We start from the raw sequence: 231,688 nt of genomic DNA on the forward strand, positions 1-231,688 counted from the left end.
AAGGGGCCCTCGTGTAACCATTCCCTGATTTGATGCCAGCCCTGGTTAGTGTTCTAAAGTCATTAAGACTTGAGTCACAGCAGTGTCTGAGGGACACGGGCCAAGGCTGGGGTGCCGCTCACAGATGATGTCTGTGTTCTGGCTCACCACTGCATGTTTCTTGCCTCCCGTGTACAGCCTTTTGCTACTGTGCCCAGTGCTGAGGACCCAAGAGAACAGCATCACTTGTTTGCAGGACTCAGAGGCAGCTCAGCCATGCTCCATGTGGAGTGACCTGGCACAGCTTGAAAAACTGGAGGCCGGCCCCGTGTGGCAGGGTCTCAGAGTGTGTCCAGCCATGCCTGGTGGTCTTCTCCAGACAGGAGTGAGAAGTGGGGGGCTGAGGGCTGGGGAGATGGCACAGAGGTTAAAGGCACTTGCTTGTAAAACCTGAGCACGCTGAGGCCAGTTGACCTCTGGCGTCCACATTTAAACATGTGTGCCCAAACATACAAACATGCATACGTACATGCATGCTGGCCACATAACACCCTACCACCTGGGCCAGGAGTGGAGACTGACCTCTGGTGGCAGCCAGGACCTGAATGTCCTGCATCATGAACCGGGCCAGGATGCTGGGAACCACCGGGACCAACCTGGGTCTTTGAGGCAGCCTGCTTTCGGCCTCCTGCCCGCAGGTACCAGTAGCAGTGCCAGCATGCAGGTCCAGCTGGGGCATGGGGGTGGGTAGGAGAACTCCCCTGCAGGCAGGACAGCCATGACCCAGGTCGGCCACTCCACAAGGGGGTCCTTCAGGGGGGTGTGGTGGTGCTGTAACCCAGCAGAGAAGCAGCCACTGGTGACGACACTCTAGTCAGGGCCAGCTTGAGCGCTAAGCCTGGTGATGTCTCCAGAAAACGCAGAGAAGCAGGTTGGCATTGATTGAAATCCACCCAGTAGAGAGGGTCAGGGTTGGTGGATCAAGAGGCATAGCTCTGGGTTTCGTGGCAACAAGGATGAAAAGGGCAGTGTGGTAGGGACCTGGGAGAGACATTCCCTTGACACTGGCTGAGAGAGGCTCTGTGCTTACAAGGGGTCCCAGTCCAGGAGACATGGTTACGAGCCTCCAAAGCAGGATGCAACAGAGATGTCGTCTAGAACCAAGCTCAGGGAGCCAGGCAGCTCCCTGGTGCCACGGGTGGCCAATATAGAGCCACTGGAGCCTCATTTGGGCTGTGAGTCAACTTAGGCTTGGGTCTGGGAACCTCACAAGAACCACTGTCCCCCAAATGGAAGCCACCCAGATGTCCATCAGCAGATGACCAGCAAAGCGATGCCTGCGGCAGTGTGGACACATCTGTGCACGGAAGCCAGACACAGATGAGGGTGTGCAACGTCCTTTGTGAGATCCCGAAGCTGGGTGCCGGCCTTCCATACAAGGCGCCTACACAAGTGGGTGCCTGCGTTAGAATCCACATGCCGTGCACATGAACGGCGGGATTAGTGATTTCCCGTCAAGCTGAGCAGAGTGGTGTGCTCTTGTAATATCACCTCACAAGGTGAAGGCCAGCTGCAGCTACATAGCAAGATTGTGCCTCAGAGACAAAGTCAGGGATGGTGGTTCACATCTAGAATACCAAGACCTTGGAGGCTGAGACAGGCTGCATGAGTTCCTTGCCAGCCTGAGCCACAAGTGAGACTCTGTCTCAAAAAACAAAAGCCAATCAGCTGGGCATGGTGGCGCATGCCTTTAATCCCAGCACTTGGGAGGCAGAGGTAGGTGGATTGCCATGAGTTTGAGGCCAGCTTGCGACTGCATAATGAATTCCAGATCAGCATGGACTAGAGTGAAACCCTAACTCAAAAAAAGAAAAAAAAGAAAGAAAGAAAGAAAAGAAAAGCATCTATCTCAGAGCTCACTTTAAAATTTTGGGGTTTTTTATTTTTTTACTTCATAAGAAGTGAATATGAGTATACTAACAGCATACAGTGTAACTTTAATAATATTTAAATATACTTTTCTTTGGGCCTAGGCCTTCTGAAATCTATATAAACTTGTTTTGAAATATAGTCTGTACTTAACTAATGTAATAACAAAATACCTTTTGCATGGTAAAAATTACTTTGATTAGAAAAAGCATATATACTTTTGTGATATCAGCAATAAGGAAATGTAATGATTATTTTAATACTTCTATTAAACAAGTTTAACTGTAAAAAAAAAAAAAAAACAGCCAGGTGTGGTGGCGCACGCCTTTAATCCCAGCACTTGGGAGGCAGAGGTAGGAGGATCACCATGAGTTCGAGGCCACCCTGAGACTACATAGTGAATTCCAGGTCAGCCTGGGCTAGAGTGAGACTCTCCCCAAAAAACAAACCACAACAACAAAAAAAAGATGAGAGCCAGGTATGGCGGTTCACTCCTATAATCTTGAGCACCTGAGCTGGAGGCAAGTAGGATCAGGAGTTCAAGACCAGCCTGGACTTTATACATTGGGTTTGGGTTTGAGACCATCCTGGAGAACTAGATACCTCAGTTTTGGGTTTGAGACCAGCCTGGGCTACATGAGACCTTGCCTGTCTTAGGCCAGGTGTGCCAGCCCACGCCTTTAATCCCAGCACTCAGGAGGCAGAGGCCAGCCTAAGATTGCAGTGAATTCCAGGTTAGCCTGAGCTAGAGTGAGACCCTACCTCAGAAAACAAAACTAAAAGATAGTATTTACTTGGACAAATAACTTCCTGGAGTATGGACCCCTTTGCTCTCAGAAGAGAGAACCTTTGCACCCATCAAAGCACCCAGGATAGGCCTCACCCAGCTCTGCAAAGCCACTTCTGACTGCTTCTCAGAGGATCTGTGTCCCCAAAGTCGCTCCTCCTCTTGCACTGCTCCCTCCCTCCACTTGCTGGCCTTGTCCACTCCGGATGCCCCACGTGGAGACAGCGTCCATGCTTTCACATTTCTTTTCCTTGGAGCTGCCCTGTTCCTAATGTCAGGCCAGCGGCTGCTCTCATGGGGTCCCATTCTGGGGCTCACTCACCATGGTCCTGTCCCCCATGCACTTCTGGCAGAACACATCCTCTGGTGGTCACCAGAGCCACACCTGCCAACTGCCCCTGGCCTCTGAGCTGTGGGCAGGTTGGCCTCAGTGTCCTCATCTGCCCCTGGAGCCCTCCTAACCTTTGGCGCGCTCCTTATTTTCTGGGGCTCCCTGAGGACAACACAGAGGGAAGCCACAGAGCAAAGAGTAACGAAAGTGCCTGTTGCAGTCAGGGTTGCGTTGCTGGCAGACAACACCCAACCAAGAGCAGCTTGTGGGGGAAAAAAGAAGTTTACTTTGGCAAACACACGCAAGAGGAAGCTCCGTGATGGCAGGGGAAAATGACGGCATGAGCAGAGGAGGTACGTCACCTGGCCAACATCAGCAGGAGAGTGTGCCAAACACTTACCAACTTCCATGATTGTAAACAATATCTCATGGTAATGCCCTCTCCCACCCCCCACTTTCCCCTTTGAAACACTCCATTCTCCATCATATCCCCTCCCTCTCTCAATCAGTCTGTCTCTTATTTTGATGTCATGATCTTCTCCTCCTCTTATGATGGTCTTGTGTAGGTAGTGTCAAGACACTATAAAGGACCTCATGATTTTTATAATCCTAACAATATTCAAACATTCCCATAGTTCAATATCTTTTAACTAAACCATAATATCAAAAAAAGAAACACAATGGCACAGAATAAACATACTGCAAAAGTTGGCATTGGGCATAGCAAAGAAATACTCAACCAATACAAGATTTAAACAGGGCAATCATCAAACTCTGTCACTCCAAGTCCAACAACACTAGTCAAAGACAAATCTCCAAGTCCAGTAACTCTAACCAGCAACAAGTCTCTGGAGTTCCAATTCCACTCCTCCAGCTAGGCTATGCACAGTCCTGGAAAACTTCACTGGGGCCAGCAGCTCTCCTTGGCAGCCATCCCGCAGTCCCCGCATCTCCACTGCGTCTCCAGTGTAATCCATGGTTTATCCTCGGGGCTCCATCGGGTTTCCATGCAGGCATTCAACAAACCTGCTTCACACTGCCCATGGCTGTTTCCAAAACACAAGACTTCATTGCAAACTCAATGACCCTCTCTTTCCTGTATTTCTTATGCTCCATAATACCAGGTGGAATGCCAATTTGTTAATCTGGGAGGCAGGGAGGGGGATAAAGCAGATTTTAAAGAACAGGACACTCCTTGAGCATTCAGGCCCCTTCAAAAGAGTCTACATTTGCCGGCCGTGGTGGCGCACGCCTTTAATCCCAGCACTCGGGAGGCAGAGGTAAGAGGATCGCCATGAGTTTGAGGCGAGCCTGAAACTACATAGTGAATTCCAGGTCAGCCTGGGCTACAGCAAGGCCCCATCTCAAAAAAAAAAAAAAAAAATCTACATTCTTCCTATTGCCCCAGTGCAGGTTAGCCTGCCTAATCTCAAAGATAATCATATAATTGCAGCCGAATGGACAGAAGTTTCAGCCCAAAGATTTCATTTCTGTGCCATATCCCTCTGCTCACAGCAGTCCATTTCTATGCAATGCAACCCTCCACAAGTTCTCAGGACACGGGCATAACAGCAAGCCTCTCACACAGACTACTCTAGCCCAGTCCAGGCAAAACTCTCTCTTTCCCCCTCACAAGCCAAACCTCACAGTCCATAGTTCTTACTGCATTCAGGTCTTTCAACTGTGACTGGAATAGTCCATCAAGCTGTACTTACAGCACTGCAAGGCGTCTCCTAAGCCAAGATTTCAAATTCGTCCACATTCCTCTTGCAAAGCAATTCCAAAAGCCACACAGTCAGGTGTCTAGCAGCAATAATGCCACTCTCAGTACCAACTTTACTGTTGTAGTCAGGTTCGCATTGCTGGCAGAAAACACCTGACCAAGAGCAGCTTATGGGGAAAAGGTTTATTTTGGCTTACAGACTCAAGGATAAGCTCTGTGATGGCAGGGGAAAATGATGGCATGAGCAGAGAGGGTGGACATCACCTCCTGGCCAACATCAGCCAGAGAGTGTGCCAAACACTGGCCAGAGGAAGCTGTAACACCCATAAGCCTGCCCCCAACAATACACTGCCTCCAGGAGGGATTTACCAAATTTCCATCATCTGGGAACCTAGCATTCAGAACACCCAAGTTTATGGGGGACACCTGAATCAACCACCACAGTATCTTTTTATTTTAATTTTTCGAGGTAGGATCTCACTCTAGCCCAGGCTGACCTGGAATTCACTATGTAGTCTCAGGGTGGCCTCGAACTCTCAGCGATCCTCCTACCTCTGCCTCCCCAGTGCTGGGATTAAAGATGTGCGCCGCCACGCCCGGCTTGAAGGCATCTTCTTGATTCATGCACAGCTCACCCTCCTCCCGTGTCGGTGCAGCAGACCAAAGAACGATCTACCAGTTTTCAAAGTCCTCACAGCGCTGACCCAGGACAGCTGTCCAGAATCCAATGTGGCTGGACTCAAGGCCTTTAGAATTCAGAAAAGCAAAACCATCTATTCTGCCCCACTCCCATGCCTCACCTTCCCAGAGAGAGGGGGGACTGAACCCATGATCACTGAGGGGATGGTTTCAGGTATCAAGCAACTTTTGCCAACGTTGAGGTCTTCTGGATTGGTGCAACCCCCATAGAGAGGGAAGAACGGACCACAGCTTCCACGGATAGGATGTCAGCACACTTAAGGTGGGCCAAGAGAATCAGAGTGGGGGGCCACCAGTGCCCTGTGCAGGCAGGGGAAGGGTGGGGCCCATCTAGAAGAGGTGTGTCCATACCCTTCTGATGCTGGGAAAGGTGGGTGCCCCACTCACAGTTGCTCTCTGCCTTCATGCCAGCTGTTGCAGCCCTCCACAGCCACCACTGCCCAGTTCTTTCCAGGAAATCAGGGCCCGGGCAAGGCCAAGCTTCCTCCCTTCCAAATCTCCCTCCTTCCCAAACTCTCGGTGAGGCCAGCAGCTCCACCCTGTGAGCCTCCTTCTCTGAGCTCCTCCTACCTGTTGGGGCACTTGCTACCTACCCCAGGCGTTAGAGCCTGTCCTACTGCTGTGTGTGTGGTGCCCACACTGACCAGGATGTCACCCCACTGCCCAAAGGCCACAGGCCATCTTCCCTTCTCCGCCTTGTTATGCTAGAGTCCCTGGAACCCATCTGTAAGCACCAGTGTCCCCTACTGGGACTGGCCTGTAATAGTCCCCAGCACTCACGGGACTGACTGTTTCCAATGTTGCTCCTCTGAGGCCTTCCGAGGGTCCGTGGCCCAGTTGTCATCCTCCTCCAGGAAGCCCTGAGCTATCCCTGCAAGCCCAGCTAAGGATGGACACACACCTTGATCACCAATGGATCTAGTCTTGCCACGGAAGGCACCCCTTGCATCTCTCAAACTCCAGCCAGCACCCTGGCTCACCCTCCCGCACTAGCAGCTGGCTCCTCTGTTCTGCCCAGAGGCCAAGATGGACAGAGGTTAGAAGATAAGCAGGGAAGCCGGGCGTGGTGGCGCACAGCTCTAATACTAATACTTGGGAGGCAGAGCTAGGAGGATAGAGTTTGAGACTACATAGTGAATTCCAGGCCAGCCTGGGCTAGAGCGAGACCCTGCCTTGAAAAGAAAAGAAAAAAAAAAAAAAAGAGAGAGAGAGAGAAACAAGCAGGGGTGGGGACCTGAGAAAGGCTTTTGGGGTGGCAGTGACTTACCAACAGACTGCCTTCTTTTTAAAAAAATCGTTTTAGGGGCTGGAGAGATGGCTTAGCGGTTAAGCACTTGCCTGTGAAGCCTAAGGACCCCGGTTCAAGGCTCAATTCCCCAGGACCCACGTTAGCCAGATGCACAAGGGGATGCACACATCTGGAGTTCGTTTACAGTGGCTGGAGGCCATTCTCTCTCTTTCTCTCTCTGTTTGTTGCTCTCAAATAAATAAATAAAATTGTTTTATAGGGCTGGAGAGATGGCTTAGCTGTTAAGGCATTTTCCTGCAAAGCCAAAGGACCCAGGTTCAACTCCCCAGGGCCTACATAAGCCAGGTGTACAAGGGGGCGCACGCATCTGGAGTTCATTTGCAGTGGCTGGAGGCCCTGAGTGCCCATCCTCTATCTGCCTCTTTCTCTTTCTTTCTCCCTCCCCCCCCCACACACAAATAAATACAAATATTTTAAAATTTTATTTTATTTTATGAAAGACAGAGAAAAAATGGGCACACCAGGGCCTCTAGCCACTACAGATGAACTCCAGACACATGCGCCATCTTGCGCATCTGTCTTTACAAGGGTACTGGGGAACCAAGCCTAGGTCCTCATGCTTTGCAGGCAAGCAACTTAACCGCTAAGCCAGTTCTCCAGCCTGAGGCTGCTTTCTCCTGACAGCCCAGCACTGCCATTATTAGAGTCAAAAATGCTAGCAGGACCCCCCTTCCTTCCACTTACCACAACCACTAGAGTGTCCCAAACTAGCAGGGCTCCCAGGACAATAGCCTGGACAGAGAGGGCTGTTAGGAGGACTTTCCAGGTGTAACATAAGGCCTAGTTAGGTCTGAATTCAGATACCTCAGCCATGTATAGGTGCAGGTATGTCCCATGGATTCCCTGCTGGAGATGCCCCCCTTCCAGGAAATCTCAGGGGAGTCATGGAGGCCAGGTGGGACCACCCCAGCTGTGCACCCCGGCCAGGCCTCCACGGAGAAGGAGGAGGGACCACAGCTTTGAGTCAGGGGAGCCTGACGTGGCCGGGCCCCACAGGGCACAGGTGTGGTCAGATCAGTAGGGGGACCTTGCTGGAGTACGGGGTTCCCTTTCCCAGAAGCTTCTGCACTTCTGTGGAACCCCTGGTCTCATACTGGCCCCAAACACCCCAAGTGTTCCACCCAGGGTGTCTCCTAGCAAAGCTTGCCGGCACATTGGCACAAACCAGGTGGCACTGGGCTTCAGCCTTAGCTGGCTGAGTTCAAGCATCCCAAGAGGAGCATACCTAGCTGGGATACGAGGGGCAGCACCCCATGATGGAGCAGAACACCTGCTGGGCACAGCCCCCAGAGGCTGTGAAGTGGGGTGACATTTTTAGGGGGCCCCTGGCCTGAGTCCAATCATCTCAAACTGTGGGTGCTGGGTTGGGAAGGGCCTGGCGAACGCTGCCCCGTGGAAGGATGAGAAGGTCAGATGCCACGTGAAGAAGTAATGCGGCTGTGGGAAGGGGTGCAGCCTGGGCATCAGGGCATGGGGGGCTTACACGGCCTGACAGGGAAGCTGGGTGAAGCCAGAGGGAGGCTCTGGGATGGGGAACAAGAGCTGAAAGGTCAGTCTGCACTCTGGGGATAAGAGTGGAAGAGAGGTCCACAGTATCTGGGGTGGGGGGGCTTCCAAGGCAGACTGGGGCTGTTGGGCTGGACAGGAGCAACCCTGCTCCCACAGTGCCCAGATGAGGGCCTGACTTCCAGCCCTCACTGCACAGGAGGGTGGACAGCCTGGCCCCACGGTGCCCGCTGTCTTGTGTAGAGATGATTGTGATGGTCCGGAGCTGGGCAATGGTGCCCTCCACTCGTCACTCATCCACAGAGACGCTGTGCTCGCCCCACTGCCTGTAGGGCAGCCTGAGGGAGGGCTGGGCTCTGGGCGTTTGCCCAAGTGTAAGTGTCCTAGGGCCTAGGCATGGCACACAGGGTCTGGGCCCGTGGCCGCATGGTAAAGGCCAGCGCGGGCCGGGTGTCCAGGCCGGCGGGGCTGACCTCAGGGGGAGGCAGCAGGCGGTAGCGCCGGAAGAGGCCAGCGAACAGCAGGAGCAGCTCTGTCCTGGCCAGGCTCTCCCCGACACAGACTCGGCGTCCTGTGGAGGAAACCGAGGCAGCAGGGGAGGCTCCGGGCCTGCGCCCCGACAGCGGGAGCTGGGTGAGGCGTGCCCCACCCCCGAGGGCGGAGGCGGGCAGGCCGGCCAGGTTACCTGCAGAGAAAGGCAGGAAGGCTGCCCGCTTCACGAACCGCCCCTCTGCATCCAGGAAGTGGCCGGGGTTGAACTGGTCGGGGGTCTCCCACTGCGTCTTGTCCAGGAGCACGGAGGTGAGCAGGGGAATCACGGGCGTGCCCTGTGCAGGAGGAGGTCCCGTGCTGAGCGAGGCTCCTCCAGAGGCGGGGGCAGGGCGGGGGGGGGCACCTCATGCATGTGATGTTTGCCTGTCTCCCAAGAGAACACTGGGGCACAGGGAGCCGCTGGATACAAGGAGAGACCCCAGGGCAAAGGGAGGGACCCCAGTACACAAGCATGGGTCTGGGGCACAGGGTACCCGACAACAGGGCAAGAGGGGTCTGACCCCTCCTCTTAGCTTCCAAGGAGGAGACACAGGCCATGAGGCGCCAGCTCTGGAACTCCTCCATGCCAGGGTCACAAGACCTCCGCCCACCGTCAGTGACAGGGCAGGAGTGAGCAGGGCCCCACCTTGGGAAGAAGGTAGCCGCCCAAGCGGGTGTCCACCGCCGTGCAGCGGGCCACGTGGGGCAGTAGGGTGATGTAGCGCTGGGTCTCGTGCAGCACAGCGCTGGTGTAGGGCAGAGCCCTTTGGTCCTCTGGCCGGGGTGGGCGCCCAGGGCCCAGCACGCGGTCCAGCTCCTCTTGCATGCGATCTGTACCCGAGAGTGACGCGGTGTTGGCGTGGGTGGGGGGGGTCCCCCCTTGCTTTCCCGCGGGTCCGTTTCCCTGCCCTCGCGACCCTCACCCTGAATTGCTGGGTGCTTGGCCATCAGGAGCACAGCCCACTGCAGTGTGGCTGCTGTGGTCTCGGTGCCGGCCATGAGAATGTCCAGCGTGCAGGCTACGACGTTGGCCTCGGCAAACAGGCCCTCGTGGGCGTCGGCCTGCCGGGGAGGCAGTCAAGACTGGGTGGGTCAGTCAGGCTGGGTGGGAAGGGAGCCCACTTACGCTGAGTGTCCACCCAGCCCCGGTACCCTGTCTTCCCAAGAAGTAGAGGGAGGGTCCCGGAGGCCCTCCTCGGAGGGCACCGGTGCTCAGGGCTTGTGTGGAGCCTTCCCCAAGCCTCTTCCCCCACCCCCAGCTGGAGCCTTCAAACCCCCAAAGGCCTCCGACGGCGCAGTGGCTCTGCCCACACCTGGCCCTGCTGGAGCAGAGCCTCCACGTAGCTCTGCACTGGGCCATCCCGGGGAGAAGGCGTCTGCCAGGCCTCCAGCAGGGTCCTCAGGATGGCTCGCACCTCCTCGATCTTGCGCAAGACCGGCCGGTGCAGCTGCAGCAGGGCCCCCATCCGGGGGAAAGCGTTGAACAGCTGGAGGGGCAGACGGTAGGGTGGGGCGAGGCGAAGGGAGCCAGTCCCTCCACCCCTCCGCAGGAGCTCTGGACAGACACGCCCCGCAGTGCTGCCCGTGGCCACAAGAGGGCGCGAGGTGCCCTCACTGGCCAGCGGGCTTGTTCTGTGGGTCCAGGGACTGGACGCTAACCTCAGTGTGTACAGAAAAGGGCCTGCTGACACGACACTTGGGTGGCTTTGTGCAAAACCTGTAACCGACCCCTGCTGCTTAGAGGTGAAGTGAAAGGTTGGAAGCGAAGGGCTTCCGTGGGCGAGCCGGGAATCACACTCCTGGACACACTCGCTCACTGGCCACAGGGCTCACAGGCCTGAGAGGTGATCTTTCAAGGAATTTTCCCTGCCCCCACACTCCCGCTGGCCCATGTGGCTGGAGCCCCACAGCCTCCCTGACTAGCTGTTAGGAGGGTGCCGCGCCTGAGGGCATACTTACTGCAGCTGCTGCCCCTGCCTCACCTCCTGGGACCTCCTCCCTAAATGTCAGGGCAGCCAAGGACACTTGAGCGAGTCCCACACTGTAAGCTCTGGGCACCGGGCACCAGCTTCCAAGCTTCTGTCAGTGAAGTTAGGAATGTAGTGGCCCAAAGCACTGACTCTTTAGGGCACTGGGCATCAAAAAGAATCATTTTTTCAGCCAGGCGTGGTGACGCACACCTTTAATCTCAGCCCTCAGGAGGCCCAGGTAAGAGGATTGCTGTAAGTGTGAGGCCAGGGGCTACATAGTGAATTCCAGGTCAGCCTGGGCTAGAACGAGACCCTACCTCAAAAAAACAAAAACATGGGCTGCAGAGGTGGCTTAGCAGTTAAGGAACTTGCCTGCAAAGCCAAAGGACCCAGGTTCAATTCCCCGGGACCTCTGTAAACCAGATGCAGAAGGTGGTGCATGCGTCTGTTAGAAAAGAAAAAAGAAAGAAAAGAAAAGAAATGCCGGGAATGGTGGCACACGCCTTTAATCCCAGCTTTGGGGCTGGGGGTGGGGGTGGGGGGAGGCAGAGGTAGGAGAATCTCTGTGAGTTTGAAGCCAACCTGGGAGCACAGTGTAGGATTCGGGTCAGCCTGGGCTAGAGGGAGACCCTACCTTGAAAAAGAGAAAAGAAAAGGTGACATGAATAACAGCTGCGCAGGGGACAGTGTTGCCCCCCCCCATCCTTGCCTATATGGTCCTAGCCCAGGACCTCGCCCCCTCAGCTCTGCTTAGCGGGGTCTCAGTTCCCAGCAGGGTGACAGCCTCTCACCTGGACACCCAGAGACCCCAAAAGGACCATGACCTCATCGATGAGACTCAGCAGGGACAGAAACACAGGGTCCTTGTAGTCGAACCGCCGACCAAAGAGGAGCGTGAAGGTTATGTTGCAGGGAGCCCAGCCCAGCAGGGCCAGGGGGAAGGGCCGGCCTGAGAGGTGAGGAGACGGGCACTCAGGCGGGCAGGAGCCGCCGGGGAGGGACTCCCCAGCCGCTGCTCACCTCCATAGCTGTCCAGCTGCCCTGTGAGACAGGCCAGCTCCTGCAGCACCTTGTCAGCCACGGACGGCTGTCCCACGGCCAGGCTGTGCAGCACACGCACCGTGAACTGGCGCGCCGCTCTCCAGCGTGCTCCAGAAGAGAAGAAGATGCCTGCGGGTGGACATGGCCCATGGCGCACTCCATGTGCCACCCCCCTACCCGAGTGACACAGGCAGGGAGCAGGCGCTCACCCGAGCCCAGCTCTGGGGCCATCCTGTTCTGGGTTTAGCCTCGGTCCCGCTATTCTTGGTTTATGACTGACAGACAGTTGCTGGTCCCTAGGTCCTGCTGTGCGTGGAAGCCTTGCCTTTCCCCAGAAACAGCCCAGGAGCCCAGACCCCCTCCCGCCTGGCAGAGAACCCCAATGCCCACCTACCCTCGCCTTGCTGGATGATCTGGAAGATGGGGATGGGGGGCCGGTCGGCTAGCTCTTGGCCGGTCCCCACCAGGGCCTCTCTCACCGCCTCGTAGCCGCACAGCACCACGGTCTTCTGTAACCCCAGGTGCACGGTGAACACTGGCCCGTAGCGTTCTGAGAGCTGGTGGGGACAGGGAGACGAGGGTGAGCCAGGCAGCCTTCATTCCCCCAGGGGCTCTGGGAGATGGTTCCAGATAGATATGGAAAACTGAGAGCCAGGGCCAGTGGTGAGGCAGCACTGCAGCACCTGGAAAGTACAAGGCAGGAGGCTGCAAGGGCCATTGGGGAGTCCCAAGAAGCCCCCTCGGGAGCCTCCTGGGGGGGTGCTGTGCGGGCTATCATTTCCCTATTCCGAGGATAAAAAACAGGAAGTGAATTGATACGGGCCACTGCCATGCTGAGGGCCACAACTGTCCTGCCATCCTGCCCAGTGTCCACTCCCCAGGCTCATCTCTGGGCAAGGGTCTGCAAAACTTAGCCTGGTAGCTACAGCCACTTGGGGCCCGGTGTGCCCCCCTCCCCCGGGAAAAGTGAGGCGGCTCCCTCTCCCTCAGCCCAGGGCTACAGCCTCTGAGAGTCTCTGCAGACAGGAGACCCTGAGTGGAGTTCTGGGAGCTGCATTCCCTGAACCGGCTGCAGCATGGGTGCGGGCCACAACCCACGGGGCTTCCCAGGCCGCCACTGTGCGTGGGTCAGTCCCATTTCAGCCACTTCCACCCAGTGCAGTCTGTCTGCCACCACTTGCCTTCTCCTGAACCTGCAGACTTTTCCCCCAGATGTTTCCCCCCCGAGGGAGTCCACCCAGCCTGCCACTCCTGAACCCCACGTGACCCCAACTCACTATTTTTTAATGTGGAGTTTGGTGACCTGAACTCAGGTACTCACACTTGCACAGCAAGCACTTTGTCCACGGAGCCATCTCTCCAGCCCTATGTTCGTTTTTTATTCGCAGTGCTGGGGACAGAACCCACGGCCTCAAACAGGCTAGGCAAGCATTCTACCTGTGCTATGTTCCCAGCCAAGACTAGCCCGTACTACACGTGCTTCCCTGGGGACACGAGTCTGGCCTCCTGTGTCCCCGGCTAGCTTCCCCAGTCACGGCTGGGATGTGGCCACCATCCAGGCCATGAGCGGCAACGGGGCTGTCCCCCTACCTCCATCAGGGCCCGGTCCTGTTGTGCCACACCCAACAGATGCAGGTTCCCTAGGAGCGGCAGCGGGCGAGGCCCAGGAGGCCACTGCGGAGCAGAGGAGAGGTCCTGGTTAGAGCCCCGGAGCAGCCCCCAGAGGCCCAGAAGCAGCACGAGCCCCCAGAGGCCCAGAAGCAGCAGCAGGGCCATGTGGACAGTAGGAGGTGAAGAGGCCCCAGCTCGCCAGGGGCCCTGCGCACCCTGTGCCTTATAGCCGCCCTCCCAAGGGCGTGCCAACACCCCACCCGCCCCACCACCCCGAGAATGTGGAATGAGCAGTTTATAGGGGACAGCCCAGCAGGCAGCTTAAAGCTACAGCCTGTGTGGAATGTGGGGTCGAGCCTGTGGCGGGGGGGGGGGGCCCTTTGGGAACTTGGGGAAGCCTATGTTGGGGCCGTGGCCTCAGAGCTACAAGGCCGGTGCTTGGGAATCACAGGATGTCCAAGCCTGGGCTGTCTGAGGTCAGGCCTCTAGGACATATACTGCCTGTTGATGTCCCCAAGGGTCCAATGACAAGGACTCAGCTCATTGACTGTTGCCGCCAACTCTGGGGGCTCCAGCAGAGAGCTCTGGTTCTGAGAAGAGCTTACGCCTTCACAGCTCAGAGCGTCCCTCAGCGGGACCCTTGGGGACAGCAGGTGCAGGACCTCTGTTAAACATTGAACACCGATTCTCTTATCAGTGCCCAGTGGGCAGTCCTTGGGGCACTCACAAGGGCCTCTGAGTGGCCACCATGCCTCCTTACATACTGTGTCATGTGAGCTCCCCTCGGAGGCGGCTTGCTCCTGCGTGGCCTTTCAAAGGCCGACACCTGGAGCAAAGGGCCACCTAGGGTGTGGACAAGGCAGGGAGGGGCCACCGCAAGGGTTCCCGTCGGCGGCAGGTGGCTGGGTTTATAATCCCGGCTGTCCCTGCCCCAGTCCTGTCTATGAACCCCTGGTGGCCTCGCTGAAGAAAAGGTGCTGCTCTGGGAAACAGGCTGGCTGTAAGGGCCGGGTGGCTGTTGGCACCAGAAGTGGCTGGGCCTGCTTCACACCACCTGCCCCGACATGAGGGAGCCAGAGCCCTGTCATCCTAGCGGGGCCCCTCACCATCAGGCCTGTCCCCCAGGGTATTGTCCACACCCCGCTCAAACGCTGAGCTGAGGCGCAGTTGCAGACGCCCTCCCTCCCTCCAGGTCCTGCTCCCCGCGACTTTCTGAGAGAGGAAAACGCAGCCTGGGCTGCAGAGCCCCTGCGATGGGGTGCTCACTACTTCTATTCCCTTGTGTAGCAAAGGGCAAGGCTCTTTGTCACCGCTGAGGATCTCTGCGGCATGCGGAGGTGCCCGGGTTCCGAGGCCGCTGCTAGGCGTGATAGCCCAGTGTGTTCCCGCCCACCCAGGAGAGTTCACTGAATTCCTTCAGGAAGCACTTACTGTTCATCTGCTGTATACCAGGTTTAGCAAGGAAGGAGGACTATGGAAATCAGCCTCAGAGGGACCTGCCTTCACAGCTCCACGACAGTGTGGCTCAGTTTGCCGGCAAACACATCTGAGTCGGATGGGGGCCAGGGCGATGCTTTATGCAGGATGCTGCGGCGTCTGCACTGTGGCTGCTGCGTTAGGATGGTGCGGGGCGGAGGTGAGGTGGGTGCAGAGATAGCCAGATGGCTCTGGGGTGGGGAAGAGGCAGGATGACTCCTCCAAGAGCAGACGCCAGCCCCCACCCCAGAGCGAGAGTTTCTATGGCTGCAGCAAGCTACAGTTGCCAAGGCCAGTCAGTGGCCTGCAGTTCAGGTGACCACAAGCCGCTCTACAAAAGGCTGCTTTCTCCGGACTTGCCCTGCCCCTGGCCAAAATCCTCATCCGGCCACCTCTAACTCTAAGGGCTGGGACCACAGGCATACACCACCACACAGAGGTTCCTGGAGGTCGTGTGTGTGTGTGTGTGTGTGTGTGTGTGTGTGTGTGTGTGTGTGTTTCAAGGTAGGCTCTCGCTCTAGCCCAGACTGACCTGGAATTTACTATATATCTGCAGGGTGGACTTGAATTCAGTGATCCTCCTAAGTGCTCCTGTCTCCTAAGTGCTGGGATTAAAGGCGTGTGCCACCATACCCAGCTTCTTTCTCTCTTTCTTTCATCTTTCCTTCCTATCTTCCTTTATTTATTTATTTTTAGTATGGAGCCAGAGCTAGGAGCATGGTGGCACATGCCCAGGTCAGCCTGGGCTGGAGTAAAACCCTACCTCGAAAAACCAAAATCAAACAAACAAAAACAAAAACAACAACAACAAAAAAAACACCCTGGCTTTCCATGTCCTTTCCCCCCCCCCCCCCGAGATAGGGTCTCACTATAGCCTAGGCTGACCTGGAATTCACTATGTAGTCTCAGGATGGCCTTGAACTCATGGTGATCCTCCTACCTCTGCCTCCCGAGTGCTGGGATTAAAGGCATGCACCTCCATGCCTGACCCATGTTACTTTTTTTTTTTTTTCAAGGCGGGGGGAATTGGTGTGCCAGAATCTCAGCCACTGCACTCAAACTCCAGATGCCTTTACCACCTCATGGGCATTTGCGATATGGTGGTTTGATTCAGGTGTCTTCCATAAACTTAGGTGTTCTGAATGCTAGGTTCCCAGCTGATGGAGATTTGGGAATTAATGCCTGCTGGAGGCAGTGTATTGTTGGGGGTGGGCTTATGGGTGTTATACTATATATTGGCTTATGAGGGTGAGAAAGAGCTTGGCCTGGACTGGGCTTGAACCAGTTTGTGTGAAAGGCTTGCTGTTATGCCCATGTCCTGAGAACTTGTGCAGGGTTGCATTGAGTAGAAGTGGACTGGTGTGAGCAGAGGGACATGGCACATAATAAAATCTTTGGGTTGAAGCTTCGACCCATTCAGCTGCAATCATATGAGACATTACAACCTCTGAGATTGGCAAGCTGACCTGCTGGGGCAACAGGAAGAATGTAGACTCTTTTGAATGGGCCTGAGTGCTCAAGGAGTGTCCTGTTCTTCAAAGTCTGCTTTATCACATCCAGATTAATAAATTGGCACCCCACCTGGTATTGTGGAGTATAAGAAATGCAGAAAAGAGAGGGTCATTAAATTTGCAACACAGTCTTGTGTTTTGGAAATGGCCATGGGCAGTGTGACGCAGGTTTGCTGGATGCCTGCATGGAGACCCCATGGAGTCATGAGGATGGACCGTGGGTTGCAGTGGAGACCCAGTGGAGAAGCCGGGCCATGAAATGGCTGCCAAGGAGAGCTGCCAGTTCCAGATGAAGTTCTCCAGGACTGTGAGTAGCCTAGCTGGAGGGGAAGAATTGGAATACCAGAGACTTGTTGGTTAGAATTATCAGACATGGAGATTTGTCACGGGTTGAGTTGTTGGACTTGAAGCTACAGAGTTTGATGTTTGCCCTGGTTGTTTTAAATCATGTATTGCTTGAGTATTTCTTTTCTATGCCCAATGCCATCTTTTGCAGTGTGCATATTTATTCTGTGCCATTGTGGGGTTTTTAAAGGCATTTTTTGGTATTACGACTCAGTTAAAAGACCTTGGATTGTGGGGATGTTTGAACATCATTAGGAGTGAAAAAAATACGGGGACTTTTAAAGTTGGATGAATGCATTGCATTTTATATCATATATGGCTATCAGTTTATAGGGGCCAGGGGTGGAATGTGTTGGTTTGATTCAGGTGTCTCCTATAAACATACATGTTCTGAATGCTAGGTTCCCAGCTGATGGAGATTTGGGAATTAATGTCTCCTGGAGGCAGTGTATTGTTGGGGGCAGGCTTATGGGTATTATAGCCAGTTTCCCCATGCAAGTGTTTGGCACACTATCCTGTCCACCTTATGTTGGCCAGGGAATGATATCCACCCTCTGCTCATGTCATCATTTTCCCTGCCATCATGGAGTGTCCCCTCAAGTCTGTAAACCAAAATAACCTTCCTCCCCCCAAAAGCTGCTCTTGGTCGGGTGATTTCTGCCAGCAATTCGAACCTGATTGCAACAACGACCTTGCACGTGCCTCAGACTTTTGTGTGTTTGGCTAACATGGGATCTGGAGAGTGAAACATGGGTCCTTATGCTTCGCAGGCAAGCATCTTAACTGCTAAACCATCTCTCCAGCCCCATGTTACTATTTATTTACTTATTTATTTTTGGTTTTTTGAAGTAGGGTCTCACTTAACCCAGGCTGACCTGGAATTCACTCTGTAGTCTCAGGATGGCCTTGAATTCAAAGTGATCCTCAAAGTGATCCTCCTACCTCTGCCTCCCAAGTGCTGGGATTAAAGGCGTGCACCACCATGCCTGGCTCTACTATTTTTATTTTATTTATTTTTACTTGCTTATTTGAGAGCACAAGAGAGGAAGAGGCAGACACAGAGTGAGAGCAAGAGTGAGAGACAATAGGCGCACCAGGGCCTCCAGCCACTGCAAACAAACTCCAGATGCATGCGCCCCCTTGTGCACCTGGCTTACGTGGGTCCAGGGGAATCAAACCCAGGTCCTTTGGTTTTGCAGGCAAAGGCCTTAACCGCTAAGCCATCTCTCCAGCCCCCATGTTACTATTTTTAACACAATATGCACCCCCAGAATTACAAACAGGCCTCCTCTGGCTGCTGCCTAGTGGGGAACAGCTTGGTATGAGCATTTATTTGCACTGTCTCTAATCTTAGTTTGTCACAAAACATCCTGCTAAAAATATGTGAGCAGAGCAAGGCTTGGTAGTTCACGCCTATAATCCTAGTTACTCAGGAGCCTGAGGCAAGAGTTCATGAGCTCCAACCCAGCCTGAGTTACACAGCGAGACTGTCTTTGTAAACATACTGGAAGAGCTTGCTACCTCCATGTGCACAGCTGCAGGGGTAGATTCCCAACAAGGAGGACAGCTGGGCCAAGGGGCTGGTGGTTCCTGCGGTGCCAAGGCTCAAAGTCCAGCCCTTTTACGTGCTAGGCCGAAGCTCTACCACTGAGCCACACTTCAGCCTCTCCCTGGGGGATTCTAGAAGACACTCTGTAGCTGAGCCACATCCTTCCAGCCTTAGTTTTGTTTTGCTTTTTTTTTTTTTCAAGGTAGGGTCTCACTCTGGCCCAGGCTGACCTAGAATTCACTAAAGGAGTCTCAGGGTGGCCTTGAACTTACAGCGATCCTCCTACCTCTGCCTCCCGAGTGCTAGGATTAAAGGCCTGAGCCGCCATGCCTGGCGCAGACCTTAGTGTTTTGAAGATATAGCCCGAGGTGTGCTCCAATTCCTAATTTTTCTGCTTCCACCTCCAGAATCTGGGATTACAAGGGGTGAATGCACCCCAGCTGGTAGGGATTGCTCCTTTTTAGCTTTTATTTTCATTTTTTAAGGCAGACTGGCTTTTCTTTTTCTTCTTTTGATGAGAGAGCAAGAGAAAGAGAGAGAGAGCTGGTACACAAGGGCCTCCAGCCACCACAATCTAACTCCAGATGTGTGCACCTTGTGCACATGTGCAACCTTATGCATGCGTCACCTTGTGGGCCTGGCTTACATGGGATCTGGGGAGTCAAACATGAGTCTTTAGGTTTTGCAGGCAAGTGCCTTAACTGCTAAGCCATCTTGCCAGTTAACATTTTATTATTATTTTAATATTAAATATTTTATTTTTTTCTGAGGTAGGGTCTCACTGTAGCCCAGGCTGACCTGGAATTCACTATACAGTCTCAGGGGGCCTTGAACTCATGACAGTCCTCCTACTTCTGCCTTCCAAGTGCTGAGATTAAAGGTGTGCACCATCACACCTGGCTAAATTTTTTTTTAATTTTTTCTGTTCATTTTTATTTATTTATTTGAGTGTGACAGAGAGAGAAAGAGACAGAGAGAGAGAGAGAATGGGCGCACCAGGGCTTCCAGCCACGGCTAACGAACTCCAGATGCGTGTGCCCCCTTGTGCATCTGGCTAACGTGGGTCCTGGGGAATTGAGCCTCGAACCGGGGTCCTTAGGCTTCACAGGCAAGCGCTTAACCGCTAAATCATCTCTCCAGCCCCCCCTTTTTTTTTTCTTTGCAGTGCTGAGACTCAATCTGAACCTTTACTAAGCTCTATGCCCAGCCCCTGGGGCTGTTCCTTTTAAATTTCAGTGGAATTTCCCCATACCCTGCAAAGGTGGGGCATCGACTGTCTCCAGCTTGGTTGCTTAATCAGCCTGGGGTCTGTTCTGATCAGACTTGCTTGGTGGAATCACGTGATCAGATGTCCTCAGCAATCCCTGTGCCCACAATGTAGTATTCCGATTGGCTGGTTCTGGTCACATCTAATCCTGAAACCTGAGGTGGGGATGATGTGTGTGGGTGTGTGTAGGTGGGTGAGTGGCCAAAGAGGGTCACATCACGTGTCCTTTGTGTAATGGCCCAAGTTTCAGTCCCTACATTTGAATCTGGAGCCGCTATAGAAGGGATAGTCTAGAACCCCTGAGGCTTGGTCACAAAAAGATAAGTACTATCTAACTGGCAGTCAGGCCCTGGCTCCATGCTGGACAGTGGCTTGGAGAGACCCAGGTGGAAGAGGAGGGAGGCCCACAGACATGGCACACTGACAGGCAAGTCAAGTTCCTTCCCCACTTTTTTTTTTTTAAGATTTTATTTTTTTCATTTTATTTATCTATTTGAGAGTGACAGACACACAGAGAAAGGCAGAGAGAGAGAGAGAGGGAGTGGGCGCACAGCAGGGCCTCCAGCCACTGCAAACAAACTCCAGACACATGAGCCCCCTTGTGCATCTGGCTAGTGTGGGTTCTGGGGAGTTAAACCTTGAACCGGGGTCCTTAGGCTTCACAGGCAAGGGCTTAACCGCTAAGCCATCTCTCCAGCCCCCTCCCCCACTTTTCATGTCTTTGAACCACCAGTAAACATGTCCCCAGCTAAAGAGCTTGTGCTAAGCCAAAACCAACCCCCAGGGGCAGTCTGTTAAAAGCTGCTGTCACCTCCCAGTCACTAGCCTCTGCTGCTTCTAGACCTGGCCACCTCAGGGACCTGGCTGTCTTTTCAGCGTTAAGTGGTGTGAGCTAGTCAAGTGGAAAGAGCTGTGTGCTACCTCATAAAAGCTTCTCTTGTTCACAGCCCAGAGGACACATGAATGAATAACCCAGCTTGTGGCCCCCCCCCCACCCCTGGTTTCAACCATGGAAATCCAGTTGTTTATATGACAAGAACAAGGTACGATTTTCCTTCTGGAAATGTAAGTGGGCCCAGAGCTGAATGGGCTTTTTGACAACTGAGCTCCCCTCCCTCCTTTGTGCCTGGGCAGAGAAGCCCCCTGATTCGGGAATCCAGTCGTAAGCACAGCCCCCCGGGCAGGACTGCATGGATCTAATGAGGACAGCTCACATGCCTTTGGAGGAGGTGTCCAGTGAGAAGGAAGACGCGTGGGCCCTGAGCTGCAGGCTGAGCAGCAGCTCACTGGGAATAACTTCTTCCACCCAACACTGGAAGCACCGGCGTTATCGAGGCCCCTCACCAGGAGGGGCAGGAGATATAGTCTCCAAGGGCCACCGTAAGTTTTGCATAGTGCACAGAAATCGTTTGTGGATGACATGGAAGGACAGATGGAGCCCTGTCTCCACCACAGCCCAGAACACTGGACAATGCTATGGAGGTACAATGATTTCTTCTGTTTTTCACCAAGCTCCCCTAAAACAGGGGTGCTAGTGGCAGATGATGTTACCACAGCAACAATAACACACTAATACCAGCAGCCTCTCTTCCATTTCAACAGAATACTCCCCAGTCCACATGGTGGTGTACCCGCTCCCAGGACCTATGAGTTCTTTTGAAATAGTGAAGGAGGGTGGGAGGAAGCTAGCTCCTTTTGGGCAGTTTCAGTTGGAGACTGGGGCCCAGAGAGAACCAGGAGATGCCACCCCACATGCCACCTACCCCAGACACAGGCGTAGAACTCTCAGCAGAGACGGAACTTCAGGACTGATCTACAGGGACCCCTGCTGTCCACAGCCTGGCACTCTTCCTAGACAGTCCAGCCCGGCTGGCTCGGTGGGCGGGCTCTGGGACCCGCCCTCCAAGTCAACAAGCCAATCAGGTCTTCCCCTTGCCTATAAAAGCTGCTGCTTTCTTCCCCGTGGCTAGCTTTGCTCCACTCCAGCTGCTCTCTCCTGCCGTTCTTCCCTAGTAGGCCACAGGGACGCAAGAGAGTCTAGCTAGCTTCCCCCTCGCCCATCCTGGCTGGGTGGTGGTGGGGAAGAGCATAAAACTGTCTCTTGGTCTGGAGGAACTCTTGTGCTCATCTCTGCTTTATGGTTGGAGTAACTTCCCACTTTGATTGCAAGCATAATTTTCTTATGAGCTCCTAGTCTGCCCCTTAGGTATTTCCCTTACACCCCAGTCTAGCATGGGGGTGCTCTCACTAATTCTAGGTCTGCTCCCTGTGGAATTTTTTTTTTTTTTAAACTTGTGATTAACCATGTGTATAACTTTCTTCATGACTCATTTCTCCTCTGGATTTCTTGGTCTCTGCTTTGATATTTTCCCTCAAGCCTAACCATCTGCCCCTTGTATCTCTTCCCTCCACAGGAAAGCACATGGCAGATGTCACGCATGTTCCTTCTAAGTCTCCCTACGTAGTCACCTAAGTTCTGTCTTCCACATGCTTGTGGTCCTGCCTCAGTTTTTCCTTGAAAGGCTCAGCTTCACTCCCCTCCCCCTGCTTGCAACTCTGCTGCAGCATTTCTTTGAAAACCTCAATTTCTCTTACATGACAGGTGAACTCACACCACTAAAAGTGTGTGCCACCCCACCTGGATTTTTTTTTCATTTTTTTTTTCTTTTAGAGAGAGGGAGACAGAGAGAGAGAGAGAGGGAGGGAGGGAGGGAGGGAAAATTGGCATGTCAGAGCCTCAACCACTGAAATCAAACTCCAGACGCTTATGCCATTTTGTGGGCATGTGCAACTTTGCACTTGCCTTACCTTTGTGCATCTGGCTTATGTGGGATCTGAAGAGTAGAACATGGGTCCTTAGGCTTCCTAGGCAAACACCTTAATTGCTAAGCCATCTCTCCAGACCTTTTCTGGTTTTTTGAGGTAGGGTCTGCTCTAGCCAGGCTGATCTGGAGTTCACTATGTAGTCTCAGAAACCCTTTTATATCTGCCTTCCAAGTATTGGGATTAAAGGCATGTGCCACCACATCCTATCTCATTTCTCATTTCTCCTCCTCCTCCCCTCCCCCTCTTCCTCCTCCTTTTTTGAGAAAGAGAGGGAGAGAGAATGGGCATGCCAGGACGTCTAGCCAATACAAATTAACTCCAGACACACGAGCCACCTTGTGCATCTTACATGTGTACTGGGGAATCGAACCTGGGTCCTTGGGCTTCATAGGCAAGTGCATTAACTGCTAAGCCATCTTCCCTCCTTTTTTGAGGTAGGGTCTCACTCTAGCTCAGGCTGTCCTGGAATTCACTATGTAGTTTCAGGGTGTCCTTGAACTCACAGAGATCCTCCTACCTCTACTTCCTGAGGGCTGGGAACTCCAGATGTATGCCATACCTGGTGCATCTGGTTTATGTGGGTCCTGGGGAATTGAACCTGCATCCTTTGGATTCACAGGCAAGCATGCTAACTACTAAGCCATATCTCCAGCCCTTATTTCTGTTTTTTGTTTGTTTCAGTTTTCTTTCTTTTTTCTTCTTTCTTTTATTTTATTTTAATTTTTTTTTTTTTGAGGTAGGTAGGGTTTCACTCTAGCCCAGGCTGACCTAGAATTCACTATGTAGTCTGAAAGTTGCCTCGAACTCACGGCAATCTTCCTACCTCTGCTTCCCAAGTGCTGGGATTTATTTTATTTTATATATTTAAGAGAGAGAGGGAGAGAGGCAGATAGAGAGAATGGGCAAGCCAGAGCCTCCAGCCACTGAAAACAAACTCCATAAGCATGCGCCCCTTTGTGCATCTGGCTTACCTGGGTCCTGGGGAATCAAACTTGGGTTCTTTGGCTTTGCAGGCAAGTGCTTTAACCGCTAAGCCATCTCTCCAGTCCTTGTTTCTGTTTCCTAAGCCCGTTTGTGGCACTCTGCCCTGGCTAATACAGAAACCTAACACGCACTCCTTTCTTTAATATACTATTTGTCTTATTAGTCCCTCTGAGCAGGTAGGAAATAGCCCCCAGCAGCGGTTTGGGATAGGGCCTGGGCGGGGCTTGGCCGTCGGGGCGGGGCTTGGCCTTCGGGGGCGGGGCTTGGCCGACGGGGGCGGGGCTTGGAGAGACAGGCCTGCAGATCGACGAACTCGGCGCTCCCCGGCCTGTTCGGCGCTCGGCTGCCCGCCCTGCGGCGTCTCACGTCGTGCGCGCTGCTCCCGGTCCCGCCGTCATGTCGACTGCTATGAATTTTGGGACAAAGAGCTTCCAACCGCGGCCCCCGGACAAAGGCAGCTTCCCGCTGGACCACTTCGGTGAGACGGGGCGGGGCGTCAGCGAGCAGAGCAGGCGCCTGGGCGGGGACCGGGCCGCCGGGCCGGGGTCCTAGCCGGGGGCGGGGCCTGGGGCGCCGGGGGCGGGGTCCTAGCCGGGGCGGGGCCTGTGCCGGCGGGCCGGGGATGGGATCTGGGCTTTGAGCCGGAGTGGGCGGTTCCTGGAGCCTTGGGTCTGAGGGAAAGTGCTGGATCTGGGATCCAAGGGGCTGGATTTGGGGCGGTGGATCCGGAGGACGGTGCTGAGTCGGAGATTTGGGGCAGAATCTGGTCATATAGAGATGGTGGGTGGGGTGTGAGGTGCTGGATGTGGGCTTCTGAGCAGGTCCAGTCCAGCCTGCAACGGTCCTGGAGCACTACCTGTTCAGAACCCCCTGGGGATGCACGCAGGTAAATTGAGGCCCGGGCATCCCAGACACAGACGTTCACCCTCCATGGCAGAGACCGCCGAGTGAGAGCCGACTAGGACTTGGGCCTAAAGTGGCCAGGGCGAGGACAGGGCTGCTCAAGTTGGATTTAATTCCGGGCTTCCCTCTAGTTCTTGCAATGAATCCGGTCTAGTGCCCACACGGGAGCAGCGCACCTTACCCGGCTATAGATGCTCTGTGTCTGTAGTGAATATTAGGCAAAGAAATACTGTTTTGAAATTTTTCATTGGTGCGTGACCTGGCACATGCTGGGCACCACTGAGCTACACTGCTGTTAGCAAATGCGAAGTATATGGTTTTCACACGTGGGACTTAAACGATTTGTTATTGATATCTTTTGCAAAAGTAGAAAATGAAAAATAAACTGACAAGTATAAATGCTTGGGATTTTGGTTTGGAATAAGCCATTAATGTGAGATTCTGTACAAATTAAAGTTCCAAAAACATTTGTAGGTAATTTTTTTTTTCTGAACATTTCATTAGGGAATTATCAAACATACAACTTCTCCTTATCTCTGGCCTAAAGGATTTCTCTAGATCTATTTTTCCACCTACAACATGAGTCCCTCCCTAGGCAGGAGTTCCCCTTTCTGGAACTGAGATTCTGGAAGGGTTAAACCTGAACCTGGCATTGTGGTTGGCTAGCTCAACCCTCACTCAGGACTTGTAGATGACCTCAATTTGGGTCTTTAGTTGGGCTTTACCCACTCTTGTCTTCTCATGGGTAGGCGTTCTTCATGATCGGTCCTTCTTTTAACCTAACAAAGTCTCTCTAAACTTAAAAAAAAAAAGCAGCACATGGCAAAGGTGGACAATTTCATCAATTCCTGTGTGCCTCAGTACAACTGTTCACCTTCTTACAAATAATTTATTTTGTTTAATTTTTGTTTTTTTTTTAATGAAATACCATTTTTATATTATTTATTTATTTGAGAGAGAAAAAAGAGGGGGGGAGAGAGAACAGGAATGCTAGGGTCTCCAGCCACTGCAAATGGGCTCCAGATGCATGCGCCCCCTTGTAGATCTGGCTTACGTGGCTCCTGAAGGTTCGAACCAGGATCCTTTGGCTTTTCAGGCAAATGCCTTAGCTGCTAAGCCATCTCTCCAGTCCCAACTCTTCACCTTTTAGTGCAACTCCATAATATAAACTTTTTTTTTGTCATCTGAAATTTTCAGTATATCTATTTTTTGTTTAAAGGTTGTTTTTTTTTTTTTAAATTATTTGAAAAAGAGAGAGAGAGAGAAAGAATGAGCACATCAGGGCCTCCAGCCACTGCAAACTCCACATGCATCCACCACCTTGTACATCTGGCTTACATAGGTCCTGGGGAATTGAACCTGGGTCCTTTGGCTTTGCAGGAAGCACCCAACCAGTATGCCATCTCTCCAGCCCCCATCTTTGTTTTTTTTCTTTTTGGAGGTAGGGTCTTGCTTCGTCCCAGGCTGACGTGGAATTCACTATGTAGTCTCAGGCTGGCCTCAAACTCACAACGATCCTCCTGCCTCTGCCTCCCAGAGTGCTGGGATTAAAGGTGTGCACCACTGCACTTGGCTCTTTTGGTTTGGTTTTGTTTTGTTGATATGCAATACTGGAAGTTGAACTTAGGAGGGTGACTGTTCTATCACTGAGCCCATTCTTGGCCCCAGGGGGAAATGGATGTTAATAGAATGTGCTATTTCTGAGGCCGTTGTGTGAGCAGGCCATATTTTCACTTTCTAAACATGGCACTATTTTTCCTTTTCATTGTAGGCGAATGTAAAAACTTCAAAGAGAAATTCATGAAGTGTCTCCGGGACAATCGTTTTGAAAATGCTTTGTGTAGAAATGAATCCAAAGAGTACTTAGAGTGCAGGATGGAAAGGTAAGTACAAGCAGTTCTGCCTTTTCACCCGACTTTGCCGACAGAGCCTTTCCCCCTAAAGGCCGTGGCACTGTGTCTTGCCCAGGCCTGGGGTTCAGCTTGGATTTTTCGGAGCAGTCATTGTGTGTTGGGGACAGTGGCGCCTAGCTGATGGGGTGGCGCAGGCAGTGGCGCAGTCCTGGGAGCTCGCGCCAGTGCCTGTCACGGCATCTGTCACTCATGGTGCTCCTGGGCTGTTATTAATGTTTCATGCCTCACAGACGTGCTGACTGAGTGAAGAGATCTGAAGATTGTGGGTGCAGTGCATGCATTTCTTTCACATTCTCAGACTGTGAAAACAGGCGCTGTTGTTTGGTTCCACGTGAAGCGCTGTTCAGAACGTGACAGGGACCACAATGGCTACTTAAGAATGGTAGATAACCCTGCCCGTCTGACCCAGAGCTGACTTTTCCAGAATCAAAAAGTGATCCACGGAGCTTTTAAAACAGGAGCTAATCTTCAACATGAGAAAGCATGTAAGGTGTAATTACATGGTGGTGAGGCCGTCACAGGAATTCAGACTACCGTAGACAGTGACATCAGTGGTTCACTTAAGTCTCCTTTCCATTTTGTGTGACAAACCCCGGCACGTCCCCCAGGGGAAGGGGTATTCGAGGGTTACCATTGTGGACATTTGGTCTCTTACAATTGGGACCTGCTACGAGGCCTTGTCCTGCCTTCCCAGGTAATGTCTGAGTCCAGATAGCACGCTGGTTGGAACCATGACTTAAGTGACTACTGGAAACCAATATGGCTTCAGAAAACATGGGCTAAGAATTCTTCCTGTCTCTGCTGAGCTTTAGAGAAGGGCCTGGGTGATGCCTGAAGGAGGTGTGAGCAGGCCTCCCTTGCTCCTAAGCTCCGCCTCCAGCCTTAACACCTGCACAGGGAGAGATCCCAGAGGAAATGTTAGCAAAAAGATGAACGCCCATGCCTGTCACCCCTGCTACTTGGGAGGTTGAGACAGGATGAAGAGTTCAGGGCCTGCCTGAGCTGTGGACTTCAAGCTAGCCTGGGCAACTAAATAGACCCAAAATGCATGAGGGCTTTGGTGCAGTTCAGTCGCAGAGCTCCTGCCTATTAGAATCCCCAGTGAGAGGCTGGGGTGTGGCTCAGTGGTAGAGCTCCTGCCTAGAATCCCCCAGTGAGGGGCTGGGGTGTGGCTCAGTGGTAGAGCTCCTGCCTAGAATCCCCCAGTGAGGGGCTAGGGTGTGGCTCAGTGGTAGAGCTCCTGCCTGGAATCCCCCAGTGAGGGGCTGGGGGCGTGGCTCAGTATTAGAGCTCCTGCCTGGAATCCCCCAGTGAGGGGCTGGGGTGTGGCTCAGTGGTAGAGCTCCTGCCTAGAATCCCCCAGTGAGGGGCTGGGGGCATGGCTCAGTGGTAGAGCTCCTGCCTAGAATCCCCCAGTGAGGGGCTGGGGTGTGGCTCAGTGGTAGAGCTCCTGCCTAGAATCCCCCAGTGAGGGGCTGGGGGCATGGCTCAGTGGTAAAGCTCCTGCCTAGAATCCCCCAGTGAGGGCCTGGGGGCGTGGCTCAGTGGTAGAGCTCCTGCCTAGAACCTCCCAGTGAGGGGAGGGGTGTGGCTCAGTGGAATGCTTGCTTAACATGCAAGAAGCCCTGGGTTTAAGCCCCAGTACCATGACAATAAGATGATCCAACTGGCACAGATCCACAATAGCTACTGACTGGGGTTGGCTCTGAGGGTTTGGTGAGTTTGGGGTCCCCAGAGAAGCTCCTGGTCTGTTTGGTAAGGCTTCTGACTAGGCAAGCCTGGAGGGACATCTTCTAGTTTGTCCCTGGGGGGTGGCTGGCATGATTGTGATGCCTCATTTCCTTAGTAGTGGGATGGCAGGGTGTGTCTGCATGCTTGGCTTGTTTGTTATTTTGTAACTTTTTTTCCCAAGGTAGTGTCTCACCTTAGCCCAAGCTGACCTGAAACTCACTCTGTAGTTCCAGGCTTGCCTCTAACTCACAGCGAGCCTCCTACCTTTGCCTCCTGGGTACTGAGATTAAAGGAGCGTGCCGCCAAGGCTGGGCCCTATTAGTTAGTTTTGGCGTGTGGGTTGTTAATGGAATTGTCAAGACAGTTAAGATTGGTCCAACACACACCTGAGCACACACATCTTGTCCACAGTTTTTCTTCCTTCCTTTTGTGTTGAAACCCCAAGTACACTTTTACCCTTTCTTACTTTCATCTGTATCTTTTTGTTGTTGTTGTTAAATAGTTTTTATTTATTTATTTGAGCAAATGGAGTAAGAGAGAGAGGGAGAGAATGAGAGACAGTGGACATGCCCAGGGCCTCTTGCTACTGCAAAAGGAACTCCGGGACACATGTGGCACCTTGTGCAGTTAGCTTTCTATGGGGACTGAACCTAGGCTGTCAGGCTTTGTAAACAAGTGCTTGTAACCACTAAACTTTGTCTGCAGTCCTCTATATCTTTTTGTTTTGTTTTTTTGAGGTAGGGTCTCACTCTAGCCCAGGCTGACCTAGAATTCACTATGTAATCTCAGGGTGGCCTTGAACTCACGGCAATCCTCCTTCCTCTGCCTCCCAAGTGCTAGAATCAAAGGCGTGTGCCACCATGCCTGGCAAATAAAATATAAATATTTTATTTATATTTATTTTTATTTGAGAGAGGGAGAGAATGGACATGCCAGGGCCTCTAACCACTGCACACAAACTCCAGAGCATACACCACCTTGTGCATCTGGCTTATATGAGTACTAGGGAATCAAACCAAGGTACTTTGCCTTTGCAGGCACGCGCCCTAACCGCTAAGCCTCCAGCCCAAATAAATTTTTTTTAAATATTTTTATCCAGGTGTGGTGGTGCACACCTTTAATCCCAACACTTGGGAGGTAGGGGTTGGAGGATCATCATGAGTTCGAGGCCACCCTGATCTGCACAGTGAATTCTAGGTCAGCCTGGACCCTACCTTGAAAAAAAAAATTATGTATTTGAGAGAGAAAGAGCAAGAGAAAGGCAGATAGAGAATGGGTGCATCAGGAACTCTAGACACTGCAAATGTACTCCAGATGCATACGCCACCTTGTGAATCTGGCTTTATGTGGGTACTGGGGAATTGAACCTGGGTCCTTTGGCTTTGCAGGCAAGCACCTTAACTACTAACCCTTCTCTCTAGCCCTATGGTGACTTTTTTTTTTTTCTATGGTGACTTTTGAGTCAACCCTGTACTCACCACCATCTGAAAAAAGAAGCTTCTCTAACCAAAAGTGAGAGTAGTGGAATTAATATATGGGTATAAACTTATAAACTTTTTTTTTTTTTAGTTTTTTGAGGTAGGGTCTCACTCTAGCTCAAGCTGACCTGGAGTTCACTATATAGGCTCAGGGTGGCCTCGAACTCATGGTGATCCTCCTGCCTTTGCCTCCCAAGTGCTGGTATTAAAGGTGTGTGCCACCATGCCCAGCTGGGTACAAACATTTTATTTTATTTTGGTTTTCAATATAGGGTCTCATTCTAGCTCAGGCTGACCTGGAATTGACTGTGTAGTCTCAGGGTGGCCTCAAACTCACAGCAATCCTCCTACCTCTGCCTCCCGAGTGCTAGGTTAAGGCGTGCGCCACCATGCCCGGCTGGCCATGGAAAATTTGCAGGGGCTGAAGGGGATCTCGTGAGCCCTGCCTTCATTGGCTACTATTTTCCTCCTGTTCCTTTTCCCAGCCTGAATACCCATGACAGTGCAGGCTGGCCCTGCTAGGCATGGTTCCTGTGGCCGCCGTCAGCCCCTGCGGGCGGTCAGCGTGGCCTTGCACACAGCTGTGGTCTTCGGGCTAGAGGCTAGGCCTTAGCCCCCAGGACTGGAGTCAAGGTGTGTTTCCAACACAGCCCCCGAGGAAGGCCTGTCCCTGCCTTTGCATCTGTCTTCCCATAGCGCCTGCGCCCAGGGCTCTGCGCCACTGCTCCTGTGGATCGGCTTTCTCACCGCTGTCAGATGGGCTGTCAGGTCGGCGGGTCCCTGTGGCTCACACGCGTCCTCCTGGGGTGGACCAGGAGTGTGGGAGGGGCAAGATTGGTAGAGAGGACCGGAGGAAGTGAGGAACGGGTGGGCAGGGCTGCAGGTGTGGGAAAGGCAGGGAGTGGGTCCAGGAGCGCGCTTAGAGGGAAGGTGGGGACAAAGGGCAGGAGTGGGACAGGAGAAGCTCCGGAGGAACGCCGCAAGAGTGCATGAGGGGGACAAGAGCGTGGACGGAAGCACTGGGGGACAGAGGCGGCGAGGAGTGAGTACAGGCACCGGGGAGGCCAGCAAGGGCATACGGTTTTGGTGCTGGACTTCTCTCCATCTTCATGGGGGACCTGGCCTCCCATGTGGCTGTAGAGTTGCTGGCCCTGGGGTCTGGCAGGTGGAGAGTTAAGTCAGGGCTGCTGCGGCATGTGCCCCTGCGACCCCACCACTGGATATGAGGTTCGCCCATTTAGTGCTCTGTCTGACCTTCTGCCTCATCAGAGCCATCCTCACCATAACCTGGTGGCGAGATTTGAGACATAGGCTCTCGCATGTCTGCTTGGAATATGAGGATGATGGGCTTGGCCCAGTGAACATCCTCTAGTTCCCACAGGCAGGCGGCTCAGTGGAGCAGTCCCTGCCCTTCCCAGCCCGCCTCCCCCACATCTTCTGCCTGTGCCCGTGCAGATGTAGGTGTGATCACCGTGGCTGGAGAGGCCGTAGGCTTGGGTGACATGTCCTGGAGGGCCCCTGGGGAAGGCACAGCCAGAGGGGGCTCGTCGGCACCGCTCTCTGGGTCTAGATTGGGTGCCAGGGTGACAGCCTTGCTGCCCCTGCCACCTCTGCATCTCCTGTAACCTCCTTGCCATTCTCTTACAGGCAACTGATGGCACCAGAGCCGCTGGAGAAGCTGGGGTTTGCAGATCTAATGGATGGAAAGTCAGAGGCAAAGAACAAGTTTTGATGAGAAGTCCACCACAGGTCATGTCCATGGCTGCTGGAAGCAAAGCTCACCCCACTGACTGTCGTCCACGGGCTCCCCAGCCCCCCGACTGTAGAGTGGAAGGGCTCAGCTCGCGTGGGGTCACTGTAGCGAGCGGGGCTAGCCTGTGGGGACCATGCCACTCCCAGAAATGCTTCCTCTGTGCTGCTTGTTTTTCCCTCAGAGTAGTTTTATTTATATCCGGGTGTCTCACAGGGTCCCCAGGGGTCTGGTGGCTAGCTTGATGCCTTACCTAATGTGACCAGTCAGTAGACCTGTCTCCATACAGACACCTTTTAGTCTAACACCACACTGTGCCAGGAAAATGCCTTCTGTTCTCAGACATGTTTAAGCTTGGTCCCCATTTCTTTTCTTTTCTTTTTTGGAATTTACTATGTAGTCTCAGGGAGGCCTCAAACTCATGGCGATCCTCCTACCTCTGCCTGCCAAGTCTGGTGGTGCACACCTTTAATTTCAGCACCTGGGAGGCTACAGTAGAAGGGTCGCCATGAGTTCAAGGCCAGCCTGGAGCTATAGAGTGAGTTCCAGGCCAGCATGGGCTGGCGTAAAGCCCTGCCTCAGGAGAAAAGGAATAAAAAAAAGCCAGGAGTGGTTGCGCAGCCTTTAATCCCAGCAAGAGGTAGGTGGAACGTTGTGAGTCTGAGGCCACTCTGAGATTACATATTGAATTCAGGTCAGCCTGGGACTAGAGTGAACCCCTACCTCGAAACACCAAAAAAGGGCTGGAGAGATGGCTTAGTGGTTAAGGCACTTGTTGCAAAGCCAAAGGACTCAGGTTCAATTCCTCAGGACCCACATAAGTCAGATGCACAAGGGGGCGCATGCATCTGGGGTTCATTTACAGTGGCTAGGGCCCTGGAGCGCCCATTGTCTCTCTGTCTCTCTCTCTCTAGCTCTCTCTCTGATTGCAAATAAATAGAATTAAATTAAAAAAAGTTAGGGAGCCAGGCATGGGGGTGCACACCTTTAATCCCAGCACTTGGGAGGCAAAGGTAGGAGGATTGCCATGAGTTCAAGGCCACCCTGAGATGACAGAGTTAATTCCAAGTCAGCCTGGACCAGAGTGAGACCCTACCTCGAAAAACCAAAACAAAACAAAAAAAAAAAAGTTAGGGGCTGGAAAGATGGCTTGGCGGTTAAGCCTAAGGACCCTTGTTCGAGGCTCGATTCCCCAGGACCCACATAAACCAGATGCACAAGGTGGTGCATGCATCTGGAGTTTGTTTGCAGTGGCTGGAGGCCCTGGCATGCCCATTCTCTCTCTGTGTGTGTCACTCTCAAATAAATAAATACAAATTTTTTTTTTAAATTAGAATAAGAGGTAGGGGGATCTCTGTGAGTTTGAGGCCACACTGAGACTACATAGTGAATTCCAGGTCAGCCTGGACTAGAATGAGACCTTACCTCAAAAAAAAAAAAAAAAAAAAAAAAACAAAAACAGAAGACCCCTCTGCACACCATGCCTTCTGCTGAACCATGCTCAAAAAATGAATGAGCTGGGATGTGGGGACCAGCAGTAAACTGAGCATGGCCAGAGATGCTGCTGTGACCTGCTGAGAGGTGACCCGCTGGCGATGCCGGTGCCCTGACCTGACGATGCTGTGGCTGAGTCCAAGGCCAAGGCAGGGGAAGATGAGGTGAGCCCAAAGATGAAGAGCTGCTTGGAAATCCGGGAGGCAGTGGTGGCACTTGCAGTGGCCAAAGCTGAGAGAACTTGAACAGAAAGTGACGCTTGTGGTGGAGCTGGATCACAGCCCGAGGTAACGTCCACGCTCTTACTGGTGGGGTCACTGAGTGCTGTGCCCGCTCTTGTTAACCCTCAGTTCTGAAGACGTGCGAGGACAGAGCGCTCTGTCTGACAAGCACTGGTTACAGACAAGAAGCCTCAGTGGTCACCAGAGTGAATTGGTGAGGTGTGATACGCAAGAAGTCTGTAGGGCTGGGGAGATGGCTCCGTGAGTAAAGTGCTTGTTGTACAGGTGTGAGGACCTGAGTTCAGATCCCCGGCACCCACAGAGGAGCCAGGGGCGTGGTGGCGCGTGCCTGTAACCCCAGCACTGGGGAGGGCGAGTCAGACTCCTGGCCTCACTAGCTAGTCTAGTCAAATCACTGAGCTGCCGCTTCAGTGAGATACTCTGTCTCCAAGAATAAGGTGGGCAGCAATTGGAAAGACACCTTGTGTCAGCCCCTGACCTCCACTGCACTCAGACACACGCAGGCACACACACCTTCAGAAACCTCTGTGCAGATGCTTGGTGACCACAGAGGGAACCACAGTGACACGACGGGTCATCACATGGCCGTTCTCAAGAACGAGACTTCTGCAGCCAGGGAAATTGAACTGTCCCCTTCCAGTGCAGAGCTTGTGCATACACACACGTCTTGTCCCTGCAGACATGGAGATTTCCAGAAAACTGCAGCAAATGTCAGGCTGGGAATGGCGTTGTCGACGATGTCTGGCTCTTCCTCGTGTTTTCATGACTACTTTATAGCCAGTATGCATCATATTTACAGAAGCAATAAAATCCTTAGTTGAAGGAAACTCATTGTGTCAAGTTGTAATTTTATATCCTCTGTAAATTATACACCTGTTATAATTTTGCATCGTCTGTGGGTCTGCCCACAGTTTATTCTCATGGTAAACATTGTACTTGCTTCAGTGTTGAGATGTAATGTTCCTGCTGGCATGCCACAAGGCACACAGAGTGGCCGAGACCAGGCTGACTGTCACTAAGGGGCCATTTTGTGTCTCCCGAGTAGGAAAGGACTAGCTTGTTCCCCTGATGACATCATGGGTGCTCTGGGGCAGGACAACACACCTGTCAACTCTGATCTCCCCTAGAGGAAGACTTTAAAGATATGGAATGGGGCTGGAGAGACGGCTTAGCAGTTCAGCGCTTGCCTGTGAAGCCTAAGGACCCTGGTTCGAGGCTTGATTCCCCAGGATCCATGTTAGCCAGATACACAAGGGGACACACGTGTCTGGAGTTTGTTTGCAGTGGCTAGAAGCCCTGGCACACCCATTCTCTAGCTGCCTTTCTCACTCTGTCATTCTCAAATAAAAAATGAACAAACATTTTCAAAAAGATATGGAAGGGAACTGGAGAGATGGCTTAGCAGTTAAGCACTTGCCTATGAAGCCTAAGGATCCCAGTTCGAGGCTTGATTCCCCAGGACCCACATTAGCCAGATGCACAAGGGGGCGCACACGTCTGGAGTTCGTTTGCAGTGGCTGGAGGCCCTGGCGTGCCCATTCTTTCCCTCTCTCTCTCTCCCTCTTTCTCTGTTGCTCTCAAATGAATAATTAAATAAAATTTTAAAAAAAGATATGGAAGGGGGTTAGGTGTGGTGGTGCACACGTTCAATTCTAGCACTTGGGAGGCTGAGGCAGGAGGATCACTATGAGTTAGGGGCCTGGAGCTATATATAGAGTGAGTTTCAGGTCAGCCTGGGTTGGAGTGAGACCCTGCCTTGAAAAAGACAAAAAATAGATATATAAAAAAAATAGAAGAGAAAAAGAAAACTATGCAACGGGTTGAGGAAATGGCTCAGAGACTAAAGACTGGCCATCCAAATGTGAGGTCCTGAGTTTGGATCCCCAGCACCCACGTCAGTGTTGGGCAGGCATGAAAGCGCCCGTCTGCCATCCCCGTGCCGTGGACACAGACAAGCTGCCAAGCAGGCTGGCTGGAGGAGTAGACTCTAGGTTATTTGTTTTTTTCGAGATAGGGTCTCACTCTGGTCCAGGCTGACCTGGAATTAACTATGTAGTCTCAGGGTGGCCTCGAACTCTCGGTGATCCTCCTACCTCTGCCTCCTAAATGCTGGGATTAAAGGTGTGTGCCACCATGCCCAGCTAAACTCTAGGTTTAAGTAAAAGCCCTGTCTCCACAAAAAGGCTGGAGAGTGATTGAGGAAGACACTGGTCTCTGGCCTGCACATACACATGTGCTTGCACGTGCATCCCCACACAAACATGCATGAATGCATATCACACGTGTGTACATGCAGATATGGAACATTTCACAGGTTTGTGTGCCCTTGCTCGAGACCATGCTAATCTCTGTCATCCCACTGCCAGTGAATGCGCTCAAGCAAAGTTTCTTTTCTTTTTGAGGTAGGGTCTCACTCAAGTCCAGGCTGACCTGGAACTCACTCTGTAGTCTCAGGGTGGCCTTGAACTCACAGCAATTCTCCTATCCCTGCCTCCTGAGTGCTGGGATTAAAGGCATGTGCCACCACATCTGGGTAAGGCAAACTTTTAAATTTTTTAAAATTTTTTAAAATTTTTTTAAAAATTTATTTGAAGGGCTTGGAGGGCTGGCTTAGCGGTTAAGGCTTTTGCCTGCAAAGCCAAAGGACCCAGGTTCAATTCCCCAGGACCCACATTAGCCAGAAACACAAGGGGGCACTTGTGTCTGGAGTTCATTTGCAGTGGTTGGAGGCCCTGGCATGCCCATTCTCTCCCTCTCTCTCCCCCTCTTTCTCTGTCAAGCAAATAAATAAAAATAAATTTTAAAAGACTTTATTTGAGAGAGAGATCCAGCTTACATGGGTACTGAGGAATTGAATCTGGGCCCTTTGACTTTTCATGCAAGTGCCTTAACCACTAAATCATCTCTCCAGCCCAAGCAAACCTTTTTGTTGTTCTTGTCTTTTGTTTTTCGAGGTAGGGTCCTGCTCTAGCCCAGGCTGACCTGGAATTCACTATATAGTCTCAGGGTGCCCTCCAACTCACGGCAAGGTGATCCCCCTACCTCTGCCTCCCAAATGCTGGGATTAAAGGCGTGCGTCATCACACCAGCCCAAGGAAACTTTTTATTTATTTATTTATTTGAGAGCAACAGACACAGAGAGAAAGACAGATAGAGGGGGAGAGAGAGAATGGGCGCACCAGGGCTTCCAGCCTCTGCAAACGAACTCCAGACGCATGCGCCCCCTTGTGCATCTGACTAACGTGGGACCTGGGGAACTGAGCCTCGAACCGGGGTCCTTAGGCTTCACAGGCAAGCGTTTAACCACTAAGCCATCTCTCCAGCCCAACTTTCTTTTTAAAATTTTTTTTGTTCATTTTTTATTTATTTGAGAGCGACAGACATAGAGAGAAAGACAGATAGAGGGGGAGAGAAAGAATGGGCGCGCCAGGGCTTCCAGCCACTGCAAACGAACTCCAGACGCGTGCGCCCCCTTGTGCATCTGGCTAACATGGGACCTGGGGAACCGAGCCTCGAACCGGGGTCCTTAGGCTTCACAGACAAGCGCTTAACCGCTAAGCCATCTCTCCAGCCCCCAACTTTCTTTAAAATACATTTTTGCCAGGCGTGGTGGCGCACACCTTTAATCCCAGCACTTGGGAGGCAGAGATAGAAGGATTGCCATGAGTTCAAGGCCACCCTGAGACTCCACAGTGAATTCCAGGTCAGCCTGGGCTAGAGTGAGACCCTACCTCAAAAAACCAAAGAAAATGTGTGTGTGTGTGTGTGTGTGTGTGTGTGTGTGTGTGTGTGTGTATACTTAATATATATATATATATATATTTAATTTACTTATTTGAGAGAAACAAGGGCAGAGAGGGAGAGAGAATGAACGTGCCAAGGCATCTAGTCACTGCAAACGAACTCTAGAAGCATGTGCCATCTTGTGCAGCTGGCTTATGTGGGTCCTGGGGAATCGAAGCTAGGTCCTTTGGCTTTGCAGGCAAGTGCCTTAACCACTAAGCCATCTCTCTAGCCCCCGAGGAAGCTTTTTATTTGAGACAACGTCTCACTGAATAGCTCAGCCTAGAATTTATCATCCTTCTGGTTCATCCTCCAGATGCCAGGATTATAGCCTTGCACCACCGCAGCTAGCCAGAGGAAGACTTGAAGTCACTGAGGCTTCCTGGACCAAAAAGAGAAAGTGCCCCCCATTGGGTGTCAGAGGTTAGATCTGGACCAGCCCACAGGCCCTTCTTTGTCCCTGCCGCCCACTTCTGTCTGCTCTGCAAGGCAGCTCCCTGCTGTGGTGGGCGTCCTCCATGTGCTCCAGTGACATCCTTTTGTGAGATTAATGACCTCATGGGTGAGAAGACCAGGATTTTATTATTGCAAGAGACATTAAAGTACTTTCTATTAAACCACCGAATAAGTGGCTTTGTCATAATACTGTGAATAAAATTGCAATCCTCCGGTTTGTTCTAGAGGAATGAAATCAAATGTCACAGTTCTGCTCTCACCCAGTGCCTGGGGCAGAGGTGTCTCCAGAGCAGAAGGTGCCAAACACTCACCTCGACTATGTCAGCCTGCTCTGCCTAATTTCATTAGGAAAGAGAAGTGTCAGAGATCTGCACCCAGGGAGCCCTGTGGGCCAGCCAAGGCACCAGGAAACCAACCCTATGGCCACCTTGTTGTGGAGGGCTGAGGAAGGATGGACGTTGGACACCCAGGAAGCTTGCTGAGCTGAGGGAAGGTGTGGGCGGCTCCTGGGTTCCGACCCTGATTTCCACTGCTCTTCACCCGACCTACTGTGTTCAGAGTCCAGCCACTGTTTATGCGCAAGGCAGCCGCAGCAGGCTGCCCAAGGCTTCACCATCTCCTGTGTCCTCTGATGGCGCGAATCTGCGGTGGGAGATAACAGTGTGAGCATCTCCCCGCCCCCCCGCACCCCGCGGCTCACACACACCACGGGCAGGTCCTGCATGTGCCTGGCCATCAGGACGTCAGGATCCTTGCGCCAGAGCAGCAGGGATCCTGGGCTGGCTTGAGGCAGGCTGTTGGTTCAAACTGTATGTACCAGCAGCCACCATCAAACTTGGCCACACACAGCCGTCGCATGCAAATCTGTGAACTCAGCCAGAGAAGCGAGGGGGGAGGGATGCAGAAAGGAAAGCATCTTGTGTTGGCTGCAGACGTCCCGGGACCATGGCCAACACGTACACCTGCTCACGTTTACTGTGAGGCCAGCCGTGCGCTGGGGGCATGTGGCCTCCTAGCCAGATGGCAGTGCCCCTGCGCACACTGAAGAATGGAGGGTGAGGTTCCCACCCAGGTCTGAGCCCCTTTGTGTCCTTCCTACACGGGACCAGGTCTCCCTTGTCCCCTCTGCTGTCTCAGTCTGCAAAGTCAGATAGCAGTAACCTCACGGGAGAGCCCTCCAGGGTTCTCTTTCTAGAATAGGCCCCTGGCCAGTGAGCTGCCCTACTTTCTCTCAGGGCTCAGCACCACCCTCTCTTCTGGGCCAGAGGGGAGCCTGTCACCACCCTAGGACAAAGGACGAAGCGGAAGTTGCAGGGACCCAGCCAGGCCGTGAGGAGGAGGCAGCTGAGATAAGAGTGGAAAGGAGACCAGCCAAGTCCAGGAACCCGGCAGAGGCCAGGATGTGTGGCCTCCAAGATAGGAAGGAAAGCTCGTACCCTGCCCTGGGCCTGTGCAGAGCAGTGTTTGAGGCTGAGGGAGGCACGTGGCGCCTGGGGGCCATCAGTCCTGCCAGGAACGATGGCGGCACCAGCCAGGCGGGAGGCGGGCGTCGGCCGCATGTAGTTGCAGCGATGCTAGCCCATCTGCGCCTTGCTGCACAGGGTCCGCAGTGGCCAGCCTCTCGCGGCTCAGTTCAATCAAAGGGACATCTGGGGGTCAGGAAGGGCGTGGGGACAGGGACAGTGTGCCAGGTTTGCTATTGGCACTGGCAGTGACCACCGGTGAGGCTCAGTGCAGACCCCAGGGCAGCAAGGCGTTCTTCCAATCATCGGGTCTGACAGCCCTCTGGGGACGCAGCAATAAAGCCGAGCTTTGCTTCAGCCCTGACTCCGGTTTACATCATCTAGGAGTCGCCGGGTTCAGTGGGCGATGGAAACTGTCTCTGCAGAGCTCTCCTGTACAGGACATGGAGGAAGACCCAGGAGCTGAAACTTAAGAGTCCCCTTGTTCCAGCAGTTCCCCGGGTGTGGAGCAGGGTGCTGGGGAGGGGACACCACCTTGGAAGACGGAGAACAGACCAGGTTGGGGGTACCTGGGGAATAAATCCTCCTGGAGCTGGGCGTGGTGGCGCTCACCTTTAATCCCAGCTCTCGGGAAGTAGGAGGATCACTGTGAGTTCAAGGCCACCCTGAGACTACATAATGAATTCCAGGTCAGCCTGGGCTAGAATGAGACCTTACCTTGGAAAAACGAAAAGAAAAAAAAATCCTCCTGGAGATGCTGAGGCAGTTGATGATGTCTTTGGGACTCCGTTGGTCTGTGAGTTCTGCTTTACAGACATAATGGGGGGGGGGGAACGATCCTCAGGAAAAGCTTCCCAGGAAAGTGCACTGCCCTCACCTGGGGAAGCTGAAACGCTGTGATCAGTCGCCCTCTGCTGGACAGTGGCAGCGTTTTAGGAGGATGCTTTGTGGGGGGAGCAGAGCCTATTATTCTGGCTTGTTTTAAGAGTTCTTGAACTTTCTTGTGAGGTTGGGCCATTTGTTTGTTTGTTTTTGAAAGGTTTCGTGCATCGCATGTGCGGTGTGGTGCGTGTGCATAGATGCATGCTCCCTTGCACATGTGTGGAGGTCAGAGGAGAAGGTCAGTGGTCCACTCTTGCTCTTCCACCTTGTTTCCTTGACAGGAAGTCTCTTACCGAACCCAAAGCTGCCATTTTTGGGGTAGACTGGCTGACCCCTGGGCCCCAGCGATTTTCCTGCCTCCACCCCACCCTAGGCATGCACAGCCATGCTCCCTTTTTTTCGAAGTAGGGTCTCACAGGCTGACCTGGAATTCACAGAGGTCCTCCGACCTCGGCCTCCACCAAGCCTGGCACATGCTCCTTTCTTCTTTCTTCAAGGTAGCGTCTAGTCTTGCCCAGGCTTGCCTGGAATTCACTATGTAGTCTCAGAGTGGCCTCGAACTCACAGCCACCTTCCTACTTCAGTCTCCTGAGTGCTGGGATTAAGGGTGTGCGCCACCCTGTGGGCCCATGCTCCTTTGCATGTGTGGATGCTGGCGACCAAACTCAAGCCCTCTCAGGCCCTCAAGCTTGTTTTCCCACTGGGCCACCTCCCAGTCCCCAAAGGTTGTCTTTTATTTTTTATTTTTTATGTTTTTGAGACAGGGTCTCAGGTAGTCCAGACTGGTCTTAGACTCACTGTATAATCAATGATGAGGCTGAGCCCCTGATTCTCCTGCATCTACCTCCAGAGTGCCAGGGTTACAGTGCCCCCCCCCCGGGGTCATTTCTGCGCCCAGAGTCCTCCCACCTTGTGAGAGGGCCCCAGGGTCCAATCCATGCTCCCTGCTCTTGCCTGGCATTGTGGGTGCCATGCTCGGACCTCTGGGCAGTAGGAGGGGTGGAGCCCCGTCCGGCTTCACCAGTCCCTGGTTCTCCACAGCCTGTTTGCCTGTCTCCTTTAAGCTTGGAGCAGAGCTCCTTGGAAATGCTCTCAGGCCACAGATGATCTTTCCATTTGATTTTTCTGTTTCTCTGGATGAGAAACAAGAGCTAATGGTGGGGACGGGGTGGAGGACATAGCAGTGGTTCTAAGGAGCTGCTTTGGGGAGTAGTGGCTTCAAGCACAAACTGTCCCCCAACACACATCCCTGCCTTGTACCCTCAGGACCTCCTTTGCCCACATTTGACCTTCCAGGGGAGATGCCTGTGAACCACCTTCAGACCACAGCCCAGCCCTGCCCCTTGGGAGAGGGGCCGAGGTGAGTACTTACTTATTTAGTGAATTGAGAGCAGAGGGAGGGGGCAAAAGGAAGGGTGACAGGCTGAAGTAAGCAAGGCGCAATAATGTACATGGATGGAAATGACATGATGATACCTCTTACTCTGTACGCTAACTAAAGATTATTCTTCTCTTTTTTCAATATACCCCAAATGTGCTTATTGGACTCACTTCCCACTCATCTTAATGGGGTGCTGCCAGGGCTGCTTCCTTCCGAAGGAGTGTCCTTCTGTGGGCCGGGCTTTTCCTCCCGTATGTAGGCTGGCAGAGGAGCGGGGAGCAGCCAACCACACTATAGTGTCCTGGGCACGTCATGTCCAGCGCCAGACGCTTCTTCTTGTGTTTCCTCTTCTCCTCTTCTCTTCTGGAGACAGATGACAGAGATCCTTAGCAAGAGGTGTCATAGGTAGGCCATCACTGCCCAAAGGAGGAATATCTATATCTTTTAAAAATTATTTATTTAGCCAGGCGTGGTGGCACACGTCTTTAATCCCAGCACTCGGGAGGCAGAGGTGGGTGGGTCGCAGTGAGTTCGAGGCCAGCCTGAGACTCCATAGTGAGTTCCAGGCCAGCCTGAGCTAGAGTGAGATCCTACCTCGAAAAACCAATAATAATGATGATGATAGTGAATAAAAAGAAAAAAGAAAGAAAGACCAACCTCAGGAAAGGCCAGAGCGAACTCTCCCTTGAGAGGCGGTCTGCTGCCTCAAGCCTGCCCCATCTCAGGCACCAAGAACACCAGCATCCGACCACAGGCGCTTGTTGTCTTGAGGCTTCAGGTCCTGAGGCTCTGCACGGACACAGGGTGCAGACCCGCCCCCTGGCCAGGGTGCCACAGGCTGCCCCCCTGCCCCGAGGGTGGGGACAGCAGCCGGGGCTGGGCCAGTGTCTGGAATGAACAGGTGTATTATGAGCCTACCAAGCTAGAAGGAGGGAAGGGAAGGTCTGAGGTGAGCAATGGGGTCTTCAGGGTGGGGGTGGCCAGCAGGGTGGGGGCTAGCTCCTCCAGGGCTTCTGGGCTCAGTCCACAGCTGCTGGGCTGGAAGAGCCCAGATCCTGAGCAAAGCTGCCTGCAAACCTGCTGTGTGCAGCCTTTGCTCCTCCCTGGGTAACTTGCCCCAGGAGTAAGCCATGTCTGGGTGCCCAATGTGACCGAGTGGTCCCAGGGAGACAGATATTTGATTTGGTCAGGCCCCCTGCCCAGACCTGGGACATGCTAAGGATCTGAGGCCAGGGACTTCTTTGCAGTCTTGCAGGCCTGAACATGTCAGAAGGCTCTGAGGAAGCCGGGCGTGGTGGCGCACCCCTTTAATCCCAGCACTTGGGCGGCAGAGGTGAGAGGATCACCATGAGTTCAAGGCCACCCTGAGACTACATAGTGAATTCCAGGTCTGCCTTGGCTAGAGCGAAACCCTACCTCGAAAAACAAAACAAAACAAATAGATGGATCTGAGAGCAGAGGCCATAGGCAGACCCATAGTCCTTCAATTCTTTTTAAAAAAAATTTTCAAATTAATTTTTTTATTAACAACTTTCATGATTGTAAACAATATCCCATAGTAATGCCTTCCCTCCCCCACTTTCCCCTTTAAAACTCCACTCTCCACCATATCCCCTCCCCCTCTCAATCAATCTCTCTTTTATTTTGATGTCATCATCTTTTCTTCCTATTATGAAGGTCTTGTGTAGGCAGTGTCAGGCACTGTGAGGTCATGGATAGTCAGGACATTTTGTGTCTGGAGGATCACATTGTAAGGAGTCCTACCCTTCCTTTGGCTCTTACATTCTTTCTGCCACCTCTTCTGCAATAGACCCTGAGCCTTGGAAGTTGTGATAGAGATATTGCAGTGCTGAGCACTCCTCTGTCACTTCTTCCTAGCACCATGGTGCCTCCTGAGTCATCCCAAGGTCACTGCCATCTTAAAAGAGAAGGTTCTCTACCAAAAGTGAGAGTAGCATTAATATATAGGTATGAACATTAAGAGAAGTGCTTACTGGGCAGTTTGATAAGCATAATATATACATTTAGCCAGACAGCAGCAGACATTACACCCCTAGGGCTCATGACTACCTGTTTTAAGTTTTCAGTATCAGGGGTATATTCCCTCCCATGGAGCGGGCCTCCAGTCCAATTAGAGGGCAGTTGGTTTCCACCCTGATAGATGTGCCACTATTGCACCCGTTGGCTCATTTGGCTTAGCTGGACAAATTTAAGGCTTGCAGTGTCTCCTGTTGAGTATCTCCACTGGTGATTTCTCTCTTTGCCATTGAACTGCATGCAGAATTTCTTCTTCCAGTTTTCTGTCAGCTAGTCTACATGGAGGAGGTGATCAGCTCAGTTCCAGCAGGATTTCTCAGTGGCCTTGCAGCCCAAGTATGTGGAGTCTTCAGTAATAGGGTCTTACCATCTATTCCTGGTGGGAAACCAAGGGCCTTGGCAATGGCCTGTAATATTTTGGGGGCACCAGGGACCTCCCTGGCCAACAACTCGCTGGAAGGTATCCCATCCTTGGCACTGAAAATTTTCTAGTAACGATCTATGGCTCCTGAGTGTTCCATTGTCCAAAAAAGTAGGTTTCCATATGATTTATTTATATCCTCTTAGATTTCAATTAGCCCTCCCTCCACCTTTCTTTACTCAGTCTCTTCCCCTGACTTTGCTTAGGCCTTTTCACCCTCATTAATCTATTCTTCTACTTACATATATACAATACCATCCTATTAAGTACCCCCCTCCATTCCTTTCTCTTCCCTTTATATCTCCTTTCTAGCTCACTGGCCTTTGCTACTGAGTTTTCTTCCTACTTGCACAGAAGTCCAATCATCTGTAGCTAGGATCCACATATGAGAGAGAACATGTGATGTTTGGCTTTCTGGGCCAGTGTTACTTCATTTAGTATAATCCTTTCCAGATCCATCCATTTTCCTGCAAATTTCATAACTTCATTTTTTAAAAAAAATTTTATTTATTTATTTGAGAGCGACAGACACAGAGAGAAAGACAGATAGAGGGAGAGAGAGAGAATGGGTGCGCCAGGGCTTCCAGCCTCTGCAAACGAACTCCAGACACGTGCGCCTCCTTGTGCATCTGGCTAACATGGGACCTGGGGAACCAAGCCTCAAACTGGGATCCTTAGGCTTCACAGGCAAGTGCTTAACTGCTAAGCCATCTCTCCAGCCCCATAACTTCATTTTTATTTGCTGCTGAGTAGAACTCCATTGTGTTAATGTGCCATATCTTCATTATCCACTCATCAGTCGAGGGACATCTAGGCTGGTTCCATTTCCTAGCTATTATGAGTAGAATGGCAATACACATGGTTGAGCAAGTATCTCTAAGGTAGTGAGATGAGTCCTTAGGATATATACCTAGCAGTGGTATAGCTGGGTCATATGGTAGATCAATTTTTAGCTATCTCAGGAACCTCCACATTGATTTCCACAATGGCTGGACCAGATTGCATTCCCACCAACAGTGTAGAAGGATTCCTCTTTTTCTGCATCCTTGCCAGCATTTATGATCATTTGTTTTCATGATGGTAGCCAATCTGACAGGAGTGAGATGGAATCTAATGTAGTTTTAATCTGCATTTCCTGGATGACTAGGGATGTAGAACATTTTTTTAGATGCTTATATGCCATTTCTTCCTTTGAGAACTCTCTATTTAGTTCCATAGCCCATTTTTAATTGGGTTGTTTGATTTCTTATTATTTAATTTTTTGAGTTCTTTGTATATCCTGGATATAATCCTCTATCAGATGTATAGCTGGCAAAGATTTTTTTTCCATTCTGTAGGCTGCCTCTTTGCTTTATTCACAGTGTCCTTTGCCATACAAAATCTTTGTAATTTCATGAGGTCCCAGTGGTTAATCTCTGGTTTTATTGCCTGAGCAATTGGGGTTATATTCAAAAAGTCTTTGCCAAGACAAATATGTTGAAGGGTTTCCCCTACTTTTTCTTCTAGCAGTTTCAGAGTTTCAGGTCTGATATGAAGGTCTTTAATCCATTTGGACTTAATTCTTGTGCTTGGAGAAAGAGAAGGATCTATTTTTATCCTTCTACAGATACATATCCAATTTTCCAAGCACCATTTGCTGAAGAGGCTGTCTTTTAGCCAATGAGTATTTCTGGCATTTTGTGGAATATCAGGTGGCTATAGTTACCCGGACTTATATCTGGGTCCTCTATTTCTTTCTATTGATCTACATGTCTGCTTTTGTGCCAGTACCATGCTGTTTTTGTTGCTATGGCTCTGTAGTAGAGGTTAAAATCAGTGTTGCAGTCAGGTTCGCATTGCTGGTAGAAATCACCTGACCAAGAACAGCTTGTGGGAAAAAGGCTTACAGGCTTGAGGGGAGGCTCCACGATGGCAAGGGAAAATGATGGCATGAGCAGAGGGTGGGCATCACCCCCTGACCAACATAAGGTGGACAATAGCAACAAGAGAGTGTGCCAAACACTGGCAAGGGGAGACTGGTTATAACACCTGTAAGCCCGCACCCAACAATACACTGCCTCCAGGAGGTGTTAATTCCCAAATCTCCATCAGCTGGGAACCTAACATTCCGAGCACCTAAGTTTATGGGGGACACCTGAATCAAACTACCACATTCCACTCCTGACCCCCATAAACTGATCATCATACATGATGTAAAATGCAATGCATTCAGTCCAACTTTAAAAGTTTCCGTAGTTTTTATCAATTCCAATGATGTTCAAAACATCCCCATAGTACAAGATCTTTTAACTGAGCCATAATACCAAAAAGTCCTCAAGAAAATAACCCATAATGGCACAGAATAAGCATTCATACTGCAAAAAAAATGGCACTGGGCATAGCAAAGAAATATTCAACCAATACAAGATTTAAAATAACCAGGGCAAACATGAAACTCTGTAGCTTCAAGTCCAACAACTGTAGTTAGTGACAAATCTCCAAGTCTGATAATTCTGACCAGCAACAAGTCTCTGGCATTCCAATTCCACCCCTCCAGCTAGGCTACTCACAGTCCTGGAAAACTTCATTGGGGCTGGAAGATCTCCTCAGCAGCCATCTCATGGTCCTGGCATCTCCACTGGGTCTCCAGTGTAATCCATGGTTCATTCTCATAGTCCCATTGGGTCTCCATGCAGGCATCCAGCAAACCTGCTTCACACTGCCCATGGCCATTTCCAAAACAAAAGACCATGTTATAAACTCAATGACCCTTTCTTTCCTGCATTTCTTATACTCCACAATGCCAGGTAGGATGCCAATTTGTTAATCCAGGGGGGAATAAATCAGATTTTGAAGAACAGGACATTCCTTGAGCACTCAGGCCCCTTCAAAAGAGTCTACATTCTTCCTGTTGCCCCAATGCAGGTCAGCTGACCCAATCTCAAAGGTGGTAATCTCTCTAACAGTTTGCAGGTGGATGGGCAGCAGTTTAGGCCCAAAGATTTAATCTTTTTCTGTGCTATATCCCTCTGCTCACACCAGCTCATATCTACACAAAGCAACCCTGCACAACTTCTCAGGACACAGACATAACAGCAAGCTTCTCACACAAACTACTAGCCCAGTCCAGGCACAGCTCTTTCTCACCCTCATAAGCCACACCTCACAGTCCATAGTTCTTACTGCATTCAGGTCTTTCAACTCTGACCAGAATAGTCCATCAAGCTGTACTTACAGCACTGCAGGGGGTACTTAGGCCAAGGTTTCAAATCCTCCCACATTCCTCTTGAAAATCAGCTCCAAATGGTCAAAGCCACACAGTCAGGCGTCTAGCAGCAACCCCACTCCTGGTACCACTTTACTGTTGCAGTCAGGTTTGCATTGCTGGTAGAAATCACCTGATCAAGAGCAGCTTGTGGGAAAAGAGGTTTATTTTGGCTTACAGGCTTGAGGGGAAGCTCCACGATGGCAGGGGAAAACGATGGCATGAGCAGAGGGTGGGCATCACCCTCTGACCAACATAAGGTAGACATAGCAACAGGAGAGTGTGCCAAACACTGGCAAGAGGAGAATCTCCATCAGCTGGGAACCTAGCATTCAGAGCACCTAAGTTTATGGGGGACACCTGAATCAATCCACCACAATCAGGTATGGTGATAGCACCAGCCTTATTTTTGTTGCTCAATATTGTTTTAGATATTCAAGATTTTTTTGTGCTTCCAAATGAATGTTTGGATTGTTTTTTCTATTTCTGTGAGGAATGCCATTGGAATTTTGATGGGGATTGCATTAAATGTGTAGATTGATTTTGGTAAGATTGCCATTTGCACAATATTGATTCTTCCAATCCAAGAACAAGGGGTGTTTTTCCAGTTCCTAGTGCCTTCTTCAATTTCTTGCTTGAGTGTTTTAAAGTTTTCATTGTAGAGATCCTTCACTTCCTTATTTAGGTTTATTCCAAGGTACCTTACTATTATTATTATTATTTTGATGCAATTGTGAATGGGAGTGCTTCTCTGATTTCATCCTCTGTGTGTTGTAAGCATGTAGGAAGGCTACTGATTTCTGTGTATTTATTTTATATCCTGCTACATGGCTGTAGGTTTTTATGAGCTCTAACAGTTTGCTGGTAGAGTATTTAGGGTCCTTTATGTATAGAGTCATGTCATCTGCAAATAATGATAACTTGATCTCTTCCTTTCCAATTTGCATTCCTTTTATGTGTATCTCTTGCCTTATTGCTATGGCTAAGACTACCAGTACTATGTTAAATAAAAGTGGGGACAGTGGACACCCTTGTCTTGTTCCTGATTTCAGTGGAAAAGCTTCCAGTTTTTCCACATTTAGTAATATGTTGGCTGTAGGCTTATCATAAATAGCCTTTATTATGTTGAGATATGTTTCTTTTATTCCCAGTCTCTGTAGGATTTTTATCATGAAAGCATGTTGAATTTTGTCAAATGCTTTCTTTCTCCACATCTAATGAGATGATCATGTGATTTTTGTCCTTCATTCCATTTGTACAATGTATTACACTTATCAATTTGTGCATGTTGAGCCATCCCTGCATCTCTGGGATAAAGCCTACTTGGTTGGGATGAATGATCTTTTTGACATATTCTTGTATTCCATTTGCCAATGTTTTGGTGAGAATTTTTTCATCTAAATTCATGAAGGAGATTGGTCTGTACTTTTCTTTCCTTCTTTTTTTTTGTTCTATCTTTGCCTGGTTTTGGTATCAGGGTGATGCTGGCTTCATAGAAGGAGTTCTGTAGGATTCTTTCTTTTTATTTTTTTGTGGTTTTTTGAGGTAGGGTCTCATTCTGGCTCAAGCTGACCTGGAATTAACTATGTACTCTCAGGGTGGCCTCGAACTCACGGCAATCCTCCTAACTCTGCCTCCCAAGTGCTGGGATTAAAGGTGTGTGCCACCATGCCCGGCAGTTCCTTCTTTTTCTATTTTATGGAAAATTGTAAGAAGCATTGATGTTAGTTCTTTCCTGAAGGTCTGGTAAAATTCACCAGAGAATCCATCTGGGCCTAGACTTTTTTTAGTTGGGAGATTTTTGATAACTGCTTAGATCTCCATACTTGTTATACCTCTATTTAAGTAATTAATCTCATCTTGATTTAATTTAGGTAGGTCATATAAATCATGGAAATCATCCATTTATTTCAGATTTTCAAACTTAGTGAAGTATATGTTCTTATAGTATGTTCCCATGGTTTTTTAAATTTCTCTGGTGTCTGTTGTGATGCTGACTTTTTCATCTTGAATTTTATTAATTTGTGTCTCTTCTCTTTCTTTTGGTCAGATTTGCTAAGGGTTTATCAATCTTCTTTATCCTTTCAAAGAACCAACTCTTTGTTTCATTGATTCATGGGATTGCTTTTTTGGTTTCTATTTCCTTAATTTCTGCCCTAATTTTTATTATTTCTTCCTGTCTACTGATTTTTGGTTTGCCTTGTTCTTCTTTTTCCAAGGCTTTAAGGTGAAGCATTAAGTTGTTTACTTGGGACCTTTATAATTTCTTTTTTTTTCTTTTCTTTTCTTTTTTAAATTTTTATTAGCATTTTCCATGATTATAAAAAAATATCCCATGGTAATTCCCTCCCTCCTCCCTCCATACTTTCCCCTTTGAAATTCCATTCTCCTTCATCTAATTTCTTAATACAGGCACTTAAAGCTATAAATTTCCCTCTTAGGACTGCCTTCATTGTGTCCCAAAGGTTTAGGTATGTTGTATTCTCATTATCATTTGACTCATTTGATTTCCTTCCTGATTTCTTCATTGACCCATTCATATTTAGCAGTGTATTGTTTAGTTTCCATGATTTTGTGTATGCTCTATAGCTTTTCTTGCTATTGATTTGTAGTTTGATTCCATTGTGGTCAGATAGAATGCAAGCAATTATTTCAATTTTCCTGTATTTGTGAAGATTTGCTTTGTGTCCTAATATATAGTCTATTTTAGAGAATGTTCCATGTGCTGCTGAAAAGAATGTATATTCTGCAGCATTTGGATGAAATGTCCTGAATATCTCTGTTAGGTCCATTTGTTCTATGATCTCATTTAGTCCAGATGCCTCTCTGTTTATCTTTTTTGTCCAAATGACCTGTCAATTGATGAGAGTGGGGTGTTGAAGTCACCCACTACCACTATGTTTGGTGTTATCTGTGACCTTAGTTCTAATAGCATTTGTTTGATGAATTTGGGAGCCCCCATGTTAGGTGCATATACGTTTGGGATTGTAATGTCCTCCTGTTGGAGGGTGCCTTTAATCAATATGAAGTGACCTTCCTTGTCTTTCCTAACTAATGTTGGACTGAAGTCTCCCTTGTCAGATATTAGGATAGCAACCCCTGCTTGTTTTCTAGGCCCATTTGCTTGAAACACCATTTTCCAACCTTTCATCATAAGATAGTGTTCATCCCTTGTAGAAAGGTGAGTTTCTTGGAGATAACAAATTGAAGGATCCTGCTGTTTAACCCAGTCTGCAAACCTATGTCTTTTTGTTTGTTTGTTTGTTTTTCGAGGGTCTCACTCTGGCTCAGGCTGACCTGGAATTCACTCTGTAGTCTCAGGGTGGCCTCGAACTCTCGGCGATCCTCCTAGAGTGAAATTCTTCTCCTTCTTCTATGCCCTGAATTCTTATGTTTGATCTTTTAATAGTGTCCTGAATATCTTGAAATTCCTATTCATACTTTCCTATTAGTTTGTCTTTCTTTTTGTTGGACTGTATTAGATCTGCCACCTGGTCTTCTAGTTTAGATATTCTGTCCTCTCCTTCATCCATTCTACTGGTGAGATTTTCTACAGAGTTTTTTTTTTTTTAAATGTTATGAAGAATTTGTTGCTTTTTTTAAAAAATTTTTTATTTATTTATTTGAGAGCGACAGACACAGAGAGAAAGACAGATAGAGGGAGAGAGAGAGAATGGGCGCGCCAGGGCTTCCAGCCTCTGCAAACGAACTCCAGACGCGTGCGCCCCCTTGTGCATCTGGCTAATGTGGGACCTGGGGAACTGAGCCTCGAACCGGGGTTCTTAGGCTTCACAGGCAAGCACTTAACCGCTAAGCCATCTCTCCAGCCCTACAGTGTTTTTTATTCCATTGACTCTGTTCTTCATTTCTAGTAATTCTGACTGGGTTTTCTTTATTATTTCTATTTCCTTATTTATGTCTTGTATTGACCTCCTTATTTCATTAAATTGGCTTCTTGTGTCTTCTTTCATTTCTTTGATTTCCTCTTTGATTTCTTTGAACATATTTATAATCATTCTTTTGAAATTTTTCTCAGGCATTTCCTCCAAATCAGTCTCCCTGGAGGTCATTTCTGATGCATTAATACCTTTTGGTGGATTTATATTGCCTTGATGTTGTGTGCTTCTTGTGTTATAATGTACATATTTTATTAGATTAATTTAATGCTGGATTTTCTAATTATCTGCAAGTATTATTAGATGTATCAATCGATCTGATGCTATATATCTTCAGGGTAGGAGCTTAAGGCGCTAGGTGTGGCCCTTAAGACTCTCAGAGTATCTACAAAAGTGACCCTAGATGTTGGGTTTGCCTGCTATGAGAGTGTTCAAGTAGGTTGAGTGGAACCAAATACAGGCATATTCTAAATTTTTTTAATTAATTAATTAATTAATTTGAGAGCGACAGACACAGAGAGAAAGACAGATAGAGGGAGAGAGAGAATGGGCGCGCCAGGGCTTCCAGCCTCTGCAAACGAACTCCAGACGCGTGCGCCCCCTTGTGCATCTGGCTAACGTGGGACCTGGGGAACCGAGCCTCGAACCAGGGTCCTTAGGCTTCACAGGCAAGTGCTTAACCGCTAAGCCATCTCTCCAGCCCATATTCTAAAATTTAACTAAACAATGTACACTTTCAATGAAAAACAGCTCAGAGTATTTATGCAAGAGTAGGTGTTGTGACAACCAGATCCTCTGACAAAGTCACAGTCCCTTAGGATATGTGTTGCCCCACACCCTTCATCCTGTCAACTTGGAGGCTAAGATTTCTGGTCTGTTGAGGGCTCCAAGTCAGCTTGTGACCAAGTGAGACCCTTCCCTAATGAACAATGGAAGAGGAAACAAAGGCACTATAAGTCAGGAAGCAACAAATGACAAGCCCAAAATATAGCTTATTTAAGAATGGCAAATCTGAGCACCCATCAAATTTTTCATATAAATTATCCTGACATGGAAGGTGCAATTAGCCTATATACCAGGCTTATTTAATGGTTACTCAGCTGGTGGGATGGTTTTGGTCTCAGTTTTATGCTGTGCTCCTGCTTGGGCCGCTCTTTGCTGCGCTGTGGGTTCAGGTAGGCTGGCTGGGTCACTGGATCACTGCTCTGGTCACCAGTGCCGGGTGCTGTGAGCTCCCTTCCCCAGGTCTCTGGTGCTTGCTGGCGCTTGAGCTGGCAGTGGGGGAGGGGAGGCTGTGGATCATGGCTCTGGTTCTCCTGCTGGTCCACGTGATCCTCTGCCTCTACCTCAGGAGCTGCTCCTCTGTTGGTCGCTGCGGTTCTCCCTTCATGTTTCTTGAGTTTGCGAGGAGCTCCGATGTGAGTGGAGAGTCTCCTCACCTGGCTTTTCCTGCGGCTCAAGCGAGCCTTAGGGCTGGAGGCGAGCCGCTGCCGGAGCCACTTCTGCTGGCCTGTGCGGGCTCTGGATGCTCTGGATCTCTCCTACTTCTCTGCTGCCGTTGGTAATTTCTTATACACCTCACTTTTTAGTAGAAGACTGTATTTTGCTGTTTTTCTTTTCTTTTTTCTTTTTGGCTTTTTCCCCTTTAGGCTGCTTTGGCGTGGTTCCTATGCAACCATCATACCGTCAGGCCTTCAGTTCTTCAAAGGACCCAGGTTTGATTCCCCAGGACTCATGTAAAGCTAGATGCACAAGGTGGTGCATGCATCTACAGTTTGTTTGCAGTGGCTGAAGGCCCTTGCATGCTCATTCTCTCTCTCTCTCTCAAATCAATAAATAAATGAGGCCAGATGTAGTGGCACACACCTTTAATCCCAGCATTTGGGAGGAAGAGTGCCATGATTTTGAGGCCAGCCTGAGACTGCATAATGAATTTCAGGTCAGCCTGGACTAGAACAAGATCCTGCCTCGAAAAACCAAAAATAAATAAATAAATGATTTTTTTTTTAAAGGACGGTTAAGTAAGCAAAGATGAGACACACACCAGTAATTCAAGCACTTTGGCAGCAAAGACAGAAAGGTGGATGCAAGTTTGAGGATAGCCTAGGCTACTTAGAAAGACTATATCAAAAACAAAGGCTGGTGGGCTGGAGAGATGGCTTAGCGGTTAAGCGCTTGCCTTTGAAGCCTAAGGACCCCAGTTCGAGGTTCGGTTCCCCAGGTCCCACGTTAGCCAGATGCACAAGGGGGCGCACGCATCTGGAGTTTGTTTGCAGAGGCTGGAAGCCCTGGTGTGCCCATTTTTTCTCTCTCCCTCTATCTGTCTTTCTCTCTGTGTCTGTCGCTCTCAAATAAATAAATAATTAATTAAAAAAAAAAAAGGCTGGGGCTGTAGGGATGGCTTAGTAGTTAAGGCTTTTGCCTGCAAAGCCAAAGGATCCAGGTTTGATTCCCCAGGACCCATGTTAGCCATATGCACAAGGTGACGCATGCTTCTGGAGTTTGTTTGCAGTGGCTGGAGGCCCTGGTGCACCCATTCTCTCTCTCTCTCTCTCTCTCTCTCTCTCTCTCTCTCTCTCTTTCTCTCCTCCCCTTTCTCTCTGTCAAATAAATAAATAAATAGCCGGGCATGGTGGCGCACGCCTTTAATCCCAGCACTCGGGAGGCAGAGGTAGGAGGATTGCTGTGAGTTCAAGGCCACCTGAGACTCCATAGTGAATTCCAGGTCAGCCTGGGCTAGAGTGAGACCCTACCTCGAAAAACCAAAAATAAATAAATAAATAAATAACAAAGGCTGGCTGGGTGTGGTGGCGCATGCCTTTAACCCCAGCATTTGGTAGGCAGAGGTAAGAGGATCACCACGAGTTCAAGGCCACCCTGAGACTATATAGTGAATTCCAGGTCAGCCTTGGCTAGATTGAAACCCTACCTTGAGGAAAAAAGAAAAAAAGAAAGAAAAAGAAAGAAAAAGAAAAGAAACAGTGGGGGAAAAAAAGAGGCTGGGGTTGGAGAGAAGGTTTAGTGGTGAAAGTGCTTGCTTGCAAAGCCAAAGGACCCAGGTTTGATTCCCCTGGACCCATGTAATCCAGATGCACAAGGTGGTGCAAGCATCTGGAGTTCATTTGCAGAGGCTAGAAGCCCTGGTGCACCCGTTATCTCCTTCTCTCTGTGTCTTTCTCACAAATAGATAAATAAATAAATTTTTTTTTAAAGGCTGGGGAAATGGCTTCCTGGTTAGAGGGACTTGCTTTGCAAGCCCACCAACCAGCATTCAGATCCCCAGCACCCATGTAAAACCAGACACAAAGCTGTATGTGTGTCTACAATTCCAACACTCCCACAAGAGTGGAAAGCAGAGCCAGGAGGTGGGCTGGCCTTCCCAATGGCAAAACAAACAACAATCAAAAAAAAAAAAAATGGTGGGGATGTGAGGGCGATCTGGCTGTGATATCAGTCACCCCATTGGTCACCAGGGTTGACTGGTTGATCTGGCTGGCTAGTGGGTGTTCCCTTCTCTCACTGCTCCATGTGCGTCCCTCCTGAAGCCAGGTTCTTAGTTGGCCAAAGAGGACAATCTTCCCCAAATAGAGGAGGACAGGTCTTCAGCCAAAGGTATAAGACTAGCTGCTTTTCTATGCTTGAACCTCCAAATAAACCCTCAAAAAAAAAAAAAAATGGAAGGAGAGGATCAGCATGTTTACGTTACCCTGTGGCCTACAAATGCAGGCAGTGACACACACACACACACACACACACACACACACACACACACACTGGCTGGGGAGATGTCTCACTGGGTAAAGTGACCTGAATTTGGATCTTCAGCACCCATGTAAATGCCAGCCATGGAAGCACACGCCTGTAATCCCAGCCCTGGGAGGTGGAGACATGAGACTCCCCCAGGGCTTATTGGCACTCGAGAGGCAGAGGTAGGATTACTATGAGTTCGAGGCCACCTTGAGACTAAAGAGTAACTTTCAGGTGAGTCTGAACTAGAGTGAGACCCTACCTCAAAAAAAAAAAAAACAACAAAAAAAAAACACTAAGGTGATCAACACTCGGGAGACAAAGGTAGGAGTGCCATGAGTTTGAGGCCACCCTGAACTTACATAGTGAATTCCAGGTCAGCCTGAGCTACAGTGAGACCCTACCTTGAAAAAAAAAAATAAGGTGAGCAGCCAGGTGTGGGTTTGCACACTTTTCATTCCAGCACTCAGGAGGCAGAGGTAGGAGGATTTGCTTTGAGTTCCAGCCACCCTGAGACTACATAGTGAATTCTAGGTCAGCCTGGAGACTCTACCTCGGGGGAAAAAGAAATAAAAATAAAAAAGTAAGCTGGGTGTGGTGGCACATGTCTCTAATCTCAGCACAAGGGAAGCAGAGGTAGGAGGATTGCTGTGAGTTCCAGGCCATCCTGAGACTACATAGTGAATTCCAGGTCAGCCTGGACAAGAGAGAGACCTTACCTTGAAAAAAAAAAACACAATAAAATAAAATATGGTAGAGAATGACTGAAGAAGACACCTGATATCAACCTTTGGTCACTGCACACACACATGTGAACCCGTATACACACACACAGAAAGAAACAACACAATCTCTCTTTTGTTTTTCTGAGGTAGGGTCTTACTCTAGCCCAGGTTTACCTGGAATTCATTATGTAGTTTCAGGCTGGCCTCCAACTCACAGCAATCCTCCTACCTCTGCCTCCCGAGTGCATACACCATCACGCCCATCTTAACACAAACTTACTTTCTATTCCTTTCTTTTCTTTTCTTTCTTTGGTTTTTCAAGGCAGAATCTTGCTCTAGCCCAGGCTGACCTGGAATTCACTATGTAGTCTCCGGGTGGCCTGGAACTCATGAGATCCTCCTACCTCTGCCTCCCGAGTGCTGGGATTAAAGACATGCACCACCACGCCGGGCTTGCAAACTTTCTTAATATCTGGTGAGAGGCATTAACATCAGTCTGCCTTCCTAAATGACACTGTCAAGCTAGTTATGTGCCATGCCTGGCAGAAGGCCCAGAGGTGGAAATCGCACTTGTCTCTACCGGAAAAGGCTCCTTTGTGATGCAGGAGAAAGATGTGTGACCAAGTAAAGGTGCCTTAGGCCTCCTGACCTCAGAAATATGTAATGGAGCAGGTCCTGCGTTCTACCTGCGGGTGGCAAGGCAAATTCCTCAAGAGGACGGGGAGTGTGAGGAGGCTGATGATGCTGGTGGACAATGGGTCACAGTCTCAGTGCAGGGATGTCTGGCGATATCTGTCAGCATGACAAATGTCCATGCCATTGAACTCACCAGTTCCAGATGTGAGTTCCCCCAAAACCCTCACAGAGATGACATACAAAGACAGGCACCACAGCATGGAACACGTGCAGCAAAATTGATCCCCTCAGGGCTGGAAAGATGCTCAGTGGCTAAGGAGCTTGCCTGCAATGCCTAAGGACCCAGGCTTGATGCCCCAGGACCCACTTAAAGCTAGATGCACAAGGTGGTGCATGCATCTCCAGTTCGTTCACAGTGAATGAAGGCCCTGGTGTGCCCGTTCTGTCCTTTCCCCCACCCTCTCTTCTTGCAAATAAATAAATAAAATACTACTACTACTACTACTACTACAGCAACAAAAGGTCTCCTCAGCACTAGGAAGCAAGAGAAAAGATGATGAGGAAGGAGCTGGGGTCGCATTCGTCTAACTTCCTCCCACCAGGTCCTGCCTCTTGAAGGTTCCAGCACTTCACTTCCCTATAGCACCACCCCGCCTTTAACCCCACGGCCTTAGGACATGCTTCAGACCCAAATCATAGCACACCCAATGCCCGCCCCTCCCTCAATAGTAGGCCTGCAGGAATAAGGGACTCTGGATGTTTACAAAGGGGTTAACTGTGCTGGATTTGGTAGTGCGCGCCTTGGATCCCAGCATTTGGGATGCAGAAGTAAAGGATCGCTGTGAGCTGGAGGCCAGCCCGAGACTACATAGCAACTATTCCAGGTCCGCTTGGGCTAAAGCGAGACCCCACCTCGCAAATTAAAACTAATAATGGGCTGGAGAGATGGCTTAGCAGTTAAGGCGCTTGCCTGCGAAGCCAAAGGACCCAGGCTCGATTCCCCAGTGCCCACGGAAGCTAGATGCACAAGGGGTGCTTGCATCTGGAGTTCGTTTGCAGTGGCTAGAGGCCCTGGCGTGCCCATTCTCTCTCTCTCTCTCTCTCTCTCTCTGTTTGCAAATAAGTGAATATAAAATTAGAAAAACAATAATAAAAGGGAAGGGCTAACTGATTGTCTAAAATTCCCAGGGAAAGGGTTTCGGTTTTCAGCCACTGTTTCCATTTATTTATGAGACCAGTATTGCATTCATAATTGAAGGAGAAATGGAATTTGAAAAGCTGCAGGGCTGAGCAGAGGAGAGGACGCCCAGCTCTGACACGGAGGCCCACGTCACCTTCTTGCCTGGGAACTCAAGAGTGCCAGGTGAGGAGGGATGTGGGGACTGCACACGGTGTTGGGGTGGAGCCCCCTCCAATCCTTTCGGTCACTGGAGTTAGTCTTCCCTCAGGCAAGGATGGCACGAGCCACCCATGCCCCAGCTCCTACAAGCACGGGCACAGCCCGAGCGTAGCTGGTGCAGCTAGAGCCCTCGGGGGCCGTGTTCCCTGCGGCCCCTCCCAGGAGGCCGTGACTCACTGAGGTCCCACCTACAGGTCCCCGGGGCAGGTGGACTCGGGGAGGACCGGGCGGACTTGGGTGGGAACCGGGGGAGCGGGCGCAGGAGTCCGCTCCCGGCCCGCGCCACTGGGGGCCGCCCGCGGGCTGCGCTGGCCCGAGCGCGCCGTGCGTTGCGCCCGGGCCCCGCGCGCGCAGCTCCGCGCAGGGCGGCCGCGCGGCGACACTTGCAGCGGCGGCGGGTCCAGAGCGGCAGGAATGCGGAACCGGCGCGCGGGCTGAGCCTCCTGGGATGGCGCCGCGGCGGCGGGTGGCCTGCGCGGGGCCCTAGCGAGCCAGCGCGCTCGGGACGGCGCGTCGGGCGGCACCGCAGCGATGGCCGGGGAGCGGCGCCGGGCGCTGCTGGAGCTGCTGCGGCGGCCGGGGAATGCGCGCTGCGCCGACTGCGGCGCTCCGGGTAGGTACCGGACCCGGACGGATGCTCTGGGCGCGGCCGGGCTCGCCGGCGGCCGGGCGGGCGGGCGCGGTTCGGGAGGATGCGGGCCGGATCCGGGACGGGCGGCGAGGGGCTCCAGGGGCCGGAACGAGCCGCTCGGTCCTGGGCTCGGCCCCGGGCGTGGCCCCCGTGCACCTGCCAGCCGGCCGCGGCGGGCGCATCGGCCCGAGGGCGCCTCCCCGGCTCCCGCCGCCTCCTCCCCTCCCCCGCCGGCTGCGTGTCTCACTGTCACCCGCGGCCGGCCTCTTGCCTTGCGAAACCTCGGGCTTCTCAAAGAAAAGAGGAAATCGTTAGGGCGACTGGCCACAGCCAAAGCCGCCAGCAGGCCCGGGGGTTCTGCCGGGTGTGGAGTTCACCTGGATCTGGCTACCTGGGGTGACGTCATGGCATCCCTAGAGGAGGGGCACCCGCCTGCACTGACTGGAGGATGGTGGCGGCCCCCGTGTGGGGACCGGATGGCTGTGTGCCTTCAGCTTCCTTCACATAGCTTTTCTGGGTAGGTGGCCAGGACTGTGGGGACAGTTGGCTCAGCAGAGACAGACCTCCGTGTATCTGCTGGGCATCCCTTGGACTTTTGCACTCGGTGGCCCCTGGGCTGGGGGACTTCCAGAGTCCAGAGTCCAGTGGGTTAGGACTGACTGTGAAAGGAAGGGCTGAGCTCTCAGACGATCCAGCAGGCTTCTGAGCTGACAGCCCCAGCCAGTCTGGTCTTCATCCCAGCAGAGCAAATTGGGAGGGGCCTGCAGAACGCACCAGGATCCAGAGGTGCCCACTGTGAGCCCCTCCGAACAAGCCTAACTCGCTCTGGATGGCAGAGTGTCCTGGGCACTCCGCTGGCTCCTTGAGATGCAGGATGGAGGCTTGCATCTGACACCCTGAAAATAGGACCGTACCGCCAGCTCTCCCTACATCCCCACCTCCGGTCTGGCTGAGAGCTGTCTCTGACAACCTCCGCCTGAGAATCCGGTAGTCAACAACAGTGTGGCCTGGACAGGCCAGCCCAGCACCCTGGTACCCCTTGAGAGGAGGCCGAGTTATTCCTGCCATTGGCCTCCCGAGGTGGGATCAGGGCCCTGCCAGTGGCGCAGTGGGGTGGTGGCACCCTGGCGCTGCGCGGTTCCCTTGGCAGCTGGGCCAGCTCAGCGGAGGCTCCCCACCTCCTTCTCCCAGGCCTGCACTGGCACTTGCTTAGGAAAGCTCGTTGTGCAGAGGATCCGGGTAGGGTAGGGTGATGGGATGGTTGGCCCCCCGGGCTCAGCTTAGGGCCTGAGCCCCGGTGGAGGGGAGCTGGCTTGTCCCCATCCCCTTTGGCTACCCTGCCCAGGATCAACTTCTCTGTACACAAAGCCACTCTCTAGCTATTCTTGGTAGAAAAGGGGGGTGCTCCCTCCACCCTCCCCACTAGTGAAAGTTCCTGCTGGCCCCTCAGTCCCAAGCCAGTGGCTCTGGGCCAAGCCACTGGGCTTCAGAATTGCTCTATAACATACACAGTGAAGCAAGGAAAATATGGGGTATGCTTCCATTTTACAGCCAGGGAAACTGAGGCCTGACACCTTGGGCTGTCTTAGATGTCTCCACAGCAGACCAGGTTTCTTTCTTTAAAAAAAAAATTGTTTTTAATTTATTTTAGAGAGAGAGAGAGAGAGATAGAATGGGCACACCAAGTCCTCCAGCCTCTGCAAAGAAACTCCAGATACATGCACTACCTTGTGCATCTGGCTTACATGGATCCTAAGGAATCAAACCTGGGTCCTCTGGCTTTGGAGGCGAGCTCCTTAACCGCTGAGCCGTCACTCCAGCCCCAAACCAGGTTTCTTTGTGCTTAGCGTCAGCCACCCATACTGTCTGTGCCAACCTGCCATGTTGGCCTCATGCCAGCTCTGATCACACACGTGCCACCTGTCTCATGATCCTTGCAGCATACCCATGCGGGCACGGCGTTGGCCTGACCAAGTTCCGTCTGCTGTGGGATGCTGCTGATTGGGTCTCCTTTTCCGTGGTGGCCTGGGGGCAATGGGGAGCCCCTCTGGCCTCGATGGGTTGATGATGGACAGTATATCCACGTACCATGTGGTTGGGCTCGTGGCTGCTCTTCCTGACCACGCCAAGTGGAGTCAGGGAGCCTGAGAGGGAGTGTCTCGTGACATCCATTATGGCAGGCCCGGGCCACCTCTGACCGCCAGACCCGGGGCCTTTGGGGTAGCCTCTGGCAGCGCCCCCCTGGTTGTGTGAGGTCTGGGAAGGACACAGATTAAGGGTCTCTGCAACACTCCCCCCCCCCATGGAACCTCCTCCCAAGCCCTCATCCCTGTCCACACCTTGAACCTCAAGCCCATCCACCAGAGACACTTTCGAGTTGGGTCGGTCGTGGACGTGGCCCCTGTCCTGTGAGACCCCCGTTAGGGTTCTGTCCTGTGGGATGGAAGGCATGCCCTGTGCATCCCTGAGCTGTTCATGAACGTGTAGTGGTGATGGGTTCTCCCCGTAAGTCTTCTGCCATCAGATTCCCCCTGGCAGGCCTTGAGTTTGGAGCATGGCACATACTTTCCTGGTCCTTTGATGCCTGTCAAACCTGCAACCCCAGGAGTCCCAGCCTTTGGCTCTGGTTGGGAGGGGAAGTTGCAGCTGAGAAATGAGGTGGGTCAGGAACTGTGGGCCATGTCTCAGATCCAGCATGCACGTGGTACTGGGACACAGACTGAGAGAGAACCACCCTGGGCCGAGCCCTGATAGGGGCTGGAGCTTTGGCTGCTAGGCCAGGGGTGGACTCAGCACAGGCTCTTCACTTCACCAGGCAGGTGCTCCACCACCAAACCACACCCCCAGCCCCTCACTGGGGGACTCTAGACAGGAGCTCTACCACTGAGCCACGCCCCCAGCCCTTGTTTTACTCCCCCCACCCCAAGTAGGGGCTTGGTCCAGCCAAGGCAGACCTGGAATTCACTATATAGTCTCAGGGTGGCCTAGGACTCACAGGCAATCCTCCAATTTCTGTCTCCTGAATGCTGGATTTAAAGGCATACCACCACACCTGGCTTCTTTTTTCTTTGTTTTAATTTTTATTTATTTATTTGAGAGCGACAGACACAGAGAGAAAGACAGATAGAGGGAGAGAGAGAGAATGGGCGCGCCAGGGCTTCCAGCCTCTGCAAACGAACTCCAGACGCATGCGCCCCCTTGTGCATCTGGCTAACGTGGGACCTGGGGAACTGAGCCTCGAACCGGGGTCCTTAGGCTTCACAGGCAAGTGCTTAACCGCTAAGCCATCTCTCCAGCCCACCTGGCTTCTTTTTTAAAAAACTTTATTTTATTTTATTTGTTTGAGAGAGAAGAGAAAGACAGATAGAGAAAATGGGCACATCAGGGCCTCCAGCCACTGCACATGAACTCCAGACACATGCACCACCTTGTGCATCTGGCTTACATGGGTCCTGGGGAATTGACCCTGAGTCCTTTGGCTTTGCAGGGAAGCACCTTAACCACTAAGCCATGTCTCCAGCCCCCCTTTTTTTTCCTTTAATTTTTTATTAACATTTTTCATGATTATAAAAAAAAATCCCATGGTAATACCCTCCCTCCCCCTCCACACTTTCCCCTTTGACACTAAGCCATGTCTCCAGCCCCCCCTGTTTTTTTCCTTTTTAAAAATATCTTTTATTTATTTATTTGAGAGAGAGGGACAGAATGGGCACACCAGGGCCTCCAGTCACTGCAAACGAACTCCAGATGCATGTGCCACCTTGTGCATTTGATTATGTGAGTACTGAGGAATTGAACCTGGGTCCCTTGGCTTTGTAGGCAAACACCTTAACCACTAAGCCATCACTCCAGCCCTTTTTTTTCTTTTTGTTATCATTGCAATTAGCTTCCCCCCCAACCCCTAAGGTAGGATCTTACTGTAGCTCAGGCTGACCTGGAATTCACTATATAGTCTCAGGGTGGCCTTGAACTCATGGTGATCCTCCTACCTATGCTTCCTGAGTTCTGGGATTAAAGACATGTGCCACCATGCCCAGCTTCAATTAACTTTATTTAAAAAATATTTATTTATTTGAGAGAGAGAGGCATATGTAGATAGAGAATGGGCACACCAGGGCCTTTAGCCACTGCAAATGAACTCCAGACACATGTGCCACTTTGTGTATCCCGCTTCATGGGTATTGGGGAATTGAACCTGGGTCCTTAGGCTTCACAGGCAAATGCCTTAACTGCCAAGCCATCTCTCCAGCCCCTGCAATTTTTTTTTCTCAATTTTTATTAACATTTTCCATGATTATAAAAAATATCCCATGGTAATACCCTTCCTCCCCCCACTTTCCCCTTTGAAATTCCATTCTCCATCATATCTCCTCCCCATCACAATCAGTCTCTCTTTTATTTTGATGTCATGATCTTTTCCTCCTCTTATGATGGTCTTGTGTAGGTAGTGTCAGGCGCTGTGAAGTCATGGATATCCAGGCCATTTTATGTCTGGAGGGAGCACATTGTAAGGAGTCCTGCCCTTCCTTTGGCTCTTACATTCTTTCCGCCACCTCTTCTGCATTAGATCCTGAGCCTTGTAAGGTGTGATCAAGATGTTACTCATTACTCCACTCACTTCTTTCCAGCACTATGATACCTTCTGAGTCATCCCAAAGTCACTGCCATCTGAAAAGAGAAGATTTTCTACCCAAAGTGAGAGTAGCATTAATATAAGGGTATAAATATTAAGAGAAGTGCTTACTGGGCAGTTTGATAAGCATAGTATTTACATTTTTCCAGACATCAGCAGATGTTACACCCCCAGGGCTCATGACTACCCCTGTTTTAAGTTTTCAGTATCAGGGATGTGTTTCCCCCCATGGAGCGGGCCTCCAGTCCAATTGGAGGGCAGTTGGTTTCCACCATGACGGACATGCCACAATTGCACCCATTGGCTCATTTGGCCTGGCTGGCCAATTATAAGGCTTGCAGTGTCCACTGTTGAGTATCTTCACTGGTGGTATCTCTTTCTCACATTGAACTACATGTAGAATGGCTTCTTCCAGCTTTCTGTCAGCTGGTCTACATGGAGGAGGTTATCAGCTCAGTTCCAGCAGGATTTCTCAGTGGCCTTGCAGCCCAAGTATGTGGAGTCTTCAGCAATAGGGTCTTACCATCAATTCCTGGTGGGAAACCAAGGGCCTCAGCAATGGCCTATAATGTTTTGGGGGCAGCAGGGACCTCCCTGGCCAACAACTCACTGGAGGTATCCCATCCCTGGCACTGAAAATTTTCTAACAATGATCTATGGCTCCTGAGTGTTCCATTGTCCCAAACCGGAGGATTCCATATGATTTATTTGCATGCTCTTAGATTTTGATTAGCCCTCCCTCCACCTTTCCTTTACTCAATCTCTTCCCCTGACCTCATTGTGCTTTTTTTTTTTTTTTTTTTTTGAGGCAGGGTCTCATTCTAGGCCAGGCTGACCTGGAACTCACTATGTAGTCTCAGGGTGGCCTTGAACTCACAGTGATCCTTCTAAAGGCATGTACCACCACACCTGGCCCCCTGGTTGTCTGAGGTAGGGTCTCACTCTAGCTGAGGCTGACTTGGAATTCACTCTGTAGTTTCAGAGTGGCCTCGAACTCATGGTGATCCTCCTACCTCTGCCTCTCGAGTGCTGGGATTAAAGGTGTGTGCCACCATGCCTGGCTATTTGTTAATATTTGTATTTATTTACAAGCAGAGAGGGGGGAAGAAATGGGTGTTCTCGGGCCTCTAACCACAACAAATGAACTCCATACGCATGCACCACTTTGTGCATCTGGCTTGACATGGGTGCTGGGGAATTGGACCCAGGCTGTCAGGCTTTGCAAATAAATGCCTTTAACTGCTAGACCATCTCTCCAGTCCTATCTATGTCTCTTTTTAATATTTATTTACTTTTTTGCAAGCAGAGAGATGCAGACACACAGAGAGAAACAGCGGTGGAGGGGGCAGTGTTTATGGGCGTGCCAGGGCCTCTACCACTGCAGGTGAACTCCAGACGCATGTGCCCCTTGCTCATGTGGCTTAATGAGTACTGGAGAACAGAACCCAGGTCATTATGCTTTAAGGGCTTCACCACTCACCGAGCCATCTCTCCAGCGTCTTGTTTCTTTATTTTTATTTCAATTAATGATTTATTTTTAAAAACATTTATTTGAGAGAAAGAAAGAGGCTGAGAGAGAATGGGCACGCCAGGGCCTCCAACCACTGCAAATGAACTCCAGACGCATGCCCCACCAAGTACATCTGGCTTACATGGGACCTGGAGAATCGAACCTGGGTCTTTAGGCTTCACAGGCAAGCACCTTAACAGCTAAGTCATCTCTCCAGCCTCCCTCCCCCCGCCAATTTCTTGTGTGTATGTGTGTGCGTGCGCATATGCCACATAAGGAGATCAGAGGACAATCTTTGGGTGTAGATCCTCTCCTTCCACCTGGTTTGGGGCAGAGTTTTTGTTGTTGTTGTCATTGGGAAGACCAGACTTGCTGGCCTGCCTCTGCCACCCATTGTCATGGGCCCCTGGGGTTACAGATGCTTGTGCCACTTTTGCATTTGGCCTTTCATGAGTGCTGGGGATTCGGACTGCAGGCAGAAATTCCAGTCAGCACGCTTGGAGAGCAAGCGCTGTTAACTACTGAGCCATCTTCCCTGTCCCACTTTTTTTTAATTAAAAAAAATTATTTATGAGAGGGAGAAGATGGGAGGGGAGGGAGAGGAAGAAGGAGAAGCAGGGAGAGGCAGAGAGAGAGAATGGGTGCACCAGGGCCTCCAGCCACTGCAAATGAACTCCAAGTACACCTGCACGTGCCACCTTGTGCAGCTGGCTTACATGGGTCCTGGGGAATCGAACCTGGGTCCTTAGACTATAACACAGTTTTGTTGTTGTTGTTATTTCTTGTTTTTCAGGGTAGGGTCTCACTTTAGCTCAGACTGACCTGGAATTCACTATGTAGTCTCAGTGTGGCCACAAACTCACAGTGATCCTTCTACCTCTGCCTCCTAAATACTGGGATTAAAGGATTTTGCCAGGCTGGAGAGATGGCTTAGCGGTTAAGCGCTTGCCTGTGAAGCCTAAGGACCCCGGTTCGAGGCTCGGTTCCCCAGGTCCCACGTTAGCCAGATGCACAAGGGGGCGCACGCGTCTGGAGTTCGTTTGCAGAGGCTGGAAGCCCTGGCGCGCCCATTCTCTCTCTCTCCCTCTATCTGTCTTTCTCTCTGTGTCTGTCGCTCTCAAAGAAATAAATAAATTAATTAATTAAAAAAAAATAAAGGATTTTGCCACCACACCTGGCTCACTGGGCTCTTTTTAGATTTTTTATCTTTTTGCTTTTGGGAGGTAGGGCCTCACTCTAGTCCAGGCTGACCTGGAATTCACAATGTAGTCTCAGGGTGGCCTCGAACTCACAGCGATCCTCCTGCCTCTGCCTCCCAAGTGCTGGAATTAAAGGCATGTGCCGCCACACCCAGCTATTTATTGTTATTTTAACAAAAGTATTTTTGTTTACTTATTTGCAAGCAGAGAGAAATAGAAAGAAGAGAGAGACAGACCACATGGGTGTGCCAGGGCCTCTAGTCACTGCGAACGAACTCCAGATGCATCTGCATCTCTTTGTGCATCTGGCTGTACATGGGTACTGGGGAATCAAGCCCATGTCCTTAGCTTTTGCTGACAGACACCTTAACTGCTGAGCCATCCCTCCAGCTCTCCCCCTTTAAAAACATCTTTATTCATTTATATTTTTATTTGTGGGGTGGGGCACACCAGGGCTTTTTGCTGCTGCAGATGAACATCAGACACTGGCACCACTTTTGGTCTCTGTCTTACATAGGTAGGTTGGGAATTGAACCTGGGGTAGCAGGATTTACAAGCAAATGCCTCTAATTGGTGAGCCATCCCCTGGGCTCTTTTTTGGAGGGGTAGAGGAAGTTTCCAGTGAGTGCTGATATATGGTTCTGAGGTCTCCACCTGCAGGGAAGACATTTGAGGGCTCCCTGGGGGTCACGGTGGGCACCGTTCTGAGCAATTACACATACCACAGGTTCCATGGGGACCAGAACCTGGCCAGGGAAGTTGTGCTCTGAGTGAGGAGAAATACACCTTGTGGGAGTGCAAAGACCTTTACTCCAGGTACGGGGCCATGGCAGCTGGTAGCACCTGAACATGCACCCCAAGTTCTGCAGGCAGTCAAGGCTCTGTGGGCTGAAGAAGCCAGGGAGCTGGTGCGTGCAGAGCCGGATGGGCAGGCGAGGCTGGAGGCCCATGCAGAGCCTCGCAACTGCTGCAGGGCCTGACTTTACCCTGGGCTGGTGGGAGCAGGCCCAGCTGTTGGATGTGTCACAGAGCGTCTGGCTGATACCGCAGACAGGGCACTACAGCACTGGTATTTTTGTGTGTTTTTTAATTTTTGTGTGTATTTTAATTAAAAAAAATTATTTATGAGAGAGAGAAGATGGGAGGGGAGGGAGAGGAAGAAGGAGAAGCAGGGAGAGGCAGAGAGAGAGAATGGGTGCACCAGGGACTCCAGCTACTACAAATGAACTCCAGGTACACATGCACATGCCACCTTGTACATCTGGCTTACATGGGTCCTGGGGAATCAAACCTGGGTCCTTAGACTATAACACAGTTTAGAAGAAGACGGGCGTGATGGTGCTCACTGAGGAAGAGAAGGGTGCTGGGGAGGCTGAGGCAGAGGGACTGCCATGAGTATGAGGTAAGTCTGGGCTATAGAATAAGCCTTTGTCTTTAACACACACACACGCACGCGCGTGCGCACGTGGCTGGAGAAAAGACATGGCAGTTTAGGTGCTTGCCTAAGAAGCCTAGGGACCCAGGTTTGACTCTCTAGGTCCCTCGTTAAGCCAGACCCATGTGCACGAGATGACGCTCATGTCTGGAGTTCGAATGCAGTGGCTATAGGTCCTGACATACCAGTTCTCTCTCTGTTTCTCATAAAAAGCAAAAAGCAAAAACCATACACACAAATAAATAACCCAAGCGTGACCAGGCCAGGCTGAGGGCATGGAGCCACGTGGTGGGAGAGGAGAGCAGCCAGGAGGGGCTGGGGGGGTGCAGCACTCCCGGAGACTTGAGCAGAGACAGAACTGGAGCACATCAGCATCAAAATCAATCAGGGTGGCCTCGAACTCACTGCAGTCCTGCCTCTGCCTCCCAAGTGCTGGGATTAAAGGCATGTACCACCACACCCAGATCCCTTTCTCCATTTTTAAAAAAACTGGAGCCAAAACCGGGTGTGGTGGTGCTCACCTTTAATCCCAGCACTTGTGAGGCAGAGGTAGGAGGATCACTGTGAGTACAAGGCTGCCCTGAGACTCCATAGTGAATTCCAGGTCAGCCTGGACTAGAATGAAACCTTACCTCAAAAAAAAAAAAAAAAAAAAAAAAAAAGGTTTTTGCCTGCAAAGCCAAAGGACCCAGGTTCGATTCCCCAGGACCCACATTAGCCAGATGCACAAGGGGGCGCATGCGTCTGGAGTTTGTTTGCAGTGGCCGGAGGCCTTGGCATGCCCATTCTCTCTCTTTCCCTCTATCTCTGTCAAGTAAGTAAATATATTAAAATAAAATCAAAACCCCAAATAAATAAATAAGCTGGAGCCAGGTGTGGTGGCACATGACTTTAATCCCAGCACTTGGGAGGCAGAAGAGTTTAAGGCCACCCTGACACTGAATTCCAGATCAGCCTGGGCTAGAGTAAGACCCTGCCTTGAAAAACCTAAAACAAAACAAGCAAAACCCTTCTGGCAAAATCTACACATGATAAAATTAACCGTTTAAATAAAAATTCAGTGGCCTTTAGACTCTACTTAGCACTGCACCTCTCGCTTGGTCCCAAAATAGCATTCACAGCTGGGAGACCAGCTGAGGGGCCGAGAAGGGAGCCCAGAGTTCACCTGCTGTGGTGGGCCCTGTGGGTGGGGGTGGCCAAGCAAGGAGTGCTGTTGTCAGAGGATGGGTGAAGGGTGGGGGCATCTGCTGGGAAAGGGGCAGAAAGGAGGCCCCTGTGCCAGGTGGGAGGCGAGATCTGGGTGCTCACCTGGCTGGGAGGCTCCGAGGCAGGTGGGCCCTTTATTTATTCGTGGGGAGGTGGGTTGGGCCGAGAGGAAAGTGAGAGATCCTCGCTTCTCCAGGGCCTTGCGGGTCACAGACCATCATGTGCAAAGTACCACTCTGCTGTGGAAATCTACCAGCTTCCAGAGCAACCATGAGGAGCTGGGAGCTTGGTGCAGGGTGTGGGGTGTGTGACCCACCTCCAGAGAACCCTGGAGATCATGCTGTGGCCCCTTTTCCATTGATTCCATCTTGTTTGGGGTCTCTACTCTCCCATTAAGCCTCCCACCTGCCCCTGACTGACCAGCGCTGCCACACCAGGGTTTCAGCTACGGATCTGTGCTTGGCAAGGGCAGAGATCCCTGGAACACGGCCTCAGGGCCGTTCAGGAGCCACATTCCATTGACAGGGTCCACTGCTCTCCTCTCCATGCCTGGGCCTTGGCTGAAGGGGACACACCTCCTCTGCCTGGCTTAGTCTCAGAGTATCGCTGACCTGCTCAGGGGCCTCACACTTCTGGAAGCAGTGAGCCTGGGCTGTCCTGAGAACAGCTGGGAGAGGAGGGGCAGAGGAAAGGCCACATGGGGAGGAGGGGAGAGGAGGTGACCACCTCAGGCAGTCAGATCAGGTGGCTGAGGTTGTGGTGAATGCTGGGGATGGAGCACCCATCTGGGGTTCTCCATCTCCTTCAGCCATTCTGTATCCCTGACCATCTGTGTCCCAGAGTACCTCAGGACCTGTCCTGGGAGGCCAGTGACATGGGCTCTGGAGCTGACTCCAAGCCTTTGGGCAGGAAGTTCCGGAACCCTAGGTGTCCAAAAGTGGCCCAGAAAGGATCAGGAAGGCTCTGTATGCATATAGCTGTCACCCTAAGGGGAGGTGGCAGCCAGGTGGAGTCTGGGCCTAGGGAGGGACCTTCTGTAGGGCCTGAAGAGTTCTGGCACTGAGGTGTCCTGGCCAGGTCTCCCAGCGGAGGGGGGGTGGTCAAGGAGGTGACCGCTTCTGCATACATGAGAGCATCTGTTTCTTTGAGTCTCTTTGCTCTGAAGGGTAGGAGGTCCTGACGTGGGCATGCCTGGCAGGCTTGGCTGTGCCCAGGAGACCAGAAGGAAGCCAACCAGCCTAGCCACGAACCCTTGGAAAACCAGAGGACCTGTCTCCCTTCTGTGTGTGGCTGACCTAGGTCTGTGGGGGTTTTAGCGCAACCTTCCTGCACCCATGGCCCCTCTTTAGGACCATGTGAGGATCTACAGTGGCAGGCCACGGTGGTCCTGGATGGCCAGGATTCTGCTGAGCACTTTTTTTCCCCCCCTCAGATGGACGTGGAGTGGGTGGGCGGCCAGGGAGTTACTTGCTAGCCGAGATGCAGGCAGTATGAGATGGTTAGTCAGTTGGGAATCGACTTGGTCACACATGTGGGGCCATCCTGGACTCCGCCTCTGTGATGGTGGCTTGAGCGCTCATACTCCTGAAATACTGCCCAGGTTTACCCACCGTCAGTCAAGGCCCTTTCAAATAGAGCTTCAAAGCATGGTGGCACACACTTGAAATCCCAGCACTCTGGAGGCTAAGGCAGATGGCCCTGGTTCCATTCCCCAGTACCAAGGGGTGCATGCATCTAGAGTTTGTTTGCAGCATCACGAACGCCTGTGTAAATCCCATTCAATAGTAGCAGCGCCAGAGCCCAGGTCTCCATTCTCGGTGGCTGAAGGAGGCATGGGTTCCCAGATTCCTGTAATTTCTGGCTGAGCACTGAGAGTGAATGTTGCTAATGGCTACAGAACTTTCTAAAATATTGCTTGGCTTTGCTTCGTGTGAGCACCTTTCTCTTAAGGCCCTCTTACATAAAGGAAAGGTTGTGATTGTATTTCATAGGCAGCCATTGGCAGGAAATGGCTTTATTGGTCAGAAGCCTAGCGATTTACCTCTAAGGCAATAACTGTGTCTCATAGGCAGCCCAGAGATGAGATTTCCTGTGCTACCCCCTGCCACCAAATGCAATTACATTTTTCTCACAATGTCTCCTGTCACATGACATCAGTGATATCAACTGGAAGAGGGGAAAATACTGGAATTCCTTTATCTCAACAAAGTGTCTGTCTCCAGAGAGGCACAACTGCATTAGCAATCCCTCGTGAATAGCAGATGCTTTAAGAATTTCTGCGTTGCTTTGTAGCAAAGTTATTATGCCAAAGACTTAAGGTAATGTTAAATTCAAACTTGTTTTGATATCAGAGGGTTGTGGTACATAAATTTCAAGTCTTTATTTATTTATTTATTTATTTATTTGAGAGCGACAGACACAGAGAGAAAGACAGATAGAGGGAGAGAGAGAGAATGGGCACGCCAGGGCTTCCAGCCTCTGCAAACGAACTCCAGACGCGTGCGCCCCCTTGTGCATCTGGCTAACGTGGGACCTGGGGAACCGAGCCTCGAACCGGGGTTCTTAGGCTTCACAGGCAAGCGCTTAACCGCTAAGCCATCTCTCAAGTCTTGTATAGCTCTCTGATCAGAGCCTGGCCTTTTCTTCCCTGGCCGCAGGAGGCTTGTGTCCACCTCTGAGCTCCGCAGTTAAGCGCGGTGCTCCCAGCGAGGGGCACTGAAGGCGAGCGCAGGCCCTGCTCCCCTGGCTGCCTGCCTGGCCGGGCAGGAAGAAGCTGAGCTCACTGGAGGGACAGAGGCCTATGGAAGAGCTGGGCCAGGCCCGCCCTCCAGCTATACGGGGAAAGCAAAAGAAAAAAAAAAAAAATATATATATATATATATATATAATGTTTTATTTTTTGTTTATTTTTATTTATTTATTTGAAGACAACCTAGATAGAGAAAGAGAATGGGCGCGCCAGGGCCACTGCAAACGAACTCCAGACACGTGCGCCCCCTTGTGCATCTGGCTTACATGGGTCCTGGGAATTGAGCCTTGAACCGGGGGTCCTTAGGCTTCACAGGCAAACGCTTAACTGCTAAGCCATCTCTCCAGTCCCACAAAATATGTTTTTAAAAAAATATTTTATTTATTTATTTCAGAGAAAGAGACAGAAAGAGAAAGAATGGGTGCACCAGGGCCTCCAGACACTGCAAATCAACTCCAGATGCATGCGCCACCTTGTACATCTGGTGTACGTGGGTCCTGGGGAATCAAACTTGGGTTTTTTGGCTTTGCAGGCAAGCACATTAACTGCTAAGTTATCTTTCTGGCCCTAAAAATATTTTTTCAACTATTATTTATTTATTTGAGAGAGAGAGGCATATATACAGAGAATGGACTTGCCAGGGCCTCCAGCCACTGCAACTGAACTCCAGACATATGTGTTACCTTGAGCATCTGGCTTACATGGGTCCTGGGGAACTGAACCTGGGTCTTTTGGCTTTCCAGGCAAGCACCTTAACTTCGAAGCCATCTCTCCAACCCCTAAAAAGTATTTTTAAAAATAATTAATACAGCCAGGCATGGTGGCGCACTCCCTTTAATCCCAGCACGCAGGAGGCAGAGGTAGGAGGATTGACATGAGTTCAAGGCCACCTTGAGAATACATAGTGAATTCCAGGCCAGCCTGGACCGGAGTGAGACCCTACCTCAAAAAACCAATAATAATAATAATAAAACTAAAACAAAAAAATTCAGAGCCTCAGTTAAGAAGCTTCCAAGGCTAGGGCAAAAGACCCTGGTGTGGGTTTGAGGGCTGAGGGGCTTGGGTGGGGCCTTCAGGGAATGCCAGCCTGGAAGCTGTGGGGCTGGGGTCCCCAGCTTCTGTTATTTACAACAGTTTTCAGGGGAAGCATGGCTGGTTCGCCTCCTGTGTGCGCAGGGGAGAAGCCACCCAGTCTAGATTGCTGTAGGCAGACCTACTTGCCCACAAAATTTTCCTTGGGCTGAGTCTTTTTTAGATATTTTATTTAATGGGGCAGGAAGTGCGTATGTGGAGGAATGGCATAGGTGCCGCACTGATGGATGGAGCACTTTACGTCTGGTTTTATGTGGTGGCCAAGGAACTGAACCCAGGTGGGCAGGCTTTACAAGTAGGCACCTTTAACCGCTGAGCCAGGAAGAGGTTTTGCAAGGACAAGAGCTGGGACAGAGGCCTGCAGTTTGGGGTGAAGCAGGAGGTTACACTTTCTTCCTGGAGCTTAGCCCAGCTCTGGCCACTGCTGGGCTCCACATGTGTGCTGTCCCGTGCCGTCCATGTTCCTCCTTAGCTGTCGCTGCTCATCTTTGGTCCCCAGGGGCTTCAAGCTCTCCTGCTGCAGGCTCCTAGCCACACCATGTCCGCTCTTCTTGTAGTCTTTCCTTTGGAGCAAATAAGAGCTGTTTTCCGGGAGAGGCTGGTGGGTTGGCCCCTGTCCTGGCTGTGGCTCTCTCAGCAAGGACATTTTTTAAACTTTTATTTATTTACTTACTTATTTACTTATTTGAGAGGGAGAGAGAGAATGGGTGTGCCAGGGCATCTAGCCAGTGCGAATGAACTCCAGACACATGTACCCTCTTGTGCATAGGACCTTGGTTCAATTCCCCAGGACCCACATAAGCCAGATGCTCAAGGTTAACACATATGTCTAGAGTTCAGTTGCAGTGGCTGGAGGCCCTGGCGAGTCCATTCTTTCTATATACGCCTCTCTCTCTCTCTCTCTCTCTCTCTCTCTCAAATAAATAAATAATAGTTGAAAATGACTTATGTGGGTCCTGGGGAATTGAACCTGGGTCCTTTGGCTTTGCAGGCAGATGTCTTAACCACCAAGCCATCTCTCCAGCCCCAGTATATTTTTATTTATGGTGGTGATCCCAACCCCTGGCATCAGGTGTCTGGATACGAAGGAGGTCAGGGCTGGGCTTGTGGTCAGTGGTCAGTATACTTCCTCCTTAGAGCTGTCTCTCCCACTAGCTCCAGGGAAGCCTGTGTATGGGACATGGCCCTTGTGCCTCCAGGGACTAGGCCGAGGCCAGGCTTCTTGCGCTCCAAAGCTGAGCCATGCTTGCCAGAGCCCTGGAGCTTGCCTGGAAAAAAGATGGGCCATACATACCGCTGGGCAGGAATCCCAGCTGTATCTGGGCTGTGGCTGGTCATGGGCTCTGTCACCTTCCCAATAAGCTTGCAGTTCAGTACCCACCCGGTGAGGCTCCTCCTTGAGGTGAGAATTCAGAGACCAGGGCTTGCTTTTCTCCTTCCCCTTCCACTCCTGGTGGGACATTTGCTTCCTGATGGGCCTTTGCAGGTGCTGGGGGCCTTGCCACCCCTGGGAGGTCACAGGTATCTGGGGTCCTGCCTGATGACCAAACGAGAGGGCCCAGGCAGAGAACTGCTTCCACCCTAGTCATATATATATGTGTGTGATTTTTTATTGACAACTTCCATTTCCCATGGTAATTCCCTCTACCCTAGTCTTTGCCCTCCTTCCCTTTCCCCATCGAGGGCCAGCCACAGGCCCATCCCTCCTTAAACCATGAAGGTGGTCCATGGCAGGGGTAGGTCCTGGGGGCCACCTGCTGGTGGTCAAGTTCCAGTTTTGCAGCTGTGGGACTCCACATGAGTGTCCGACCCTTGCTTAGCACTCATTCACCCTGTTCCTCAGGACTGAACCAATGATGGACTCTCACTTTAAAAGGTCATATGGGGGGCTGGAGAGATGACTTAGCGGTTAAGCGCTTGCCTGTGAAGCCTAAGGACCCCGGTTCGAGGCTCGGTTCCCCAGGTCCCACGTTAGCCAGATGCACAAGGGGGCGCACGCGTCTGGAGTTCGTTTGCAGAGGCTGGAAGCCCTGGCGCGCCCATTCTCTCTCTCTCCCTCTATCTGTCTTTCTCTCTGTGTCTGTCGCTCTCAAATAAATAAATAAATAAATAAATAAAATTTTAAAAGGTCATATGGGGATGGAGTGAGATAGTGTGGCCCATTGCTGAGCACTCAACATGGGGGGCGGGGGACTGAGGGACAGGTTAAGCAGGAGGGTGCTGGTTTTACCCCAAAGACTAGAGAATGTCGTGTGTTGGAGAAGCCTTGGGGCTCCAGGAAAGCAGCATGGGTCCCAAAGCAACCCCCCCCCCCAGCCCCAGTGCTTTCATCCTTGGCCTCAGGGCTAACACCTGGACAAACGACCTGGCCATCCTGCGCCTAGGGACAGAAAGGTCCTGTTTTCCTGTTTCCTACTCAACAGCATCCTTTCAAATGCCTCTGCTGAGACCCACACGCGCCTTGTGTCCACCTGCAGGAAGTGACCACGAGGAACAGTCTCATGATCCCCAAAACATCCTCAGGCCCCTTTGTAGCTAGCACCCATCCCCATGACTAAAGACACCCGTCTCTCCTTGGCTGGCTGCCATCCATCTGTAGGATTTCTTTCGTTACGTGTCTATTCCAGGCTTTTGCCTATTTTTGTAACGTGTTCTTTGTTGCTATTGCCAGGATCCGGTCACACTTGTATCGGATCAGTGATTGCAGTGTTTCCCCCCAGTGTGGCTGGTAGTTGGCCTTTTTTGCCCTGCACATCAGCTTTCAAAGGACAAACAGATCTTTATGACAATAAAGAAAGTTTACCTCCCTCCTGCCCCAATTCTGCATGTGTGTGAGAGGCACACATGTGGGTGCAGAGGCACATGTATGTGGAAGCCAGAGGACAACTTTGGGTGTCATTCCTTGGGAATGCCATCTACTGACATTGAAACAGGGTCTCTCACTGGCCTAATGCTCATCGACTTTCTAGACTAGCCAGAAGTTCCAGGACACTCAGTTTGTGTGACTCTGCCTCCTCCGGGCTGGGATTATAGGTATGTGCCACAACACCCAGTCTTTAAAGACGGGGGGAGGTTGGAGAGATGGCTTAGCAGTTAAGGCACTTGCCTGCAAAGCCAAAGGACTGAGGTTCAATTCCCTAGGATCCACGTAAGCCAGATGCACAAGGGGGCGCACATATCGAGTTTGTTTGCAGTGGCTGAAGGCCCTGGCATGCCCTCCCTCTCTCTCTCTCTCTCCCTCTCTTCCCCCTGCCTATTTCGGTATCTCTCTCTTTCAAATAAATAAATAAATAAAATATTTTTAAAAACAAACAAAAAGAAAAGTGGATTCTGGGGATTGAACTCAGATTTTCATACTTGCAAGACAAGCACTTTACCAACTGAACTGTCTCCCCAGTCCCCAGTTCTTACTTTCTTTATTTTATATTTTTATTTTGTTTTACTTTTTTGGATTTTCAGGGTAGGGTCTCACTCTAGCTCAGGCTGACCTGGAATTCACTATATAGTCTCAGGATGACCTCGAATTCATGGTGATCCTCCTACTTCTGGCTCCCAAGTGCTGGGATTAAAGGCATGCACCACCATGCCCGGCTCAGCCCCAGATCTTTAATTCCTATGAACAATATTTTGTAGTTTTCTACCTTTTACATCTATTGTCATTTATTATTGTCCTTCATGTATGTATTTTATGCTATTATAAGTGGTATTTATAATTTTTCTGTTTCTATTAGCTTATAGAAATACAGTTGGTTTTTTTTTTGTTGTTGTTTTGTTGAGGTAGAGTCTCGATCTAGCACAGGCTGAAATGGAATTCACTATGTAGTCCAGGGTGACCTCAAACTCTTGGAGATCCTCCTACCTCTGCCTCCCAAGTGCTAGGATTAAAGGTGTGCGCCACCGTGCCCAGCTACAGTTGTTTTTTGTATATTTATCTTGTGTCTCACATTTTACTAAACATTCTTATTAGTTCTAGTAGTTCTTTTTGCTTTTATTTATTTTCAAAGGGATAGAGAGGGGGAGGAGCAAAATAGGCGCACCAGGGTCTCTATCCACTGCAAATGAATTCCAGATGCATATGCTGGCTTTACGTGGGTCCTGGGGGATAAAACCCAGGTCATTAGGCTTTGTAGGCAAGTACCTTAACTGCTTCTTTCTGGCACCCTTGTTTTTGGTTTTGAGGAAAGATCCCATTCTAGCCCAGGCTGACCTGGAACTCACTCTGTAGCCCAGGATGGCCTTAGGCTCATATGGCTCCTCCTACCCGAGTTTTCCAAATACTGTGTTGGCACTTGTGGTCCTCTTGCCTCAGCCTCTGTAAAGTTCTGGGATTATATGTATATCCCACTATGCATGGCTTGGGTTTTCTGCATATGTAGATGATCATGTTATCTGTGAATAAAAGGTTTCATCACCTGCCCAGTCTAAATACTCTTACTCCTCCCCCACCCCAGGCAGGATAGCCCCAGGCTGTCCTTGAGCTCTCTGTGATCCTCCTACTTCAGCCTCCTCAGTGCTGGGACCAAAGATATGTACCACCATGCCTAGCTTAAAGGCTCTTTAACTTCTCTTTATTTCTTTTTGTTGCCCATTACACTGGATAAACTCTCCAGTTTAGTGTTGAGTGGAAGTCATCTTGTCTTGTTTCTGATCTTAGGGTCAACTCAGTCAGTCTTTTCCAATTCATTATGATGCCCACTGTAGACATTCATAATGCTTTGTAGGGAAGTATTGTCTATTCTTAGTTTTGTGAGAGTTTTTAATCAGAATGTTCCATCTTATCAAATGCCATTTCTGCATCTATTGTAATGATTCTATGATCTTCTCTTTAATTTGTAAATATAGTAATACTTGATTAGCAAGTCCTTTTATTATTTTATTTATTTATTGAGAGAGAGAGAGTGAGACAAATAGATAGGGAAGAAGAGAATGGGCTCACCAGGGCCTCTAGCCACTGCAAACAAACTCCAGACGCACATATCACCTTGTGCATCTGCCTTGTGTGGGTACTGGGGAATTGAACCTGGGTCCTTAGGCTTCACAGGTAAGCACCTTAACTGTTAAGCCATCTCTCCAGCCCAGTTAGCAAGTCTTAAACCAACCTTGCATTCCTGTTAGAATTCCTCATTGGTTGTGGTATCATATTTTTTGTATATATTGTATATATTAGTCAGGCTTTTGTACTGCTGATCATATACTCAAGAAAGGTATTATAGGAGCTGGAGAGATGGTCAGCAGTTAAAGACACTTGTTTGCAAAAAGTGGTGGTGCAGGTTCAATCCCCAGGACCCACATAAAGCCAGATGCACAAAGTGGTTTTTGCATCTGGGGTTTGTTTGTAGTGGCAAGAGACCCTGCTGTGCCCATTCTCCCTCTCTCTCTGTCTCTCTGTCTTTGCTTCTTTCTATCTCTCTCTCTCTCAAATAAATAAACAAATAATTTTAATAAGAATAGCATTGTAAAGTAGAAAACATTTATTTTAGCTCATGGTTTTAGTAGTGTCAGTCCACGACGTTGGGAGGGTGTGGAAGAACAGAACAATTTATGCCATGGCAGACAGGAAGCAGAGAAAAGTTTATAGGAAAGGGCCAGGACAAAGCATGACCCCAGTGACCTATTTCCTCCAAGAAAGCCCTACTTCATACCTCTCACCACCTCTCAATAATGTTGTTATGTTGTCCATCAAAGGTTACTTGGGTGATTCAGTCAGAGCCCTCAGGGTCTGTTTGTTTCTGGAAATGCCATCATACACATACCCAAAAGTCTGCTTTCCAATAATAAAATCAAGTTAAAAATAAAAACACCACAGACAGTTTTTCAAATATTTTTTATTTTTATCTATTTGAGAAAGAGACAGAGAGGGAGAATGGCCAAACCAGGGCTTCTAGTCACTACAAATGAACTCCATACACATGTGCCACCATGTGCATCTGGCTTATGTGGTTCCTGGAGAATCCAACCTGGGTCCTTAGACTTCCCAGGCACCTTAACCACTAAGCACTGGGGAGGTAGAGGTAAGAGAATCGCTGTGAGTTCAAGGCCACCCTGAGACTCTGTAGTGAATTCCAGGCAGCCTGGGCTAGAGTGAAACCCTACCTTGAAAGACTTTAGATAGATCAATCGATAGATAGATAGATGATAGATAAATTTGCAAGCAGAGAGAGAGAGAAAGAATGGGCTCACCAGGGCCTCCAGCTGCTGCAACTGAACTCCACATGCATGCATCACTTTGTGCATCTGGCTTTATGTGGGTACAGGGGAATCGAACCTGGGTCCTTAAGCTTTGCAGGCAAGTGCCTTAACTGCTAAGCCATCTCTCCGGCCCTTATCGTTTTTGAGGCAAGGCATCACTCTCGCGCAGGCTGATCTGGAACTCATGCTACAACCTAAGGCTGGCCTTGAGTTCATGGCCACCCTCCCATCTCAGCCTCCCTAGTGCTTAGACTATACACGTGTCACCATAACTGGCACATGCACCTTTCTGTGGGTGATTTTCATTATCTTGAGTAATATTCAGGAGCAGAATGGCTGGTTTCTATGTGAGATACAAATTCAAATATACAAGAAATTGCTGCTGAATCTGGGTGCACATGCCTGTAGTCCTTGTTACCAGGGAGAATATGAGTTCGAGGACAGCATCAGCTGGCATTCTCATTGGGGGGATGCCAGAGACCCAGGCTTAGCTCGGGGACCCCGGTCTAGGCGCACCTCATGAAACACTCCTGCGCCTCATTTGCACAGATCATGTGACTTCCTCTTATGGAGAATGAGGACTCTTGTGGTCCCAGGTGGATGCTTCTGAGCTTCTGTCACATGTAGCCCTGGGATCCCAGCCAAGCCTCTCTGACTTCTGCCTTTCCATTCTAGATCCTGATTGGGCTTCCTATACTCTGGGTGTGTTCATCTGTTTGAGCTGCTCTGGGATCCACCGGAATATCCCCCAGGTCAGCAAGGTGAAGTCGGTCCGCCTGGATGCCTGGGATGATGCTCAAGTGGAGGTATGGGCTGGGAGAGGGGGGGTTCTGGTGGACTTTGGGGAGCACGGGCAGTCCTTCTGTATGTGTGGGTCCCCAGGTCCCTCATCTTTGTGCTATGGACACCCTGTGGGTCTTAGCTTGGGTTCAGGGCAGGCTGGCTGTGGCCTTTAAGGGACGCTTAATGCTCTAAGAGGGCTCAAGCTGGCTTGGGGCTGATAGCTTTATTGCTGATCCTTAAGTCAAGCCACTTACTCATCTGTCCACTCACCTACCCATCCACCCACCCAGCCATCCCTTCATCAACTCACCCACTCATTGGTCCATGCATCCATTCACCCACTTATCTATTAATCAATCCATCTATCTACCCACCCAGCCACCCACTTAGCCATCTACCTTTTGGTCAATATATCCATCCACCTCTATCCATATACCCAATCATTTATTCATCCATGTACTTACAGACCCATCCATCCATCCATCCATCCATCCACCCACCCACCCACCCATTGATCCATTTACCCATCCATCTATCCATTCCCTCATTTTCCATCCATCCACCCGCACACCTTCCTATCCACCCTTTCCATTCTATCCCTCCACTCCATCCTTCTCTCCACTCACCCCCTGTCCGTCCATCATATACACCCAGCTATGGTGCAGCGGTCCATACGAGAGCAAGTGCTTCATCCTGTGACGATGGGTCAGGCCTCAAGCTGCTGCCTCCTGTGCCCTTACCCTCTTGGATGCTTTTTTGGGCCAACTTTGTTGTTGTTTTGAGGTAGGGTCTCACTCTGGCCCAGGCTGACCTGGAATTCACTTTGTAGTCTCAGGGTGGCCTCAAACTCATGGCAATCCTCCTACTTCTGCCTCTGAGTGCTGGGATTAAAGGCGTGCGCCACCAAGCCTGGCTTCAGCTTTTTTTTTTTTCCGAGGTAGGGTCTTGCTCTAGCTGTGGCTGACCTGGAATTCACTATGCAATCTCAGGATGGCCTCAAACTCACAGCGGTCCACCTACCTCTGCCTCTCAAGTGCTGGGACTAAAGGTGTGTGCCACTACGCCCGGGCTTCAGCTTTTTGACTACTTTTTATCTCCAGATTCTGCTAGAAGTACAGCCTGGGCCACCCAGCTGAACTGCTGAATCAGACTTGCAGATGCCAAGGTGTCTTGTGCCCAGTGCACCTGCCCTGTGAATGTTCACAGACCACTGCCTAGTGAGGCCCTGGCCCTGGTTGGAGTCATTGCCTTGGACCTTGAGTGGGGCTTCTGGTTTGCAGAACACTTTCTACCAGGCAGCCTGTTTCCCTCTGTCTTTCGCCTCCAGCTCTGGTACTGGGACAGAACCCAGAGACATTCACATGCTAGGCAGACACTCTACCACTGAAATATACCCCTAGCCCCTCAGTGAGGGATTCTTGGCAAATGTTTACTGCTGAGCCACACTCTTAGCTCTTTCTTATTTATTTATTTAGACTGGGTCTTACTCAGTTGCCCAGGCTGACCTTAAACTCACTCGGTAGCCCAACCTGTCTTTGAGTGGGAATCTCCTGACTCAGCCTTCCAAGTTCCTGCGATGCCAGGCTTGCGCCACCATATGAGCTCTTAGCTTCCCCATGTGGAAAAGGAGCAGAATCACCCTAGATTGTTCTGCCTGTGGGAGAGCATCAAAGGCCAGGGTCAAAACAGGGTCAGGGCTAGCACCCCACTTCCAAGTCAAAGCAGCCAGAGTGGGTTCATAGAGGCCAGTGCTGGTCCAGAGGCTGGACCTGCCCTGGGTCTTGTGATTCCTCAGGGCGGGACCGGCTGAGGCACAAGGGCAACATTCCAGCTGCTGCTAAAAATGGCTGAGGTAATTGGGAAGGGAACACAGTGGCCCAGGCCAGGAAGCAGTTCGCGGGCTCATGAGGATACACCAGAGAGCTGGGCCAGACCACGAGGCTGACACACGAGGGCTGAGCTCCCTCTTCTCTCACACCTCACCACCCCCTCCTGTTCTTCCCCACTCTTTCAGTCCTCCAAGGGCTGTGGGATTTTCCTAATATTCTCATATGTCTTAGTATTTGTGTATTTTTTTTATGTAGTCTCAGGATGGCCTCAAACTCATGGTGATCCTTCTACCTCTGCCTTCCAAGTTCTGAGATTAAAGGTGTGTGCCACCATGCCCAGCTTGTGTATTTTTTAAAATATTTTATTTTTTATTTTTTATTTTTATTTATTTATTTACTTGACAGAGAAAGAGGGAGAGGGAAAATATGGGTGCGCCAGCACCTCCAGACACTGCAAACAAACTCCAGACACATGCGCCCCCTTGTGCATGGGTCCTGGGGAATCAAACCTGGATCCTTTGGCTTTGCAGGCAAACGCCTTAACTGCTAAACCATCCTTCCAGCCCTGTTTTGTGTTGTTGTTGTTGTTTTTGGTTTTGGTTTTTTGAGGTAGGGTGTTTCACTCTAGCTCAGGTTGACCTGGAATTCACTATGGAGTCTCAGGGTGGCCTCGAACTCATGCCAATCCTCCTACCTCTGCCTCCAGAGTGCTGGGATTAAAGGTGTGAGCCACCACACCCGGCTGTTTTATGTTTTTTTGTTTTGTTTTGTTTTTTGACAAGTTATGCAGTCCAAGCTAGCTTTGAACTTTAGTACTTTGCAGAAGATGACAATGAATGACTGCTCTGTCTGCCTCCACCTCCCAAGCTGGGATATAGGTATGTGCCACAACATTTAGCTTGCTTTTCTCAATATTCTTGTATAAGAGCTTTATTATTATTTTTAAATCCCATGAGATATCCGCAGCCCATGATGGCCTAGAACTCACAGTCCTTCTGCCTGAGCCTCCTGAGGAGCTGGGGTGACGGGCACATGCCACCAGGCCCGGCTATCTAGCGCGTCTTTGTGTTTTAGTGGCTTGGCGCATTTGTGCCCAGTGCACACTTGCTGGGTCCAGTGGAGCATCCATGGAACCAGGCTTTCTTCTTCCCTTGGCTTTGGCGTCCTTCCCACCCTCAGCCTCAGGCCATGGGGCCAGTGTTTTGTGCAGCTCCTTAAGAGGTGTCTGTCCATCGCTCACTCTCTTCCCCACACACAAAGGACTGTCTTGTCCTTCCCATGGCTGCGCCTTCATACCTACAGCCAGTGCAGCCCAGTGTCTCTGCCCTCTCCTCCCCGGGCGAGCACTCAGGTTGCCTCTTTTCTTTTCTCTTCTTCCTCTTCTCCTCCTCCTCCTCTTCCACCTTTTTCCTCTTCCTTTCTCCTCCTCCTCCTTCTTTCTTTTTCTTTTTCTTAAGCTCCTTAAGAACAACTTCTTTTTTAAAAAATTTTGTTTACTTTTATTTATTTATTTGAGAGCGACAGACACAGAGAGAAAGACAGATAAAGAGAGAGGAGAGAATGGGTGCGCCAGGGTCTCCAGCCGCTGCGAACGAGCTCCAGACGCATGCGCCCCCTTGTGCATCTGGCTAATGTGGGTCCTGGGGAATCGAGCCTTGAACTGGGGTCCTTAGGCTTCATAGGCAAATGCTTAACCGCTAAGCCATCTCTCCAGCCCACCCTTCTTTCTTTTATTCCTGTTTGGTATTGTGAGATAGATTCTCATCTAATCCACTGGCTTCTGACTCCCCATGTAGCTGAGGATGACTTTGAACTCCTGACACTCCTGCCTTCGTCTGCCCAGTCCTGTGATCACAGACATGTGCCAGCAGCTTTGATTGCTTCTGGCCCTCTTTTCTTTTCTGCTGCTAGCAGGGCCGCAAGCTGCGTCATAGTATATCATATGTGTTTATGGGTACCTACTGATCACCCAGATTTCTAGAGGTAGACGTGCAAGTTTTGAGAGACTCAACAAACCCTCCTGTGGCTGAAAACAGGACCCAGCCAAGCGCTGGGAGGCTGCTTGCAGCCCAGCCAACATGCCACCCAGTGCGCTTCCTTTGCTGATCTGAAGTAAGAAGTTGTTTTAGTGTTTTCTCTCATTTACTTATTGTTTTTAAAATATTTTATTTATTTATTGAAGAGAAAAAGAGAGGCAGATGGAGAAAATGGGCATACCAGAGCCTCCAGCCATTGCAAACAATCTCCTGATACATGTGCCACCTTATGCAACTGGTTTACATGGGTCCTGGGGAATTGAACCTGGGTCATTAGGTGTCACAGGCAAGTGCCTTAACCACTAAACCATTCCTCCAGCACAGAAAGGTTGCTTTTTATTTATTTGCAGAACTGAGGATGGAAATCAGGGTCTTGTGCATGTGGACAAGTGCTCTAAAGCTGAGCCACGCCCCCAGCCCCTCACTGGGGGATTCTAGGCAGGAGCTCTACCACTGAGCCACGCCCCCAGCCCCTCACTGGGGGATTCTAGGCAGGAGCTCTACCACTGAGCCACGCCCCCAGCCCCTCACTGGGGGGTTCTAGGCAGGAGCTCTACCTCTGAGCCACGCCCCCAGCTCCTCATTGGTATATTCTCTGCAGGTATTACTTGCTGGGCCTCATCCCTAGGGCTCCAAGGTTTATTTGTTTTGTTTTGTTTTGTTTCCCTGCGCTACAGTCTTGATCTAGCCCAGGTTGCCCTGGAATTAGTCTCAATCTGGTCTTGAACTCACAGCAAATCCTCTTACCTCAGCCTCCTGAGTTCTGGGATTAAAGGCATGCGCCACCAGGGTTTGTTTTTTTAGTGCCATACAATACCATGGAACTCACACATTTTTTAGAACCAGGTCTTATTGTATGTTCCAGGTTGGCCTTAAACTCATAGTCCTGATGCCTTGACCTCCCTAGAGCTAGGATCACAGGCATGTACCATTGTGCCTGGCCTGTGTGTATGTGTGTGTGCATGTGTGTGTGTACATGCACAGACCCGTGCCTGTGAAGGTTAGAGGACAACTTCAACTTTATTTAAAAAATTATATATATTGGGGCTGGAGTGATGGCTTAGCAGTTAAGTGCTTGCCTTTGAAGCCCAAGGACCCTGGTTCGAGGCTTGATTCCCCAGGACCTACGTAAGCCAGATGTATAAGGTGGCACATGTGTCTGGAGTTTGTTTGCAGTGGCTGGAGACCCTGGTGTGGCCATTTTTTTTTTCTCTCTCTCTTTCTTTCCCTGTCTGTCACTCTCAAATAAATAAAAATAAACAAAGAAAAAATTATATATATATTGTTTGTTTGTTTTGAAGCAGGATCTTACTCTAGCCCAGGCTGACCTGGCACTCATTCTGTAGTCCCACACTGACTTCGAACTTACAGTGATCTGCCTACCTCTGTCTCCTGAATGCTTAAAATGTTTCTTTTATTTAGTTAAGAGAGAGGGAAAGAGGAAGACAGAGAAGGAGTGAGAGATTTTGAGAGAGAGAGAGGATATGGACATACCAAGGCCTCTTGCCACTTCAAACAAACTCCAGATGCATGTGCCACTTTGTCCATTGGCTTTAGATGGGTAGTGGGGCGTCAAACCCAGACCAGCAGGCTTTAATTACTGAACCATCTCTCCAGCCCCCTAGCTTCAGCTTTTTGCTTTATTGTTGTTTTCGAGGTAGGGTCTCTCGCTGTAGCCCAGGCTGACCTGCAATTCACTATGGAGTCTCAGGGTGGCCTCGAGCTCACGGCGATCCTCCCACCTCTGCCTCCCGAGTGCTGGGATCAAAGGCTGCGCCGCCTTGCCCGGCTCACTTCAGCTTTCAGTCCTGGTCTTCCAGCTTGTCTGAGGCTGGGTTTCTTCTTGCTCATCATTGCAAATGCAGGCAGTTGGCCCCTGAACTTCTGAGTGATTCTCCTCTCACTGCCCCCAGTATGACCTTCTCCCTTTAGTCACACTGGGATTTATAGAGGCTTGCGCTAACTGTGTCCAGCTCTACATGGGTTCTGGGGTTCCAAAGTCAGGTTCCTGTGCAAGCACTTTATTCACTGAACCATCTCTAGAGCCCCTGCTTATTTTTTTTTTCATCTCCAAATATTTTTATTTGTTTATTTGCAAGGAGAGAGAGACAAAAAATGGGTACTCCAGGACCTCGCGCAACTGCAAATGAACTCCAGATGCACATGCCACTTTGTGCATCTAGCTTTATGTGGTTACTGGGGAATTGAACCCAGATCATTAGGCTTTGCTGGCAAGTGTCTTAACCACTGAGCCATTTCTCCAGCCTCCTGCTTCATTTTGTAAAGCAAACTTTACAATTTTTGCTAACTTTAAATTTTTTGCCATTTTTTTCTTCCTAAACTTTTTTTATTTATTTGAGAGAGGGAGAAACAGGCAGATAGAGAAAGGATGGGCACACCAGGGCCTCAGCCATTGCAAATGAACTCCAGATGCATGTGCCACCTTGTGCGTTGGGCTTACCTGAGTACTGGGGAGTCGAACCTGGATCCTTAGGCTTCTTGGGCAAGCATCTTAACTGTTATGTCATCTCTCCAGCCCAATTTTCACTATTTTTTTGGTGAATTATAAATATACATATAGGGCTGGAGAGATGGCTTAGTGGTTAGGCACTTGCCTGTGAAGCCTAAGGACCCTGGTTCAAGGCTCGATTCCCCAGGACCCACGTTAGCCAGATGCACAAGGGGGCGCACCTATCTGGAGTTCGTCTGCAGTGGCTGGAGGCCCTGGCACACCCGTTCTCTCATTCTCTATCTGCCTTTCTCTCTGTCGCTCTCAAATAAACAAATAATAATAAAAATTTAAAAATATATATACATATAGACTTGGTAGCACACGTCTTCAACCTAGTACTCAGAAGGCTAAGGTTGGAGGAGTGCCATGAGTTTAGGACCAGCCTAGGCTACAGAGTGAGTTTCTGGTCAGTTGGGGTAGAGTGAGATCCTCCCTCAGAAAAGTAAATAAAAATATATATACACTATCCGGGAGGTTGTATTTTCTATCTCCCCATGTCTCTGTCCAAGCTTTTGTCTGGATCCTTTAAGAGCATTTGACAACCCAGAGGTGGTGGCACATGCTTGTAATCCCAGCATTTGGGAGGTAGGATCAGGAGGATCAGGGGTTCAGGGTCATTCTCAACTATAAATTGAGGATGTGAGGGCGATCTGGCTGCGACATCTGTCACCCCATTGATCCTAGGGTTGACTCAGCTGATCTGGCTGGCTAGGCAGGTGTCCCCTTCCTCTCTCACCTCTCCATGCGCGCCCCTCCTGAAGCTGGGTGCTCAGTCGAAGGGGACAACCTTCCCCGAATAGAGGAGGAGCGGTCTTCAGTCAAGGGTATACAAGTAGCTGCGCTCCCTGCTAGAACCTCCAAACAAGCTCTCAAATATAAATTGAGTCTGAGCCCAGACTGGGATACATGCGACAGATCTCAAAACAGCCAAACACACACACACACAGACACACACACACACACACACACACACACCCATGACAAGCCAGGCATGGTGGTGCATAGCAGTCATCCCACTTCTCAGGAGTTGAGGGCAGGATGATAGAAAGTTTAAGTTCTGGGCTACAGAGTGAGTAGAGGCCAACTTGGGCAACTTAGTGAGACCTTGTCTCAAATAAACAAAATCAAAAAAGAGCACCTGACGCTTTTTCTCCATCAAGAGCTGCCACATCTTGCTGTGCCTTCGGCATTGTATCCTCTTGCTGTCATTCATAGCTGTCACTCTGACCTACACAAGCTCACAGAAGGCGATGCTTCACATGGGAACTCAGCATCTTAGGCTCTGGATCTGTAGCAGCCTGTCACCTGTGGCTTCATTGTTTGCATTTCTTTTTCTTTTCTTTTTTTTTTCTTTGAGGTAGGGTCTCACTGTAGCCCAGGCTGACCTGGGATTCACTATGTAGTCTCAGGGTGGCCTTGAACTCACGGCGACCCTCCTACCTCTGCCTCCTGAGTGCTAGGATTAAAGGCGTGCACCATCACGCCCGGCTTTGTTTGCATTCCTTTTGCTAGATAGTGGTATGGTCCCCATGTTCATGACCACAAAGTCTTTAGAGTGTGAGGACCCTGGAGGGCAACATTTCTGGCAGGGGCCTCCTCAGAGGGGCTTCATCAACCTAACATTTAAAAAAAAAATTATGGGCTGGAGAGATGGCTTAGCGGTTAAGCGCTTGCCTGTGAAGCCTAAGGACCCTGGTTCGAGGCTCGGTTCCCCAGGTCCTACGTTAACCAGATGCACAAGGGAGCGCACGTGACTGGAGTTTGTTTGCAGTGGCTGGAAGCCCTGGCGTGCCCATTCTCTCTCTCCCTCTATCTGTCTTTCTCTCTGTGTCTGTCGCTCTCAAAGAAATAAATAAATAATTTAAAAAAAATTATAAGGAGAACAAGAGAGAGAGATCCCCTGGACGTGCAGGGCCTCTAGCCACTGCAATTGTGCTCTAGATGCATGGGCCACTGTGTGCATCTGGCTTTACATGGATACTGGGGAATCAAACCTGGGTCTTTAGGCTTTGCAGACAAGTACCTTAACTGCTAAGTTATCTTTCCAGTCCCGACCTAACTATTTTTCCCTAAATATTGTATTTATTTACTTGTGAAAGAAAGAAGGGGAAAAAGAGGCAGATAGAGAGAGAGAGAATGGGCACGCCAAGGCCTCTAGCCACTGCAATGAACTCCAGACGCATGTGCCACCTTGTGCATCTGGCTTACATGGGTACTGGAGAATCAAACCTGGGTACTTAGGCTTCAAAGGCAAGTGTCTTAACCAGTAAGCCATCTCTCCAGCCCACAACCTAACTTTTTTTTTTATTAACAACTTCTATGATTATAAAAAATACCCCATGGTGATACCCTCCCTCCCCCCACTTACCCCTTTGAAACTCCATTCTCCATCATACCCCCTCCCCATCTCAATCAGACTCTCTTTTACTTTTGATGTCATGATCTTTTCCTCCTCTTATGATGGTCTTATGTAGGTAGTGTCAGGCACTGTGAGGCCATGGATATCCAGGCTATTTTGTGTCTGGAGGGAGCATGTTGTATTGAGTTCTACCCTTCTTTTGGCTCTTACATTCTTTCTGCCACCTCTTCTGCATTAGACCCTGAGCCTTGGAAGGTGTGATGGAGATATTGCAGTACTGAGCACTGCGGTCATTTCTTTCCATCACCATGATACCTTCTGAGTGGTCCCAAGGTCACTGCCATCTGAAAAGAGAAGATTCTCTACCAAAAGTGAGAGTAGCATTAATATAAGGGTGTGAACATTAAGAGAAGTGCTTACTGGGCAGTTTGATGAGCATAGTATATACATTTATCCAGACAGCACAGAGGTTACACCCCTTGGGCTCATGACTACCCCTGTTTTAAGTTTTCAGTATCAGGGATGTATTCCCTCCCATGGAGCAGGCCTCCAGACCAATTAGAGGGCAGTTGGTTTCCTCCATAACAGACGTGCCACTATTGCACCCATTGGCTCATTTGGCCTGGCTGGCCAAATATAAGGCTTGCAGTGTCCACTGTTGAGTATCTTCACTGGTGACTTCTCTCTCTCCCATTGAACTGCATGCAGAATGGCTTCTTCCAGCTTTCTGTCAGCTGGAGGAGGTTATCAGCTCAGATCCACTAACTTTTAATGCCATAGTCAGCAACTGTCGCAAGCTGCCTCCTGTCCCACTTCCCCCCCACCACCACCCTGTTGAGCTGGGACCATGTCCTCTGTGGTCCTCCCTGAGGATGCTGCAGTCCCGAGGGTTTCCCTGCTGTACTCCCTGACAGGAACCCCTGGGATGGCCGGCCTCCTTGCCAGCCTCCCCCGTGGCCTCCACACCCTCATCCCTCAATTTGCTTCCCTCTCAGCATTCACTACAGTTTGTACGTGTGTTCTGAGTCCTGTCTCCAGGCCGTCCCTTGTCAGCCTGTGTTAGGGTCCACTGGCAGGGCTGCATGCAGGAAGTGGTCCAGCCTCCACAAGGCGGAGATGGGCTAACCCAGGACACAGCAGGCTCTCCTGAACGGGCCCCGGGGGATTGAAACTGGAACTATAACATCAGAGCTCCGCATTGAACTAGCTGGAGTTCTCTCCTACTCACCACACTGCCAGGGCCCCCCTTCCCGTCTTTTTTCCTTCCTTGACATAGGTTTTATTGTGCACCCCAGACTGACCTTGAATTCACAATGCTCCTGCCTCAGCCTCCCAAGTGCTGAGATTATAGACATGTCCCACAACATCTGACTCAGGGCCCTTTATTTTTATGCACAAGCACATGTATATATGTATGTATGTATTTATGCACGCACGCACGCGCATGCACACACACACGCACATGTATAGACCAGAGATTGACATCAGATGAATTCCTCAGTTATCCCCCATCTTTTTTTGAGGCAGAGTCTCACTCTAACCCAGGCTTACCTGGTTCTCACTCTGTACTTCAGGCTGGCCTCGAACTCACAGTGATCCTCCTACCTCAGTTTCCCAGATGCTGAGACTGTGGGTGTGAGCCGCATGTTTGGCTCCAGTCTTATTCATTGATAGAGGGCCTTTCACTGAACCTGTAACTCACTGATCTGGCTAGACCAGCTCGCCAGAGAGCCTCCTGTCTCCACCTTCCCAGCTATGGGATTATGGGCATGAGCCACCATGCCTGGCAGCTTATGCGGGCTCTGGGGATGTGAACTCAGGTCTTCATGCTTGCATGGCGAGCGCTTTACCCACCGAGCCATCACCCCAGGCCCCCTTTTAAGGGCACTCTTTTCTTTTACTTTGCTGCCTGTTCACTGAGGGTTGGTGTCCTTGGAACAGGAAGGTGTGTCAAATTTAGCCCCAGGTCTAGCTAACCCCTCAGCACCTTGCCCTGTGGAGGCCTAGAGGAGACTGGTTGCCCGGCGACTATCACTGTTCCTGGACCCAGGGTTCTTGGCTTTGACCCTGCCCCCCTCTCTTGCAGTTCATGGCGTCCCACGGGAATGAGGCAGCCAGAGCCACATTCGAGTCCAAAGTGCCGCCCTTCTACTATCGGCCCACGTTTTCCGATTGCCAGTAAGTACAAAGGGCTCTGTCAGGGCTCTGGTAAACAGCTGGGCCTGGCTCTGGATGGCACCGGGCAGGCCCGTAGAGCAGGGTGGGGGCCGCAACCCCAAGATTTGGGGAAAGGTCAGAGGCACGGGTCCTGCAGAGCTCGGTGCGAGGGGCCTAGTCTCCTCTGCTGCTGCTTCTCTCTCACACTTTTGTTGGATGTTTTAATTAATTTGCAGAGAGAGAGAAAGAATGGGAGAGGGAGAGAGAGTGGGTGCGGATGCCAGAGCCTCTTGCGAAGCACTGTCTAGCTTTTGGCCTGAAGCTTCCAAGTAGATTAGACTGCTGGCCAGCAAGCCCAGGGGTCCTCCTGTGTCCACCTCCCCAATGCTGGGGTTAAAAGCATGCGCCACCATGCCCAGAGCCTGTGTGTGTGTTCTGTGGGTTGGACCTCAGGTCCCACGCTTGAACAACAGTCACTTTACTAAGTGATCTTTGTCTGGGTTACTTCTGCCCCTTCCGCCTCTGCTCTCAGCCGGGGCTACAGCTCCCCCCCCCCCCCGCCCCTGCTCCCGGAGGTCACCCTTCTGGCCTGGCCCTGCCTTCTTAGGCTTTCCCACAGTAAGACACCTTGGGCTGCTCCTGCTATCTTCCCAAGGCAGGATGGGCCCTACGGTCAGTCAGAGCGCCCTCTGCTGGCTGTGGCCACTGCTGCTACTTAGCACTGGCTTGGTAATACAGTGTTTTCACGCCCCCCCCCAGGCCAGCTCAAGGCCCAAAGGGGTTGTGGAAGTGGCTAGGGTGCCCAGGACGACATCTCCAGCCACAACTCTCTGCTATATACCCAAGTCAGGGGCCACCCGGGCTAGGGTCACGGGGAGGCTGGGCTCAGGCCAGCTGCATGGCCAGGCAAGCGGCTTGCCCTTGCAGAACTTTCTCTGTCTTGGAAGCAGGGTGAGGCCCTGTGTGCAGTGAACTCCCTCTCCAGGCCCCACCCAGCCACTGGTTCCCAGACCTTCCTCAGTTCCCTCCTCAGTTTGGTTTTGGACCCACCTGGCCACTTGTTTGCTTAGCATTTTTTTTTTAAATCATTTATTTATTTGAGAGAGAGGAAAAATTAGATGAGAGAAAGAATGGGTGCCCAGGGCCTCCAGCCACTGCAAACAAACTCCAGATGCATGTGCCACCCTGTGCATCTAGCTTATGTGGGTCCTGGGGAATTGAAACCCAGTCCTTAGGCTTCGCAGGCAAGTGCTTTAACTGCTAAGCCATCTCTCCAGCTCCTGCTCAGCATTTATTTTGTGTGTGTGTGTGTGGGGGGTGTTGACTTATCTTGTGAACCCAAGGTTTCTGGTGGACTCTCCCCAGCACCCACCAAGGCCCGAGGCCTCAGGAGGGAGGGAGGGAGGGAGGCTGCTCCTGGCTGTTTACTCTGCGGCCTGAGCCCCACCTGGCCCGTGGTGCTCTGGAAGCTGCTGGAGGTGACTGTGGCTGCCTTCGGTGCTGTCGGCTCCGCGTTAAGGTCTACAGCATCTAAAACTATGAGTCTGCGAGAGGGGAGACGACCTGGCTGGATTTGATGGGATATGGAGGGTGGCTGAGGGAGGGTGGAGGAGGGAGAGGAGAACGAGGAAAGACAGTAGGGAAGGGAGGAAGGAGGAGAAGAGGGGTGGGTTGCTTGGCTGGACACCCTGGGTCCCAGTCAGACCTGCTTGGGAACTGTCATGAGAAGGAGCAGCTGGGGTGTGTCAGGGTAACAGATGGCTTAAGAAGTGGGGGCGGGGGGAAGGAAGGAGAGGAGGGGCTAGGCAGATGGCTCAGTGGTTAAAGGCACCTGCTTACAAAGCTTGACAGCCTAGGTTTAATTTCCTAGTACCCACATAATACCCAGATACAGGAGGTCCGGGCACACCCATACTCTTTCTTTCTCCCTCTCTCTCAAATAAATAACAATATTTTAATTCACTTATTTTGTTTATTTGAGGGAGAGAGAAAGAAACAGAGAGACTGGGCATGCCAGGGCCTTCAGCCACTGCAAACGATCCCCCGCTGCATGGGCCACCTTGTCCATCTGGCTTACATGGGTCCTGGAGAATCGAACCTGAGTCCTTGACCATCTCTCCAGCCCTAAAAATATTTTTAAAAAGAAGAGAGAGCCGGGCGTGATGGCACACACCTTTAATCCCAGCAATCAGGAGGCAGAGGGAGGAAGATCACCGTGAGTTTGAGGCCACCCTGAGACTACATAGTAAATTCCAGGTCAGCCTGGGCCTGGGAGAGACTCTACCTCGGAATAAACAACAACAACAACAACAAAGTAAATAAATAAAAATAAATATAAAAGCATAAAAAAGAAGAGGGAAAGGAGGGGTGAGAAAGGAGGAGGGGAGAAAAGGAGAGGAGGAGCCAGGGAGGGAGCAGAGGAAGGGCAGGGAGGGAGGAGAGTCACTTGTCTGCATGCCCTGGGTTCTAGGCCTGCTTGAAAGGGTTACAAGGTGAAAGAGCTCTGGGTTTCCAGGAAACAGGTTACTTAGGGAGAAGGGAGGGAAGGAGGAAGAAGGAAGGAGGAGGAGGGTGTTGAGAACCGTGAGGCTGGAGGGGAGGGCAGCGAAGTGGGGGAGGGGAGAGAGGAAGAGGAAGATGAGGACAGGGAAGGGGAGGGGGAAGAATAAAAGGAGGGAGGGCCACTTGGCTCCGTGCCCTGAGTCCGGTCAGGCCTGTTTGGGCCTGCTTGGGGAGGGGCTGGGTGTGCCAAGGGTGACAGCCTAGGTACTTATCCACTACTGATAACCTCTGACTTCAGCCCCAAGCTGCCAGCATGCATGGCGGGAGTCTGTGAGCTGTGGCGTTTGGAGTGGGAGCAGGACCGTGCCTGAGTGTAAACTGTGGGACCGCACAGCGGCTGGAGGGGGGCCGTTTGACCACGGAGCACTATCAGGGGTGGTGAGACGCAGCCCTGCAAAGTGAGAGGTGGGCAGGGCTGTGTTGGAACAGGGTGGGGACAGGGTGGTGTGCTGGCATGACCTGGTGAGAGGATCAGGCCCTGCTCAGGTCAGGACAGCACTTGGTGGTGGCTGTGGCTTGTGGACCCTGTGGTTCTGTGGGCAGAGCTGCGTCTCTCATTGCCTGGGAGGGGCGTGTTCTGAGCTAGGTGGGCCTCCAGCTGCAGCAAGGTTCCTAGGAAGGGCCCCCTTCCTGGAGTCCCTGGGAGTGGAGCCTCCGGCTCTGTGCCTGGAGCTCTTGTTCCCCTAGTAGGATGGGCCAGCGGTGCAGGGGATGGTAGTTACTCAGAGCAGGGGCCTTGGGACCCAGCGCATCCTGCGTCAGTCATGGTCCTACAGTTGTGATGTGGCCTCAGGAAGAGTAGTCCTGAGGTTGCTCTGCTCAGGGGTGAACCAGCCCAGCTTCCTGTGTGGACTGGCTGGGGGCGGGCCCCGCACTGGGAGAAGCTGTGTGGCTTGGGCCACCTGCTAGTTGGCTAGCTCCAGTGAGGTCCCCAGGGCCCCAGAGCTTCCCAGACACCCGCAGGTGGGCAGGGCGCCTGTGCAGCCAGACGCGCTCTGCACCAGCTTCTCCAAACGCCAGCAGTCGACCGCGGAAGCTAGAATGACAGAGAACGGGAGGTGTTGCTCAGTGGTAAAGGGCTTGCATGGGTGAGAAGATGGGTTCATTACCTAGCACTGTGAAAAATAAAAGAAAAAGTTATAGGGCTGGGGAGATGGCGCGTTGGATAAAGTGCTTGCTGCAAAAACATGAGGGTCTGAGTTCAGATCCCCAGCGCCCATGTCAGTGCTGAGTGGACGTGATGACAACCTGTCATCAATCCCAGCGCTCTAGAGGTCAGGACAGAGGACCTCTGGGGGAAGTTGGTTAACTAGGCTAGCTGAGTTGGTGAGGTTGGTCGGTATTCATGGAAGCAACTCTGTTCCAATAAATATAGTGGGGGAGGAGACCTGGGGATATGGCTCAGTGGTTAAAGATGCTTGCTTGGAAAACCAGATGGCCCAGATTCAGTTCCCCAGTGCCCACGTAAAGCCAGATGCAGAAAGTAGCAAGTGTCTGGAGCTCATTTGCAGTGAGTGGCAAGAGGTCCTGGTGCACCCCCCTCTGTCCTTGCAGATAAATAAAATATTAAAAAAAAAATAGTGAGGGCTAGAGAGATGGCTTAATGGTTAAGGTGTTTACCTGCAAAGCCAAAGGACTCTGGTTCGACTCCCCAGGACCCACATAAGCCAGATGCACAAGGTGGCGCATGCATCTGGAGTTCATTTGCAGTGGCTGGAGGCCCTAACATGCCCATTCTCTCTCTCTCTCTCAAATAAATAAATAAAATATGTTTATTCTATTTTTTTTTATTTGTTTTAGTTTTTTGAGGTCTGGTCTCACTCTGGTCCAGGCTGACCCAGAATTCACTACGTAGTCTCAGGGTGGCCTCAAACTCAGAAGATCCTCCTACCTCTGCCTCCCGAGTGCTGGGATTAAAGGCGTGCACCACCACGCCTGGCTAATAACATATATTTTACAAAAGAAAAAATATAGTGGGAAGTGTTTGAGTAAAAAGACACTTGAGTCAAACGTCTGGCCTGCACACACTCATGCACACACACACATGTCTACATGTGTATGGACACATACCTATATAACACACACATACGCGTGACTAAAATAAGTGGTTTTTGTTTAACTGTCCCAGTTCTGGAAGCTGCAAGCCTGAGGTCAAGGCTGCCGTGTCTGGATACTACTCAGCAGCCCTGTGTGATCGTCCCTGAGTGCCTGCATCCAAATCCCCTTCATGCCACACCGGTTTGCACTGAAGAGGGGCCAGTCCTATAGAATGGTCTCCCTTGGCCTTGGTGAAATCTGTGCCCACCTGCTTCCAAGTGAGGCTGATTCAGGGGATCATCGGGACTGCAGCCTAGGGCCTGGGAAGGGGAGACAGTTCAGCTCACAGAAGCCTTAGAAATCACTGGCTGACAGAACAAGAGGCGTGGGGTTTGCCGGCCTGTATGGTGCACCATGGGCCTAGTGTGCGCTCCCTGTTTCCCCAGGATTAAAAGGCTAACGGAGCCAACCGGGTAGGTTGCGAAGGGCAGACAGGTGGTGAGCCAACCTCCTGACCTTTAAAAAATATGTACTTATTTATTTGCGAGAGAGAGAAAAAGAGGCAGATAAAAAGAGAGAGAGACACTGGGTGCACCAGGGCCTCCAGCCACTGCAAACAAACTCCAAATGCCACCTTGTGCATCTGGCTTATGTGGGCCCTAGGGAATCAAACTTGGGTCCTTTGGCTTTACAGGCAAACGCCTTAACCACTAAGCCATCTCTCCAGCCCAATTTTTTATTTATTTATTTATATATTTATGAGAAAAAGAAAGAAGCACAGAGAATGGGCACACCACGGCCTCTGGCCACTGCAAACAAACTCAAGACACATGTGCCACCTTGTGCATCTGGCCTATGTGGGTACTGGGGAATCGAACCTGAGTCCTTAGGCTTTCATGCAAGCACCTTAACCACTGAGCAACCTCTCCAGTCCCCACCACTTTTTTTGTTTGTTTGTTTTCTCAAGGTAGGGTCTCACTGTAGCCCAGGCTGACCTAGAATTCACTATGTCGTCTCAGGGTGGCCGCAAACTCACAGTGATCCTCCTACCTCTACCTCCTGTGTGCTGGGATTAATCAGGTGTGCGCCACCACACTGAGGTCCCACCACCTTTTCTTAGTGTTACCAGGGATGGAACCCAGGGCCTCATACATACAAAGCAAAGCATTCTGCTGCTGTGCCACACCCCAGCCCCTCACTGGGGGAGTCTAGGCAGGAGCTCTACCACTGAGCCACGCCCCCAGCCCCTCACTGGGGGATTCTAGGCAGGAGCTCTACCACTGAGCCACACCCCAGCCCCTCACTGGGGGATTCTAGGCAGGAGCTCTACCACTGAGCCACGCCTCCAGCCCCTCACTGGGGGATTCAAGGCAGGAGCTCTAATACTGAGCCACGCCCCCAGCCCCTCACTGGGGGATTCAAGGCAGGAGCTCTACCACTGAACCACGCCCCCAGCCCCTCACTGGGGGATTCTAGGCAGGAGCTCTACCACTGAGCCACGCCCCCAGCCCCTCACTGGGGGATTCAAGGCAGGAGCTCTAATACTGAGCCACGCCCCCAGCCCCTCACTGGGGGATTCTAGGCAGGAGCTCTACCACTGAGCCACGCCCCCAGCCCCTCACTGGGGGATTCTAGGCAGGAGCTCTACCACTGAGCCACGCCCCTAACCCCTCACTGGGGGAGTCTAGGCAGGAGCTCTACCACTGAGCCACGCCCCCAGCCCCTCACTGGGGGATTCTAGACAGTGCTGTACTGTTGAACTGTATCCCTACCCCTTATAATTCTTTTTCTTCATTATAATAATTTTGTTGTTTTTTGGCTTGTAGGTATGGGTATATCAGGGTCTTGCTGCTGCAGTGAGTGTCTCACCCTCCTAAGTATGTGATATGACATAATAGGTGTGGTGATGTTGCAGTCAGGTTCGCATTTTTGGTAGAAATCACCTGACCAAGTGCAGCTTTTGAAAAAAAAGGTTTATTTTGGCTTACAGGCTTGAGAGGGAAGCTCCATGATGGCAGGGGAAACCGGAATCATATGTCCCCCATAAACTTGGGTGTTTTGAATGCTAGGTTCCCAACTGTTGGAGATTTGGGAATTAACACCTCCTGGAGGTGGTGTCTTGTTGGGGGCGGGCTTATTGGTGTTACTGCCAGTTTCCCTTGCCAGTGCTTGGCATATTCTTTTACTGTTGTCCATCTGATGTTGGCCAGGAGGTGATATCCACCCTCTGCTCATGCCGTCATTTTTCCCTATCATCATGGAGCTTCCCCTCAAGTCTGTAAGCCAAAATAAACCCTGTGTTTTTTTCCCCAAAGCTGCTCTTGGTCGGGTGTTTTCTGGCAGCAATGTGAACCTGACTTCAACAGTAAAGTTGGTACCGAGAGTGGGGTCATTGCTGTTTGAAACCTAACTGTGTGGCTTTGGCCTTTTGGAGCTGATTTTCAAGAGGAAGGTGGATGAATTTGAAACCTTGTCTTAAGAGATGCCTTGTGTGTAAGTACAGCGTGATGGACTATTCTGGTCAGAGTTGAAAGACCTGAATGCAGTAAGAACTATGGACTATGAGGTTTGGCTTGTGAGGGTAAAAAGGAGCTTTGTCTGGACTGGGCTAGAAGCAGTTTGTGTGAAAGTCTTGCTGTTATGTCCATGTCCTAAGAACTTGTGCAGGGTTGCATTGCATAGAAGTGGACTGGTGTGAATAGAGGGATATGGCACAGAAAAAATGAAATCTTTGGGCGGAAACTGCTGTCCATTCAGCTGCAATTGTATGAGAGATTAGGACCATTGAGATTGGGCCAGCTGACTTGCGTTGGGGCAACAGGAAGAATGCAGTCTTTTGAAGGGGCCTGAATGCTGAGGAGTGTCCTGTTCTTCAAAGTCTGCTTTATTCCCCACCCCCAGATTAACAAATTGGCACCTTACCTGGTACCAAGGATTATCAGAAATGCAGAAAAGAGAGGATCATTGGATTTGCAACATGGTCTTGTGTTTTGGAAATGGCCATGGGCAGTGTGACACAGTTTTGATGGTTTGTCTGCATGGAGACCCAATGGAGCTGTGAGGATGGACCGTGGGTTGCAGTGGAGACCCAGTGGAGATGCTGGGACCACAAGGTGGCTGCTAAGGAGAGCTACCTGCCCAAGATGAGGTTTCCCAGGATTGTGAGTAGCCAAGCTGGAGGGGTGGAATTGGAACTCTAGAGACTTGTTGTTAGTTAGAATTATCAGACTTGGAGATTTGTCACTGACTAAAGTTGTTGGACTTGGAGTTACAGTGTTTGATGTTTAACCTGTTTAAATCGTGTATTGGTTGAATATTTATTTGCTAGGCCCAATGCCATCTTTTGCCATGTGAATGTTTAGTCTATGCCATTATGGGTTTTTTTTTTTTTTTTTTTGTATTATAACTGAGTCAAAAGATCATGGACTATGGAAATGTTTGAACATCATTAGGATTAATAAAAACTATTGGTCTTCTAAAGATGGACTGACTGCATTGCATTTTACATTATGGATGGTTATCAGTTTATGGGGGCCAGGGGTGGAATGTGTTGGTTTGATTCAGGTGTCCCCCATAAACTTAGTTGTTCAGAATGCTAGGTTCCCAGCTGATGGAGATTTGGGAATTACCCTTCCTGGAGGCAGTGTATTGTGGGGGGTGGGAATATGGGTGTTTATAACCAGCTTCCTCTTGCCAGTGTTTGGCACACTGTCCTGTTGCTGTTGTCCTTCTGATGTTGGCCAAGAGGTGACGTCCACTCTCTGCTCATGCCGTCATTTTTCTCTGCCATCATGGAGCTTTCCCTTGAGTCTGTAAGCCAAAATAACCCCCTTTTCCCCCAAAGCTGCTCTTGGCTAGGTGATTTCTGCCAGCAATGTGAACCTGACTGCAACAACAAGCGTAGGCCACCACGTCTAGCTGGGAACTCCTCCTACCTCCTGGCAGGATGTTTATGATGCCTTAAACCCTACATCCATGTGGCAGAATCAGGGCTGCAGACAGTAATGAAAACTGGGAACATTAACCCCTTCAAGAAGAGACAGAACAGACCGGGGACTAAGAGCCAAGAAGCAGAGGCCTGAGGGTGTTCCAAGCTACTTTGCCTCCACCCCCACTGAGCAGATACGAGGCCCAAGCCAGGTCATCCCTGGTGATGCAAGGAAAGGTGTGGGGATTTCCGGGGGCTCAGAGCCCCCTGGCAGGGTGGGTTACTGAGGAAGGGTGGTGAGTGCTGTGCAGCCTGGCCATGGGCCTCCATGTGGGCTCCTGAGGCCCAATTCTTATGGTCATGTGGAGTGTTGTTCTTGGGGGTGCAGGTTGAGGGATACCTATCATTTGGACTCTGCTGATACAGAAGACCTTGGGGTCAAGGACTGGGCCTCGTGGCTTAGGCAGGCTAGTGGGTACCTGCCCACCTCATGACAGGCCATGGTAGTCATGGGCAGTAGGACCTCCCACGGTGGCTATTGGCTGCCAAATGCCCAAGGCTTTTTTTTGTTGTTGTTATCTGGACCCTCCCATGGTACGGGGTCCTCTAGGATGCCAAGTGACATGCCGTATTCCATAAGGTGACAAAAAACAGGGATAGGGACCAGAGAGGTGGCTCAGTGGTTAAGGTGCTTGCCTGGAAAGCCCAATGACCTGGATTCAATTCCCCAGCGCTCACATAAAGCCAGATGCACAAAGTGGCACATGTGTGTGGAGTTTATTTTCAGTGGCTAGAGGCCCCGGCATGCCCATTCTCTCTCTCCCTCCCTGTTTTTCTCTGTTTGCAAATTAAATTAAATAAATTATAAATAAATAAATATTTAAATATTTTTATTTATTTGCAAGCAGAGAGAGGTAGAGAGAAGAGGGACAGACAGACAGAATGGGCACACCAGGGTCTCTAGCTGCTAACAAATTCCAGATGCATGTGCTACTTTGTGCATCTGGCTTTACGTGGGTACTGGGGGATCAAACTCAGGTTGTTAGGCTTTGCAGGCAAGTGCCTTAAGTGCTAAGCCATGTCTCCATACCCCCTCCCTTTTTAAAAAAAATTTTATTTATTTATTTATTTATTTGAGAGCGACAGACACAGAGAGAAAGACAGATAGAGGGAGAGAGAGAGAATGGGCGCGCCAGGGCTTCCAGCCTCTGCAAACGAACTCCAGACGCGTGCGCCCCCTTGTGCATCTGGCTAACGTGGGACCTGGGGAACCGAGCCTCGAACCGGGGTCCTTAGGCTTCACAGGCAAGCGCTTAACCACTAAGCCATCTCTCCAGCCCCCCTCCCTTTTTTAATAAAGTTTTTTTGTTTACTTTTATTTATTTGAGACTGACAGAGAGAGAAAGAGGCAGAGAGAAAGAGAGAGAGAGAGAGAGAATGTGCGTGCCAGGGCCTCCAGCTAGTACGAATGAACTCCAGATGTGTGTATCCCTTGTGCAGCTGGCTAACGTGGGTCCTGGGGAATCAAGCCTCGAACAGGGTTCCTTAGGCTTCACAGGCAAGCGCTTAACCACTAAGCCATCTCTCCCAGCCCCCCCCCCCTTTTTTTTTTTTAACAGCCGGGTGTGGTGGCGCACACTTTTAATCCCAGCACTTGGGAGACAGAGGAAGGAGGATCACCATGAGTTTGAGGCTAGCCTGGGACTACAGAGTGAGTTCCAGTTCAGCTTCGGTTAGAGTGAGACCCTAGCTCAGGAAAAAAAAAAAAAAAAAAAGCAGAGCAAAACAAAACAAAAGACAACAGGGATAGGAGAGAGATGATTCCTCCAAAATTGCACCAGCTACGACCCCACAGGGCCCGAATGGTCCCTAGAGCTTTATCATGATGACATGGTCATCTGTGGCACTCCTCAGGGCAGGCTTATCTAGAACAGGATCTGTAGCAATCTGACCAGGTCTTCAGGGTGACACCCTGGAATAGGGTAGTCCTTGAGCCCCATGCCTGTGTCCTTGTAAGAGAAAAAAGTTGGGACTCAGAGTCACAGGGGATGGGGCCATGTCTCTCGTGTCTCTCTCCCTCCCTCCCTCTCTCAATATCAGAGAAAGAGAAAGAGAGAGAGAGATGACATTTAAAATTTTTTTTGTTTATTTTATTTATTTATTTGAGAGCAAGGGAGAAAGAGGCAGAGGAGAGAGACACAGAGAGAGAATGGGCGCGCCAGGGCCTCCAGCCACTGCAAACGAACTCCAGATGCATGCGCCTCCTTGTGCATCTGGCTAACTTGGGTCCTGGGGAACAGAGCCTCAGGTCCTTAGGCTTTACAGGCAAGCGCTTAACCACTAAGCCATCTCTCTAGCCTGAGAGATGATTTTTTTTAAGCTAAGATGCCTAGGAGTCCTGGCCACCCTGACACTGGACAATGGCTGAGTCATTGTCCTTCTAGCCAGAACCAGCTGTGCTCATACCTTGACCTTGGACTTCTGAAGTCCAGGTGGAGAGAGAGGATGTTTCTAGGGCTTGAGGTCCCATTTGGGGTCATTTGTTGTAATGGACCCAAGACCTTTGTCCACACCCACAGACCCAGCCTGAGGCTGGGCTACACCTGGAAGATCCAAGGTGTCTGCAGGCTGGGCTTGGAGCCCTCCACCTGCTTTGAGATTGACCACGTATTCCTGTGTGAAGCTGGAAGTTCCCTCCTTGTGCTGTGAGTGACCAGTCCAAATTGGAAAATGCCAATGCCTGAGCAGTGAGGAGAAGCCCCAGCCACAAGCCAGCATCAAACTGGAGCCTCACCAGCTTGTGTGGCTGCCACAGATGGCCTTCTGAAAGGGTAGCTCTGCTTTCTATGACAAAAACTATTTGACTTCATGTGTTCAGGAGCAGCCAGGAGCACTGGTGGTCCTGGGGACAGGACAGGATAGATAGAGCCTGGGACTCTGTCCTGTCCCCAGGGCCACCAGGGCTCCATCTATCCCTCTATGCTTTCCCCTGAGATCCCAAAGACACCCGCTGTTATGGGAGAGATCTGACCTCTGGGGACCTGGTTGCCCTGGTTTCTGAGAGCTATATGTCAGGGAGGCCATTCTCCAGGTCTGAAGGCTGTGAAGGGGCAGGAGGGCAGGCAGGAGATGGGAACAAGGCGGCGACTGTCCACCCAGGGAGGCTGAGACAGTACCATGAGCACAGAGACTCATAGATGTGTCATGAGACGCCCTGATGAGGCTGTGGGGTGGTCACAAGGCTGGTAGGGGCTGTGTGACAGTCTAGAAACCAGGTCTCTGTGGGTAGGATGTTTAGCTTGATGGTGGGAAGCCCCAGGTGGGTGCTGAGGCTGGGGAGGCCGAGACAAGGCCAGAACCACAGGGGTCAGCTTACAGTGTGGAACCCAGTGAAGGTCTGTGGGGTTCCTAGTGGATGGGGCTAAGGGGTACATATGCTAATCTGCTGCTTGGGTGACTGTGGGGCAGGACTTGGGGGAGCAGAGGGAGCCAGGAAGGGACAGCAGGGACCAGGAAGAGCCAGGGCCCATCTCCATCCAAGCAGTCAGAGCCAGGGTCTCACCTGAGAGCTGGGGCGACACCCTGTGCTACCGGTCAGTTCCTGACAGCAGGTGATTTCTGGGGCCGGGTGGCCCAGTCTGTGGTGGCTTTTTTTTTTTTTTGGCCATGTGTATGTGTTTGTGTGGTGTGTGTGTATATTTATATGCATGCAGGCATGCGTGTCTGTGTGCATGCATGTGGAGGCCAGAGCTTGGCATCAAGTGTGGGTTCCAGTGCTCACCACCGTGCCTGGCTTTTACATGGGTGCTGGGGAGCCGTACTTAGGTCCTCGGGCTTGCATAGCAAGCACTTCCCCCACCAAGCCACCTCCCCAGCCCTGAGGTGGCCTTCGGCTCACACTTGGGGTCCAGGCATCCTGTTGAGTCCTCTTCCTTCCCCTGCAGACTTCTGCGCGAGCAGTGGATCCGAGCTAAGTACGAGAGGCAGGAGTTCATCCTTGTGGAGAAGCAGGAGCCGTACTCTGCCGGTGAGTGGTGGCCACAGCTGCCGGGCTACTCTCTCTGGCCCTTTCCCACAGTTCCCAACTGGTCATGGGTTCAAGTCTCCTGTGTCTCTACCCACTTCCCTTTCTATTTCTAGCAGAGGCATTTGCTGGGGCCCATGAGGTGCCAGGGATGAGGCCGTGCCCTCCTCTGTAGGGTCCCCAGGAGGGTTGTGGGCACAGGGTGAGAACTGGAGGGGAGCACTGTGGACCAGCACATGGCTGACGTCCACTGCTTTCCCTGAGCCTGCCTCATGCTGTGGGGCCCCCTTGGGGGCTGGGGCTTTGTGGACTGGGACGAGGCTGTGAGGACCACTTTTCAGAGGACAAGGCAGCCTGAGGGTCCTGCAGTCAGGAGGCAGAGGTAGGAGGATCTCTGTAAGTTAGAGGTCACCCTAAGACTACATAGTAAATTCCAGGTCAGCCTGAGCTACAGCGAGACCCTACCTCAGAAAACCAAAATAAATAAATAAATAAATGTTTTAAAGGAGGGGGAACTTTGTGAGGGGTGGTACAGACTGGACCTTAGCGATGGGCTTCTTGGTTGTTGCATCAGAAACCTCTGGTTGTCACTGGACAGAAAAGCCAACTCAAAAGGGAGTGAGCTGGGGACTGGAGAGATGGCTAGATGATTAAGATAAGACTCTTGCCTACAAAACCTAAGGACCCAGGTTCAATCCCCCAGTACCCACATAAAGCCAGATGCACAAGGTGGTCCATGTGTGTGGAGTTTGTTTGCAGTGGCCAGAGGCTCTGGCACATCCATTCTCTCTGTGTCTCTCTCTCTCTCTCCCTTTTCTCTCTTACACACAGTCTCAAATAAATGAATAAAAATATATTTTTAAAGAATAACTGGCTGTGGTGGCACATGCCTTTAATTCCAGCACTCGGGAGGCAGAGGGAGGAGGATGGCCATGAGTTTGAGGCCACCCTGAGAGTACATAGTGAATTCCAGGTTAGCCTGAGCTAGTGTGAGACCCTACCTCAAAAAAAAAAAAAAAAAAAAAAAGGAACTGGGGAAATGGTTCAGTGGTTAAAGAAACTTGCTTGCAAAGGCTATGGGCCTGGGTTCACTTCCCCAGCATCTATATAAAGCCAGATTCAAAAAATGGCACAAGAATTTGGTGTTCATTTGTAGCAGTAAGACCCTGGCATGTCCATCCATGCATGTGTGTGCAAATAAATAAAAATATCTTAAAAATAAAATTAAATTAGAAATAACAGCCACTGCTGGCCATAGTGGCACATGCCTTGAATCCCAGCACTTGGGAGGCAGAGGTAGGAAGATCCCTCTGAGTTCAAGGCCAGCCTGAGACTACACAGTGAATTCCAGGTCAGCTTGGACTAGAGTGAAACCCTACTTGGAAAAAACAAAATAAAATAAAATAACAGCCGGGCATGATGGCACACACCTTTAAAATGACTTTTTTTTTTTTTTCGAGGTAGGGTCTCACTCTAGACGAAGCTAAACTTACTTTTTAATTTAATTTAATTTAATTTAATTTAATTTAATTTAGAGAGAGAGACAGAGAGAGAATTGGTGTGCCAGGGCCGCAGCTACTGCAATTGAACTCCAGACACCTCCGCCACCCAGTGGGCATGTGCGACCTTGCGCTTGCCTCACCTTTGTGCGACTGGCTAATGTGGAATTCAGAGAGTAGAATGTGAGTCTTCAGACTTTACAGGCCAGTGCTTTAACCACTAAGTCATCTCTCCAGCCCTGGTGCACACCTTTAATCCCAGCACTCAGGAGGCAGAGGAAGGAGGATTGCCATGAGTTTGAGGCCACCATGTGACTACATAGTGAATTCCAGATCAGCCTGAGCTATAACGAGACCCTATCTCAAAAAAAAAAAAAATTAAAATTAAAGAATTAAAAGTGGAGCTGGAGATATGGCTTAACAGTTAAGGCACTTGCCTGTAAAACCAAAGGATCCAGGTTTGACTTCCCAGTAAGCCAGATGCACAAGGTGGCTCATGCATCTGGAGTTCGTTTGCAGTGACCGGATGCTCTCATGTACCCGTTCTCTCTCTCTCCCTTTCTACCTCTCTCTGCCTCCTTCTCTCTCTCAAATAAATCAACAAAAATAAAATATTTTTTTAAAAAAAGTAAAAGAAGTGAGAGAGCCGGGTGTGGTGGGCTTTAAGGGCTTTAATCCCAGCACTCAGGAGGTAGAGGTAGGAGGATCACCATGAGTTCAAGGCCACCCTGAACCTACTTAGTGAAATCCAGGTCAGCCTGGACCAGAGTGAGACCCTACCTCGAAAAACCAAAAAAAAAAAAACAAAAACAAAAACAAAAACAAAAAAAAAGAAAGAAAGAAAAGAGAAAAAAAGAAAAAAAAGAGGAGCAAAACCAGACATGGATGGGCTCATATAAGTGACCCAGGGTCAGCAGGCCAGCTTGCTCTGGGTGTGTAAGCAGTGTTGTCCGGATTGGGCTTCAGTTTCTCAGCATTCACCCCAGCATCCTGAGGGCAGCTGTACTTCTGTGGGTTCACTTTGACTCCCTGTTTTCAAGGGCTTAAGGAAGAGTGTCTCTGTCTCTGGTCATGATGCCACAGACTTGTTGTCCTGTACTGAGGATGCTAAGGGAAGAGGATTGTGAGTTCAAAGCCAGCCTGGCTAGAATGACGATTCTGTCTCTTATATGAAAAGCAGAGGCTAGGGTGGCTCAGTGGCGAACCTCTTGCTTGCGGCCCTGAGCTCTGCCCCCAGCACCGCCAGCGTGGAAAGCCCATCCGAGTGAGAGAGAGACTGCTCTTGCTGGTCCTCTACAGGCTGCCCAGCATGCCAGCTAGGGTGGCCAGGGGCATGACCCAACCTAGGCTGGGGTTCAGTATGAGGCCAGCCACCATGTCTGCGCCTACTCTCACCGGCAAGCTGAGTGAGGGTGGGGCAGCGTCTCCCTCGCGAGGCAAGTGCAGACCCCACCCGGGTGGACAGAACCGGAGTTCGGAGAGCAGGGGCCCTTCCAGAGGAAGGAGCCTGTCGTCCTAACGCTGGTGAGAGCCCAGCACAGAGGAGTTTGGCTAAGGGGAGGAGAGGAGCAGGGGCCAGGGACAGACCGTCCACCTCCGCACCTCCAGCGCCCTGTGCTTCGAGGCCACCCAGGCCCCGGAGAGCCAGCACAGCAGCAGGCGAGGCCAGGCAAGGGCGCAAGAGGCGTTTTGGTGCCACCGTGACCCCTATTGGCTTCCTCTTGCACCTGGGGGTCCACCTGTATCCAGATGCGGTCTGATTGCACCCCAAAGGAGAGATAACACATGAGTGGGGAGAATTTCTCCATCTCTCTCTTTCTCTCTCTCTCTTTTTTTTTTTTTTTTTTGGTTTTTGGTTTTTCTAGGTAGGGTCTCACTCTAGCCCAGGCTGACCTGGAATTCACTACAGAGTCTCAGGGCGGTCTCGAACACATGACAATCCTCCTACCTCTGCCTCCCGAGTGCTGGGATTAAAGGCGTGCGCCAACACTCCCGGCCATGTCTCTCTTTTTTTAAAAAGAATACTTTTATTTATTTGCAAGTAGAAAGAGACAGAGAGGAGAGAGACGGACAGACAGAGAGTGAGACTGGGTGCGCCAGGACCTCCTGCCACTGCAAACAAACATCTCCAGGCCCATGTACCACATTGTCCATCTGGTTTCATATGGGCGCCAGGGAATTGAACCTGGGTCGTTAGACTTTGCAGACCAGTGCCTTAACCACTGAGATACCTCCCCAGCCCCTGCTTCTCCATCTTTTGTGTCCTTCCCCAGGACCTCCCCAACTAGGGCTCACAAATAAGACTGACCCCGGGGGATAAGATACTCAGGCTATTACTTCTGCAAAGATGTCACCGCCGAAGGGAGTCAGACCCCAGCACAGGAGGCTTCCAGGGAGCGCTGGTGTCCTGTACCCTTTTTCGGGGATGGTCTCTGGATATAGGAAGGAGAGGAGCAGGGGCCAGGGTCTGTGCACGTGACCCAGGCTGGCCTACACGGTCTTGAACTCTCGGTCCTCTTGGCTCAGCCGCGCCAGCCCTGGGCTGACGGGCCTGGGCCTGTTTCACTCCTTCAAAGTGCGTCCCTTGACGGTTTTCTACCTTGCTTTGCCCCACTTGCACGCTGAGATCTACAGGGACAGAGCTTTGTGTGTATAGAGCTCAGGACCATGAGTGTACCCTGCCTCCACCAAGCCACCCCCTACATGTCACCTCAAGCTCGTGCAGAGAAGGGCAAGACTAACAGCCACAGCCTGGACACCCAGTGTCTTTGCAGGCCATGGGGGGCCCCCGGGCGCTCAGAAGACCTGGAGCTGCCTGCTCGGAGCTCAGGTCCCCATGCATCTCCAGTGTACGCTGCACCCCACCGCTCCTCTGGTGGCCCCTTGCACCCATCCGCTAATCAGTCTATGTGCTCCTGTGACCACAGGTACAGTGATGGCCTCAGGGCAGCTCTGCCCAGAGCTCTTTCTTGCTTTGCTCTCCTCGGCCCTTCCCCTGTCCCTCTTTTCAGTGCCGAGAAAACTCGGGATTCTAGGCACGCACTCTACTGCTGAAGCATGCCCCCAGCCTTCTGCCCAGATTTCTGTAGGAAGCTGGTCTCAGAGCAGTCAAACTCCAGTGACCTTTGGTGCCATCCCTACTCACGAGGGCAATGCCCTAAGAAACTCTACCTACCCGCCTGCCTCCAAGGAAAGGAGTGGAGTGAACCCAGAACGGCTATCCCTCAGACCTACCAACTGCCCTTGGCCCTGGTGCCCTAAACTGCCAGCTCCAGTCTGAGCTGTGTTGGAGCAGACGAGGGCACAAGCCCCATGTGCTGTGGAGTAGGTGGCCAGGGTGGCTTGAGGCAGTGGGAAGAGCCCTTGCCCCTTGCTCTTTTGACACACAGTTTCCTGGTGGTTCCTGCCTTCTGGGCTCACCACAGAGCACTTTCTCACTTGGGGGAAGGGTGCCCCACCCCTGCCTGCCCTGGTGAAATGCAGAAGTTTCTTCTGCTGGAAAAAGGGGAAATGCCAGACCCAGAGAGAGGTGAGTCCTGGGACTCTGGAGAGGGGTGATCTTAAGCCTTTCCTAGAATGAGCTAGAACTGTGGGCTCTGAGGGGCTGCCACAGACCCAGGGTGATCGAGAGATAAACAATAAAAGCAGGGCTGGAGAGATTGCTCAGTGGTTAAGTCACTTGTCCGCAAAGTCTAAGGACCTGAGTTCGATTCCCCAGTACCCATATAAAGCCAGATGCACAAGGTGGGGACATGCATCTGGTATTCATTTGCAGTGGCTGGAGGCCCTGGTGTGCCCATTCTCTCTCTGTGTGCCTCTCTCTCTCAAATAAATAATCAGAAATTTTAAAAGTTAAAATAAAATAAAATAGGGCTAGAGAGATGGCTTAGCAGTTAAGCGCTTGCCTGTGAAGCCTAAGGATTCCAGTTTAAGGCTCAATTCCCCAGGACCCATGTTAGCCAGATGCACAAGGGGGCACACGTGTCTGGAGTGCATTGGCAGTGGCTGAAGGCCCTGGCATGCTCGCTCTCCCCCCCCCCTCTCCATATATATGTGTGTATATATATATATATACCTGCCTCTTTCTCTCTCTGTCACACTCAAATAAATAAAGTGAACAAAATTGTTTTTAAAAAATTATAAAAATAAAATAAACAAAAGGATAAGGCTGGAGACCCAACTGGATTCAGACCAAAGAGCGTCAGGGCTACCAAGGACATGGGTCCGGCTGCCTGCTAAGGCCTCAGCCCCCCCAGCCCAGAAGAACCCTGGTTGGGCCTGTGTCTCAGGCCCCAGAAGAGCAGTTTGCAGCTGTGTCTCCCTGAGGTCCCCAGGGCCAGGCTAGACAACTCAAGGGTCCAGAGACATAGTGGTGTGACTGTCTGTGAGCCCTAGTCAAGCCCATCTTTGTGTGTCTGTGTCAGGACATAAGGACAGAGGACAAGGTGATGACATCCAAGGAAGAAACCCAGGGAAGTCTTGCACTGTGTGTCAAAGTTGACATTGAGCAAGAAACCTCATTTCTGTGGCATTGTCCTTAAGGGACCTCCCAGCAGAGGGATGTCACGGGGATACTTGATCTGCCTTCTTCCCCTGGGGCTGAGGTCACTAAACTCGGGAAGAGGGAGATACGTGGAAGGTAGGACTCTACGGCCTTCGTGGGAAGCCTCCACGGACTCCCATAAGCACTTTCTTCACAGACCTGCCCTGCCCAGGGCTTTCAGCATTGCGTAGTAGCAGGCCACTTCCAGACACTTCCACCCCAGGAAAGAGACTGTCCTCACGAGCCCTCACTTCCCGAGGCCCTCTACCCAGGCAGCCAGCGTCAGCCTTCCCGTCGGCGGCAGCTTGGGTGTGACGTGCAGCCATCTATGCCTGCCTTCTGTCTTTGAAGCACGGCGCTCCCCTGCACTGCTTTCACAAATTTCCTTAGGTCTAAAATGACTGCAGAAGAAAGATCACAAGCTGCACACAGGTAGATGCCAGACAGCAGGGCCTCCCCCCTCGAGGCTGTTTGCCATCCAGTCCCATCATGAGAGCCCTAATGGAGCCCGAGGCCAAGGGTGTACAGGGACTGATGCCCCTGGGGGTCTCTATACCCACCATGGGACTGCAGGCTGGGCAGGGCAAGCCTGGGCACCCAAGCATATATTCCTTCAGTTTCGGGTGAGATCAATATTGTCCAGGAGTGGGAGAAGGAGGGCAGCCTCTTAGTTCATAGCCTGACCCCTACTTGGCATCTCCGCTACTTTGCTGCTTCTGCCAGCTATAGAGTCTTTTGGAAGCGAGACCCCTACGCCCCAGGCTGTCTGGGGGAGTCGTGGAGCAGCAGGTGGAGACAGGCAGGTCTGTGGATGACCTGGAAGTCTGTGGGGCCCAGGTAACAGATATGCTTGTCCTCCAGCATCACTGAGTGCCCACATCATTGCATTTTGACATCCTCGGGCCAGAAGCAGGGCACAGAGCCCGTGCGACAGGGGGACCCTGCCGCCCCCACTCTTCTCCACTGGTCAAGGCCACAGTTTGCTGAGCACACTTTCCTGAGTCCGGGGAGAGTGGGGAGCTGTGGGTGTATTCCCACACCTGGGACACACCTGCCCCTCCCAGGCATTGTCCTTGGGGATGACCTGGTGACAGCAGCCTTGGCTCCCATCCCAGGCCAGGCCTTTCCTCCAGCTGAGCCTCAATGGTCGCCTTTCATGGGACCCCAGACAATGGCCAGTGTTGTCCAGGGACCAGGCCACTGCCTCCCTCTGACAAACAGCTTCCTGCCCAGAGCTCGGGACCCGGGTCTCTGGGAGGCTTGTCTGTCTCCCTGTTTTCCCTAAGGATGGCCCCTCCTGGGAGCCTAGTTGTGCCAGGCAGAATTGTCCCAGCACTCCTGCCTGCCCTGACCTTTGCTCTGTCACAGAGCAGATAGTGAGGAAAGATGAAGGTGGGGCTTCCCTGAGCGCAGGCCTCTGTCCCGGCCTGTTTCCTGCATGATGCTCACCACAGGCACAGTGAGACTTTGCTAGGTGTGTCGTCGAGGCAGGGAACCTTGGGATGGCTAGTGGAAGGCAGGCAGGACATTCCAGAGCTCAAGCCCCAATTCTTGGCTGGTTTTCCATGTGGGGTAGCTTGTCCCATGTGTGGGCCTCAAGGTTTAGGGTCTCCTGGAGCTTTACCCAGGTGGTCTGGGATCTGTCCAGTTGACAGGCTCCAGGGGGCAGGGCAGCCATTCTATCCATAAGTTCCAGACTTCTTCTGAGCCCGCTGGGCTCCCTGCCCGGCCCAGGCGCAGCCAGGGAGAGGAAGTGAGTGACCAGGGAGCCCCGGTTTTGCTCTCTGGCCTCACCTTGGGAGCTGTGACCACTGCTTCTGCCTGCGATGGGCTGATCACACTGTGGGCTTCTGAGTGCAATGGGCAGGTCCAGTGGCCTGGCTGGCTCACGGGGCCCGTTGTACCCCTTTAATCCTGGCTTCAGTCCTGACCACTCAGCCAATGGGCAAACAGGCCAGACAGTGATGGTGGTGACCACAGGAGGGCAGCTGCTGAGGCTCTGACCCGGTGTGCCTTGCTGGCTGCCGGGTGACTACATGGAGCTGGGCAGCGTCTCTGGTGCCTGAGTGCTGTGGGTAAAATCGACATGCAGTTCAGAGCCCCAATGCCTGCATTCTGGAATGAAGGCCTGTGGTTCAGTGAGCCTCCCCGCCCCACAGGCACTGCTGGGCAGGTTATTGAGTAGACAAAGAAAAGGATAAATTAATAGGGATGAATGTGTCCCCGTGAGGGATCATAGTGTTGAAATTTTGAGGTTCAAGAAGTACACATTAGGGATGTGTGATATGGAGACCCCATGATTCAGGCCTCAAGAGGTGCTGATTTCCACTTTGAAGAGGCCCCTTCCTAACCCCACCTCAGCCCCTGGAGCCCCCACAGGGCCAGGTGCGGAGGGCCAGCCATCCAGCGTTTAACAATGGGAGCCCTCCAAGCAAGGACAGAGAGGAGTTGGAAACCTCCTAGAGCTAGGCAGGCAGGCGGCAGTAAGAAGGCCACTTGGACAGTGGGTACCTGATGCCACTTTGACCCTAGGTCCCTGAGCTGGAGGAGGGGGCTGTCCGGGTGCAGGGCAGAGCAGGGAGGCTCGTGGGCAGCTCAGGGGACCACAGTTCCCTGAGTCTTCGGCCTCTGCCATCCTCCCTAGATCTGAAGTCATCTCTTGAGATGGCAGCATCTTCTGTGTCCATGGAAGCCAGCTCCTGGCCATCCTTTTCCACACAGAGGGAACCCAGGTATCCTGCTCTGGGGAATGGGTCATGGGGATTTGGAGAGCTTGAAAACAGCCCAGTTGGCCTGGGCAATGGGCAGAGAGAAGCCGAACCCCGAGAGGCTCGGTGTACAGCCTAGGCGCTGGGGGGTGGGACCCCGAGTGTGACTACCCTGTTCGAGTGTCTGCATGGGCTGGGCTCGGTAGGCAGCGGCCAGAAGGCAGAGAGCAGAGACTGGGTCTGGGTGGCCCTGGCAGGGTGGCAAAGCCTCCATTTCTCTGGCGCCTCCCAGCCCTGGTTGGTGCTAACCTCTCCATCAGGGCAACACCAGATGGCATGGACACCTCTTCCACCCAGGAGAGTCCCCAAATGGCCCTGGTCACAGACCACCCAGCCTGGCTCACACCTGGCCAGCCTTGCCACTTAGATCAAGGCCACATGGCTGTCTGCCCAGACTTTGAAAACACTTCCATTTACATACATATAGCGTAATTTACATGCAATTTACATTCCCTATATTTAGATAGCACTTCTTAGAGTTGTGGTAATTGCAAGGTATGGAACCATGAGATTGCCAGAAAGTCCTGTGGTGCTCTTCCTCACCACTGTGATTCTGCCCGCCAGCGTCCCAAGTGGAGCTGTGCGGTGCACCCCGGGGTCTAGTTAATTTATCCCTGTGTGCCCGGGGACGTCACAGCCTTGCTGCCTGGGGCTTGTTCTGTTGGCAGCAGAGCAGTCCCCGTGGCATGGGCGCCGTCGCTGGTTATGCACGCCCCAGCTGAGGGACGTGGGCTTCTTGGTGGTGTGTGAGGATCAAAGTAAGTGCTCCAAGCTGGGCCTGGTGGCGCACACCTTTAATCCCAGAACTCGGGAGGCAGAGGCAGGCGGATCGCCCTGAGTACAAGGCCACCCTGGGACTATAGAGTTAATTCCAGGTCAGCCTGAGCCACCCTACCTCAAAAAAACCAAAAAAAGAAAGAAAGAAAGAAGGGAAAAGAAAGAAACTGACAACCCGTGTTACGGTGTCCATGCCACTGTATGCCTGTGGCCCTGCAGAAGGGCCCATGGCTTCATGCCCTGGCCCACAGGTGAGGCCTGCCTGTAATGAAGTTTTGCCATGCCCACATATGGGTGTGGTGACTTCCTCCTAATAGGGATGTGACACCCAGCTCCTTGTGTGCACGTCCTCAAGTGTTTTCTTCTTACTGCAGCCCCTGTGTGGCCCCAGCTTCCCAGCAGGTGGTCTGGTTTTGTATACAGCAAGCGTCTAATAAATACTAATGGAATTGCCCATCCCCAGCCAGTCCTTTTAGAGGCAGTGGTCAATTCTGGTCCCACCATCCTCAAGTGTGCCCAGACGGGTGGCTGGGCTGTGCCCCTGACTGAGGCCCTGGGTTGTTGAGGACAGCCAGGCCAGCAGGACTGGGCAGATCCTTGCCACCTTGCAGCCCTGGCTGGCCTCATTCCCATGTTGCTAAGAAGAAAGCAGATGCTCTGAGAGGCCTGGACTCCCAGTGGGGGCCAGGCCAAGGAGCCTGGCCAGCACCCATCCAAAAATAATCCTTTGAGCTGCTGTCATGGGGACCGAAATTAGACATGGCGGCGGCTTGCTGTCGGGAAGGCAAGTGAGGCCTTTGGACGTGCACCTGGCCTGGCCTAAAAGACCCACTTCTGCAGGACACCGGGCCTGACCCTGCAGCCCTGCCCATGCTGAGGCGCCGAAGACACTGCTGCCACCTGCTGGACACCGTCGGTGCAGCAGGGGGGCAGCGTGTTCTCACAAGCGGAAGGGCGGCCAAGCGGACTGCTCTGTCCACCGCAGCTAGGGCTCGCTCAGCAAGTCGGTCAACAGACGTCCCGAGTGAGTGTCGCTTGGGCTAGCGGGAGGTCTTGGTGGCTGATGCCGTGACTGGGGGACAGGGCATGCAGACCGCTCAAGCTTCAGAAGGACCAGGCCTCTTGAGGAGTCGGAAGGCAGACGGCCCCATTTGACACACCCCGAGACGGACTGACGGATTGTCCCCACGGGCGCCAGCTGCCCCTCCCCGACGCCAGGCTGCTGCATTTTTATGGCCACGTGTCTCAGAGAACAGAAAAAAATAGCCCGTTGTATCTGTTGACAGGGACAGGGCTGACAAGAAGTGAAGGGGACACTGGTAGAGGGATTTTGATGGTCAGGGCCAAGCTGGCCCCAGCTGTGAGGGCCTGGCTGGACGGTGACAGTGACAGTGACAGCACGGGCCTCCCTCCCGTCCCCTGCCCTGACAGCCACATTTCCCCTAAGCCTGTGCTGTGCGCGTGGCTGTGGACCCTTTTCTCCAGAGAAAGCTGCTCTGGCCCTCCGTTGACCAAGGAGGCAGTCAGTAAAGCCGATGGGTTCCAGGGACCCCCGCCCCCAAGGGAGATAGCCACTGGCCTTGGAACTGCCTCAGCTGGACGGGGGACGCTCTTTCGGCACACAGTCAGTCCCTTCCTTCGTGATAGCCCGAAACTGCAGACAATGCAGGCGTCCATCAGCAGCTCAAGGGAGACCCCTGGTGTCTGTCCTGGGAGTGTCCCGTCACGGGGAGGCCCTGCAGGCCACGAAGAGCACCAGCTTCATGGGCCACAGCAAAGCCGAGCAGTGGGGAGGGGAACAAGGGCTCAGAGCGTCAGAGCGTGTGCTCCTTGGCCAGCAGAACTGCGTGGCGGGTCCTCGGGGCTCGCATGACCCTTAGCACCGTCAGCAGTGTAGTCCTGGGGCTGTTGGCAGGGTCCTCCCAGCTCCTGGAGGCCCTGGGGTCACCCCATGGCTGATCACCCCTCCATTTGTGACCCTTACTCACAGCCTTTGTCACCTCCTCCCTGCGGTGGGTGATACTGGTCCCGCTTGGCAACCCCACGCCATCTCCCACTTCAAGACACCCAAATTCTATTTCCAGGGTCCTGCTGCTTATGCCAAGTGGGAGGATGAAAATGGGTGAGGAGCCACTAGTAAGCATGTGTGGGCTGGTGCATCCGGACCCGCACCTGTGGGCTCTGGCCAGCGGCTCAACATCCCTCCTGCCTGCGTCCATTCTGAAAAGGATGGTCCCTGTGGGCAGAACCGGGAAAGTTGACTATGCCCTTCTCAGCCAGAGCTCAGACGGAGCCGGTCCGCTGCGCCCCGGCCACCCTGACCATCCCTCTTTCCCCCAGGGTACCGTGAGGGCATTCTCTGGAAACGGGGCCGGGACAACGGACAGTTCTTAAGCCGCAAGTTTGTGCTGACAGAACGAGAAGGAGCCCTGAAATACTTCAACAAAAATGATGTAAGCCTGGTGCAGGACGAGGGGCCGCTCTCACAAAGCACCCTCACTCCCCCCAAGGCCTGCAGGGCTGGGTATCAAGTGTCAGGAGCCACCTCACGGGGAGAGCGCCCGCATACAGGGCACCCCCCTCGAGCGCAGCGTGCTTGGAAGACCGCGCCCTCGCCTCCTCCAGCCATGGCACTGGCCTCACAGACCCCGGCCCGGTGGCCACGCAGTGGCTCTGGGAAGGCTGTGGTGGCTTCTGGTGGAAGCTCCCAAGTCTCAGGAGGCAGACAGAGGGGCCGAGGCTTGGATCAGCCATGGGGGCAGCCACTGCCCATTATCTATGCGGGGCAGGGGCGGGCCCACCGGGAGGTGGGTGGCAGCTGGCCTGCTGAGGGGCAGAAGTGGGCAGACAGCTGGAGGACGGATTATGCGAGCCAAGAACCCTGCTCTGGACTGCTGTCACCCACGACCATGGCTTCCTCCTCCACCTGTGTGTGGAGTCCTGCCTCAGAGATGTTCTGGGGCCACCTAGCCGGTCTGTGACTATCTGGGAAAGGACTGGTTTTTTTGGGGGGGTTGGGGACACTAGTGTGTACCTAGGCACCTGGCCTGTAACCTGGTCGCCCGTTTCTTCAGAGTTGGCTTTGAGCCGTCATGCGCTGAGGGCTGGGCCAGTGATAGCAACAGGCCCCCGTCCCCAAACAGCCTGCAGGCCACTTAGTGTCCCCAGTCCCCCACCCATCCTAGGGGTGGGCCCCGAGACGTTGCTGGAGCCTGAGCTGCAGCCAGTACCCTGGCCTCACGTTCAGCGTAATGATAGCATAGGGCTGGTCAGATCCCGGGGAAGATCTCCCTTGCATGAGGGTGGCCTGTGTGACTGACCCCGGGGTAGTAAGTGTAGTAACTAGGATGATGGGGTTCAGTTGTGGTGGCCCTAGACCACCAAGGATATGTGTTCTGATGGCTGAGATTGGTGCCATCAGATTGGCCTCAGCAGTTGCTCCCTCTGAGCATGGTGAGGGATCCCTGGACCATGCTTCATGAGCGAGGGAGGAAGGCTGGGCAGAGCCCTGTCTTGGGAGAACAGTCTCTAGGTCCTAGGCCATGCCACTTGGCCCACTGCCTAGCCATTGGATGTCTTGCAAGCCCCGGATATACAGGAGGCACATTCGGGTTGTGGCTCTGCCTAGATAGCAAGTATCCCCAACATAAATCACCCGTCCCCATCATCCCAAGGATGGAGAAACTTACCTCTGATTCACAAGCCAGGAAAGCGGGCACTCAAGAGAGGTTCACTAGTTTCCCTGGGGCCGTACAGAAGTGTGTCAGCCTCCAGAACCCACCCACCCTTTCTCTCAAGCCCGGAACCTGCCCGAGGTTCACAGTGGCTTCTCTTCACAGGCCAAGGAGCCCAAGGCCGTCATGAAGATAGAGCACTTGAATGCCACTTTCCAGCCGGCCAAGATCGGCCACCCCCACGGCCTGCAGGTTACTTACCTGAAGGACAACAGCACCCGTAACATCTTTATCTACCACGAGGATGGGAAGGTGGGTGCTGCTGAGCGGTGCTAGGCCCCTTGAATCTCCACAGATCCCTCTGGTCCTGCTAGGGGGCACCGCCCACAGCCATCTGTGAAGGTGTGAAGAGAGAGCCTGGGCTCACACGCTGCACCACAGGACATGGGGCCTCAGCCTCCCGTGTGTTCCAGCGAGCGGACAGCGCAGGGCGCTGCGCATAGGCCCTGGGGCAGGATGTGCCAGACACACGGCACAGAACAGACAGGAGGTGGGGCAGTCCTGCCGAAGCGCTGAGCCAGGGGTGCTGCGTGGTGGTCTCTGCTCTGGGGAAGCTGTCAGGACCCGGTTTGAATCGGTGGGAAAGGGCAGCAGGCAGGAGAGGAAGGGACAGAGGTGCGGTGGAATGGGGTAAAGCGGAGAGCGAGCCCCGAGGATGGAGCTGACCCTTGGGGGTTTGGCTGCAGTGGTAGAGGCGCCTCCATGCCCTAACGAGTGCCAAAGCGGAATGGCAGGGTAGGCGGGATTTGGGAGAGGAGGGAAGGACTGATGTTGGCCCATGGCAACCAGAGCAAGGGTAACGGGACCTTCTGGGTCTGTAGCACAGTGTGGAACTGGACAGGGAGTCGGTGGACAGTGTGGAGAGGGCAGGAGGATGGGTGGAGGAGAATATGGACAGATGAGAGGGTCATCTTCGCAGGCAGAGGGGAGGGCCAAAGGCGGGAGTGAGTGGGACCAAACGACGGATTTGGTGGGGCCTGATAAGGGCATGGCTGTGATGGTGAGGTACTGTCCTCTGCGGGAGAGACTCCGCTGGCCATTGGCCAGGGAGAAGGTGCAGGTGAGCCAGCTGGTCACTGGCTCAGGCAGATGTTAGCTGTGCTCACTGGTTTGCTGCACTGGGGACTGGACCAGAGCCCCTGGGAAGGCTAGCACGGACAGGTCCTGCAGGACAGGTAGAGTGGGGTTTCTGCTTCCCGTGAAGTGGCAGCCAAAGCTTCACCGTGACCCCAGCAGGGGCACTGGGTAAGGAAAGATAGACTCCAGATAGGTGTGGGCTCCGGGGAGGGACTAGCCAGGGCCCAAAGGAGGACAGACAGGGCTGGACACACAGAGAAACTCCGTCAAGGTCTGAACAAGCGGTGTGCAATGGAAGCAGCCCTGGGGTGTGCAGAGTTCGATGTCACCCTGCCCTGTCTCGTCTTGCCTGTTCCCTGGTCCGGTCCTGTCTTGGCCTAGGGAGCATTTCTGCTCGATGAGAGGGAGATGGAGGCACACCCCGTCCTCCAGTGGGCGGTCTGGAGGCGCCCCCTTGCTGACGGGTGCTGGGGAGGCAGAGCCTGATCCAGGCTCACCACCGATTTGGTTTCCAGGAGATTGTGGACTGGTTCAACGCGCTGCGAGCCGCCCGGTTCCACTACTTACAGGTGGCCTTCCCTGGGGCCAGCAATGCAGATGTGAGTGACCGCTTTGGGGCCACCTGCTGGGTGGGGGGGACTAATGAAATGGCCTAGTGGGATGACTTTGAGCCCAGGAAAGGTCAAAAGACTGACCAAGGGCATATGTAGGGTCCCACACATGCCCCAGGGCTGAATGCCATGCTTAGGTTTAAGTGTCATCTAGGGCGGGCATAGTGGGGCTGACCACTGTTTGTCCTGCCTCAGCTGGTGCCCAAGCTGTCCAGAAACTACCTGAAGGAGGGCTACATGGAGAAAACGGGGCCCAAGGTAGGCCTGCAGGTGGCAAGCTTCCCAGGTCACCCATCCTGCAGCTGTCTCTTCTCTGGAGTTGAACAGGGTGGGGCAGGGTGGCAAGCCAAGAGGTTGAGTCACTGTGGAGGGTGCGTGTGCGTTAGGACACAGGGCTCGAGGTCAGGCTGGGTGCATCCTGAGAGTCCTGGAGCCCACACTGTGATCCGGTGGCCCTGAGCTTTGAGGGCAGTCCTTGTCTGTACCCTGGTGCCAGCTGCAGCCCCAGAGCCTGGCTCTGGATGTTGATGGTTAGCTCAGCTCCCTCTTCCTGCCCGTGTCCCCTCTTCAGTAGGTACCTGTGCAGGTTGTGGGCGGGTGTCAGTGCTCCATTGGGAATCGGAGTACAGGGCCTGGAAGCGTCTGAATCCCAGAGGGCTGCCACCAGGGCCCCTCATTTGCTGTGTGGTCAGAACGACGCCTGATGAAACACCAATCTTAGGGTGCTGGGCTGTGGGTCAGCTAGGGCAGAGGCCCGCCTCGGTCAGGCCGGCTCCTTACCACCCTTCTTGACCTGCAGCAAACGGAAGGCTTTCGGAAGCGCTGGTTTACCATGGACGACCGGAGGCTGATGTACTTCAAAGACCCCCTGGTAAGGAGGGTCTAAACCCACCTAGCTCTTCCTTGCCCACTGGCGAGGGAGAGTAGGCTGGAGTCCTCAGGGTCCTGGTCACTACTCGGCCTCTTCTGGGCTTGGAGAGGACGCAGATAGGAGTGCGGGGGCCCCTCCCTCCAGGGGTGGGCTGTGGGGGGAAGACACACTTGACACCCCGCCTCCTCCCCCTTCAGGATGCCTTTGCCCGAGGGGAAGTCTTCATTGGCAGCAAGGAGAGTGGCTACACGGTGCTGGAGGGGCTCCCTTCGTCTACCCAGGGCCACCACTGGCCCCACGGCATCACCATCGTCACCCCTGACCGAAAGTTCCTGTTCACCTGTGAGACGGAGCTGGACCAGAGGGAGTGGGTGGCAGCCTTCCAGAAGGTGGTGGACAGGCCCATGCTGCCTCAGGAGTATGCAGGTGAGGGCGCAGGTGAGGGACGGGGCGAGGAGGCCACGACAAAGGCTGGCCACCCATGAAGGCCTCTGATGCGAAGTGTGCCCCCGGGCCCCATGTCTGTGTCCTAGGGGGCAGGGGATTCCTGCTGCTTGCCATGGCGGGGTGGTTGGGTGACCTGGACGTGTTCCTGTTTTCAGTGGAAGCCCACTTCAAGCATAAACCCTAGCAAGAGAGCCTGGAGGCCCGAGGACACTGCACTTATGGTGATGTGGTTGGTGAGGCAACGCTGGACCGTGGGGGAGCCCGCCTCCTGGCCCAAACCCTGCTCCTGGGGGTGGCCCAGGCACAGCCAGGTGGGGCTCCGGCTTCAGCCCCTTGGATGTTTTTCCGGAACCTCACCGCAGGGAGACCCAGCTCTGGGCCTGGCCAGCCCGGTCCTGTCACACTGCTGCTGACCATGCCAGCTGACCTGCGTGCGTCCCTGCTGCTGGACGTCCCCTCTCTAAGGACCCTGATGCGCCTCTCTGCTCGGGCAGCCTCAGCTAACTCTCCTGGCCCGAGGGACCTCTGGGCCTCAGGGCAGTACCCGGTGCCGGGTTTGCCGTGGACAGCAGTGGCAGCGGGCTGGCCTGGCTGCCAGACTAAACTCTGGGACTTGCCGCATGCCTCCCTTCCCCAGTCACCTCAACAAGTATTTATTGAGCACCCGATGTGTGTTGGTCAGGGGCGGGGGTCAGTTCTCTGTCTGCCAGGGCTGACCCTGCTGGGGTTAGTTTTCTAAGAGAAACACGTGCACACAGGCCGTGGGACCTCCGGTTTCTCCTAGAACAGCTGGCTGGTGTGGCATGGAGGGCTTGCCAGGCGCCTTGCGTGGAGCCCAGCAGCCCAGGAGCCAGGGTGGCCGCCCCATCTGCTTACCGTGTCTCTGCCCAGCTTGGTGCTCTCCCTGCCCCGTGACCACACCCTTCAGCCCCGACCTTACAGTCTTTGAGCCCTTTCAGGATGGTGAGTGGAGTCAAGAGGCGGCCACAGGCAGAGGTGACCATGTCCCTGGCCCTATTGCTGCTGGCAGGCCAGTATTAAAGCCACCCTGTATTTATTTCCCACCAGACCCCTTGAGGTTCACTGGCCATCCCAGCAGCCAGGATCCCCTTTGTGGGACCCCTGCAGGGTAGGTTCTGGCCTCTGGACAGCTGTGTGGAACACTGCTGGGGGACATGCCTGTGGGTGACCTGGGCAGCCTCAGCCCTCTTTGGCCAAGCTGTGCCCCAGAGAGCTGGGACAGGTTTCCAGAGGCTAGGTATCTGCTGCCCTGTATCATGTCCTGGAATAAAGTGTGGCTCTGGCTTGGTCCCTTCTGTGTGTTGGAGGCTCTGTGGGGGAGGGCTGGGGCTGGGAACGTAGCCTGCCCTGGAGGCCTCCCTTTGGGCACACAGGTAGAGAGGAGCCCTCTCTTCTCCCAAGGCAGTCCAGACACAGCAGGCCACACTGGCCCCTGCAGCACCAAGTTGTGTTGTATACTCATTGTGTAGGGAGGGCCATAGTCCTCGGAAGGCCCTGGCCCCTCCTTGGCCACTTTTGCCCACACCTGTCCTATTTGTGGGCTGTAGCAGAGGCAGAAGCACCGACTCCTGGCAGGTCCTCGGGCCCTACACTCGACCTGCAGGATAAGCTCAGCCCAGCACAGGCTCTTGCATGTCCTCCCAAATAAGAAACTTGTGAGGCACTGGGGATGGAACTCAGGGCTTCACAAGTGATAGGCAGGCACTCTGCTTCTGAGCCACACCCCCAGCCCCTCACTGGGGGAATCTTAGCTAAGTGGTTTAAAGCCATACTCTCAGCATGGTAGATTCTAGGCAGGAAGTCTACTGCTGAGCTATATAGCTCTAGACCTCCCAAAATTCAAACGAGGAAACCAAGGCCCTGGGGAGGCAGAGGGCTGTACAACCTGGCAGCTAGGCTGGTGTGTTGACATCCCAGGACCCCCTACCTCTGGCCCCCACCAGGACAGGTTCATCCAGGTGGCCTTACTGATCAGCCTGGATGCAGATGATTGAAACCTAGTCAGGAAGGTGAATCAAGACCACCTGTGTTTACCTCACCATGGGGTCAGCCTGGACCACAGCCTTCGTGGGCAGCTTTTTTTTTTATTTTTAGAGAGAGAGAGAGAGAGAGAGAGAGGGAGGAAGGGAAGGAGGGAGGGAGAGAGGGAAAGAGAGAGAGACTTGGCACTCCAGGGCCTCAGCCACTAAAATCGAACGCCAGATGCTAGCACAACCTACTGGGCATGTGACCTTGCGTTTGCCTCACCTTTGTGTGTCTGGCTAAAGTAGGGTCTGGAGAGTTGAACATGGGTCCTTAGGCTTTGCAGGCAAGTGCCTTAACCGCTGAGCCATCTCTCCAGCCCATGAGCAGATTTCTGTGGACAGGTAGGCACACATGGCCATGTCATGTCTCTGTTGGTGATGTTTGTATGAGTCCATATGGATAATAGTGTCTACATGCATGTGCAGGAATGCACAGACACCTGTGCGCATTGGAAACAGAACAGCCTGGCATTTTTCAAAGTAAACACAACTTCATAATTAGGGAAAGATTGTCCAAAGATGGAAAAGTTACATTCCTGAGGTCACTGAGCCAACACTACCCCCCAGCAGTTGGTGGAGCACAGGCCAGCTCCCTGACACCAGTTTGGACCAGGGCTATGGGGACCAAGGGATCGTACGCATTGCACACAGCAACAAGTAGAATGCCACAGTAGGAACAGTGACTTCCTGTGACACGCGTGTGGAAGGGGTACTGTTGGTCTTCTGATGGTGACACGGGTGTACATGGCAGTGCCTCACTTCTCACAGCCCCAGCCCTGTATGTGTCACGTGTGGTGTAAATGTGTGTCCACACTTGCAGGGTCCAGAGGAGGTGGTCAGGTGTCACCCTCAATCATGCTTCTGCCTATTTCCTTGGGTAGGCTCTCTGAACCTAGAGCTCACTGGGGCGTACTTGGCTTTTTATGTCAGTGCCAGGGATCACTCCGTTCCTCATTCTTATAAAGCAAGTGCTCTTAGACACTGAGCCATCTCCCCAGGCCAGCTTTTTCTGTGATCGCCTGGTGTTAATAGTAGGTAAAATCCCCTTAGTACAAACAACAGTGGATTGTGCTCAAAGGCACCAAAATATATCACTAATGTGAGATCTCAACATGTGCTTCTGAAACAGTTGTCAGGGCACCAGCCTGTCCCAGAAGACCGCATGCTTCTTTCCAGTGGCCATGCCCCCACTATCTCCTTCCTCCTTTGGGGCTACCCTCCATCACCCCTGCAGAAGGAACCAGTGCTGAGTCCCTCTCTGCCCTTGAAGCAGGGGTCTCCAGTGTGCCAGTCACCTCCAGTCTTGTTTCCTGAAACTGGCAAACCCACACCCCAATGGAGATGATTTCAATGAAATGACATATTCAGTTTTACGATTTTTTGAGGTAGGACCTTACACTAGTCCAGGCTGGACATGGCATTCTGCAGTCCCAGGCTGGTCTCAAACTCACAGCGATTCCCCTAACTCTGCCTCCCGAGCGCTTAAAGGTATTAAAGGTATGTGCCATCACACCTGACATTTATGAGTTTTTTTCGTTGATATCTCACTGTAGCCCAGGTTGACCTGGCACTTTGCTATATATAGTCCCAGGCTGGCCTCAACTCACACTGCCAACACTGGCCACTCTATCACACAGGCAACCTGGACACTCCCAGGGAACAGCCCAGGACATGCTTCTTCTTGAGGGCTCATGGGCCTGGCCTGGGCACACAAGAACCCCCAGGCTAGACTCCAGCAGGGCTGGGTCAAGCACTAAGTCCCACAGCTGCTTCCCATGCTGCTCAAGGTCGCTGAGCCCACTGATAGGGTTTGACACCAAGACCCACCACCAGCCACGTGAAACCCCAGAGCTCACTCAGAAAGGACCAAGGCCAAGCCCAGTACAAAGGATTTATTTATACGCAACAAGTGACACAGACCTTCCTTTAAATTCCATTTTTACAGTAAATAATGCATCTCTCTCTTCTCATGCAGGTTTGCTGTGTATTAATCTACAACTCTTATTTTAATTGTGAAAAAATAAAGTGTTTCCCTTTATAATCATACTGGTAATGTGGAATATTATCAGTGGTAATGGACAGGGTTGCTCATTCCTGGACTGGTTATTTGGTTAAATCCTAAAATGTTAGGTTGAAGAAATCCACCACCCAATAAAAATAAATACTGCATTCTGACAGACACGGAAAACCCTACAGTACCCTTTAAAAATGGCCACTGCAGAGCAGCAGCATGGGCCACGGGGACCAGCAGGGCTGCAGCTCAGGACTTGCAGAGGAGCCCAGAGGTCATTTCAGCACTGCTGGCCCATATGGCCTTGTGGATCCCAGGGCATCAGCCTGGCCTCCTGACCTCCAGGGCGCTGGGACACCACAGTCCATACCTGTCTGCCATGGGGAGAAGCACACCATGATTGCAAAGTGACCCCGTGTCCACACGAAGTAAGACAGAAACTCACTCTCACCTGCAGGACCCAGGGCCCTGGCCCACCTCCTATCAGTAAGCCGTAGCTCCTCCAGCATGCCACTATGCTGGACACGAGGGGCACCAGGCTCTGTCACCCCACGTCCCTCCCCAAGGAACCAGAGACAAGGATGGCAGCGGGTGCTGCTGCAAGGCCTGCGCTTTATTGTGGCTGATCTGAGGGAACACGGTTGCCGCAGAAGACAGACGGGCCTTGCTCTTGGTCCTGCCACGCGGCCCTTAGCCACCATACATAAATAGGGACTGACCTGGGCATGGGTGGCCCCACCAGCTGCAGACCAGGAACCTGCTGGGTGAGGGCCTCGTGCTGGGCCTAGCACTCAGTTCATCCCGGCAGTGCCGGCCACGGTGTCTCCATGCAGGCCCGGCGGCTTCAGTCCAGCTCAATGGGGCTGCTGTCGTCCTGGCTCTCCTCCCCCTCCTCCTGCTCTGAGGAGCCCATGAGGCTGCTCAACAGATTCCCTAGAGAAAGAGACACCATAGCCATACGGCTATCAGGACTTGATGGTAGTGCCCTCTCTGGAGGCTCCGCCTTCCAGGAAGTCCAGCTACCCAGGTTGCCTGGCTCTTGGGGGCCACACTAGGAATGTCCCCACAAATAATGATGGGGTAAGAAAGACCTTGAGCCTCTCTCAACAGGGAACCTGGTGCTCCAAGTCACCCACAGGAACCTTGGAGAGCAGAGCGCTGCATGGCACACACACACTACCCTGCACTCTATGGGACCAGAGCTTCAGGATCATGCCTGAGATACTCGTGGCCATCAGCTGCGTGGTGCCTGTCTCGCCGCTGCAAAGGCACAGGAATTAGAACACTGACATGCGTGCCAACCCCACAGAGGCCTCTAGCCCTGAGGGCTGCAGAGCCAGCAGGCATTTTGCCGCACAGCTTGGGTCTGGAGATGCAGACACTCCTGTGTCTGCACATCAGAGCACTTCACAGGCAGCCTGGGAGCATTTCCGCAGGACGAGCAAGCGCGTGAAGGCAGAGTGAAGCGGGAAGGGACTGGCAACGCTGGCCCACCACCTCAAGCTGAGACGGAAGCACACAAGGAATTCCACCCCTCACAAGACTCTAGTCCAGACCACTGGAGGCTCAGGAAGGACAACGTGGCACCTCACTGGCACCTCTGCCCATGCTCTTGATGGGCAACTGGCTCGTGATGAATAAGAAGTTGAGGGCTGGAGAGAGCTGGCTGAGCAGTGAAAGCACCTGCCTGCGAAGCCTAACGACCAGGGTTTGGTTCTCCAGTGTCATGTGAAGCCAGATGCAGTGGTGCACGCATCTGGAGTTTGTTTGCAAGGGCTGGAGGCCCTGGCACATCCACTCTCTTTCTATCTCCTTGCAAATAAATAAATAAAATATTTAAAAGAAAAGTTAAAAGAAACCAGACATGGTGGTGCATGCCTTTAATCTCAGCATTAGGGAGGCAAAAGTAGGAGGAACGACATGAGCTCAAGGCCACCCTGAGACTGACTACATAGTTAATTCCAGGTCAGTCTGGGCTACACTAAGACCTTACCTTAAAAAACCTTAAAAAAAAAAATTAATAATAATTAAAAAAAAGAAATCTGGGCAGGGTGGCTCATGTAATGCCAGCATTTAGGAGGCAGATTGCAGCCAGTTTGAGACCAGCCTGGGCTATATGGTGACACCTGACCTAAAAAAATGGGAAGAAGCAGGCTGGAGGAATGGCTTAGTGGTTAAGGCGCTTGCCTGCAAAGCCAAAGGACCTGGTTCTATTCCCCAGGACCCATGTAAGCCAGACGCACAAGGGGGCACATACATCTGGAGTTCGTGTGCAGTGGCTGGGGGCCCTGGCATGCCCACTCTCTTTCTTCCCACTCCCCTCTGTCAAATAATAAAAAGAAAATATATATTTTTTTAAATGGGAAGAAGCCAGGCACGGTGGCATATGCTTTTAATCCCACCACTTGGGAGGCAGAGATAGGAGGATCATAATAAGTTTGAGGCCATCCTAAGACTACACAGTGAATTCCAGGTCAGCTTGGACTAGAGTGAGACCCTAACTACAAAAATAGAAGAAAAAAAAGGGGGGGGGGGAGAACTGGGCATGATGGTACAGGACTTTAATCCCAGAATTTGGGAGGCACAGATAGGAGGACTGCTGTGAGTTTGAGGCCAGCCTAGAACTACAGACTGAGTTGTGAATTCCAGGTCAGCCTAGGCTAGAGTGAGACCCTACCTCAAAAACATAAAAATAAATAAACAAAAGAATGAAGGGAGGGAGGGAGGGAGGAAAGGAAAGAAAAACAAAGGGAGAAAAATAAACCCTAAGCCCAACCAAACCAGCTTTAGAAGGCAAGCATGATTGGAGACAAACATCTGTAGAACAGTCTCAATGAGGGAACCTTCTGGAGTGCCATGTCATAAAACCAGAGCTCTGGAGAACCACTGGTGTCGTAATGCCTGGCTGCACTGCCAGTCACAACACAGGGCAGGCATCACATACTGCACGCACAGGAGCCCCACATTCCAGTAGGTGACAGCATGGGCACAGCCTGGAGCCACACAAGGTTCTGGTACCTCCAGAGCTACCCCCTACAGAGCGCAGGGCTGCCTGCCTGCAAAAAGTCCCAACAGGGAGGAAGCACTTTGGAATTCTCTAAAATGGAGTTTACTACTCAAATATGAAGCTAGAAAAGGGCTAGGGTTGTAGCTCTGTGTAAGAGTTTGTCTAGCAAGTTCAAGGCCCCAGATTCAATCTCTGTCACCAGGAAATGAAAGGAAAATCAGGTTTACAGTGCGAAGATGATGAAGTCCCTGACATAGAAGACTGCGCTGGCCCTGCCCCGGGGGAAGGTGATGCTTGCATTCGGAGCCCAGATCCAAGCTACCATGTCCCTATCTTCAACAGCAGTTCAGAAATCTGCCTCCACTGCACCAACAACACAACGCATGCAACTTGGGAGCTCTCCAGGAAGGACTGGGGTGGGGGCTGCCATAGGGCTCACCTAGCAAGCCTCCATAGGAGGATGTCTGCTTGGGCGGCACACCAAAGAAGAGCTGTCCAATCCTGTCGAGGTACTGCAAGAGACAGGGTGCGGGTTACCAGGCACCAAGTAGAGCTGCCCAGCTCCCCTATCGAAGTTGCTGCCCAGGTTACAAGCCTCAGCCAGCAGGACAGCCTCACCTCGTTGTACATGGGGTCCCTCCGCAAGGACGGCTGGTACTGCTCACACAGCACTGTGAACACTGCCAGCTTGCCACTGCAATGAGAACCAGAGACATCTCCCAGTGAGACTCCAGCACTGGGAACAAGCCCGGCACCCCAGACAGACACAGGCACTTACCCATCCACGGCCAGGAGGAGAAACCAGATGAAATTGAGCAGGGGCTGAACAAAGGGCGGCCCATCCTCGATGGACGGATGCTTCTGTGTGTATGTTGTGAAGACCACGAGCGCACTATTCTTGTTTTTCAAGCAGAGAAACCTGGACAAGAGATTATCTCAGTGGGTGGAAATCTTTCTTATTTCCCAAGGTAGGGTCTCACTCTACCCCAGGCTGACCTGGAATTCACTATTAAGTCTCAGGGTGACCTCAAACTCTCCGCAATCCTCCTACCTCTGCCGCCCGAGTTCTGGGATTAAAGGCGTGCGCACCACACCCAGCATGTGGGTGAAAATCTTGACAACAGACTCAAGTTTCCAGGCACCTCCCAGAAGCCAGCAGCAGCACCACTGCGCCTGAGAATAGCCCTTGATCCAGCCAGAACACTGCCCGGAGGCTGCCCCTCACAGCATCAGAGGAAGTGGGGTAGCCTGGGAAAGAAACACTGCTCTTGACAGTAAACAGAGCCAGCCAACAGCTGTAACAGAAGCCCATATTTGAGTTCACTTTCTCCAACATGGCTGGCATCTCCTACAGGGGCACATGGTATGGAAGCTGGGCAGGAAAAGTCTGCAGACCAGTCCTGGCCTCTGCCTGAGGAAACAACAGCCATAGCCACACACACAGCTAGCCCAGCAAGCCCCAAATCATTCCTTCTTTAAAATCACAAAAAGTAGGTTATGGTGGTGCACGCCTGAAATCCCAGCATTTAAGAGGTTGCAGTTGGGCTGGAGAGATGGCTTAGTGGTTAAGCACTTGCTTGTGAAGCCTAAGAACCCCGGTTCGAGGCTCTATTCCCCAGGATCCACGTTAGTCAGATGCTCAATGGGGCACACGTGTCTGGAGTTCATTTGCAGTGGCTGGAAGCCCTGGCATGCCCATTCTCTCTCTGCCTCCTTTTCTCTGCCTGTCACTCTCAAATAAATAAATAAATAAAAATTAAACAAAAAAAAAGAGGCTGCAGCAAGAGGACTGCTACAAGTTTAAAATCAGCCAGTCTCAAAAACAAGCTGGGGGGCTGGAGAGATGACTTAGTGATTAAAGCACTTCCCTGTGAAGCCTAAGGACCTGTATTCTATTCTCCAGATCCCACATTAAACACACACACAAAGGTGAGGCAAACAAAACGTCGCACATGCCCACTAGGTGGCACAAACCACAACTACAGTGGCTGAGGCCCTGGCATGCCAATTCTCTCTTGCTCTCTCTAGAATAAAATATAAAAATAAAAACAAGCTGGATGCGGTAGCTCAAGCCTTTAATCCCAGCACTCATGAGGCTGAGGTAGGAGGATCATCATGAGTTTTAGGTCAGCCTGGGCTACAGAGTTCCAGGCCAGCCTGGGCTAGAGACCTTGCCTCAAAATCCCTAAATGAAGCAATGTCCATTGGCAACAAGCATGGCAGATGTCTGTGACCAAATCTTGCTGAGTCCATACAGCAAACTCACTCTAACCAGCCCTGCACAGCAAGTCTTTCCATGAGTGGGAACATGACCAGGATGAACACTACTCCAAAGATGGGAGAATGAAAGCTGGGTGTGGTGGCACACGCCTTTAATCCCAGCACTCGGGAGGCAGAGGAGGAGGATCACTGAGTTCGAGGCCAGTCTGAGACTACATAGTGAATTCCAGGTCAGCCTGGGCTTGAGCGAGACCCTACCTTGGGGGCAGGGGGAAGTGGGGGAAAGGGTGGGAGACTGAAGTCTCTACTCAAGAGGCAGGTAATACCCACAGGATGGATGGGAGTGAGTGTACCACCCCATCAGCTCTGGTATGTGCCCAACTTTCAAGATCAACTGGGAAAGAGCACGGGCAAGAACATGGAGGTGTGGCCACCATGTGCAGAAGAGGGTACTGGCGGGCATATCTGGAAGACAGCCTTGGAAGTGTGTTCCCCTACCAAAGTGCAGGACTTACACATATTGCCACAGCAGACAAATGAGCCTGTGGTTCCCCCCTAGCACGTGGCACAGTAGGACAAAGTAGCCTGCTTAAGGCCCTCTCTGGTGTGATTCACATAAAAACCCCACAAAGTCATGCTGGATACCTACTGTAGCACCGCCTGGGCCACGAACATGTCCACCTCGCTGCGGAAGCCCCGGGCAGTGGAGTACTCCACCAGCATGTTGGCACAGCCCTCACCATCGGTGGAGTGCAGGAAGTGATACCGAGACTCACAGTAGTTTTGTTCTGTGAAGGGTACACACACGCGCTCAGGGACTCTACCCCTTCTCTTTCCCTATTCCTGCCTACCCACTTGCCCCAGGCACACTTGCTGCCTCGAATGAGCTGTCCACCTGCAGGGCCACTCACAACTGCCTGTCCCCAGCCCTCACATGCACTGAGACTGGACGGCAAACATGCGAACGGGGCCAGTGAGCCAGCCGCTGCTTGATGCTGGCGGGGCTGCTTTGCACCCTCGCCCTCAGCGCAAGGGAGGCGCACCTCACCTCGTCTCGTTCCTCAGGTCCTAGGCAGGAGATGCTCCTGTGTGCACAGTGAGGACCACCAGTACCCACTGTTCAAATGGGGACACCCGCTCAGCAAGGTAACCCAGCACCCTATCCTTTCCCTCCAATAGAGCACTGGGCCTCCTGGGTAAGTAGCAAGAGTCAGGCTTGAGCTCATTTTTTTTTCCATTTTTAAAAAATTTTTATTTACTTATTTTGAGAGCGACAGACACACAGAAAGAAGCACAGAGAGAGAGAAAGAGGGAGAGAGAGAGAATATGGGTGCATCAGGGCCTCCAGCCACTGCAAATGAACTCCAGATGCATGCACCACCTTGTGCATCTGGCTTACATGGGTCCTGGGGGCTTACATGGGTCCTTAGTCTTCACAGGCAAGCACTTAATAGCTAAGCCATCTCTCCAGCCTGAATTCAGCTTTCTCCCAGAGGCCTAACATCAGGAAGGATGCAAGAAGTCCCAATTCCAACTCCTTTAGGTTCCCTGGCCTAGTCCCAACCCATGAGAGCCCTTCCTACGCAGGGTGCTTGGTGTTTTGAGGGGAATAATTAAGGCAGACTCTTACTCCCAGTCCTGCAGGCATTCTGTGTCTGAGAGAAGCCCCATGGGCGGTATATTAGGTGAGCAGTGGCTGCTTAGACTACCAGTGAGTGCTTAGAACCTGGATCCACAACAGGTCACAGCCATAGTCTGGGCTCAGCCCTTCACTCATCCCTGGGGGGTCCCAGCAGGCAGGCAGCACTGTGCAGGTTGGATGTGGTCTCCGGTCTTGCCAGGCACACCTAGGGACACTGCACATGGCAGAGAAGGTCTCTGCCCCATGGTGACAGACAGCCTGTGCTAGGAAGGACAGCGAAGGGCCCCAAGAGAAAGACAGAGAGGATGGGAGAGGAAGGACCAAGGCTACAGCATTAGCTGCAGGTCAAGGTCTTTGAGAAGGATGGGACTCCTTTACCAAGTGTGGTGGTTTGATTCAGGTGTCCCCCATAAACTTAAGTATTCTGAATGCTAGTCTCCCCAGCTGATGGCAACTGGAATTTAAAGCCTCTTGGAGACACTATTGGTGAAGATGGGATTATGGGTGTTATAGCCCGTTCCCCCTTGCCAGCCAGTGTTTGGCACACTCTCCTGTTGCTATTGTCCATCTTATGTTGGTCGGGGGTGATGTCCACCCTCTGCTCATGCCATCACAGAGCTTCCCCTCAAGTCTGTAAGGCAAAACAAACCCTTTTTTTTCTCCCCAAAAGCTGCTCTTGGTCGGGTGATTTCTGCCAGCAATGAGAACCTGACTACAACACCAAGTGTCTCTCAACTCTGTTTTTTTTTTTTTTTTTTTTTTTTTGAGGTAGGGCCTTGCTCCAGCCCAGACTGACCCGGAATTCACTATGTAGTCTCAGGGTGGCTTGAACTCATGGCAATCCTCCTACCTGTGCCTCTCAAGTGCTGAGATTAAAGGCATGGGCCACCATCTCTCTGGCTTTTGGATCTACTGAGCTCTGGTTGTTTCTACTGTGGCTCTGAGGTAAAGGCAGAGGACTCAGTGCTCAAGAGGCAGGAAGGGGGAGGCACCATGACTGCAGCAGACACAGAAGCAGGAGCGTGATCCCACACATCCATGCCTGAACTGTGGCCGTTGCTGGCTGGGTCTTACTCATGGGCTAGTCTGTGCTCAGTAATGGTGGGATATCACCCCCAGCTCTTAGTACCCAAATTTCTGGGGCTCAAAGGAGGGTGTCCTGGTCCCCATAGGCCACTGCACCTTCCAGTGTCACTTCCCGTCACACACGGGGACAGCTGGGAGCAAAGGCCTCTGAATAGCAGGAGTGCCAACCTCATCTAACACTGAAGTCCCAAAGAGTTCTACTGAGGAGAGGACTCCCAGCTCTGATGATTGTGCTGTTTAAGTCCGACCATGCCCACTGAGCAATGGTTCTGCACCAAAGCTGAGTTGGAGCCAAGAACATCAGCCATAATGACCCATGGCTGAACAACTCTACAAATACTCAACCAAATGAGGTTAACATTAAGAAAGCTCCCTGTTCTCTGCATATGTATGTATCTGCCTCTCAAATAAAAAAGTATATTAAAAAAGAAAAGAAAGCTATGGAGGACTGTGATAGCTTACTGTTTAAGGTACTTGCCTGTGAAGCCCAAGGATCCAGGTTTGATTCCCTAGACCCCACATAAGCCAGATGCACAAGGTGGTGCAGGAGTCTGGAGTTCATCTGCAGTGGCTGGAGGCCCTAGTGCACCCCTTCTTTCTCTCTCTCAATAAATAAATAAATGAATATATAAATAAACGGAAAGAAAGCCAAAAAGCAGAGGGCCTAGGGTGGGGAAAGCCTGTCTAGGAAGGGGAAGGAAGCCCTGGAGGAGCGTAGAGGAGGAGCCTGTGGCCCGTGGAAGGATCAGGTCAGAGCCTGGAAAGGGGGTGGTCCTACTATCCAGGAGTCCCTTCTGGGCTGCAGAGGCTCCTACCAGGGACTGTTTAACACTGAAGCAGATGGACAGGGTTTAGCCAGAGAGAGGAAGGCTGACTCGTGTTACCCACCCCACTCCTGAGGACAGGGAACACAGTGTGCAGAGAGGTGGCTGCAAAGGTTCCAGGCCTACCTTTCCACAGCGTGAGGGCCAGCAGCTGGTGGAGCCGGGGATGGCCCAGTTTCCCAGACCCTCCACTGGACCACTTCAGAGCTCTGGACACAAAAGCCACTCTTTCTGGAGAGTTTGGATCCATCAAACTAAATACTTTGGCCAGATTTTCTGTGAACAACACAAACAAACCTTACAAAGAAACACACAGGTGCGTGCCTTACAACAACGTGTCACAACACTGAAACGCAGCACATGGAGGCTGAGGCAGGAGTGGCCCACGAGGACAGTCTGGCTACAGTGAGACTGCGCGTCAAGTCCTGGCACAGCCGGCAGAAGTCCAGTTATGTGACTCCAAACAAGACTACGATGCTACTGGCATGTGGTGGCTGTCCCTGCATGGGTTCGAACCACACAGGATACTCAGTTGGTCTGTGGATTGCCCTTGTGGTCTGCAGCTCAGCCTGCACCATAATGACACTGGTGGGCTTGGGCAGGAGCCAACGATGTGGAAGCAGGGCTGGACTGGCTGTGAGCAGCTAGGCTCCAGTGCTGAGGCACAGAGGTGAGCCTCCTTCCCTAAATGCAGGAGCATCAGAGGCCATGGTGCTTCTTCTAGCAGACAGCTTGCAGTAAGGGCTATGCCAGCCATGTGCTCCTCAACAGGGCTGGCTGCCGGAAGACTTCTGGATACACCCCAACCCACAGCCAGCTGGGAGGCTGCTGTCAATCTGAGCGGACAAGAGGGTGATTACTATACAGGCAGTGCAGGCAGGAAGGGGACAGGATAGAGCTGCATCCACCTACCCAGCATGGCACACTTTGCAAGACATGCCCACAGGCTCAGGACAGTCAACAAATCAGTCCAGAGCACAGAGCCCCACCACATAGTCACTAGAGGGACTGAAAGCTCTTAAGAGACATGACATTAGAGACTAGGAATGGACAGCCCACACGACAGGGGTTCCCGCACCACAGTGAGAAGTCTTTACCTAGCAGCTCATCAGCTACATCCACTTCCGCCTTCTCCAGGGACTCCAGGACCAGCATAGACAGGTCAGCAGCACTGTTCTGCTACAGAAGGTATTGAATAGAATCACAGTTAAAAAGACCCAGGTTCTTCAGAAGAGTTGAGATAAAGCTTGGGACACTAAATTTGTCACTGAGAAGCCCTGGTAAACACATACAGCCAGTGCTGGAGCTAGGCCATGATGGGTCCACACAGCAACAGCCCTGGACACTTATGTATCCACATCTGGGGACAAAAGGCTCCTCTGCCTCCAGTGCTAGCAGCCCGCACCAAGGATAGCCCAAAGACTTCTTCTGGCTTCTCCTCAGTCATTCCCATTTCATTCCCTGCCCAAAGCAGGAAGGGCACCCAGGCAGAAGCTTACCTGGCCGTGACTGAAGAATAGCAGTGCTCCCGAGTACATAAGCTCGCGGGCCTCAGCATGCTTGCTTTGAGACATGTATCTGCAGAGAGGGAAGGAGGTATTGAACCCAGCCACCCCCTGAGATGCCTACACAGGAGGCTGGTTCTCCAGTGCTCGCTGGCCCAGCCTGGTGTGCCTTCATCAAAATGCACGTTGCTGGGTGGGTTAGGCCTGTCTTCCAGAGCACACGTAAAGCTACTCCTACGATTGCAGCCTTGGAAACTGCCCCAGCTCCTCCAACCAGGTGACTACATGGGGGTTCTGGGATGCACAAGCCCCATCACCAGCAGAACAGACAGCGGTGGCCAGCATGTCCACCTTTGACATAGTACAGCCAGCCCCACCTTCGACACGCCGTGCTCAGTAGACCAGGAGCTGCTGTAAAGCAGCTCAGGGTTCACATGTGACCCAAGGAGAGGCTAAGGCAGATTCAGGGCAAGACTACCATGATAGCACAGGGAAAACAGATGCTGTCCACTTGAACAGAGGAGGTCTGGTCTGCGTGCAAGGGACAAAGGAGCATAAAGCCCTGGGGAAGATGGCAATGATGACAACAACTTTGTCTCTACCCAGCCACAGTTGTGGGGGAATAGCAGGGGCCCCAAGCCTCCCACAGGCACCCCAGTGTCCTGCATGCTGCAGAACTAGCTCAGGGAGGGCTGGCCAACAGTTGTCACCTTGTTCTGCACAGCATGAAAGGTGGGGGGAGGTCGCTTCCTGACTGCAGGGCAGGGAGAACTGAGATAGTGACAGTGAATAGGACAGCATGGACATCAGGTGGCATGCAGAGGCCAGACCACAAGGAGGGGAGTGGAAGGCTCAGGCCAGCAGGCTGTCCTTGGCAGTGTGCCCAACACTTCGCTAACACCAAAGAACACAACCCAGCCCTCTTGAGCAGAGCTGAAGACAACCAAACTGGGGCTGCGGAGATGGCTGCATGGGTAAAATGCTTGCTACACAGTGTGATGAGCTCAGAAGGGAGCTCCAGAACCAACACAAAGCTGGACCTGGTAGGACGCATCTGTGATAATCCCAGCACACCGACGATGTGACGGGAAGTGAGACAGCCTAGTAAATGCAGCGGAAAACAAGAGATCTGCCTCAAACAGGGTGGAAGCCAAGACTTCTGACCCCCACATGTGCACTGTGGTACACCCCGGCCCCCACATATACCCACGCAGGCACATACAATGACTTGAAAAAAAAGCCAACCAAAGGCTGGGGAAATGGCTCAGTGATTAAAGACACTTGCTTGCAAACCCTGCTGGTCCCAATTCAATTCCCCAATATCCACAGAAAGCCAGATGCACAAAGTGGCACATGTATCCAAAGTTTGTTTGAAATGGCAAAAGGCCTGGCACACCATACTGTTTCTTGTTCCCTCTCTCCTTGCAACTAAATAAAAATATTTTTTAAATGGAGGGGAGAGGCTAGAGGGATAGCTTAGTGGTTTAGGCACTTACCTGCAAAGCCAAAGGACCCAGGTTCAATTTTCCAGTACCCACATGAAGCCAGATGCACAAGGTGGTGCATACATCTGGAGCTCCTTTGCAGTGGTTAGATGCCCAGGTGTGTCCATTTTTCCTCTCTCTCTTTGCCTCTTTTTCTCTATGTCTCAAATAAGTAAATAAAATATTTTTTTAAAATTTTAAATAGGGAGGCTGGAGAAATGGCTTAGTGGTTAAGGTACTTGCCTACAAAGCCTAAGGACCTGAGTTTGACTTCCCAGTGCCCACGTGAAGTTAGATGAACAGGTGGTGCATGTACTTGGAGTTTGTTTACAGCAGCTGGAGGCCCTGGAATGCCCATTCTGCCTGTCTCTCCTTTTTCTCTCTGCTTGCAAATAAATGTTAAAAAATGTAATTAAAAAGTGGGGGATGCCGGGTGTGGTGGCACACACCTTTAATCCCAACACTCGGGAGGCAGAGGTAGGAGGATCACCATGAGTTCGAGGCCACCCTGAGACTACATAGTGAATTCCAGGTCAGCCTGAACTAGAGAGAGACCCTGCCTTGAAAAAAAAGGGAGGGGGGAGGGCTGGAGAGATAGCTCAGCAATTAAAGTGCTTGCCTGCAAAGCCCACCCAGTACCCACATAAAGCTAGATGCACAAAGTGGCACGTGCATCTGGAGACTGTTTGCAGCAGGTAGAGGCCCTGGCGTGCCCATTTACTTACTTTCTTTCTCTCTCCTTGCAAATAAGTAAAAAATATATACATATTTTAAAGAGCCAACCAGGGCTGGAGAGATGACTTAGCGGTTAAGGCCCTTGCCTGTGAAGCCTAAGGACCCAGGTTCAATTCTCCAGGTTCCACATAAGCCAGATGCACAGGGTGGTGCATGTGCCTGGAGTTCCTTTGCAGTGGTTGGAGGCCCTGGCATGTCTACTCTCTCTAATAAATAAATAAATAAAAATAGTCTTAAAAAAAAGGCCAACCAAATTACAGAAAAGTATGCAACTCAAGACATACTGACAAGGCTTAGGACTGGGAATGTGTGGACACCAGGAGGAGGGACCAGTCTCGGGCTAGATACCCCCTTGGGACTCAGACCCTCCAAGGCGACTGCTCATGACTACCACAGGGGTGGGGCCAGGCGTTCTCAGGAAAGCCTGTTCCTAAGCAGGAAGCCACTTGTCACAAAGGTGCCCTACACTCTGGGGCCCCATCAACGGGCAGGTGCCTGCCATTGTGTACGGTATCCTAGCCCTGCCATCTGTGTGGACAGAGACTGCAAGAGCTATTTCTATTGCCAGTCACTGGTGTGGGCTGACTTGTACGCATAAGACTCCCAAGCCCTTCTGAGGCTGACCAAGAGAGAAGCCTGTATAGCCCAAGGGAAAGAAGAACTCCTTCAAAGTCAGAGGAGCCACATTTCTGAGATCAAAACCTCGCTGTCTGGGTCAAGGAGCGCTGCTAAGGACAAGAATCTCAGCAACAGGAAGACAAAGTTCTTTTCACACTATACAATTCTGGGAGCTGGGAGAGATTTTCTTTTCTGAGTGACGAAGCAAGTTGGGTGGTGCCCCAAGGCCAAGAGACGGCTGATGGCCCAGTCCCACACACAGCTTTGCCCCGTGAAGACTGAGCAACGCCGGCCAGTGCATAATACCCAAAAGCACCTTCTTAGGCTGGGGAGATGACTTAGCTGTTAAGGTGCTTGCCTGAGTAGTCTAAGGACCCAGGTTTGATCTCCCTGAACCCATGTAACCTGCATGCACAAGGCGGTGTATGCATCTGGAGTTCACCTGCAGTGGCCAGAGGCCCTGGCACATCCATTCTAGTAAATAAATAAAAATTAAATAAAAAAAAAGAAGCTCCTTCTACACAGTAACTAGGCTTTACCTAAACCGGTGCACACCACTACGCTCTGCTAATCCCAAAGAGACTCCTGGCAGCCATGTCTCAAACAATACACAGGTTTATGCCTGGCCTCCAGCTCATCAGCTCTCAGCAAAAAGCAGCAAGTTGGATATGGTGACTAATGCCAGCATCCCAGTACTGGAGGATAAGGGGCTCTGAGACAGGAGGATAGCCTTGTATTCAAGGCCAGCCAGGGCTACACAGCAAGACCTCATCTCAAAAACAAACACAGAAATTCATTAACAGAAGCCAGGCATGGTGGCACACACGCATTTAATCCCAGCACTCAGGAGGCAGGGGTAGATGGATTGTCGTGAGTGTGAGGCCACCCTGAAACTATAGTGAATTCCAGGTCAGCCTGGGCTAGAGTGAGACCCTACCTTGAAAAACCAAAAGGAAATTCACTGACAGTAGTGACAGTAACTGTGTGGAGTCAGATGAAGACTGCAGAGCTCAGGGCTGGGGGAAGCTGCCTGCTGCACACTCAGGAGGAGGCTGAGGAGTGCTGAAGAGCAGCCCAGGCACCCAAGGACAAGGGTGCTTCGCAATGAGCGGTGGCCTCAGGACCAGGGCTGAGATATGTGCACAACATGCACCACAGGTTTCCTTCTCAACATCTCCTCGGGTGACTTAAGAGGCAGATAGTCACAGACGTGACCAACCAGTCAAAGAGTTCTCAGGAAGAACCTCAGCAGGATGGCCTGCTTTGTAGGACAGCCAGCAACAGGTGGCAGAGGCTCAGGAGGCTGCAAGGAGAATGGCCAACCCGTCTCCTCACCCCTACACAGTGGACAGCACTAAGGTCGCTTTGACACAGCCAAAGAGCTTTTGACCCAACAGGACTACAGAGCTCCTTCCTCACCTGGTTGAGAGGTCTGCAGAGACAAGATAGCCTGCCAAACCAATACCACAGTTGGAACAGAGGTCAGAGGGTTCTGAAGTGCCCTTGGCTCCATCTTTGTAGACTGCCCCATTCCACCCTCTCCACCACACAGTGGTTATGGGCTGTAAGGTCAAAATGACAGGGTCACGACACATTCACAGTACACCCAGCATTGCCCTACAGAACACAGTAGAGAATGAACTAGAAAGAGATACACAGGAGAGTGACACGCTATGGTTCCATCTTACAAAAGCAGTGCAAGCTGCACTGAGTGGCAGTTGGCTGCCTGGAGATTGGTCTGAGGGAAGCTGGTACGGGGGAAAAATGGTCAGGGCAGTGAGGATTTTCAGCATCAAAACCTCACAGGGCTCAAATGCCAAAACCCATCAAACCATACACTATATGGAAATACTCATGTGTAGATGCACACATCTGTAACTAGTGACCCTTGGACATTCTGACTTTGTACATCTCAAACCTGTGTCCTTAGGCTTTGCTTTAACCACTAAGAAATCTCTCCAACCTCATTCTGACTTCCTTAGCAGTCACCACTGCATGTCCCTGAGCCCACATGGGCTATCTGAAAGAACTCTTGGACTCCTGGGCAGCACTGGTGATGTAGTTACCACCACGGACTCAGTCTCCCAAGTGACCCAGGGAAGTCAAGGCTCAGAGAGGTAGTAAGCACTGAGCTCCAGGCTTCTCTGGGCCAGATGGTATTCCAGCCCCTAGGTGGCAGGTTCCTCAGAAACTCAGGACATCTAGCCAAAGACAGGCAAGGAGGCAGAACTTAGCCACCACCACCTTCAGTTCTCCCTCAAACAAGTCATTTGTCTGGTAACATAATGCTACATCAACACGCGTGTCCTGGGTCATAGCAGGGATGTTCAAATCAAGAGCTCCATGTTTAGGGGTTGGGAATATAGCCTAGTGGTAGTGTTTGCCCAGCATGTGTATGGCCCTGGGTTCAATAAGCACCAGGAAAAAAAAAAAAAAAAAAGATTGACTTAGGTGACTGGGCTGGGAAATGGCACAGCAGTTAAAGGTACTTGTTTGCAAAGCCTTCCGGCCAGGCTTCAACTCTTCAACATCCATGTAAAAGCCAGACCCCCCAAAATGGCATATGTGCCTGGAGTTTATTTGCAGCAGTGGAAAACCCTGGTGTACACGCACGCACGCACACCAAAAAATAAAAAAAGTTTATTCTGGGAGGAACCAGACACTTAAGATACTGGTCCCCAAGAAACTCATTAGACTCCAGCTTACACTCAGTGTTGCATGTGGGCACAGAGGGACAACTGGCCGGCCTTACGTCTCTGGCTTCTACAGGTAAACTAAACAACCTCTAACTAAAGGGAAAAGCAAGTATCTTTCTAAGTCAATTAAACAACAGAATTTTTTTAAAAAAGGCACTCAGGATAGTGATTAAACCAGCTGCAGCTTGTGTGGGTTTTATTTAGGTTTTTCGAGGGCAGGGTCTCACTCTAGCCCAGGCTGACCTGGAACTCACTATGTAGTCTCAGGGTGGCCTCAAACTCACAGAAATCCTCCTACCTCTGCCTCCCGAGTGCTGGGATTAAAGGTGTGCGCCACCACACCCAGCTGGCTCGTCTGCCTTAATACGCAGAAAATTCTGAAACAAGGCTACCCTTCAGGTCACTTGTGATAAGAGTGGGGGCACTAATGTGTCCCTCCTTCTCCTAACTTATGTTGCACAGGGGGTGAAGCAAATGAGAAGCCTTTGAAATCAAGGATATGAGGCACATCCCACACTGCCAAGTCCCAGGATTCAAAACAGTGCTGTGGAGGGACATGTTACTAGGGCAGGCTGGTACCTCCTACACGTGGCCTTGATCACAAATTCTTTCTTACTGTGTCCACCCAAGGCCACTTGCCCGCCCAGGGTTCACTCTGGGAACAGGAGGTATGGTTGCCCTTACATGTAAAGGTCAGCCACCTGAAAGGAGCTTTGTGGCAGAGATCATGCTGTGAGGTGCCATGCTGGAGACAATGTCACCGTATCTTCATCCAGCCTACAGAATACATTCGCAGCTGGCATCATGATGGAGCTAATTAAAGTGGAAGCCATCCCACCATGCATAGGAACCCCAAGTCAGAGATGGCCGTGTGGACAGAGACATCACTCTCTACTCAAATTTCACTGTGAACTAAAAACTGCCCCAAACAACACGAAAGCACATCCAAAAGGAATAAGCGACAGTGGTGCGTGGTGGCTAAACCCACACCCTGCCGTCCCAAGTTAGGAATAAGGGCTGATCGCAGGCTTGTTGGCAGACACAGATCCTAAGGACCCACGCGAGCAGGCGGCACCGCTGGGGGCCAGGGCAGGCCTCTCCTGCCGTCCTGTACCCTGGCGTCAGCCCACGGAAACCCAGAGAAGCGGCTCCCAGACCAGGACCAGAGAGCGACCAGCGGGAGGCTGGACGAGGAAGGGAGGAGGTTTGGGAGGAAGCCGAGGCCTGAGGGAGCAGGAAAGCCAAGGACCGGGACTGAGGCTGGAGCCAGGGAAGGGCGGCCCTGGAAAGAGGCCGGGGAAGGAAGGCGCAGATCTGTGGGAGAGGCCGGGGAAGGGAGGAGGAGGGAGGAGACATCGGGGGGCGGCCTGGGTGGGAGAGGACGCCAAGGAAGAAGTCAGGGACGCCGGCGCACGAGGCCCGAGGAGGAGGCCCGGCGAGGGACGAGCAGGCGCGGAGCCGAAGGCCTAGGCCAGGAGTCCGAGCCGAGCCCGCGCCCGCGCCCCCGCCCGGGCCGCCCGCTACGGGCAGCCTCGCGGTCCAATGAGGGCGAGGGGCGACGCGACGCGGCCCATGAGCGGCGGCGGGGGCGGGGCCTCGGCGGCAAGTCGCCGCCCGCGCCCACCTGAAGAAGAGGGTCCGGTACATCTGGTGCGCTTCGTAGTAGTCTCCCTTCTCGACGCTGGCACGCAGCTTGCCCTCCACGCGTTGGACGCCGCCACGGTTGCGAGCGCCGTTGCGGGCGCCCTCCTGCTCCGCCATCGCCGCCGCCGCCGCCATGGGCTGGCGCTCCGCGCAGGGCTGACGCTATCGCAGGCGCGGTCGGCGGCGCCTCCCGGCTTCCGTCCTTGCGGCCGCCAGACGCCCTCTACGGTGGCCGCGAGGAGCTTCGGGAGAGGGGCCGGCGCCGGGGGCGGCACGTGACCAAGGGCCCAGGGCCCCGCCCCTGAGCTTGCCGGCTACCGTGGACGGCGCTGCGTCCGCGGGGCGGGGCCTGAGGGCGGCCAAGTGCCCGGGGCGGAGCCTGCTGCGATTTACGTAGGAGCGGGGCCTCCCTGGCAGGCTGCGAGCTGCTCACAGCATAATACCGGCTGCAGGCGTCGGCAGCACCAGTAAGCAGGGTAGCTAACCTGCGCGGGGGATGTGACCCCGGCTTCCAGCACCGGCCCCGACCCGCCTCCCTGAAGCTCTTCTGGGCACGTGGCTCGCGTGTCAACACACGTTTTAGGACGTTCGAATGCCTGAGGCTCACAAGGCCTTGTTTGGAGGAAAAGATGACCTGCTGCATGCCTACCTAGAGGTGGTCATCTCTGGGTGACAGCGAGGACTGGGCTATCTAATGGTCAGAGAGGAGGCCGAGGCCAGGCCGTGGTTAGTGGCTTTTCTTGACATATCAGAGGCTCAGGACGGTACCATACTTCACTTTACTGGGGATCAGATTCAGGGCCTAGTGCATACCAGGCAAGTGCTCTACCACTGAGCTGCACCCTAATTCTCACTTTACTTTCTCTTGAGACAGTAATTTGCTAACTTGCTTCAGCTTGTCTTGAACTCATGATCCTCCACCCTCAACTCTCCTATTATTGGGGTTACAAGTGTACTTTGCAGCCCAGCTACTGGGCTTTTGTTTAAACACAGATTAACATAGCACAATGAGTAGAGATGTTCCCTAGGAAAGTATGACTGTGATCTCTCTCCAACTGTCCGATCCTTGCCCGTCTGCAACAATGCATGATAACCTACATACAGGTCACTTGAGCACAGCAGAATGATGTTCACAGGACAGACACCTGATGAGTGACAAATGGCAAGGAACACACATGACATGGCATGGTACCAAGAGATGACTAGTCTGGTTAGGATGGAATGGTACAATTTCAGTCATGAATTGTTTCTGGAACTCTCTAATACAGACTCCAAGTGGTATTTCGTTTTACTGTGTTGTGATAGAAGAAATCAAAACAGAAATACACACGAAGTTTCAATCAAGGTGACACATCCACACACTGCAAAACCACAGAGCAGTTCTTTATGACAAATCTCCCAAGTATCTGAAAAGCAAGGTACACCACAGTGTGGTGAGTGTGCAGAGTACAAAGGGCAGTGTGGGGACAGGAGAGGCAACATCCATCATGGCTAACAGGCTGCTCTGTGGAAGATGGAGCCTAAGGCTGTGTGTTTGACTCTGCAGAATGGCTACCACCGACCACACCACAGGACCAAGTCACTGCTCATGGAGGACGAAAGCTAGCAGTCCCTCTCCACCCTCAAGGGCACAGATGAGACAAGCTGAGAAAAGAAATACTTTATTATTCACTTGAAATACCACATGCACTTTTAAAAATTAACTCTATTTAAACATCTCAATAGCATCTTACAACAATCTGGTGGCAGTAGAAGCACTACCAAAGACAAATATTCTGAAAAGCACTTACAAAAATACATTGCACAAACTCCTATCTTGCATCTTTAAGAATAAATATTCAAAATATCTCCACCCAACCCCCCAATTTAGTTTTACATAGGAAATTCCAATATGTGTCACCTGACCTGGCCACACAGCAGTTCCAGTCCCAAAAGAGGGCTGCATTCCTACATGGTCGACAGCACTTGAGGGATGCGCGCAATATGTCCAATACTCCAGAAGCCTAAGCCTGGGTAGGGTGTCCTTGTTTACATTTGTGGTGCGCCATGACTGTCTTAACCAATGAAACTTAACAGTTCTTGAGGTGGAATATTTGAACACTAAGTGCCCAGAATGTATATCAATTATAAAGTCTCCTCAAAAAAGTCTAAGTATTAAATATTAATTATAACCAAACAGACTCACAAGAGTCAGGTGAGAAGGGCCAACAGTGGTATAGAGGTGAACCCAAGAGCCAGTAAAAAGTGCTACTGTGGGAAAGAAGAGTCCTAGACAGTTATTAGTGTCACCCTGGAGGGCAGCATCTTAGTGTTCCCCTTCAGAAAAATCCAGCACAGTTTGAGGGCACCAAAGGGTGATGTCTCTTGGTTCTTATCTGTACTGTGAATCCCACCAGGAACAGCCTGGCAGAGACCCAAGTAAACAGTTTGTGGTATGGCTGGACCTACACTGCCCTTTAAGGTCACTCCAAACTTCCATGAAAGCAAAAGCCCACTCCATGTCCTATAAGGGTACAAGTGAAACAAGTCCCAATGAGTCACAAACTAGGCCCAGGACATACTCAGCCCCTCCCCCACCTGGGACCTGGTATGAGGGAAGGAAAACCTATAAGGATGGGTCAGGCTCTGAAGTTGGGGTGACAGCTGCCCCTGAAAGAAAGGTGTGTGGGTTATCAGATGGCAGACTTCCTCCCTCCTCTACACAGAAGCCAACACAGAGCTCAACCTCCAAGCATCAAGAGCCCAGAAACCAGCCAGACCATGTGCGTCTGTCCTGACATCAGGAAACAGAGCTTCATATTCTGAAGCAATCTCAAATCAAAAGTTGAGTACATTCAATGTCCCCCAGGCTCCACTCCAGAGAGGCACTATGAATACAGTACCTTGACTCCAGAAGACTTAACACAAGTCCCCAGCCACTACACCACCACACATTTATTAAAGGGTGCTGTGTTCCTGTGCTCCGTGTATCCTCTTCCCCCAAGTTCCAGTATTATAGTGTCCTGGTATATACAGACATGTACAAGGCTGGGAGTCCTCTAATGGACGGGCTCTCCATGGACTCTGAACCGGTACAGGCAGGTATACTCGAGGTGGCCCCAGTTAGACAGGATCCGGAGCTCCACTATCTGGAAGGCTCTATCAGGTCCTTCCTGAAGGTGAGGGGAATAACAGTTATTTCTGACTAGTGGTCTGGGCCCCATCCCTTCCCCCAGTGGGATATGTGATAGGAGGCAGCCACATCTCACATAAACCTTACAAAGTACTGAGGGGCAGACATGGCTAGTGACACAGCATAGGTTGACCTATGTGTATGGCTCATAGAGATGCAGAGCCATGTGTGTAAGCCAGGCCCTTGGGCTGATTCTCACACTGCTTTCCAACAGCCTGGCCCCAGTGAGATGTGAGAAGGCAGAAGCTGTATGCTCACCATCAGGTGGAAGACCTGGAGTGACTCCCCTTCTTGGTTGTAGGTGAACTGTCCCAGAAGCTGCCCTTCTTCCTGATACTCATTTTCTAATCCCTGCAAGAATCACACAGTCAGTCACCAGCAGCGGCACCTCTGCTGTGCAGGGAGTGACGGGTGGTGCAGGGGCCTTTCCTGGAGGGCACTTATCATGGGTTTCCCATCACCCACCACCACCCCAGGGGCAGATGTGGCTGCTCTCGTTACAGACACTGAGCAGACTGAGCTCTCAGGACACCCTGACTGAGGACATGAGCATGATAAGGACAGAGGGAAGATGAGTGTGGTGGTGTACACCTTTAATCCCAGTGCTTGGGAGACTGAGGTAGGAGGATCACTATGAGTTTGAGGCCAGCCTGGATTACAAAGTGAGACCCTACCTAAAAACAAACAAACAAACAAAAAAAAAACCAGTAACAAAAATAAGAAAAGGGCTCATGGGCGGGGGAGGAGGAGGGAAAGAGAAAAGAGCAGAGGGCAGATCAAGTACTTGTAGGGAGTGGAGCTTCACTTTGTAAAGGAGGGAAAGTGCTGGCGAAGGGTACTCCGGGGAGTTGAGCAATAGCATGGCAGTCCCTAGTGCTGCTGTGCAGAAGTACCTGACATGGGGCTTGGGGACACTGCTCAGTAGTTAAAGCTTGCTTGCAAACCCTACCAGCCTGGTTCACTTCCTCAGTACCCGGATGCACAAATGGCACAGACATCTGGGTTTCATGTGCGAGCCAGGTGCACCCATATGTATATGCACTCTCTATCAAGTAAATACAATTTTATAAAAGCACTTAAAATGGGTTCTGTCAGATACATCCTATCACAGTAACAACAGGAAATTTCTAATTCATAAGGGAAAAGACAACTAAATACAGAATGGAGGGTGACAATGGGAATCTGACAGTGCCACGTGACAAAAAAGGTAGCAAGTTCCAGAAAGAGTTACAAGGAATAAATGTACTTCTATGTGGCTAACGGAGATGGAGCAGTAGGTGGTCTCATGACTTGATGGTCTTAATTGTGCCCTCTGGAACCTACACAGCAACAAGATATCTAAAAAAATTAAGGGCTGGAGCTGGGCGTGGTGGCACATGCCTTTAATCCCAGCACTCGAGAGGCAGAGGTAGGAGAATTTCCATGAGTTTGAGGCCTCCCTGAGACTACATAGTTAATTCCAGGACAGCCTGAGCTAGAGTGAAACCCTACCTTGAAAAACAAAAACAGACAAACAAAATATTAAGGGCTGGGAGCAGGGCTCAGGAGAGGGCTTGCTGGTACCTGCCAGTAAGGGGACAGGGATGAGACTGTGTAAAAGCACTTGCTAGCAAACACAAAGCAGGCCCTGGGTTCCATCCCCAGCACTGCAAAAATAAATAAAAATACCCACAAGTTGCTTAGCTTTTATCATCTGGTGGTGTTAACAGCACAGTGGTCAGAGCATCTTTCACAGGTGGATAGACAAAGGTAATGAATGAAGTTCTGTCAGTCACATCTAATTTTGGCAACAGGGTATATGGACTGGACATTGACTGCTATGCTACCTATATGTGGCCCTCACCGGCCCTTGGATTGGTGAGAGCAGAAGAACAGGGCACAGAGCTGCCCAGAGGATACACTAATTAGATGCCTCTGCATCAGCTGTCTTTAGGAGGAGGAAGCAGCAGTTTCCAGGGTGTCACACTCAACACACTCACATAGACTGCAAAGTCCCTGGGAGCACTCGAAATGCTGCCAGTGGGTGACAGTGCCTTTGGAACATGCTCCATGGTGACTGCGGTTGGGTGGATCATCATGGACAGCCGAACCACCAGGTACCCTTGGGAGCCTTTGAATGCCCAGCAGTTTCCTGGGTAGATGTCGGGCTAGGAAAAGACAGAACAGCAAAATTCAAGGTCAGACAAAACCCTCTAAAGACAGAACCATGTGGAAATGAAACAATTTTGGGGGCTATAGAGATGGCTCAGCGTAAGCACTTTCTTACAAAGCCTAAGGACCCCAGGTTCAATTCCCTGGTACTCATATAAAGCCAGATATACAAAGTGGCGCATACGTCTGGAGTTCAATTGCAGTGGCTAGAGGCCCTGGTGCACCAATTCTCTCTCTATACACCTGCCCTCTCTCTCCAATAAGTAAGTAAAAAAACTAATCAATTTTAAAAAATAAACACAGGGCTGGAGAGATGGCTTAGCAGTTAAGGCATTTGCCTGCAAAGCCAAAGAACCCAGGTTTGATTCCCCAGAACCCACACAAGCCAGGTGCACAAGTGGCATGTATTAGGAATTCGTCTGCAGCGGCTAGAGGCCCTGGTGTGCCCATTCTGTCTCTTCTCTCTACTTGCAAATAAATAAATAATAAAAATAGGGCTGGAGAGATGTCTTAGCAGTTAAGGTGCTTGCCTGCAAGCCAAAGGACCCAAGTTCAATTCCCCAGGACCTATGTAAGCTAGATGCACAAGGGGGCCCATGCATCTGGAGTTGATTTGCAGTGGCTGGAGGCCCTGGCATGCCCATTTTCTCTCTCTCTCTCTTTGCCTGCCTATTTCTCTCCCTCTCTTTCTCTCTCAATAAACAAATAAAATAAATTTAAAAATAAAAATAAACATATTTTTAAACTAGTAAAATCTGTAAAGGGCCAAAAAGATGGAAAAAGCTATGCTGCATACAGACAGCCCTATGAGAGAAGTCATCAATGGTGATAAACAACAGTGGACATTGCAAGCCTTAATATTTTCCAGGCCAGAAGATGGCTTAGCTGTTAGGCACTTGCCTGTGAAGCATAAGGACCCTGGTTCGAGGCTTGATTCCCCAGGACCCATATAAGCCAGATGCACAAGGGGGTGCAAGCACCTGGAGTTTTGTTTGCAGTGGCTGGAGGCCCTGGTGCGCCCATTCTCTTTTTCTCTCTCTGTTTATCACTTTTAAATAATAAATAAATAAACAAAAATTTAAAAAGATTGACCAGGCCAAATGTGTCAACTGGTACAATAGTGGCATGTCTGTTATGGGAGAAAACAACCATCTCTAATTGGACTGAAGCTCACCCCATGTGAGGGAACACATGCCTGGTACTGAACACCTAGTCAGAAGCCTATGGCACTTGCCTGTAAAGCCAGGGAACCCAGGTTAGATTTGCCAGTGCCTGTATAAAACCTGATGGCATGAGGTGGTTCATGCATCTAGAGTTTGTTTCAGCAACTAAAAGAGATCCTAGCATGCTTGTTTTATCCGCCTCTTTCTCTCAAATAAATAAATAAAATATTTTAAAAATTGGTACAATGTTCTTTTCTTAAAGCATATTTCATTACAAAATATTTCTTCTTTAATTTTATTTTAAGAATTTTCCATTTAATACTTTTGTACTACAAAAGACTGTGGGCAGCAAGATAGGTGGATTTCTGAGATTAGGAGCTCAATATTATTTTCAACAATATGGGGAGGCTGAATCCAGCCCAGCTATAGAAGCCTACTTGCAAGCAAGAGGGAGGTTCTAGTACCTGGCCTCCAGCTCCAAATCTACTGACAATGTACTACTGTACATTCTCAGAAACTGAGCCTGTGAAACAGGTGACAGAGCCATCTTGTGGGGCTTCACAGGAACAGAAATATTAGAATTGCTTCAAAAACATGTCATGTTGGATGGAGAGATGGCTCAGTGGTCAGAGGCACATGCTTATAAAGCTTGCTTGCCCAGGTTCAATTCCCTAGTATGGACACAAAGCCAGATGCACAAAGTGGTACATGTTCCTGGAGTTTAATTGCAGTGTCAAGAGGTCCTGGTATATCCATTCTCTCTTTCTCATAAATAAAAATGTTTTAAGAGAAAAACATCATGAACACAATAGGCAGTCTTAGCACTAAGAAAAGTGAACATCAAGGATTTAAATTCTTCAAACTGACATGCCCTTGTACAACCAACAGTGTGAGCCTGAGCCCCGGGAAAGCAGCAGCACATGTGAGGCAGCTGCCACAGGCCCAGCATAGGCAGAGGCTCCCCATTCAGCCAGGGCTCACAACAGCACGAGAAGAGTGACTGGCCCCAACCCCCAGAGGTGCGCAGCGCCAGCTCTCCGCTACACAACCCCAGGGCAGGATTAGCAGCCATAGGGCAGCGCTAGTAGCCCACAGGATGCTGGGCCACAGACAGCTCGAGAAGCCCCATGCCATGTGTGCTACATTCCTCATGTGAGGGTCCGGCCTGGCAGTGCATGTCCAATAGCAGAGGTCACCCTGGGAGCACAGCAGGCATCTGCTCATATGTACCCTCCCAACTAGGGATCCTGTGCATTCTGCATACTTGTTCTACCTATACGACCCCAGATCCTGCAGAGGACAGACCGCTCACCTGGATCACGACCCGGGGTGACTGCGAGAAGTACCACAAAGGGATCCCAAACAGGCTCAGAAGTGCGGTCTTGGTCTCGTATGTCTCGGAACAGCGTGTGCTCAGGATGCTCCCACCTGAAACACAGGAATATGCATCTCTGCACCTGACAACATACCAAAAGCGAGGCACAGCCTACCTGAAAGGCAAACTCTGCACCTTACATGGCTCTGGTCTCCACCTGCACAGAGAACCTGGGATTTTAACCACAGAGCCATCTCTTCAACCAAAAACCTGTAACTCTAAGATCAATCCTATCCTTCTGTTTGTGAGCTGGGTTTAGTTTAAACATGAAAACACAAAATGCTGGGCATGGTTGCGCACACCTTTAATCCCAGCACTTGAGAGGCAGAGGCAGGAGGATCGTTATGAGTTCAAGGCCACCCTGAGACTAGTAGTGAATTCCAGGTCAACCTAGACTAGAGTGAGACTCTACCTTGGGAAAAAAAAAAAAAAGTTGTTGCTGGGTATGGTGATGCACACCTTTAATCCCAGCATTTGGGAGGCAGAGGTAGGAGGATCACCATGAGTTTGAGGCCACCTTGAGACTACATAGTGAATTCCAGGTCAGCCTGAGCTAGAGCGAGACTCTACCTAGAAAAATAAAATAATAAAATTTATAAGTTATACCTGTGCTATGATGTGGTGATGTGTGCCCTGTGCAGGAGCTAAGCGTATCTTGAGCACTCATCACCCACAGCGCAAGCACCCACAATTCTCTGTTCTACCAGCCTGAACCTCATAGCACCCAACGACCATCTGAGCCACCTACCGCACATGATGCATAACTGCTTTATTTTTTCCTCCTAATATATTTTGTACTTTTTATTTGTGAATTTGTATGCATGCATGTGTGTATGCTTGTATGAGCACTCCAAGGCTTCTTGCTGCCAGAAACACACCAAATCCTTGCACCGCTTTTTTGCAGCTGACTTACGTGGGCTGCTTGGGAACTGAACACAGGCCAGAAAGGCTCTGCAAGGAAGTGCCTTTAACAACACACAGCTTATTATCAGTCTATGACTTGGATCCCAACGACCAGACTTTTTTGTTGTTATTGTTTTATTATAGGGTCTCACTCTAGCCCAGGCTAAGCTGGAACTTACCCTTAAACTCTCAGCAATCTTCCTAACTCTGCCTCCTGAATGTTGGGATTAAAGGTGTGTGCCACCTTTTAATAAATTCATCTTCCTGTTTCAAAACTCAGTAGTCAGGGCCAGTGGCTCTAAATGAGCTTTTGCATCATATTTTCCTAAAGAATCAGGAGTTGTGCTGGGCATAGTGGCAATGCCTTTAATCCTAGCATCCTGAGTAACTGCTGAAGTGAAGGCTCCTGCCTAGAAACAAGAGCATTCTGGAGTCAAGGCGACAGCTGCACTGTGATGCTGCACTACTGGGCTCACAACTCAAGATGAAGGTGTTTGTGAACTTTATCTCAGTGACTGACAAGTAGAGTCCTATCCACCCCTCGCTGGGAACATGCAGCCAGGACATCGCTGCCACCAACCATAATGAATAGAACTGAGAGGTTACGCAGAACCAGTATTCCAGCAATGGTCCCTGTATGTAGCTGCAGTCACAGCACTCAATACGTCTAATATGGTCAGGCACACCTTCCAGTGTTTCCTCCAACATGGGGGAGAGAGAGGAGCACTTTATATTGAGATAGGAAGACAAGATGTCACTGATGGAGACCCGAGTTTCTTAACCTCTTCAACATTCCATTTTATTTTTATTTTCTTGTTGACCACTTCATATACTTTCTCTTTTCTCCTTCTCACTCCTACACCACCTCTTCTAACAATCAGTTCTCTTCCTAATTTCATGCCTTTATTGGTATGTGACTGGCTTTTGCCTGCAAAGTCAAAGGACCCAGGTTCGATTTCCCGGGACCCACATAAGCCAGATGCACGAGGTGGTGCATGCATCTGGAGTTCATTTACAGTGACTGAAGGCACTGGTGCAGCCATTCTATCTGCCTCTTTCTCCCACACCCCCACCTCAAATAAATTAAATAAAGTGATTTTTTAAAAAAGTCTCCTGAACACAGGAGCAAGACCTGCTGGGAAAAGCTGCCAATGCAACCTCATGGGGCTACCTAAGGGATCTGAATTGGTGACATACAAACCTGTAACGAGCAACATAGCCCTGAGAGCAAATGACAACTGCTGGCCCAAGCAGCATGGTTAAAATGTCACTTGAGGCCGGGTGTAATGGTGTACACCTTTAGTCCCAGCACTTGGGAGCCAGAGGTAGGAGGATCACCTTGGGTTTGAGGCCACCTTCAGACTACATAGAAAATTCCAGGTCAGCATGGACTACAGTGAAACCATACCTCAAAAAAAAAAAAAAAAAAAAAGTCACTTGATGCCTCTGTACTGAAAATAATCTAGGTTACTGAATTTCAAAATATGCAACTAAATTCAATATCCTTAATATCTATTTTGTCTTTGCCAACTCCACCCAGTATGTCTAAGAACCCAGCTGCTGCCATGCTAAACTTTTCACTAACCATGTTGAGACCCCAAGCAATGGATGGAGGAAGCAATGGGGACCAGCTGGTCCAGCAGTGACAGGAACCAAACTTATTATCACCCAATTCACCAGGCTCCTAAAGCTACTGCATCAATCCAACAGACTGGTTTTAAAACCAGTACTCCCTGGCAGCTGACTAGATTAAGACATATTGAGCCGGGCGTGGTGGCACATGCCTTTAATCCCAGCACTCGGGAGGCAGAGGTAGGAGGGAGGCAGAGATAGGAGGATCGTGAGTTCAAGACCACCCTGAGACTACATAGTGAATTCCAGGTCAGCCTGAGCTACAGTGAGACCCTAGCTTGAAAAACAAAACAAAACAAAACAAAAAAGTCATATGGAGTGTGTTTTATGAGCACTGTTACTACAACCATATGTAGGAACCATTGCTGTTTGGAACACACTTCTGTATGACCTTTTACTTCTATTTCTTTCCTTTTTTGGTTTTCCGAGGTAGGGTCTCACTCTAGCCCAGGCTGACCTGGAATTCAGTATGTAGTCTCAGGGTCTCGAACTCACGGCGATCCTCCAACCTCTGCCTCCCTAGTGCTGGGATTAAAGGAGTGTGCCACCATGCCTGACTAGTTCTTACTATTTCAATATGGTTGGTGGGGGTGATGTCCTGCCAGCATGTTCCCACGGAGGGGTGAATGGGACTTCTATCAATCACTGAGATTCATAAAATGTTCCTCTTCTAAGAGATGATGGCACCCCACCAGTCGGCCCTGTGATTCCTAAATAGCAAAAGGTCACAAAACCATTTCCACACAGGTTCTGGTGCCAAAGCCATCTCTGAACTGCCTTCATGTCTTCATGGTGTCTGAATTCCCACATCTTTGCAGAGGGCTGTGTGCCTGACCCACAGCTGGTATGAGAGCCTTTCATTTGTGATAGATCAATCACACTTTGGAGAACCAAAGTAACACCCGTGCTGCTGTGCACCAGCCTCAGGGACCAGCTCTCAGTCACGGCACATGGGACCAGCCTGGGTGTGCCTGCTACTATGTTGGCCCAGCTGTCACTCTCCTCAGCAGACAACTGCCTGGGAGGGAAGAGCACTGGGCACTCATCCAGAATAATGCTCTGTTCCCAGAATAATATCCCAGTGTTCCCTAGGATAGTTTGAGTCCCCAGCCTTGCCTCAGGGGACTCAAACATTTAGCTACTCACCACCAGATTCTAGAGCGAAGTCCACCATCCCAGTCTTGTCTTGAGAATACAGCTTCAGAGCATTGTTCACGATGACATGCACTTGCTGGATGGGCAATGGGGGGACCAGGAGAGGAGACTGACATTAGTTGACATGAGTAAAGGCCAGGGACTTTTTAGAAAAAAATTTTTATAATATATTTTATTTATTTATTTGACAGAGAGAAAGAGGTAAATAGGGAGAGAGGAAGAGAGAGAGGGAGAAGGAAAGAGAGAATGGGTGCACCAGGGCCTCCAGCCACCGCAAACAAAACTCCACATGCATGTGCCCCCCTCATGCATCTGGCTAACATGGGTTCTGGAAAATCAAACTGGGATCCTTTGGCTCTGCAGGCAAATGCCTTAACCACTAAGCAATTTCTCCAGCCCAAGGCCAGGGACTTTTTACACCTGAAGTGACAGGCGTGTAATGCTTTAGCCACTGTGCCCTTCAGTCCTGCCCCAGAAGGTCACCACCAATGGGTGGAAAGGAGCCAGACCTCGTTCATCACTAGAGCTTGACAGGACATGGCAGGTCCCTGAGCCAGAATACCGAGCACTACCACCGTGAGTGAAACAGCCTAGATGCAGGGCTGGAACGCAGCAAACAGGGGAAGCTGCATTCACACAACTATACCTACCACAGTATATATACAATACTTGGGACAAAAAGATCCATCAAGTACAAAGCACCCCAAGGTGTACAGCCAAATGACGAGGACAAGGGTGGCTGCCTTCACTCTGTGGCATGACCCTCAGCATGCTATGGGCATTATTCCAGCCTGGCCATGGTACTGGGAACTGTTTTCAGGACAATGTCAGGGACTGCTAGCTTGATGCCAAGTAACCGAATCTATGCCTACTCACTGCTTCTGTGATTCCTGAAATCCCTGCCTCGTTCACAGCAGACACAATAGCTTCAGAAGTTGGAGCCTGTCCTGTCACTGTGATGTGGTGGGTGATGTTCTTCAGCACCTTCAGCTCCAGGTCACCCAACAATACTTGCAGCTCATCTCTGCTCACGAATCGAGAAGAAAAGTTCTGTAGCAATGACTCAAGGAAGCCACTGTACTGGTCCTCAGAGAACATGAGCCTCACAGTCTCTCTGATGTGGGCATCTCCCTGGAGAAAGCACGATGAACAGCAGGTAAGTGGGCTGCCACAGCCAAATCATTCCAGCACTTGGCCTCAGAAACCTCAGAGGTTGTTTCTGTCACACAGCCCCACAGGTGAAGTATGGGCAGAGGGAAAGACAGTTTCCCACTTCCTCAATACACCTTACAATTATACTCAGGATATAAGCTGATAATGCTAACTCTATCAACACGAATACGCAAGTGATCATAAGCAAACTTGTCTTACTTCCAAAGAGCCCAGTGTGGGGCAAAACATGAGAAAGTCAATTTAACCACAATGCCAGTGGAACTCCTCAACCTTGAACCTGTTCTCCATCCTCACAAATGGCCTCACCATGCGCTACTTGCTCTTTTGATCTCCCAGAACTAAGTGATTCTCTGTAGGACAACCCACAAATGTGCAGCTGCCATTTCCGAGGGTTTGTGTTTATAAATGGACACTAGCAAAGGCTGCAGGCCTGTCTGCCTACTGTCCTGGCATCATTCTTGCTTTGTGTGGACAAGGGCACCTATGCTAACAAGGGAACCTGTTATGTCACAGCTCCTTGTCCACAGCCTAGCTGTTTCCAAGTATCTTTTCCTACCTGTTCCAGGGACTGGAACAAGTTTCCCAGGTCTGGCACAAGCTAACTCTCTAATCTACAGACTAATTGGCTTGTGCTTTTGCTAACAAGATGCCTGTTTCTATTCTCAGGAGGTGAGTGGTAGGCTGAGCAACATCATGTGGTATGATAGGACATGGATTCACAAGCAACAGGACACACAGCGGGTCCTCTAGGTAAGACACAGACTCTTATCTCCAATATGCATCAGGAGGAGGAACAGGGGTGTATCTAGGTGGTGGTGTATTACCCTGTGGGACAGGGAAATTCAGGAGCAATGAATGTGTTGTCTGGAAATGTAGAATCTTCAAGTATACATTGAGGGTGCAGTTCAGTGGTAGCCTGAGACTCTGGGTTCACCCTCAGCACCACAGAAACAGACCCGACACAGTTTTTAAAGAAGTTTTTAGTCAACCACAGTGAAACAGCTTGGCACCTCCAAGCAGGGCTTCTTTTCTCACACTGTAGATTAAAAAGCAAAGAGCAGGGGTGGCCTGCATCAATGCCTCTACCTGCACGCAGCCAGCTCTCAGCTGCTGCCACTCCAACAGCTGTGACTTTAGCAGGCCCAGCTCCAGCTCCAGGCGTTGCACACGGTCCAGGAGGGGTTGATCCTCTGCCCAGCTGCCCAGTGATTGGGGAAGAAGAAAGGAGTTAGCACACAGGTGCATACAGAAGAACCATTCCAGCCCTGGACAAGGTAGCCTATCTGCTTCCTCAAAATTGTGACTAAGCCAGGCGTGGTGGTACATGCCTTTAATTCCAGCACTTGGGAGGCACAGGTAGGAGAATCGCTGTGAGTTTGAGGCCACCATGAAACTCCATAGTGAACTCCAGGTCAGCCTGGGCTAGAGTGAGACCCTACCTCGAAAAGCAAAATAAATAAATAAATAAATAAACAATTGTGACAAAGACCTCAGAAACAGACCAGTATTTATCCACAGTCATAAACTGGACCTGCATTTCCATGCTCATGGGATGGACAGTGGTTGGAGTAAGTTCACCTCATAACTTAAGAGAGGAGCTGTGAGTATAAACCCTAGTATAGAACGGCTGAGATGGAGCCACCACCGCTGTCTCCAACAGTTCTGGGATCTATACCTTCACATGCCAAGTCAGAGCTCACTGAAGCTATGCGGGAAAGGAAGAGCATTCCACACTAGCACTGCCCCACAGGGTACACAGGCACTAGGGCATGGCTCAGAGGATATCAAGTGTCCCTCAGTCAGGAAGAGCTGCTATACTGCCATGTCCAGCTACAGCAGCTACGGAGGCTGGCACAGGCAGACTTAGGTGACAGGATTGGGGTGCTCAAGGAAGATGCAGGGCTGGGGACATCGAGGAAGAAAGTAACCTGAAGGTGGGGACAAGCACACTGCTTAGGGACCAGGTATAAGTACTGAGAGCAGGGATCAACACTTCTGAGTGCAGAAAAGCTGGCAGCTACAGAAATCCCTGATTATGGCACCCACACAGGCCAGGAACAGGGAGAACTCCTGAGGGCCAGCTCCCCAGGACCAAGTACAAGCACATCCATGTTGCCTAGGAAGAAGCCTTCTGTCCCTTGCAAGACCCCAAAGGGACACCAAGAAAGACATCCAAAGGCCAGGGGCTCTAGGTGATACAGGGCACCATCCTCCATGAGAACAGAGTACCACAGAAGATAAACACAGGGCTCTTGAGGCCAACCTACCTGTTGGCTCTGAGCTTGGTCTCCTCCAGCTCCTTCTGGATGGCCTAGGGAGGGAGAGACTGTCTATTTAAATAGTTATTACCAGCTACATAAAATCATGCCTGATATTGTGAGGTATTGTCCTCTCTACAGGAACCAAATGGTACATTCATGACTCCACAGCTATTATGGATACCGCCACTCCGGATCTCCTCAACCTTGAACCTGCTCTCTATCCTCATGAAGCTTTCCCTGGAGACTGTAAGACAAAATAAAACCTTTCTTCCTACCATCTGGTCAGGTGCTTTGTCCCAGCAACAAGAAGGTAACTACAACACAATCTGTTTTGCTGGGGGCTTCAATTACAAGGTCAAGAATAAATACCTCAGATTTTTCTGTCAGCTTTCTAAGAATATCTTCCACATTTGAGAGACGTACTTCATGGTCATGGTGGAAAGTCATAAAGTCAGTCTAAGAAGGAAAGAAAGAGAATACATAGTTGATAAAGTTCAGCAACACACCAAGCGATCAGGGTGGGCCACATCCTTCCTATGGAGCACTGGAGCTACTGACACAGTACAGTCACAGGACAGAGTCCTTAGAGGGGCCATAAGCATGTTCCCATCTAGTTCTAGCTACGGAGGTCTCCAATCCAAGTGGAACAGCACATGGCTTTTCTATGACATTCTACACAGGAAGTAAACCAATTTACACTCAGGCCAAGACCAACTAAGTACCATGATCTTCACTGCTGTAAAGTAGAACCACCTTGTACGCAGACTGGTGACACATGAAACATGTGACATCCACATAATGAGCTCACTAGAATCAACTTCAGGTAGCTTGTTCAGAAGGTGACTAAGGCTGTCACCACAGTACTCAAGAAGCTAAAACAGGGGCTTGCTCCGCCAGCAAGGACTTGTGCAAGTCTTAAGAAAATGAATGTGATTTCAAATTACCAGGCATATTCTCTGAAAAGTTCTAAAAACAGCCTCGTGAGTGCCTCCAACCACACTCCTAGATAATACTGCTTGAGACCCACACAGTCTAGTAAGTGTTAACATCAAACAACTGTCCTGCCTATAAGGATGGAGCACAAAGAGATATGGCTGGATTTTTCACTCATATCCTTTTCTGAGCTGGGCCAATGTCAGTCCATTCCATCTTGACCTTGTCTGCTGGCAGCAAATAACTCTTTCCTATCTATGCAGAAATGAAAAATGTCCAACAGGAACAGAACAGTGACTATGTGAACGGGGTCTCAAATGACATACAACCAACTGTATGGTTAAGAAATTGAGCTGGGTGTGGTGGCACACACCTTTAATCCCATTTCTTGGGAGGCAGAGGTAGGAGGATCACCATGAGTTCAAGGCTACTCTGAGACTACAAAATAATTTTCAGGTCAGCCTGGGTTAGAGCAAGACCCTACCTCGAAAAACCAAATTAAAAAAAAAAGAAAAAGAAAAAAAGAAAAAGAAATTCAACCCAGGGCTGGGGAGATAGCTCAGTAGACCCACATAAGCCAAATGCACATGGGGGCACATGCATCTGGAGCTCGTTTGTAGTGGCTAGAAGCCCTGACTTGCCCATTCTCTCCCTCTCTCTCTTTCAAACAAATAAAATATATTAGCTGGGCGTGGAGGCACACACCTTTAACCCCAGCACTTGGGAGGCAGAAGTAGGAGGATTGCTATAAGTTTGTGGCCACTGTGAGACTACATAGTGAATTCCAGGTCAGCCTAAGCTACAGTGAGACCCTACCTCGAAAAACAAAACAAAACAAAACAAAACGGGACAGGATGGGATGGGATGGGATGGGATGGGACGGAAAGGAAAGGAGGGGAGAGGAGAGGAAAGGCAGACAGACAGACCAGTATAATTGGAGGAAAAATGATGCTATCCAAATAGAAGAGAGACTGATGGATGGAGAGGGAGAGGAGGATATGATGGAGAGTGAAGTTGTGAAGGGGAAAGTGAGGGTGGAGGGAATTATCATGGTTTATTGACTATAATTTTGGAAGTTGTCAATAATAAAAACTTGAAATTTTGTAGGAATATGGATGGATCTGGAAAGGATTATACTAAATGAGGTAACCCAGGGCAAGAAAGCCAAATGCCACATGTTCTCTCTCATATGTGGATTCTAGCTACAAATGTATAGACTTGTGTGTGAGCTGGAACCAAAAATCAGTAGCAGAGGCCCATAAGCTAGAAAAAGGTTATAACGGAGGGAGGAGAGGAAAGGACTTAAGGGAGTGGTATTATATATATGTAAGTAGATTGCAGGGAGTGGAATGACCTAAGCAAGGCCAGGAGAAGAGAAGAGTGTATAAAAGAAGGATGGGGGGAGTTTCAATCAAAATTCAAGATATTCAGAATAAGACATATAAAAACATTTTTTTTTTTTTTTGGAATAATGGCACATACAGAAGCCATAGATTGTTACTAGAAAATTTCCACTGCCAGGGATGGGACACCTTCCAGTGAGTTATTGGCCAGGGAGGTCCCTGTTGCCTCTAAAACATTACAGGCCAAGGCCCTTGGATTCCCTTGAGAAACAGATGGTAAGACCCTATCGCTGAAGACTTTACATGCCTGAGCGGCAAAGTCACTGAGAAATCAAGCTGGGCTGAGCTGAAAACCTCCTCCCTGCAGACCAGCCAACTGAAAGCTGGAACAAGCTGCACTGTATGCAGTCCTATGGGAGACAGAAGTCATCAGTGGTGAAAACAGTGGACACTGCAAGCCTCAAGTTTGGCCAGACAGGCCAAATGACCGAACAAGTGCAATAGTGGCACGGCTGCTCTGGGGGAAAACCAACTGCTCTCTAATTGGACTGAAGGCCTGCTCTGTGGGAGGGAATACATACCTGGTACTGAAAACCTCATCAAAAGCCTATGGCAGGGGAGGTCATGAGCCTTATGGGTATAAAGCCTGCTCTTTTCTGGCTAAATGCATATATTATTTTCACCAAATGCCCTGAAAGCACTACACTTAATGTTCATGTTCATATTCATATATTAATACTACTCTCAGTTCTGGTTAGAGAATCTTCTCTTTCAGATGGCAATGACCACTGGGATGACCCAAAAGGCAACATAGTGCTGAGAAGAAGGGTCACAGAAGTGTCTAGCACTGAAACATCTCTATCACACCCTCCAAGGTTCAGGGTCCATTGAAGTAGAGGTGGTGGAAAGAATGTAAGAGCCAAAGGAAGGGTAGGACTGCTAACAATGCAACTGTCTAGACAGAAATTGGCCTCGATATCCATGACCTCACAGTGCCTAGCAATACCTACACAAGACCTTCATAATAGCAGAAGAAAATGATGAGATCAAATTAAAAGAGAAACTAATGGAGACAGGGAGAGGATATGATGGGGAGCAGAGTTGTGAAAGGGAAAGTGCAGGAGGGAAACATCATGGTTTATTGTCTTTAAGTGTAGAAGTTGTCAATAAACATATATTAAAAAGTATATAAAAATTAAAAAAAAAAGAATTTGATGTCATTATGGGAGAAGGGGGAAACTTTTGGAGGTAGGATCTAGTTGAAGAAAGTAGATATTGGGGGTGTTCTCTTTTTTTTTTTAGGCAGCAGTCAGGCAGAGTTTAATGATGGGGAGTTGGGTCAGACCATTCACAGACCTGCCCATTCTCTTGCCCATGGCCAGGCCTTAAGTAGCCAGAAGCAGCCCAAGGAGAGCTGTTCATCTCCAGGGCAGGTAGCCATGGTCCCTTGGACTTTGTGCAAAATATTAAATGCTAATTTGGCATCAAGGGCTAACTCTGAAAAAGAGGTGATTCTTTGTGTAGCCAGCCCACGGGGGAAGGGCAGGTAAATTAGGAGGCCCCTGGCCAAGAGGAAAAATGAAGAAGTAGGAAGCCTCCTAACTTGGGAGCACAGGCACGGGCAAGTTTCTATAAATTTCCTCTGGGGTAGAGGGTAGACATCCAAGCAGTGGAGATTACAGATCCTCATCTCCAATGCCCTCGAAGGCGAAATTGCCATGGACATCACTGGCACTGGCATCTGTGCTGGGACTGCCAATCCCCCGCAAGCTCACGGCACTCAGCTTGCTTGAGTTTCGCCATGGATTCCCGGCTGGCATCAGGTGACTCGAGCAGGGTGGGGGCTTCACTGCTGCTGGCTGAGCCTTTCAGGGTGCCTCCCACCCGCCGGCGCAGCGTCTTTCCAATACTGCCCCAGATTTCTTCACCAGCAGCTCATCCACCATGGGTTGCAAGCGGATGCTCATCATGACAGCCTGCGGGCTGGTGATGGTGGCCCACTGCAGCCGGTCCTTGCTCATGAGGTATTCAAAAGCCAATTCCAGACACACTTCGCCCCAGCCCCGGCCTGGACCGCTTGTGCCTCCACTGGGCAGTGGCACAGAGGAGGTGACCGAAGTTGTTGGCCAGGCAGGCGGAGCTGAAGGCTGAGTTCACTGTTTCCTGCGCTGACCACCACAGGACAATCCTTCTCTGGAAAGTCAGCTACACAGGCATCGAAGCGCAGGTAGCCATAGTGCCTCAGGGTTTGGGCCAGCCTCAGGAACTCCTTCTTAGAGACTTTCTCTTGCAGAGATTTGAGCTGTCGACGCTGTTCTTTGGTGACCAGGATCTACCCACGTTCAATATCTGACACTGTCTGAGCATAAAGCAGGTTCAGGCCAACCCGGTTCTCCATGACATCATCATCATACGCAGAGTCCCAATAACTCTTCCTTAGCACAATCTTATACTATTGACTCTGAAGACTGGTAACAGATACATAAGGCAGCTCAAATTCCTGCAACTTCCGTACAAAAGAAAAGCCTCCATCTTCTTTTTCTCGAACAAGGAAAAGACTGAAGTATCCGATCAAGTCATCTGGAAGATCCAACTTTGCATCCAGGACATCTTATGTCTGATCTGAAGTTAGAACATTGACCAGAACTTTCTGTCCATTGCTGAGCAGCACCTCCAAGGAGACCTCCTCTGTGGGGACCTGCTGTGTCTCCTGTTGGGCCCGACGAAGGAAACTGTTGAAGGTTTCACTGCTCCCAAGTAGTGGGTCTTGCTGAACAGCTTGCATGTACTTCTCTAACTATTCTCTCCTCTGTTCTACCTCTGCAGGTGTCAGGGAGAAGAGCTTCTTTGGGGGGAATGCAGGACGTACATTGGCCCCATACTCCTTCCGGAGCTGCTCGTGCAGCCCCAGGAGCTGGCTGTAGCGCACCCGACAGTGCAGGACTCCATTCACGTGAATGTTATAGGCCACGTAGGTGGGGGTGTTCTCTTGAAGGGCATATTTTATCCTTGTCCCTACCTCTCTCTGCCTCTTGCCTGCCATAAAATATTGTGTGACAGTGACTGAAGTACCTTGACAAGTGTCGCCATCTGTCCTGGGGGCAAGGTGTGAGGCAGGAAGCAAAGGGACTTCTGGAGCTTACCTTCGTGTCACGTGCTTCTGCAGCTGCCACCTCCTGCAGGTGCTGTCCAACAACATCCTTGACCCACAGCGAAAGCCCTTCCCTGCCACTGTCCACCTGGTCCACGCGCATCTGCAGCTTCTGGAGTAAGACTGCCAACTCCCCAAGTCTCTGGTCGTAACTGCGGCACTGCATGGTCAAAGCAGCCACCTGCTGCGCCACACCACTCTCCTGATGCCACTGGGAAGCCCCAAAGTCAGCCTGAGGTGCAACCAAGAGTCTCAAGTCAAAACACAAAAGAGGAGCTCAGTGGTTAAAGGTGCTTGCCTGCAAAACCTGCTGGCCTGGGTTTTATTCCCCAGGATCCTCATAAAACCAGACCAAAAAGTGATGCAGACATCTCAAATTCATTTGAAATAGGAGGTGACCCTGGTTTGTGTGTATGCACATATGTGCATATAAATAAATAAAAACAAAACCACAAAGTGAACACAACAGCAGGGTATCAACTGCAGGCCAACACCTGAGAGATACACAAAACTACATGCCAGGAATGCTAGTCCTTAAATTAAAATTCTCTGGGAAATGGCATTTCACTATTATTATTTAATTATTATTTTTCATTATTTAATTATTTGAGCTATTTCAGAGCCTCTGAGAAGCTATAAAACTTGCTTCTTAAAAAGGCTGGGGGTAGTGGTGCACACCTTTAATCCCAGCACTCAGAAGGCAGAAGTAGGAGGATAACCATGAGCTTGAGGCCATTCTGAGAATGCATAGTAAATTCCAGGTCAGCCTGGGCTAGAATGAGACCTTACCTCAGGGAAAAAAAAAAAAAACTTATTTGATGGGCGTGGTGGCGCACGCCTTTAATGCCAGCACTTGGGAGGCAGAGGTAGGTGGATCGCCATGAATTCAAGGCTACTCTGAGACTACATAGTGAATTCCAGGTCAATCTGAGCTGGAATAAGACCCTACCTTGGCTAAGCCACTTGCCTGCAAAGCCAAAGGACCCAGATTCAATGCCCTAGAAATCACATAAGCTAGATGCATATGGTGGTACATGTATCTGAACTTTGTTTGCAGTGGCTAAAGGCCCTGGCACACCCATATTCTCTATTGCCCATAAATAAATAAATAAGAATAAAATATTTACACATATACACACATATAATTTATCTGAGAAAGAGATAGAGGGGTAGGAAGAGAATGGGTGAACCAGGGCCTCTAGCCACTGCAACCGAACTAGATGCATGTGCCTCCTTGTGCATCTGGCTTACATGCGTACTGGGGAACTGAACTGGGTCCTTAGGCTTCACAGGCAAGTGACTTAGCTGCTAAGCCATCTCTCCACCCCAAAACTTGCTTTTGTTTTAAAAATTATATTGTATTTATTTGAGAGAGACAGAAGACGACACAGGAGACAGAGAATAGGTGTGCCAGGATCGCTAGTCACTGCAAACAAACTAGATACATGCACCACCTTGTGCATCTGGTTTTACATGGGTGCTGGGGAATCAAACCTGGGTCCTTTAGCTTTGCAGGCAAGCATTTTAATGGCTAAGCCATTTCTGTAACCTAAAAATTGCTTTAAATTTTTTTCTTAATTTTTATTTATTTATTTGAGAGCGGGTGGGAGGGAGAAAGGGAGGGAGAGAATGGGGTGCCAGGGCTTCCAGCCACTGCAAATGAACTCCAGATGTGTGCACTACCTTGTGCATCTGGCTTACATGGGTCCTGGGGAAACAAACCAAGGTCCTTTGGCTTTGCAGGCAAGAGCCTTAACTTCTAAGCCATCTTTCCAACACCAACACTAAAACTTGTTTGTTTATTTGGTTTTTTTTTTAAATTTTTTATTTATTTATTTGAGAGCGACAGACACAGAGAGAAAGACAGATAGAGGGAGAGAGAGAATGGGTGCGCCAGGGCTTCCAGCCTCTGCAAACGAACTCCAGACGCGTGCGCCCCCTTGTGCATCTGGCTAACGTGGGACCTGGGGAACCGAGCCTCGAACTGGGGTCCTTAGGCTTCACAGGCAAGCGCTTAACCGCTAAGCCATCTCTCCAGCCCTATTTGGGGTTTTTTTTGACATTTAAAAACAACTGTAAGCCAGACATGTGGCACACACCTTTAATCTCAGCATTCAGGAGACAGAGGAAGGAGTATCAACATGAGTTCAAGGCTACCCTGAGACTACACAGTGAATTCCAGGTCAGCCTTGAGTAGAGTGAGACCCTACCTTAAAAAACCATACATACACACACACACACACACACACACACTCTCTCTCTCTCTCTCTCTCTCTCTCTCTCTCTCTCTCTCTCCCCCTCTCTCTCTGAATGTAAGAGCCAAAGGAAGGGTTGAACAACTTATAATGCAATTTCCCAGACACAAAATGGCCTGGATATCCATGACCTTGCAGTGCCTGGTACTACCTACAAAAGACCATCATAATAGGAGGAAAAGATGATGATACTAAAATAAAGGAGACTGAGAGGGCAAGGGGTATGATGAAGAGTGGATTTGTGAAGGAGAAACTGGGGTCAGGGAGGGAATTATCATGGTTTATTGTCTATAATTATGGAAGTTGTCAATAAACAGTATGTTGTAGGGGCTGGCCAGATGGCTCAGAGATTAAGTCACTTTGCCTGCAAAGCTGAAGGACCTTGCTTCCATTCCCAGCTACCCATGTAAAAAGCCAGAGGCACAAACTGGCACATACATTTGGAATTCCTTTGCAGTGGCTGGAGGCCCTGGCGTGTCCATTCTCTCTCTCTCCTTCCATGCCACTTTCTCTCAAATACATAAATAAATAAAAGCTGGGTGTGGTGGCGCATGTCTTTAATCCCAGCACTTGGGAGGCAGAGGTAGGAGGACGGCTGTGAGTTTGAGGCCACCCTGAGAATACAGAGTGAATTCCAGATCAACCTGGGCTAGAGTGAAACCCTACCTTGAAAAACAAAAATAAAAATAATAAAATGAAAATTTAAAACTCTGGTTGGTAGTGGTGGAGCACCCCTTTAATCCCAGCCACTCAGGAGGCAGATGTAGGAGGAACCCTGTTGAGTTTGAGGCAAACCTGGAACTACATAGTGAGTTTCAAATCAGCCTGGGCTAGGCAAAAAAAAAAAAAAATCATGCATGGGGGCGCATGCCTTTAATCCCAGCACTTGGGAGGCAGTGGTAGGAGGATTGCCATGAGTTCGAGGACACCCTCAGACTACATAGTTAATTCCAGATCAGCCTGGGCCAGAGTGAGACCCTACCTCAAAAAACAAAACAAAATAAAACAAAGCTCTGGGGCTGGAGAGATGGCTTAGAGGTTAAAATACTTGCCTGCAAAGCCCAAGTGTCTGGAGTTTGCTTGCAGTGGCTAGAGGCCCAGGTGCAGCCACTGTGTCTGTCTGTCTGTCTCACTCACTCTCTCTCTCTCTTAAATAAATGAATCAGTGGCCCTGAACGCTCACGCCCACTGGTTACCTGAGGAGGCAAGCTCGGGGAAGCAGGGTCAGGCCTGATCTTGCCTTCTGAATCATACACCTGTGGCTGTGCCGTGTGCATGGCTGTCCAGTTCAGCACCCGTAGGAATGACAGGAAGTCCTGGTCCCACAGAAAGAAACCAGTACCTAAAAAAGGTAGACAGCTGTTCACACGTGCAGAACACTCCCGAGGTATTCAAATGCTGCGTCCCCACTACCACACCCACAGTGGGCGCATGCCCAAGGCTGCCGTGCCACCCCACACTCACTTAGTAAGAGCAGTAGTGGGAGGAGCATGATAAAGTACTTGCAAATATTTCGAAGGCACCTAGGAATTAGAAAAGATAGGCAAGACTCATCTTTCCATTCTCCCCTGCTCATCATTTTCTGTAAAACACCCTCACCCACAGTATGCAACTGTAGTTTTACATGTAAGGCTTGGCCACACACACAGGAAGTCCTTCCTATACAACATACTATCTGCATGTGAGGGGACTACGTAGAATCACTACAGCAAAGACTCAAGAGTCCAGATCCTTGTCTCTGAAGTCATTGCACACTGCAGTGAGCTGGTGCCCTGGGAACCTCACTAGGGCATGGGCACAGGGTCTGGGCTCCAGGTCTAACTGGGCACCTATACATGTTGTTGTGTTTAATGACACGTGCCTTTCTCAGTTTAGTTTGAAAAATTTAACAAGAATATGAATGTGCCTCGTATTGACAGGTATGGTAGAACATTTTTAATCCCAGCACTCAGGAGACTGAGGAAGGATTGTTGTGAGTTGGAGGCCAGCATGAGCTTCGCTACAGTGGGTTCCAGGTCAGCCTGAGCTAGAGTGAGACCCTACCTCAAAAAATAAGTAAATAAATAAATAAAGGTGAGGGTGAAAAGATGGATCCGTGGTTAAAGGCACTTGCTTGCAAAGCCTGCTGGCTTGGGTTCAATTTCTCAGTACCCACATAAAGCCAGACCCAAAGTGGCCCATGAGTGTAGTACATTTGCAGTGGTTTGACACCCTGGTGTGCCAACACACACACATGTGAATACAATTTTTTACATTGTGTACTAATCTGGATACTATAAATATAAGTTGTGCCATCACAAAGCAGCCTCAACTAACAACATCAACTGACCCCAAGCTAACATGGTATCAGTTTTCTTACCTTGTAAGAAGAAACACATTAAGCCAAGAAATCAAAGTAACAAACTGGTACCATCCACTCCCTAGCCACCAGAATGTTCCAGAGGCCACCTTCCCTAAGAGAGAAAAAAGAAAGCATCCTGAGGAAATGTGCTAGAAACTGCACTTCCTGGATGTTTCTGGGAAGGCTTCAATGCCACACAGGAAGTCAGGGGCAGGTTTGCTGGAGTGAGCTAACATGGACTTAGGGACAAGAGCTTGGGAAGACACCAGCCACCAGGCAGGAGAGCAGTGAGCGGCGCTGACGGCACACAAGAGAGGACACAGGAGGCACCTCACCCACGCAGCTCGCACTGTGGGCCAAGCAGCCCACGCCCTCACGCCTGATGCTCAGAGGAACAGCTGCTCATGCACCTGGGGGACAGCATGCTAGCACTTCCAGTGGAGAGCAAGCCCGCCCCGTCAGGGATCACTACACAGGGCCCTACGGTGAGGCTCCTAGCGGGTCAGCACAGCACTGGCAGCGCGCTGTCTGAAGCGGGGGAGACTGCTAACACAGAGGCCGCAGCATCACCTGGAGCAGTAATGGCCAGCCAGAGCATCAACCACACAGCTTGGGCGACAGACCGCACAGCAGCTTTGGTCCTGTGCAGTCCTTGCATCAACAGGTCACCTGCAGCAGAGAAGACATGTGCAGAGGACACCTCAGACAGATTACAAGGGCCAGCGCATACAATGACATGGTTAGCCAGGGCCTGGAGCTAAGTCTACAAGAGAAAACCTCTATTCAATGAGAAAAATCTGAAATCAATTTATGAAAAACCATGTTGTTTCAGATGGCTTTAACCCATTCATTCCTGCCTGCAAATTATTGTTTGAAAGGGGCTCATGTAGCCTACGTTGACTGTGAAATTACTATGTGACTGACGACCTTGAACGCCCGATTAGTTGCCTGAGCCCTTTGAGTGCTGGGATTACAGGCATGCACCACATGCTTGGCTTTGCCTGCAGGTCCCCCCCCACACACACCCTCCAGGTAGGGTCTCGCTCTGGCCCAGGCTGACCTGGAATTCACTATGTAGTCTCAGGCAGGCCTTGAACTCACTGCAAGCCTCCTGAATGCTGGGATTAAAGGTGTGCCCCACCATGCCCGGCCCTTGCCTGAAGATTCTTAACAGGTAAAATGCAGTGGCCTCTTCATGAAACCCAACTGGAGGTCTGGAAGGTGTTCACAAGCACTGGTTCATGCAGTCTTTTAAGATAGTCGAAATACGCTGCAATTACTCAAAGACCAAGGCATTTGCTACCATGAAGGCGGTGCTCTCCAGTGGGGATCTATCTCAGGATGACAGACAGTGAGCAGGGTACCCGTGCCACCTACTCTGTAAACACGAAAGGAAACTCCCTCCCCTGCCCACTTTCTTGACATTCTTTAAGCTGACCTCAAGCTCCTGGGCTCAAGTGATGCTTTCTTCTCAGTGTCCTAAGTGCTGGGACTACAGAGGCACACCATTACCCCCAGCCTAACTGCTTTTCTAATCAACTTTGTTCCATTTTTTTCAAGAGTAACCTTGAAATCTGTGTGCTTACCCCAAAACTATCAACTTCAAAAGAGCGGACATACACGGAAGTGTAGTCCAAGAGGGTCTTTATAAAAGAGCTGCTTCATGTTCGTTAAAGTCACAACTTCCTGTCTTGAGACAGGGTCTCCATGTAGTGCAGGCCACAGTTGTGGAGACCCTCCTGCCCATTTCCTGATGCTCATGTTTACTCAAGACATTCTTTTTGTTTCTTGAGGAGGGGTCTCACTCTAGCCCAGGCTGACCTGGAACTCCCTCTGTAGTCTCAGGGTGGCCTTAATCTCATGGTGCTCCACCTACCTCTGCTTCCTGAGTGCTGGGATTAAAGGCTTGTGCCATTATGCCTAGCACATGACAATAAATTTTGAAGCTCAGCTTACAAAGCAAAACCAAGAATCCTAGCTGATGAAGCAGGTGTCCTTGTTGCTAGGAAAAGTTACAGGCAAGACCTGGAAAGTGTCCACTTTTCTATGGCACTACGTGAAGATGGCATAATTATCACACAGCGAGGAGAAGGGCTGCAAGAGCATACCACAATGCAGGAGGCAATGAACCTCCTGAACTTGTAATCTCCCCTCACAGAAACTGATTCTCATACGTCAAGTTCATAATAAATTTACAAAGAAGGTTCTTAAGAGATTCTATGTATTTTACTGTTGTTTAAGACAGGGTCTTACTGCCTCCAACTCACAATCCTCCTGCCTCAGTGTCCTGAGAACTGGGATTATAGGCAGGCCACCATGCCCAGCTGCTTTTCTCAGTTTTTTTTACTGCTTTCAAAGACAATGTTTTACAACGCTTAAAATGCAACACAAACCAAACAAGTACAGCGTCACTGTGACAGGAAAGGACAAACAAAAAAACAAGGTACAAGGCACAACCTGTGCAGGTGCAGAGGTGCCCCACAGCCCCTGCCACCCTGTGTGGACTGGATGGCTGCTGGATAGCCGTGTGTGTCTCAAGGTGCTTCTTCCCCTTACAGTCATCACCTGTGGGTGTGGTGACAAGGGATTGAGTGACAGATTAACATGCAAACCTGGTCCATCAGAATGGTGCACAAAACAGTTTGAAAACCTAGGAACTCCAAACCCCAAACTCACACTTTAGTAGTGATTCCCTTCTAGTAAAGAGGGCTAAGCATAAGATTGGGTGAGCCATGAGCTCACGTGAGCCATTCATTCTCTTAAGCTAGCCACCCAGTAGTCCATGAAGGCCAGGGCCCTCCAAAAGCAGTGCCATCATATAGGAGGAAGCCGTACTCACACAGGGACTCCCCGTCCATACCGGAGAGGCCGTCCTCTCTGGAAAGCTCTTGGGCCGTCATCCTCCCACAGTGACCGTGATTGGCTGCAACACATGCAGAAGGGGCAAAGAAGCTCACTGGCCAGCTCAAGGGCTTGACAGCCCGCAAAGCCAGAATGCCCAGAGAATGCTCCCCGAGAGTGTCAGACAGACTGGAGGTTCCTGCAGCAAGGGTAAGCACAGGTGACTGGGCGCTGGGTATGATGAGAGATCTGAAAGCCCCACCTGATGAACATATGCACAGGCAAAATGGCATGAAGACTGGGTCACCTAAACGGTTCTCAAACATTATCATTGAAACAGCTCTGAAGTGAAACAGTTTTGCCTTAAAAAGGTAATAAGCGGGCTGGAGAGATGACTTAGCAGTTAAGGCGTTTGCCTGCAAAGCCAAAGGACCCAGGTTCGATTCCCCAGGACCCATGTTAGCCACATGCACAAGGGGGCACATGCATCTGGAGTTCATTTGCAGTGGCTAGAGGCCCTGGCGTGCCAATTCTCTCTCTGTCAAATAAATAAAATACATTTTTTAAAAAGGTAATAAGCAAAAATCAAAAGCTGAATTTATTAACTTTTCATTTTAAAAATATTTTAAATGTTGAAATTTTGATGAACTTTCATGAAACTGTACTGTACACTGATCACATCACCATCTTCACAAACCCCCACAGTATAAGACCCACAGAAAACAGCCATGAGAAAGCAGCATGAAGCACACAGGAGGTGTGAACAGGTCTGGTGAGGAGAAGCAGTGTTTTCTCCACCTTGAAAGCAGTATTTGGTGAAGAAAAGAGGGGGAAAAATTACTTAAATACCTTTTGATTCATGGCTCTTTGACTCATAGCTTTTTGATTCATAATCTTTTGATTCATAGCTTTTCAATTGGTAAGTTTCTGATTCATAATTAAGCTTCATTAAAACCACTTGAAAAAGTTGAACTAAGACTGATGAAAAAGATGACGATGTGTATTTGGCCAGCCACAAAATCCTATCCATGTAGAAAGATGCACCGCCTAGTGAAAAACCGTGAATACAGGTTATTTCTTCCACAGCCACTTTTGTCCCTGCTAGCCAAATGGTCCAACTATTACTTTCAAGAGCAACAGAACTGCAAAGCACTTTCAAAGGAGACACAAGAGAGAGCGCCTGGAAGAGCTTAAGGACCAGAGACTCAAGCAGAGCTGCAGATGAAGCCTTGTCATCAGTCCCATCCAAAAAGCAAGGCCATGGGTTGGAGAGATGGCTTAGCGGTGAAGGCGCTTACCTGTGAAGCCTAAGGACCCAGGTTTGATTCCCCAGCGCCCAAGTAAGCCAGATACAAAGGTAGCATATGCGTCTGAAGTTTGTTTGCAGGGACTAGAGGCCCTGGCATACCCATTCTCTCTCTCCTTTCCTCCCTCTTTCTCTAATAAATAATAAAATAAAAAAGATATTTTAAAAAGCAAGGCCACAGGCTCCAGCATGGTCTGTGCAAGCTGCAGACCTCCTCATATGACCTCGGACTGCACACCAAAGGCTTGGCTCATACAGCCTCTGCAGCTACTGAAGAGCAGCGGACCCCAGGGGCCTTTTCTGCTAACTTTGTGTAGTGAAATGCTGTAAGACAAAGTCTTAAAAAAGAATCTGCTGGAAGTGTTGAACTGTGTGTTTAGAAATGTGAATTACTGGGCTGGAGAGATAGCTTAGTGGTTAAGCGCTTGCCTGTGAAGCCTAAGGACCCCAGTTCGAGGCTCAGTTCCCTGGACCCACGTTAGCCAGATGAACAAGGGGGCACACGTGTCTGGAGTTCGTTTGCAGTGGCTGGAGACCCTGGTGCGCCCATTCACTCTCTCTCTAACTGCCTCTTTCTCTCTCTTTCACACTCAAATAAATAAATAAAATACACAAAATATTTTTAAAAATGTGAATTACTGTTCTTGTATACTGTAATTGATTACATGGGCTGGGGGGGTGTCAAAGAACTTGACAGGTTGTGTTGATGGTCTTAGTTGAGTCTTCAAAAGTAAACATTAAAGCTACAGAAATGCATGAGTTCCAATATATTTTTTGTCTTTGTTTGCATTGTATAACTTTAATGAGTGAGTTAAAAATTATTTAATTTCCTTAGAAAAATAGCACGATTTGGGAAAAAACTGGTGTTATGAAGAACATAAATGCACTGTTTTTATTTTTATTTTATATAATTTAAATTGACTTTCCCACTGTCTTTAAGTTGAAACTGTTAAGCTGAATAAAAACTTAAGCTGCAAATTGATAACTTCACTACATAACAAGGAACATATAAATGTTTACAAACGGCTTAAAGATTTGCATGTGCAGTGTGCATTTATAACAAACTTCTAATTGAGTAGAACCCATCCAGCTCAAAGTTTAGGTGTACACATTTACTCAGTTGAGCAATTTTAGAGTAACTACTGCACAAATTGACAATAGGTCATTTTTTTCTCTCTTTCTCTGCTCCTCTTTTCTCTTTCTCCCTTATTTCCTTCCCATCCCCCCCCCCAACTCATGAAAAGATTCTATGGACTGAGAAAGCCCCAGGCTGAAAGGACTGGCCTGCCTTGACTGACATGGGTTAGCTGCGGCCCAGCGTGTGGTTCGAGTGACCTGCACAACGGGAAAGCACTTCGCAGTGTTTGTTTTCCTGTCTTGCACTTACAAATAAGGTCTATGGGAGTAGCATGGAAAACGTTTGCTGTTCTCCCCTTTATTTTTAAATTGCTTTTGTTTAAAATTTGATCGCCTTACCTACTGTAAACATAGCCTATTTTTGTGCTTAGATACTGAATGGAAAATCTATTGTGTGTTGCTGGACTGTTTTGGACATATTTGGTCAAATGTGTGTTAATTTGGCTGTAATGGCATCTAAAGCAAACAAACAAAAAAAGCTGTGAAAATGGCCTTGGAGCATTATCTTTAGTTACTTGAAGAGTTTCTAGTTTGTCTTTGTTTTAATAGTTTATGTTAAAATAACTTTTATTAACTTAGAAGAGACAATCAATGTGAGAAAACGGACTTTCTTTTGGATTTTCTTTTTGCGGTCATTGTGAGTGATTGCTTTTTCCTTTTCTTAGTTTTATGTTCTTCTGTTCTAATATTTAGACTGACATCTAGCTTTGACAATCATAGTATGTATTATTTTCTTGAGGGGGGAATAACTTATAATGCTGTTTAGTTTTGTACTATTGGTGTATTGGTGAATTTTTAAACTGTGTGCTAACTGCAATAAACTATATGAACTGGAAAAAAAAAAAGAATCTGCTGGAAATGATCTCTTCACGTAGCGGATGACAGCAAAGCGAGGGACTGTGTGCACTGTCCGTTCCAACAGGCCTCAGCAGGCCCCAGGAAGTGCTTCTGCCTGGGCTCTTCAACTAACGCCCTAGCCCAGACAAACAGCATGTACACAGCACCGGGCAGCAGACCAGCTTGAACCAGTAAAGTTTGAACATTTTAACATTTTCAAACAGTGAAAAAACCATTTGTGAATTAGAATTATCATCCTGAAGAAACATAAACTTGGGCAATTACCCCCAGGGCCAAGGTGCTGCAAAGGGCAGCATGCCAGTATGAGCTACACAGAAGCAGAGAGCTGCAGAGGTTTCCTCTGAAGCACTGCAGGAGACAGATTTCTGGGTAGCTACATTAGGACAAGAGCCCTTGGTAATACAGGAGGCAAAAGAAGGACATCACTTCTTCCTGGCCTGGAGGAGTTTTTCTAGGTGGGTGGATCTGACCAGCATCCTGAGACCCATACAGTACTGGATGCACCATAAACCAATCAGTGCCTCTAACCTTCACACTAGAGATGAACAGGATTTCCACCTTTCAATAAAAATTCAAATCCAAGCCAGGCGTGGTGGTGCATGCCTTTAATATCAGAGGTAGGACGATCACTGTGAGTTCAAAGCCACCCTGAGACTACATAGTTAATTCCAGGGCAGCCTGGGCCAAAATGAGACCCTAACATCCAAAAACCGAAATAAAAATTCAAGTGCAGGGGCTGGAGAGATGGCTTAACAGTTAAGGTGCTTGCCTGTGAAGCCTAAGGACCCAGGTTTAATTCCCCAGGACCCATATAAAGCGAGATGTACAAGGTGGCTCATGCATCTGGAGTTCCTATGCAGTGGCTAGAGGCCCTGGCATGCCCATTCTCTCTCTGCCTCTCTCTCGTTCTCTTCTCTCAAATAAATAATTTTAAAATAATAAATAATTTTTAAAAAATTCAATTCTAGCTGGGTGTGGTAGTGCATGCCTTCAATCCCAGCACTCAGGAGGCAGATATGAAGGATCGCCATGAGTTTGAGGCCACCCTGAGATTACACAATCAATTCCAGGTCAGCCTGGGCTACAGTGAGACCTTACCTCAAAAAACAAAAAAAGGGGTTGGAGAGATGGCTTAGTGGTTAAGCACTTGCCTGTGAAGCCTAAGGACTCCAGTTCAAGGCTCGCTTCTCCAGGACCCAAGTTAGCCAGATGCACAAGGGGGCGCACACATCTGGAGTTCATCTGCAGTGGATGAAGGCCCTGGCGCGCCTTTTCTCTCACACACTCTCTCTCTGTCACTCTCAAATAAATAAATAAAAATGAACAAAACAAAAATTTAAAAAATATTAATCTTAGGCTGGGGAAATGGCTTAGCAGCTAAGGCATTTGCCTGTGAAACCTAAGGACCCTGGTCGGATTCCCCAGCACCCATGTAAGCCAGATGCACAAGGGGGCACATGTGTCTGGAGTTTGCAGTGGTTGGAGGCCCTGGCACACCCATTCTCTCTCTCTGCCTCTTCCTCTGTTTTTCTCTCTCAAATAAATAAACAAGTATTTTTAAAAATTAATAATTAAGAAAAAGGAAGAAAAGCCAGACGTGGTGGCATACGCCTTTAATCCCAGCACTCGGGAGGCAGAGGTAGGAAGATTGCCGTAAGTTAGAGGCCACCCTGAGACTCCTTAGTGAATTCCAGGTCAGCCTGGGCTACAGTGAGACCCTACCTCAAAAAGGAAAAAAAAAAAGAAAAAAAGAAGAAGAAGAAGAGGGCTGGAGGGATGGCTTAGCAATTAAGGCACATACCAGCGAAGCCTAAGGACCCAGGTTTGATTCTCTAGGTCCCACATAAGCCAGATGTGCATGGTAGCATATGCAGCTGGAGTTCATGTGCAGTGGCTAGCCATCCTCTCTCTCTTTCTCTCCCCCACCCCTCTCTGTCTCAAATAATTAAATAAAAATAAATCTCTTAAAATAATATTAAAGCTGGGTGTGGTGATGCATGCCTATAATCCCAGCATCAAGAGGCAGAGGTAGGAGAATAGCCATGAGCTCAAGGCCACTCTGAAACTACATAGTGAATTCCAGGTCAGCCTGGGTAGCTTGAGATCCTACCTTGAAAAACCTAAATTAATAAACTAATTAATTTACCTTGCTGCCTAATTCATATTCTCTCTCTCTCTACACACACACACACACACACACACACACACACAATTTATTTATTTGGGGGGGGGGAGGGAGGGAGGGAGAGAGGGAGGGAGAGAATGAGCACGCCAGGGCCTCCAGCCACTGCAAACGAACTCCAGATGCAAGTGCCCCCTTGTGTATCTGGCTTACGTGGGTCCCGGAGAGTTGAACCAGGATCCTTTGGCTTTGTAGGCAAACGCCTGAACCACTAGGCCATCTCTCCAGTCCCCTGCTTAATTCTTTAATTGACAAAGAATACTGACCTGAAAATCCCCAGACAGCATCACCCTTGAATACAGGTTAGTCAGAAACAGTTCTATTTTCTACCTATCAAACTGGCAAGATTCATGCAAAAGAAAACTATGGAGAACTGGCAAGAATATAAAGAGCGCCAAGGCTGTAGTTGCAGCAGTGTATAAGATGGTTCCAACCCCAGCACTTAAAGTAAGAGATGGGAAGGGATAGCAAATTGGGTCTTCAACACAGGCAACTGGAGGAAATGTATTAAAATTTAAAGTACACACAACCATGGATAGTACTCCACTTGCAGCACACCTACGCCAAAGCCAGGCCCATGTGTACACACATACAAGCAAGCACACCAGAGAAACATTTCAATGTGTACAAACATAAAAAGCCTGGAGGTTCCTCTAGAGACCTACCAGATGTTGGCATACTCATACATACTCCAACAAGCTCCAGAGAGGAGGAAACTAACATCACTCAGCATACAAAATCCTAAAGCAGCAAGCTGCACACAGACTGAGGTGGAGGTGAGCAGACACTCGGAGCAACAGGGCATTCTCTATGCAAGCTGAGTGTGGCTAGACTGTACACTTGGCTTTCAGAAGGCTGATCATCTTCCTGTTATGAAATCAAGCTTGTTAAACAAATGACACTGCTAAGGAGCACAGGCCAGCAATGCTTGGTGCCAAGGGGCTGAATGCCAGCTGAGGGCTCCTGGGGCACTGTAGCTCAGGGTCTCTCAGCCACTTGTGAGGGTCTTCGTGCAGAGGTGAGTGTAGAGCCAGGACACTGTTTGTTGTCCACCTCTTCTGTGTACTGCACATTCTCAAAAGGCCCTTTCTCAAGACGATCCTACTAGCAGCCCTCACTGTAACAGCATTATCCACTGTTGGGGGAAGTGGGCTTCCTAAAGACATCTGTGCTGTACTGCGATGATACAAGAAAAGAATGAGTTAAGAGGCCATAGAAATGGGAAATTTCTTTTGCTCATCCAAATTTACAGAATTTCAAATAGTTCTAGGCACAAAAATACCAACCACAGAAAGCGCGCACTGGAAAAGACAAGTAGGACAAAGCTAATTTGGGTATATTTCTTAACTTTTAGAGGATAATTTTGAAGTCAAGCTTAGAGCAGAAATAGTGCAAACACAGAGCCCCACAGTCAGAGTTGGCTTTTATTTAGTGCTAAAAATGGACCCAGGGTCTGGCGTGTGCTGTGGCTCTACTGTGAGCCACATCACCATCCCCTACAGTTTGCTCTGCAAGTGGGAAACAGGTGCCTTACAGTCGGTTTTACAAGAAAAGGAAGCATGAGGGAGCGGAGAGACTTACACTGCCTTGAATTCCTGTCCCTTGAGTAAACCCTCGAGGTGGGCATATGGGTGGCCTGGTGGGCTGTTAGCACATCTGTCCGTGCGGAGAGCATGCTGCAGTTGGGGCAGGTGTACCCGTTGCTGGCTGCCACATCTGCTGACAAGTCACCATTTCCCTGAGTGGGGACTTTATTTGCACCTGAAGTTTTCAAAAGTAGATAAAATTTGTTCAATACCATGTGCAGATCCCTAAACGCAACTTCTGTTCTAAAAAGTGTGCAAAGGACAAAAATATTACCTTTAAGGTCGCCGTCATCATCAAGACCTGAAACACACACATATTATGCTATGTAACAGAACAAAACACACCTAAAACAGAAAAGGCTGCTGCTACAGTGACAGGCTGGTAATTTGCTATGACACTGAGAGGGATCTACTCCTAAGGTGCCAGACACAAGAATCACCTCTGCTGCCCTGAGGTAGTAGCATACCTACAGGGAAAATCCTGCTCAAGAGTACACTCTGATCCATAGTGCAGCAGAAGCATTTAGAAAACTTGACATCTGTGGTGGTTTGATTCAGGTGTCCCCCATAAACTTAGGTGTTCTGAATGCTAGGTTCCCAGCTGATGGATATTTGGGAATTAATGCCTCCTGGAGGGAGTGTATTGTTGGGGGCGGGCTTATGGGCTTTATAGCCAGTTTCCCCATGCCAGTGTTTGGCACACCCTCCTGTTGCTGTGGTCCATCTTATGTTGGCCAGGGGGTGATGTCCACCCTCTGCTCATGCCATCGTTTTCCCCTGCATCGTGGAGCTTCCCCTCGAGCCTGTAAGCTAAAATAAACCTCTTTTTCCCAGAAGCTGCTCTTGGTTGGGTGATTTCTAACAGCAATGCGAACCGGACTGCAACAACATCTAAGGCCACTCTCATGCCTGGCTAGCCAGAGGTAGCCACTAAGTCACAGCATGCCCATACCATTGGGCTGAAACAAGAGTCTTAATTAAGTGGAGCACTCAGAAATGGAACGAGGAGGGCTTTGCTAACTGCCTTGGCAGAGTAAGCAGATCATAAATTGAACTCTCCAGGCTTCTCTGCTTCTACAGAGTCACAGCTTCCATGTGCACAGCCCTGGTGACATGTCACATATTCCCCTCAAAGATGTGGGCAGCACCACTGTCTGAGGTCAAAGCAGTCTCCTCATTTTCCAGCATGGATTCCACCACAGTGACTCAAACCCTCTTTCCTTCACATGCACACATGTTTAAGTGAGGGTGTATTTGCATGTGGGTACACACGTTTGTGTGCAGGTGGAAGCCACAGATTGACCTCATATGTCTTCCTTAACTGCTATCCTCTTTACTAAACTGAGGCAGAGTCTCTCACAGGAGCCCAGAACTCAGAGTCAGCTAGTCTAGTCAGCCAGTGTGTTCCAGGACCTACCTTTCCCTCCCAGCCCCGAGATTACAGACGAGCGGCCACACCCACCTGGCATTGACATGGGCTCTGCAGATCCAAATTCCAGTCCTCATGCTTGTGCAGTAAGCACTTTCTGCACTGAGCATCTCTCCAGCCCTTTATTATTACTATCATATTAGTATTATTAATATGTGTTTGTTTTTCTGAGGTAAGGTCTCACTGTAGCCAAGGCAGACATGGAACTCACTTTGTAGTGCCAGGTTTGCCTTGAACTCACAGTGATGCTCCTACCTTCTCTCGAATGCTGGGATTAAAGATATGCACCATTATGCCCCGCTTATTTTATTTTATTTTGAGATAGGATCTCACATATCCCAGGCTAACCTTCACCTTCTGAAGTAGCCAAGAATAACTTTGAAATCCTGATCCCCCAGTGCCTCCAGCTCTAGAAGTGCTGAGGTGACAAGGGTGTGTATAGCCACAATTTCAGGTCATAGTGAATGCTTTCTAATGGGAGCTTTCTGGATACACTGTTAAGTTTTTACACTGTTTTAAGTTTAAACACCCTACAAAAGCAATGCATTTAGTTATGTGATTACTGCCCAGCCACTTAGACTTTCCTGATGTAGTAAGTAGTGATCAAGGCTCAGTGAAGCAAGCAGAGACAGCAGATGGAGGCAGTGCTCAAGACACTCCCACTGGAGCCTGGAGAGTCTGACCTCACTAGTGGCCCATCAACCACCTGGCCAGCACCTACTTGCTTCCCAAGATTATCAAGAACAACTACACAAGAGACACGGCCATCCATGCCTCCTAGTGACTAACCCCAGAAGTGGTCCACTTTGGTCTGCTCACAAATTAGAGACTCATCCAGAACAAGAGGCCGCGATGTCCCAATACTCCACGAGCTACAAGAGCTGTTCTGGCTGAAACTTGAGGATGCGCCCTTCCCCGACAAGTGGTTGATGCTGAAAGCTGGCTTACTTGCACTTCTGTGCTGTTTGGCTATTCTAAAAAGAAAGAAGAGAATTGAGTTTACAGATTTCCCCTACAGAATACAAAATGATTAGATTTTACCAACACGAAGGTATGGCAGAGAACAAACAGTTTTTTAAGGCAAACCACTTACTTATGCATTTTCTGCTCTAATGAAACATCTGTTCATCTAAAAGAGGAATGGGGGGGGGGGCATCTAGGGAGATGGCTTAGTAGTTAAGACATTTGCCTGTGAAGCTTAAGGACCCAGGTTCAATTCCCCAGTACCCACTTAAGCCACAGGCACAAGGCAGCTCCTTACAATGTGCTCCTCCAGACACAAATGGCCTGGATATCCATGACCTCACAGCGTCTGACACTACCTACACAAGACCATCATAATAGGAGGAAAAGATGATAACATCAAAATAAAAGAGAGACTGATTAAGAGTGGGAGGGGATATGACGGAGAGTGGAGTTTCAAAGGAAACAGTGGTGGGAGGGAGGGAATTATGTGAGATATTGTTTATAATCATGGAAGTTGTTAATTATAAACAGAAATTCTAAAAATTAAAAAATAGCCATTCATTTTTCTATGGCACATACATGCCTAATAAACCTCAGTACTTTAAGTAAAAAATATTTTTTTAATTTATTAATTTGCAAGCGGAGAGAGAGAGAAGCTCCTGCTTCTGCTGTAGTGGTGACAGGACTTAGGGAGAGCAGAGACCAAACGCCCCTGACAGTCACACTGTGCGGGCGCGCGTGTGCTAGATTACACAAGCTCATGGGCAGGCCTGAGTTACTAACTGCATGGAAGATCACCAGCACTGCAGCTGCTGAGCAGCAAGACTGCACTCGCCCCAGCATGTCACCATGCTGCGCGCCTTAGCACACCAGCTACACTGTGCAGGCCAGTACAAAATCCCTTGTGAATTCAGAGCGAGTCCATCTTTGTCCACACCAAATCTACAACTTCATATGGCGTATCTGTGTGTGGGTGGTCCCCTTTCCGCTTGGGTTTGGCCTGTGAAGACAGACCAGCAGTGCTCACCTGGCTGCTGTCTCCTTGACGGGGGCAGCCCTGCCAGGCAATGAGTATGCGTCCACAGACTGGCCATTTGTCGTGGCCTGGCGTAAACTACGACGGGACATCCTTGGAGAATCAAATACAGGATCCAATTTGTGCTCACTCTCAAAATCTAGAGCATCAGAGGAGTAACTGGAGCTGGAAGGAAAAGCAGGTACTGGAGATAAATAGGTCGGGGGCACTGAAAGCAGAGAACAGAAGGTACATGAGTCTGAAAAGCAGCTATGACCATGTGTCAACTTTACTGTACAGCAAGCAAGGGGGCACACACTCAATCAGTGCCAACAATGTGCACCCTCACACTCTCTATGCCTCACACTCCAATGCACCTGAAGACCCCAGACTTACCCTGAGAAAAGCCATGCTAGACCATAAGCATCCCCACTACTGGGTACTACGGATTGTGTTAACAATGTAAAACAAAAATTACTTAATAGGTAGGAGGATCACTATGAGTTCAAAGCCACCCTAAGACTCCATAGTAAATTCCAGGTCAGCCTGGGCTAGAGTGAGACCCCACCTTGAAAAAACAAAAACAACCCTTCCAGACAAGTTCCTCCCCACCCCATAGGGACTGACTGTGTGACTGAGTCCTTCATGACTCCACAATGAATACCACATCCCAACTGAGAAGGACCCCAGGCAAGCAGGAGCAAGGGCAAGGGGATAAAAGAGTATAACCTGTCTCCCTCTCCCCCTCCCTCCCCCTCACACCTCTCTCTCTCACACACATACACACAAACACACACACACACAAATTTAAATAACGTTCCAATCATCCCACTGATCACACACAAGTACAAGTGCAGTACAGTATGGCCACAGCCTACCAATAGTGCAGCATCGGGAGCTATTACCCACCATGGCTGCCCCAGAGTAACCCAAGTTCTACCTGCATGGTTTTCCTACAAAACCAATGGAGTGAACTGTGGAACTTAAACCAGACACCAACACCCAGGAGAGATCTGATTCTTTGACATTATCTTAGATAATCAAGGTACATTCTAACCACTTTTGACCCAAGCCCTAAAATGCCCCTATATTTTTTATTCATTCTGTGGGAACCCAACTACTTTTGCTGCCACCAATGACCACTCTTCTGTCAGTAAGTCTAATAAATTGTAACCTGTAGAAAAAAAAAATACTTAATAGGAGGCACTAATTTAAGATACTGATACTACAGAAAATTTAATTTACTATATAAAATTTAACTTAATAAATTAAGCTGGAGAGGTAGCTTATCAGTTAAGGCACTTGCCTGTGAGGCCCAAAGACTCAGGTTCAATTCCCCAGAACCCACATAAGCCAGATGCACACGGTGGCACATGTGTCTGGAGTATAAGACAGGGCAGGGGAGAACAGGGAAAGAAAGAAAGGACAGGGAGGGAAGGGAAGGGAAGGAAGGGGAGGGGAGGAGAGAGGAGGGAGGAAGAAAGGAAGCCAGCCAGGTGTGGTGGTGCGCGCCTTTAATCCCAGCACTCTGGAGGCAGGGGTAGCAGGATTGCCATGAGTTTGAGGCCACCCTGAGACTACAGGTCAGTCTGGTCTAGAGTGAAACCCTTCCTCAAAAACCAACAAAAAAAAAAGGAGGACGGAAGGGTAAGAGAAAGAAAGAAAATTACACACTGAAGACTGCAGCTAGAGACATGCACAAAAACACTGAGCCCACATCCAAGGCAGACACTTCCAATACCTTCCACATAGCTATCAAATCAATGTAGCCAATTTAAAAAAAATACCACTCCATGTGGCTAGCAAGTTTCCCAAGTCCAAAACCACTGACCAACCACCTACTTTAGGTTCTAGCAGATGAGGCTGTGGTGGCACTACCAACAGCAAGGTGGTAAATTCTCTACCACACTAGAAGGCGGCTGCATAGAGATGTGCAAGTCACATGAGCCTGTGGAGTCATTTCATACTCAGGCCAGAATAAAGAGTATGAAGTATACTCTTCCTTAAAAAAGCTACCACAGTTGAATACAAATAATAATAATAATGATGATGATGATGATGATGATGATACAGATGCTAGGCAGCTGTGAATTGCAGGCCAAACAAGCACACCCAGAGAACAGCTCCAGTTCAACTCAGCCATGCAACTATCAGAACCATCATCGTCACCAGGAAGGGTGTTTGGGCAAAGCTGGGCTGTCCTGCGAGCTGGGCCTAGCGCTGTGGAACATGGTTGGTCCTCATGTGCAGCACCCTTGCCTGCCCACCTGAGGACCTGCTCCAACCTGACCCCCTTCTCACCTGTGCTGCAGACCCTTCAAGGGTCTTAAGTACATAGGGCCCCAGGCTCTCTGCTCAGCAGCCTGGCACCATCCCAGCCTCCTCTCTTCCTCATGTGCAAGATCCTGCTTCCTCCATCCCAGAAAATCCAAAAGCCCTCACACACCAGCCTCACTTCAAGCCTAGCATTTCCCCCTTGTAGAAGTTAGATCTGTGCCACGTTGACTGCATAGCACTCAGCTATTCGACCATGTATGTTCTGAGTGTGGTAGGGTGGGTGCTTCTAGGTGACGGCCAGGTGCCCTTTCTGAGGTGGGCTGGGTCTAGTTAGCTGAAGGCCTTTCCTTAAGTAGTTAGCAGGAGTCTCTTCTGCATGATAGCCTTCCAGCTTTTGGCTTTTCCTGTGCCACAAGTATAATGTAGCCTCAGCTCTCCTGAATGTCAACTCACCTACACACCTTAGGACAAGACATCCACCCCGACAGACACATACACAGGCGGTGGGCGGGGGGGTGGGGTGGGCATGGGATGGATGGGACATCAATACACCCTTCCCTCTAGCTACAATGACAGCGAATCCAGCAGCCAAGTGCTCTGCACTGAGTCCCTCCCACTCTCCAGGGACCTTTCCTTTGTCACTCCCTCCCCTCTCAGCACCTTCAACTCTCCCTTAGCTCCCTACCAAAGCAACTACAAAGGCTCAGAGGCCCCAAAGCAAAAGTAAACAAGCAGGCTGGGCACACCCTCCACTATACTAGACCAGACCAGCTTTGGCTGCTCCCTTGCACCCTGGCTTCCCACTGCTGACTCACTGGCTATATTTGTCCTGTCATGTTTGGCCTTCTTTGGCATTTGGTGCTGTACGAACCTGGCACACTGGGGCCAGCTGGCCCTAACTACCTCTCCTCATCAACAGCTCACTTTCCTTTCACACTAGTGCCTTAAAGAGCAGAGACCGGCCGGGTGTGGTGGCGCACGCCTTTAATCCCAGCACTCGGGAGGCAGAGGTAGGAGGATTGCCGTGAGTTCGAGGCCACCCTGAAACTCCATATTGAATTCCAGGTCAGCCTGGGCTAGAGTGAGACCCTACCTCAAAAAAAACAAACAAAAAAAAGACAAAAAAAAAAAAAAAAAAGAGCAGAGACCGACAGCTTCACTTGCCAGGAGAGTACAAGGCACCAGGAACTCCAAGGCTTCTGCTCTGACCTTAAAAGGCCATCAACAGCTGCTGGCACCCATGTGAGGGGCTGATGTTGACAAGAGCAGGGAATATCAACTACCACTCCATCAAACCATGCCTGTAAATAAGCCATTAAGCCAGGCACAGGGGCTAGGGGGCGACAGACGCCTTTAATCCCAGCACACAGGTAGGAGGTAGGAGGATCATTTTGAGTTTGAAGACACCCTGGGACTACATGGTGAATACTAGGTCAGCCTGGGCTAGAGTGAGACCCTACCTTGAAAAATCAAAGGAAGACCTCAAAAAACATAAAACAAGCAAACAACAAAAACCATGGCTCAGCATGGTGATGCTCACCTTTAATTGGAGCACTTAGGTGGCAGAGATAAGGTACAGAGATAGCGAGATCACAGTGAATTCAAGGCCAACCTGGGACTATAGTGAGTTCCAGGTCAGCCTGGGCTGGAGACCCTACCTTGAAAAGTCCAGACTTTTTTTTTGTTTTAGAGCAGGGCTGGAGGGATGAGTTAGCGGTAAAGGCATTTGCCTGCAAAGCCAAAGGATCCTGGTACGATTCTACAAGACCAACGTAAGCCAGCCACATGCACAAGGTGGCACATGCTTCTGGAGTTTGTTTGCAGTGGTTGAAAGCCCTGGCACACCTATTCTCTCTCCTTTTCTCTCTGGACTAGAGTGAGAACCTACTTTGGGGGGGGGCAAACAAGAGTAAACTAGAAAGGGATATAAAGGGACTAAAAAGGAAGGGAGGGGGGACCTAACAGGATGGTACTGTATATATGTAAGTAAAAGAACAGATTAATGGGGATGAAAGGCCTAAGTAAGGTCAGGGGAAGAGACTGAGTAAGGAAAGATGGAGGGAGGGCTAATCAAAATCTAAGAGGATATAAATAAATTATATGGAACCATACTTTTATGGTCAATGGAACACTCAGTAGCCATAGATTGTTACTAGAAAATTTTCAGTGCCAGGGATGGGATACCTTCTAGTGAGTTGTTGGCCAGGCAGGTCCCTGATACCCTCAAAACATTACAGGCCATTGCCAAGGCCCTTGGTTTCTCACCAGGAATAGATGGTAAGACCCTATGGCTGAAGACTCCACATACTTGGACTACAAGGCCAGTGAGATAATCCTCCTGGAAAAAGCCACACTGCATGCATTTTAATGGGAAAGAGAGAAGTCACCAGTGAAGATACTCAACAGTGGACACTGTAAGCCTTAGATTTGGCCAGCCAGGTCAAATGAGCAAACGGGTGCAATGGTGGCATGTCTGTTATGGGGGAAACCAAATGCCCTCTCATTTGACTGGAGGCCCACTCCATGGGAGGGAATATATCGTGGTGTTAACCAGCAGTCACGGGTTAAGGTAATAGGTGTTACTGGAAGAAAGTTAGGGAGTGCTGCCCACTTCCAGCTGGGCACAAAAGAAACAGGCACCCCCTGTGCTGAAAGGTGAGACTAAAGAAGGGACACAGGAACAGACTGCCTCCCTCACACTGGGTCTTCCCATCACTGCTGTCAGCTGCTCTGCTGTTCCCAACCTGACCTGTGTGGGTCCTGCTGTTCTTTAACCCAGGACAATCTCCCTCCCTCTTGGACCAGTTGCTAGCTTAAACCTGCTGCTCTTATCTCTTTCTTGACTGCCAAGCTTCTACTAGCGAGCTCTCTCCAGGATAAGTGCCTACCTCAACAACCCAAGCCTTAACTGCTAATACTACCTCTGTCTGGCTCACTGACCAGTGCCCTGGCCCACTTGGTCCTATATACTTTAAACACAGCTTTATGAATTAAAATCCTCCTTGGATCCAACCCATAAACCCAACCCAGTTTAGGAAACCACACCCTGCAGGCCCTGTGCAGCTCTTCCCCTTCATGCACCCACAGGCCTAACTGAAGAAAGGTTGTGACTCTCATATCAACCAACCACAGCTTTCCAAATGCAGAGGCCAAAACACACACACACACACACACACACACACACACACACACACACACGGGGATAGAGAACTAAAACAGGTCATAAAATCTAAAAATAAATCATCAAGAGTAACTGCTCTGCTCCGAACAGGCCTGGGAAAGAGTCTGGCCTGAGTTGGCCACTCTTGTTTTGACATGCTGCAAAGACCCTAAGTGACACTGGGGCGTACTGGTAGGGGCAAGTGGATGGCCCTGAATTTGAGGCCAGCCTGGGCTATAAAGTAACAATTTGTCTCACACACCAAACAAACAAACACATACCACCACCACCAACAACCAAAAAAAAAAAAAAAAGCCCAGCTGGTGCAGGAGCACACCACTTTTGACCCCAGCATTCAGGGAGGTGGAGGCAGGAGGACTGCTATGAGTTTGGGGCCAGTCTGAAACTACAGAGTAAGCTCCAGTTCAGCCTGGGATAAAGTGAAACCCCGCCTATCTGGGGGTTGGAGATGAAAACAACAACAACAAAATGAACAAAACCAGGCGAGGTGGCTCACGCCTTCAGTCACTGCACCTGAGCCCAACCTGAGACTACATAGTGAATTCCAGATCAGTCTAAGCTAGAGCAAGACCCTACCTCAAAAAACAACAAAAAAGAAAAGAACAAAGCAGGGCATGGTAATGCACATCTTCTTTAATCCCAGCCACTCAGGATGCTGAGGCTGAGGCTAAGGAAAAAGGATCATATTGAGCTCAAAACCAGCCCAGGGGACGGAGTAAATTCCACCCAAATCAGCCTGGGCTAGACTAAGACCCTGCTGTGAATAAAGAATAACAAAAAATGACAAAATAGAAAATACAAAGAAGTAACAAAATTCAGCATGCATCCCTGTGTGAGTGGGGCCCAAGCCAGAGTGTGAATAAAGGGCACAGTGGTCAAGTGTGAGATCTGGCCAACACAGCCTTCAACTGCTTCCTTATTTCCTCCAGATTTTCACTGTTTCACCTCTTAAAAGGTGGACCACTGGGAAATACCACAGCTCTTCCGCTCACACGTCTCATCTCGCCATTCCCAAGTCTTTCTACCTGCTCGTCAGTCCCAGCCAAACTAGTAGTGCAGTGATTCCCTGCGTAACGTGTAGCTGCGGAGGTCCACTCAATCATCTTTCCTACTTGGCAACCTGGAAAAACACACGTGGTCAGCAGCTCCTGAGGCTTCAAGGACCCCATCGCACCCAAGAATGGCCTGTCCCAAGCCAGGCTCCTGAAACATGGCTCTCTAAAAGGAGGTTCCTGCGGCAGCCACCCAAACTCCAAGCTATCAAGCCAAGTAACACAACACTAGCCACAACCATAGGCTTTCTTCCAATCAGATGCCTGAGTGTGTAAAGCAGCAAGTCACCTGTGATGACTAACATGTGGGTCATGACGCCTCGCCAGGGCACACACTCACCTAAGTGCGTAAGTGTAGCCAGTGTTGTCCAGCACACACTGGGGTGGGGTGTAGGTGTGCAGCCGAGAGAAGTCCATGTTCGCCGTCTCAGACCATGCTGCACGCTGCACAGGGACAGAGGAGAACTGCACGTTAAGGGTCAGCACAACTCCAGAGACAGAGCCAGTACTTGTATGCACTTTTGTTCTTAATAAAGGGAACAAGTTTCCTCACTTGCAAGTGGAGGAACACTCTGTCATGTCTAGTTCCCTGTATGCCCATAAGCATGTACCTGGAGAGCCAGGCATGATGGCAATAATTTCAGTACTTAAGAGATGTAAGTGGAAAGACTGTGAGCTTGGAGGCTAACCTGAGTGACATGTAAAAACCCTGACTCAAATAGCAGGACTGGGGCTGGAGAGATGGCTTAGCGGTTAAGCACTTGCCTGTGAAGCTTGAGGACCCCGGTTTGAGGCTTGATTCCCCAGGACCCACATTAGCCAGATGCACAAGGGGGTGTATGCATCTGGAGTTCATTTGCAGTAGCTGCAGGCTCTGGCGTGCCCATTCTTTCTCTCTCTCTCTCTCCCCCTCCCTCTCCGTGTCAAATAAATAAAAATAAAATATAAAAAATTAAGTAGCAGGACTGCTGGGCATGGTGGTGCATGCCTTTAATCCCAGCACTCAGGAGACAGAAGTAGGAGGAGTGCCATGAGTTCAAGGCCACCCTGAGACTGCATAGTGAATAATTCCAGGTCAGCCTGGGCTTCAGTGAGCCTCTAACTCAAAAAAAAAAAAAAAAAAAAAAAAAAGTAGTACATGTATCTGGCATTTCTTTGCAGCCACAAAGGACCCTGGCACACCCACCCACTAACCCAAATAAATTTAAACAAATTTAAACCCTGGCTTAGCAATTAAGGTGCTTGCCTGTGAAACCCAAGAACCCATGTTTGACTCCAGGTCCCACATAAGCCAGACACATGTGAAGTAAGCATGCAAGGTCACACATGTGCACAAGGAGGCACACTTGTCTGGGATTTGATTGTGGTGGCCGGTGGCCCTAGCATGTCAATTCTCTATTTTCTTTCTTCTTTCTTCTTCATCTTCTGTTTTTATTTTATTTTTTTATTTTTCAAGGTAGGGTCTCGCTCTGGCTCAGGCTGACCTGGAATTCACCATGTAATCTCAGGGTGGCCTCAAATTCACAATGACCCTCCTACCTCTGCCTTCCAAGTATTTGGACTAAAAGCATTTGCCACCATGCCCAGCTCTCTATTTCTATCTCTTGCATTAAAAAGGCGGGGGAGTGATGGGAAGATGGCTTAGAGGTTAAGGCGTTTGTCTGCAAAGCCGAAGGATCCCGGTTCAATTCACCAGGATCTACGTAAGCCAGATGCACATGCATCTGGAGTTCATTTGCAGTGGCTGGAGGCCCTGGCATGCCCATTCTCTCCCCTCACCCCTCTCATAAGTAAATAAATAAATATTTTTGAAACAAGGCCAGTCTGTTGGACTTGCCTCAAAAAAAGAAGAGAAAGAGAAAGAAAGAAACCCCCAACCAAAAAAGATAACATGAAGCTAGACACGGTGGTGCATATCTTTAATCCCAGCACTCAGGAGACAGAGGTAGGGGGACTGCTGTTGAGTTCAAGGCCACCCAGGGACTGGAGAATGAGTTCCAAGCAGCCTGGGCTGCAGCGAGAGCCTGCCTTGAGAAAACACGACAAGAGCAGTAACATAAGAGCGAGGCATAGTGGTGCACAGGCACACTAGCACTTGGGAGGCTGAGGCAGGAGAATCAGCATGTTTGAAGCCAGCACGGGCTACACAGCAGGACAGTAACTCGTGAAAGAAAAACAAATCGTAACAAGGGAAATCCTAACAACATCAGAATGATGTAAACTGGGGCATTTCTAAGGAAACTGCAGCAGTGAACTAATTAATTATAAGAGAGAAAATGGGCAGTACCAGGACCTCTAGCTGCTGTAAACGAATTCCAGATGCATGGGCCACTTTGTACATCTGGCTTTACATGGGTACTGGGAAATTGAACCTAGGTGATTAGGCTTTGAGGCAAATGCCTTAACCACTGAGCACACCACTGAGGTTTTCATAAGCATCTCAGAGTTAAAAAATAAAACAAGTGACTTCCAGTTATGATGGCAGCATAGGAATCACACCAAAGCAGCCTAGGGAAGAATAAGCCAAAGATAAACCCAGAAAAACACTCTCTTCTATTAAAAAGTGAGGAGTATAAGACATTACCAACTGCAGCACAGAAGTAGGAGAGGTCTAGAGTCCACAGAAGCAGGCAGAAGTGGCTCCAACAGCAGCGGCACCAGGTCCGCGAGGTGACAGCCATAAGGCTCACCCTGAGCCACAGGTAAAGCCAGGTGAGGGAATCCTCCACTCACTCCAGAGCTCCTTGAAAACTCAAGAAACATGAAGGGAAGACTGCAGGGACCAGCGGAGGAGCAACTCGTGAGGACTAGTGGCAGACCCTAAGCCATCCATAGCCTCCCCTCCCCCACCGCAAGCACCAGCAAGCACCAGAGACCTGGGGAAAGGAGCTCACAGCACCCTAAACAGGCGATCAGAGCAGCGATCCAGTGACCCAGTCAGCCTACCTAACCCACAGTGCAGCAAAGAGGGACCCAAGCAGGAGCACAGCATAACTGAGACCAAAACCATCCCAAAAGGTAACTGGGATTACACCACTTCAGTAACCACCAAATAAGCCTGGTATATAGGCTTGAATCAGAAGTGTTAATTGCACCATCATGTCAGGATAAATTATATGTTAAATCTGATAGATGGTGGGATTTGCCATTCTTAAGCTATATTTTGGCTTGTCATGTGTTGCTTACTGATTTATAGTGCCTTTGTTCCCTCTTGTCATTCATTATGGAAGGGTCCCACTTGGTCACAAGCTGACTTGGAACCCTCAAAGACCAAAAACTTTAGCCTCATAGTTCATAGAACTAAGGGTGTGGGGCAACACAAATCCTAAGGGACTGTGGCTTTGTTTCAGGATCTGGCTGTCTTAATACCTATTATTGCATAAATACTCTGTACTGTTTTTCATTGAAAGCGTACATTGTTTAGCTAAATTTTAGAATATGCCTATATTTTGTTCCACTCAGTCTACTTGAATACTCTCACAGCAGGTAAACCCAACACCTAGGGTCATGTTTGTAGTTACTCTAAGAGTCTTAAGAGCCACACCTAGCACCTTAAGCTCCTACCCTGAAGATATAGAACATCAATCAGATTGATTGATACATCTAATAATACGGCAGATAATAAGAAAATCCATCATTAAATTAATCTAATAAAATATGTACATTATAACACAAGAAGCACAAAAAACCAAGACAATATAAATCCACAAAAAAGTATTAATGCATGAGAAATGACTTCCAGGGGGACTGATTTAGAGGAAATGCCTGAGAAAGATTTCAAAAGAATGACTATAAATATGTTCAAAGAAATCAAAGAGTAAATCAAAGAAATGAAAGAAGACACAGGAAACCAATTTAATGAAATAAGGAAGTCAATACAAGACATAAATAAGGAAATAGAAATAATAAAGAAGAGCTGTAGAGATGGCTTAGCAGTTAAGCGCTTGCCTGTGAAGTCTAAGGACCCCAGTTCAAGGCTCTATTCCCCAGGACCCACGTTAGCCAGATGCACAAGGGGGCGCACGCGTCTGGAGTTTGTTTGCAGTGGCTGGAAGCCCTGGCGCGCCCAGTCTCTCTCTCCCTATCTGCCTCTTTCTTTCTTTTTCTGTCACTCTCAAATAAATAAATAAAAATGAACAAAAAAGAAGTCATAAAGAAAACCCAGTCACAATTACTATAAATGAAGAACAGAATCAATGAAATAAAAAACACTACAGAAAATCTTACCAGTAGAACAGACGAAGGAGAAGACAGAGTATTTAAACTAGAAGACCAGGTGGCAGATCTAATACAGTCCAACAAAAAGACAAACTAATAGGAAAGTATGAATGGGAATTTCAAGATATTCGGGACACTATGAAAAGATCAAACATAAGAATTCAGAGCATAGCAGAAGGAGAAGAATTTCGCTCCAAAGGCATAGTAGGCGTTTCCAACAAAAACATAAAACTTTCCCCAAATTGGGAAAGAGATGCCAATGCCGATACAGAAAGCCTCTAGAACACTAAACAGACAAGACCTGAAAAGAACCTCTCCTCACCATATGATAATTAAAACAACCAAATATACAAACCAAAGAAAATATATTGAAAGCAGTTAGGGAAAAAAATCAAGTTACCTATAAAGTCAAGCCCATCAGGATCACAGCAGATTACTCAACACAAACTTTAAAAGCCAGAAGGGCTTGGAATGATGTATTCCAAGTTCTGAAAGATAATAACCATCAACCAAGGTTACTTTATCCTGCACATATCCATTCAAATGGATGGAGAAATAAGGACATTCCACAACAAAAGGAGACTAAAGGAATATTTGATGACAAAACCAGCTCTACAGAAAATATTTGAAAGGATTCTCCATGCTGAAGAGAAAGAAAAATACACATATAAGGAACCTGGAAAAAACAAATCAAACTCAAATACTAGTTAATACAAGAGTGCAAAGGTAACACTGGAAAAACTACAAAACAAAAAAAAGGGAAAAAATAAATACTCACATTTCAATAGTAACTCTTAAAGGTGAGGCCACAGGAACAAGAGTTCAAAGCCAGCCTCATACACATATATTGAGTTCAAGGCCCACCTGGGATATAGAAAAAGACTTCCCTCGAGAGGACAGGAGCCCTGACTGTCCAGTTGCTTATGGTTACCCCACACTCAGCAAAGCATCTAGACTTAGCATATCCCAGCTCCTTTTATTGTTTTAATTCTTAAAATATTTTGTCTATTTATTTAAAAAAGATAATAACAACTCTTAATGTCAACGGCCTCAATGCCCCAACCAAAAGACACAGGTTTGCAGACTGGGTTTAACAGCAGGATCCTTCAATTTGTTGCCTCCAAGAAACTCACCTATCTATAAAAGATGGACACTATCTTAGGGTGAAAGGTTGGAAAATGGTGTTTCAAGCAAATGGGCCTAGAAACAAGCAGGGGTTACTATCCTAACATCTGACAAGGTAGTTATCAGTCCAACATTAATTAAGAAAGGTAAGGAAGGTCACTTTATATTGATTAAAGGCACACTCCAACAAGATGGCATTACAATTCTAAGCATATATGTACCTAACATGAGGGCTCCCAACTTCATCAAACAAACGCTATTAGAACTAAGGTCACAGATAACACCAAACACAGTTGTAATGAGTGACTTCAACACCCTATTCTCCTGAACTAACAGGTCATCCCGGCAAAAAATAAACAGAGATGCATCTGGATTAAATGAGGCCATAGAACAAAAGGACCTAACAGGATACATGCAGAGCATTTCATCCAAATGCTGCAAAATACAAATTCTTTTCAGTAGCACAAGGAAAATTCTCTAAAATAGACCATATAATAGGACACAAAACAAATCTTAACAAATACAGGAAAATTAAAATAATTCCTTGGGCTGGAGATATGGCTTAGCGGTTAAGCACTTGCCAGTGAAGCCTAAGGATCACGGTTCAAGGCTTGATTCCCCAGGACCCACGTTAGCCAGATGCACAAGGGGGCGCATGCGTCTGGAGTTCATTTGCAGTGGCTGGAAGCCCTGGCGAACCCATTCTCCCTCTCCCTCTCCCTCTCCCTCTCCCCCTCCCCTCTCTCTCTCTGCACCTCTCTCTCTCTCTCTCTTTCTGTGTGTCTGTGACTCTCAAATAAATAAATAAAAATAAGCCAAAAAATTAAAAAAAAAAACTAATTCCTTATACTCTATCTGATCACAATGGGATCAAACTACAAATCAACAGCAAGAAAAGCTACAGGGCATACACAAAATCATGAAAACTAAACAATACACTGCTAAATGATGAATAGGTCAATGATGAAATCAAGAAGGAAATAAAAAAATTCATAGAGTCAACATACCAAAACCTTTGGGACATAATGAAGGCAGTCCTAAGAGGGAAATTTATAGCTTTAAGTGCCTATATGAAGAAAATAGGAGTTGGAGAGATGGCTTAGTGATTAAGCACTTGACTGAGAAACCCAAGGACCCCGGTTCGAGGTTCGATTCCCCAGGACCCATGTAAGCCAGATGCACAGGTGGTGCATGCATCTGGAGTTCATTTTCAGTGTTTAGAGGCCCTGGCACAACCATTCTCTATCTGCCTCTTTCTCTCTGTGTCTGTTGCTCTCAAATAAATTAATTAACAAAAAAAGGAAGAAATTAGAAAGGTCTCAAGTAAACCTAATGCTTCACCTTAAAACCTTGGAAAAAGAAGAACAAGGCAAACCGAAAATCAGTAGATGGGAAGAAATTATAAAGATTAGGGCAGAAATTAATGGAATAGAAACCAAAACATAAAACCAATCCAAAGAATCAATGACACAAAGAGTTGGTTCTTTGACAGGATAAACTAAATTGATGAACCGTTATCAAATCTGACCAAAAGAAAGAGAAGAGACACAAATTAATAAAATTAGAGATGAAAAAGGCACCATCACAACAGATACCAGAGAAATTCAAAACAGCACAGGGACAAGCCAGGCATGGTGGTGCATGCCTTTAATCCCAGCACTTGGGAGGCAGAGGTAGGAGGATCTCCAAGCATTCAAGGCAACCCTGAGACTACAGAGTGAATTCCAGGTCTGCCTGGACCAGAGCGAGGCCCTACCTCGAAAAACCAAAAAACAAAAAACATAGGGACATAGTATAAGAACATATACTCCACTAAATTTGAAAATCTGAAAAAAAATGATTTCCTTGATTTATATGACCTACCTAAATTAAATCAAGATGAGATTAACCACGTAAATAGACCTATAACAAGCATGGAGAACCAAGCAGTTATCAAAAATCTCCCAACTAAAAAAAAGTTCAGGCCCAGATGGATTCATTGGTGAATTTTACCAGACCTTCAAGAACTAACAGCATTGCTTCTTAAACTTTTCCATACAAAAAAAAAAAAAAAAAGGAATCCTACCAAACTCCTTCTATGAAGCTTGAATCACCCTGATACCAAAACCAGGCAAACACAAAACAAAAAAAGAATATTACAATTTCTCTCATGAACACGTATGCAAAAATTCTCAACAAGGCCAGGCATGGTGGTGCATGCCTTTAATCCCAGCACTCGGAAGGTAGGGGTAGAATGATCGCCTTGAGTTCAGGGATGCCCTGGGACTCCATAGTGAATTCCAGGTCAGCCTGGGCTAGAGAGAGACTCTACATTGGAAAAAAAAAAAATCTTAAAAAAAACAGAATACAAGAATATATCAGAAAGATCATTCATCCTGATCAAGTAGGCTTTATCCCAGAGATACAAGGATGGTTCAACATATGCATATCGATAAATGTAATACAGTATACAAATGGACTGAAGGACAAAAATCACATGATCATCTCATTAGATGCAGAAAAACCATTTAACAAAGTCCAATATCCTTTCATGATAAAAGTCATACAGACACTAGGAATGGAAGGAATATATCTAAACATAATAAAGGCTATTTATGACAAGCCTATATTTTATTGTTCATAATTGTTTTAGATATTCGAGTATTTTTGTGCTTCCAAATGAATTTTTGGATTTTTTTTTCTATTTCTGTGAGGAATGCCATTGGAATTTTGATGGGGATTGCATTAAATGTGTAGATTGCTTTTGGTAACATTGCCATTTTCACAATATTGATTCTCTGAACCAGGAACAAGGGATGTCTTTCCATTTCCTAGTGTCTTCTGCAATTTCTCATTTTTCACTGCAGAGATCCTCCACTTCCTTGGTGAGGTTTATTTCAAGGTACTTTATTTATTTTTTTTGATGCAGTTGTGAATGGGAGTGATTTTGTGATTTTACCCTCTCTATCCATGCATAAAAATTAAGTCCAAAAGGACCAAAGACCTTAATAACAGACATGAAACTCTGAAACTGAAAGAAGAAGAAAAAGTAGGGGAAATCCTTCAACATATTGGTCGTGACAAGGACTTTCTGACTATAACCCCAATTGCTCAGGCAATAAAACCACAGATTAACTGCTGGGACCTCATGAAATTACAAACCTTTTGTATGGCAAAAGACACTGTGAATAAAGCAAAGAGGCAACCTACAGAATGGGAAAAAATCTTTGCCAGCTATACATCTGATAGAGGATTAATATCTAGGATATATAAAACTCAAAAATTAAAAGATATGAAAACAAGCCAAGTAAAAAATAGGCTATGGAACAAAATAGAGAGTTCTCAAAAGAAGAAACACAGATGGCATATAAACATCTAAAAAATTTTCTACATCCTTAGTCATCAGGGAAATGCAGATTAAAACTACACTGAGATTCCATCTCACTCCTGTCAGATTGGCTACCATCATGAAAACAAATCAAGAGGATGTGGAAAAAGAGGAACCCTTCTATCTGTTGGTGGGAATGCAATCTGATCCAGCTATTGTGGAAATCAGTGTGGAGGTTCCTGAGACAGCTAAAAACAGATCTACCATATGACTCAGCTCTACCACCCCTAGACATATATCCTAAGGGCTCATCTCACTACCTTAGAGATACTTGCTCAATTTTTTCAACATTTATTCCTGCATTATTCACAGTAGCTGGGAAATGGAAACAGCCTAGATGTACCTCAACTAATGAGCGGATAATGGAGACATGGCACAGTTACACAATGGCTTTCTACTCAGTGGTGAAAAAAATAAAGTTATGAAATATGCAGGAAAATGGATGGGTCTAGAAAGGATTATACTAAGTGAGGTAACCCAGACCCAGAAAGCCAAACATCACATGTTCTCTCTCATTTGTGGATCCTAGCTACAGATGATTGGACTTCTGTGTGAGTAGGAAGAAAACTCAGTGGCTTAGGCCAGTAAACTAGAAAAGAGATATAAAGGGACTAGAAAGGGAGGAGGGCACTTAATAGGATGGTATAGTATATACGTAAGTAGAAGAACAGGTTAACGGGGGTGAACGCCCTAAGTGAGGTCAGGGGAAGAGATTGAGTAATGGAAAGGTGGAGGGAGGGCTAATCAAAATCTAAGAGGATAAATAAGTCATATGGAAATCTACATTTTTGGACAATGGAAAACACAGGAGCCATAAATTGCTGCTAGAAAAATTTCAGTGCAAGGGATGGGATACCTTCTAGTGAGTTGCTGGCCAGAAGGTCCCAGATGCCCCCAAAACATTACAGGCCATTGCCAAGGCCCTTGGTTTCCCACCAGTAATAGATGGTAAGACCCCATTGCTGGAGACTCCACATACATGTACTGCAGTGTCACTGAGAAACCCTGCTGGAACTGAGCTAAAAACCTCTTCCATGTAGACCAGCTATCAGAAAGCTAGAAAAAGCCACAGTGAATACAGTTCAATGGGAGAGACAGAAATCACCAGTGAAGATACCCCACAGTGGACACTGCAAGCCTTATATTTGGCCTATCAGGCCAAATTAGCCAACTGGTGCAATGGTGGCACATCTGTTTGGGAGAAACCAACTGCTCTCTAATTTGACTGGAGGCCCGCTCCGTGGGAGGGAATACATCCCTGACACTGAAAACCTACAGTGGGTAGTCATGAACACTAGGAGTGTAACATCTGCTGCTGTCTGGCTACATGTATATACTATACTCATCAAACTGCCCAGTAAGCACTTCTCTTAATCTTCATGCCCATATATTAATGCTACTCTCACTTTTGGTAGAGAACCTTCTCTTTTCAGATGGCAGTGACCCTGGGATGACTCAGAAGGCATCATGGTGCTGAGAAGAAGTGACAGAGGAATGCTCAGCACTGTAATATCTCTATCACCCCTTATAAGGCTCAGGGTCCATTGTGGAAGAGGTGGTAGAAAAAATGTAACAGCCAAAGGAAGGGTAGGACTCCTTACAACGTGCTCCTCCAGACACAAAATGGCCTTTATATCCATGACCTCACAGTGCCTGATACTACCTATACAAGACCATCATAACTGGAGGAAAAGATCATAACATCAAAATAAGAGAGAGACTGATTGGGGGGGGGCATATGATAGAGAGTGGGGAGCTTCAAAGGGGAAAGTGGGGGGAGGGAATTACCATGGAATATTGTTGATAATTATGGAAGTTGTCAATATAAATAAATAAATAAATAAAATAAGCAAAGCTGGGTGTGGTGGCACATGCCTTTAATCCTAGCACTTGGGAGACAGAGGTAGGAGGATCACTAAGTTTGAGGCTATATATGGTGATTTTGAGGTCAGCCTGGGCTAGAGGGAAACCCTACCCAGGAAAAAAAAAAAAAAGGAAAAGTAGGGGGGAGGGGGGAGTAGGAAAGATTGCTCAGTGGTGAAAAGCATTTGCTTGCACAACCTGACTGGCCTGGTTCAATTCTCTAATACCACGTTAAGCCAGATACACAAGGTGGCATATATGTCTGGAGTTCATTTGCAGTGGCAGAAGGCCCTGACACACCCATTCTCTCTCCCTCTCTCTCTTGCAAACAATAAATAAAAATATTAAAAGTAAGAAAAAAAAGCAGGGTATGGCATTTAATCCTAGCACTTGGGAGGCAGAGGAAGGAGGATCACCATGTGTTCGAGACCACCCTGAGACTACACAGTGAATTTCAGGTCAGCTTGAGCTAGAGTAAAACTACCTTAAAATAAAATAAAAATAAGAAGATGGGCTGGAGAGATGGCTTAGTGGTTAAGCCATTTGCCTACAAAGCCAAAGGAGGCCGGTTCAACTCTCCAGGACCCACGTTAGCCAGATGCACAGGGGACGCATGCATCTGGAGTTCATTTTCAGTGGCTGGAGGCCCTGGCACACCCATTCTCTCTCTCTCCCCCTCTCCCTCTTTCTCTCTCAAATAAACAAATAAAATATATTTTAAAAAAATAAAAATAAGAAAAGAGCTGGGTGTGGTGGTGCATGTCTTTAATCCCAGCACTCAGAAGGTAGAGGTAGGATCATCACAGTGAGTTCAGGGCCATCCTAAGACAACATAGTGAATTCCAGGTCATCCTGAGCTAGAGTGAAACCCTACCTTAAAAAAATCAAAAACGGGGCTGGAGAGATGGCTTAGCGGTTAAGGCACTTGCCTGCAAAGCCAAAGGACCTAGGTTTGATTCCCCAGGACACACATAAGCCAGATGCACAAGGTGACACAAGTGTCTGGAGTTCATTTGCAGTGGCTCAAGATCTGGCATGCCCATTATCTCCTCCTCTCTTTCTCTCTCTTCAATAAATAAATAAAAATATTACAAGAAGAAAGAGTCGGGCATGGTGGGGCATGACTTCCCATGACATCCCAGCATTGGGGAGGCAGAGGTAGGAGGATCACTGTGAGTTCAAGGGCACCCTATACCCCATAATCCACACTATATAGAGAATTCCAGGTCAGTTTGGACTAGAATTAGAATGAAACCCTACCTTGAAAAAAAAGGAAGGAAGGAAGGAAGGAAGGAAGGAAGATAGACGATTGACCAAAAACAAAAACAGTAAACAAGGGCTAGAGAGATGGCTTAGGAGTTAAAACACTTGCCTGGAAAGCCCAAGAACCCAGGTTTGATTCCCTAGGACCCATGTAAGCCAGATGTACAAGGTGGCTCATGATTCTAGATTTTGTTTGCAGTGGCTGGAGACCCTGGCATGTCCATCTTCTCTACTGCCCCCCATCTCTTTTCTAAATAAATATTTTTAAAATTAAAAAAGCAACAACAAAAAATTAATACTATTGTAAATATAAAAACATTTTTGAGGCCAGGTATGGTGATGCACACCTTTAATTCCAGCACTTGGGAGACAAAGGTAGGAGGATACCTGTGAGTTTGAGGCTACCCTGAGACTACATAGTGAGTTCCAGGTCAGCCTGAACTAGAGTTAAGCCCTATGTTGAAAACCCCCCTCAAAAAAATTTTTTTTGCTATATGCCATGACACACATCTGTCATCCCATCCCTCAGGAGACAGAAGGAGGAGGATTGCAAGTTCTAGGCAAGCCTAAGCTAAAAAACCCTATCTCAATTTTTTTTTCTACTACAGTTACTAGTTTCTTTTCCTTTCTAGTCTTTTGTTCTTGTTTTTCGAGGCAGGGTCTCAATCTAGTCCATGCTGACCTGGAACTCACTCTGTACCCCAGGCTGGTGTTAGACTCCTGGCAATCCTTTTACCTCAGCTTCCCGGGTGCTGGGACTAAAGGTGTGTGCCACCATGCTGCCTGGCTCTCTTTAGTTTTTTTTTGAGGTGGGAGTCTCACTGTGTCTCTAGGTAGTCCTCCAAGTTTGGGCCCACACAACCCTCCTGTCTGAGCCTCCTGAGCAACTGGGACTACAGGCACTTGTCACTATGCCCAGCTAGTCTACACAGAAAATGCTTCTTTTTCTCTCAGAACACACACCTCCCAGGTGTAATTCAGAGCCTCCATCTTACTTGTTTACACCTTGAAGGCTTTTTCATGTAACAGTACCTGTCATTATTTTACTGAAGCCACGTAGTATCAGATACCTGCTTAACTACCTCCTTTCCCCTCTTTGTGCGGTAATGGACACTTGACCTCATGCAGAAGGCATCAAGACCACACACTGGTTCTGAGGTGCCAGCGGCCTAGGGCTCCTTGGCCACACTCTCACTGCTCCACAGAACAAGGCCACACCCCAGCAGAATGACTGCCTGTGTTTGGAGATAATTTCCTAGGCAACCATAGGAGCATTCTGTGCTGAGAGACATTATCAGTGCCATTCCTACTCTCATGCTGCACAACAGAAGTCTTAAGGCTTCTTTTATCCCTCACAACTTACTCACCTTCAAAGCAACTTCCTAACCTCATTCTCCAGCATGGCTTTTCAAGTCACTGTTTTTCTGTGCCTGCACTGTTAGCCACAGTCCACTGAGAAACTAAACTTCCCGCCTCGGAGTACAGGCTGCAGGAGAAACAAGCAGTCTGGCCGTGGGTCTGATTTCCCATCACGGACACAGGGCACCACAGCAGGGGAACTGGGAGATGCACTGCGGAGAGATGCAGCAGGAGTTGGAAGGTGACTAACCAGCGAGGAAGCCAGGCCACACCCCACAGAACAGTGTGAGCACATGCCGGACTCCAGTCAGCCAGGCCTGGGGAAGCACCGGGAGGCCCCCCACCCGCAAGTCAGCAGCAGGACCACAGCCTGAAACTGTGATGTCCCTGATTCCTTTGTAATGGGATGAACCCTAGGACACCACCTAAGCTTAAAGCTAAGCACGTTCCCTAAGTCACAGTACTTGTGAGGGCACAGCTCCCTGAGCACCTCGCCCTGGACCAAGCAGACTTGGCAATCTAAGGAGATGTTCTTGCCAGAAAGCACATATGCACACACACATTCACGCACACAAAGACATACACAGGCACCACAAGGGGCAGGAGGTGCCGAGAAGAACCTTCCCAAGCTCACTGCAGATCTGAATTACAGAATGAGACAGTTAACAACTTATTTTACTCTTCTTGTTGTTTTCGAAACAGGTTCTTCTTACTCTAGCCCAAGCTGGCCTCAAACTATCAATCCTCTCCTTACCCTCAGCCTCCTGAGTCCTGGGATTAAAGGCATGTGCTACCATGTCCAGGTTAGCAACATTTTTAAATCAGATATCAAGTTACCCTGGATTTCTCCTTCAACTCTCCTAACCCACATTACAACTGCAGGAGTCACATATATCAATCCAGGTTTTATCTTTGAAGACTGTTCACAACTGAGCCGGAGCTGGGCATGGTGACGCATGCCTTTATACCCAGCACTCAGGAGGCAGAGGTAGGAGGATTGCTGTGAGTTCAAAGGCCATCCTGGAACTACATAGTGAATTCCAGGTCAGCCCGAGCTAGAGTGAGACCCTACCTTGGAAAAAAATTGAGCTGGGTGTGGTGACAGAGGTAAGAGAGTCACCACAAGTTTTAGGCATCCTGAGACTACATAGGGAATTCCAGATCAGCCTGACCAAGAATGAAATCCTGCCTCAAAAAAAAAAAAAAAAAAAATTAAGCTGGACATGGTGGTCCAGGTTAGCATGGGCTAGAGTGAGACCCTACCTCAAAAATCAAAAACAAAACAAAAACAATTTAAATAAAAGAGCACAGTTAGCCATTATAAATAATTAATACAGGAAAAAAAAAATCAAGGGGCTGGAGAGATAGCTTAGCAGTTAAGGTTCTTTCCTGCAAAGCCCAAAGGCCCAGGTTTGATTCCCCAGTACCCATGTAAGCCAGATGCACAAGGTGGCACATGCATCTTGAGTTTATTTATAGGAGCTAGAGGCCCTGGCATGCCCATTCTCTGTGTGTGTGTCTCATAGATAAATAAATAAAACAGGCAGACATGATGACACATACCTTTAATCCCAGCACTCAGGAGGCAGAGGTAGGTAGATCACCGTGAGTTTGAGACCATTCTGAGACTACAGAGTAAGTTCCCGGTCAGCCTGGAAAGAGAGAGAACCTATCTCAAAAAAAAAAAAAAAAAAAAAAGTTTTAGGCTAGAGAGATGGCTTAGCAATTCAGGTGCTTGCCTGCAAAGCCAAAGAACCTGCTTTGATTCCCAAGGACCCACGTAAGCCAGATACACATGGTGGTGCATGCATCTGGAGTTCGTATGCAGCAACACAATGTCCTGATGCACCCATTCTCTCTTATCTCTGCTTCTTTCCTCTCTCTCTCAAATAAACAGATAAAAATGAAAAAACACTGGGGGGAGGAAATCACCATGGTTTATTTTCTATAATTATAGAAGTTGTCAATAAAAGAAATAAATAAAATAAAATACACACGCCCTTGGAGCCCCTGCACATAGGCACCAGCAGCCCCGAGAGCCCTTTCACGTGACCTGTGAGCTGGAGCTTAACTTCACACAGGTCTAATGGGGTGGTGCACACCTTTAATCCCAGCACTTGGGAGGCAGAGATAGGAGGATTACTATGAGTTCGAGGCCAGCCTGAGACTACTTAGTGAATTCCAGGTGAGCATGAGCCAGATTGAGACCCTACATCAGAAAACAAACAAACAAACAAACATGGTGCTAAAAAGAAGGGACACGAATGCTCAGTACTGCAATCTCTCTATCACACCTTCCAAGGCTCAGGGGCTATTGTGGAAGAGGTGGCAGAAAGAATGTAAGAGCCAAAGGAAGGGTAGGACTCCTTATAGTGTGCTCCTCCAGACACAGAATGACCTGGATGTCCATGACCTCACAGTGCCTGACACTACTACACAATACTTTCATAATAGGAAGAAAAGATGATGACATCAAATAAAAGAGACTGACTGAGATGGGGAGGGGGTATGATGAAGAATAGAATTTCAAAAGGGAAAGTGGGGGGAGGGAGGGCATTACCATAGGATTTTTTTTTTTTTAATAATCATGGAAGTTGTTAAGAAAAATTTGGAAAGAAAAAAAAATATGCTGGGTGGACTTGCAGCATTGCTGGGCCACCCGTCCTGTGGATGTTTTGCTCGGTTCCCCACCTCTCAACTGAGGTGAGGTGAGCAGAGCTGGGACTTGCATGGTTACAGGGTGGGCAGGAACACTGGAAAAGAAAAAAAAAAATGGGCGTGGTGGCACACACCTTTAATCCCAGCACCCGGAGGCAGAGGTAGGAGGATCACCATGAGCTCGAGGCCACCCTGAGACTACATAGTGAATTCCAGGTCAGCCTGGGCTACCACGGGACCCTACCTCGAAAAAACCAAAAATAAAAATAAATAAAAAACACTGTGCTGGAGAGATGGCTTAGCAAGTAAGGCACTTGCCTGGAAAGCCTAAGAACCCAGGCTCAATTCCCCAGGACCCACATAAGCCAGATGTGCAAGGTGGCACATGCATCTTAAGCTTGTTTGCAGTGGCTAGAGAACTTGATGCTCCCATTATTTCTCTCCCTGCCTCTTTCTCTCTCAAATAAATATTTAAATTAATTAAATAAATAAATAAGTTAAAAAGAAAAAACAAGGCTGGGGAAATAGGTCTGCAACACAGAAAATAACAGGCTGCTATGCTCTCACACACGCCCTTGGAGCCCCTGCACATAGGCACCAGCAGCCCCGAGAGCCCTTTCACGTGACCTGTGAGCTGGAGCTTAACTTCACACAGGTCTAATGGTATCGGTCAAAGAGATCTTTCTTCTAAAATTTGCAGCCTGCAACCATTCAGCGTATGCCTTTAGGTGACCGAGAGCAAGAGGAGCACCAGCCTGACCAATTCCAGCAGCTCACTGAAGCCGACTCCATTATCACACATGAGCACAATGAAGAGCTATAAGCAGCACCATCCTCTGCACTTCTCTTTCGCCCAGTGGAATAAATGGCTTCAAACAGAGCTAGCTTTCTCAGATTCTCCATCAGGAAAACAACTGGAGTGAGCAGCCCAAAATAACAGTCAGCTCCAAGTTAGGGAAACAATGGTAAGAAAATGCCAACTGATGACATGACATGCAACCCTTCTGCAATAATCAATACCAGAGTCCTCGGAGAATTCACAGCTGCTCCAGAACTCGATTCCGTAGGCATCAGTCGCTCTGTGTCAGTTACTTTACTCCTTGCCAAGACTAAACATGCAAGCCAGTACAACTAAGGGAGACACACTGCCGCTCACTGTTGGAGGGTAAGCAGTTCACCACGGCCGGGAAGGAATGGCAGGAGCTGGAGGCAGCTGGTCTCAGTCAGTCCACAGTGAGGGAACACAGTGATGAATGCAGCTGCTCAACGAGCTCTCTCTCTCTTGGTTTTTGCTGGTTTAATATTTTCATTTGAGAACAGAGGACCTCTCTAGCCACTGTAAACAAACTCTAGACGCATGTGCCATCAAGTGCACCTGACTAATGTGGGTTCTGAGAATCAAACCTGGATCCTTAGGCTTCCCAGGTAAACACCTTGGTCACTAAACCATCTCTCAGGCCCTTGTTTTGTGTTTTTTTGTTTTAATTTTTTTTGTTGTTATTTTTATTTATTTGAGAGCGACAGCCAGAGAGAGAAAGAGGCACAGAGAGAGAGAGGGAGAGAGAGAACGGGCACACCAGGGCCTCCAGCCACTGCAAACCAACTCCAGACGTGTGCGTCCCCTTGTGCATCTGGTTAACGTGGATCCGGGAAAATTGATACGAACCATGGTCCTTAGGCTTCACAGGCAAGCGCTTAACCTCTAAGCCATCTCTCCAGCCCTTGTTTTGTGTTTTGAGGTAGGGTCTCACTATAGCCCAGGCTACCTGCAATTCACTAGGTAGACTCAGGGTGGCCTTGAACTCAAGGCAAACTTCCTACCTCTGCCTCCCGAGTGCTGGGATTAAAGGCGTGTGTCACCAGGACGTGGCTGCTCCCCTTCAGTCTAGGATCCCAGACTATAGAATGGTGGTGCCCACTTTTAGGGTGGATCTTAACTCACCTCAATTAACCAATCAAGATAACCCTTCACAGGCTAGCTCAGAAGCTAATTTCAATAATCCCACACAGATATTCTAGGTCCTGCCAGGTTGGCAATCAATATACACCATTACATCCTTCCTGAGCAGCACCTTGCCCGTCCCCTGGACTCTTGCCTCACCTTGAGCCCTTTAGGGCAGGACAAGAGTGACCAGGCTGAAATTGTCCTGAGCTACCATTTCTAAACATGCCAACATGGGCTGGGGAGATACCTCAGTGGTTAAAGGTTAAACCAGCATTTGCAAAGGCTGTTGAGGTGGGTTTGATTCCCCTGTACCCACATAAAGCTAGAAGCACAAAGTGGCGCATGCATGTAGGGTTTGTCTTTAGTGGCAAGAGTCCCAGGTGTGCCCATTCTCATCCCCTACTAACCCCCCTCAAATAAATATTCCAAACAAAATTAAAAGTGCCACCTTTGTTTAATGTAAGCAAATTCAGACTGGCCTTGTTTCCAGGATCTGGACCTGCTAGGAGCAGAGGATTTCGGAGGCCATTCAACTATCATAAATCAAGGAGCAGGAGACATTGGTTATGAGCTGACAACATTAAATCCTGGCATTCTTTGAAAATAGGTCACCCAGGGACTTCCAGTTATAACTGCAGTGCTAACCACGGATGTCAGAGCCCCCTATAAGAACAGAAAGAAGAGCAATAGGAAGAAACCTTTAGAAGCCAGCAGGATGAGAACTGAAGTATGACAGAAAAAGCAGCAGCTGGCCATGGGGATGCTGAAAGGCACTCAATACCAAAGACTTGGGAACCAAAGCACCCATGTACAACTGGACAAGAAGGAATGAGATGGAAGATGGAAGCTGAGGAGCACTAAGTTCTGAAAATCTTGGAGACACACTAAGGCAACACCACACAAACGTTTCAGTCGGCACAGAAAAGACACAAGGTACAACCTTCAGCACAACACAATGCTCAACAAGCTGGGATTGTGCATGGCAAGCATGTTTAAGGCCAGAGCACAGGTCTGAACTATAGAACAGGGGCTGGGGAGATGGCTTAATAATTAAGGCACTTACCTACAAAGCCTCAGGACACCCACGTAAGCCAGATGCACAAGGTGGTGTAAGCATCAGGAGTTTGCAGTGGCTGGAGGCCCTGATGCGCCCATTCATTCTCATTCTCTCTCTCTCTCTGCCTCATTTTCTCTCAAATAAAAATAAAATATTTTAAAAATAAAATATAGAGCAGAGCCTATCTCAAAACAAAACAAAAACAAACAGCAGCAAAAAAATAAAAAGCCACTCCATGAGTGGTGGTGCACACCTTTAATCCTAGCACTGGCAAAGCAGAGGTAGGAGGATCGCTATGAGTTCAAGGCCACCCTGAAACTACATAGTGAATTTCTGGACTAAAGTGAGACCCTACCTCATTAAAAAAGAAAAGAAAAAAAAAAAAAGCTGGTTGGGGCTGGAGAGAGAACTCAGCAGTTAAGGTGCTTGCCTGCAAAGCCTAAGTACCCAGGTTTGACTCTCCAGCACCCACATAGGGCCAAATGCACAAGGTGGTGCATGTCTGCAGTAGCTGTAGGCCCTGGTGCACCCATATTCTCATTCTTTCTCTCAAATAAGTAAATTTTATATACACACATATATATATATATATTTATTTATTTATTTATTTATTTATTTTAAAGCCAGGTGTGATGGCACATGGTAGGAGGATCGCCATGAGCTTGAGTCTACTCTGGAATTAGAGTGAGTTCCAGGTCAGCCTAAACTAGAGTGAGACCCTATCATGGAAAACAAAATAACAGGGAACTTCCTCCATGGCATCTGGGCATTATGATAAGCTCACAGCTAACCTCACACCCAAAGGTGGAAAGACCAAGGTGTCCTCTAAGATCAAGAATGAGATAAGAAGATGCAATGTTACCCAACACTATCCCGGAAGCTCTCGCTGGAGCAATTAATTGGGAAAAGGGGGGGGGGACATATAAATTCAGACACAGGAAACCCTGAAAAATTCACAAAAATAACTACATAACTATCAGAGCTAACTAATTCAACAAAGCAGCAGGGGCATGACCACCACACAAGGCTTGCAGCCCCAGTGCACTTCACATACTACCACAAGTAGCATGAAAGTGAAGCTGAGAAAACTGCTCAGCTTACAACAGAACCAAAAAGAATACGGTGGGTGTAGTGGTGCATGCCTTTAATCCCAGCACTCAAACAAGAACACTGTGAGTTCGAGACCACCCTGAGACTACAGAGTGAATTCCAGATCAGCCTGAACTAGTGAGAGATCCTACCTCAAAAAACCAGTAAGTAAATAAATGAAAATAAAAATAAAAGGCCCACCAAAGCCAGGCATGGTAGTTCACACCTTTAATCCCAGCACTTGGGGGATCATTATAAATTGAAGGCCAGCCTGGACTATACAGTGAGTTCCAGTTAGAGTCAGATCCTACCTCAAAAAAAAGATGGGGGGGGGGAGCTGGGTGTGGTGGCGCATGCCTTTAATCCAGCACTTGGGAGGCAGAGGGAGGAGGATCGCCGTGAGTTCGAGGCCACCACGAGACTCCATAGTGAATTCCAGGTCAGCCTGGGCTAGAGTGAGACCCCACCTCGAAAACAAAAAAAAGGGGGGGGGGAGGCACTAGACACATGGCTTAGCAGGAAAGGAAATTGCTTGCGAAGCCTACAGAACTATGATTGACTCCCCAGGTCCCATGTAAGCCAGATGCACGAAGCGATCCAAGTGCAAGGTGGTACATGTGCATGAGGTGGCTCGTGGCTAGAGTTTGACTGCAGTGGCTGGAGGCCCTGGCATGCCAATTCTCTTTCTGTCTCTCTCTCTCTCTCATCAAAAAAGGAGGGAGTGGAGAGATGGTTTAGCAGTTAAGGTGCTTGTCTGCAAAGCCAAGGACCCAGGTTCAATTCCCCAGGACCCATACAAGCCAGATGCACAAGATGGTGCATGCATCTGAAGTTTGTTTGCATCAAATGGAGGCTGTGACACACCCAATCTCCCCCCCTCAAATAAATAGAAATAAATTTTTTAAAGTAGGGGAGGGGCAGACAGATAGCTTAGTAAGGCACCTGTGCCTTTGCAGCCTAAGGACCTAAGTTTGATTCCCCAGTGTCCACATATGCCAGATGCACTTGGTGGTGCATGTGTCTGGAGTTCATTTGTAGAGGCTAGAGGCCCTGGTGTGCCTATTATGTATGTGTCTGTCTGTCTGTCTGTCTCTGTCTCTCTCTCACTCTTAAAATGAAATAAATATTTTTTTAAAGGGGGGAGGCTAGGGCTGAAGAGATGGCTTAACTGTGATGACACTGCCTGCAAATAAAAGGACCCAGGTTCAATTCCCCAGTACCCACATAAAAGCCAGATGCACAAAATGGCACATTTGTCTAGAGTTCATCAGCAGTGGCTAGAGGCCCTGGCACACCCATTCTTTCTCTCTCTCTCTCTCTCCCCCTCCGTCTCTGTGTCTCTGAAATAAGTATGAAAAAAAAAACATTATAGAGATAGCTTAGTGGTGCCTGTGAAACCTTGTCAGGAGCCATAGAGCAAAAGCCTCTCCATTTTGCCCAGGCCTGCTCATAAGCTGACTCATTACTCAGAAAGCTGGTCCATCCAGCTTTCTGTTAGGTACTTCTGGAACGTCAGTCAGCAGACTGCTTACAGAATCTTATCGTTTGCAAAAAGCCAGTTTATGGTCAGGATGTGAAGCCTGGTGCAGTCAGGATGTTAAGCCATTGAGGCAAGATTAGATGAACACCTAATTACATCCCCTGTAGGTTTCCTGACAATTCCAAAGCCCCAAACCAGTCAGCCAGTTTATCCCCCCCCCCTTTTCTTCCCCTATATAACTACTGTGTAAAAAATAAAGACTTGAAGGCCTTGACAAACATCTAGCATGGTCTCCTTCTTATGTCTGTTTGCCTTTTCTCACCCAGGTTAGCTTCTCCTCAGGTCCTTGTTCAACTTCCCACTGGCTGGGGCAAAACCTAAGGGACCCAACTATGATTCTCCAGGTCCCACATACACCTGATGCATATGGTGGCTCATGTATTCGTTTGCAGTGCTTAGAGGCCCTAGAATGCCCATTCTCTCTTCCACTCCCTCTAATAAATAAATATTTTCAAATGCCCACAGTTCAAGAGTATCACAACAATACGTTGATGCGGACCAATACTCCTACAGCTTGGCTGTGGTCTCTGTCAAATCCCAATGGCCTGTTGGCAGAACTGGGAAAACTTACCCCTTTGCCCACTCAGAATTGTGTGGCTCCCAGAAAGCAAACAATCTTGGAAAAAGCACAAAGCTGAAGGAATTACACTTCTTGGTTTCAAAACCTGCTACAGGGGCTGGGGAAATGGCTTAGCAGTTAAGGCATTTGCCTGTGAAGCCTAAGGACCCCAGTTCAATTCCCCAGGACCCAAGTAAGCCAGATGCACAAGGGGCAAATGCATCTGGAGTTTGGTTGCAATGGCTGAAGGCCCTAGCACACCCATTCTCTCTCTCCCTGCCTCTTCCTCTCTCTAATAAATAAATAAGTAAATAAAACATATTTTAAAAAAAACCTGCAACAAACCAGTGGGATCCAGGCAAATATTATAAAAAGAACCAAGTTCATCTTCAGCCAACTGACTGTGACAAAAGTATAAGAGCTCAAGTAAAGCACAGACACTTCAGTAAATTGTGTACAACTACGGGGGGATGGAGGAAAAAGAGAAGGAGAAGGGAAGAAAGTATCTGCAAGTCTTATATGCGACAAGGGTCTCATATCCAGAATATATAAGGAACTCCTACAAGGCTGGAGAGATGGCTTAGTGGTTTAGAGACTTGCCTGCAAAGCCTAAAAACCAGGGTTCGATTCCTCAGTACCCATATGAAGCTGGATGTATAAAGTGGCACATGCATCTAGAGTACATTTTGCAATGGCTACAGGCCCTGGCGTGCCCATTCTCTCTCTCTTTACTTCCCTCTGTTTTTAGGGAGCTGGAGAGATGGTTTAGTGGTTAAGGCACTTGTCTGGAAAGCCAAAGGACCCTGGTTCGATTCCCCAGGACCCATGTAGGCTAGATACACAAGGTGGCACCTGGATCTGGAGGTTAAAAAAAATACACATGTCATATATATATGAATGGGAGGGAGGGAGGGGTAGGGAACAGGCAGGCAGGCTGGTTGGCTGGACAGGTGGCTCAGCAGTTAAGGCACTTGCCTGAAAAGCAAAAGGACCTCGGTTCAATTCCCTACAACCCACATAAGCCAGATGCACAAGGTGGCACATGCATCTGGAATTCATTTACAGTGGCTAGAAGCCCTGGTACACTCATTCTCCACCCCCCCACCCTCTCTCTGTCTCTAATAAATTAAAATAAATTAAATAAAAAATAAAAAGAATTCCTGAAGCCGGGTATGGTTGCACATACCTTTAATCCCAACACTTGGGAGGCAGATGTAGGAGGATCACTGTGAGTTGGAGGCCACCCTGAGACTACATAGTGAATTCTAGGTCAGCCTGAGCTGGAGTGAGACCTTACCTAGAAAACCAAAAATGACGAAAAAAATGAACAAATTTATTTAAAATTTTTATTTATCTGAAAGAGAAAGGGAGGCAGATAGAAAGAATGGGGATGCCAGGGCCTCTCGCCACTGCAAACAAACTCTAGATGCATGTGCCACCTCGTGCATCTGGCTTTATGTAGGTACTAAGGAATCAAACCTGGATCCTTTGGCTTTTTGGGCAAGCACTTTAACTGCTAAGCCATCTCTCCAGCCCAATAAATATTTTTTTTAAAAACACAACAATAACCAATACGGATATGAAGTGAGAGTTACTCAGAAAATGCAAATCAAAGCCAACCAAGATTCTACTTCACACCCATTAGGATGTCCCTAACTTTAAAAAAAGAAAAACAAGTAACTCCTAGGAATATACTCCAAGAACCAAAAACAGTACTCAGGTAAAAACATGCATATAGATGTTCCCAGCAGCATACCAGTTACAAAAGCCTGCAGACAGATACAACCCAAATGTCCACCCACATGTATAAGCATGACCTGATGCATTCATGCAGTACAAAATGACCAAGCTACAGGAAGGATCAGAATACAGATACGTACTACAGCATGGACAATCCTTGAAGAAACTAAGTGAAAGAAGTGTGACACAAAGGCGCTAGCTACAGCTACTGTACTGATTCCAGGGAGACATCCAGAGCAGGTTAATCCACATGGGTAGGAAGTAGAGCAGTGGCTAAGAGAATGAGATGAAAACTGGATGCCAGGAGTGGTGGCACACACCTTTAAGCCCAGTACTCGGGAGGCAGAGGTAGTGAGAGAATCAAATTTGCTCCAGTTTACAGTTAGGCCCAAGTTTCAGTTTCCCAGAGAGGCAGGCAAGACTTCTGGGAAAAACCGCAAACAAAGGGCTGTTAATCAACAGCGACCCTGACATGTGGCTGGGGAAAATAGCCACTCAGGGGCCTAAGTCGTCAGCTCCTGCAAAACCTCTGGACTATGATCAAAAAAGGACTTGCCCGAGATAGCGGGCTCCCAGGCTGAGTCAGTTCCTGCAAGGTCTCTAAAATACGTCTAAACATGTCCAAGGATGGTAAAAATCTGGGCCACAGCCAGCCAAATGTGTACAAATATAACTGCTTCTTACTTAGCCAATCGCGGTACTGTGTCTTTGCTCTGTTCCTTGTTTTTCTGGTAGATCTGGTGTCCGAACACAGTCTGAAGGCCCATGAAGGTCAGGCCAATTATTACCTCCGGGCCAGGGGGTTCTGAAGACGCTCCAGACCCCTATCTGTTGAAGCCGGAGAGCTCCAATCTGACTCTGGTTTTGATAGATACTGAAGAGTCGCAACCATCTGGCGGAGCCCCTTTACAGGATAGGCTGCCATCAGCATCTTTTTGGTTTCTTTTTCACTCCCCGGGAGGTTTGTTTCTGTGGGTTTGTGTCTTGATCATCCTTTTCTACTTTCTTGTGAGACACCGTGGGAAAAGCAGCGAGTTCTACCCTACTGGATCTAGTCCAGTCATACTTCAAGGATTTCCAATGCCTGGTGGCCGGGAAAACGAACCATCTTTCACAGGAATGAATGGCAGACTTTCAATGTGGGATGGCCAGAGGGAGGCACCTTCCACCTTCCCACCATTTACCAAGTTACAGGTATTGTGTATGGGACTCCTGGGCATCCTGACCAGGTCCCATACATCACTGTTTGGCAGTATGTGGTGGAAAGCACCCCTCTTGGCTGAGACCCTTTTTGCCACTGGCTCCAACATTCCTGTTGGTTAAGGAGTCAGGGCCACCGAAGGACCGAGCAAGCCAGCTGAAGAAAGACCCCGGACTCGAATAGCATTCCCAAGGAGGACTTATACCCACCCCCTTAAATACCTACCCCAGTGCCGAAACCCGTACCACAGGTGGTTGCTGCCGGTCTGGGGCCAGGGGAGGACAGAGGGGATATAAGTTCTCCCCCTACACAGGCCCAGACCGCAAAACAGGCAGACTCCACCACGACTGTGCTGCCTTTACAAGCAACCAGGCCCCCCCCCCCATCACAAGGGCTGACTGTATATGGCCGACATCCCTTTTGCCACTAGTGACCTATATAACTGGAAAACGTAAAATCCCAAGTTCTCAGAGAAACCCTCCACCCTGCTAGAACTACTAGATTCTATAATGATTACCCACCAACCCATGTGGGATGATTGCCAACAACTTTTGCAGGTGCTCTTCATGACTAAGGAAAGAGAACGGGTGTTAGCCGCAATCCGAGAGTCAGTTCCAGGGCCAAACGGCCGGCCCACAGCGGTCCAGGCTGACACTGACATGGCTTTTCCCTTGATTCACCTGAACTGGGACCCTAACGACCCTGCAGGTAAGAACAGACTGAAGGTCTACCGCCAGATGCTAATGGTGGTCTCCCCAGAAGGCCTACAAATTTGTCTACGGTAGGCCAGGTCATACAAGGTAGGGAGGAAAGCCCAGGGCCTTCCTAGAGCAACTATTGGAGACTAAACGCTCTTTGCTTTTACATGCTATTCGAGTCCGGGGGTCTTTCTTCAGTGATTCTCAGACCCTTACAGTAGGAGGATCATCATGAGTTCCAGGCCACCCTGAGACTACATAGTGACTTCCAGGTCAGCCTGGGCTAGAGTGAGACCCTACCTTGACAAACCAAAGAGAGAGAGAGAGAGAGAGAGAGAGAGGGAATGTGGTAGTTTGAATAGATGGCCCCCAATATATTCAGTGTTTTACTACTTGGTAGTTTGCATCTGCAGCCACCTGGCTGAAGGCGGTTTCACTGGGCGGATCTTAAGGTGTGGTGGTGGGTTTAAGATTGCAATCTAAAGATATGCAAAGTGTGCTAGCTAGAGTTCCTCAAATGTGCTGTGCTATGTGGCTTCTACCTAGTGTTTTTCTTTCTTTCTCTTTCTTCTTTCTCTCTCTCCATTGACCTGCGAAGGCAGGCCAGCTTTTGCTGCCATTATGGTACTTCACTGGATCTGGAAGCTTCAATAAATATCCAGTCCTCCATAACGGTGCCTGGTCTGGAAGTTCATCTCAGTGAGCCTGAAGCTGTCTGCTACAGGGAATAAAAGAGTATAATCTGCAAATAAATAGTTCATTCTTTCATGTGTGCATGCATGTGTGTGCATAGTTGGCTACCACAGCCCCATCGCCTTTCTGCTCCCCTGAAAAGACTGGAGAGTACACTGAGGTTGCTACTCTGGGAAAGGTTAAGTGCCTCACCATACTGAGCAATCCAAATCTCTCACATAACTCACTCTCAAGTAAGACAGGGTGGAATGCCCTTCCCTGGCAATACAAAAGCTAGTGAAGGGCTGGAGGCATGGCTTAGCAGTTAAGGCACTTGCCTGCAAAGCCAAAGGACACAGGTTCGATTCCCTAGGACCCATGTTAGCCAGAAGCACAAAGGGGTGCACCCATCTGGAGTTCATTTGCAGTGGCTGAAGGCCCTGGCACACCCGTTCTCTCTCTCTCTCCCTGTTTCTCTGTCAAATGAGTAAATAAGAATAAAATATTGAGATAGAGAAAAAAAACTAGTGAAGACTAAAAGGTAGTTGGGCATGGTGATGCACACCCGTACTCCCAGCTCTTGGGAGGTGAGGGCAGAAGGATCAAGAGTCCAAGGCCAGCCTGTGGTGTGTTATGTAAAGCCTTGTGTTGAGACCAGTCTGAGCCCTGCTCTAAGTAACTTCATATTGTATGAAACAGTGGCTTTTCAGACTGTGCCTTGCCCTGACAGACTCCACTTTACAAGCAGCTTTTGATTATTTGGAGGGTAAGTCTGAACCTGGGTGGACTCATGAACAACAACATTTGTCCAGCACAAACAGATAAATGATTTACAACTGGGAGTAGAAAGGGTGCCATCCTAAACATTTATTGAGGTGAATTGAGACTATATAAGCACATGGGTGTACTGAAATCATACCAGGCAAACCAAGCCCAAGAATTGTATTTAAGTATTTTTTTTATTTTTACTTTTTATTCCTTGGGGGCGGGGGAAAGGTTCGAAGTAGGATTTTCTCTAGCTCAGGCTGACCTGAAATTCACTACACAGTCTCAAGGTAGCCTTGAACTCTCAGCAATCCTCCTACCTCTGCCTCCCAAGTGCTGGTATTAAAAACGTGTGCCACCACATGCAGCTAATTTTAATCTTTATTTTTTTTTCAAATTTTTTATTTATTTATTTGAGAGCGACAGACACAGAGAGAAAGACAGATAGTGGGAGAGAGAGAGAATGGGTGCGCCAGGGCTTCCAGCCTCTGCAAACGAACTCCAGATGTGTGCGCCCCCTTGTGCATCTGGCTAACGTGGGACCTGGGGAACCAAGCCTCGAACCAGGGTCCTTAGGCTTCACAGGCAAGCGCTTAACCGCTAAGCCATCTCTCCAGCCCTTAATCTTTATTTACTTATTTGAGAGAGAGAGAGAGAGAAAGGAGAGAGAATGGGCACAACCAGGACCTCCAGCTGCTGCAAATCAACCCCAGATGCATGCACCACCTTGTGCATCTGGCTTAGGAGAGTACTAGGGAATTGAACCTGGGTCCTTTGGCTTTGCAGACAAGCACCTTAACTGCTAAGCCATCTCTCCAGCCTTTAATTCTTTTTTTTTTTTTTTTTCTCTCTCTCTCTCTTTTTTGGTTTTTCAAGGTAGGGTCTCACTCTACCTCAGGCTAACCTGAATCTCACTTTGTAAACCAGACTGGCCTCAAACTCATAGCAATCCTTCTACTTCTGCTAGAATTAACAGTATGTGCTACCATACCCAGCAGAACCAAGAATTTATCAGACATACTAGATGAAGGAAAGGGTGTAACTCCCTCACCTGGACCACAATTAATCTGTCATCTTACCAGCTGGTATGTGCATCAAGGAACTCCTGACCATGGGCTTCAGCTTGGCTCTGTCCCCACTGTTGGGCTCAGTCCCTGCTGGTGATACTGCTTAATCAATTCTTGTCTGCCCATTTGCCTGTTTGCCCACCTGGACCTGTTCACTTGTTTGTTTGTAGACACCCAGTGCTGTCCTTCGCTTTGCCTGGCTCCGGCAGCCTAATTCTACTCTAAAGCCAGCAGTAGCTCCTCTAGCTTCTCCTGCAACAGGTTATCTTGTGAACAAAGACTTGGGGATGGGAAGAGGGCTCAGCAGGTAAAGGTGCTTGCTTGTGAAGCCCGCCAGCCCAGGCTCAACTCCCCAGTACCCAAAGTAGTGTACGCATCTGGAGTTTCCTGTGGCAAGAGACACTGGCATGTCCTTTCTGTCTCTCTCCTCAAATAAATATTTAAAAAACAAAAAATACAGAGACTTTCACTTTCTATCAGGTTCCTAGTAATTAAGGGCTCAGGAGATGGTTCAACAGTTCAAGACGATAGCTTACAAAGCCTGTCAGTCCAGGGTTCAATTCTCTAGTACCTCCATAAAGCCAGACACAAAGTAGCACACACATGTGGAGTTTGTTTGCAGTAGCAAGGGCCCTGGTGCACCCATTCTCCATTCCCTCTCCCTCCCTCCTCCTCTCTCTCTCAAATAAACAAATATACTTTTAAAAGAAACATTACTTGGGCTGGAAAAGATGGCTTAGCGGTTAAGGCGCTTGCCTGCAAAGCCAAAGGACCCTGGTTCGATTCCCCAGGACCTACATAAGCCAGATGCACAAGGTGGTGCACGCATCTGGAGTTTGTTTGTAGTGGCTGAAGGCCCTGGCATGCCCATTTTCTCCCTACCTCTTTCTCTATCTCAAATATATATATATTTTAAAGAAAGAAACAGTAATTAAGACAGGAAGAAAAGAACCTGTGTTTGGGCTGGAGCGATGGCCCAGTCGTTAAATGTATTTGGTTGCAAAGCGTGACAGCCCTGGTGGCAGATGTGTCTGGAATTAATTTGCAGTGGGAGGAGGCCCTGCCTGGTCCATCCATACTTGCACTCAAGCTCTGTCTAACAAATAAATAAATATATTTTTAAAAATCCACATTTGCCTTAGGGACTATCAGGGAAGGTAGAGATATCTGACAAATAGCTGCCACTGAAACAGAAGTACCTTATGAATTTGTTACTCAATGCATTCTGACAATATGAAGAGACATACATATGTTCATGTATGTTTCTGACGTTAGCAGTTATAACATCTTGTCTCAAAATAGGACCAAAAGGGAAGTAACACAGAGGAGTTCCCCAGAGCCCAAATAATAAGAGCAAGGGCACAGGGCACATGAGCACAGCATGTTACCCCAGCCTGGGCATGCAGCCCACCACAGTTCAGACACTACAGGACCAACCCAGACCTGACCAAAGAAAACAGGAGACACAGAAAAACCAGAAGCCACCGCACCCAGGAGCAAGAGCAAGTGGCCAGGTTTCAGAGAGGGGGAAAAGAGCTCCGGAGATCTAAAACATCATTGCCATGTTAAATACCAAGCTGGCCCACTACAGGAAAGAAAGGGAGGGAGGCAACCTCCCAGCGAGGGGGGGAACCCACGAATCGGGAAACCGCCGACAAGTGCGACGCCCACGTCGCGGCCCCGCGCGTGCACAGCACGGCACGCAGTGCGCACGGGAGAGGGCTGAAAACTCCCCAGAACTAACGGCCCCGCGGAGCTTCGGACAAAGCGAGCACGTTAGAACCGGGAGACGCCGGGCGCGCGCTGGGCAGGGGCGCGGCAGGTGCCCATGAGCCTCCCACACCGCGCACGGCGCACCCCAACCGGCCGGGAACCTGCGGCACCTGAGCCCGGGGGAGGGCGCGCCCGCGGGGGCAGCCTCTGCGCCTGCGCGCCGGGACCGGGTTAGGAGACCCGGAACGCCGGAGCCGCGGCCGCAGCCGGCGAGGGACGAGTGTGCCGGGCGCGCGGGTGCCAGGGCGCGGCGGCCTGCCGGCGAGAGGGGAGCCAGGGGCGGCGGATGGTGCCAGCTCGGCCCGTCCCCTCCGGCCCCTGCCTCGCACCGCCCTGAGCGGCAGCCTCAGTCCCCCAAAGCCACCCAGACGTCCCCCAACTCCTACCCGTCCGCGGGAGCTCACCTGTCTCGCGCCGCCGCCTGAGGCCTCATCCGAGCCGCCCAAGGCCTGGTAACGGAGGACTCCACCGCGCCAGCTAATGGCGTGCCGCGTAGGGCTGGGAGGCGGGAGCACCGCGAACATCTGCCAACCCGAAGCGCGCTTGCTGAAGCTTCTGGCCAATGATGAGACGGCTGTCTGTCCGGGCGGGGCAGGCGCGGGGAGGGGCGTGGAGAGGGCGGGGCGGGCGGCGTCGCGAGGCGGGGCGGAGCGGAAGAGCCCGCGGGGTGCGGGACCGCGACTGCGGGCTGGGGAGCGAGTTGAGTTTTGCGTTCGGAGTCAGAGTCTCCATTTCCGTCCTGTCCCTCTGCGGTCCCAGAGGTCCAGGGGACCCCGGGGGCCTGCTACCTGGCCTCTGTTGCCTAGACAGCCTGTGTGCAATGTTCGTACGGAAACCCTGCTCCTGTGGGCCTTTGCTGATTGAAACCTTGGTGGTGTTTCCCCTGGGAGTCCGTCTGTGCTCTTTGACTCATTTAAGGTTTTGCAAATACTGGTTTGTTCTTATTTTTGTTTTGTTTTGTTTTGAGACGGGGTTTCAGTGAAGTGATCTGGAGCCCACTCTTACAGTGCCTCACTCAGCAGTGTTGAGATTACAGGCACACATAGCCTGCACGCATTTGCCTACATATGGGGTGAGTGTTCCACGATGTGTTGATTCATTCCATTAACTAGTGGAGGTTTTGTTTTCCCGGTAAGGGCCAGCTAACAGGGAGTCTACCATTAGGAAAAGTGAGTGGGCAGGTCCATGAAAGCTTACAGGGTAGCTGGCTGGTTCCATAGGCCAGAGGGACGTGACTTGCTGATCCTGGACCAGCTGAGGGACATCTGGGTTGTATCCGGTTGGAGTTATGAATAAAGCCTCCATACACATCCAGAGGCTAGAATCTGTGTGAATAGTTGTCTTTGTTGCAGTCTTTTAAAAAAATATTTATTTATTCCAGAGAGAGAGAAAGAGAAAAATGGGCATGCCAGGGTCTCCAGCCCTGCAAACGAACTCCAGACGCATGCACCCCTGGCTTATGTGGGACCTGGGGAATTGAACCAGGATCCTTAGGCTCCGCAGGCAAAGGCCTTAGCCCCTAAGCCATTTTCTTTTTTTGAGACAGGACTTTTATCCCAGGCTGTCCTCAAACTCTGTAACTGAGAATAATCTTGGTACTGGGGAATCAAACCCAGACCGCCAGGCTTTGCAAGCAGGTGCTTTTAGCCACCAAACCACTTCCCTAGCCCCAGTCTTGATTCTCCTGCCTCTACCTCCCAAATGCTTCATACATGCTAGGAAAGCACTCTACCAACTAAGATACATCCTCAGCCCCTTTTATTTATTTTATATTACTATTTTTTTGTTTTGTTTTTCGAGGGAGGGTCTCACTCTAGCCCAGGCTGACCTGGAATTCACTATGTAGTCTCAGGCTGACCTTGAACTCACGGTGATCCCAAGTGCTGGAATTAAAGGTGTGCGCCACCACGCCCAACTTTATTTTTTGTTTTTTTCAAGGTAGGGTCTTGCTCTAGCCCAGGCTGACCTGGAATTCACTATGTAGTCTTAGGCGTGTGCCACCACGCCTGGAAATTTATTTTTATTTTGAAACATGTAAAGAGAGGGTGAGGGAGGGAGAGAGAGAAAGTGGTGAAAGGCCCAAGAATTCAGAAGCCCAGAAATACTATCACGCTCCAAGGGGAGCTTAAGCGGGCCCCTGCATACCTCAAACTCCAGGCTTTACTCTCTGTTGGAAGCAAGTAAAGAATCCCTCTTCTCATTATATCAGAGCCCGCTCCTAATATAAAACTAGGTAAAAAGGGCATGAGATAGCCCTCAAGGATGGGAAATAAGTAATGAAGTGAACCACTTATTTGGTTTCTGTAAATAGCCTGCACCATAAGCCTTAATAGCCCACACTGTAAGCCTTAGTAGCTCGCACCATAAGCTGTAGCAGCCTGCCTCAGACCACCAAGGTCATAGGAGACTGATACCACACTCTGCTACTCCCACCCAAGGACCTGCGCAAATGCTGACCACCAAGGTCATAAGAGAATGATTGGTCCATGAGGGGCTTGAACAAATTAAACTAATTGGCTTAGAAACTATGGGGTGGCACAAACTGACTGGCTTGCACCCCGCGGGCTCCTGATATTAAAAAAATGATTGGTCTAATGCACAGGCTTTGTTAGAAACCCTATAAAAACTGTCCCATTCCTGCATTCGGGGCTCTGCAGTCCTCTACCCCTGTGCGGTGTACGACTGTGGGCCCCAGCACGCTTGGAATAAAATCCTCTTGCAGTTTGCATCAAGATCGCTTCTCGTGAGTGATTTGGGGTGTTGCCATATCCAGGCAGAGCGTGGGGTCCTTGTTTTGGGGGTCTTACAGTGGGAGTGCCAGGACATCCAGCCACTGCAAAGGAACTCCAGACACATGTGCCACCTTGTGTATCTGGCTTACATGGGTTCTGGGGAATCAAACCTGGGTCCTTTGGCTTTGCAGGCAAACGCCTTAACCTCTAAGCCATCCATCCAGCCCTGGCCCTTTTTCTTAATGAGATGGGGGGAGAGAATTGGTGCACCAGGGTCTCCAGCTACTGTAATCGAACTCCAAAAGCATGCACCACCTTGTGCACATGTGCAACCTCCTATGTATGTATCACCTTGTGCGCCTGGCTTACGTGGGATCTGGGGAGTCAAACATGGGTCCTTGGGCTTCACAAGCAAGCACCTTAACTGCTAAGCCATTTCTCCAGCCCCGTTCTATTCTACTAAGTATAATCCTTCTTAATTTCAACACATTAAAAAATGCTTTATGCTAGACATGGTGGTGCACACCTTTAATCCCAGCACTTGGGAGGCAGAGATAGGAAGATTGTTATGAGTTTGAGGCCACTCTGAAACTACATAGTGAATGAATTCCAGGTTATCCCAGATTAGAGTGAAACCCTAGCTTGAAAAAACAAACAAAATAAAGGTGAATGCCAGGCGTGGTGGTGCATGCCTTTAATCCCAGCACTAGGGAGGCAGAGATAGGAGGATCACAGTGAGTTCAAGGCCAGCCTGACCAGCCTGAGACTATATAGTGAATTCCAGGTCAACCTGGGCTAAAGTGAGATCCTACCTCAAAAAACCAAAAAAAAAAAGCTTTAATAGCCAGCCATGGTGGCGCATGAGAAAGAGAGAAAGAGGCAGAGAGACAGAGAATAGGCGTAACAGAGCCTCTAGCCACGGCAAAGGAAATCCAGACGCATGTGCCACTTAGTGTATCTGGTTTACTTGGGTCCTGGAGAATCACACCTAGGTCCTTAGGATTTGCACGCCATCTCTAAGCCATCTTTCCAACCCTGTTTTTTGTTTTGCCTTTGAGACAGGGTCTCATATATCCCAGGCCTGCCTCAAACTCACTATGTAGCCTGGATGGCCTTAAACTTCTGGTCCTCCTGTCTTTACCTCCCTAGTGCTGCTAAGATTACAGGTTGAATGCCATGATCAGTTTGCCCTTTGTTTTTCTTTTTACTTTTAAAAAATTTTGTTTATTTATTTATTTGAGAGTGACAGAGAGAGAGAGAGAGAGAATGGGCGCACCAGGGCCTTCAGCCACTGCAAAGGAACTCCAGACATGTGCACCCCCTTGTGCATCTGGCTATCGTGGGACCTGGAGAATTGAGCTTCGAACCGGGGTCCTTAGGCTTCACAGGCAAGTGCTTAACTGCTAAGCCATCTCTCCAGCTCCCCCCCCTTTTTTTTTTTGGTTTTTGAGGTAGGGTCTCACTCTAGACCAAGCTGATCTGAAATTTACTATGTAGTCTCTGGCTGGCCTGGAACTCTGCCCTGCAAGTGTTGGGATTAAAGGTATGTGCCACCACGCCCAGAAACATTTTTTTAAGACCAACATTTGAGAATCTCTTCCCATGTGCCTATGGCACCCGAGTACCTGACTGGTAACGATGACACTCATTTGCTGGCGTGCTCACACGTCAAAGTTGGCAGATGGTTCTGTCTTCAAAACAAAACCTGACTCCAAGGGTGAGGACTGGAGGAGAAACCTGAAGCTCAGGGCTTTCCGCCATCTAGATCAGGGGAGCTTCCCGAGGATCAAAAGTCAGGCTGGCAGGGCCAGCACAGAAGTGGCGAAGGAAAATTACCAGGCTCAGGAAATCCCTTTCTCTTAAGGAAGCAATTCAGCTTCCCTGTGTGCGGGTCCCCCAGCGTTCTTCCTTTCTAGTTTCTGTTTGGGGTGCAAAGCACCACAAAGGAAGTGGTTTCTTCCTTGGGTAGGTGAGCCCTGTGGCCAGGCTAGAGCCGCTCCAGTTCTGATGTGGTTCTGGGCAGGGCAGTTCACAGGGAGGGGTGAGAGTAACAAGTCAGTGAAGAGGAGCACAGCTTTGCCAACATTTTCAAAATCTGGAATACAGAAACCCATACAGCAGGCTGGGGGCCTGGCTGGACGGTAGAGCAGCTACCTAGAATCTCCCAGGGAGGGGCTGGGGTGTGGCTCAGCACTAGAGTACTTGTCATAAATGCACAAGGCCTTGGACTCCATCCTCACTACTGAAAGGAAAAAAAAGTAAAACCACACCCATACAGCAATGTTCACAACTGATATGTTTGCAGTGCTACGTATGAAACCCAGGGCCCTCTGCCAAACAAGACCTCTATCAACAGCCTACATTCCCATCTCTCTCTCTCTTTTTTTTTTTTTTTTTGCTTTTTGAGGTAGGGTCTCACTCTAGCACAGGCTGACCTGGAACTCACTATGTAGTCTCAGGGTGGCCTCGAACTCAGAGCCATCCACCTCCCTCTGTCTCCCAAGTGTTGGGACTAAAGGTGTGTGCTACCATGCCTAGCAAATAAGTTTTTTTTTTTTTTTTTTTGTTTTTTGTTTTTTGAGGTAGGGTTTCACTCTGGTCCAGGCTGACCTGGAATTAACTCTGTAGTCTCAGGGTGGCCTTGAACTCACAGCAATTCTCCTACCTCTGCCTCCCGAGTGCTGGGATTAAAGGCGTGCGCCACCACGCCCGGCTATTTTTTTTTTTTTTTAACTGAAGTAAACTAGAAATAAAAGAGAGATGGGGCCGGGAATGGTGGCGCTTTAATCCTAGCTCTCAGGAGTTCAAGGTCATCCTGAGAATATAGTCATCCTGGGCTAGAGTGACACCCTACCTTGAAACACACACACACACACACACACACACACACACACACACACCTTATTTGCACGTGTGCATGCTCACATCAGGATCTTCTGCCACTGCAATTGAATGCCTGCTTGGCTTTATGTGGGTGTCTGGGAGATTGAACCCATACTGTCAGGCTTTGCAAGCAAGTGCCTTTAACCACTGAGCCATCTCCCCAGCCCCTGTACTTTATTTATTCATTGATTTTTTTTTTTTTTTTTTGGTTTTTCGAGGTAGGGTCTCACTCTGGTCCAGGCTGACCTGGAATTAACTCTGTAGTCTCAGGGTGGCCTTGAACTCACGGCGATCCTCCTACCTCTGCCTCCCGAGTGCTGGGATTAAAGGCATGCGCCACCACGCCTGGCTTATTCATTGATTTTTTGAGGTAAGGTCTCATTGTAGCACAGGCTGCCCTGAAATTCACTATGTAGTCTTTTTTTTTTTTCCCAATTTTTATTAACATTTTCCATGATATAAAAAGTATCCCATGTTAATACCCTCCCTCTCCCCCCCCCCTTTCCCCTTTGAAATTCCATTCTCCATCATATCCCCTCCCCATCTCAATCAGTTTCACTTTTATTTTGATGTCATGGTCTTTTCCTCCTCTTATGATGGTCTTGTGTAGGTAGTGTCAGGCACTATGAGGTCATGGATATCCAGGCCATTTTATGTCTGGAGGGAGTACATTGTAAGAAGTCCTATCCTTCCTTTGGCTCTTACATTCTTTCTACCATTCCGCATTAGACCTTGGAAGGTGTAATCAAGATGTTACTCAGTACTCCAGTCACTTTCCAGCAGCATGATACCTTCTGAGTCATCCCAAAGTCACTACCATCTGAAAAGAAAAGATTCTTTACCCAAAGTGAGAGTAGCGTTACTATAAGGGTATAAATATTGAGAAGTGCTTACTGGGCAGTTTGATAAGCATAGTATATACATTTTTCCAGACATCAGCAGATGTTACACCCCTAAGGCTCATGACTACCCCTGTTTTAAGTTTTCAGTATCAGGGATGTGTTTCCCCCCATGGAGCAGGCCTCCAGTCCAATTGGAGGACAGTTGGTTTCCACCATGACAGATGTGCCACTATTGCACCCGTTGGCTCATTTGGCCTGGCTGGCCAGTTATAAGGCTTGCAGTGTCCACTGTTGAGTATCTTCACTGTTGATATCTCTTTCTCCCATTGAACTACATGTAGGATGGCTTCTTCCAGCTTTCTGTCAGCTGGTCTACATGGAGGAGGTTATCAGCTCAGTTCCAGCAGGATTTCTCAGTGGCCTTGCAGCCCAAGTATGTGGAGTCTTCAGCAATAGGGTCTTACCGTCTATTCTTGGTGGGAACTATGTAGTCTTAAGGTGACCTCAAACTCGGTGATCTTCCTACCTCCTCCCGAGTGCTGGTATTAAAAAGGCGTGCGCCACCACACCTGGCTTGTCACTTTGTTTTGAGACAGGGTCTCACAAAGTTTCTCACTCAGGCCTTGAATATTGATCCACAGCACACTGTTGCAATATGTTGTCAAGGTCACCACCTTTGACACTTTCTAAAGCCTTACGTCAGTCTCCAGCTTCAGCTTCTTTCCTGTCAGCATCTCGTCTCTTGGACACCAGCCCAGCTTCCAGGCTTTTTACCATCCGGGTACCTTTCTGCGTTCTTCAAAGGCTCCTCTTTCTCCCTCTGACCTCCACATGTGGGCATCTCTGAATCCTGGCTGCAGTTGTCCTCTGCCTGCTCTCTTGACTCTTCATGTACCTCACAGAATCAACAGTTTGACATCTTCAAGGTAGAATTCCTAGTCTCAGACAGCCCTCTCCTCTGGGTTTCCTCACCCGCCAAGGAAGCCACTTTCTTCCACTCCTCTAGCCAAAAAGTCTGAAGGCCCATTCTTCTCCTCCCTTTGCTGTGTACCCATCCATAGGTGACATGTTGGCAATCCCTTTCAAAGAGCTCCAGGATGGGCATGGTAGCACATGCCTTTAATCCCAGGACTCGGGAGGTACAGGTAGGAGAATTGCTGTGAGTTTGAGACCACCCTGAGACTATATAGTGAATGAATTCCAGGTCAGCCTAGGCAACAGTGAGACCCTACCTCAAAAATAAATAAATAAATAAATAAATAAATAAATAAATAAATAAATAAATAAGATCCAGGATGGGCATGGTGGTGCATGCCTTTAATCCCAGTACTCAGGAGGCAGAGGTAGATCACTGTGAGTTCAAGGCCAGCCTGGTACCATAGAGTGAGACCCTCCCCTCCCCTCCCCCTCAAAAAAAAAGGAGAGGAGAAAGAGAAAGTCCATACAGCATGGGTAGTATAGGGCTGTGATCCTAGCATTCAGCAATCTTAAGCAGGATTGAGTCTGAGGCCATCCTGGGTTACATAGCAAAACCCTGTCTCAGAGTTGGAGAGGAGATGAAAGGGGAAAGAGAGGGAGGAAGACAGAGAGGAAGGGAGGGAGGGATACCTGCGGCTAGAAGGTGGGTTCTTCTCTGTTGGATAAAGAATTAGGAGATGGCCGGGTGTGGTGGTGCACACCTTTAGTCCCAGCACTAGGGAGGCAGAGGTAGGAGGATCACCATGAGTTCAAGGCCAGCCTGAGACTACATAGTGAATTCCAGGTCAGCCTGGACTAGTGTGAAACCCTACATCAAATAAATAAATAAATAAATAAATAAATAAATAAATAAATAAATAAATGAATTTGGAGGTAGGAAGATAGGCATAGATAGCAAGGCAGAAGTAGGAATTTATTGGCAGAAAAGTTCCCCAAGGCCAGGTGTGGTGCCACATGCCTTTAATCCCAGCACTCCGGAGGCAGAAGTAGGAGGATCACTGTGAGTTTAAGGCCACCCTGAGACTACATAGTGAATTCCAGGTCAGCCTGAGCTACAGTGAGACTCCAAACTGACACCAAACAAAACCAAAAAAAGAAACAAACAAAGCTCCCTGGAGACATAGGGAAGGCTCTCAACCAGGTTGGACCATGGAAGAGGATTTTTTTCTTTTCTTTTTGGTTTTTCGAGGTAGGGTCTCACTCTAGCCCAGGCTGACCTGGAATTCACTGTGTAGTTTCAAGGTGGTCTTGAACTCATGGCGATCCTCCCACCTCTGCCTCCTCAGTGCTGGGATCAAAGGCATGCACACTATGCATCGCTGACTGAGGATTAGGTTTTTATTACTTTGGAATATTCCTCCCCTGTCCTTCAGAAGTGCAGGTTCTGTGCCTGCTCTGTTTCTGGGCTTCCCATTAGATCGTCTGATTTGGTCCATCTTCCACCTTGGTCCATTCATAGAAAATATGAGCCCAGGAGCTGAGAACTGTACAGGAGAGCTAAGCACCACCATCCTAGAATCCCCAAGACTCCAGGGCCATTGGTCTTGAAGGGAGGGAGGGCGGAAGAGAGGAAGGGAGGAAAGAAAGCTGGCTCACTTGCCTTCACACAAGCAAAGGACTCTAGCTGATCTCTGTAGTCTGACCATTAGCTTTCAGATTCTCCACGGTAGATAGTTCCCTTCATGCCTGCCTATCCTTCAGGTCTAAGCTGCCCTTTTCTCATTTTACTATTTTTCAATTGAGATGAAATGCATTTAATATAAAGTTAACCATTGGATGGGAATGTAATGTAATAGAAAACAGCATGGGAGTTAGAAAATAATTAAAATAGGGGCTGGGGTATAGTTCAGTGAGTAGAGCACATGTAAAGACCCTGGGTTCAATCCTCACCAACTCAAAACCAGGTGTGGTCAGGCTTGCTTAGAAACCCACTGGTAGGAGGAGGTAGGACAATCAAGGCAGTTTAAGGTCATTCTCAACAAAAGAAAAAAAAAAAAAAAAAAAAAAGAGCCGGGCGTGGTGGTGCACGTTTTTAATCCCAGCCTTGGAGGCAGAGGTGAATTTGAGGCCACCCTGAGACTACATAGTGAGCTAGAATGAGGCCCTACCTCAGGGGAAAAAAAAAAAAAAAGAATTACCACAGGACCCAGAAATCCCACTTTTGAGAATATATCCAAAAGAACTGAAAAGGAAGCCAAGCATGGTGGCACAAGCTTGTAATACCCTACTTCAGAAGCTGATCCTCCTGCCTCATACTACATAGTGAGAACCTATCTTAAAAAAGTAAATGGAGGGGCTGGAGAGATGGCTTAGCAGCTAAGGCATTTGCCTACAAAGCCAAAGGACCCAGGTTCAATTCCCCAGGACCCATGTAAGCACAAGTGGCACATGCATCTGGAGTTCATTTGCAGTGGCTAAAGGCCCTGGCACACCTATTTTTTTTTTCTCTCTCTCTTTCTCTCTCAAATAAATAAAAATTATTTAAAAAAAAAACTAACTAAATGGAGAGCCAGGCACTGGAGGCAGAGGTAGGTGGACTGCTCTGAGTTCAAGGCCACCCTGAGACTACATAGTGAATTCCAGGTCAGCCAGGGTTAGAGCAAGACCCTACGTCAAAAACAACAAAAAATAAACAAGCAAACAACAACAAAAAACCACAATGGGACCAATTAAACCACATTGCTGCATTTAATCAAAACATAGCCATTGCATGCAATTCTTTCCTTTCTGTGAGGTAGCAGGGCATTTCCAACCATTCTTTGGCCTGATTTCTCTGAACTGCCCACAACTGTTCTCTGTAATGCTAGAGAAGAGCAGGACACAGGATTCCTGGCTGACCTGAGCCTGCTCCCACCCTGTGCTGACCTCTCCAGAAGCCCCCAGCTTTTAGTGTCTGGCTCTCAAAAAGGCTGCAGAAGGGGTGGAGAGATGGCTTGGTGGTTAAGGCGTTTGCCTGCAAAGCCAAAGGACCACGTGTCGATTCTCCAGGACCCACATAAGCCAGATGCACAAGGGGGCACATGCATCCGGAGTTCGTTTGCAGTGGCTGGAGGCCCTGGTGCACCCATTCTTTCTCCCTCTCTCTCTCTCTCTCTCAAATAAATAAATAAATTTAAAAAATAAATAAGACAAAAAAAAAAAAAGGCTGCAGAAGTGTATCTCTAGGTTTATTTTGCCTGACCAGCTGGCAATTAGGCTTTATGCACTTATAAGCTTATAGTGTGGGAAATCTGTCTAGACTGTCTGGTGTTTTCTGTTTGTTTTTGTTTATTGTTTTATTTTTTGCTTTTTGAGGTAGGGTCTCACTCTAGCCCAGGCTGACCTAGAATTTACTATGTAGTTTCAGGGTGGCCTCGAACTCTCGGCAATCCTCCTACCTCTGCCTCCCAAGTGCTGGGATTAAAGGTGTGCGTCACCACACCCAGTTTTTAAATTTTTATTTATTTGCAAGCCAAGAGAGATAGAAGAGAGACAGAGAATGGGTGCTTCAGGGCCTCCAGTGTAGCTAGTGTCAGGCACTGTGGGGTCAAGGATAGCCAAGCCATTTTGTATCTGAAGGAGCATGTTGTAAGTAGTTCTAACCTTCCTTTGGCTCTTACATTCTTTCTGCTATCTCTTCTGCAATGGACCCTGAGCCTTGGAAGGTGTGATAGAGATACTGCAATGCTGAGCACTCCCCTGTCACTTCTCAGCAACATGGTGATTCTGAGTCATCCCAAGGTCACTGTCATCTGAAAAGAGAAGGTTCTCTAATCAAAAGTGAGAGTAGCATTAATATATGGTTATGAACATTAAAAGAACTGCTTACTGGGCAGTTTGGTGAGCATAATATATACATTTAGACAGACACTGGCAGATGTTAGACCCATGGGGCTCATAACTACCCCTGTTGTAGGTTTTCAGTATCAGGGATATAATTCCTCCCATGGAGTGGGCCTCCAGTCCAATTAGAGGGCGGTTGGTTTCCTCCATAGCAGATGTGCTGCTATTGCCCCCGTTGGCTCATTTGGCCTGGTTGGCCAAATATAAAGCTTGTAGTGTCCACTGTTATCTTCACTGGTGATTTCTCTTCCCCCCACTGAACTGTATCAGCGTGGCTTTTTCCAACTTTCTGTCAGCTGGTCTACATGGAAGAGGTTTTCAGCTCAGCTCTAGCAGGATTTCTCAGTGACCTTACAGCCCAAGTATGTGGAGTATTCAGCAATAGGGTCTTACCATCTATTCCTAGTGGGAAACCAAGGGCTTTTGCAATGGTCTGTAATGTTTTGGGGGCATCAGGGACCTCCCTGTGTGCATCTGGATTTATGTGGGTACTGGGGAGTCAAATATGGTTTGTTAGGCTTTGTAGGGAAATGCCCTAACTGCTGAGCATCTCTTTAGTTTGTTTCTTTGTCTTTCTGAGGCAGGGTCTTACTATACCTCAGTCGACCTGGAATTCCCTACGTAGTCTCAGGATGGCCTGGAACCACTGGAGTCCTTCTACCTCTGCCTCCTGTGTGATGATATTAAACGTGTGTGCCATGACACCCTTGCCTTTTTTAGTTTTTTTCTTTGTTTTGTTTTTTGAGGTAGGGTCTCACTCTAGCCCAGGCTGACCTAGAATTCACTATGGAGTCTCAGGGTGGCCTTGAAATCATGGCGATCCTCCTGCCTCTGCCTCCCGAGTGCTGAGAATAAAGAGTGCATCACCACGCCTGGCCTTTTTAAGTTTTTAACACAGTATATCAGCCAGGCATGGTGGCACAAGACTTTAATCCCAGCATTTGGGAGGCAGAGGTAGGAGGATTACTGTGAGTCCAAGACCACCCTGAGACTATGTAGTCAATTCTAGGTCAGCCTGAGCTACAGTGAGACCTACCACAAAAAAAAAAAAAAAAAAAAAAAGTTGGGTCTCATGTAGCCTTGAGTGGCCTCCAATTCACTATATAGCTAAGGCTGGCCTTGAACTCCTGATCTTACCAAATGCTGACATTGCAGGCACATAGCACCATGCACACCTTAGGAATCTTTTTTTTTTTTCTTCAAGGTAAGGTATCGCTCTAGCCCAGGCTAATTGGAATTCACTATGTAGTCTCAGGGTGGCCTTGAACTCAAGGTAATCCCCTTAACTCTGCCTCCCAAGTGCTAGGATTAAAGGTGTGTGCCACCATGCCTGGCTTCATGTTTTATTTTTATTTTTGGTTTTTCAAGGTAAGGGTCTCACTCTAGACCAGGCTGACCTGGAATTCACTCTATTTTCAGGGTGGCCTCGAACTCATGGCGATCCTCCTACCTCTGCCTCCCAAGTGCTAGGATGTGTGTTTTTTTTGTTTTTTTTTTTTGATAAGGTCTCACTCTAGTCCAGGCTGACCTCTGTAGTTTCAGGCTGGCCTCAAACATCATAGTGATCCTCCTCCTTTTGCCTCCTGGGTGTTGGGATTAAAACCGTGCACCACAATGCCCAATTTAGGCATATATTAAAACGTTTTAAACCAGAGGGTTGGCCATGAGTGCTTGCTTAGCATGCCCAAGGCCCTGGGTTCAATTCTAAAATAAAAAACAGATCAGGGCTGGGTGGTGACTCAGAAATTAAGGGGACTTGCTTGCAAAGCCTGTTGACCCCAGGTTTGATTCTCCACTATACATGTGTAGCCAGTTGCACAAAGTGGCACATGCATCTGGAGTTCACTTGCAGTGGCAGGAGTGCCTAGCGCACCCATGCTCATATTCTCTCTGCTCTCATAAATAAAATATGCTCCCTCCCCCTCCATCACTTTAACCTCACCACCAGAAGTAGCTACTTCTACACCCTTTTCAGAGAGGGCAGGTCTGAGGCAAGCTCTCATGTAGCCAGGCTAACCCTCCTGCCTCATCTTCCTCACTGCTGGGATCATAGGCATGCCTGGTTACTGTAAACATTTTATGTCCATCCTATCACTTTTTTGTGACTGCAGGTTAGGTTTTTTTTGTTTGTTTGTTTGTTTTTAACCTAACAGCACATTGACATTGTCCACTGTGCGTGGACAGGTTCGAGTTCAGTGGCAGAGGAAGAAATGTCCCAGGCAAACATCTACTTCTGTCTAGGGCCTGTGCATGAGGACAGAAGAATGCAGTGGTAGGGAGTAGGTGGAGGGAGGGAAGAGGAACACCACACAGAGGTGTGAGCCAATTCAGGGAAGGCAGAAAGCAGAACACGAGGTGGGCAGAGTGGAGGAAGTGCATCCCAGAATAGGCTCGTGGGGGCAGAGGCTGCATGGTCTGTCGTTCAGGTCTGAGGAGAGGCCTGGCACCACAGGGATTAAGCTGAGCCTGGGCTGGAGCAACTGCTCCCTCCCAACCCTGGGCCCACAGCAACTGGCAACTAACTGGCAGGACGCCCTGGCCTCGGCGCTGGTCCTCTGCAGAGGACCAGGCAGCCTTCCCAGCGGGCTCTCCATCAGGCTCTCCCTTGGCCTGACCCCTGGGGAACCTCTACTGTCCGCCCTTTGTTCACCTGGCAAAGCTGACTCTCTGGTGGCTCTTCTGAACACTGAGCTCAGGAGGGGGGTCTGTCTGGGAAACTGGATCACTTGCAACAGTCAACTGTACTTTACAATTTCTGTTCTTTTCTTTTTGGTTATTTCAGGAGGTAAGAGGAAGGTGTTTGTAGATATCCACTACCACGCATTATGTTTTGGGTTTAGTTTGGTATATGTGTGGTATGCACATATGGATGTGTATTCATGTCTGGGGGCATGTCTGCCTATGGAGGACACAGGTTGATGTTTAGTGACTTTATCATAGCTGCACTTTATTTATGAGACATGATTTTTCTTTCTTTCTTTTTTTGAGGTAGGGTCTCACTCTGGCCCAGGCTGACCTGGAATTCACTGTGTAGTCTCAGGGTGGCCTTGAACTCATGGCGATCCTCCTACCTCTGCCTCCTGAGTGCTGGGATTAAAGGTATACACCACCAAACCTGACATGAGATATGCTTTTTTTTGTTGTTGTTCATTTTTATTTATTTATTTGAGAGTGACACAGAGAGAAAGAGGGAGGGAGGGAGGGAGGGAGGGGGGCGAGAGAGGGGGAGGGAGAATGGGCGTGCCAAGGCCTCCAGCCACTGCAAACGAACTCCAGACGCGTGCGCCCCCTTGTGCATCTGGCTAACATGGGTCCTGGAGAACCGAGCCTCGAACCAGGGTCCTCAGGCTTCATAGGCAAGCGTTTAACCGCTAAGCCATCTCTCTAGCCTTTTTTTTTTTTTTTTTTTTTTTTTTTTTTTGAGGTAGGGTCTTGCTCTGGCCCAGGCTGACCTGGAATTCCCTATGCAATCTCAGGTTGGCCTTGAATTCATGGCAATCCTCCTACCTCTGCTTCCCGAATGGTGGGATTATAGGTGTATACCACCACACCTGAGACATGATTTCTTACTGAACCTGGAATTCACCAATTTAGCCCAGGAATCCAGCTCTGTGATTACATATGAACACCACTATGCTTAGTGTTTTACCTGGGTGATAGGGATTTGAATTCAGGTCCTCAAGCTTGTGTGCCAAATACCCACCAGGCCATCCCTCTAGACCCCTCAATTTTTATCCTTTTTTTGGGTTAGCAATACACAGTAAGACAGTCTCCTAACCAGGAGTGGTGGCATATAGTTTTAATCCCAGCACTGGGGTGGTAGAAGTAAGAGGATCACTGAGTTTGAAGCCACCCCTATGATACATAGTCAATTCCAGGTCAGCCTGGACAAGAGTGAGACCCTACTTAGGAAAAAAGCAACAAAAGATACTCTCTGGACTCTGGATCCTTGGCAGGAATGTGAGACTTAGCTACATCAGCCGCTCAGCCATCTGTGGTGTGGCCTTGCTGAGCTAGGATTTTTTCTTTCTATTAACAACTTCCATGATTCTAAACAATATCCCATGGTAATGGCCCCCTACCACTTTCCCCTTTGAAACTCCATTCTCCATCCCCCTCTCAATCAGTCTTTTATTTTGATGTCATGATTTTTTCCTTGTATTATGATGGTCTTGTGTAGGTAGTGTCAGGCACTGTGAGGTAGTGGATATCCAGGCTATTTTGTGTCTGGGGGAAGCACATTGCAAGGAGCCCAGCACTTCCTTTGGCTCTAACACTCTTTCCGCCACCTCTTCTGAAATGGACCCAGAGCCTTGGAAGGTGTGATAGAGATATTGCAGTGCTGAGCACTCCTGTCACTTCTTTACAGCACCATGATGCCTTCTGAGTCATCCCAAGGTCACTGCCATCTGAAAAGAGAAGATTCTCTACCAAAAGTGAGAGTAGCATTAATATAAGGGCATGAACATTAAGAGAAGTGCTTACTGGACAGTTTGATAAGCATAGTATGTACATTTAGCCAGACAGCAGCAGATGTTACACCCCTAGGGCTCATGACTACCCCGTTGTAGCTTTTTAGTATCAGGGATGTATTCCCTCCCATGGAGTGGGGCCTCCAGTCCAATTAGAGGGCAGTTGGTTTCCACCATGACAGACATGCCACTATTGCATCCATGGCTCATTTGGCCTGGTTGGTCAAATTTATGACTTGAAGTGTCCACTGTTGAGTATCTTCACTGGTGATCTCTCTTTCTTGAGCTAAGATGTTTCGAAGCCAAGGGATATCAAGTGTGCAGTCAACTTAGGATAGTTCTCATTTCTACCCAGTCTGTTGAGCATAAACCAAAGAATATATGTACAAAAAACACAATTTGGGTAGGGTATGGTGGTACGTTCCTTTAATCTCAGCACTTGGGAGGCAGAGGTAGGAGGATTGCTGTGAGTTTGAGGCCAGCCTGAGACTACTGAGTGAATTCCAGGTCAGCCTGGGCTAGAGTGAGACCTTACCTCAAAAAAATAAAAATAAAAAATAAAAACACTAACACCACATGGGGGCTGAGGAGGTAGCTCAGTGTTTTAAGGCACTTGTGTGTGCCAGGTTCAGTTTCCCAGCTACCTACATAAATCCAGCCAGGCATTTGTTTGCAGTGTCAAATGACTGGTGTGTGGTGTGTGTGTGAGATAAAAGGCATAGGAAAATAACACAGGGCTGCAGAGATGCCTCAGTGGGGAACAAACTTGCTGTGTAAGTATGAGGACAAGAGTTTGGATCCCTTGCATCCACACAAATGCAAGATGTGATGGCTCACTGCCTAGCTAGTCTAGCTGAATCAGTGAGTTCTGGTTTTAGTAAGAAGCCCTGTCTCCAAGAGTAAGGGCGAGAGCTGGGGAGATGGCTCAGTAGTTAAAGGTGCTTGCTTGCAAAGACTGCCAGCCAGTGTGCAATTCCTCAGTACCTATGTAAAGCCAGATACACAAAGTGGAGCATGTATCTAGGGTTTGTTTGCAGTGGCTTAAGGCTCTCATGTCGTGTGTGTGTGTGTGTGTGTGTGTGTGTGTGTGTGTACGTGCATATATATGCAGGCATTCTTGCTCTCTGCTCACAAATAAGTAAATAAAAGAAAGAAACCTGACATAGCCTTTATGGCCTTTAAACATTTTTAGAAAAAAAATTTTTGGTTTTTTGAAATAGGGTCTCACTCTAGCCCAGGCTGACATGGAATTCACTAAGTAGTCCCAGGGTGGCCTCAAACTCACAACATTCCTACCTCTGCCTCCTGAGCGCTAGGATTAAAGGCGTGCATCCCCATGCCTGGCTTAAAAACAATGACGACAATATATATATAATTTTATTTATCAGAGAGAGAGAACACACCAAGCCTAGAGCCACTGCAAAGTCCAGACACATGTGTCCCCTTGTGCATCTGGCCTACATGGGTCCTGGAGAATTGAACCTGGATCCTT

The 231,688-nt window shown here is 49.6% G+C and overlaps 5 protein-coding genes, 1 long non-coding RNA gene and 1 pseudogene across 10 annotated transcripts; 2 read left to right on the forward strand and 5 right to left on the reverse strand.

The window, feature by feature from the left end:
* Positions 1 to 7,282: 7,282 nt before the first annotated feature.
* LOC101597724 (cytochrome P450 2W1) lies at positions 7,283 to 21,398 on the reverse strand. Of its 2 annotated transcripts, XM_045143650.1 has the most exons (11): positions 21,328 to 21,398; positions 14,848 to 15,026; positions 13,396 to 13,479; positions 12,200 to 12,362; positions 11,785 to 11,934; positions 11,556 to 11,713; positions 10,108 to 10,281; positions 9,718 to 9,856; positions 9,441 to 9,625; positions 8,949 to 9,090; positions 7,283 to 8,834 (listed from the first exon to the last, which is right to left on the reverse strand). In XM_045143650.1, the coding sequence occupies exons 3-11, from the start codon at positions 13,399 to 13,401 to the stop codon at positions 8,647 to 8,649; spliced, it is 1,305 nt and encodes a 434-aa protein (XP_044999585.1). In that variant the 5' UTR covers positions 13,402 to 13,479; positions 14,848 to 15,026; positions 21,328 to 21,398; the 3' UTR covers positions 7,283 to 8,646. The 2 variants fall into 2 exon arrangements, with proteins under 2 accessions (XP_044999585.1, XP_004666396.2); XM_004666339.2 differs by lacking the exons at positions 14,848 to 15,026; positions 21,328 to 21,398 and having other exon boundaries at positions 13,396 to 13,581.
* A 2,313-nt stretch (positions 21,399 to 23,711) lies between these two features.
* LOC101617945 (cytochrome c oxidase assembly protein COX19) lies at positions 23,712 to 31,623 on the forward strand. The gene is made up of 3 exons (XM_045144150.1): positions 23,712 to 23,852; positions 26,049 to 26,160; positions 31,047 to 31,623. Exons 1-3 carry the CDS (start codon positions 23,771 to 23,773, stop codon positions 31,129 to 31,131), a joined length of 279 nt encoding a protein of 92 aa, XP_045000085.1. The 5' UTR covers positions 23,712 to 23,770; the 3' UTR covers positions 31,132 to 31,623.
* Positions 31,624 to 57,486: 25,863 nt separating this feature from the next.
* On the forward strand, positions 57,487 to 123,444 carry Adap1 (ArfGAP with dual PH domains 1). 2 transcript variants are annotated; one of them, XM_045143071.1, is made up of 11 exons: positions 57,487 to 57,568; positions 78,275 to 78,405; positions 89,205 to 89,296; positions 101,747 to 101,829; positions 113,754 to 113,866; positions 115,253 to 115,399; positions 116,740 to 116,823; positions 117,031 to 117,093; positions 117,635 to 117,706; positions 117,904 to 118,132; positions 118,309 to 119,464. In XM_045143071.1, the coding sequence occupies exons 1-11, from the start codon at positions 57,487 to 57,489 to the stop codon at positions 118,335 to 118,337; spliced, it is 1,125 nt and encodes a 374-aa protein (XP_044999006.1). In that variant the 3' UTR covers positions 118,338 to 119,464. The 2 variants fall into 2 exon arrangements, with proteins under 2 accessions (XP_044999006.1, XP_044999007.1); XM_045143072.1 differs by lacking the exons at positions 57,487 to 57,568; positions 118,309 to 119,464 and adding an exon at positions 123,320 to 123,444 and having other exon boundaries at positions 78,280 to 78,405; positions 117,904 to 118,144.
* Positions 122,076 to 139,813, reverse strand: Get4 (guided entry of tail-anchored proteins factor 4). Its single transcript, XM_004666338.3, has 9 exons — positions 139,651 to 139,813; positions 132,488 to 132,566; positions 132,086 to 132,167; positions 131,115 to 131,264; positions 128,086 to 128,224; positions 125,995 to 126,135; positions 125,835 to 125,910; positions 125,656 to 125,728; positions 122,076 to 123,142 (listed from the first exon to the last, which is right to left on the reverse strand). Exons 1-9 carry the CDS (start codon positions 139,803 to 139,805, stop codon positions 123,054 to 123,056), a joined length of 984 nt encoding a protein of 327 aa, XP_004666395.1. The 5' UTR covers positions 139,806 to 139,813; the 3' UTR covers positions 122,076 to 123,053.
* Positions 134,086 to 139,494, reverse strand: LOC123458613. Its single transcript, XR_006635744.1, has 3 exons — positions 138,711 to 139,494; positions 136,750 to 136,892; positions 134,086 to 134,140 (listed from the first exon to the last, which is right to left on the reverse strand). It is a non-coding gene; the product is annotated as an uncharacterized LOC123458613 (long non-coding RNA).
* A 1,502-nt stretch (positions 139,814 to 141,315) lies between the features above and the next one.
* Positions 141,316 to 214,971, reverse strand: Sun1 (Sad1 and UNC84 domain containing 1). 3 transcript variants are annotated; one of them, XM_045142527.1, is made up of 23 exons: positions 214,872 to 214,971; positions 184,849 to 184,952; positions 178,011 to 178,184; positions 176,807 to 176,991; positions 174,863 to 174,889; positions 174,584 to 174,763; positions 168,369 to 168,566; positions 167,518 to 167,601; positions 167,136 to 167,243; positions 165,249 to 165,347; positions 164,697 to 164,790; positions 163,802 to 163,860; positions 163,534 to 163,679; positions 160,075 to 160,314; positions 155,025 to 155,111; positions 154,662 to 154,705; positions 153,481 to 153,592; positions 152,098 to 152,352; positions 151,213 to 151,297; positions 147,469 to 147,584; positions 144,822 to 144,989; positions 143,101 to 143,193; positions 141,316 to 142,822 (listed from the first exon to the last, which is right to left on the reverse strand). In XM_045142527.1, exons 2-23 carry the CDS (start codon positions 184,923 to 184,925, stop codon positions 142,709 to 142,711), a joined length of 2,745 nt encoding a protein of 914 aa, XP_044998462.1. In that variant the 5' UTR covers positions 184,926 to 184,952; positions 214,872 to 214,971; the 3' UTR covers positions 141,316 to 142,708. The 3 variants fall into 3 exon arrangements, with proteins under 3 accessions (XP_044998462.1, XP_012806055.2, XP_044998463.1); XM_012950601.2 differs by lacking the exon at positions 168,369 to 168,566; XM_045142528.1 differs by lacking the exon at positions 184,849 to 184,952 and having other exon boundaries at positions 214,872 to 214,893.
* LOC105944613 lies at positions 158,211 to 159,974 on the reverse strand (annotated as a pseudogene).
* Positions 214,972 to 231,688: the final 16,717 nt, after the last annotated feature.

The sequence above is a fragment of the Jaculus jaculus genome, chromosome 2 (genome assembly GCF_020740685.1).
Source record: "Jaculus jaculus isolate mJacJac1 chromosome 2, mJacJac1.mat.Y.cur, whole genome shotgun sequence".
Lineage (NCBI taxonomy): Eukaryota > Metazoa > Chordata > Mammalia > Rodentia > Dipodidae > Jaculus > Jaculus jaculus.

Bases quoted from the DNA above. Each gene is read 5' to 3' on its own strand.
- LOC101597724 (XM_004666339.2), bottom strand. From the start codon at position 13,581: ATGGCCCTGCTGCTGCTTCTGGGCCTCTGGGGGCTCGTGCTGCTTCTG. The intron at 11,935-12,199 runs GTAGGTGGGCAT...GTCCACCCGCAG, and splicing joins GATCATCCAGCAAGGCGAGG to GCATCTTCTTCTCTTCTGGA. The intron at 9,626-9,717 runs GTGAGGGTCGCG...TCTCGGGTACAG, and splicing joins CAAGCACCCAGCAATTCAGG to ATCGCATGCAAGAGGAGCTG.
- LOC101617945 (XM_045144150.1), top strand. From the start codon at position 23,771: ATGTCGACTGCTATGAATTTTGGGACAAAGAGCTTCCAACCGCGGCCC. The intron at 23,853-26,048 runs GTGAGACGGGGC...TTTTCATTGTAG, and splicing joins CTTCCCGCTGGACCACTTCG to GCGAATGTAAAAACTTCAAA. The intron at 26,161-31,046 runs GTAAGTACAAGC...ATTCTCTTACAG, and splicing joins TTAGAGTGCAGGATGGAAAG to GCAACTGATGGCACCAGAGC.
- Adap1 (XM_045143071.1), top strand. From the start codon at position 57,487: ATGGCCGGGGAGCGGCGCCGGGCGCTGCTGGAGCTGCTGCGGCGGCCG. The intron at 89,297-101,746 runs GTAAGTACAAAG...CTTCCCCTGCAG, and splicing joins CCCACGTTTTCCGATTGCCA to ACTTCTGCGCGAGCAGTGGA. The intron at 113,867-115,252 runs GTAAGCCTGGTG...TTCTCTTCACAG, and splicing joins AATACTTCAACAAAAATGAT to GCCAAGGAGCCCAAGGCCGT.
- Get4 (XM_004666338.3), bottom strand. From the start codon at position 139,805: ATGGCGGCGGCGGCGGCGATGGCGGAGCAGGAGGGCGCCCGCAACGGC. The intron at 132,567-139,650 runs GTGGGCGCGGGC...CCCTCTCTGCAG, and splicing joins TACCGGACCCTCTTCTTCAG to ATACATGTCTCAAAGCAAGC. The intron at 126,136-128,085 runs GTAGGTATCCAG...TCTCTTGTCCAG, and splicing joins GTGGCCCAGGCGGTGCTACA to GTTTCTCTGCTTGAAAAACA.
- Sun1 (XM_045142527.1), bottom strand. From the start codon at position 184,925: ATGGACTTCTCTCGGCTGCACACCTACACCCCACCCCAGTGTGTGCTG. The intron at 168,567-174,583 runs GTAAGTCTCTCC...GTTTTTCACTAG, and splicing joins GGACAGGAATTCAAGGCAGT to GCGGTGCATCTTTCTACATG. The intron at 165,348-167,135 runs GTTGTGCCTTGT...TCTCTGCTGCAG, and splicing joins GCACCTCTGCACCTGCACAG to GTGACCTGTTGATGCAAGGA.